Source organism: Mus musculus, chromosome 10 (assembly GCF_000001635.26).
Source record: "Mus musculus strain C57BL/6J chromosome 10, GRCm38.p6 C57BL/6J".
Lineage (NCBI taxonomy): Eukaryota > Metazoa > Chordata > Mammalia > Rodentia > Muridae > Mus > Mus musculus.
Window position 1 is genome coordinate 56,008,482 of NC_000076.6, and position 288,358 is coordinate 56,296,839.

General features: G+C 39.2%; 2 protein-coding genes and 1 pseudogene across 5 annotated transcripts; 1 reads left to right on the plus strand and 2 right to left on the minus strand.

Annotated features, from left to right (window-relative positions):
• Positions 1 to 5,811: 5,811 nt before the first annotated feature.
• Tbc1d32 (TBC1 domain family, member 32) lies at positions 5,812 to 220,487 on the minus strand. Of its 3 annotated transcripts, NM_001033385.3 has the most exons (33): positions 219,997 to 220,208; positions 216,083 to 216,244; positions 206,469 to 206,637; positions 193,407 to 193,475; positions 189,954 to 190,079; positions 188,307 to 188,385; positions 188,077 to 188,180; positions 187,927 to 187,988; positions 186,875 to 187,019; positions 184,359 to 184,418; positions 179,262 to 179,352; positions 171,999 to 172,139; positions 169,011 to 169,103; positions 165,361 to 165,503; positions 162,363 to 162,490; positions 153,530 to 153,731; positions 152,654 to 152,736; positions 147,199 to 147,337; positions 143,285 to 143,372; positions 142,313 to 142,431; positions 120,580 to 120,696; positions 115,030 to 115,118; positions 81,236 to 81,358; positions 79,825 to 79,933; positions 79,050 to 79,143; positions 63,995 to 64,120; positions 55,993 to 56,076; positions 42,908 to 42,977; positions 41,281 to 41,396; positions 40,382 to 40,536; positions 31,658 to 31,798; positions 19,418 to 19,606; positions 5,812 to 9,223 (listed from the first exon to the last, which is right to left on the minus strand). In NM_001033385.3, exons 1-33 carry the CDS (start codon positions 220,149 to 220,151, stop codon positions 9,104 to 9,106), a joined length of 3,891 nt encoding a protein of 1,296 aa, NP_001028557.2. In that variant the 5' UTR covers positions 220,152 to 220,208; the 3' UTR covers positions 5,812 to 9,103. The 3 variants fall into 3 exon arrangements, with proteins under 3 accessions (NP_001028557.2, XP_011241493.1, XP_011241494.1); XM_011243191.3 differs by lacking the exons at positions 5,812 to 9,223; positions 19,418 to 19,606; positions 31,658 to 31,798; ... (1 more) ...; positions 41,281 to 41,396; positions 42,908 to 42,977 and adding an exon at positions 50,006 to 50,198 and having other exon boundaries at positions 219,997 to 220,487; XM_011243192.3 differs by lacking the exons at positions 5,812 to 9,223; positions 19,418 to 19,606; positions 31,658 to 31,798; ... (6 more) ...; positions 79,825 to 79,933; positions 81,236 to 81,358 and adding an exon at positions 102,784 to 102,855 and having other exon boundaries at positions 219,997 to 220,486.
• On the plus strand, positions 75,354 to 108,399 carry Msl3l2 (MSL3 like 2). 2 transcript variants are annotated; one of them, XM_006512876.4, is made up of 3 exons: positions 75,354 to 75,558; positions 97,732 to 97,882; positions 106,373 to 108,399. In XM_006512876.4, the coding sequence occupies exon 3, from the start codon at positions 106,700 to 106,702 to the stop codon at positions 107,813 to 107,815; it is 1,116 nt and encodes a 371-aa protein (XP_006512939.1). In that variant the 5' UTR covers positions 75,354 to 75,558; positions 97,732 to 97,882; positions 106,373 to 106,699; the 3' UTR covers positions 107,816 to 108,399. The 2 variants fall into 2 exon arrangements, with proteins under 2 accessions (XP_006512939.1, NP_001157305.1); NM_001163833.1 differs by lacking the exons at positions 75,354 to 75,558; positions 97,732 to 97,882 and adding an exon at positions 98,436 to 98,548.
• On the minus strand, positions 88,231 to 95,128 carry Gm29794 (annotated as a pseudogene).
• Positions 220,488 to 288,358: the final 67,871 nt, after the last annotated feature.

Genomic DNA, 288,358 nt, shown 5'->3' on the forward strand with positions numbered 1-288,358 from the left:
TCTAAAGGACCAGGTAATGAATATTTTAAGCTTTGCAAGCTTAAAATATTTTGCAAGCTGTCACAAATATTCAAATCAACTCTGCCATTTTAGCAAAAAAGCAGACACAGTGAATTTATAAACACTGGGCATCATGTTCAAATAGCACATTGTGAACTGATATGTAGTCAGTGGTTTTGTGCTTACCTATCATGTGGATTCCATTGCCAACACCACAAATATACCACACAAGACATATTTATTTGAAAATAGTATCAATGAGAAAAGTTGCACTGGGGTTGACCAGTAGTATCTACTGTGCCAGTTGTGTCTTGATTATCACATATAACAAAAGATACTTGAGCTGGGATTAGCAAGAACAGATTGAAGAATCTGTAACAATATTGTGCTAGCAGAAATCTTGAACCATTGGAAGCTCAAGTCTTCCAATGTCATAGCCACTCCATGTAGATCACATGACTGGCTGCTTCCAGACTCTTTCTATGTGGAAAGCGTCTATACAGATTCAATCCCTGTCAGTTTCCATAGGAGAGAAGCATATATTTTTGCACAATGCTCTATTTCAAAAAGTCATATGGTTTCCAAATCATGACTTGGTTTACAGGGTAGGTTTCAGTCATCAGATGCATGAATGCAATTCAGATAAAGCCAACATATATGTATATTCCCACGGGAGGAAAATTTTACACGTGTGTTTTAGTTACACATGGGATTAAATAGAATCAAATGAGCTACTGTTATTTATATTAGCAATGTATCTCCTAATATGTGAGTAAAAATGTGTCAAGGACATAGGTCAGTTCTTAAGAGAGGTTTGGTCTATTTTTTAAAGCTCTATTTTTATTTATGTATGCCACATGTGTACATGAGATCCCCTGGAGCTGGAATTACAGATGCTTGTAATCCACCTGATGTAAGTGTTGGGAAAAGAACTCAGGTAGACTGCAAGAGCAGCAAGTCCCCTTAACTGCTAAGCCATCTGTTTAGGTTCTATCTAAATTCTGTCAGGACACTTAATATTCCAATTGAGTCTGTTTTATAATTCAAAACCACTTGGATATTTCATTCTTCATAGTACTAAGCTAGAAAGTTCTGGAAAGTACGATTGAATAATTGTTCTTATACTTGTAAATAATGTATGCTTAGTTTTTAAGATATAATTTAAGATACGATTTACTAATAGCACTACTGAATACTAATGCTAGCATTAAATGACAATGTATACATTAAGATGAGTTTAAAAACCTGAAGTATAACCAACTTTCAATAAATTTGAAGACGAAAATTATACAAAGCATTATTTTTAAAGATTTATTTTTGTGTGTACATGCATGTACATGTATGTACAGCTGTTGGTAGAATCCAGAAGAGGGTCTTGGTGCCCATATGGTTGGAGTTCCATTAGGTTTTGTGCTGCCTAATGTAGGTACTGGGAACTCAGATTTTCTGAAAGGGAAAGTTTTCTTAAACACTGAGCTATTCCTCCTGCCCCAAGAATGGTCTTTCTAAGATTATACTAGAAAACAATTACAATTACAGTATTTCTAAGAAATAAAAATTACTTTGGACACTAAATAGTATGCTCCTATGTAATCCATGGATCAATAAAAATATAAAGAATTTAACTAGATGAGAATTCAAGACAAGCCTTCAAGTCTGTAGATGTGACTAAGACAGAACACAGGGAATTTCCCAGGCTTCAATGCCTCTGCTAGAAAAGAAAGGCTTTACAAAAATGGCTTAAAGAACAATGAAATGGAAATGTGAAGGAAACAGATTCCAATGCCGATCAATGGAACAGAAAGTAGAAAAATCAGTGATTTGCATTTCCCTTGATGCCTAAAGATGTTGAAAGTCTTTAAGAACTTTTCAGTCATTCAAGATTCCTCTGTTGGGAATTCCCTGTTTAGCTCTGTATCCCATTTTTTAATTGGGTTACTTGATTTTTTTGGAGTCCAACTTACTGAGTTCTTTATATAGTTCGGATATTAGGTCTCTATCAGATATAGGGTTACTGAAGATCTTTTCCCAATCTGTATGCTGCTGTTTTGTCCTACTTGGAGTCCTTTGTCTAACGGAAGCTTTGCAGTTCAACAGGTCCCATTTATGAATTGTTGATCTTACAGCCTGAGCCACTGGTGTTCTGCTCAGGAAATTTTTACCCATGCCAATGTGTTCAAGACTATTTCCCACCTTCTCTTCTATTAGATTCAGTATGTCTAGTTTTAGGTTGAGGTCCTTGATCTACTTGGACTTGAGCTTGAGCCAGGGTGATAAGTAATGGGTCAGTTTGCATTCTTCTACATGCAGACAACTAGTTTGACCATCAGTATTTGTTGAAGATGCTTTCTTTTTCCCAGTATATGGCATTGGCTTTTTTGTCAAAAATCAAGTGTCCACAGGTGTGTGGGTTTATTTCTTGGTCTTTGATGTGCCTAATCCTGAGGAGACTTGATACTACAGGGAGAGGGGGTACCAAGACACCCTCTCAGAGGCAAAAGGGATTAGGGTAAGAACTCTGGAAGGGTAACTGGGAGAAGCAACATTTGGGATGGAAATAAATAAAATAATTAATAAAAAAGAAAAATAAATAAAAGATCACTCACTGAAAACATTAAAATATGGACATCAGCCAAACTGATTAGAACAAAAGCAGTAACATCGTACAAATCCTGCACGAAGTAGAAAAAGAAAGGTCTCCCCTGAGTTAGTTGGTGCCAATAACCTTGACAATTTATGTCTTTATGTTTTTAATTAAAATTTTGAATTACAGTAAAATTGCCACACCCTCCTGCCAAATCCCCCTCAAGTTCCCTCAACTTGCTCTCAAAATGGCCTCTTTTCCTCTATTATTCACATATATGTGCGAAAATATATAAATACAACTTGCTAAGCTTGTTCAGTATAGTTTTGTTTAGGAATGATAACTTTGCATTAGATAATTAAGTATGTGCCTTATCCCTAGACAAAGTTAATTCTTCTCTCAGCAGCCATTACTTGCCAGTGGTTCTCTGTCTAGGAGTGAGACCTGGTGAGAGTCCCCCTTCCACATTAGCACATCTATTGAAAATTAACCAATAAAATGGACAAATGTGGTAAAAGAAAGATTTACCAAAGTTCACTTTTAAAATATAAGTAGAATAGCCCTAAAGAAATTATACAAATTAAACATTTAGTTTAGAACTTATCATAATAAAAATTATAGATTTCTATGAAGAATTCTATTAAACATCTAGGAAGAAATCATATTACTTATATATAAACTCTTACAAAAAAGAGGAGGCTGGAACACTGCCCTAGACATTGCCCAAATATCAAATCCACAAAACTACAGATAACTATCCCTTATGCACATGGAAAATTCTTCTAATTTTAACATATCAAAACTGATGTGTAAAATTGATAAAATAACACGAGTAGCTAAAGTTAATCTCAAGAATGCAAGGTTAGTTGAGCATTAATAAGATCAATAGATGTTAATACACTCAGATGAAGAGCAAGGAGAAAAAGTTCTAGAAACATTTTCTTTTTAAAAAAGATTCACTTATTTTTATGTGTATGTGCCTAAGTGCATGCATGTGCATAATGTGTGTTCAGTGCTTGGGGAGACCAGGAGAAGGTGTCACATCCCTTGGAACTGGGGTTAAAGTTTCCAGATCCCATTATGTGTACTAGAAACCAAATGTGATATATACACATATTAGGTCACTTATAGTATTCCTGTGTGGCTAAAAACTCTACATAATCTGAACAGAAAGGCTTTTACTAGAAATGCTTTGACAATCTGTTTTCTTGTGACTTGTCTTTCATTAGAGGATGTCTTTTGTAATAGCTCATCTTTTCCTAGTCAGAATGGCTAAGAGGACAAACAAACAAACAAACAAAACAAAAACAGGTGTTGGCAGATGCTGGTAAGGATGCAGGGGAAAGGGGCGTACTTAATGCTGGTGGGACGATAAACTGGCACAGCCACTATGGAAAACAGTAGACTTTTCCTTAAAAGCGGAAAATAGGTCTAAAATATAACTCGAGATATACTACTCTTGGAGTTATAAGTAAGACTCTATATCTTGCTACAGGGATATCAGCTCTTCTTACTCACTGCTGCTCTAGTCCCAATAGTCAGGGAATGGAAACAGCATAGATGTCCATCAACTGATGAATGGATAATGAAATTGGATACAGTTACAAAAGGAAATATTATTATGGTGTTAAGAAAAATGTAAAAGTATGAACTTTTCTAGTAAATGAGTGGACCTAGAAATGATTATTCTGAGTGTGGTAACTAAACTCCAAAAAGATAGGAATTACGTGTTTTCTCCTACATGAATATTAACTTTTAAATTTTAACGAGAGCTTAGAGTTACAGCTTAGGTAACGAAGAAAGGGCTGTGGGGCAGGAGGGGATCAGTCAAGGAAGGGAAAAATATAATATAGAGTTTTAAAGGAAGAAAGGGGAACTAGAGAATGGGAAGGGTTAAATTCCTTCCTTTACCCAGTCCTCCCATTCCCCTCTCTATTTAATCCTTGTTACTATCTACACCTTGCATGCCCTTGCACACAAAAGGATGGAGGGAAACATATACAACTTTGGTAACTCATCTTATAGCCATGGGTTTCTAACTATACTGTTTTCCCAGCTCACTGTCTTACTGTCCTGAGATCACATACTCTAGCAATCCAACCATGGAATCTTCCACACTTAAGTGTTTCCTGTATCAGTGCAAAACAACTTCTGAGATGCCTACGTTGTGTATGTGTTCCCTGTCTCATTCTACTTTGAATGAAGCAGCCAGGATCACGGAAGATGCTGATGTGACCATGCTTGCCCTAAGGCTCATTACAGTCTCTTCTACTTAATCGCAGGACTCATTTAGTGCATCCTGTGTCTAACTGATCAGCTTCCTCTGTCCACTTTGGCATCCTCACCGCAACATAAATGTATGTCTACTTTCACTTTTAAAATTACAAAAAGATTACACTAATTATGCATGAGCCCATGCCTGTCTCATTTTACAGTAATACAAACATATATTCTATTAAGCACCATCCAATCAAGCTTTATCTCCTACTACGTCATCAAAACCTCCTCAGCCCAGGAGGGGAAATAAGTGCTTTTGTCATTTTTTTATATTTTCATGGTTTTAAAAAGAAAAATCATGAGGATGGTGATCTCTGAGTAGCAGTGTGATCTCTCACTTGTCTTACAAGCTAGAAGCTTTATCATGTACAGGTGCTTTGCCGACATGCACCGAGTGCATGCCTAGTGCCCAGGTAGGTCAGAAGGATCCCACAGAACTGGAGTTACAGATGGCTGCAAGCTGCCAGGTGGGTACTGGGAACTGAACCTGACTCCTCTGCAAGATCAAGTGCTCCTAACTGCTGAGCCATTTTTTCATCCCTTATCTTAGATTTTTAAAATATATTCGTGTGTAGTGCTTAAACTGATTATTTAAATGAACAATGAAACAGACCTCTTTAACATCTGGGAAACAGAACTCAAACAGGAATACCATATTATTCACTAATCAGATTTAAATAGACCATTTTAATGAAGTTTAAATAGTTTCCTGAGAGTTATAGTATAATATCTTGACAGATACTTTAGATATTTAAGTATCATGAAACTCCAAACTACAAGGGTTGTGTTCTGAAGTCCTGAAGGTGGAGTCTGCATCCTTGTGCATCCTAGAAAGCACTCAACCTATTATCCATTGAATATAATCGCACTCAAGCTATTATCCGTCGAATATAAAAGTTTGAAGACAGATGGTCAAATATTTACATACTAATAATGTTCTCACAAGATAGTTTATATCATAAAATTTTATTTATCATTAAATTCTGTAAAACATATGAACTAGATCTTCACAAATAAGAGACAAAGTCTGTTCTAAGAGTCCAGACTCTTTAATTACACAATAGAGGCAGGAAAGTATTCTTTAAGGCCATTATTCTCAAAATAAATGGAATCACAAATTACAAGGGTAGCTGCACAAACTCTGTTTTATGTTTACTTCCATGAAACCAATGTAAGTCATTCTTCCTAAGACATTTATTATTTATTTTTACGTTTTGATTGTTTTTTGTTTCTTGATTTTTATTTTATTTTTTAAATATTACATTGTCTTTGGTTGAGGACTGTTGTGGAGGGTGAGGGGCAACTAGGTGTTGTTCTGCTACTGTGTAGGTGATAGGCATCAAACTCTAGCTCCTAGGTTTGACACTAGACATCTTTATCTGTTGAGACATCTTGCCCACTCTTATTACTTTAGTTCATTTTTACTTACTAATTTATTATTTGTACTTACTTTCCTTTTTTGAGATAGGGCTTTACTATGAAGTCCTACTTGGCCTGTACATTGCATTGATGGACTGCTTCTGTTTCGGGAGCATTGGGATCACCAATGTGAACCACCATGTCTAGTTTCTAATTTATCAAAGGAAAATCAGAACCAGATGACATCACTTTTTGCAAGATGTAATTGTCATAATATAGATATTTCCTGAATTTCCAACGAAAGCCATCTGTCGCCAATGATGTGTTTCTCTCTTTAGAGCTTTCCGATGAGAAAAAGTTCTGGCTTCTAAGCACTAAGGGCATCACTCTGGAGTACAGGGCGTTGGAACCTTCAGCATGTACTCTGGCTCCACAGAGGTACTCTGCAGACAGCGAACTTGTTAGGGCCATTGCCCACTTCACTCACTCAGCAGGAGCCAATGTGCACTGAATCTAGTTAACTTGTTCGATCTACCTTCCTCCAATTTACAATGCCCTCTAACAACACCATTACTGGAAATGGTGGCATGGACAGTACAAAAACTTATTTGGGAAGAAACATTCTTCAAATGCCTAAATGTCCCTAAATTTAAATCTTTACAGAACCAGTTGCCTCACATGCTGACAAAAATAAAATTGGGCATGGTCCATTTTGGTAGAAGAAAGAAAAAAGTAGTATTAGTTTAAAATGTATGGTTATATAAGCTAAGAATACATAATAACCCATGTGATTTTTTTAAAAACTGAAATTGGTAAATTAATAGCTTGTTGGGTATTGGCTTTTAAACAGTAAATGGACAGTTACTCAAAATAAGAAGAAAAAAGAAAAAACAGGCCCTTCCAGGTTAATCTTATGGGCACACACAGAGAGTTCTGTTTAAATAAAACATAGTGTGAATCATTTCAATTTAAAAATCTATTCTTTTTAATGTTTTCAAGTTCAGTGCAGATCAAATCTATCACCAAGAAATGCCAAAAAATAATAGCAGAATGCTTATCAACACAAGGGAGTCAATCCGTCTTCTAAATGAACCATGCTGAGTTTTATATTTCAAGTGAAAAAAACAAAAAACAGAAAGTGATAGCAATATTAAAAGTGCCTCTTAGAAAGACCATCAGGTGTGAGGACAATGTTCCAGTAGGATCCTTTGTTTCTCCATGGGAGAAATAAGCAACCATGCTGTTGTCTGTGTTCTTCCTTCAGCACAGACACACAAATGAAGGCTTTTGTTCCATCTCTATAGACTCTTTCTAGTACTCTGGTTTTTGTCCCTTCTCCCCCTTTCCCTTCTTTCCTTCCTTCCTTCCTCCCTTCCTTCCTTCCTTGCTCCTTCCAAAAATATTGCTTCTTCCCAAGATCATTAGGAAAAAATATTACCACAATAGAAATGACACAGGTGCTGGGACATTTAATTTAAAACTTGTATTAATTGTATAAAGGGTTTCATAACATTCCCAACACACATGTAATATTCTTTGATTCTGTGTCTCACATTACTTCTATTTTTAGAAACATTTTACTTCACGGTTCCAGGCACGTCTACCATGTGCATCTGGAGGTCAGAGGTCAGCTCTTGAGAGTCAGTTCTCCTTTTTGACCACACGGATTTGAGGGAATGACACCAAGTTGTCAGGCTTGGAGGCAAGTGCCTTTATCCACTGAGCCACGTCTGTGGTCCTCAGACCTCCACTACATTCATATAATCCCTGTATCTTTCCCACTGCTAATTCTTTTATATTACTACCCCTCCCACAGCATCCACAAAGGAGATAAAACATGTGTACATGTCTTTAGGTGTCTGCCTTTTATTACCTAACATGATCTCTGATCCCAATTTCCTGCAAATGCTTAATTTCATTCTTTGTGGCTGGGTAAATCCCTATTGTGTTCACGCACCATGAATACTTTGGCATATTCCATAACCTGGCTATTGTGAGTAGTGTCATGAAAAACAAAGATGTGCAGAAATATCCACTGCCACCTGATATTTATGTATTTATTTATGTCATGTAAGTTGTATGGCTAGGTCAAGTTTTAGCTTTTTGAGGCTCCTCCACACCGATTCCCATAGTAGCTAGATGAATACACATAGCCACTAGTAACTTCTAAGCCTCTTCTCCCACCAGTTCTGACTGGCATTGGTTTGCTTGATGAAGTGAAGTAGTTTGGATGAGCAGTCTCCAGGTGGGTAACGGCAGAGAGCCTCGCTTCATGTGCTTGTTTACAATGGCTACTTCATCGTGTGAAGGGCCTGCTCCTTTCTTTGCCCATTTGACTGGAGTCTTTTTGGTCTTTTACTATTTAGTAATTAAGTTCAACACATGTTCTAAATCTTATTCCTTCATTGGTTGAATAATTGGCGAGGATTTTACATGGTTTATACCCTAGCTTCCCTTTCTTTTATTTCACACGTATGTTGTACAATCTATCTATGCCTGCTTTTATTTCCTCAGCTATTGGGATCTCACTCAGAAGCCATTGGCTATGTTCATATTTTTCAAGAGTGTTTCTTCTAGTAGTTTCAAATATTTAGGTTTTACATTAATGTCTTTGATCCCTTTGTAAGCCAAACATAAAATAAAAAGTATAACCTAGAGCAGATTCTAAACATTTAAAGAACAAGGGACTTCACAAATGACCTCACTTCGTTCCACACACTGAGCAAACAACAAGATGAATATATTCTGTTCCCAACCCCACAGTGCTGATTTACAGTGCGTGGACGCACAAAGGATCTTACAGATGTAGACAGAACACCATCAAGTTGCTTTGTCTCCTTTACAAATGAATAGGACATAAAATGGGAGTGTGCTTCTCCTGATCTATGTGTTCTGCACTCTGATGCTGCGCATGTCTCGCAGCAGCACTGGTCGGTAGTTTTGCTCCAAATTCTCCATGTATTCAAAATAGTTGCTCACTCGAAACCCATGCAGTGCTTCTTCCTGCCAGGAAAACAGCAAGGGAAAGTCATTTACTCAGAGAAAGATACACAATTCCAAGTGAAGAATGTTTAAATAGCGGTAGAATCATTTGTTTTCAGCTATAGATGTTGGGGCGGGCAGTTGACGTAGTTGGTAAATATGTAATTGCCTTTCATTTGGGGAGCTGTGTCTGTTATCTGTCAGGAATGAATCATGGCCTTGTGTAGCAAGGTTATTTTAAAACACAAAAATGCCTTACAGCTAGCAACAGTAGCAATAGCAAAAAAATTATACTCTTAAATGATGAAATCTTCCTGATATTTTACCCATGTTTCAATAGTGAATATGTAAAGGTCCTGAACTATATCTATCAAAGGATGTTGTGATGTTTCAAGGAATATCTGAGCTGTAGCAAGTGCTTATAAAAGCCTCCATAAGCATGTGGTTTACGATGCTGGCACTGGGCATGTGGGCATTCATTTGTGCTTTTAATGGTTAGTGTCCAAAAGGAGACACTCAAGAATAAACAGCAAGAACATTTAGAATTTTAGAGGTATTTGGGGGAGGGGGGTGTTAGGTGTTGACTACGTCTTTTAGCACACTCAAATATCTAGTGTAGTATCTACCTGAAACATTTTTTGAAAACCATCAGAATAGTTATGCTCAATTCAGCATAATGATGTTAGCTTTTGAAGTTATAAAATTTTGTGGCAATTCATGCTTTCCATAAGTTTATAGTTTAAAGACAAAAAATGGATAACACACACAAAAAAAGCAGGCCAAAAGAATAAAAGGCAATGTGTATCATACCAGATACTTTGCTAGAGGTGATAGAAGAGAGATATCAATGCATGATAGCTAGAAATACATACAACTTTTTACATAAAGGACAATTTTAAAAGCCTCAAAAGTACTCATATATATGTATTAAACTTAATATTATATATGAATATATTACGTATTTAAAACCTCATATATATAAACTTACAAGTAATAATTTACAACAAATAGGAAGAATTTATTATTGTGCCATATGTTACTTATAATCCACAAATTTGAAGATAAGATACAGACAATCTAAAAAACTATTACTAATCAACAAAAGTGGACAGAAGCTGAAGAAACTGAACAACTACAGTTGACATCCACTGTTAAAGTTATGGCAAATAGCACCTGAGGAAAACATTTGAACTCTACTTTTAATTTTAAAGTAAAGGACCTTGTTTCATCAGTTCTCAGACTGTTCACTCATGCATCCTATCAGCACACACAAGCCCTTGGTTATGCACCTGAGACAGAAAGGTGAGGAAGATGAGCACCACATCTAGACTGTTATCAGCCATGGTCGAGAGCATGCTCTCAGATTGACAAACATGCAGCTTCTCTGAGGGTCATGATTGCTGCGATGAAACACCATGACCAAAACAACGTGGGAAAGGGTTTATTTGGTTTACAGTTCCAGAGAACTGTTCATTAGCAAAGCAAGTCAGGACAGGGACTGAAACAGGGCAGAAACCCAGAGGCAGGGACTGATGCAGAGGCCATGGAGGGGTACTGCTAACTGGCTTGCTCCTCATGGCTTGCTCAGTCTTCTTTCTTACAGAAGTCAGGACCATAAGCCAAGGGATGGCAGCACCCACAAGGGGCTGAGCCCTCCCCCATCCATCACTAACTAAAAAGATGCCCTAAAGGCTTGCCTATAACCTGATATCATGGAAGCATTTTCTTAATTTTGCTTCCCTCCTCTCATGTGACTTTAGCTTTTATGAAGTTGACAGAAAACTATCCAGCACATACTGAATCAAAGAAAAGACGTTCAACTGGATATGGTGGCACACATTTGTAATCCTTGCCCTTGACAGACTGCAGCAAGAGGACAGTAGATTCAAAGCAACCTGGGCAATGTATTGAGTGCCTGTCTCACAGGAAAACAAAAACAAAAAAGATATTCACTTGATTAATGGCAGAATATTATGTCTTTGTAAATTTGTGTCTATGAAAAGTCCTTGCTCACAAGGTGGAAAAGGATCCAGGTGAGCCCCATCACCTTACATAGCTATTGTTGTAGGTCCAGAACTCTTACGAATTTATCCATATTCTTTAAGTTATATGTGGCTTGGCTTTGACGGTCTCTACATTAACAATATCCCTAAGTTGGAAGGCAACCAACATCTTTTCTAACAGAGAAGATACAACACTATGAGAACTGCTTCCCAGGGCATTCATGATTGTCAAATAAAAGCTATTATTCATTAAATACAAATTACAATGGAGCTCAGCAGTGCTTGAACAATAGCTCTAATAATACTTTCCTGGCCAAAAAGAAAAAAAGAATCAAAATGACTTAACATCTTTTAATTATTGTTCTACTTTCCTTTAAATATAAAACTACCCATGGAAGCCACAGCTAATACTAGGCTTAAATATATTTCTGCTTTAAAATATGTATTTTTCAAAAACTGGCTCCTCTTTTAGATATTAATTTTAAAGTTAAAAGAAATATTCTAGCAACTACACTGAAGATAGATTCATAGTAATGACATACAAGGTTACTGAAGTCTCATTTTATATAAGTGAAAGATTTAAATATACATTTTAAATGCATTTTTAAATGGTATTGTTCTTTTTCAAAAATTTCTAGGCAATTTTATTTCTAAAGAAAAATTTAAAGTCCCGAAGTTCCACTTTATCTTTAAAGCAGAATATCTTCCATGTCATCCTAAACATTCTCTAACGCTTTCCTTGGGGTAACCTTACTTGTGATTATGACCATTAAGACTGCTAAACTATTGTTCAACTAATAATTAACCCTTTCCTTGGAGGATACCTTCATTAGTTTCCTTGGCAGATCTAAACACACTGGAATCACCCCATTCTGTGAACAGGGAAGCAAGTATAGTGACACTAACCATTTTTGTAACAATAGTGAAAGAGTTGCGCAAGCAAATACTTTAATAGGTTATTCTGCAGTAATTTAAATTTGGGTTAGGAGGTTCACTGAGAGCATGCTACATTTCATATTATACCTAATTGCTATTCAATCAATTTGCTTTAAATTATTGCTTTATCATTAATTCTTCAGTTTAGATGTTAAATTACCACAAAGCATTAGGAATAACCAGTTATAACTCCAGCTCTGTGTGTGTTATTACATGATATAATGCAAACATCTTTCCTTAAAATATAAAACTTTAATTCCAAGTTCTTTTTTTACAGTTGAAAACATTTGATCAGGGTCCAATGAAGTTATAATATTATTTAAAAGATAACCATATAGAAACCAGGGACAATTTGATTTAATAGGAAGATAGGATTTAGATTTAGCCAATAAAGCTTTAAAATGTTTCCACACTAATTTTTAGATTATGAACTTATGCAAGTTTACTGACTTTAAATATTAAGTTCACATGTGCCAATTGGAAACATGGTAACAGCTTTGCTCTGTGGATGATATATTATAAAACCAGAAAGTCTTATCAAAGGGCTCAAGTCTTCTATGTTCCCTTACCATCCTTATATGCCCAGCTTGTTCTGTCCACAATGCTTTTCCTGACCCTCTAAGACAGTGGTTCCTAACCTGGGTGGTGACTCACATATCAGATAATCTACAAATAAGATATCTATATTATGAATTCATATCCGTAGCAAAATTAGAGTTACAAAGTAGCAATGAAAATAATTTTGTGGCATGAAGTTACCACACCATGAACTTTATTAAAGGATCGCAGTGTTAGGAAGGTTGAGAACTACTTCTCTAAGGAGGCTGAGCTAATTCTTGCCCCTGAGCTTTGCAGCTCCCTCTCTCTGCTTTTATGAAGACTCCTCCCACCCCCACCCCCGCCCCATCTCACAGATCTTTATAAGATTTTCCTTTTAAGACATAGAGGGCCCTTCTTATCCTTTTGAGTATCCCATACAATGTCTCCCTCACCACGTCTGTGTCCTGCTGTAAGAAGTATAATGTCAGGAATATTTACTTAGACTGTTTTTCCCAGAAGAATTTTTTTTTCTGATTAATATGATGTTTTAATTGATATGACATAGGAAGTAATATTATCAAAGTACATTACATATGTATGTATATTACAGTCAGGGAACAGAACTGATAGAATGAATATTAAACTGGGATTAAAGGGGGGATTTATTAGAAGTTTTACAGGTTGTGGTTGAGGCTAGTCCAAAAAAAATGGCTATTAAACAGTGGGAAGGCCAAAAGTATAGTAAGAATTCTGATGCCCTCTTCTGGTGTGTCTGAAGAGGGCTACAGTGTCCTCATATAAATGAAATGAATAAATCTTTAAAAAGAAAAACTCATCCTGAAAAGGACTCGGGGCTATGCTTGGATCCAGAATACAATAGTCCATCTGAGATACCCAACTCCATAGACTATACTTACTATACTTTTGGCCTTCCCAGAAGAATTTAAGAACCATGTGAAGCAGGGACACTCTATCATGTGATTACTACAGTGCTATGGATATTGTTGCTACACAGTAAGTAGTGGAATAAGTTAAAGAATAAATAGACAATACCTCTAAAGTCCTCTGTCCATGCCTCACATTCGATATGCATTAATGTTGGTCATAACAGTGCCAACTGACAGTCTTGAAATGGCTGCGATACCCTTCCCTGAGCACACCAGACAGCGGAAGAAGTGAGAGTCACACAGCATGGTTACTGACTTCAGTTTTTGCTCCTCAACTTCTTGTCAAGAATGTATGGGAACTACCCATCGCAGGTGCTAAGACTTCATGGTCTTTTCTCACAAAACCTCAGGGATATGCCTATGACGGAAGGCAAATTATACTTATACTTTTAAAAGTGCTTTGTATATATTGTCATTTCCAAAGATAATAGAGACTTAAATATTTTTCAGCAACCAGAAGTCTATTAAACTTAATATCTTGATATCTTGATTTTCTGTGATGTAGACATAAGGTACAGAAAGATCATTGTGCTGACATGGGCTACCTTCCTTGGTTTTTCTGGTTTTATGACTGAGTCTATTCACTCCCAACCATTTGAATGTTTGCGTTTGCAAGGGTATAGTGACTTTTAAGTACTAATTTAAAAAAAATATTAATTTATGGAGGAAAAAGTTTGGGTGGGATTTTGTGGAAGAGAATTGATTTACTAAATCTGTAAAATTTAAGAAGGATTACTTAAATGCTTTGCAGTAATACCAAATCTCATAAAAGCATCTAAGAAGTGTTTTGTTCAGTTGAAATATTTATTATGAAAAATATATGCCCAGGGTGGATATGGAGATGGATCAGTGGGCAAAGGTACTTGCTAACATGATGAGGGAGACATAAAAAATGTGTTTTCAAGTGCCAGAGAGCAATGTAGCCAGCATCTGAAAATACAGCTGATGCTACTCTAGGCCTGTTTTATTTATTCCCCAGGATGGACTTCATTAATCATATGTGCACTTTTGTCTTCTAAGGCTTAGCACTTAATCAGTTTTTCTCTGTCTAATCTCCATTTCCTACTCTGTCATTTCCTTCTGATAATAGCAGCTGCAGTAGCCATCAACAATTCCCTCTCAACAATTTACTGATTGGGTTGAAATCAATCTGATTTTTCTCATAATTATAAATTAATTTTCTATAATATGGAGGATTCACTGGAGGAATATTAATTAAGCATTCTGAACTTTCACATCCTGGTTTCCAGTGGAAGGCAGTCTTTCCCCAGCCTTGGCATTTGGGTGAGGTTTGTCCCCTGCGTGCACAGAGAGATGAATGCTAACAATCTCTGCCAGTCTATAAGCAAGTGAGAGGGGAAGTAAGAGGCCAGGCCAGTCCGTGAAACACTTAGACGTTCCCCACAGGACCCTGCAATAGTAGCTTCCAATGAATCTATGAGTATAGATATAATTTTTAATAGTTCTGTTACATAGAAGTCCACTATTCAAATTTTTCTGAAATAAAGATGATTTAGATTTTCTAGTTAGCTAAAACATTTTAGAACATTAATTTTGTTGAATATTTTTCTCTCTGGAACTGTGGTGGCCACAGACTCTCGGTGGCTGTTGAAAATAAAAAAATCTTTCAGATTCCCTAGTAACTCAAGAAGACAAATTAATACTGAAGGAATAAAATACATGAATAAATAACTAAATATATCACTCAGTCTCAGGATTAAGCTGAGTGCTCTATCACAGCTTCAAAAGGCATCCCACTAAAGGGTGAGGATGATATTCTTGACTATTCTATTCTCCAGCTCACACTCTGTTGTTGTCTATAAGGATACTGTGTGAAACAAACGAGCCAGGCTTGGTGGTGCATGCCTTTAATCTTTTAGCACTGAAGGCAAGCCTGGTCTATACAGCCAGTTCCAGGTCAGCCAAGGCTAAGTATTATGGCACTGTCTTAAAAATAAATAAGTAAAATAAAAAGCTAAAAATCAAAGCAACAGCAAAACATAGATATTGGATTATATCAGGCCATATCCATGACATTTACTTACTCTGATAACTTAATGCTAAAATGAGAACAGGAGAATCAAGTATCCATCCAACCCTATCCAGACATATTCTCCATACAACCACAGTGCTCCCTCAGTGGACTGGGGCTGACAATTAGTGGTGCTCCCCACTGACTGATCTAAGCCACCTCTTCTTGTCTTTCTAGTTTAGTGATTCAGGACACTAAAATACTCTTCAGTGGGCTGTTATGAAGGCAAGGGATCTAGATCCCCTATGGTCTGATTTAAAATCCTGAGCCTAATCTAATGCGAATAGCTATGGGCTGATATTGTCCCTATGGAACATATCTCACACAGACTCTTACTGGCAAGGCAGGCTTGGTCACGACACTTTCTCATTTTCAATCAATAAATGAAACTTATTTTGGAAAAAGAAGCACATATCTAGTTGTTTAGAGGTTCTCGGGATGGCTGGTGATGGTTAGGTGAGTAAACACAATTTACTAATGTCGCAGTAACTGAAACTCGGGATGCTTCTAACAGCAAATGCTCATTCTAGCTATTTTTACACAATGAATCATCATCTTTTTATTTCTTAATGAAATGTCTATGAGTGTCCTTCTGTGTGCTTGTGTAAAACAATGCCTGACTCAAGGTCAGAGGACAATTGCATAAGTCAGCTCTCTCTGCTTCTACCATGAGGGGTCACTGGGAGTTGAACTTGGATTTTTAGTTGCATCACACTGAGCCATCTCTTTATCCTCTCATTAGATTTCATAGATTAAACATGAATCATTTACAAAAGAAAATTTTGTAGTTGTTTAGTTCAACTTCATTCCTCTCAGAAGTAGTATCAGCAGAAAGACAAACCAAGGACAAAAATGATGGAATTGTCAATCTAAGGAATATTATCATAGCTCTGGCTTCTCATTGTATGGGAAATGTTGATAAGGGTTTTCTCCCCTTCAACAAGTCTATGCTGCATGTTTCTGTATGTGACTATATACAGGTAACTATGAAAAGTTTCCCACATATGGTCACATAATTTGCAAACAAGATGCTACTATAGGCCTTAAAGGAGTTCAAATAGTATACACACACACACACACACACACACACACACACACACACACACACATATGCATTCAAGTAAACTACGCCAAAATTTCCTGCAAGGAGAGAAAGGGGGTGGGATTTTGAGAACCACACATGGAAAGTTAAACAATAAGATTAAAATCACAATACCAGCCAGAAAACCTTTTCCCAGTCTCTCAAAAACTGCAAATAAAGAATTTCAAAGAAGGGTCAGCTCTAGGACACATACTAAAGTTAATTCTGCCCCAACAGGTCTTAGCTTGGATTTAACCAACTCAATTCAAACTCTAGTCATTTAAATAGGAATTAAAAGATAAACTTTCCACCCATTTAAACCCTCTAGGTTAAATTGACAGCACTGTACCAAGCTCACAATGGAGTTTGGTACACATTTAAACAGGTCACATTTTTAAACCCTATTACAACTTTTCTTGGCAGCTGTCCAAAGATGGCATTGCAGTAGCCACCAATGTTAAACAGAAAAAGATGACAGTGCTGTGTTGCAGAATATGTGAAGCCCAAGACAATTATTTTCTGGACAAACCTGTTTCTCCTTGTGATGTGGCTCAGATCTAGCACATACCTTTAACCCAAGAGCTATGTGTTTGTTGTAAACAGGATTAAATACAGTCAACCATAGGTCAAGATGCAGAGCAAGCAACCACTTAACAGGGAGTGAACATAGGAAAAAATTATAAAGAGGAAGAGGAAGACAGGAGGAGAGAGAGAGAGACACACAGGAAGTAGAAGGGAGGGACATTCAGTTTGAGGGGTTTTTGAGACAGTGTGGAGAAGGAGAGCTTCCTTTGGGGATGTTGGCTCAGGGGGAAGGTCAGTTGTATGCTTTCTCTCCCTCTCTCAGCCAGCAGGCTTTCACCTCAACATCTGGCTTCTGAGTCTTTGTTGGTTAGATCGAATGTTTGAGATTTCTTCAAACCAGCATTACTGTAGTCATCAACACTGCCCAGAGTAAGATGACACTGCTGTAGTCACCACTATTAACAAGACAGAGGTATGCAAAGGCATTCAGCTAGCAAGGATGACAGCAGAAAATATCTCAAACCTTAACAATGTTTGTGGCTCAGTATAAATAAAACGAATTAGCTCACTTAATTGAATTTTCTACTATTTTTTTTTCATCAAATATTTATTGGGAAAGTCTTGAACTGACCACATCACAGTTCTTTTAAAGCTAAAGGATGTGCTGGAAATGATGAACAGAAACACAATCTCAGACATCAATAAAGTTTATATAATAAACTCATAGAGAACTATGTGCTAGGGGAAAATTAGATATAAGAGCATAGACAAACTTTATACCCTACCATTCTAGTACCTGGTCACCACACACAGTTGACCTAATGGCCCTGATTGAGTATGAGCCTTCAGTGTCTTCATAGCCTCGATGTTTAAATGGCCTTTTCTCTGGATCAGCTCAAACAAATCATTGTGATTCTGTGTTAGTGTTCCTCTTATATGTACAACCACTGTTTTGTTGAACATTTTCATTAAGAAAGATCCTATGATTAAAACTGTATTCATGTTTATAGTTTAATGGGTTTTGAATTTAAAAAGTATTAAGCAAAAACGATTGGCTGGCAGTCTCATGTGACTGATGGTATGATCACAAAAATGTCACTGAATGGAAACTAACACCACAAATACCTAACAGCAATGAATAACACTATACTAAAACAAAATTCCTTCACCTAGTAAGAGATACATTCTCTTTGTGGAGAATGAATATGATTGTGTCACTGTGGGATAGATGGGGTGATGAACAGCACTAAACAAATGCCAAACTCAGTCATGATTTCAACATTAAACAGTTTGATTTCTAACAAGCCCAACAATAACTCCATATAGTAATGCACTTACATATCATGCCTGCTTGTCTCCCAAACTTCAAATATATTACATTGTGATTTAGGAAGTAAGCAAAATTATTTTGCTTAAGAACACTATCAAATATTGCATTTTATGAGTGTTATGAAAGGATAATATTTCATGTAAACATTACATGAAAATGGAAAAGTTAGGAAGATATTCTGAAACATTAATTTTTAACAAGTATAAATGTTTTGAACTAAAAACTGAACATTCATTGATCAAGCATGATTCAGCAGTACTTTTCAGTGTACTCGGTTAACTGAGGTTTCCATCTCTACTCTAACTGTATAGTGTTCAAGAAACTTAACTCCATTCTCATCTTGAAAATAAAGACAACCAGTTCTACCACTCAGAGTAGATTTTGGTAGCAGAGTCTTGATAACATTTGACAGTTGTGGTGGTTGGGTTGAGAGTGGCTTCTGTAGGCTCACACATTTGAATGATTGGTCCCTAGTTGGCAGAAATGTTTGGGAAGAACTAGGAAATATGGCCTCGTTGATGGAGGTATATCACTGTCCATTTCCAGTTAGCTCTCTCAGCTTCTTGCTTGTGGATAAAGATGTAAGCTCTCAGCTATTGCCCCAATGCCATGGCTACCTGCCACCATGCTCCCTACCATGATGGTCATTGACCTTAATCCTCTGGAACTGTGAGCCCCAAGATTAAACACTTTCTTCTATAAATTGTTTTGGTAATGGTCTTTTACCACAGCAATGGAAAAATGTCTATGACAACAATGAAATGTTCCAAATTCGTGATTATTTTATAACAACTTTTTCCTCTAGGCATGATCATACTTACTTTGAGAAAGACTTGCAGATCTTGAGTCTGGGTATGCTGGAGAATATCTCGCTGCAGATGTTTGAGAACGGCTATGCAGACATACACTTGATAATCAGGACCAAGGACAACACAAGTAGCAATATAGTGGCATATTTCTATCCAATCTAAGTAATTCCAAAAACACTGAGTTATCCACTGCAGGCAAATCTTGAGAAAGAAAGAGAAAAGTTTATTTATAAGGATTGAAAGCCACACTTGCTTATTAAAAAGTCTTGAACGGTAATACATGAAATGATTAAAAAGTCCTGCACTTAATCAAAATAGAAAGACATTCTATCTAGTGACCTAATAGTTCTGTTTTTCTTGTTTGCTGCATGGGTAAGAAGACTCATAGCACCCTGATTCAGGAGCTAAGGACCTGATGCTGTTTGCCCTGCGTACGCTCCTGCTGGTATGTGAGTTCATCTGACATATTATCTTCATCTTACCCAAACACCAGTCTACCCTCCACTAACAAATGCTATGAGGCTACCTGAGTTCAGAGATGTTATTTTTTTCCATCCCACCTGAAATCACAGATGTGTAATTATGCAGATGACAGACTGCAAAATTTTACATTAATGCAAATGAACTCTTGCTGAATCAAAGAACAATATAAACCAAACACAATCAAAGTATATATAAACCATGAACTAATATAGAAAGCAATTACAAACCAGGACTTTTACAAAAAGGCTTTCCTTTTTGACTCATTAATTGGTACAGTATTATTATGTATTATATGTATTATTAGGAAGTATAGCCTTGTTGGAGGAAGTGTGACAATGGGGGTGGTCTTTGAACTTTCAGATGCTCAAGCCAGGCCCAGAGTCACTCTCTCTTCCTGTTGCCTGCTGATCCAGATGTAGAACTCTCAACTCCTTCCCCAACACCATGTCCATCTTCCTGTGACCATGTTTCCCACCATGAGCATAATGCACTAGAACTCTAAACTGTAAGCCAGTTCCCAACTGAATGTTTTCCTTTATAAAAATTGCTGTGGTCTTAGTGTATATTCAAAGCAATAGAAGGCCCATCTAAGACACATATTAACCACCTGTTTAGTACCTCAGAATTTGACCTTATTTGTAGATAAGGTCACTGTGAAGGTAGTCAAGTTCAAATAAATAAAGAACATGTTAAACACTGACTCAGTGTGCCTTCTGTTATTCTTACAGATGGAGAAATGTGTACAAAAAGACAGACATGTCTCAAAAGAAGACATATGCAGAGAGAGACATGCTGGATGTAGGCAGGGTCTGAGTAATGCAGGTTCAGGGCCACAGGCTCCTTAGGTTCCCAGGGCTAAGAGTGGAACTTGGAAGGAGAAATCAAGCAAATATTGTGGCTTATCTCCACTTAACGTGTATTAAGGATACAGATATACCTGTTCCTTTTTGTTCTGTTTGTCCTTTAGGAACTTTTTCTTAAATTCTACAAGGTGGTTTTCTACCTCTTACTTCAACTTTTGGCATGCCAAATCTTTTTGCTATGGCTAATAGTTTGCTAGTCCCATCATAACAAAGAAGTAGAAACTAGGCAGAGAAAACAATTAAGTTTCTTATTTTCCAAGGAGACCTATGGTGAAGGTATTAGTGTGGCTGGTATCTTAAGAGCCATCTCTACCATGTAGATAACTGTCTTGTCCTGTCCAAATCTTTTCTGACAAAACACTGAGGTAGGGCCACTCTAACCACATCATTTTAACGTAAGACTTCTGAGACACCTTATGTGTAGTACAGTGTACTCTGAAGTGAAGAAGGTTAGAACTTTCATCTTCTGATTCCTGAGGAGATGTGAGTCATCTATACCAGAATGCCTTACTAAATTTTTGTTTTCTTTTTTTAAATTAGATATTTTCTTCAGTTACATTTCCAATGCTATCCCCAAAGAGCCCCATACCCTCCCCCTGCCCTGCTCCCCAACCCACCCACTCCCACTTCCTGGCCCTGGCATTCCCCTGTACCAGGGCATATGATCTCCATAAGATCAAAAATTGGGATATATAGCTAAACAAAGAATTCTCAACAGAGGAATACCGAATGGTTGAGAAGCACCTGAAAAAAATGTTCAACATCCTTAATCATCAGGGAAATGCAAATCAAAACAACCCTGAGATTCCACTTCACACCAGTCAGAATGGCTAAGATCAAAAACTCAGGTGACAGCAAATGCTGGCAAGGATGTGGAGAAAGAGAAACACTCCTCCATTGTTGGTGGGATTGCAGGCTTGTACAACCACTCTGGAAATCAGTCTGGCGGTTCCTCAGAAAATTGGACATAGTACTACCGGAGGACACCGCAATACCTCTCCTGGGCATATATCCAGAAGATGCCCCAACCAGTAAGAAGGACACATGCTCCACTATGTTCATAGCAGCCTTATTTATAATAGCCAGAAGCTGGAAAGAACCCAGATGTCCCTCAACAGAGGAATGGATACAGAAAATGTGGTACATTTACACAAAGGAGTATTACTCAGCTATTAAAAAGAATGAATTTATAAAATTCTTAGGCAAATGGATGTACTTGGAGGCTATCATCCTGAGTGAAGTAACCCAATCACAAAAGAACTCACATGATATGTACTCACTGATAAGTGGATATTAGCCCAGAAACTTAGAATATCCAAATTTTTGTTTTCTATATATCATTACTGATGCCAACTACTGACCTTTGAATTCCAGACCTTAAGAGCACATTGTCATCCCATCCTGTGATCCTAATGCCTTTTTAATTAATGACAACCATATGGTAAATGAAATCTTAGGTTTGTGCTATGTTATTATGTATTCCACATTTAAATAACATCCAGGATCATAAAGAAGTAAGATCACTCACACAAAACACACTTTGTACTGTAGTTTCCTTATGATCCTGACACATATTAAGTTTATGTCAAATGTCATTAATGTACAATACAACATTATTTAAAATGAAGTAAATTATTTCTACTGGTTTCTAAATTACAAGAAAAATCAAGGGATTGAAAACATTAAAGTCAAAACAATTTATTGCAGATACCCAAGGAAGTCAAAATAAGTGTGATTTCTAAATGATCAACTATTTTATTCAAAGTTACCATTTTTAACATTTAGCTTTACATTATTTGTTTCTATATGAGGAACTATTGAAAAGGAAAAATATAGCTTAAGAATAAAAGTGGGAGCAGCGGTCGCCATCTTGGTCCGAGACCCGCCGAACTTAGGAAATTGGTCTGAACAGGTGAGGGGGTGCGCCAGAGAACCTGACAGCTTCTGGAACAGGCAGAAGCACAGAGGCGCTGGGGCAGCACCCTGTGTGGGCCGGGGACAGCCGGCCGCCTTCCGGACCGGAGGACAGGTGCCCACCCAGCTGGGGAGGCGGCCTAAGCCACAGCAGCAGCGGTCGCCATCTTGGTCCAGGACCCGCAGAACTTAGGAAATTAGTCTGAACAGGTGAGAGGGTGCGCCAGAGAACCTGACAGCTTCTGGAACAGGCGGAAGCACAGAGGCACTGAGGCAGCACCCTTTGTGGGCCGGGGACAGCCAGCCACCGTCTGGACCGGAGGACAGGTGCCCACCCGGCTGGGGAGGCGGCCTAAGCCACAGCAGCAGCGGTCGCCATCTTGGTCCCGGGACTCCAAGGAACTTAGGAATTTAGTCTGCTTAGGTGAGAGTCTGTACCACCTGGGAACTGCCAAAGCAACACACTGTCTGAGAAAGGTCCTGTTTTGGGCCTTCTTCTTCGGCCAGGAGGAGGTCCAAATACAAGATATCTGCGCACCTTCCCTGTAAGAGAGCTTGCCAGCAGAGAGTGCTCTGAGCACTGAAACTCAGAGGAGAGAATCTGTCTCCCAGGTCTGCTGATAGACGGTAACAGAATCACCAGAAGAACAATCTCTAAACAGAGTCAACTATAACTACTAACTCCAGAGATTACCAGATGGCGAAAGGTAAACGGAGGAATCTTACTAACAGGAACCAAGACCACTCACCATCACCAGAACCCAGCACACCCACTTCGCCCAGTCCAGGGAACCCCAACACACCTGAGAACCTAGACCTAGATTTAAAAGCATATCTCATGATGATGGTAGAGGACATCAAGAAGGACTTTAATAAATCACTTAAAGAAATACAGGAGAACACTGCTAAAGAGTTACAAGTCCTTAAAGAAAAACAGGAAAACACAATCAAACAGGTAGAAGTCCTTACAGAAAAAGAGGAAAAAACATACAAACAGGTGATGGAAATGAACAAAACCATACTAGACCTAAAAAGGGAAGTAGACACAATAAAGAAAACTCAAAGCGAGGCAACACTAGAGATAGAAACCCTAGGAAAGAAATCTGGAACCATAGATTTGAGCATCAGCAACAGAATACAAGAGATGGAAGAGAGAATCTCAGGTGCAGAAGATTCCATAGAGAACATCGGCACAACAATCAAAGAAAATGGAAAATGCAAAAAGATCCTAACTCAAAATATCCAGGAAATCCAGGACACAATAAGAAGACCAAACGTACGGATAATAGGAGTGGATGAGAATGAAGATTTTCAACTCAAAGGTCCAGCAAACATCTTCAACAAAATTATTGAAGAAAACTTCCCAAATCTAAAGAATGAGATGCATATGAACATACAAGAAGCCTACAGAACTCCAAATAGACTGGACCAGAAAAGAAATTCCTCCCGACACATAATAATCAGAACATCAAATGCACTAAATAAAGATAGAATACTAAAAGCAGTAAGGGAAAAAGGTCAAGTAACATATAAAGGCAAGCCTATCAGAATTACACCAGATTTTTCACCAGAGACTATGAAAGCCAGAAGAGCCTGGACAGATGTTATACAGACACTAAGAGAACACAAACTGCAGCCCAGGCTACTATACCCAGCCAAACTCTCAATTATCATAGAGGGAGAAACCAAAGTATTCCACGACAAAACCAAATTCACGCATTATCTCTCCACGAATCCAGCCCTTCAAAGGATAATAACAGAAAAAAACCAATACAAGAACGGGAACAACGCCCTAGAAAAAACAAGAAGGTAATCCCTCAACAAACCTAAAAGAAGACAGCCACAAGAACAGAATGCCACCTTTAACAACTAAAATAACAGGAAGCAACAATTACTTTTCCTTAATATCTCTTAACATCAATGGTCTCAACTCGCCAATAAAAAGACATAGACTAACAAACTGGCTACACAAACAAGACCCAACATTTTGCTGCTTACAGGAAACTCATCTCAGAGAAAAAGATAGACACTACCTCAGAATAAAAGGCTGGAAAACAATTTTCCAAGCAAATGGTATGAAGAAACAAGCAGGAGTAGCCATCCTAATATCTGATAAGATTGACTTCCAACCCAAAGTCATCAAAAAAGACAAGGAGGGACACTTCATTCTCATCAAAGGTAAAATCCTCCAAGAGGAACTCTCAATTCTGAATATCTATGCTCCAAATACAAGAGCAGCCACATTCACTAAAGAAACTTTAGTAAAGCTCAAAGCACACATTGCGCCTCACACAATAATAGTGGGAGACTTCAACACACCACTTTCACCAATGGACAGATCATGGAAACAGAAACTAAACAGGGACACACTGAAACTAACAGAAGTGATGAAACAAATGGATCTGACAGATATCTACAGAACATTTTATCCTAAAACAAAAGGATATACCTTCTTCTCAGCACCTCATGGTACCTTCTCCAAAATTGACCACATAATAGGTCACAAATCAGGCCTCAACAGATTCAAAAATATTGAAATTGTCCCATGTATCCTATCAGATCACCATGCACTAAGGCTGATCTTCAATAACAAAATAAATAACAGAAAGCCAACATTCACATGGAAACTGAACAACACTCTTCTCAATGATACCTTGGTCAAGGAAGGAATAAAGAAAGAAATTAAAGACTTTTTAGAGTTTAATGAAAATGAAGCCACAACGTACCCAAACCTTTGGGACACAATGAAAGCATTTCTAAGAGGGAAACTCATAGCTATGAGTGCCTTCAAGAAAAAACGGGAGAGAGCACATACTAGCAGCTTGACAACACATCTAAAAGCTCTAGAAAAAAAGGAAGCAAATTCACCCAAGAGGAGTAGACGGCAGGAAATAATCAAACTCAGGGGTGAAATCAACCAAGTGGAAACAAGAAGAACTATTCAAAGAATTAACCAAACGAGGAGTTGGTTCTTTGAGAAAATCAACAAGATAGATAAACCCTTAGCTAGACTCACTAAAGGGCACAGGGACAAAATCCTAATTAACAAAATCAGAAATGAAAAGGGAGACATAACAACAGAGCCTGAAGAAATCCAAAACACCATCAGATCCTTCTACAAAAGGCTATACTCAACAAAACTGGAAAACCTGGACGAAATGGACAAATTTCTGGACAGATACCAGGTACCAAAGTTGAATCAGGATCAAGTTGACCTTCTAAACAGTCCCATATCCCCTAAAGAAATAGAAGCAGTTATTAATAGTCTCCCAGCCAAAAAAAGCCCAGGACCAGACGGGTTTAGTGCAGAGTTCTATCAGACCTTCAAAGAAGATCTAACTCCAGTTCTGCACAAACTTTTTCACAAGATAGAAGTAGAAGGTATTCTACCCAACTCATTTTATGAAGCCACTATTACTCTGATACCTAAACCACAGAAAGATCCAACAAAGATAGAGAACTTCAGACCAATTTCTCTTATGAACATCGATGCAAAAATTCTTAATAAAATTCTCGCTAACCGAATCCAAGAACACATTAAAGCAATCATCCATCCTGACCAAGTAGGTTTTATTCCAGGGATGCAGGGATGGTTTAATATACGAAAATCCATCAATGTAATCCATTATATAAACAAACTCAAAGACAAAAACCACATGATCATCTCGTTAGATGCAGAAAAAGCATTTGACAAGATCCAACACCCATTCATGATAAAAGTTCTGGAAAGATCAGGAATTCAAGGCCAATACCTAAACATGATAAAAGCAATCTACAGCAAACCAGTAGCCAACATCAAAGTAAATGGAGAGAAGCTGGAAGCAATCCCACTAAAATCAGGGACTAGACAAGGCTGCCCACTTTCTCCCTACCTTTTCAACATAGTACTTGAAGTATTAGCCAGAGCAATTCGACAACAAAAGGAGATCAAGGGGATACAAATTGGAAAAGAGGAAGTCAAAATATCACTTTTTGCAGATGATATGATAGTATATATAAGTGACCCTAAAAACTCCAACAGAGAACTCCTAAACCTGATAAACAGCTTCGGTGAAGTAGCTGGATATAAAATTAACTCAAACAAGTCAATGGCCTTTCTCTACACAAAGAATAAACAGGCTGAGAAAGAAATTAGGGAAACAACACCCTTCTCAATAGCCACAAATAATATAAAATATCTCGGCGTGACTCTAACGAAGGAAGTGAAAGATCTGTATGATAAAAACTTCAAGTCCCTGAAGAAAGAAATTAAAGAAGATCTCAGAAGATGGAAAGATCTCCCATGCTCATGGATTGGCAGGACCAACATTGTAAAAATGGCTATCTTGCCAAAAGCAATCTACAGATTCAATGCAATCCCCATTAAAATTCCAACTCAATTCTTCAACGAATTAGAAGGAGCAATTTGCAAATTCATCTGGAATAACAAAAAACCGAGGATAGCAAAAACTCTTCTCAAGGATAAAAGAACCTCTGGTGGAATCACCATGCCTGACCTAAAGCTTTACTACAGAGCAATTGTGATAAAAACTGCATGGTACTGGTATAGAGACAGACAAGTGGACCAATGGAATAGAATTGAAGACCCAGAAATGAACCCACACACCTATGGTCACTTGATCTTCGACAAGGGAGCCAAAACCATCCAGTGGAAGAAAGACAGCATTTTCAACAATTGGTGCTGGCACAACTGGTTGTTATCATGTAGAAGAATGCGAATCGATCCATACTTATCTCCTTGTACTAAGGTCAAATCTAAGTGGATCAAGGAACTTCACATAAAACCAGAGACACTGAAACTTATAGAGGAGAAAGTGGGGAAAAGCCTTGAAGATATGGGCACAGGGGAAAAATTCCTGAACAGAACAGCAATGGCTTGTGCTGTAAGATCGAGAATTGACAAATGGGACCTAATGAAACTCCAAAGTTTCTGCAAGGCAAAAGACACTGTCTATAAGACAAAAAGACCACCAACAGACTGGGAAAGGATCTTTACCTATCCTAAATCAGATAGGGGACTAATATCCAACATATATAAAGAACTCAAGAAGGTGGACCTCAGAAAATCAAATAACCCCCTTAAAAAATGGGGCTCAGAACTGAACAAAGAATTCTCACCTGAGGAATACCGAATGGCAGAGAAGCACCTGAAAAAATGTTCAACATCCTTAATCATCAGGGAAATGCAAATCAAAACAACCCTGAGATTCCACCTCACACCAGTGAGAATGGCTAAGATCAAAAATTCAGGTGACAGCAGATGCTGGCGAGGATGTGGAGAAAGAGGAACACTCCTCCATTGTTGGTGGGAGTGCAGGCTTGTACAACCACTCTGGAAATCAGTCTGGCGGTTCCTCAGAAAATTGGACATAGTACTACCGGAGGATCCAGCAATACCTCTCCTGGGCATATATCCAGAAGAAGCCCCAACTGGTAAGAAGGACACATGCTCCACTATGTTCATAGCAGCCTTATTTATAATAGCCAGAAACTGGAAAGAACCCAGATGCCCCTCAACAGAGGAATGGATACAGAAAATGTGGTACATCTACACAATGGAGTACTACTCAGCTATTAAAAAGAATGAATTTATGAAATTCCTAGCCAAATGGATGGACCTGGAGAGCATCATCCTGAGTGAGGTAACACAATCACAAAGGAACTCACACAATATGTACTCACTGATAAGCGGATACTAGCCCAAAACCTAGGATACCCACGATATAAGATACAATTTCCTAAACACATGAAACTCAAGAAAAATGAAGACTGAAGTGTGGACACTATGCCCCTCCTTAGAAGTGGGAACAAAACACCCATGGAAGGAGTTACAGAAACAAAGTATGGAGCTGAGATGAAAGGATGGACCATGTAGAGACTGCCATATCCAGGGATCCACCCCATAATCAGCTTCCAAATGCTGACACCATTGCATACACTAGCAAGATTTTACTGAAAGGACCCAGATGTAGCTGTCTCTTGTGAGACTATGCCGGGGCCTAGCAAACACAGAAGTGGATGCTCACAGTCAGCTAATGGATGGATCACAGGGCTCCCAATGGAGGAGCTAGAGAAAGTACCCAAGGAGCTAAAGGGATCTTCAACCCTATAGGTGGAACAACATTATGAACTAACCAGTACCCCTGAGCTCTTGACTCTAGCTGCATATGTATCAAAAGATGGCCTAGTCGGCCATCACTGGAAAGAGAGGCCCATTGGACACGCAGACTTTGTGTGCCCCGGTACAGGGGAACGCCAGGGCCAAAGGGGGGGAGTGGGTGGGTAGGGGAGTGGGGGTGGGTGGGTAAGGGGGACTTTTGGTATAGCATTGGAAATGTAAATGAACTAAATACCTAATTAAAAAAATAAATAAATAAATAAAAAAAAAAAAAAAAAAAAAAAAAAAAAAAAAGAATAAAAGTGGTTTTAAAGCCAGGCATGGTGACATAAACTTGAAATCTCAGCTAAGGTACAAAGATGGTGGAGAGCGACAGAAGTGTTCCTGAGTGATGTCAATGCAGTAAGTGCGCCCACTACGTCATTCTTAAGCTTCTCCATTTGATGATGGAGTTTTTCCCCATGATGAAATTTACACCTGTAAATGAATTACAGTTGGCAAACATTTCCTCTAGCACAAACATTGATTGCAAATATGACATCATTTTTGTTATACATCTGCAAGATCTGGTTTCACTGCATAATTTTACATTTTTAAAAAAGAACTGTGTCATAAAACACAAAAGAGTTTTCTGTTGCTTGTTTTTATAATGGAATAAAAAGGAACAAATGAGGAGGAGGATGGTGATGATGGTGATGATGGTGATGATGGTGACTGGTATGCTGCTGCTGCTGCTGTTTAACCAACTGTGGTTTCATGCATTTTATGCAGCAGGGGCAGTCAAGTTAACATGTTTGCTGGCACAGTTTTGTGTAATAATCAATGCTATGCAGGATGGTGTCCCCAAGGAAGAAGAGATACAATATTAAAGATACAAAGTACTTTAAATACCAGGTAAGTACAGAAAACGCAGTAAGATAAGTTTGTTAGGAAAAGGTAAAACTGATGGAAAGTTAATTGGAATGTGATTTTATATTGCTTACTTTAAAGGAGAATGTAAAATCAGATTTCTGTCTTCTTTCTAGTCTGTTACTCTGAGAAGAAACTCCCATCAACAAATGCGTTTTTCTACCACATTTAGATGGGTGCACAGCAGCTGGGCTTACTGTTTTCACTCTAGAGCTCCGTGTGTTTCACTCAGCAATGTTCCCACAAATCCCCCACTAACTAGCCAACCCCGCATGCTTAAAAATATACAGCTTCAAAAATCACTGCTCCTAATTAGATCAAAACGAGTAAGCTTCAAACCACAAAATCTATACCCGAATAATGACTTAATCATAGGTACCCATTTAGTTACTAATGCCTGTGTTTATATTTTACAATTAGTAATAAGGTGGGACCTAATCAGGAAGGCAGTGATAGGCACTTAAGACAAGTGATTAGCTCACAGTGGGAACTGCTACAAGACTTTTCATATTATTATTAAGAGAATAATGCCACTGTTTAGAAATCATATTATTAGATAAATAGATTACTTATCTACAGGCTTCTATGTTTTTGTTTTGCTTGCTTGTTAGCTTTAGAAAATGTCTCACACTGCAACAGAGACTGGCCTAGGAGTCACTATGTATCCCAGTCTGGTCTCAAACTCATGGCATTCCTGCTGCCTCACATTCTCTAAGGGCAAGGATTGTGAATGTGAGTCACCATGCTAGGGTTTTATGCAGTTATACATGGATAAAGCTAGCTCAGACTTACAAGATACATAAAATTGATAGATGAACATTTTTCTTTTGAATTAAATTGATAATTAAGTTGAACATTACATTGAGAATATAGGGGCCCCTATATTACAGCTCCCCCTAATCTTTGGGAATCCATTTCTAAATTAAAGTATATATATTAAGCACTAAAATGTACTAAATAAACTATATCAACCCTGCTACTCCAAAGGAGGACAATAAGCAGTAACTCTTATCAGCACTGCTCTCAGAATGGACTTTTAGAGGCTATGAAAGAATCAAGTGTTATAAATTATATTAAATATATTGTGCTTTTAAAGCAATTTCATCCAAACAGAGTTAAAATTTCTGTGACTCAAAGTTGAAGCAGATGTTTCATACACTAAAAGCTAAAAATGGTCACAAAAGAATTATTCCTTCCCACTGAATGGAAGCCTGTGCTATATCTGAATTTCCTAATAACTTCCCAGAACTGAGAGCAAGCAGAACACCTCACAGAAGTACATGTGACGAATGATGCGATACTTCATCAAGTGAAGTACAGATGCACTGGTCATGTCAAGAGGAGGTACTGTCTGATGAAGAGGGAGATACCTCTAGCAAGGTAAAGGGAAAAAGAATGAAAGCAGCTTACAGCAAAAGAAACTACCTACATGCCATAGCGTGGATCCAGTCTGGCACTGGTTAAGCTAAAGCTTACCATAAGGAAAACTGGCACAATTCTATTTGGTTAACTTCCAACTTGACTAAAGGAAATGAAATTTAAAATAGGCCAAGAACAGAAAACTTCTTCAGTAGTGATAGTGGACAATTTTTGGCAACGTGGAGTTATTAACTAATGATAAAATGACTGAGTAACTTCTTATCAATTTAATATGATATAATTCATAGAAATATAAAAATATAATAGAATATAAATAATACATAATATTAAACAACTGACTTCTAGACTTATTTTTGAATCACTGATAATTTAATAAAAACAAAGAAATAAAGCATGCTAGTTAAAAGTTGGAGAAGGAAGAAAATTAACATATGCAAATATTTAATCTAATTAATATATATACATTTACATTTACCCAGTTAACCTTTATTAATTTACATATACTTCCTATATTTTAGGGGAAAGCATTTTTCTTTAACGCCAGAGACCTGAGAGGTGAAGAACTGCTACTCTCTATTGGATTACCTGGGATGGAGCAAAACCAGACATGTGGAAAGCCGAAAACACAAGCGGCACCTCAGCCTTCAGCAGCATTTCAATGTAGTGAGCACTGCAAAAGTAGATGGGATGGATGCCGGTCCCTAGGGTGTCGACAGGAAGGTACCTCTGTATGAAACCAGAAACAACACAGATGATTTAATATAACCAAAAGTATACTTAGCCGAGCCTCTCAGCTTAAGCCAAGTTTTGCTGCTTTAAAATGTTCATGGTTGACATAGATTACTTGACAGCATTCTGGCCTCAAATGCACAAAACCCCAACTACAATAAGCCATGTGTACTGGGTGCTAATCTGTAAACCCACAAATATCAGAAGGTCATCCTGGATAAACAGAGATTTGAAGTCAACCAAGGTTACTCGAGACCCTGCCAGGATAAAATGAGTTAAAATTTGAAAACTGTGGTGCCATGTACTATAACAGTTATTATAAACATGTAAACGTCAGGGAGTTAGACGTGTGGAGTAATAAACTTCGATAAAGGTAAGGTGCTAGATCTTTCCAAACACAGGAATAAGGGTGGTTTGTAATCCAGGAAACTTCAAAGCCTGTGGATGAGAAGGAGAAAAGTTATATGAAAAAATAAACAATAAGCATGTAAATGCGAGTGATAAATTGTGCATGATAAACATGACAACATGAAGTGTACTGTTTTCTAGTGCTGGTCTCAGCCAATGAGTTCATGTTCAAAAGCTTTGGTCAGGCCAGGTGGAGTGGTGCATGCCTTTAATCCCTGCACTCAGGAGACAGAGGCAGGCGGATCTTTGTAAGTTCAAGGTCAACCTGGTCTACAAAAACAGCTCTAGGACAACCACGGCTACACAGAGAGACCCTGTCTTGAAACAAAGAAAAATAAGCTTTAGTCAGCTCTTCAGATTGTTTATCTAGTTCTGTTTGATTTGTTGATTTTAACTTAGATCTGGACTTGAACTGAATATAACACAAACTCAGAATTCGATAATTAACTCACTTCTATGCCAGGGGAAAGTGTATAACATTTATTCAAAGGATTCTGGCATTGATGAAATTATATATATGTACATATACATATATATACACATATATACATGCACACACTTAATTGTGTATCAATGAATACATGTACATGTCTTATGTACAAGTACAAACAGGGACTTTAGCACTGTGCTTATAAAGTTTAGAATTCTGAAAATATATTTTTCAGGGTTGAGAATGTAGCACAGTACAGAACTCTGGCCTCATACACATGAGGAGCAAAGTTCAATTCTCAGCTTTGATTAAAAAAATAGTTCTTAAGTATAACTTATGATCATGAATGATCAAGGATATTTTATTTGTTATGACTAAAAATTGAAATATCAATGCAGAATCATTATTTTCAGCAAAGCATTGAAAACTCAAGGATGTAGTTATCTCAAGAAAAACTGCTTTAATAGCAATTAGATTAAGTAAAGTGGACACCCAAACCTGAAAGGGGACATAATTAAGAGATGGACAAAAATTATTTTTTTGTTTTAACTTTACCTTATATTTAATTTCTCCCTCCAATCTTATTTAAAACTAAAAAGTTCATGGTCTTAGATAAAACTAAACTCATGAAATTACATAACAGTTAAAATATGTGGACACCTTTTGGACATGCTGCTATGGTGCTTGGAGGAGTTAGGTCTATTAAATGAATGTTCTGAAAGCACTACAGTGGTTTATCAGTGATTTTTCAGTTTTTGTTCCTTAGCACAAATGATTTATATTCTTTCAAACTACACAAATATATTTGCAGGAATAATCAGTGTAAATACTGCGTGTGTTATGGCAGGTTTTCTAGGAGACCTTGCACATAAAAATGTTGAAATATTGATAAAGACATCATGCTAAGTGGGCAACTTATGGCCACTTTTCTAGAGAGAACAAGGAGAAGACTTTCTGTTGGGTAATTATATATAATACAAAGCAAAAATTAATGTTCATTGATTTACCTCTTGTCCAATATAAAATGTGTTTTGCTGACTATTTATATAATGAGTAAATCTAACAAACATAAAATCAAATATTAACTTTCATGTTTTCAATGTGAACTTACTAATTTTGCATAATATGTAGAAAGGCACTATGAGAACTGAACACACTGGAACTGATTCTTACACAGCATCGTTCCATGCTGTGGCAGAAATACCTTTAGAACAGGACTATGAAGAGATAAAGACAGTAGACATTAATTACACTGTCAAAGAAAACAAGCCATTATCATGTAATGGAGTATCAGGGATAAGTGTTCCTCTATTCTCATAAATCATACTCTGCCAAAAGAACCTGAAGTTACGCTATTGATAACCAGCCTGTTCCCGATTCCAAACCTGGTATAAGTAATATTGACTAAATAGAATGATTCTAATGACTATAGTTATAGTAAACTCCTTTATGATAAAAACCTCTAGCTTGTCCATTATTTGGGTATCATATATAGTGAATTGTATTCATAATGCCAGAAAAACAACAGATGGTCAGTATAAACATAACAAGTGGAATTGTGAACCATCAAATTATAATTTATACTTATATAATTTTGTATATTTTGCTCAACTATAACACCCTGAAATATTATTAACTCTTATTCAGAGAACATAAAAGCTAATGGCATGTAAGCTCAAATAAGTATTGAAACAAGGACAATTTTTAAAAATCAGTAAATCAATGGCTTAGAAGTTACCAGTAGTCTATGATAGACTATGAAACAAAGCCTTATGAACTCACTTTAGAGTATTATTTGCTAATGGTTAAAATAAAAGATAGTCACTTAAAAATAGAGCAGAGCAGTCTTAGTTTTTTACTTTCACCTTCGGTAATTCTGTTTTATCCCTGGAACTATATAAAAAACAAAAAAACAAAAAAACAAAACAAGTTTTGTGTTGTAAATAAAAATTAGGAGGAGAGAGGGGGGCTGTGATCAGGATGTAAAGTGAACTTTTAAAAAGTAAAATAAATAAATAAATAAATAAATAAATAAATAAATAAATAGAAAGATTGAATTAGAAAGATTTGAAAGTTAGCTATCCAACAGAGACTGATCCAGTGCAGTTCACTCTGGTCCTCATCTGAGTCTCTCCAGGCAGAGGACCAGCCAAGCTTTGCAGCAACTGTTTGTTAATTTGCACAAAGTGGAAAGCAATGCAGAGAAAATGTAAAGGTTTCTCACCACATCGATACTGCGATCCTATAAAACATGAACATTTCACAAGCGAACGTGTTTTATGTGGCTCACTTTTGCGGTTGCCCTGCAGATGGATGACAGGCTCATCCTCATGATGTTCTTGTCATTGTACATGTGTTTAAATCCCATTAGCCTCTTTAACACTGTAAGTTTTCCAACACTAAGCACTTAACAGGAGCAAATGAAGCCCATGTACATGTATATTACACAGCTGTCCACTACCTTTCTGCTGAGCTACTATACCACTTCATCTGATTTCTTCTTTAGGTTGGTTTAACATCAGTGGAGTTTTGTTTGTAAATGCTTGTAAATAATGTCTTTTATTTTAACTGAATTGTTGTTCCTTTCATACCTATTACTAACAGAAACTGTAAGCACAATATTTCACTTGATTTTCTATGAAATTCCCTGAAGACTTACTGTATTGTAATTTAGAGTTTTTCTTATAATAACTGAAGATAATTTAAGTTGCTTCTTCTAGTCTAAATAACCTTAAAGGCTAAAGTGTGTTTTTTCCCCTTAATCTCTTCTTTTTTTTAATTAGGTATTTTCTTCATTGATATTTCCAATGCTATCTCAAAAGTCCCCCATACCCTCCCCCCGATCCCCTACCCACCCACTCCCACTTCTTGGCCCTGGCGTTCCCCTGTACTGAGGCATATAAAATTTGCAAGACCAATGGGCCTCTCTTTCCACTGATGGCCGACTAGGCCATCTTCTGATACATATGCAGCTAGAGACATGAGCTCTGGGGAGTACTGGTTAGTTCATATTGTTGTTCCACCTATAGGGTTACAGACCTCTTTAGCTCCTTGTGTACTTTCTCTACTTCCTCTTTTGGGGGCCCTGTGTTCCATCCAATAGCTGACTGTGAGCATCCACTTCTGTGTTTGCTAGTTCCCGGCATAGCCTCACAAGAGACAGCTATATCTGGGTCCTTTCAGCAAAATCTTGCTAGTGTATGCAATGGTGTCAGCGTTTGGAGGCTGATAATGGGATGGATCCCCGGGTGTGGCAGTCTCTAGATTGTCCATTCTTTCGTCTCAGTTCCAAACTTTGTCTCTGTAACTCCTTCTATGGGTGTTTTGCTCCCAATTCTAAGAAGGGGCAAAGTGTCTACACTTAGGTCTTCATTCTTCTTGAGTTTCATGTGTTTTGCAAATTGTATCTTGTATCTTGGGTATTCTAAGTTTCTGGGCTAATATCCACTTATCAGTGAGTAGATATCATGTGAGTTCTTTTGTGATTGGGTTACCTCACTCAGGATGACACCATCCAGGTCCATCCATTTGCCTAGGAATTCCATAAATTCATTCCTTTTAATAGCTGAGTAGTACTCCATTGTGTAAATGTACCACATTTTCTGTATCCATTCCTCTGTTGAGAGACATCTGGGTTCTTTCCAGCTTCTGGCTATTATAAATAAGGCTGCTATGAACATAGTGGAACATGTGTCCTTCTGACCAGTTGAAACATCTTCTGGATATATGCCCAGAAGAGGTATTGAGGGATCCTCTGGTAGTACTATGTCCAATTTTCTGAGGAACCGCCAGACAGATTTCCAGAGTGGTTGTACAAGCTTTCAATCCCACCAACTATGGAGGAGTGTTCCTCTTTCTCCACATTCTCGCCAGCATCTGCTGTCACCTGAATTTTTTATCTTAGCCATTCTAACTGGTGTGAGGTGGAATCTCAGGGTTGCTTTGATTTGCATTTCCCTGATGATTAAGGATTCTGAACATTTAAGGCTAAAGTGTTTTAATTATTTTAAACAAATGAGTAGTATAGCTACACGTTATAAAGCTCTTAGAAATTCTTATTGTTTTCACTAACTATTACATCTCATTATTTCTTGTTTTGCTTAGAAGGCAGAGCAACACATTGTGTTACTAACTGTTTAGAAAGTGCCACAAAACTAAAGACTTTTTCATTTAATGAGCCTACAGAAAATGACGGCACAGTGTTTGAGAAAATGGGGTAAAAAAAAAAAATGTTCTGTTTTGTAAGCAATGACCTTTAAGCATTTTCTAGTTGATCAAAATCTTCCAAGTCATGGTAATAGTAAATCCAGATTGAAATGCCCATTCTCCCAAGGAGCCAAAACCTCATATCAAAACAGACAACAAAAGCCTAACTCCAGAAGCTCAGGATACATAAAACACACACACACACACACACACACACACACACACACACACACACACAAAGCAATATGAAAACAAGACAGTAAATCCTTTTGAAAAGTTACAATCTGGTAGTAATGGTTCAAGATAAGATAAACTTAGTTGAAATTCAAGACACAAAATTCAAAAGACTCAATATAAACATGCTCAAGGAGGTCAAGGAATTGAAAGAAGACACAAACACCACAATTAAAGAAAACAGAAATAAACTGATTGATAACCAAAGAAACACAAAGGGCTGAGTGGAATAAGGAGGACAATGCAGGATATGAAAATAGAATTCCATAAAAGTAGAAATAGCGAGGAACACACAAACTGACATGAAGATTTCAGCCATTCTAATAAAAAGAATCTCAGTGGAAAGACACAGCAAGAGAATGGATGCTGTGAATGACAGAATGCCAAATGCTAGTGCTTTTTAAATGAATGGGTGAAGAAAATATGTGGAATCTACAAAAAGACCAAATCTATGAATTGTGGGCATAGAAGAAGGAGAATCATTCCAGATATAATAATATAGAAATACTTTTCAATAAAATTACAGAGAGAAAATGTCAAATCTAGGGAAAGAAATGCCAATATAGGTACAAGAAATACACAGAACACCAAACAGACAGAATCCAAAGAGAAACTCCCCACGACTTATTTTAGTTAGAATATAACTTTATATAGAACAAAGAAAGGGTACTTACAGCTGAAAGAAACAGTCTAAGGCAGATGTAAAAGCAGAGCCACCAGCTAATTTTAAAATTAAAAATTTAAAATACAGAAGAGCTTGGAGCAATGTAATTCAAGTTCTAAAAGACCACAGGTGCCAATCCAGACTACTAACATGGCAAATCAATTTCTCCTAATTGAAGAAGAAAGAAATACTTTCCATAATAAAAAGAAGCAAAGGAACTTTATACTTAAACCCAGCTCCATAGAGAATGCTGCAAGGAATAAGGTTAAATAAGAATAACAAAGTGTAAGATTATGTGGGAGGCAACAAAGAGAAACAGATATTAGGACAGTTCCCTTTTTATAACTCATTTTTTATTGGTTATTTTATGTATTTACATTTCAAATGCTATCCCCTTTCCAGTTTCCCCTCCACAAATCCCCTATTCTCTCACTCCTCCCCCTGCCTCTATGAGGGTGCTCCCCAACCTGCCCACCCACTTCTGCCTCAGCACTCTAGCATTCCCCTGCACTGGGGCATTGAGCCTTTACAGGACCAAGGGACTTCCCTCTCATTGATGCCAGATAAAGCAATCCTCTGCCACATATTCAGCTGGGGCCATGTATCCCTCCCATGTGTATTCTTTGGTTGGCAGTTTCGTCCCTGGGAGCTTTGTGGGGTCTGGTTCACTGATATTGTTCTTCCTGTGGGATTGCAAACACCTTCAGGTAGACAGATATTAGATACCAAAGTAAAATCAGGATCAGGTAAACTATCTACACAGTCCCATAACACCTACAGAAATAGAAAAAGTCATTAAACGTCCCCAACCAAAAGAAGCCCAGGGCCAGCTGGCTTTAGTACAGAATTCTATCAGGCCTTCAAAGAAGACCTAACACCAATGCTTGTCAAACTATTCCACAAAACAGAAACAGAAGGAACACTACCTAATTCGTTCTATGAAGCCACAGTTACACTCACAACTAAACCACACAAAGACCCAGAAAAGAAAGAGAACTTCAGACCCATTTCCCTCATGAATATCAATGCAAAAATACTCAATAAAATCCTTGCAAACCGAATCCGAGAATACATCAACATGATCATTCACTCTGATCAAATAGGCTTCATCCAGGGATGCAGGAATGGTTCAATATACAGAAATTCATCAATGTAATCAACTATATAAACAAACTCAAAGAAAAAACTCACATGATCATCTCATTAGATGCTGAAAAAGCCTTTGACAAAAAACAGCCCTTTGTGTTAAAAGTATTGGAGAGATTAAGAATTGAAGGTCCATACCTAAATATAATAGAAGCAATATACAACAAGCCAATAGCCAACATCAAACTAAATGGAGCAAAACTTGAAACAATATCACTAAAATCAGGGACAAGACAAGACTGCCCACTCTCTCCCTATCTATTCTATATAGCACTTGAAGTTCTAGCCAGAGGAAAGAGGCAACAAAAGGAGGTATATGATTTGGAAAGGAAGCAGTGAAAATATGACTATTAGGATAGTTCTAATGGAAAGAAGATCAAGACAACAGCACAACATCAAAATGACAGAAATTCAATAATAATTTCCAATATTGGTAGACTCAATTCCCTGATTAAATGACATAGTCTGGACAACCAGTTTAGAAAATGGTATCAACTATTATGTTTTATGTACAAGAAACAACATCTCACCTCCAACTGTGGATATTACTTTTGAGTGAAAGAATAGAAAAAAGTATTCTAAGTGATCAGGACCAGGTAACAAACAGCCACAACTATTCTATTATCTGACTAAATGGACTTCATAGCAAATCTAATCAGATGAATTAAATAAAGATACTTCATTATGAACAAGGGAACAATCCACTAAGAGGACATTACAATTATGAACATAAAATGTATCAAAGACTTATACATACAAATACTACTAGGCATTAAAAAACAGATCAAGCCCAACTCAGTAACAGTAGGTGACTTTAATATTCAACTTTCATAAACAGTCAGGTCATCCTTTAAAAAAAGAGAGGAAAGAACAAAGAAAAAAACAAACAAACAAAGAAATGCCACAGAGCAAATGAACCTAAGAGGTATATACAGAGTATCTTACCCGAGCATTACAGAATATATTCTAACTCCCAAGCCACAAAACTTTCTCTAAAATATGCCACATCCTGAGGGATAAATCAAGTTTCAACAAATTCAGAAAAACTGAAATTCTTCCTTATAGTCTGTCTGACTGCAAACCAATAAAGCTTGAAATTGATAGTTAAAAATAAAACTTTAGAAAATAAGACATCATAGAGATTACAACTCACTACTGAAGGATGGATGGGTCACAGGAGAAATCAAGATTTTTTTTAAATAAAAATGGAAGGACTGCAAGGTAAAATGTCCATGATACAATCAAAGTAAGTCTAGAAGACAAGATTATAGCTCTATATAACTACATTAAAATCATAGAGAAATCAAATTACTTAATTATACTCTTTATGAGTTTAGAAAACAAAGACATATTAAACCCAAAAGTAGGTATGGAGAAATAACTCAAACCAGGGAAGATATTAATATATATATATATGACAATATTCTAGTAAAGTTAAATGTCATGTTTTTCAAGCTCAACTCTCCTTTAAAACCAGATCTTTAAGTCTTACAGAATTATGCAGCCGTGGCACCCAAAGGAAGGCAGAGGTCAGCAGCCTGGAGAAATGCTGGAGAAAGTGGAAGGTCTTCCCTTTGTCTCCCAGCATTATCATGAACAGAGAAGACACAAACCAGTCATGGCCTGCGTAGTTCCCTTGCAGGCACACTGCAGGATGGTTAAGGAACTTTCACATTATCTTAGGGAAGACACAATCTCATGAGTACTCACTTTTAAGATTTCTATCTAGAAAGAAATATTCATCACATGTAGTAATCATTTTGTCTTCAGTTTTATAAGCATTGATAATTGAAGATTCTAAAGCTGTTAAGGTTAAATTAATATAAGAAAAAACAGTGGCATGGTCCTTCTTTTAATGTACTGTTGGATTATGTGTGTAGGGAGAGCCAGTGCTAACTACCGTCAGAGGAAAAGCTGACCTTGGAACATTCATCTATGTCGATCTATAAGAGGACAGTATAGTTTTTATGTGAGGTTACCTGCTAAATGACTCATACACCAAGGCAAAACCTATAAATTTAGAATTCAGCAAAGCAAATAGTTTACTAATTCTTAAAAGTCAAATTCCATTTCTGAATACCAATTCAAATGAAATAAATATATTGCAAAAAGCAGCAGCTTTCTTGTTATTCTATTTATATCTACAGAGCCTACTTTTTTTTTAACATCTTGGATTTGTTTGAAAATGCCTTCAGAATGACTTCACTCAGTTTGACATTTGGTGAATACAACTGAGCCTAAGGACCATAGGTCAATTTAATAAAATGTATATTCAAAACACAGAATGAGATAATGTCATGATTCACTGTAGTGTGCTAACACATCCTATGAAAGAACTATGAAAATAAAGGAAGACTGTTCAATTCCATGTAAACCCACTCGAAAGGATATGGAGAGAAGAAGTGACCGGTGACTGCTGTTGTTTCAGGAATTTCTCACAATGCTTTAAGACCAAAGCAAGCTCATTTTCTGCACCATCTTTTAACAAATTGAGAAACCTCCCATACCTATGTTAAAGATTGCAAAACATAAGGAATCCATTAGGATTCTCACTGGAAATGATCTTTAGAAATCCATCACAGTGTATGGTGTATTTCTCTTGAGATCTCAAGGTCTGGAGTTTTGAAGACTCTCCTTCTAGGGTGGCTATATTAAGCCCGCTACTCAGGAGTCATTCCTGGCCATCATAGCACGTTCGGATCAGCAGCACTGATCGTTAAGTTTCTGGGACGATGAAACAGTTACGAGAAAATAACATGATAATATATGACAGATGAGATAAATGTATTGATTTTTTTCTGAAATTAATCTAAAGCACAAAATATAGAGTTTAGTTTTATGGAATGTTAAATCAAGAAGTAACTTTAGAAGCCATTTACTAATATTAAGGGGGATTTGTGTATTTTTAATTGTGACTAGGACAATCCTGGACCATAACTTGAAATATCTTGGCACTTACATGGATCAAACACTATAATTAACTGAAACTAATTCTGTTTTCTCTAAATTCCTATATTTTTAAACACACTGAATATGTGTATTTTCATCAAGGGGAAACAATTCATTTGTTCTGTTTCCAACCTTACTAAGACCTTACTTGGTCTGCAGTCTAGGAAGTCTTCTTAGAGGCAACATTGCTAGTCATGTTTAATGGTATTTATGTCAGTGATTCTACAGGACAGTAAGTGTACATTAGCACAGTAGATCCAAACTCTACATCTTTCATTAGTTTCTACTTACTTTCTATGAATAAGAAATTACATTGAGTTAAAATATGTGATCAGGCTGCCAATGTAATCTGTAGGTTCTAATTCATTGAAACTGTGGCAACACAAAATACTGTTATTAAAACACATATATGAAGTTGCATAACATAAACAAAACAGTTACTCTGTTATAGGTGGGTGATTTAAAATTCATGCTATGATTTTCATCACAGTGGGCATTTATATAAGACTCAAGCATTTAATATCTTTCACATGTGCCTTCTTAGATCATACTTAAAGGATAACCCTCTAATTATAAGGGGACAGTTAATAACCTCCTATTAAATGAAGTTCATTATGAACAAGAAAATAAGGTTCATGATCTAGTATATGCACTTCTATTGAAAATTAATACATGAGTTTAACACACTCAAACTATCACAATTTTCGTTCACTCATTTGAACTTCTCAATCTATCCTTAAGGTATTTCCCTCACTGTACCCTAACTACCAGAACAAATCATGTTTTAGAAGATGTATGATTATTCCAGAACATGCTGATCTGGTGGGAATAAAAAAAAAACCCTGATAGTCACAGTGAAACACACTAATTAGCTTTTGGAATAATAATAAGCTATAACTAAATTACAGCCAGAGGTAACTTAATCATGTGCCAATATTCTCAAAGATAATTTTGTGAGTGATAAATGCTGCATTTAAAGTCTAAAAAATCATTGGTTGTTAAATATTATTAAGCACACATCAGGTAGGTGAATTCTAGGAATTTGTGAAAAAGACATTTCCCTACATACCTGACAGTCATTTTCATGCCAAGCTGCTGCACAGATGAGAGACTTTCATTCTTCACATTTGCATCAGTAGCTAACAACAATAGGAAAGGGAGTTATGAAAATGTATAAAAGTCTGCATAATAATCACATGTTAATTGAAAATTGATGAAAGCAATATTTTTGCATATTTTAATGAGAATTTTGAAAACGCTGATGAATTTGTTCTTTTAGGAGCTGTCACTTATATTTTCAAAGAAGTTTACAGAAAACTTTCTGAAAACTTTTATCCTATAAAAATCATTTAAAAACTGGGAGAGGTGGGATACATATTTATCAGCACTGGGAAGGCACAGGCAGAAGAATTAGTATTTCAAAGCCATCAGTGGCTATACAGTAAGTTCAAGGCCAGCCTGGGCTACATAAGTCCCTGTCTCCAAAAGAAAATGAAACCAAAAAGCATGTAAAATGAATAAATTATTTGATACAAAACAATGACAAATGAACAAAATATAAAAAGCTATAAACATTAAGAAGTAATCAAAAATATCACATTTTCATCATGCAATGCTTATATAAAATTCTAAATGACAAGTATATGTAATCATGGCTTCCTAACACTTATATCGAAATCGTTCAGTAAGCCCTGTAAGACATGACGTAGTTACTTATATACCATCTTGAAGCAGCAGAGATTACTTGCACAAAACTTCACATGATCAAGACAGTCAAAATTCCAGCACGGATGGAGGACAGGAGATAAAGCCTACCCTGAGAAGGAACTGTTGACAGTGGAGAAAGAAGGAAGGAGAGAAGGAGGGAGGGGAGGAGGGAAGAAGACTCTCTTTTCAGAACATGGTAGGTGTCTTGTCCTAGTTTGTATATGCTTGGCCCAGGAGAGGCACTATTAAGAGGTTTGGCCTTGTTGGAGGCAGTGTGTCACTGTGGGCTTGGCCTTTAAGACCACCCTCCTAGCTGTCTGGAAGTCAAGTCTTCTCCTGGTTCCCTTCAGAACAGGAGAGGGACATGAGAGGAGGTTGGAGGGAGTTGCAAATGGGTAAGATTAAAATACATCCCAGAAATGCGTGAAGTTTCCAAAGTATAAATTTTAAAATTCTTTAATGGCTAAAATAAATATCTCAGTGGTAAAGTACTTGCCTCTGGGTTCAGCCCTCAGTCCCCCACACACAATCTTTCATCAGACCAGATTCAACTTCTACTAGAAAACATTACATTAGGTTTGAGTGATTAGGTTTCTCTTTTCAGGTCAGAATTTCTTTGTGAAGTAGGAATCGTGATCATTTACCAAAACATACAAAAGGGTCAAGAGAGACTGAAAGTTTTGACTGGTTCTTCGACACACTGGATAACCAAGTTAATGTGAATAAAAGCAGAGTAAGGTACCACTCAGAAGTTAGCTGAAAATTTCTACTTCTATCTGAAGAAAGTCTTGTGTCCATACACATAAACAAATACTGTCTGGGCACAGGAATGGCCACTGTGAAGGGAGTCATCCACAAATCAGTGGCAGTGAGGAAGAAAAGAGAGAGTCTCTGATCCTTCTGTCACTGGAGTCTCCCATTCATAGCCCTTTGGGATATCTCCCAATGGAATCCACTTCAAGTGCAGACTCACTCATTCCTAGTAACGAATCACTTCTAATAAAGTGGGGAACAGTATGAAGAAGTCATAGGGATAAATGATAAAATGAAATACAGTACACTGTAAGAACTTTTCATGTAGTGTCAGAGATAAAATGTGTACACAGATGATAGATAAACATGGCTCAAAGGTTCTAGCAGAAGAAGCATGAGGCAGATGAAACACTGGATGAACACCCCAACGAGGAAGAGATTTCTTTTAGCTGCTAGACAAGTGGCATTTGAGTGGGATATTGAAATAAGAGTAGACTTTAGGTCTTTAGAGATGGGCAGGGACAAATTAATTGTCACTGCTATTGAATACTGACATCCTAGACCAGCAGCAACTGATCTTCAGTGCTTGCAAGGAAAGTGACCAGTGCATCCGGGTTTGCCTGCCCATTTCACAGGCTGAGTCCCTGAAAGTCTCATGCAGCACGAACTACTCCAGGCCCTGGAAAAGTAGACCCGATGCTGACCATGCCAAAATTGGAGTGAAAGGCAATTTTCTGATAGAAAAATAAAATAAGGCAAAAATAAGCCTTAATACTTAAAGGGGGAGTACTGGGATGGCAAAGCAAGTTGAGGCTCTTGTGCCACATGCCAGAGCATCTGAGCCTGACCCTGGAATCCAAACAAAGATAGAAAGGAAAACCTACTCTACAAAGTTCTCTTCTGACCTCCACACATGCTCAGTAGAGCATATGTGTCCCCACATTGTAATGCACACCATAGCAATAGAAACAACTTTTAAAACTACCTTTTGTAAGATACTAGTTAGGTTAGTTTCTGGTAAACTATATCTAAGTCTTATCTATACTGGAATCCAGTCAGTAAAATTCATGTCTTTTGTTTCCAATGGCAGCAGTTAAGCTTCAGTTCACAGAGCTTAGCATTCCTTGTTATTTATAATTTTCACCGAGTTAGTAGATATACCTTCACTGGTGGAGAAGACTCGCTCTGCCCTTTCCATAGTAGATGATCAATCTGCAGCAACAGCAACTCATAGCAATGCAATCTCTAAGAATTCCAAGCTCCACACAAGCATGTACACACACAGATACAGATATAAACATACATATATGTATATATACATACCCACACATATTACATACATAAATGTACACATACCCATTTTTCACTCCAATAATTTTCTGGTAAACTTTTAGAACTATCATTTATGTATTAACCATAATTTCCAATTTTCAGTTGCTAATGCATTTTTTTTAATTTTTTTTAATTAGGTATTTTCCTCGTTTACATTTTCAATGCTATCCCAAAGGTCCCCCATATCCACCCCCCCCAATCCCCTACCCACCCACTCCCCCTTTTTGGCCCTGGCGTTCCCCTGTACTGGGGCATCTAAAGTTGGCAAGTCCAATGGGCCTCTCTTTGCAGTGATGGCCGACTAGGCCATCTTTTGATGCATTTGCAGCTAGAGACAAGAGCTCCGGGGTACTGGTTAGTTCATATTGTTGTTCCACCTATAGGGTTGCAGTTCCCTTTAGCTCCTTGGGTAATATCTCTAGCTCCTGCATTGGGGGCCGTGTGATCCATCCAATAGCTGACGGTGATCATCCACTTCTGTGTTTGCTAGGCCCCGACATAGTCTCACAAGAGAGAGCTATATCTGGGGCTAATGCATTTTTAAAATGTAGCCATAAGTTAAGTATACTTTTGTATATGCTTACTACAACATAATCAGGTTAAGTCTGTGTAAAAACTAGGAACGTTCTTATGATTTGGGTTTAGTGTCTAAGGCTGATCCTTTACTTTATGACGCACTATGTTTTAGTTTTCTAATTTAAATAATGTAAAATTTTCATGCTCTGCTGTGGGTGACATCTGATTTTGTAGAATTTTAAGAGTTTTTTTTTATGAAAATAAAACTGAATATGTAACATTTAAAAATGAAAATTAAAACGTGATATGTTCCTAATAGCTATGGAACATCACATGACAATAATATGACTTCCAGAACTACTACAGATAACACTTGAAATTCTAGGACATAGAAAACTGCATTATCTGACATGAGAAATAAAACTTCTCCCTCACTAACACTTGAAATAATGCTAACATTTCCCTTATGGAAAATATAATTTACATTTGTTTGAAATGAGATCCTAGTCTGCAGGCTCGACAGGCATTAAACACCCACACCCCCCCCCACACACACACCCACACACACCCACACCCACACACAAATACTGCAGCTTCATGGCTTTCTGAGTGCTGGGTTACAGATAGGCACCACCACCCCTGCCTCAGACAGCTAGCTTAACAGGACAGGAGGAGTCACAGTGGCTTCTGCTTGGACATAACGCCCCCCCCCCACACACACACACACACATCAATGAGGAGCAGGGAATAGTTAATCTGCAAGGTGAGAGATGTTGCCTGGATGTCTATGCCACCAAATGTTATGTGAAAATCGGTTGTCATCCCTCCTTATGCGATAAAAGGTGCTTTCAGCTTGGGGTGGCTGTTCCCATGCAGAGGAGCCTTAACTCTCGCCAGAGTGAATAACGTATTTCCAAGGCCTCTTTCTGTTCTAGTTTATGACTATATCTGTATGTTAAAACACACAATCAAACAAACAACAGGCACATCTCTGCTCATGTCCAAGGGTAACGGCTCCCAATTAGAGTTGTGCATCAAAACCCACTGAGGTGCTTTTTAACAGAACAGAGAAGCAAATTTCACTGGGGGGGTGGTGAATTCAGCTACAGAGTGTGAGACCCTTGCTCTTTTTCAGTTTATACTTCTACACCTTTATTTCTTTGGCTTAAGATTGAGATTCACATTATATACATGTATAATTTAGATGTTGGGACAAGTGGTCAGTAATATTTACTAGAGAATTTTCACCTTAACGAAGGTTGCACTTAACATCAATAAGGTGTTTTAGAAGCATTGGAGGTACTGAAAGTATTAAAGTGAATATCAACTACTTGATTTTTTTTTAAATCAAATATTGTGAAAATAATTTTTAACCAAACTTTGACGTGATTAAAATCCAATAGAAAAAAAAAATCATTTTTTAAGTCTTCAAAGCAGGAATGAAGAAGTCTACTCCCTGTCCCCTAAATGGTTTCAGAACATAAATTAATGAAGAAACTTCAAATACTGACTTGTATTTGATATATATTATAGTACCTTTGTAAGACCAAGACATTAATATTTGCCTGTAAAGATTTCTGGAAAGAAGTGTTCATGTACAATCTTGGGCCAAACGCAACTTACTAAGGAAGAATCAAAAATCTTTAAAATAAAATGAAAAAGAAATGTTGTGATAAAAACCAATAGGATAAATTTAATGATTAAAAATTAGGTTCAGGGCTCAGAGGTTAAGAGCACTGACTGTTCTTCCAGAGGTCCTGAGTTCAATTCCCAGAAAACATATGGTGGCTCACAACCATCTGTAATGAAATCTTATGCCCTCTTCTGGTGTGTCTGAAGACAGTGACTGTGTACACAAATAAATAAAATAAATCTTTAAAAAAGAAATAGGTTCAACCAGGTAAGGGGTGTTGTATCTCTGTAATCCCAGCAAAGGGGAGTTTGAGCCAGGGAGCCTCCAAGGTCATCCTGTGTTACAAAGCAAGTGACTTTCTCAAAATTAAAACGAAGGAAAATGAATGTTCTGATGAGTGACACTTACTGACATGCACAAGAGAATGCAGAAGACAGAGCAGAAGCTGACTGACCCAACCAAGAAACCCCAAAGACTAACAATAGAAAGCTCAGCTCTAGCTGTCAAGCTGGGCCAAAGAGCTCACGCCCAGAGTGGTCAACTCATGATGGCCTGTATCTTTGGCTCCAGGTAATCTGGTGTCCTCCTCTGGCCTCTGTGAGCATATGCTCATGTGGCTTACATTCCTATGGATGCATACACATACATGTAAATAGAAATAGTAAAAAGCTGGGGGAAAGCTAGAGAAGGAACGGGCACTAGTGTAGAAGTATTTTCTGAACCCAAGAAACAGAAACTAAAACTCTCTTACCTACCTGAATCATTGGGAAAGCCTAAGAAGTCAAAAAGGCACTGGCCAGTGACGTAATGCTTAAGACCTTTCAGTTAACAACGTTTGACTCAAACTAATGTCTTAGCTTCATAGGAAACATATTTAAAAGAATCAACCTTTGTAATTACAAATATACTCTGAAAATAGAATAACTTGACAAAATTTATTTAATATGGACTGCAATCTCTCATTCTGGGAATGCCTTCTCTATTTATGTTTACAAAACAATGACATACTGCCACCAGGGTAGAAAAGAGTAAATCTATTACACTTGGCACCTGGCTAACGGTGTGGGAATAAATAAACTTTCAGAAGAGTAAAGAATGTCAGCTGGAGCAACATTTACTGCATGCCTGCTTACTGAGGCCCTGTTGTGCCTGTCCTAAAGTCCAAAGACACGCCCTTTGCTGCCTCCTTCCCTCCCAGTTAGCCTGCAGGTTCTTTTGCTGATTTTTCAAACTGAAGTTGTACCCACTTCTCAGCACACTATAAATTCAGTACCCCGTGACCAAGCTACCACAAGCATCTTCAGTGCAAGCTCTTTGAAAGACAGGGTGTTCCTGTTTGGGCACCTCGGTTATGCAATTACCCTTTTCTTTCAGCTCCGATGTCCTCACAGACAGCACACTCCTCTACCTTTGTTTTCCCCTTCCATCTTCCACGACAGCAGCCACCACCAACGGCTCACTCACCTGCTCACATGACATTACAACAGAACTTCCCAGTGACAAGAACACATTTCAAATGTCAGCTTTAAAGGTGCTAGCATTTCACCTGAAATAAAGGAGCTATACCTAAAAAATGGGAGTTTCCATGAGTCCCCATATCACCGTGTGCTACAATTTATTTGATCATTTTAGGTCTGTGCTATAGATCTTTCTTTATATGCAACTTTATAGATATACTTCTTGCATACTCTACAAACATTAAGCAAAAACAGCAAACATTCTATAAATATTAAGCAGAAAAGAATCTGTTAGCCTAACATTTGAACAACTATTAAAAGACATGTATGTATGTGAGTGAGAGAGAGTGTGTGTGTGTGTGTGTGTGTGTGTGTGTGTGTGTCTGTGTGTCTGTGTGTCAGCAGCTAAGGGCACTGGCTGCTTTTCTAGAAGTCCTGGATTGAATTCCCAGCACCCAAAAGGTTGCTCACAACCATCTACAACTCCGGTCATAATGGATCCAAGTCTTCTGCTGACCTCTGTGAGCACTGCTTAAACATGATACACACACACACACACACACACACACACACACACACACACACACACACACACACACACACACACACACACACACACACACACACACACACACACACACACACACATACACACACACACACATACACACAAACACACACACACACACACACACAAACACACACACAGACAGATAAAACATCAAAACATCAACATACATAAAAAAGTAATAACTAAAACAAAAAAGTCTTTCAAAAAGTTACATTTTAGGGGCTGGTGAAATGGGTCAGAGGTTAAGGGCACTGGCTGCTCTTCTAGAGAACCCAGGTTGATTCTCGGCACCCACGTAGCTGCTCACAAATGTCTCATGCCTTCTTCTGGCCTCTGTGAGTACCAGGAACATATGTGGTACATAGACATGTGGTACACTCAGGCAACACACCTGTACCCATAAAATAAAAATAAAAATAATTTAAAAGTTACATTTTAATAGTCAAACGTAGAACAATGGTAGCTTTTCAGTCTATAGAGTAACCAGTTCCAAGAGAAGAGGTTTTTACAAATCTACTCCTTCCTAAGGGACATTTAATAGAACATTGCAAAGAATAAATTACAAGGATCTAGTTTGTTTAAAAGACTGGAGGTGACAAAAAAAAAAATGAACATCTGTTAAGGTTTGCAAAGATCCCTGCATAGGTGTACCACTGACTGCAAATGCACAGGGCTTTTATCTGTTTGTCCATTCTTCTTTCTTTGAGGGAATAAACAGCCAAACTAATTTGGTTTATCCAGATTTGCAAATTTTATAGCAGGCTGAGTTCCTGAGGGAAGTAACAGCAGATGGATAGCTGTGTTGTTCTAATTTCAGCCACCGTGGGGCTTAGAAAGCTGTCACTTTGTACAAAGACAACCAATTTCTCACTTTAAGAAACAGAAAAGCAGTGAATATGTCCAGAATTTGTTTTTGTTTCGTAGCATCTTTTATATTAAAGCCCAGGCTTGCCAGCTTGCAGTAATTAGAACGGGATTTTATAATGGCAGCCATTGTTCTCCCATCTAAAGCCACAGGAGGAGGATGCCCCTTAACACATGGGAGAGAAAAATGGGCACTTGCTCACTACATCACAATAACAGATTCCCAACCACCAGTCAGTAGGAAGCCACTTTGGGTGTTTTTTGGCTTTACTACAAAGCGCTGGAACCCAGCTGATCATCTGACCCCTTTCAATAAGTTAAATTCACATTCAGGGTGCATCTGTCTACATCCCAGGAACCCAACATCTGGGAGCTCACGCAGCACAATTCAGAAACAATTGTAGTAAATACAAGTGCATTAAGTGATCTTTAGTATTTTGACAAGACTGAAAACATAATCGTTTTATATTATCTGTGGAAAATATGACCCAGCAGAATGATGCACCATAAAGAGTTGCTGAGACTGCAGATCACTACACTCCACCATAAAGATCTGCCCATCCCAGCTCTAGTCATAGGCAGCCACGAGCTTTGAGTCTTCTACTCACCTCACTCACCTCCCGTTAGAGCTGTCAATTCCAAAGTGATTGTGCTCTCAGGTAAGTTGTAAGGTTTATTCATAAAATGATAGTTTCCTTCCCAGGTTCACCTCCTTAAACATCTTTCTAATGTATGGTTTCTCTCCCCTTGTCTGTTCCCTTGATTTAAGAGTTTTCCCTCTTTGGGGAGGTGGTATAGGGTTATATGGCACATCCTATGAAGATTCTCTGCACACATCTAAGCTATAAGGAAGCCCAGTGACTGTCAGTCCCATTACCTGCCTAGGTTTTGCAGATCTCTTTTATCTGCAATTCAGTCTCTTATAGCTTCTTTTACCTTTCCACAGTTTGACATTAGATGTTGTAAGATATAAATTATTATTAAATCACCTGTGTGTTTTTAAGTACCAGTCTATTTGGACTTGTTTTGGATTAAATTCATGGGAATGGAGACACTGTGCTGGCTAGCTCTATGTCAACTTGACACAAGCTACAGTCCTCTGAACAATGGAACCTCCATCGAGAGAGTGCTTTTGTAAAATTAGGTTATAGGTCAGCCTGCAGGGCATTTTCTTAGTGATATGGGAGGGACCAACCCCTGACTTATGGTCCTGGGTGTTACAAGAAAGCAGATCGAGAAAGCTATGGAAAGCAAGTCAGCAAGCAGGCCCCCTCCATGGACTCTTCATCAGCTCCTGCCTCTGGGCTTCTACCTGATTTGAGTTCCTGCCTTGGATTCCCTCAGTGAACTGTGATTCAGGACATGTAATTCAAATGAACCCTTCCCTCCTCAAGCGGCTTATGGTCATGGTATTTCATCATAACAGTAGAAACCCTAAGATACTTATATAACAGCAAAACTATTTAACCAAGTGCTACCTCAAAGGTAAAAAGTAGTGTGATACTAATAGAGCAGTTCAGCCAGAGGCAGTAAATAACCATCCAAACAGTAGTTGGAAGAACACCAGTAGCAGAGAGGAAGAACTGCTACTTAGGATTAAAGACAAAGTTTATCCTTAGCCCAAACTTAAAAGTTGTGTTGAGGATTATCATGCATGTGCATCCCATATATGGGTAGTAATATATATCACTTAACTATTTTCAAAATGAACATTGTTCTAGGGTCAAAGGACACAATAATGATAAAACACAGGAACGATCTGTAGGAGACTGGGGTATCGTAAAGAATCAGATACAGTGTCAAAGCATGAGAAAGAAATGACAATGAGCTGTGTTACTGGTTTTATACAAAGCCAATGGATTAATAATTAATCATTATAGCATATCTTTCCTCTAAAAGCCAGATTCACAGATATAATGAGCACTGAACATATCTGTTTGAATGCTAACAAGTACCCAAAACACAGCACAAGAGGAAAAACTAGTTTCAAACCTTCCCCTCAACTCACACCTATTCCTATCCTATTCTTCATTTTAAAATAATTTTATTATCTTTGAAAATCTCATTTAATATGTTTTATCACATTCAGCCCCCAGGACTTCTCCATACCTCCTTCAAAATCTGCCTTCACCTCCCTACCCACTTCCAAAGTCCTGTTCATTCCCTATTTAATAACCCATCAACTCCAATTTACATTGTCCATTAACTACTAGGAGTGGGACAATTCACTGGCTTATGGCTGACCTACCAGGAGTCACATCCTCAAAGAAAACTGACTCTACCTTATCTGGAAGCCATCAGCTGTTCATGGCTCCATGAGTACCTCCCCACTCCATGCTTCAGTGCTGACTGGCTTGATCTTGTGCAAGCAACCATAGCTGCTATGAACACAAGAGGGAAATATCTTCATTGGTTAACCACACTAGTTCTATCCTCTTTTCTTTCACAGCCTGTATGCAACCTATTAGTCAGTCTTGCTAGACATGTGTTCACAATTCACAATGAATGTAAATGCTTTTTCCGACCTCCACTAACAGTGCCCTCATCTGAGTCATTCTACTTTTCCATCTGGCTCCCCCTGCTTTATCCGGCTTTCCCCCACTCAGTCTTTCTAATGCAGGAGCCATATTACACTTATAAAATGCAAACCACACAAAAATTCATATCTCATGACTAGAAAAGTGCTTATATACAAATATATGTTTGTTGAAAAAGTGAAAATGTAATTATCTAGGACAGGAGAAAGTTGTCAGTAGTGTTAGCAAGGCGATACAGTAAAAATAAAACTAGGTCACTGAGAGGAAGGGATGATACCAGAGAAAACAAAAGAAGCAGAACAATGAAAAGCTATGGGTACCAAAGAAGTTTGGACTCTACTCGGTGGTCAGAGCAACCTATCAAGTAGTAGAGGAAAAATAGGTCCAGATTTACCTATCAAGGATCACTCTTACTGTGTGTAAAGAATGCCATTTTGGCTAGGTGGGCAGCTCTTATGATTATAATAGGGAAGCTGAGACAAAGCTGGCTTAAGCTATATTATAAAGCTGTATCTTAAACAAAACACCACCCCAGATAGAACAAGAATGAATGTATATATGTGATAAGAAATCAGACTTGTAGTGGCTATTCCTGGTTGTCAACTTGACTATATTTGGAATGAACTACAATCCAGAATTGGAAGGCTCACCAGTGACCCTTATCTGGAGGCTTGGAGATCCTTATCTGGATTTTGGTTTGGAGATCTTGAGCCATAGTGGCTATGGATTCCAGAAGATTGAATCTCCGAGTTTAAGGAACACACCTTTAATCTGGGCTACACCTTTCATCTGGGATTAAACACACCTGGAACACACCTTTAATCTGGGCTACACCTTCTGCTAGAGACAATATAAGGACATTGGAAGAAGGGAGTCTAGCTCTTGCTCTTGCTCCTTCTCCTGCTTGCCGTGTGAGACTGAGTAACTGCTAGATCCTTGGACTTCCATTCACAGCTGTGACTGAACAATTGTTGGGAATTGGGCTGCCGACTGTAAGTCATCAATAAATTCCTTTACTATCTAGAGACTATCCATAAGTTCTGTGACTCTAGAGAACCCTGACTAATACAAGACTGTAAAATGAAAAACACACAAAGGGTCATTGATACCCTGGGCAAAAGGCAACACTAGCCTTAATTAGCATAAAGAAGAAAAAAGAGGCACAGACTGAAGTAAATTTGAGATGTAGTGCACACAGTAGATGTGTGTAGAACACAGAAGTAGCACTAAGAAGCAAATCCAGTGCTGACTCATCAGTTTCCCACGCTGAGGAACCTCCTACGCAGACAGGGCACACAGAGCACAATGTACATCAGTAGACACAAGAGTTCTTGTCACATCTTCAGGTTAAAAAATGTCATGGTGTCCAGGCATCCAGATAAAGCTCCTATTTGACAACTATAATTATGAGAATGAAGCCAAGAAAAAAAAAACAAAAAAACAAAAACAAAATGTTAAAAACATCTGACTAGAAGACTCAAATTTTAAAGTCATTAACTTATATGGTGTAGGTTAATGCTACTGTTTAACAACATCTGAAGCAAAACTTGAAGATAAATTCCAAATGGGAGCTTCAGGAAACAGAAACTCTGAGGAGGCAGAAAGCTTGTAGGTGGACAACCACAAGAAGACAGTGCTTTCCAGAAACAACAGAGAAGTTGCACATATGAACTCAGGGATTGGGGCAGCATACGCAAGACCTACACAAAATCAAGGCAAACAAAATCCCATCATAGTGTGAGGTGTGGAGGCATGAAGCTCTACCTTTAGCTAAAGAGCTATCATGTGAGAGCTGTTGAGAAACAGGGAGTTAGTTTTCTTTAAGGATGTGAACCCCTGTGTCAACCCCTGTAGGTCACGGGTCTAAGGCAGGCCTCCCACCCAAGAGTATTTCGGGACCACAAATTGGACTCAGAATGTTTAAAAGGGAGGGGATTCTCAAATACGTAGAATATATTTTTAAAAGGCGGAAATTAGGAGCTGGAGAGATGGCTCCATGGTTAAGAGCTTGTAGCAAACTCCTGGATTGGTTCCCAGCACCCATGTGGTAGCTTACAAACATCCGTAACTACAATTCTATGGGACCTGGTGCCTTCTTCTGGACTCCATGAGCAACACACACACACATACACACATACACACACACACGTACATAGAGAGAGAGAGAGAAGAAAGAGAGAGAGAGAGAGAACATACATACATATATACATACATGTAGGTAAAACATATACACATAAAATAAAATGATTATTTTTTTTAAAAGAAACAAAAAGGTACTGTGACTATCGCACTTTCAAGGTGGGACCTTGAAAAACTCTGTGAGGACTAGATGTCAGTGCACACACCGACTGATGTTGACCAAATGATGTCCAATAGGGACCTAGAAGCAAGCAGGTATCCCCAGTTACATTTCTTTTGTGTCAGGGCACAACAGTGAGTCAAATACCCAGTCTTGCAACTGTGGAGCAGAAAGCAGATCAGCATAGAAGGCGATGATGAGAAAATAAGACTAGGAAGAGACATAATATAAAATCCATAGAGTAGGCTATGCTACCTAAGGGAAAAAAAAATTCTACAGAGACCAGAAACACACGAAGTCCCAGCATCACAAGGAATCTCAGAAATTAGCAACGGGCATTGATATGTGGAGCACAGAGGTGAGAAGTGAGAGAAGTTTCAGATGGGGGCCTACTCATCTCAGTACCCTGCACACAGCACTATGAAACAGCACCTGCTTACACACTGACCTTTTTTTTTCCAAACATCTCAATATTTAAAAGATACCTGTGTATTCCACTGAAGGGAAGTAACATTCAGATGGGTTTTCGGTGAGAAGCAGCACAAATTTTTCCAGTAGTTCTCCTAAGGCTGTGACAGAGATGAGAGTGATTAGAATTTTAAAAGTCAAGAAAGCGCAATGCGTGACAGCGCATCTTTAAGTCACAGACTAGTATATAAAAGTCACCTGAATGCCACAGCTCTGAGGAGTTCAACTCAAAACACACTTTAATCAGTATTCATAATGTTCCTGATTTCAATTAAATTTTAATAACTTAGCTGTGAACACATTCAGTATATAACTAAAGAAGAAATAGCTATCATCTTTAGATTACCTAACAATTACTTTGGAATCTGTTAATTGTTTTTAACGTATTCATGAATTGATCATTTCTCATCATTTGCATACAGAAGAAAATAGTGAACTCTAAGATAAAGATTAATGCATAGCTCATGTCACTTTCAGATCTGTGGCATATTACATCTTTTATACTTTATAGCTGATGCTATCTGTTCAAGAAACCAGACCAAAGAAAGTATGCAATATTTGACTTAGAAATGACAAAATGATTCCTTTCCAGGTTGCTGTGATAATATCACAGAGTTTGCATATATCCTACAAATGGATGCTCCTGGGGATTAAGGTTAATATGCAGCCCAGAGGAATTTGTTTTCTTTTCTCTAAAGAAATATATCTGTAGAGTAGCTGATTGTTATACGATAAAGCCAGTGATCTTGCTTCACTTTAAAAGTGTGCCCTTCTTACTCTTGGAATATTAACCATGACCTTTATTAACTACAAGGATTCTATTTTACATTCAGGTATATTCTAAGCATGTAATTCTTCAAAGAAAAATTAATGTGCAAAATGTAAAAGCCAAGTAACAAAAAGGGAACGGTGTAGCTTTCAGTAATTGTAGAGAGCAAGCTATATATTACGACAGTTTGATAGCTAGAGACGAAAATGAAATGTTTTTATTCATTGAACTCTATTCATTATAGGATTTCAAAGCAGAGTATTTAAAAACATGAAAATTCAATAGTCATGGCTTAAAAAATACCGCTGCATACAGATTTAAGTTTGAAGTTGTCTAGGCTGGTTCTATATTTATAAACACAGGCATAAGTCTATTGTATTTCTAAAGTTGTTTCAGAAGTTTGTCATTTAAGAATCCACATATCATATATTCCCACGTGGCCACTTTTAACTTCTATGTAAATAAACTTTTGAGTAGATTTTCTATAAAGGATAATGTGATGAAGTTCACATACAATTATTGTTAATTTAATGGTTAAGACTAATAATCTAAAGTGCAAGACACCTAGTAATAAACATTGCTCAAAAACATCATTGTCTAGGGATATGTCCATTTCAACCTTCAACTATATTGTAATTATGTGCTATGTATTTGAGTATAATGTTAGAAAAAATGGGCAAAAGCAAGCATTCCACTAAGCAGTTATTGGTTAGCATTCTCTCAAACACATGGGGTTTGGTTGCTGTCTTTGTACCCAGGCTCATGTGTCAGTCTGCAGGTTGCTTTGAACCTCACACAGAAAGCATGATATTTCATACTTGTGTGGTATGGAAGTTATTAGATTTGCCGCTTACACATGGAAGGCCTGGCCTGAGACAGGATGATTCAAAGGAGAGGCAGAGAAAAGAATGAGCTGGCATCTCTTTATACACTGGAACAAAAGCAAGAAGGAAGATTCTGCCTTCTAATCCTCTAGGTACCAGGGAGCAATTTACAAATTGCATGTTGGGATTTTATTTAGTTTGGTTTGGTTGGATTTGTATTTGTTTGTTCGTCCGTTTTTGTTTTTTGCTTTGTTTTAGAATCAACATACTCAAAATGCCAGCAGAATCTCCTAAAACCAAAGAAGTATGGAAGGTCACAAACATTATAGCTTATTGGTGAAAGATACTAAACTTTAAGGTGCGAGAAGCAATTCTTAATGATAAAAACAAATTCACTCTAGAATGTTGCCCTGAAAGCAAACTATGGAGTACTGTTTCATCTAAAATGTATATTAATCTTAAATGACATGTCTGAGATTTCTATAAAGGATTTTAAATTATAGCCTTTCTACCTTTAATTATGCCTGCTCTCTGGGCTAGGAACATAGTTAAAAGACTCTATGATTGTATTCATGGGCCTAAAAGAACACATGGGTTTTCTGTAGAAGAAAGACTGAAGGCAGGAGCTGAAGAGAAAAGTTGAATTTAATTCTCCTTTGACCTTGCCCCACCCCACCCCCATCCTACAAGAATGTTAGCATTCCCCCCAGACCGGCATATTATAAGACAATTATATTCCACATGCCTGATTCCCCACCAAGTCTGAGGCTGCTCTGGACAACTGATCATAGCTTGAGGAACAACAGTCAGTTTTCTTCAGGGGGAAGCAGAGAGGGAGAGAGCAAGAGAGAGTCAGCATTAGAAATGAGAAAAGATGGAGCCCAGGAAGTAGAGGACAGTGGAATAGGATCAAGACACGTTGAACGAGTATTAGATAAAATACATTTAAAAGGGATGACACATTTGAGAAGTGAGCAAGCCAGGAGAATTCTATCCTTTGGAATGTAACCAGCACTCTTTTAAATAGGTTTACTGAGCCACATTGCCTCTTTCCATCACGTGAGGAGGCAGCGAGGGCTCCATCTCTGATGCAGATAACAAACCTATACTAGATACGGAATCTGCCTGAGCCCTTTCCTCTGTTTTCCCAGGTGTCAAAAATGAGAAATAAATGTATATTTTTAAAGTTATAGAAAATTAAAACACCATCACTACAACAACACAGTGTTTGCGAACACTCAAACTGTCTGATGGTTTCACTGGCCACACACACTTAAAAATGAGTACATGACAGCTATCTCATCATAGCATATGAGCTACATTACAGGTTCAGTTTTCTCCCTATTCATCCTGCAGGAGGTGATCAGATATGTTGTTCCTCAGATCCTTGCATACTTAAGAACATATTTTTTTCTCATGCCTCTACTCCCTAAAATCAGAACTCTAATTCTGTAAGAACTTCATCCATACAACTCTATATAGTTTAAATAAAAACTACTATATGCATGGCCACCCTGTTCTTCATCATGTTTCAAACTGCCCAGCTTCATTCTTTCATTTAAAAATATTTGCTGTTCTTTCATTTAAAAATCTTTGAACAATTACAGGTTTGTAGGGAAGCAAAAAAATGGCAAAAACTTCCTTTAGCTTTGTTGTAGGGCGACCTGACTTCAGATGAGAACCTTTTGACCTCTCTTCATTTGTGAGGACAATTTCATTATGTTGACTAATGCTCCACTTCGATTTGACCTCCATCTGTCCTGAGAGGCCCACTGTCCACAGTATGCTTATCCTTGGTAGAAAATGTACTGATTCTCTTGGCTTTCAAGACTCCTTGTCTTGATTGAATGCTTGATAATGTGTTTGGTGTGGGGTTCTTTGCACAACTCCATTTTGGGGTCTACTCAGATCTTGTAAGTTCAGATCTCTCGGTAAGTTAACAAATTTCCAGCCATCATTTCTTCAGACACCTTTGTTGTCCTGGACTACCTTTCAGGACATGAATACTGAGTCTGCCTGAGAACCATTTCCCATAATGTTTCCAAGACAAGAAGTTTACTTGTGAAAAGTCTTCTGCCTTTGGGAGGTTGCCCTTTCCCTGGTCCTTCAGCTAAAGAAAGCAGGATTTTATTGCTCCATTCCATTTTTCCAGCATCTGTTGCCATTCTCAATCAATCAGGCTAGAATATATAGGTCAAACGAAAACACAGAATAATTTACTTCCATGGATCCCAAGTATCTTCTGTTTTCTGGAGTCATTTTGTTGGCTCTATGTGGGATGCCACGGGTCTTTCCCTGTGTATCCCAACACAGATAAGGATAACAGCATCTGACCTGTCTCCCAAAAGTATAGGTCATTTTGGAACCTTTTTTCATAGTTTTACTATGTCGGTCTTTAAATGTTATTTCTGTCAGATAAATGAGTTTCTCTCCTTTTATTGTTACCTTCTTCAAAAGTATTTTAGGGAGATGCTAAGAATTAAGCGCAGGACATTACGTGCTAACCACGTGCTCTACCACCGAGATACTTTTGCAGCCCTGAAGTCTCATTAGAAGAGGCTTTTGCAGATCTAGCCTAAGGAGGAAAGTTCAATATTCAGGACCCATATAATAGAAAGGTATGTGTTATACAGTGACCGACTTAAACTGGAGTAATCACTCATAGGAACTTTAGTCATGAACTAAGTCATCGGTCAGTACCAATGAAAAAATATATACAAGGCAGATATTAAAGTCCCATAAATTCTCTTAGCTTCCATATGTATGTTATGTCATACATATATCCTACCCACCCACATGGGCACACATGAGATCACAGAGCATGCACACATACACGCATAAGCACACACACAAGAATAAAAAAAAACATTTTTCTAAATATAGAAATAATCACTGAATAATACAATTATAAATGAATTCCATGCCTTCATTTTGCTTATTTAAAATTATTAGAAAGCTAGTATCCCTGGAATCCCAGAATTTTAAAGGCTCAGGCACAAGATTTTCGAGTTTGAAGTTAGTCTGGGTTTCATAGTAATATTTTGTCAAAAGATAATCATTTATTATATAATAATGGTCCAGTTGCTGAGTAAGTACTTTAGTTCAGGTAGCATCTTATTTAGAAAATTTTAAGATCATATCTATATGACTTTGGCCAAGTACAACCAAAAGTTTAAACATTGACTACTAATTACACTGTATGTGCTATATAGTGACCAACTTAAACTGTAGTAATTACTCATGGGAATTTTAGTAAGGAACTAAGTCATTGGTCAGTATCAATGAAAAAGATTATATAAGGCTTACTTCATACTAAACTTCATGACTATTAGAACACTCATAAAGTATTAACAGGAGATACTGATTAGAAAATAATGAGGAAATGGTGCTTTCATAGAGAGCTGCCTCTAGAATATCAGATGCAAGGGGTTAGAAATTATCACATCCAGGGTTGCTTCTGAAATTGATTGCTAACAATGGACAGATACTCAGAAATTAGGGTAGGAAAGGCAAAAGAACAGCACAAGCCAGTTAATTTACTGAGACTTCCCTGACAATAAAACAGGAAAGGAACAAAGGGAATTGTGTAATGATTTGCATCATAATGAATAAAAAGTATAGAATCCAGCACCACATTAGAAATTCAACCAGTGAAGCAGTGTCCTCTGGGTTTTCTTCTGGCACTGAAGTGTTAATACAAATGGAGCAAAGTCCTTGGACTAGTTAACATTCCTGTGGGGTTAGGAGAGATTCCGGCCCATGTAAAGCATCACTTCACCCAGGACTGTAAGTGCAGAAAGGCACAGCTGTCCATCCTCACAGGCTCACTTGATCCTCTCATATGCTTCGTGCCTGGAAGGAAACCCAGAAACACAAGAAGCCCACATACATGCAAAAAAGTGGGAAATTCTGCTCTGGTCATTGTCAAGATGATCAGATTTAATTAAATGTGTGAATACTGCTTATTAATGGATTATTCTCCATCCCTTCCCACTGCCAAAACAGGGCAGCACTTGCCTACTGTAGGACAATACTGCTGACAAGCAGGTCCTCAAACCGTAATTACACTTCTTTCCATCTCTCCATTTTCTCAGTTGGACACTTGTCGTCATATAGAAATTTAAAATGAATTCAATCTGTAATAATTTTGAAATTTTTAACAGGTAGACTATTAAGCATTATGTATCATTACATAGGTATGTTAAAGAAAAACAGAATAGGTTAATTTACAAAGGATAATTTATAAAGGATTAAATCTCATAACTGTAGGTCACTCATATTTATAACCCAAGCTGTCCAAGACTGCAGAGGTAGACTTGTGTGTGTGTGTGTGTGTGTGTGTGTGTGTGTGTGTGTGTGTACATGTGCACACATACATATACATACACAGGCAGTCTGCTGAATGTTTTTGCAATGGGTTTACCCTCAGATTACAGGCAGTATACATAGGGATAGGAAGAAAACCTAAGTGAGGGAAGTCATGAGTGACTATGCATTGTTGACAGAGGCACAGTCATGTCAAGGACAGCAAGGCCTCCAATGTATGAGAAACTGGCAAAGCTGAGATCCATATGGGTATAAGACTTTCTGAAGGGGTCCCAGTGTGAGTATCCATGAACACGGGGCCAGTCTGTGAAAAGACTGGCAACTGCTGCTTTCTCCTCAGGTGTTCACAGCCTAGTGTACTTCTGTAAAGACTTCCTACCAAGATTAGCTAGCCCCTCCCCCTGTGCTGTACTGTAAACACACTGAGGTTCCTGGTTGAGAAGACAACAGAACCCTATCTGTTGTGTCTGTGTGTCTCTCCATTTTGATTCCTTGGGCACCAATAATCAGGGGTTCAAGACCAAAGCTGGGTGGGTCATTGTAAGGCTAGAAACAAGTATGCTATGAGATACTATATACAACAACATAATTTATTATTAAGGCAGTATTTTACTTGTCTGTGTCTATCTGATAAATGCTGTCTCTAGTAGACAAAAGGCTAGGTATGAAAAGGTGACATAGAAAGTAACGCTGTAGCTTTTGACATTAGATCACTTAGATCCACCTCTTGCCTCTTCTACTACAGAGAACTAGGCTGTTATGTAAAATTATGAATTTCAATTTCACCATTAATAAAATATAGGTTACATAATAAAGTTGCTGGGAGTACAGAGCTTTATGTAGTGACTAAGCATTAGGCAGAGAATCCTGGAGCTATGACTGGAAGCAGCTCATGGGATACTGAGGGACACAGCATCAGAAAGCAATGAGTAACTGAAGGACATGTGGACAATGCCCCAGATGCCAAAGGAAACCTTTTGCTCAGCTTAGCTATACCGTTCAGAAGATAACAGATAGACATGTGACACTTCTCTTCCCCTATGAGACAGAAGCACTCTGAACTGTGTTCTGTTATTATTTCGTTTTTCAAGGCAGGGTTTCTTGTTTATTCCTGGCTGTTCTGGAACACTCTCTGTAGACCAGGCTGGCCTTAAACTCAGTGATCCACCTACCTATCTGACTCCGGAGTAATAGGATTGTGTGTGCCACCTAAGGCCAGAGTTGTGGTTTTTTGATGTATTTAAACATTTAACTAAACTCTTCCAAGCCACTCCTCCCCTAAGTTGCTATGTATTTTTGGCCATGTGCAAAGCCACTGAGAAAGCGTATTTTAAATATTCTCTCTTATACAATCAAGAATTGATATAAAGTACAAATCTTAAGGGATACGAAACATGTTTAATTGCTCATTTATACTCATGCTGTGGAGAATAATTGAATAATTTGTAATTTTGTTGCCACATAAATATTTCATTATTCTCTAAAATACCATTTCTAGCAAGCTATAATTTTAGTTCTAAATTCCTGTTTTTAATTTTATAAAAAATATGAAAGCCATTAAGTATGGCTGATGAAATTAAGTCACTTCTAAATGACAATGTTTAGGAAGTCTATCTTATAGCAGCTACAGATTAAAGTTACAGCTCCTGAAAGCTAAAGCACAGGTAAATAACTGAAGTTAACCCTGCCTGATAAGTTTGAAACTAGATATGCTGCTTTATGACAAAGCTTCCTTAGGAATCATGCAATTGGCTTTGCTGGATGCCTGGTGATGTTTTAAGATGCTTACGTCACTAGTGAACTGGTTAAGTCCTCTACAAAGATACGGCAATGTGGTATATGAAGGTGAAGACTGTCAAAATCAAGTAAGCTGTAGCCCAAGGAAAGACAGGGGGACTTCAGAGATGCTCAACACCTCAGACAGTCTCTTATAAGGCTTAAGTCTGATCTTCGGTTGTCTCAGAATTACAAGTCCCTTGAAGGACACTGGGCTTTTCCTATGATGTTTCCTGCACACACAGGTAGAACTCCCCAGGAGTCACAGCTTCTGCTCTAATGATTTTATGCAGGGACACCCCCAGTATAGAACAACTCACTTACCACTTCCATGGACTGCATCAGGCTTGGACTTCATTGTTTTACAAAACTGTCTTCGGCAGTTCTCTATCCACTCTGTTTGTTTATCGGACATTTTGAAGCATGATAACAGGTTTCCAATATCATTGTCTAGTAAGCAAAATAACAGGTTAGAATATTACAGGCTAGAAAGTCAAATATCTGTGATGAAGTTAAAGAAGCTAACAATAATCCCTAATAGCAAAATGGAGCAATGATAATTTTGTATAAGAAAATGACAGCCTTCCACTCTATATTGGAACCATTAAGTAAATTAAGGGTTAAATGAACACTGAAACTAGTATACCACAATTGCCAATCATCAGATTGGCCACTAAATGAGAAATAAGCAAAAAGCATGCATAGCACATGGCTAGACAGGGCATGTTTCACATGTAGAATAGGACAAAGTGAGCTGGCAGCAGAAATCCTATCAGATTAATGCCAACAAAAGGCAATTTACAAATTATTAGTTTCAGAATTTCCTACTTAATATTTTCAGACTTTGGTTGGTAGTGGGTAATTGACCATAGAAGCTGAAACTACAGGTAAGGAAAAACTATCATATTCCTGTACATGCACACACACAAAGAACATACACAGAGACATCTCGGTAAAGATGATCTAAATTACAGTTCTAATTAGTCTTAAAAGGCTGAGACATATCATCCATCATCACACAGTTATCACAGCCAAATCTGTGTTTGTATGCATAACAAACAATGGATAAGGATATTTAAGTTACAAAAAAAAAAAAAAAAAAAAAAAAAAAAAAAGCTTTGAATGACACACAACCCTACCTCCACTGTGCTATGCACACACTTTGTACTCAGGATGTTTCTGCCTAAAATTCCAAAGTACTGGGATTATAGGTGTACATCACCATGCCCAGCACCTACAGAAAATGATAGCCTTGCAAAATCAAACTGATACACAAGTAACTCCCTGCCCAAAAGTATCCACTATTGTTTTGAAAGGACTTAGAGGAACTTAAAAATGAAATGGCTAAACAGACTGTAGTTTATAATTAAATACTGACCTCCCACTCTGTAAAAAGAAAGCAAATAGCATTTGTATAACAGCTTTTGATTCGCTCATTATACTGAGCAAACTGAAAGAGGTAAAGAGGATATATACTCTGCATTATTATTCCTAGGATATGTGGGCACCAGAAAAGCAACCTTATAGTAAGCACTGGTTCCCAAATGGCTGCAGTTTTGACCCCAAAGGGGAATCTGGCAATAGGCATGAGAGGTCACCTGGCATCTGATGGGCAGAGAACCCCAGAAATGCTGCTAAAATCCCTATGTGGCAATACCCTGGCTCCCCCAAAATCAAACTTTCCAAAATACTAATGGTGTTCTGGCTGAGCTGAGGTGGAAGAACTCCAATTCAGAGTAATAAGAAGGATCAGTGTCCACCTGTTTGTGACTAAGGATGGAGAAGAGAGGACTCGGAGTAAGAAAGACTTGATGTGTGGTCATGAGATGTTATGGTGCTTATAACTATAGATATTTGTAAAGTTTTACAGTACTTTCTTTAAATGAGTGCATTTTGTCACATATAAATGTGATAGATACACCATGCATGTGTGAATGTTTATAGATAATTGAAAGCCAATGACAAAGCAAGTTAATATGACACTCAAATATGAGTGGCTCTACATCACAATTTGGTGTGCTGTTTACACTGGAACTGACTACACATTTATTAAAGGTATGTGCTTATATAAAATGCTCATGAGAATCCTAAGAAAGCCAGATGTGGAAGCTTATGCCATTAATCCCAGTGTTACAGGGGATTAATGTAGCTTGGAAGCCACTGAGGATCCATTGTTCCCTCATGGTCAACTTTGGACCCCAATTCCTGTTTCCCTGACAATACCAGAAAGTTAAACATCACTACAACACTTCCTTAAGATTTAAGATGCAAGAGGAAAAACTGGAGATATATAGTCTTTATTCAAGTCTATTACAGAAAAGCATCTTCTTCCTGGTCAAAGAACAGAATCAGAGTTCAACTTTTGGCCCGCAATGGAGACATGACTTGCCAATCTGTTGCACAGATTACAATGGTATATACGATTGCCACTTCCCTTGAAAGTTAATTCACCTGGGCCTGTCAATCAGCTGACTTACCTGAAGTTGTGTTATAGAGATGGAAGCAATAACTTTCCCCTTGATGCAATAATGCACTGTCTCTCTACAGAGGTCCCTCTCCCAAGGCAGTTGTTTGCAGGGTTTCTGTCATGCTATACTGAGAAGTCTGCCTGGTTTTGAGTCTTAATTTGAAAAGTGTAAGTTTGCCTTCTCACATCTCTACCTCTGTTTACAAATACTGTCCCAGAGCCTCACCAAATTTTCTTTGACAGTCTGTGCTTTTTCAGACTTTCTCTGGAGTCCCTGCACTTCCATCATGAAGCTGACTGGTGCTCTCCATTGTTGAACATGTTGCCTGGCTTAGACCCTAACTCAAAAGCAAGACTTCCTTCCTCTTTTCCATCCCTCTCCTCCTAGCTTGTCTGACCTGTATTTTCTCTCTCAAACTTTAATAAAATGGCCCTTAAGCTTTCCTCTGAACTTTAATTCTATAATTAGCAAATGAGACTAATAGCCTGACAGAGAACCACTATTTCCTTAGAAGCACACAAGCTGATGAAGCTGGTAGGATTGGTCCAAGTTCAAGGCCATCCTGGGGTACATAGTGAACACCATACTCACACACACACACACACACACACACACACACACACACAAGGACAGCATCAAGAAAACCCTTAATGATTAAATAATGTTTAATGGTATTTTTAATAGTATATTTTATCTATGAGACAGTGACTCATATAGAATGGGGTGGTCTCAAAGTTGTGAGACCTGAGGCCTATAGCTCTAGGCTCTAGGCACTTAGATTATCAGCCTGTGCCACTGTGGTGGTTCGGATGACAGTGTCTCCCGCGGGCTCTGTCACTGGTTCCAGTTGGTAGCATTGTTTGGAGAGGCTTATGAGGTGTGGTCTCCTTGGGGGAAGTATGGCAATAGGAGTGGACTTTTAGGGTTTAAAACCAACTGCCAGTCCCCATTCATGCAGTTTCCTGCATGTGATTTAATATGTGAAGACCCAGGTCACTGCTCTAGCTGCCATGAGTGACACCTCCTGCCAGATGGACCCTTTATCTCTAGAACCATAGGTGCAAGTAAACCTTTCCTTCTCTAGGTTGCTTTGCTATGGTGTTTTACCACAACAATAGGACAATCATGACATTTCTATAATTCTGACCAATTTCTGGGTGTAATACAGGGGTCTGTAATAAGATGAATATATATGTGTATACACACACACACACACACACACACACATACATACACACACACATACATATTTAGAATGTCACTAAATATAAAAATTTCATTTTTGGCTTCAAGCACCATTTTAAATAGCAGACTATTCTATATAATTCAAATGTCATAATAGTATTTCTAGAAACTGAATATCATAAATCAATACCAGCTATTATAATTCAGCTCTAATGAAGTCACTATAAAAAAATACCATTTTTCTACCCCCAAATTAGCTTGCTATATCTTACAAGACAGAAAATGGCATGCCACTCCTCCATATGCTTCTTTAGATCCACATACATAAAAAGTATCTATGAAAAACTAGGAGAAAATGAAAATATTCAATTTAAACTATTCTAACTCCCATTGAAGAAAATGCAAAAAACAAGTAAGAAAGAAAAGAAATACAAAAAGCTCCCCATTTCTGATATTCACCACTGACAACTGACATTGTTTCCTCTCTGAATGCAAGCACTCCTGTTACACAGAAGAATAGAATTTCTCACTTCATTTGTAATAATTTGAAATATTACATAATTTAAATGCATAATTCAAATATGACATTTATCATATAATATTATACACAATGAAAAAAGTAGACTATGTAACACAAAATAATTAAAAGAAGAAGTAACATCAACTTAAAATAAATACAAAAACGCTCTACTGTTCACTCAGGAAACAAGCCGTCCTTTAATTTCAATACGAGATTGTGAATTTCCACATATAAACATGTAAGAGATGCTATGGGAGGAACAGAAATCTCAAGGTAAGTACCAAGAGATCCCCAAGCTACTTCATACAGCCAGAATTGCATCATGAAGCTTATTTGTGGAATTAGTGATTTCCATTTGAGTTCCTATTCTTTTATTAATATGGCCATCATTTCAGATTATATTATAATAAGCAACAGAATACTTTCCAAGAAGCACATGAAATACAAGCAGGCATTTACCAAACTCTAAATTTGGAAATGTACACAACATTCCATGCTATAATTAGTCAAACAGGTTTCATCACATTTTCATATATGTGTATAATGTGCTGTGATTATCTAAATAAGAATGGCCCCCACAGGCTCACAGACTTGAATGCTTGGTCACCTTGGAGTGGCACTATTAGGTGGTGCATCTCTCTGTGTGTCCCTCTCTTTCTGTGTGTGTGTGTGTGTGTGTGTGTGTGTGTGTGGGTATGGCTTTCTGTCTCTCTCTCTGTCTGTCTCTCTCTCTGTGTCTCTGTGTGTCTCTCTCTGTGTCTGTGTCTCTCTGTCTCTGCCTCTCTCTCCCTCCCTGCCTGCCTCCCTCCCTCTCTCTCTTCCATATGCCTGCAGCTCTAGATGTAGAACCCTCAGCTATCTCTCCAGCATCACCACTACCTGCATGTTACCATTCTTCCTTCCATAGCAACAATGTACTAAACCTCTGAACCTGTATGTTAGCCCAGTTAAATCTTTTCCCTTTATAAGAGTTGCAGTGGTCATAGTGTCTCTTCACAGCAACAGAGGGTTGACTAAAACATGCATTTTGCTCCTATATACCTTCATTACCTTCTCTGGCCCCTATAGTTTCCTTCCTCTTTCACATTAACCTCCTGTTTACTTTTTTTTCTTTTTAGTCTAGATTCCATATATGAGAGGATATGTGACATTTGTCATTTTTAAACTTAACATAACATCTAAAGGCTTCCTAGTATTTGTTAAAGAACTGTATATTTAAATATGTTCAAGATAGAACATATTTAAAGCAGAGTATTCATTTTCCTCAATTCATCACTTCATTTTTTTTATACTTGTTGACTAAATATTTACTGGAGGAGAAATAAGCAAAGTTTGAAAACGTGAGGGTTAGGGTTGTACTCAAGAAAAAGTGTATGGTATACTTCTCATTGTTACAGATTCATTTATTTCCATTTTTAAGGAGATAAGCACATAAAGATACATCCCCATTCTTCAGAAGTTTAGTAGTCTTACTATCTTACCAGACCCCTCACGTAATGAGTTGATCTTCAGGGAATAAATCTGAATTCCAAAAAGAAAAACAATATAGAAATAAGAAAGACTAAGAACATAGCTAGTTTGATTGAGTTCCAGGCCAGTGAGAGATATGTGCAACCCTATCTCAAAAGAAAGTATCCAGGAGAAAAAAAAAATCCCTTTTCTATTGCATAGTACATAACTCACGGTGCTTGTGGACTTATATGCCCCCTCATAATGTGCTGTAATATGTCAGAGCAATGCAGATAGCAGATGTGCAGCACCGCAGGGAGCTCATGGACTCAACTAAGGCATGGTATGACTCCTACAGACAGTCACATATAGAGCTTAAAGGTTTAAGCACTTATACTGAATTTATTCAAACCTCAAAACTTATAAGCCGACAAATTTGTCCTGAATTTGCTTATAGTTTGTATTATGTCCATAATTAAGAGCTATTGCCATTTACAGTTATGGACTCTAAGATGAAATAACCGTTTTGTCATAAGGGAAGATATCAGAAGAATTTATCTGTATTTTAATACTAGCTGGCACATTGCATTAAAGAGAATGATTATCAATAAGGAACTCACTCTTATGTAGTAGTAAGAGAATTTTCTCATGAGGCAGAAAATCAATTTCCCATCAGATACGTAGAAATATGATGAAAGAAGCAATAAAAGTAGAACCCTGACACTACAGAAGGATAGATTTGGAATAACTGTACAATGGGATGTTGTACAGTTTGGTTTTTTAATTGTGAGAAAAATGGGGTAAAAGGATAGCTATACGTACCTTTATGTGCCATTGAAAATGACAATGACATTTTGTAGATAATAAAGTGAGTGTAAAGAGGGTACCCAGCTCAGGAAAGATGTATACTGGAGTGCACTTCAAGGAACGTTCAACTACATGTGCTGTGGATGTTCAGTCAGATCTGAGGATGCCACAGCTGAGAGGCAGAGTCACTCAGATTAGTCTGGAAATAATTCCCAGAGTCTAATGACAATGGTCTGAAAGGCAGCATTTGATGGGAGAAGAAATCTCATCTTGATTCCTCATGACATTAAACGTGTGTGGATATGGTCCGACTTCCTTAGACCCTTGATACCTTGAGAAATCAGCAAAGACAACACCGATTTCTTTGGTTCACAGTTCCAGGGGTTTTAGTACAGGGTGATTTTATCTGATTTTTGCTTGTATCTGGTTAATTTTGCTGATTTTATCACTTTGAGGCTGTGAGTGAATATGTCTATAAATATACTAAAAATAAACAAATTGGCCAGGTGGTGGTGGCACATGCCTTTAGTCCCAGCCAGCACTCAGGAGGTAGAGGCAGGCAGATCTCTGAGAATTCGAGGCTAGGCTTGTCTACAGAGCAAGTTCCAAGATAATCAGGGATACAAAGAGACATTCAGTCTAGAAAAATGAACAAACAAACAAATTAACTGTGTACTTTAAATGGATGAATTATATCATACATTAATTATATCTCAAAAAAGCTATTAACGGCAGTGAAAAATGTCTGTATGGTTGCTCTGGAATCTGAAGGATGACTACCACAGAAGCGACAGAGATGAAGGTCAAGGAGGAGAAAGGACAGAGAAGAAGTGCACATGTTTACACAGGCGGCTCACTAGCTGTCACTTCACTTACACACAAGAAAGCCAACCTTCTGGAAGGAGGAATGGTTGCTAAGGAGTTCCTAGGAACACTAAAACATTCCCTTCTGTGAGAAGGTCCTAGTGTATTTTTAGCTTTCAACAAATGACCCATACACATTTCTAAGACCTGCAAAAACAACCAGTGAGCTAGTGCTTTCCTGAGAGACTTATTAATGGACTTAGCAATACACAAAAGAAAAGACAGACAACATACTCTCCAGTACGCACTGAGAAAACTGTACATCAAAATAACATCACAATAAAATGGAAATCCCACAGTACATAGAAGCCCTGAGTGCAAGAAGTCCTGAGTGAAGGTGTATTGTTGACATGGATGTGGCCATGTCAAGGACCCTGAAGGTTTATACCCCCGGGAAAACCCTTTGCCCCACAGTAAGGCTCAGAAAGATGGCAACATCCTCCTCTGGTCCACATGTGGACATTGCTGGTGTGTGAAGAAAATGCTTACCACAGTTTTCCTTGCCTGGACATGTACAACCTGTCAATGGTCCACTACTGAGACAGTTCCGATGGAGATGAGCTAAACTTGTCTTCTTGACCCAGAAGCCCTGCCTCCGTGTTTATCTGTTACAACATTACCCAGAATGCAATAATCCGCCTCTCCATTGAACTGTATATAATTAACATGCTGAGTCTCCCAGAGAGTGCAGACCACCCATTCTCAGCTGTGTGTGTGTGTGTGTGTGTGTGTGTGTGTGTGTGTGTGTGTTCTTCTTTCATCCCCTTGAAGTCCATGGTCTGCCCCTGGCAACATGCTACATGTAGTACCATAGCATCAAGATATCTGGGGTATAACATAATAGAATTTGCTTATGGCAGTCATATAAAGGCAATGTGTGTTATCTCTCTTTCTCTGTAGCATATTTGTATGTGCCCAAGTATGCTTGTGTGCTTACCTGTGCAGATACAGATGGATGCCAGAGGTTTATGTTGGCACATTTGAACTGTTTCTCAGTTTTGTATTTTAGGACTGGGTCTCTCACAGAACCCAGAACTTGCAGTTTGGGCCAGAGTGGCTGGCAAATGCATCCATAGGATCTGTCTATATTTTCTTCCAACAAATATGTACCATTCTACCCAGTCAGCTTCTATGTGGTGGCTAAGGATCAGAACTCAGATCCTCATACTTTCTCAGCAAGTCCTTTATCCTGAAAGCCCTCTCCTCAGTTGGGAGAAAGTAATTTTTAAAAATAATAAAGGACTGTCAGACAGAGAAAAAAGCATAAATCGTCATATTTTTTTCTGAAATATTTCTCTCTAATGCTCTTAGCATCTGGAGTGTGCTACTCAGTTCCTCAGACTATACTTCAATTTCAGCATGGAAGTCTACATTTCTCTTGCCTCCTACAAAACAAAAGTCTTCACCCTAAGTTCAGGCAAACAGAATAAAGTAGAGCAGACTGGTCAATAGGTCCTGAAAACTCCTGGGGGAACTTGGAGAATAAAAACAAACATGTCTTTATACCATCGTATGAGCATCCTGTTGCAAACAGTAGGGCCCATGAGCTACCTTCCAGCAGTTCCTGAGGGTAGCTTCTAACATGCTAACCTGCACCTGTTTTGTGGTCACAGAGTCAGTTTTTGTCTTCTGCAAAATGAACAATATAAATTACACTAGCACAGTTCCAGTATATTCCAAGTATTAATTACTGGTGCTATAAGCAATATGTTTGCCTTTGATGCTCTGTGCTCACATGCATGTATGTGCACATATATGTGTGTATACATATACATGGAAATCATTAGCTTTTATAGGGCCACATAAATTTTTATAATGCTGCATTGAAATGATAGCCAGAAGAGATGTCAGAACTAGATAATGCCTCCAGACTCGTGTTTATAGAGATGAATCATTTCACAGCTCATACTGACGCTGAGCAGCTAACAGGAGACTATTTAACCAATAAGGAGATGTCAACTGCAGCACACAGGATAAATCTAGAAGCCCCTTCTAAAAGAGGATGTAGAAGAATGAGGATCAGTCCATCGTGTGCACATAACTGAAATGATTTTTTTCAACAATGAAATAACATCCTAAAATTTTGTGCGCAAATGATGACTAACCTGACACCTGTCATAATCAATGAATTATTGCTTCTGAATCAAAAAGCAGAGTACAAAATATATGAACCCTTCTAGTAATTACTAGTTTGAACACAGTACTGCAAAGTCACTGTATAACTGTTTCAACCAATTTAATTCTGACTTAAAAGGCTTTTTAAACAAGAAGGTGGTTACATTTTCCTCATTAAGTTCACAGAGTTCTGATTTCCATATTTATGTTTGAGGGAAAACGAGACATAATTTTACTTCCTGTGGCATTCCTGTTTTCCTCCCTCATCTTCAATCATGGTAAAGATATTAGGACAATCAGAATGACATATAAAGTTTATAAACTTAATATATCTTTGCAAGAGCTCTTCCTGAAGTTATCTTCACATGATTGCCACTGCTTAGATCATTTTCTTTGTAATATAGAACCACAGATGAGTTTGGGGATGGGAGTGGCATGTCTTAGCAGGATACAGCAGGTACTACTGTGAAATTAGGACTACCATCTGATTCACACGTTTGTGGTTGTTCACAAATGGAACTGCAGTATAAATAACTTCCTATCACGTGGAAAATGAGAGAATAAATAATTCTAGAATTGTACAGTTCTTTCTAAAACAAAACCTGTGCTGGGAGGGCTATGGCGAAGGCACAGCCTTCTAAGCCAAAGAAGAGAGATTTTGCCTAGAAGAGTAAACATAAGCACCATGATCCAATAGGTGTTGCAGGAGCATCATTCAGGCTGCTGTGTGAGAAGAGACTGAATACAGGCAGGCTGGATGAGGCAAAAGAGGATTTAGTTTAGATCTGTGGTGTCAATATGACTTGCTGTCAGATTACTTGTGGGGCTTAAAGGAAGGAAAGGCACGGAAATACCCTTTGGCTTATTGCCTCAAGGAATGGAGACACAAAAGTTGCCATGTCTGAATTGGGGAATAATATCAAAGGAACAGATTTTAAGAGAGTGTCAGAAAATGATCACAGTCATGTTGTCTGATGCACTTACCAACTTTCCTAGAGAGATGTCAAGAGAACAGAAACATGTGACCAGAATCTATGGCAGGGATAAGAGCTGGAGACAGCAATCTGACAGCCCCTAGGATACTGGGCAGCATCTCCTCACTGACAAGACAAGCTAAGATCCTCACAACAGCAAAATGGCCAGTAAAAGCAAAAGAACACTCAGAACTGAGACCCAGTGCACTCCAAAATTCAAGAGTTAAGGAGATGTGAAAGACTAGAGGAAGGAAGGAAGGAAGGAAGGAAGGAAGGAAGGAAGGAAGGAAGGAAGGAAGGAAGGAAGGAAGGGATATAATCAGAGATATATTTATCACAAATGCAGGAGAAAAAATTAACAGGTAAATTTTCCAGGAGACAAACAAAACAATATTTGAAACTAAGAAGGGGAAAAAGAGAAGGGGGAAGACACAGAAGAGGAGGAGGAGGAGGAAGGAGATGAAGATGAGGAGGACAAGGGTAGGACTTTCTCTGCTGTTGCTAGGTCTAAGTTAAATGAGCATTAAGATGAGGCTGGCATATCCATGAGCTAGAGTGCTAGGTAGAAAGCCTAATAATTGGCTTGCAGGAGGTTCGAGAAAGAAGAACATAAGGTAAAGGCATAAGTACTCTCTTGAATTTTTCAATATAATGAAGGACAGAAATGGAGTTGCAAATTTAAATATGATAGAATAAGGGTTTGAGAAATAGCTCAGACCATAAAGTGCGTGCCTTGTAAGCACAGAGACCTGCGTTTAATCTGCAGAATCCATGTGGGCATGGTGGACACTTATTTTATTTTTATTTTTTATTAGATAGTTTCTTCATTTACATTTCAAATGCTATCCCGAAAGTCCCCTATACCCTCCCCCTGGTTCTGCTCCCCAACCCACCCACTCCCACTTCCTTGCCCTGGCAGTCCCCTGTACTGTGCATATAATCTTCACAAGGGCAATGGTGGGACATTTGTAATTCCAGCACTGAGGTGGCACAGACATCAGGATGCCTGAGGCTTCCAGGCCAGTCAATGTAGCCTATTGACAAGTTCTAGGCCACTGAGACCCTGCCTCCTTACCCCCTCCCATGTACATATGTGCACAAGCAGATACAAGAATAGGAACACACACACACAAAGTTATAAACAAATAAATAGAAATAAACACTATCCTTTTTGGCTCATGGGAAAGGTCCAGTAGGAAGTTTAGGCTTTAAAAAGGCCCAAGTCCTGTCATTGTGACATCATAGACCAACCTCTGGGATAGTGTGCTTAGTAAATAAGCCACACAAAGACAGATTGCTATTGCATGGCCTCATTTTGAAGCCTTTGAAGCTAACTGAGAAAGAATAGTTATGGAGGGCTAAAGAACATGCTCTGAGGGAGACATTGGTCAAGAAACACAAAAATGTCAGGAACAGCAAAGAAGCTCAAAAGATCTGACTGTGACTTGAAAATCAGTAACAGAGGTGCCTTCCCTGGCAACCAGGGCCACTCTAGCTGGGGAACAGGTAAGCACTTTTCACTCGGCCCACTCTCCTTCCTTGCCACCTCCCCAATTTTATACCCAGCTTGGTAGCAACCTGACTGCTACACCCTCTGCTTCCTCTCTGCCCCCAGTTCAAAGGAACTAAACATATCTACAGTTTTCCCTTTGTCCTTTGAACAAATTTGTCCCTTCTACAAATTTGTCTCATCTTCCAACACCGATGGTAACGTCTCCCAGGAAACCCACTGGCCATCCAGGGAATCAGGTAGCAATCCTCACCCTCTACCTGTCCTCCAATTCTAATGCCCCTTGTCACCCCCAGCCACATAGTAGACCAACTGCAGTGACCTGTATTGCCTCTCTGCCTCCACTCCCTGAATCCATAGATTCTCATGGCAAACTCAACTTTGCTTCATCTATGAACCCTCTCAGCACCCTGCCTTTTGCCAATCCCGGCTCCTTCTTGCCAGGTCCCAAAACTAGAATTGGGGGTGGGTAGGAGGAAATTCTTAAACCCTGTTGATGGAAATGTAAACTGGTACAGTTACTATAGAATCAGTATGGAGATTTCCCAAAACACTAAAAGCAGAATAACCATATGATCCAGGTATACCGTTCCTGACCATATACCTAAAGGAATCTAAGCCAGCATGCAGAGATATTGTATATCCATTTATACCACAGAGTACTCACAAAAACCAAGCTACAGAAGCAACACAGAGACTTGACAATGGAGGATAGAGTGGTATATACACACAGTTGAATATTATTTAACCACAAAGAGAAAACCACTTCCATAGAACAGAAAGTCTTCAATGTTAACTGAAATATACCAAATGAAAAAAAAAAAAAAAACAAGTATCTCATTTTATTTTAAATGCAGACTCTAGTTTTTGGAAAAAGAAATGAAAATAGAAGGCTACCTGGAAGAGGAAGAAGAAGAAAATGGGAAGGGAGATAACAGAAGTCAAAGAGAGGGTAGAAACTACCACAGTACATAATAGATGTGCATTAGCATGCCCTAATACAACTGATTGTGTTGTACAATTAATACACATTAATTTAAAAAAGTAGGTAATTGCAGCAGAAACTGATGAAGGCTTAAGGGTGAACTCCATCCAAGTATGCTATGCATCTTGAAGAGTATTGGAGGGTCCTCCAGAAAAAGAGAATATGTTCATATATATGTGTATGTCAACCTTTGCTTGTCTGGCTTATTTCACTCAACCCAATGCACAATCACACATGCACACGCACACACACACACACACACACACACACACACACACACTATTTCTAAGCCTAGAATCAGGTAATTATGGACACATTGTAGGTTCTCAGGATGAAGATCTAAAAATGAGAGACAAAGAAAGAACTGTCAGAGTCACTATCACTGGGGGGAAGCCAGGAATATGTGTACATTGGCTTTTGCAAATCAGCAAAGGCCATCTATTCCCAGTTCTCACTGAAGGCCAAGCGGGCATGTGGGCGGTCAAAGAGTTGATGTGCATTAGTAATACATGGATGCTCCCTACCCTTTCTCTTCCAGCAAAATGAGAGGTTTGGTTATTGTCTAAAGGAAGGATGGAGAATGGGAAAGAGAGAAAAGAGTTTTGAAAATACTCATTTAAGAGAACAGGAGAGTAAACTGACCTGGAAACACCCTACAACTGTCTGGCACCTACTGGCAGAACATAAATCCATTATTGCTCTTTTATAAATCACATCTGAATGGAGTAAAAATACACTTAAATCTGTACTGATTCCTAGGTAGTGATGGATACGCTTATCCTTGGAGAGATATTATTTATACCTTATTTTCATTTCCTTTGTTCAAATTCCCAAAATAAAGGTGGAAGTCAGCTAATAAAACTGACAGTGAATCTGTTATTCAAAACGTAATAAAGAAATGTCTAACTGCAAATGAAACTTAGCAAAGGAAACAGTGCTGCATCCTGTCAAGGAAAACCCAAGAAAAAGGTTGAGGTACTGAAACAAACAAACAAACAAACAGGTATTGATGTGTGGTTTATAATTCCTGGGAATCCCCCTGAACATAGTATTTATGAAATGCACAGTAGAGAAGAAGCATGTACCATAATAACAGAACGACCAAAGCTACAGCATAAACAGCCTAACAGAAAGACTTAGAGCAAACGAGGATGAGAGCAAACACCTGAAAGTGGCCTGGGTTCCCCGAAGGATGGGGGTGAGCATGAAAACATTCAAAGGCACCACAGCAAGGACTCCTCCTGAAAAATGCACACCGTTACTCCCAAGTGTCTGAAAACGTAATAGATTATGTCATGCAACAGAGAAACCAAAGCCCAAACTTGAAAGCACATAAAGTGAATGTAGAATATATCTTTTACACATGACTTCTTTCCAACGTAAGTTTGACAGCATTACAAAGCACAAGATGTTGATGTTAATAATCGACTAAGAAAATAATGCAAAGTGTGATCGTAGGTCCTCATAATTCTTGTAGGAGTTTCCTGGCCTAGGACCGCTTGGCATGGTACCAGCAGAGTATGATATCCTCGAGCTCAGCTCCTTTGCTTGAACCTTGCCTTTGCCCACTGATGCTTTCCCCTCCAAAGCTCACAAACAGTCTAAACTACACACATCATATAAGACTTTCTTTGGGGCCAGGCATTGGTGGCGCACTCCTTTAATCTCAGCACTCGGGAGGCAGAGGCAGGCAGACTTCTGAGTTCGAGGCCAGCCTGGTCTACAAAGTGAGTCCCAGAGAAACCATGTCTCAAAAAACCAAAAAAAAAAAAAAAAAAAATCTTTGGCAAGGCAGTTTAATTTTATGCTATCCTAGCACACTACTTTGTCTATTTCACTCATGTTATACAGCACACCTGTACAACTACCATTTGTGATGATGCCTCCGAAGATGGATAAAATATTTCTCATTGTAATTCAAATTGAAGTACATACAGTTTATGCAAACACAGCAGCTAATTTTGAAAAAAAACACTTTGGTAAACAAACTTCTGTGTGTGCAGAATTTAACTAATCAGTAGCTACTGATCTAGATTTCTGGAAAAAAATAATGTTTTAAAGATGTATTTATTTTTTTGTGTATGAGTATCTTGTCTTCCTGTACCACATGTGTGCTGAATGTCCTGAGAGCCAGTGGTGGTTGTCAGAGACCACAGAGCTGGAGTTAAAGATGGCTGAGGAAGCTGATCTGGGGTTCTCTGCAAGAACAGCAAATTGCTCTTAACTGATGGGCTGTCTCTGTAGTCACTGCCAACTCAGTCTTTAAACAAAGCATCTTTTGCTAATGAAGACATTTGTTATGCCATCGCTGCAAATATTACTTTTTGACCTCATAGAGTTACTAGCTAAACAAAAAACAGGAGTTAAGTGGTAAAACCTAGAGGGAGCGGGCAGCCATGGGTTTATGTATACATGCTTGATGGAAATCAGCACTTCCCTTTCTTACAGCCGCTTTCTGAAATTATAAAAGCACTGGAATGTCATTTGATAGGAAAGATTTACCTTGTTTTAGATCAGCACTTCGTGGACCTTCTGACTGATAGCAGTGTGGCAATGGATATGAAGAAAACATTGGCCAAGGATATGGGTCATCCCCCTAAAGACACAGCAGATAACAAGCTGCATTAAGATACTGAACTTTGAAGTATCGTTCATTGAAATTAACTTTTCTTCTCATAAACATCTTGTCCAATTCATCAAAAGTTATTTGCTATTATGATCAACTACTCCTTAAAGGCAATACACAAAATGTAATAGAAATTTTAAGCAACTTGGACATATGATAACTTATTCTTCTGACTAGGATTGATAATGGTGGAGTTGCTCTTTTTTTTTTTCCAAGAAAAGAAAAATACAATGTTTAAAAGGCACTGTATTTTCTTTTGCCCCACAAATGTCTTCTACCAATGATTTGTAGCTCATCTTTTCAGGGTAGTTGTTAGAAAGTTCTATGGACAGCCATCCTCCATAATACCATAAGGACTCCATAAGACAAAACAAGAGTAAATGCACAAGAGGGAAAGACCATGACAAAGAGAAACTTCAAAGTTCAAATACTCAAGGACACCCAGAATAAAGACAAGTATGCAATGAAACAATAATCTACTGCTCTTGCACACACAGGCAACTCATGCGCTCTTGGAGACAAGACTACTCTTATTTTGAATGAGCCTATCCATTTTGTAAAGTTTGTCAAACAACAGAAATGGAATACTGGTGTATAGTCAATTGGAAAATGTTGCTTAGTGCTCTAAACGTGTCAAAATATTTCACTCACCTTCTCAAGCATCCTTGGAGGCAATATCCGCTCTGAAGGACCACCAATAAGATTAATCCTTACGAGAACATGATTTCTCTCTACTGATAATCCATCAATTATAAAGTTCCTGAAAGAAAATATAAATCAATTTTCCTATCTTCTTAAATGAATATGGTCTGATTTTTACATTATGTCACTAGATTGTAAAGAAACACACAAACACATAAACACACATGTATACATACATACATACACACACACATATCCACACATGCACAAACATACATACACACATATACATAAATATACACAAATACATACCACATCCATACACAACACACACACAACATATCACATATACAACATAACACACACACACACAGAGAAATAAAAAAGTATCTGCAAAACATACTGGCCATCAGCATATTTATAGTACAAAAGGCTATATTCACTTTTTAATATATATATTACCACTTCTTTGGTAAAGAGGAAGCAATTGATTGACAGTTGACATGAGACTAGTGAGATTAATAAGAGAATGTCCTTGATAAATGATCCTATACTTACAGAAATGAGATTAGGACCCATATTATTTCTGAAGTGACTGAATTGTATCTTTAAGAAAACTCCTATTGGACTGGAGAGATGGCTCAGCCATTGAAAACTAGGCTGACAGCCAAGGAGACAAAAGCTTTGCCTGTGCTCTACAGTGGCCTGAGACTACAACACACAAGGTGCTGATGAGCAGTTTCTGATGCTGCTGATGTTTCCTTTCTATATTAAACCTCAACATCCAATGACATACCCTATCCATGACCTGGTAGGTAGGAGGCATGCTATTATGTTCTGAATTACAGATATGAGAGCAATGATGGCCACAGAATGTGTGTTCCATAAATGACAGCCAGATTGAGGTAATGGCAAGTGTGATTTATAAGTAGGAAAAAAAAACAAAACAGATCTAACCCTCACTTGGCAGATAATGAGAATGCATGGCTATAAGCTGACATAATTTGGAAACTGGAGACAATATGGCTCTAAGAGAGATGTAAAACAAAGCATTGCATTCAAAGGGTCACTGTAGAAAATAATATGAATTTAAAAATAGTAGGACTTTGTGAAAACTAAAGACAAAAAATACTAAGTCAAAGAAACAAACATTACGTGTAGTACTCTCCAAAAACATATACCATTATCTTTCTGGGACATTCATGCTTGAATGGTCTTCTACTCCTTCATTTAAACATAGTAATTCCAACTGAAAGTTAGTTTCAAATAATTTGTAACTATAATAACTTTGTTAGTGTCAAATAATTTGTAAGGTGAGTTGCTGAGTCTATCATTCTCATGTTGCCCTGTCTGTTGTTGATGATGTTGTTGTTGTTGTTGTTGTTGTTGTTGTTGTTGTTGTATGTTTCTTTATTCTAACCTGTGGTTCTCAGAGATCTCAAAGGTATTTTCTTCTTGAGCATGTAATAACATGTTAGATACTTGATACTGAGCCTCCAGTAAGAGAAGCGCATCCAGATCACAGCACACCACACTTAGTAACCTACGGAGAGGAGAAAAGGAGCAGTCAGGTAGAGCACGGTGTGGGCATTCTTCAGATTCCAAAACATTCCTGAGCCTTGGGATACCAATGGTATAAGACTATCTACACGGTTATTTCAAGTTCCTTTTTAGTCTCAGTTTCACTTTATAGCCCTGGTTGGCCTGGAATTCACTCTGAAGCCCAGACTGCTTTCAAACTTGCAGCAATCCTTTTGCCTCAGCTTTTGAAGAGCTGAGACTAGAGCCATGAGCTACTACTATACTGACAACTCAGATTTATTTTTAAATATTTACAATTGTAATCTTTGCTTCAGAAGTTATTATTAATATTTAATCAGGATTTTTCAAACTGTACCTATATCATCACAAATGAAGGACATTCTTTGTAGCCAGGCTAGGTGGTGGGCACCTATAATTCTAGCACGAAGACTGAGACAGGAAGACTGCCATAAATTCAAAGCCAATTGAAATATAGAAGATCCTGTTCCCCAAAACAAAAAAACAATAACGCAGAAGAAACAAAAGACAATAGCAATAACAACAAATATAGTTGACCCATTACCTAAAGACTCATCAGGGAACATTAGCAAATCCATTAAGACTACAAACTACCATAAAGCTTTTCAATAATTAATTACAGAAGGAATAATGAAATTATGATTTTGCCATTAATGTAAGTCATTTTGCTTACTGAATAAGATGATAGTGTGAAAATGGCAGTATCAAAACTGTTTTTCTGGAAATGAGAAGCATTAGGATATCGAAAGGAAACCTCAGAAAACCATGCCTCACCCAAACCATAGCCTTCAGTAAATGAGAATTACTACAGAGACCCACAACTGGACCCTGTGCAGAGCATGAGAGACTTTGGAGCTCTCAATTCTAAATGGGGTATCTTCATCAAAGCCCTCCCTTCAAGGTTCAAGGTCTACAGAGAACAGGAGGCAGAACGAGTGTATGAACTAGAGGTGATGGATTACACCAAGGAAACGGGGCCTTCTAGACACAACAGGACTGATCCACATGTGCACACACAGAGACTGTGGCAGCATACACAAGGCCTAAACAGGTTCAAACAAGACAAGGCCCCAGCACTGAGAGAAGAAGTAGACATGGGCTCCAGCCCTAATCAAGAAGTTATCTGTAGTTGATACCCACTGACAAAGGGAAAAAATCAGCTTTCTCTAGTGAAGTGTCACTGGGTGTGTCAACCACACTTCAGGGCAGGCCTCATGCCCTGGAATGGATGAATAACACAAAATGGACTCCAGGTTTTGTTGTGTGCCTTTTTTTTCTCTCTCTCATGCTGTTGCTTGTTTTTAGTTTATCTTTTTTGGATCTTTGGCTTTAGATCTCAGGAAAGAGATAGAACATGAAGTTGGCTGTGTAGGGATGTGGGAGAAATCTGGAAAGAGGTAGGAGAAATGAAAGGATAGTATATATACCAGATTCCTATTGTTCAGTGAGGGATATCTCTCTAATGAGTTGTTGGCCAGGAAGAAACCCAAAGTTTCCCAACAGAATACAGACTATTGATGAATTATGACTGGCACATGGGTGTCCACTAACCTATCACTACCTTTTCATGTCTTCAGAAATGATATGAACTTCATATCTTGACACAACAGCATATATTACCCATTCAACGTGTACATAAGTGTACCAAAAATAGCTGTTCGATAACATTGTAGCCCAGAACCTGGCTACAATGACTCACAAGATCTAAAACCAAAGAAAAGTCCACCAGGACCGTGAAGAAAAACATTCCACTCAACTTACAGAAGTCAAAAGATGAACTGCTGCTGCTGCTGCTGCTTAGATTCAGTACAGATGGAGTCACTCGAAAGACTAGATATCTAGTTAAACACTGAGCTGCGCAAATCCGAAAACATAGAGAAAGGAAGATGGGGTAAATAAGAGACTGCTTTAAACACAAAGCAAGTTCAAGGTCAGACAGTGACAGTTAGAAATACAGAGCGCATAAAGGAGCTGTGTACCCATAAAGGCTGGGTACAATGGGGAAGCATCTTCTCCTAAGGGTCTGAGGTGAATCCTCAGAGCCCAGATAAAAAACAAAACAAAGGACAGCTCAGTGTGGTGGAGCCTGCAATATGGTGGGGCCTAGAGAAAGAAGGAAAATGGAATCCCTGTAAAATCCTTAAGCAAGGATCATTAGGAGAGAAAGTTGAGACAGAGACGAAGGAGGAGGGAGAGAGCTGCCCCTGCCATGTGCCACATGACAGGAGGCATAGAGACTGAAATTCCCCAAATTTTCTGACTTTTGCAAGTTCTCAGGAGATGGGGGGAAGTCCTCCATTGTGTGATTTATTCCACCACAGCCTTTGTGCCAAGAACCTGCATTCAAGGATAAGATCATAGATTTATCGTACATGTGCAGGGGTTGGGGATGCTGGGCTTTTGTGCCCGTCCCATCTTGTATGCCCAAACCCTCAAAGCAGTGGCCTGTCAGTTGCAGAGGACTGGAGCTGAGAGGCAGGTACATTCTAATAGATACATGTGAACTCCTAGTAAGCTGGATATGTGGTGTCGAAGGAGTAATCAAGGATGATAGATGATGCTTAGTTAAAACAAGGAAGGGAACACACACACACATAAACTCACGCATGCCCGCATGCACACCAGAAGAAAAAGATTTAGCCAACCTTTCTCTTCTTTTAGGCTACTGAATTGAAGATGAGAATGACCATCAATTGCACTCTCGATTAACATATGAAACGGGAGGGGGGCCTTAGTAGCTAGGTGGGCAATGGGATGATTCATGTGAACTGGAGCAACTCTATTTATGAAAAAATTCAGGACTCAACCAAGTCCTCACTTGACGATGAAGACTTAAGACCAATGTATGATGTAAGATTTTTAAAATCATGCAATGACCAGTAGCTCAAAGTTTAACAAATTTAATTACACAATGAATCAAAAGGACATTATCCTTCAACCAAATGTAATTCATTATGGGGAGAAAAAGACAAGTATAACATTAAAGTCTGCCTTGATGTAATTCATGATACAAATGCAGAACCCAGAAAAACCATGTTGTTTGACAAGATTCCCATTAAGATTACAAAAGACCAAACATTCCTCCCTCCTCCACTTTTAGGGAAGAGAAATATCTTATTCTCAAGAGTTTAAAATTTACAAACAAGATCATTTTGCTTTGAAACACAGATGGACTAATCGAGGTGGCTTTAGAAAGGCTCTAGGGCAAGTTGTAGTAAGCCAGGCAAGATCAGTCTACCTTCTGCCAAGTCTAGCTAACAATGGACAGGAAATTCTTGGGAAAGGCAGATGGGTATGAAATATTCTCCACCATTCTCATTTAACACTGAAAGGTAGAAAAATATATTCACAAGAGAGAAAATAAAGTAAAATGCAAATGAACTCAAGTCAGCCCACAGTTGGTCCTGTCGTTCCAACGCCTTGAAAGGAACCTCATAGCTGACCTCCAAAAAGACAAAGGAAAGGCCAGGACTGATGCACCCTAATGGTGCCTAATTTTATCTGTCAATTTGACTAAATACCTAGACAGGGATGCAAGATAGCTATGATGACCCAACACCAAAATCTTAAACTCGATAGAAGACAAGGATCTTTGTATTATTTTTGTAACTTGCTTACTCACTTTTTGATAAGTTCATGTCTAAGAATAATGTAAAATATCCATCTGTACACTCTTGAGATTTGTATATGCATAGTTTCAATTTCATAGTGGTGTGTGGCTTTTAATGTGCTACCATCTAGGACAAATAGTCAAACTGCCATCACCAGATGTTGCATGAGCTTATGGTAACTAGGCAAATGAAACACACAGATTATCAACACAAACAATAGGCACTTAATGTTACTGCATGAACAGGTGTTACTATTTGATTATAAGGGTGCATTCACAGTCTGGATGTTCCTAGTGCATCACTCATCATTTCTAAAATGAGTTGGCTTCACTGACGAGTTACAGAAACTGCAAAGCCTTGAGAAGTTTGGAGGGTAGAGCCATGAATGCTTACATCTAACACTGGAGTACAAAAGGGGCTGCTACCACGGAGTAGTCACTGTGGGATTAAAAACAAAGTGATCTGAAAAGAACCCTACGATGGTAACAAGTCAGCAAAGAACAAAAGGGAGACGAGTCACAGAGACACCAGTGAAGAAGGTCCAACAAAAGAGCACACAGCTTGAACAAGGAGCCTATGTGGGGAGCATTCCTAGCACAGTGGAGCAACAGTGAAGGAACACATTAGGCAAAGTGGCAAGAAACAGTAAAGAGATAAGAGACGGCCAGAGGAATATGAGGGACCCAAACATCTAGATGACATCAGTAATAGTGATGGTTCTAGACCTTTCTAAGTCACCCTTGCATGAAATTCTCAAAAACAAAAAAAAAACGTGAAAATAAAAATATAACCAGTAGATAGGAGTCTGAGTGTTCCTAACACAAATAAATAATACATGATCCAAACAGGATGAGGCAATTAACCTGACCTGATATTATACATTGAATAGTATACTGAAAGGCATATATTGCCCCATAAATAAATGTATGTGTTAAAATATAAAATAGAAACATGAATAAGTACATATATATTAATAACATGAAGGCTCTGAAGTAACAATTAAAAGAATAATGTCAGAAAATACACTCATGAAGTAGGGATAATTCTGGTGGCCATTACAGAATAGTCTGAAATTAGATAGGGGTAGTTTGCAGAAATCAGTTAAGAATATATTATCATAACTTAGATAAGACAGTGGCTTAAGGCGGGACATTGTATGGATTACCATAATGAAAAAAGAGCTTTAAGGAAAACATGTACTAGTCTCATTAATCCCATGAGGCTCATATCCTTGTGAATCACTTCTATTGAGAGCAGACGGCAGCTGTGGTCGCCCTGGAACTAGCTGAGTAGGTTAAAGAGGGGGCTTGGGGTATGTTCTGTGAGGTATTATGAGCTGCAGTGCTACACGGCTTAGGACCTGTCACAGCCTGTGCATGCCACGTGCCCACTGGGCATGCAGTAGTTGGCTTGCTGGTTAGATCAACTGTCAGGTATCACAGTACCTGAGCTGAAGCAACCTTTACAGGGTGACTTCACTGTGGTCATTCACCTCATTTCATCTCAGCACATATGTGTGGTATGAACCATACATTATTACAAGAAGAAGGGCACCATGTGTGCCATTGGAGGGTCACATGCTGTGGCAGAGTGTGGCACAATGGAGCAGTTTCAGAGAATGATATTATTCAAATCAATCTTAGAATATACAATTGTTATTGATCATTGTTAATCTCTTATACTTAATTTATCAATAAGATATATATAATAGCATACAAAAAGCATAATATATATCAGCTTTACTATTATGCAATATTTAAGGGATTCACTTTTGATCCTGGAATGTAACCCCCATGGATACAAGAGAAGGAAAAACAGTAGAAACTCTAAGGCCAATACATAAGAACTGAAAGTATGATCCTGCCGTTCAGTTGATAACAAGAAAGCAACTAGAATTGTGAGGAGAAATTTACACACACACACACACGCACGCACACACGCACGCACGTGTGTGCGCATACATGTATGAGAGTTATGTAGGAAGACCAGCGGGATGATTCTTTAAATATTCAATACACTTACTTATACTAACAATGATCAATTAAACATTGTCATGAAAAAAGAAGGTTTGCTAATCATAGGAAAACATATAATATCTTTTAAAATATCAGAAGTATAAGATCTGTATGAAGACAGCTATGGGTATATGACTTAAGAATATAAGTATTACAATAAGGAAGCACAGATCCTACCCACATGATAAATGTAGCAAAAGCTGTGGATTCAATTTAAACACATTATTATCAAAACTACTTTCACTATAGAAGTAGTGAGCTAAAATAATTTTAAAGAATAAATCAAATAATTTATGTATTTTCATAATCTAAGACAAACTTCCCCCCATCAAGTGCTTCCTACTTTCCAAGCTTGGGAGAGGTGAACCACACTTCATGTCACAGTTACCTCACTATCAACACTTCATCCATCGGGACCCAAGAACAAAGAGGTTAAGGGTCCAGCCTCATATCATGTATGCCATCAGCCACTTGGGGATGCAGCCACAGTGTAATATCAATGCTACACAAAACACAAGTGGGATGAAAACAAGTCCCCTAAGCTGTAAATCTTCTAGGAGGAAAACCATAAATGTTAATGTTAATTAAACAATATTTAATTAAACAGAGATCTATAGTATGTTTATAGATTAGAAAACTCAGTAGTATAAAGATGCCAATTCATGCAGTATTGATTATAGAATGAATATAATGATAGTTATAATACCAGTGAGGTCAGTCTGACAAGCTGATTCTAAATCTTATGTGGCAAGAGATCAGAAAGGAGGCAGGGTTTTATTGTTGTTGATTCTTTTTTAAGAACAAAGGATTTTCCCTGCCACTACTTGTAACCTAGCATAGGGCTATAGAGCAACTAAAATTACTTGATATTTATATAAGGAAAAACAAAGTTATAATGAATAAAATAGAAAATTTTAAAAGGCCTTTGTTAACACAAACCTAAATAGGAAACACCTTTAATATACATTTATAGGCAAAACATGGCATAGTCCTATAATGGAATATTTTATGATAATTAAACTTCAAAAACATGTAACGTTAATTTAAATAACATAAGGCTAAATAGAAATTGCCTGTTACAATAGGACATATAGTCTATGCTATCATTAGCATAAAGTCTAAGAAGCAACAAATTAAAATGTTGTTTAGTGATGCAGGTCTTGATAATAAAATATTAATAAAAATTAAATACGATTAAAAATAAAAATTATTGTAACCATTAGTGGGGAAAGAAATAGTCATGAAAAAACAATGTCAAATAATATTATTAAATTCTTACTTGACTAGGAGTATATAGGTAACTGCTCCATAACAATTTATTAAACTGCATGTTTAAATTTTCTTTAATATTTCATTAAAACAAGTCTTATGCTACAGTGGATAATGGGGAAGAGTACATCATTATAGCCATGAGAAGGATAAATGTGTATGTGACACATGAGCAGATGCAGAATACTAATAGGAGAGAACATTTTAATGATAATTAAAGAATACAGATACTTGCCAGACTTGAGATCAGCTACTACCATTTGCTACTTAATTATGCATTCTTCTAATAAACAAATCTTAATGGCTCAGTAATTAGACCAGCATATTTGCCTAAAACAGCAAATAGACTAAATATAGAAGAAAATACCACTTAAGTAAAATAATATTATTTTTGCTAATGTAGTATTAAACCTAAGTTAACAAAGTAAATTAAAGTATACATATTATTTTAGTATTTTCTTTGCATAAAAAATAAAATAAAATAAACTAGAAAATTTGTTTCAAATCTTACTCGTGAGATTTATAAGCAACAGAATGTCAGGTTTGATTTTTGCTCAACTCTAATCATAGAGAAAACTCATTGTTTTACATTTGATACAACAAGGTTATATTCAGAAATATTCCTTCAAGGCAAACCTGATCTATACAATACAGTCATTTCCAGGCCAGCCAATGCTACAAAATGAGACTCTATAAAAACAGCATCAAAAATATCCCAATAGCACTAGAGAGATGGCTCAGAGGTTAAGAGCACTGGCTGTTCTTCTAGAGGTCCTGAGTTCAATTCCCAGCATCCAAATGGTGGCTTACAACCATCTGAAATGTGATCTGATGTCCTCTTCTGGGATGCAGGTATACACGCAGATAGAGTACTCGTGTACATAAAATAAACACATAAATCATTAAAAAATTATTCTAGGAAAATTTAACAATTATCTGTCTTAAATCCAAAGTCATTATAAATCTTACAAGTTTTCAGAACTTCTTTTTAAATTTTTAAAATTTTATTATTTTTTATTATATATTTTCTTCATTTACACTTCAAATGCTATCCCCTTTCCTAGTTTCCTCTCCAAAAGTCCCCTATACCCTCCCCACACCCTTTTCCACAACCCACCCACTCCTGCTTACTGGCCCTGGCATTCCCCTGTACTGGGACATAAAATCTTCTTAAGACCAAGGACCTCTCCTCCCATTGATGGCGGACTAGGCCATCCTCTGCTACATATGCAGCTAGAGACAAGAGCTCCGGGGTACTGGTTAGTTCATATTGTTCTTCCTAGGGGGTTGCAGACCCCTTCAGCTCCTTGGGTACTTTCTCTAGCTCCTCCATTGGGGGCCCTGTGTTCCATCCAATAGCTGACTGTGAGCATCCACTTCTGTGTTTGCCAGGCACTGACATAGCCTCACAAGAGAGAGCTATATCAGCAAAATCTTGTTGGCATATGCATTAGTGTCTGGCTTTGGTGGTTGTTCAGAACTTCTTAGAATAAAAGACAAATACAAAAAAGAAACATTTAAAAATATATATGATCAACAGCAAATTAAAATGAAGTCTTAGAAGAGCAGGTAGCCTTAATATGATTAAAATAGAGGGGTTGCTGCCCCAGCAAAAACTATCTTCAGCAATGTCTTATTAGGTTACTTTTGTCAAGACAAATTTCTATACACCAGAAGACACAGAGAGGCTAGGCAGAAAACAATAGCTATCAATGTATTCTCTATTTCCGACAACACTAACAAGGTACAACTAATGCCGTAAATTATGACGTTGTGGTTCCCAAGAAGCCACACCCTATAGTACTCTTGGGAATGTGAGTTGCTGAATGAAGGCAATCGACATAAAAGCACTGGTTTGCCTATAGAGGATCTTCTTAACGCATGGCATGAGACCGAACATGGAGGATCCAAAGCCTTTTTCCCTAGGAAAGCGCCTGAAAACACTCAATCAAAATAGCTAACCTCGCCTGAATCAAGCTTATTGACAACATTCAAAAATGGCTTCCTCTCCTCACCTCAGGTGCCAAAGGCTGCATGCGCATCACTATTATAAACATCCAAGGCCCCTTAAGAGGATGACTTTTTACACAGTTCTCATCATCATTAAATTTTTTTCTCCCTGGCTCCCAAAGGTAGTCCTTTGATAGAGAAACACTGAAATCCCTAAAGTATTTTCCAAATTGAAACAACCCAAATTTAAGAGCTGTATTTGTACTTATTGGGAAAAGGGGAGAGGTGGAAGGTATCAAAGCACAGCCATGAGATTTTCCTGAGTCTTCTTGGAATAGCAAAAGTTATTCACATTTTTACTGTTGCTATTAAAACACTTGGAAACACTATAAACAAACATGTGCTTCAGTAAACAAACTTCTCACACACTAGAGGAATTGGAATGTCTATCTAATCTATCCAGTGTCATTTCCCTGTTATAATATATCTGCTCATTATGTGCAATGAAATATACTACCATATAAACTCTCTTTACAAGACTGAGTTAGCACAGGCTACATAACAGCACTGATGGTGTAACAGGGTGAAGGTTTCCTCATTTGTCTCGGCTGACGCCATCTTTGGCTTCTACCCTGAAAAGTCCTGTGAGAAAGCACCCAAGTCTGTGCCAGAGCCCTGCTCAGGGTTGAAATGCCCCAGCTAACTGCATGGTCTCCGCTTTTGCTAAACTTCTTGCTTGCTTCTCCCTGCAATTGCCAGCCAGGAGTTTCTCTGTGTTCTTTCTCTGTTTTTTGTTTGTTTGTTGTTTGTTTGTTTTTAGTTAATTACAAAAGCCATTATTTACAAAAATCTGTACACACATTTGAAAAACTCACCAAACTGTCATCTATGAATCAAGTTTTCGCTAGATCAAAATATTAAAAATGGGATACAATTAGGTTTCTCTTCTCAATTCTTTTCAAAAGGATTACTATTTTAAAGCACATATATGCTACTTCCTATTAGCAAGACCCATGTTAGAAAAAAAAAAAAAACAAGCAGCCTAGTGTTCTTTGAGCCCCTAGGCCTTAAACCAACTAACTAGTCAGGCCAGGTCAGAACAGGCCAGGACAGGCCAGTGCCCAGAACTAGGGCAAGGAGCTGGCCCACAGTGCATAGCACAATGCTGTAATGTAACAACAGGAGGAACAAGTCTTTGGCTAACACTTTGGCATTAAATGAAAAAGGCAAACAAGATGGAGACATGCAGCCCTGTCAGCCACGTTGGATCAAGAGACACAGGTGACCTTAAAGGCTGGCTCCCAGAGCAGCAGTAGGAACCCTGCCTGGTACATACCTGGTAGAAAACTATTTCAATCACTTAGGTATGCCACTTGGGCATGGCAAGGAGCACTCACACAGGAGAAGCAGGGAAGGGCAGTGGGCCACACCAGCCACAGCCAGCTCATCAAGTCACTAAAGTGGATGGAGTGCAAATAGTGCAAATATTTCAGCCAAGTACTATCAACACACTACCTGTTCTGCTCACCTTAAGGGCCACGTGGCAATGTCGGGTCCAAAGCAGGACCCTGTTCTCATCCTGGGAATATTTTCTTAGCTAGAAAAAGAGTCCCGTCTTCCCTATGTGTGCAGGACAGGGCTGACGTGTCCTTCATTACATGTTAGTTAAGAGAGCCCTCATCAAGGCTCAAAGTTTGTGCTTCTCTTTGCAGACTGTGTTCTCTCCTAGCAACAGCAGGCTTGGGACAGAGTATCTGGGTCCTCTGTCCCAAGACAGAGGACTCAGCCCAAATCCTACTTCCAAACCCTTCTGAGTCCCAGGGCCCTTCAACACTGTCAAGGTGCCCAAGCAAACACATAGGGTGGCACAGAGACCCACTGAGTTGGATGTGATGCACAGTTCCATGGTCAGGGAAAACATAGTGATGTACTTAGGGCAGCTCTGCTGTTCGGAGGTGGGTATCAGGCCTAGGGGGGCCATATAGGGTCACTGAGGCAATGTGGTTGTTCTGCATGACCTCAAAGATCATCTGCTGAAGACCAAAACAGAACGTGGAGCCAAACGAATTGGTGTTATTTGGGGATGAAGACCTGTGCGAGACAACAGGCTTTTCCACAGGATGGCCCAGAAGCTCCTGTATGCTGACCACTTGCTGTAGTTTGTGTATATTTCAGTCTGACCACCTGCATTCTCTTTCTTTATGGCTAGTGGGATCTTGAACTAGTGGTGGTAAATGTTAAAATTATAATGCCCAGAGTAATTGGTATTCAAGACAAACTTCTTCACTGTATGTGTATTTGATGTCCACTCCAAGAGTGAAGTAGTTAAAAAAGTAGTTGTTGTACTTGGATTGAACTTGTTTATGAGGGGAAGGAGAGGGAATTTTCATCCTGTCTTCAGATTTATAGAAGACTTGGTGTGGAGAGCCAAGCATGCAAAGAACATCTTGGCAAGATTCACCAAAATATACCTCACGCTCAAATACCCTCATTTTGGCATCTGCTAATACTCCAGGTCCACAACCTGCAGCGAGCAAGTGAAGTTGCAACCCTCAGGGTCCAATTCCATTTCGAAGAACATCTACACTTTGAGCACATACATTCTCCAGGAAACAGCCTAGGGGCATCACAGGAGCCTTGACATCCTGGTGGCTGTTTCCACTATAGATGTACATTCGTTCTACAGTTGCTCCATGGGGTATCTGAAGAGAAGCCAGACCATGGGCAAAACTGACCTCATACTTGGGAGCCTCTGTCCATGAGTCTAACTGAAAAGAGAAAGACAGTCCTCGGAAGTTGAGATGGAAGAACTGCTCAGCAGAGTTGTACACTCTAGATAAGTAAGAAAGAACGACACAGTTGACTGGAAGCTGCTTTCCAGTGTAAACCAGCTCGGCAGGCAGCAGTGACTCCAGCAGGGGAACTGCTTTTGTCTAGTTTCTGAACTGACCTCCAGGATGGGTTGTGCCAAAAGACTGGTCAATTTGCTCAACGGTAGGAGCGATGGCCTGAGAGTTAAAATACACTCCACAATACTTTAATTTTACTTTTTTCAAGTCATAAACGTCAATCACCTGGAGTCTCTGATTGAAAGCATCAAACAGTAGTGTGACCTGTCCGGAGTCAGGTTAGGATGACGTCATGGCTTAGAGGAGACCGCTCACTGTAGAGATCCTGGACATTTTTGAGGATGCGACAGGGATTCTGAAGAATGGCTTCTGCCTGAGCCAGAAGTATTCCCAGCGTGAATTCGCACTGCTCATTCCCCAGAGAGCGTTCAGGCACTACCTTCAGGTCCAGCATTGGTTCGGTTCACTAGGCTGGGCAGCCTCCCTGCAGCAGCGCAGACAGGACCCAGCCTGAGAAGAGCTGTTCTTTTTCTTTAAAAAACTCCCTGTAATAATATTCAGGACTTCTCGGTGAGAAATATATCTCTAAAGACAGAAACCAGCTTTATATAAACTCTCAATTAGAACATTGATTGTGCTCAGTGGTTTCTGCATTTTTACCCTATTAACAATGACTTGGTCAATATGAGTACCAGAAGGTATGTGCTTCCACCTGGTATGGACAGAAATGCAGCTGCCATTCTTTCCAAACTTAGTATAAGACAGGCTCCAAGTGTGGTACCATTACCATCTAGGCAGCCATGATGAAGGCCTATTCTAATGTTAACACAGTAGTACCAGGAGGAGGAGAAAGTAGCTGACCCTAAATGTTTTAATAACTACAAGAGAAGAGTTTCTTAAAATTTTTTATGTGCCAGAGTGGTTGGGACCTGGGGAGGGGCGCCTTTGTTTGCCCTTCTTAGAAGAGAAAGGGGTAGAGGGATGGAGGAATAGATGGAGGGGCTGTGTGAGGGGTGGACTGGAAGGAGGTGGGGCTGCAATCTGGATGTAAAGTGAATAAATTAATTAATTAATGGAAAGAAACTGAGAGGTTAACCATCTCAGGAGAATTTCACTAACTCTAAAATGCTTCACAAGTTGTTAAGTCTTCTAGTGTTGACCACTAAGAAAGCAGTGAGCTCTGTAATGTTGGCCTATTTGAGATCTGGGAGCAGCACGCACTGTTTGTAGATTGCTCTAAACGACTTATATCAACTCTGCCAGTTGTTTACAGCCCGGGTCAGAAATAAAGTGTGGATGTCAGTCCGTCTCCACATCCAGCGAGTCCGTCATTTGGGCTTTGAACCAGGTAAGCTCAACCACAGTCCACACTTCAGTGACAGGCTGAGGACTGCAAGAGCAGCTGGCAAAATAACTGCAGTAACTGCACGCAAACTCCTAAAATTTTGGAGTAAATCCAATTGCTCCTGTTAGAAAAAGAAAAGGCCTATTTTGTTCTTATTTGACAAAAATAACTACAAGCTTTCAGAGGGCCATACTGCCCATCATCCCATTTGGGCAGGCTCATGGGTCGCTGAGGGAAGGTGACCCCCATCATGAATGGATTACTTTGTTTCCTTTACAGAAGGAAGCAGCCCTTACTGAGCATACATGTAAGGCACTGCCATTCTCTCAATTGCCTTGTTCAGGATCTGAAATTTTTCATTATATTATAGGGGTCTCTAGCTTCCTTGGTTAGGCTTATTGCTAGGTTTTCTTATTTTTTCCCCTTTCTAAATTCTTCCTAGAACTTTTATTTCTGGTACATGAGAAAGGTAGGGTTAATTACAAAGTGGAAGGCTACTTCGCCGAATGTAAATTTATCACTTCTTAGTTTTCTGCAGTCTTTCAAATCTCTTAAGTATACGATTATTTTATCTATAAGGGTACCCATATTCATAAGAATTAAAAGTAAAACTGCCTAAAATTGCCAAAAGTAGTCTCCAGATCCATGTACCCCTCGTAAAAATTCCAATGACCTTCTTCACAGGAAAAGGCGAAAAAGAAATCCTAAATTTCTACTGGGGGAAAAAAAAAGAAAGAAAGAAACAAACCTAAATACAAAAAAATTTCAAAAAACAAAACAAAACAAAAAACAAAACAAAACAAAAAAAAAACCTTGACTACTTCAGGAAGCTGGAAATTTCTGGCTGTATCATGCGATGCTTTCCTGAAGCAGACTCTGTGATGTTTTGCTGATGAAGAAACGCGCTGTTTTGCTGAAGCAGACCCGTGAGAAGACAAACGTGTTTGGAGAGAGTATAAGTAGGACCCAACAGACAGCGATGGGGCGCTTGCATTGCTTGCTGTACAGCTCTTTATTGGTCTCCTTTCTTCACTGACACTCACTTTGTAGAGAGAGGCATGGAAGAGAACTTCTCCTGGTATCCCAGCTGGTTGCTCCTGATGACTTGTGCTGATCTAGCAGGAGCCTAGCTGTTTCTGCTGGACCCTGCCGCCACTGTTTTTTCATGTTTGGTGACACTTTCTGAACTGGACTCTTGGTAACCTGACACTACTGAACTAGATTTCCAGTATCCTGAGAATGGATTGGAAGCACCCCCAAAGTACTACTTTTAAATAGGTCTACATCCCTAAAGTCCTATTTACCAACTTTTCTCCCCTACCACTGGATGGTGGGCTAGAAAGAGGGCCAAAACATTTGAGAACCCTTACTAAAGTAGGTTTTAAAAAATCTAAAGCTACAGAAAGCAATATCAAACATTGACAAATGAAACTGCATAAAATTTAACAGATTTTGCATAGAAAAGGAAACAACTAAGTTTCCTTGATAACCCACAGAACTGTACAAAATCTTTGGTGGCTATACATCTGCAAGAGAAATCATATATAAAATATATAAGAACTTGAAAAAATCAACACTAAAAAAAAAAAAAAAAAAAAAAGCAAACAACCCAGTAAATTAATAGGCAAATGAAATGACAAGCTTTTAAAGTAGCCAATAATACAGAAAGGCCAGGGCTGTATCTGTGCTGGTAGGGTGCCTGCCTCAATTTGACCTCCAGCTACACATCAACCAGGCATAATCCAGAACTTGGGAGATGGACGCAGGAGGATCAGTTCAAGGACACCCTCAACTACAGGAGTGACAGTCCTGCCTAGACAACCTGAGACTCCTTAAAAAAAAAAGGTCATAAAGAAATATTCAACATCCTTAGCCATCAGGGGAATGTAAATCAAAAGTGCATTAATATTCTATGAATCTGATTGCTGTTGTTCAGAAATTAAGTAAGAGTAAAGGATGTTGAAGGCACAGAGAACAAAAGGGGGGACTCATTCCTGGCTGGTGGGAATACAAATTATTCCGACAGTACAGCAATCAGTGTGGACGTTCTTCACAAAACTGCAAAGACAGCATCACAAAATCTAGATGCCCTACTCCAGGGAACATACTCAACTTCAGCAAGCCACAGCAATACCTGCCCATCTGCAGTGACAGCAGCATTCACAACATTCAAGTCATGAGGCCAGCATAGGCACATGCAAACAAATGCACAAGGAGACAAACATGTGGCATGAGTACACAATGTGGAGGTTTAATCAGCCATCATAACAAAGAATTTACATCATTTGAAAGAAGATGGAATCAACTAGAGATCATGTTAAGCAAAATGAGCTAGACCCAAAAAAAAACAATGTATAAAATGTTTTCTTACATGTGGTTCCTAGATTCTATTTAGATTCCCCTTCCCCCTCCCCCTTTCCTGTGTGTGCATGTGACAATGAGACAATCTGAATGAAGGAAGGCAACTAGAAGGAGAGGGAAGAGGAAGAAATATGAAGGTATGGAGGTAAAATACAGCAAAGCACATGGTACACTTCAAACAGCTTCATAAAACTCACCAATAAATAAGGTGAGGACATCAAGAAAACTAGGGTTATTCTTAGAGAACTCTTTATTTACTCTTTTCTATTGGTCTTCTCCTTATATTTTTCATTTACTTTGTTATATGACAATATCGTATGGGCATATGATATAAAGCAATTACTAGCTAGCTCTCCAATATTCCTTCTTATCTCCCTCTCTTCTCTATCAACCCTTCTGTATCCCTACCAGTTCCTTTCTGGATTCATGACGGTTTTTGTTCTGTTCTGTGACCCATTTCATTTAATCAGATCCCCCTGTGTGCTCATTGATTATACACTGATTCCTAGTAGAGTGAGAAGTGCTCTGTTCAACCATCTTCTAAAATAAATCTCCTGATGATTGTTTCCTGAGCCCCTGGCCGTTATTTCTACTCATCAGTCAAGGCCCATAAAGCTATAAAAATCAATACCTAAATGCTTATCTTTCCAGACAAAGCAAATAAGTAGACAGTGTACTTTAAAATCCCCTCTTTTAGATATCCATGGTCAAAAGATCAGTAACTGCAGGTGTAGCACATAATACCATCTATAAGCCAGACTTAGTCATTTTTTTCTTCTGTAGCTAGAGAAAATTTCACATAAACTAGAGATTACGCTGCACATATAATTCATATGTTCATAAAATTTACTGTGTTCTTTGGGTCAGTTTAACCTTATTTTACAAAAGTGCCACTTTCTTTGATAGCTGAGTGTAACGTGCCCGAATAATTGAAGATTCACTTCTATTTCTGACAGGTTCTCTCTTGCCCCCGCTGTCTTCAAGAAGCGAGGGAGCAGACAGCAGAGAGGATACATATGAAGTACTCTGTAAACTCGGTATTACCAGCCTTTAAACGGGATGAAGCAACGTAAAAATAGATCACCACGAAGGATTTAAATGAAACAGGTTTGCACTCAGTAGATGCAGGATACTCGTGTTATAGTTCTGGGAAGTGTTTATAGCTCAAATACGTCTTGGGATGTAGACGCATCATCTGAGAGAGCATCGCAGTAAGTCTGCCTGTCAGGAACTGCAGATCGCCTAGAAGCCTGGAGCTGTGGGAAAAAGTGTGTGGGTGGGTGGGTGGGGGTGGGGGGGCTCGGGTCTTAAAGGCTGGAAGCAGGGCCTACGAAGACCACTGTCCTTCCTGCTGCTGTGTTGGCTAGCGTCAACTCAGTATCAACTATAGCCATTTTGGAGGAGGAAACCCCTAATTGTGAAAATGTCTTCAGCGGATTAGCCAAAGGACAAGCCTGTCAAGCATTCTCTTGATTGATGTTTGATGTGGGAGGGCCCTAGTCTCTGGAGGCAGTGCCACCCGTTGGGCTGTAGCCATTTCCTCCAAGTTGAAACATCTTCTCCTGGAGGGAGGGGGCGCTAGAGAGTCGGGAAGTAAACCAGACAAATCCGGTGAAAACTGAAACTAGCAAGATTCTCAAGGTCCCCACCCCCTCTCCTCCTGGGCTTCAAAAGCAGTCGAAAACTGCGGGGTGAGAAAGGATTGCACGGTTGGCTAGGATTCCCACAGCGAGCAGTTCGGTTGCAGTTTTCCTGAATCCCCACCTTGATGAGGTAAGCTTTTCAGAGATGCAGCTGCTTTTGAGCTTCCCTGACCCCACTGACCAGCACTGGATTCTGGATTTCCATCCCATAATTAGTTGTCAATGCCCTCTCTGGGCTAAGCAGACATAGACTGTGGTTCTCTAAATACGTCTCATGGGACAAAGTGTCTGGAGAGGTATTCTAGAGGCATATGTTAGAGGTATTTTGCCACATTTCCACATCTCATAGCACTGAACAATAAGGGAATTGTTGGCTATAGGGAACTATGCCACCAAGAGTAAGCTAGGGTCTAGAGAACCCCCTTAGCAAGTCCTGAGAACACCCATCTAGCACCCAAAACCAACACAAGATTAATGCAGCATAGTGGGGGGCTCAAACCCCACAAAATACAGCCTTAGACACAGAAGCCTATAAGCAGCTGAGACTGAATAGGAAACAAAAGTAGATATAATGTAGGGAAGTTAAAGATACCAGTTCAAACTTCACAGTAGACGGGAGAATTTTCCAGCTGGGCTGGAGAGATGGCTCAGTGGTTAAGAGCACTGGCTGCTCTTCCAGAGGTCCGGAGTTCAGTTCCCAGCAACCACATGGTGGCTCACAACCATCTGTAATATAATTTGATTCTCTCTTCTGGTGTGAATGAAATAAATAAACAAACAAATCTTAACCAATAATAGTAGTAGTAGTAATAATAATGATAGATAATTGTACCAGGCATGCTTGTCTCTGTAAAGTATAAACTCTATAATAATCATTAGATTTTTTTGCCATCTGTACTTCCTTTCTCATCTAAGGTACTTACTGATTTTGTGATTTAGACTACATGTTTACATATAGGAAGAGATTACAAGTGAACTTGGGAAAAACTGGAATTCACCAGCTATGGGACAACAGTTAAAGACTTTTTGATAAACTACTTACTTAAACTGTAGGTGAGACAGTGTTTCATTGGAGGATTTTAGTTCTCTCAGGCTTACAAGACTAAAGCTAAAGTACTTGGTGATGCCTGACAAGAATTACTGTAAATATTAGACATTACTATTAAAGATACTATATCTTTGTGACAATACTCTTGATACAAATTATTTCCAGACCCCATTTGAAAAAACTAAGCAAAGAAGTGATTTTAGGAATTCTAGAAAAAATAAATATGGGAGGGAAAAGAAATCACTCTATAGTTTTGAGAATCCTTACCTCAGTATTTCTCAAAAGTGAGCTTGCCAAACTGTGGAAGTCCACAGCTGCCAGGCTGAGGTAGAGGCTTCAGGGACTCTGAAGACAAACTAACAAGGATTGAACTGATTTCAATGCAGCTTCTTGTTGAGAGGTCTCTAATCTTTAGTATTCCTATACTCTTGTAAATCCAAAAAGTTATGTATGAGTGCTCCCCTACCACCCCACTAAAGTGCTAATGCATTTATCTTTAGGGCCTTTCTTATCTAGAAAATGGCTCCATCAAAGCAACAGAGGGATCCAGGAAATAGGACAGTAGCTATGCTATGGTAGTTAAGTTGACTATGAATGCAACAGGTTCCAAAAACACATAGGAGACAAACTTCTGGACGGGTCTATAAAGGATTTTTGAGACTGGCTTGGGTGGGAAAACCCACCTGAAATGTAGACTGTGCGGTTCCTTAGATTAGATTCCAACACTACCTAAAAAAGTAGACAGGAACTGAATAGAGTCTCCATCACTTTGCTTCCAGAGTGCTGAAGCAATGTAAGCAGCTACCACTGTGCCACAGTCCTGCTGCCATGCCTTCTCCACCACGGCAGGCTGCCTTCAAACTGGGCCAGCCTAAACCCTTTACTTCTATTAGGTGTTTGTTATGTCATTCAATGAGAACAGTCATTAATACAGTGGTGTGTGGGGTGTGTGTGTGTATGTGTGTAACCTGGATAATGGTATGTGGAACCTCGGCAATGAATGCATTAGGCATTGTAGTCTCTGGAATCAAAGAGACCAGATTCAAATTCCAGCTGTACAAATTACTAATATCTGAAGTCAATAGCTTACTTTGTGCCCTATTTACATTAGCTATTTTCTAAAGGATCCTGAAAATAACTACCTTAGGGGATTGTTCCAAAATGACATCATTTAAATTAGAACCAGTGCACAGCTCCTAGAACTTCATGGCACTGAGTAAACGTGATATGGTATGGGGGAAGGAATGGTTTATATTTGGGGATATTCTCAAGAAACCTTAGAAGATACAAACAAAATAAGGCACCTACAAAACCATACAGGTATTGAAGAAAAAAAATCAAGTTATGGGAAGAATAATGTAGCCATACTGTACTGTTACTGAACACATCAATGAATAAGATTTATATAAACATAATGATGTAAGGCTTCAAGGATGATCCCATCAAGAACATGGTAAAAACTGGAGGGAGGAAGGGAGAGAGGGGAAAAGTAAGTTCTAACCATCCAGATACCTAGAGATGAGAGACAAGAAGTCCAACTTGGAAACATCAAGACAGTGTTAAACATACATTCAGTTACTTAAAGACCTAAATATAACCCAATCACAAAAGAACTCACATGATATGTACTCACTGATAAGTGGATATTAGCCCAGAAACATAGAATACCCAAGATACAAGATACAATTTGCAAAACACATGGAACTCAAGAAGAATGAAGACCAAAGTGTAGACACTTTCCCCCTTCTTAGAATTGGGAACAAAACACCCACGGAAGGACTTACATAGACAAAGTTTGGAGCTAAGACAAAAGGATGGACCATCTAGAGACTGCCATACCCGGGGATCCATCCCATAATTAGCCTCCAAACGCTGACACCATTGCATACACTAGCAAGATTTTGCTGATAGGACACTGATATAGCTGTCTCTTGTGAGGCTATGCCAGGGCCGAGCAAACACAGAAGTGGATGTTCACAGTCAGCTATTGGATGGATCACAGGGCCCCCAATGGAGGAGCTAGAGAAAGTACCCAAGGAGCTAAAGGGATCTGCAACCCTATAGGTGGAACAACATTATGAACTATCCAGTACCCCCGAGCTCTTGACTCTAACTGCATATGTATCAAAAGATGGCTTAGTTGGCCATCACTGGAAAGAGAGACCCATTGGTCTTGCAAACTTTATATGTCCCAGTACAGGGCAATGCCAGGGCCAAGAAATGGGAGTGAGTGGGTAGGGGAGTGTGTGTGGGGGGGGGGGTATGGGGGACTTTTGGGATAGCATTGGAAATGTAAATGAAGAAAATACCTAAAAAAAAAAGACTTAAATATAAATTCCAAAGGAAATAATTCAGTTACTGGACAGCAGGAGCCTCTCTGGGGTGGGCTAAGGGAGTAGGAAGGGAAACGTGAAGAATTACTCTTCACCTTAAAAGCTTTCCCAAACTAGTTGACTTTTTAAACTATTTAAATTATTATGTAATGAAAATAAATGAAAAACACCATTTGGAGGTGTCATCTGGCCCAGAGGTTTTCCACCTTCCTAATGCTGAGACCCTTTAATACAGTTTGTGTTGTGGTGACCCCCAGCCACAAAAGTATTTTCTGTTGCAACCTTGAAACTATAATTTGGCTACTGTTATGAATTGTAATGTAAATATTTTTAGACTTCACGGTATGCCAAAGGGGTCACGACCCACAGATTGAGAACTGCTGATACAGACAATGAAATCATATTTTCTCTGTGTTCTGTCAACCAGAACAGGCTCTGCAGGGAGGAAAATGTCAGTCTATCCACAGAAGGCCTTTGCTTTTGCTCAGATTGAACAAATAAACAAATTTATGCTCTAAACTCTAGATTATATCTTAATTTTTTGCTTCTTCCTGATTATTTTCTCTAATGTGATACTGAATATGTTGATTTTTGTTTGAGATGGTCTGCAAGTGGACAGACAGTAATCCACAGTCACAAAGCTGTTAGTCACCCCAAATGAGTTTGTTTTGTTTATATTACAAACCTGAAATAAAATTCTTCCTGGGTGAAAGACTGACAATCTTGGAAACTGGACTGTCTTACTTAGGGTTTTACTACTGTGAACAGACACCATGACCAAGGCGACTCTTATTCGTACAACATTTAATTGGGGCTGGCTTACAGGTTCAGAGGTTCAGTCCATTATCATCAACCAACATGGCAGGATCCAGACAGTCATGGTGCAGGCAGAGCTGAGCCTTCATCTGAAGGCTGCTAGCAGAATACTGGCTTCCAGGCAGCTACGATGAGGGTCTTAAAGTCCACACACACACAGTGATTCACCTACTCCAACAGGGCCACACCTTTTAATACTGCCACTCCCTGGGCCAACATATACAAACCCATCACAGGGACCTATGAAAGTAAAGGTGCTCTCAGAAACAACTCAAAATATACTGTCAGAAATTTAGGGCAAAGAACCAGACCCAGATTAAGTCCAGATTCCTAAAACTTTCTGGATTACCTTGTTAAACATTAAGACTTCCAGTGAGACTGTAATTGAGTCCTGCTAGAAAATAATATTCATAAATATTCTATTATATATATATATTAGTTACATTAAACTGATGACATTTTGTGATTCATGTTACATATGTATATTAAAATCATAGATAAGAGGTTTTATGTAGACAATAAAAACATGTTCTTAACATGTTTCATTTGATAACTCCAGTAATTTAGAAGCATCTTGGCTTTCCAGTATAGCCCTGCATACAGAGAAAGAACAATCCCAGTGCTTATCAGCAGGTATCACTATTTCTCTGTGTGTGCTCTGATAGTTTAGCACAGCCTACCTATGATCAAAGCAAATCCCAGTTAGCATAGTCTACCTATGATCAAAACAATAGCCTAAGAGGAGATTGTCTCAGTGTGGCTGGCATGTGAGGCACATCAGCTCACACTGACTATGCTTTAAGTCCCTATGATGCCAACTCCAGAAGCCTGGTGTGCACTAACTAGGCGAGCTCCAGTGATAATGTCTGCCTCATTTGCAAATGGAACCTACTAGACTGGCATAGGAAACACTGAAATTTAAGACTAGTACACATTATCTAGTTCTCTTTCTAGAGATGTAGTATACTCGCTATTGCACATCCACCCACATTCCCTTCACTTCATCCTACATTATCTTACAATTTGCGAAATTAAACATCCCCCCAAAGGACTCCCGTGTGCTACAAACGTGGTCTCCAGTGCAACGTGTAGAGGTGGACTTTTTGGAACTGACTGGCCATAAGGGTGCTGGCCTACTCAATGGATTTCCTTTCATGGATTCTTCCTTGAGTGAATAACTATGGGACAGTAGGAATTGGAAGGGGAGCCTAATCTGAGGAGGTAGGATGTCACAGATGTGCCTGTGATGGTTCATGTCACCAACACCTCCTCTCCTGTGATCTTCCTAAGTGTCATTAGGTAAGGAGCTTCACCTCACCCTGCCCTTCCTCCCAAGGACTGTGGATGCTCAAAGCTGCTGGCCATGGGCTGAAATCTATGAAATCGGGAGTCAAAGCATGTCCCTCCTGGCGTCCTCCCTCTGCTCTGCCTTCATTCCCTCCTCTCCTACTCTTCTTTCACATCCTTCCCTCCTCTTCTGCCCTTGTTCCATCCTTCCTTCTCATATTCCTTCCCTCTCCTATCCCACTCCCTCTCCCCTTTCCTCATTCACTACTAGAAATAAAAATTACTTCAATGTGAAATATCTGAGGTCTTTGAATAAAGTGTGTGATATTATAGGCCCTTTTACTTGCTTTATAATGCATGCTTTAACATAGTGGATCCCTTACAATGGCTTTCAACCTTCCTAATGCTGCGACCTTTTAATTCATTTCTTCATGTATTTTAACCATATACTTATATTCAAAACTATGATTTTGCTACTGTTATCAATTGTAATGTAAGTGTCTGATATTTCTGGTGGTCTTAGGCTACTTTGTGAAAGGTCACAACCCACAGGTTGACAATTACTGCCTGAAAAACTTGCACAACCCAAACTAAATCTACCTTTATTTAATAGAAATACTGTACGCTTCTTTACAGCATTGCATAGCACTAGTGAGGAGGGTACAGGAATGACTGTGTAAATAGGACTTGGATACCATAGTCTCCACTTGAAGACATTTCACTCTCGATTTAGTTCCTTCCCACAGGCACAAGCCCTTCTCTCTCTCTCTGCCACTTCTCTTCTGCTGCTAAATTAGTGCATTAAATAAAAATGAAGTACATTTCATTTTTAACAATACTTTAAATCAATTTGTGCACCATCTCATAAATTCTAGAGAATAGGCCTTTACAAACTCTAATCATACAGAATGTATGTTTCACATAAATTTGCTTTTGTATATCTCCTGTATTCACATATTTGGCTATATCTTACTTAACTACATTCATTTCTTTGATATAAAAGTTTTCCTCCCACAGGGTTAGAGAAAACTTCCTGCCTGATAGTCAAAACCCAAAAATGGGGACACAATTTATACAAAACCGTAGATATGCACACCAAGTGTGCACATGAATATGAAGCTTCAAGTTTTCAATATTTACAGATTTGTAAAAGAAAGAACAGGGACAGAGCCAGTTTGCCACCAGGTCTCTGAATGAACACTGAAGGAAGAATGAATGGAAATTTTGACTAGGCTTTCCGCCTTGCCCTAATCTGATCTGAGCTGCAGAAAGGATCTGGGACCTCCTGCAGCTTCAGTTTAGTTTGGGCTTTTGTAAATACAAAGCTTTGCAAATATATATAAAGACAAAGTATGGACTAGAAGCACACTGAATATACACATTTTGTTATATATACATACTGGTGAATTTATATATTTTGCAAATCTGAATGCTTAATAGAAGCTGTGTCTGTGCTCAATGCAATGCTTTACACTTGGTTACCAAGACAGGGCTAATACAGACTAATCACTGGCAGGTGAGTTAGAACTCATCTGCAATGCCCAGCATCTGGCATGAAACAAACAGACATAAAAACAAACAAAACCCTAGAACTACTACTCATGGAAGTCACTAGCCACGGTAGAAAGAATTGACAAAGGACTACACTTATGTCTAAAAAACTTTTCTAAGTCTGGTGTGGGGGTGCATAGATGCACCCTGAGGAGGAAAAAAATTAGCAAAGTGGAAAAAAAAATGAATTCCCAAATAAAAAGAATGCAAAAGACACACAAGTAACACACACACAAAGAATAGCTAATAGAGCATAGTGCTTGCTGGGAACTTAAATATTTTCTGACCGAGTGAACAACTGAATAGAAGAAATAGATTCCATCAAATTGGCAGAATGGAGAAAGCCACAACCTATGAGACATGCAAAAAGGGTAGATAGAAATGTATAATTTGAAAATGTGCCAATTCTTTAACATCGCTAACACCACTTATAAGAATTTGTTGTAAAAAAAAAAAAAAAAGTATAGCTGTCCACAGATTTATCTATCGGTTTTAAATTAAAATGTTCATGAATCCTAATTTTATAAACACTGGACAGTCTACATGTACAATAAAACATTAGTTGCTGATTGAACAATTAGCAACAGATGATCATTTAAATTAATACAAAGAATAGAAAGTACTGGATATGTATATGGGTATTTGTGATTGTGTGCACGTACATAAATTTTTAAAATGAGGAATTTGTAATCAAGGTTATATTCTAATTTATGATATTAAATATTTCCATAATGTAATTTTAACTGTCTCATTACTAAAGTTAATCAGATTTAACTAGTAACTGGGTTACTAAGAATAAGTAGGTTATTTGGTATAATGGAATATTAACGAACACTCAACTGTGTTTTATTACGTTAAAATGACCAATTTCCAATCTAAATTTATTTCTAAAATTGGTGTTATTCTTTTTCTCCTAAAGTCCTACAGAGGCTGGTCCTTAAGAAAAAACAACAACTGAATTTCAATTCGACTCAGGAAGTGCTGCGCTTCCAGCTTGACCACTGCCGCGGGCTCGAGTGCTGTGCAGCGCTGAGATCGTCACACGGTTGCTGGGGAAAAAAACTGGCAGAAAGTTCCAGACTCTGATCTATTTGAATGGCTGAGATGGGAGGTGACAGCCCGAGACCTCTGGCTCTGTGAAGACTCATGAAGTCTCAGGTTACAGTGTGAGCCTGCCAGGAAAACAGCAGCCCGCCAGAGGAGCCCAGGCCGGAGGGGCGAGAGCGGCGCGTTGCCAGTGACGACCATGGCCACCCTCGGCTGCGCACCTAAGGATGACGGTGAGGGGAAGGATGAAGGAGGGAGTGATCGAGGTGATGGCGACTCAAAGCCTAAAGGCAAGAAAGAAGTGGAACCCCACACAAGACGGGAAGCGGACGAGCGGGCCATGCGCATCCCCATCCCGGAAGTGCTCCAGCAGCGGCTGGCGGACGACTGTTACTACATCAACCGCAGGCGGCGGTTGGTGAGGCTGCCTTGCCAGACCAATGTGGGCGCCATCCTTGAGTGCTACGTGCGCCACTTCTCGGCGAGCGTGCTGGCCTTGGGGGACCGCCGGCCGCAGCCCCAGCGCGCTGCGCCCGAGAGGAGCGTGGGCCTGTGCCGGGAGATGGCGGACGGGCTGCGCATCACCTTCGACCACGCGCTCCCCTTGGTGCTGCTCTACCCTCAGGAACAGGCTCAGTACGAAATGGTCACCTCCTCCACCTTTTTCTTCCCCACTGAGGAGCGAGCCAGCGATGCTGGCAGGAGCCAGGAGGCGCCCTGGCCGGGCCCGTCGCCCCCGCAGCCCTCGGAGAGCCAGGCCGTGGCGGGGCCAGCTGCCCCCAAGAGGCGCAGGGCAGAGGCCGAGGCAACGCGGGCTCCCAGGCGATCCACCCGCCACAGCACCCACTGCCACTGGCAGGCTGAGGACCGGGCCTCGCCCCAGGCCAAGCGCAGTGTGCCCAAGCTGTTCCCGCACTTGCAAAAGACACCTGTGCACAGCGCAGCACCGTCCCCCATCGCTCTGACTCCTGGCAAGGAAGGGAGTGCCATGTTTGCTGGCTTTGAAGGGACAACTGAGGAAATAAATGAGATCCTCTCCTGGAAGCTTGTGCCAGACAACTACCCTCCAGGACACCAACCGCCTCCTCCCTCCTACATTTATGGCGCGCAGCATTTACTGCGACTGTTTGTAAAACTTCCAGAGATTCTTGGAAAGATGTCCTTCTCTGAGAAGAATCTGAAGGCACTACTTAAGCACTTGGATCTCTTTCTAAGGTTCTTAGCAGAATACCAGGCTGACTTCTTCCTGGAGTCAGCTTATGTCTCTGCCTGTGAGGCGCACTATAGCAGCAAGAACCCCAGGACACTGTGTTAAAGTTTTAATGTCTCTGTAAGCATAGCTGCTCCACCTGGCTTTGTGTTCAGTGTTCTAGGTTGGCCCACCTTGGGGGAGAGGGGACAGGCTTGGATATTTGAGTTCCTCACATACTGCAGTTATTTTTGTTAACAACCAATTACTTCCTTGCTTTGTTTTGTTGCCTTGCCTGTAGGGAGGTAAAGTTGCTTAATTAGTTAATGTATAAAAATACATGCCATTGCACAGGCTGCGTGTGACAGCAGGAAGCAGCCTCTCCTATGTTCAGAGGGAATATTCCAAACTATACATAGGTTCTGCTCTTCTGGTAGACATCACACAGGCTGTTAACAAGAATTACGGTGTTTAGTTTTCTTAGCATCAAGCAAAATATTTTTGAAGACTCTTCTAATGTGATGAGATTGGAGGACTCTGTTCAGAATATATGAGTTCATATTTGGACACATGGCAATCTGAAATAACTTCTGGGGAAAACAAACATTGACAGCAAAAGAGAATTTCCAGCTCTATAATTTGTAAAATTCCCTTTCTGTGAAACATTTTCTTTGGTTATCTAAATAAAGCATTTTTGTCTGACAAAATTATTTATAAAGCTTCTCTATTCTTATACAACGTTTACTATTTATGCCTAAATGTAAAGTAAAAAGAAAACCAACATTTCACAAAGCAGAAAGCTGTTGCACAAAGTAGATTCCCTAATTTTGTTTTGGAGAAAACTGACAATAATTTTATATGAGATACGATACGGCCTCAATGAGAGCAAAGGAAACTGAATTTAGGGGGCTTATATTAAAACACTTTACGTTTGAATGTATACTTAAGAATTATTATATAAGATATGAATCTAAAAGGCACGTTGACAGACTAGAACTTGCTTTCCTGTCTGATACAATGAAAACAATACCGGATGATGCTGTTACTTCATCTTTACCATGAAATACGCAGTTTTTAATGTTGAAATAAAACATCCTAAGAAAAATATTTCTCTAAATACTTTAGATGGCTAGGAACAGCAAGCCGCTAAATCTTGGGAAAGATGAAAGAGTTCAGGCAAATCTTTTAATGGACAAATTTTGCAAATGTTTTTAAAAGGTGCTGAATAGCAGGGTAGGTACGGAAAGTTCAGAATGACTCAATCTGTGGGAGCAACCTTCACTGCAAAGGTCACACTGGGAAGGGGCTAGGGATCTGCTGGCGGGGACAGAGCAAGCTTTGCCCTTGAGGACAGGCTGTTTTTGTGTGTGGAGGGAAAAGTGTGCTAAAGGCCTGGAGGCAGTAAGGAGCACTGTGGTTGGGGAGATGAAGATGGCCTTCCTCTAGTCAGAGCTGAACAAGTGAGAAATAATGGACACTAGAAAGGAGGCCATAGATCAAGAAAGCCCTCCAAGGGTGTTTAGCTCTGATTTTCAAAATGAGAAACAGGAAAGGAAGCTTAATATCACTATTTTATTTCCTGCATTAATTTCCTCTCTATTAATTTATGAACACTCGGGAGACAATAGGGTTGGAGAGAATAATAACCACATTCTACCTCCTGCCCACTGATCACACTCTTCTAGCACAAAACATAGCTCTTAAGTGTTCAGTGACCCCAGGCAGAGTAATCTGAATGAAGGAGGGTGATATTTCTTCATTCTTTTATGTGTATGGGTGCTTTGTGTTCCGTGTGCATGTCTGACCTCCATGGGAACCAGAAGAAGGCATTCACTTTTCAGGAACTGGAGTTCCAGGTGGTTGTGATCTACAGTGTTAGTGGTGGAAATGGAACCCAGGTCCTCTGGAAGAACAGCCAGTTCTCTTAACCCATTAGATAATTTCTCTACCCCCCAAAGTGTAAATTTGGAAGTTACACATATTCTCTCAGGAGACTGAGGTAGGTGGATTGCCATGAGTTTGAGGCCAGTCTGGTGTACATAGAAAGACCCTGTCTTAAAAAAAAAAAAAATAACAAGAATTGTCTTTCTATATAAAAGGCACTATACTGAGAAACCCAGATGACTCTGGTCCACATAATCTCTCTAGTGTAAAGAGGAAAGGATGGCCCCGACTCACGAAGGCAGGCTCAGTATTAAGCAAATCTTCGAACTTCTGACCTGGGTGGGAGCCTCATGGCTCATGGGCGATGATGTAGGTGTAGCGGGAGTGCACTGTTGATAGATTCATTTAGTAGACGCTTGATAAGTGATGCAACAACTAACAGATAAGGCCTAGAATACAGAGATGAGGTCTCGATGGGATGCCATCTTCAAAACTGAGTTCCCCATGGGCCCATTCAGGTTCCCATAAGGCCCTGGTAAGTTTTATTACAAGATCCTAATTGTAACAAGAAGAACAAGGCTGGTTCTGCATCCCCCCAGCTTCTTGTCTTCCCACAGGAGCTCTGCCTCCTGGGCACGGTGAGTGCCCTTCCTGTTTCTTCTTTGTATTACAGCACAGCTACAGGCTGTGGCTTGGATGGCAGCACCATGGTGTTCAGACCTCCCAGCCGTAAGAACCACAGAGCAAATAAAATGCTTCATAATTAGCCTCGGAGGTTCTGTTATAACAACATAAAACAGGCGAAGACAGATAGGGACATGAGAAGTGGGAGCCCAACGGAAGCACTAATGTCCTCATTATTCACAGTAGAGTCGATCAGCTCTGTCCAAAAAGGAAATATCAGATCTCTTGAAGGATTTTACATAATCTTATTTCTTAACCTTACAGAGATTCTGAGGAAAGTACTTACTGAAGTGGAAAAAAAAAAGTTATTTGAAATTCAGCAATTCCTTCCATCTCACTGGGGTGTCTTTTCCTGTCTGTGGAGTTCAGTTGAATTGAAAGTGGCACTCTTGATTCCATCTTCATAACTGAATTAATTTCTATGTATGCATATTACTATACACACACACAGAGCAATGTCTAGAATAATTTCCTTCAATGTTTATAATGACAGTGAGAATTAATAGGAATTTCACTTAATTTATTATACTTAATTTCCCATACTGGTTAATTTATTTATAATAAAGATAAATGACTGTTTGAGAAACAGAGAAAAAAATAAGACGACTTTCAAACAAAAGCAACCAAAGAGATGGATGAGCCGCTGAGTGACACGAAAACAAAAGATTCATTTTGTTTGCTTTCATGGGAGGAATAGGAGATCCCAGAGTTCAGTTTTTGACATATTAAGTTTTTGATGCCTGAGAAATGTGTGAATTGAGATGTCAAAAGGCCAAACGTGGTAAGAACTCAAAGAGTATTGGGGGTGGAAGGCTTACGCAGGAAACACCTTCAGAATTTCATTCAAAGACTGCTCTCAGAAAAAGATTTAGAAGTTACAGCTACAGATGTATATAGTTTTACAGAAGTCAAACTGTATTTTTTTGGTTTTGTTTTTTGAATCAGAGTCTAAGATAGCTCAATCTAGCCTGAAACTCACCATGTAGCCAGGGAGAGCCTTAAATAACTCTTTTTTATCCTGCTTATACTTCCCAAATGCTAGGACTGCAGGCATGGGTCATCATGCCCAGACACAAAAGACAATTGTTTTTTATATACAAAAACCAATGTTCCACTATTTCAAAAGCTATTAAAAGTTAAAATGGGATGAAAATCAGGCAAAAAAAAAAATGGCTGCATCAGAATCAGTAACATGACAGTGACCTTGGTCTTGAACCAGAAGGATGCACACCTCCGAGAGGTTACAAACTCAAAGCCAATGTGAAGTAGGCTGAAAGGGAAACAGAGGTGAAGAAGATGGGAGGCAGAGAAAGAACTGAGCTGCAGGGAGCTGGAGAGTCGAGATTCGTGTACAATGTTTAGGGTTGGCTGAGTGTAGGGTGGATGGATGGATGGAGACATTCTCACCCTGCTAGGAATGACCCACAATGACATAATAGGCACGAAGGAGCACAGGGACTAATCAAAGAAGCAATGTTCTTGAGTGAGAGAGAATTACCACGAAAGCTCTCTAAGGCCATCTCGGCGAATTAGACTTCAGAGTTCTCAGTAATCTGTGATGCTGTTGAAATGTGAAAAGCCATAAACCACATTTCACTGAATCTTATATTAGTCTCAGTGCCATGTTTAGACACAAGTTATTGCAAATGTGCCATTAATGCTATCTCTAGAGTTTTGAAGCAGAGACGGGGCTGGCATAAGCAAGAAAAGCCAGACACACTCATGAGGTGGCATCTTGGAGAGGATGTCACAATGAGGATAGAGTCCAAGCACAGCACGGAGGCTGTAAGGAGGGAAGTTCCAGGTAAAATTCCAAAGCACCGAAGCACAGGTTTCGGGCATAATGGGCCACCACGGTCTCTCATGAACCTCAATAAACACTAAAGAGTGGACTGGAATGAGCTGATTCTCTCAAACTACAACTGTATGAGACAATGGAAATACTTCAGAATTACAAGGGAAATAAGCTTAGTATGATGATGGTTAACACTCATGGCCACCTTGACAGTCTCTAGAATCCCTCACCAGATGTGCCCCGTGCATGCCTGTGTGAGGTTTCCTACATCGGGTTCTCTGACATAAGAAGACTCTCTAAATATGGGCAGCACCTTCCCATAGGCTGGGGGTCCTGGATTCATAAGAAAACCACCTGGGCACCACCAGCATCCATCTTTCTCAGCTCCCTAACTGGAAGTACAATATGGAGAGCTGCCTCAAGCTCTGCCATGATGCCTTTCCCAAGGTAATGTAATGTGCCCAGAAACCATGAGATTGAATAGTTTTCCTGCCATAAATTGCTTTGATCAGGTATTTTGGTACAGTCAAGGACAAAAGTAATGGATATGATTCTTTAAAAGAACATGTTAAACAAGAACTTCTCAAAAAAGAGCTGGAGAGATGGAAAAACTATGCTTGCAGAGGACATACGAGAGAAGGACTTACAATCATTTGAAATTCCAATTACTAGGGATTTGACACCCTCATTAGCCTCCATAAACAACTGCACACATATGATTTATGCTGGTGTGTTTACATAGGCACACACATAAATCACTTTTAATGTTTAAAAAACAAAATATTGATTAAAGAAAAACTGAGAGAAAGCTCAAATTAACATGCAAACTTTTCTACATGTAGTCCTTTTCTCTGAACACTAAGGTGGTAATGTAGCAAATGTGTGAGAGATTGCTGGCCTGGCAATATTTGTTCCCTAGTGAAGCATAAAACAGAATAGAGCTGATTAAGTATGAAAAAACACAAAGGACCATTTTTTAGAACTTTTACTACCAAGGGTTTATATGTGCCTGATACTATTTTAAGCCCTTTGAATTGTTCCTATGTAGTAATAAGAATAAGAATAAAAATAAGAGTAAGAATATATGTAATAATAATATTGTGAGTGCCCTGCATTTTACAGCTGTATGAGTGCAGCTCACACCAGTATACAATCCTGGCCCAGAATATTCATACTGCTAGAAAGTAGTTCTCTCTCTCTCTCTCTCTCTCTCTCTCTCTCTCTCTCTCTCTCTCTCTCTTTCTCTTTCTCTCTCTCTCTCTCTCTCTCTCTCTCTCTCTCTCTGCAGTGGGACGGTAGTACACTTTCTACAAGACAGGTAATTCCATTTGTAGACTGTTAGAAAGGATGTAGAAAATGCTTATTAGGAGCTTTCATTTTTATAAATTCCAGGAAGTGTTTTCCTAGAACAGTTGTTAAAAATATCACAAAAGAATGAAAGTTGACAGAAGAGGGGGTGACAAAGGATGGGTACATGGTTTAAAGGATGAAATCACTAGCCACCAAGCCTGATTATCTGAGTTCCAAGCCCCAGAGTCAACTACACCAGTTGCCCCTGACCCCCACCCACGTTACATGTGCATATGCACACACACTAAATAAATAAATGTAAACTTTAAAAGGAATATACAAGAGGGAAAAGGTATGTACTTAGCATGTAATTAGAAGAAACTAAAATCTATTTTCAATTATCCAAAATACAGAACAAAAGAATTCTGTTGAATCATTTTTAATCTACAATACTGTGCCTTCTTGCTATGTGATGTCCCAGATCAATAGTAAAAATTTAATGTGAAAACATTTTGAGATAAGTAACACATCATTTAAAAGACATTAATAGTTTCAGCCTTTTTATATTTTAACCAAGAAGTCAAAACATGGAGTTCAGCTATAAATGAACAAGTAAAAATATGAAGCTAATGTGCACAACTGTGAGGTGCGCTGCTAGCAAGGACTCCTCCTTTTAGAACAGCATTCACGGTATTTCTTTTGCAGCAAATTATCACGGGCCTCCTTCATGCCTGAGAAAGTTACTTTGCTAATACAATAGAAAATCATGAATGTATGAAAAGAAATTCTTAAATCACTGCTTCTCAAGGATGTCATGTTTAGGTGGAAAAGCAAGTTACACATAGACATTTGACTGAAATATGTGTTCCTAAGTCTCTGTATCCTGGCCAAACACACATCCTTCCCCATTTGAACAAGCTAAATAAAATGTCAAGGAATATAAACTCAACCAGAAAGTTTTAAACATCAAGAATCAATGATCAATACCAAGGAGCAAAGTCTGGGCCTCGAGAACAACCATCCATGTTGAGTCCTATTTCAAGGCTTTAGTATGGCAAGGATCTAACCACAAACCAGCCTCAAGAATCTTCATGTGACTCCTAAGAAATCCCAATGAAAACAGTCCTTGATGGACTCCTATATGCTGAACAACGGTAACAGCCACTAATCATATAGAACCTAAATTCTTACAAAGGCTGCAGTGACAAACCCCAAGTGCTAACATTTGCTTTTACTATAATGTTATAGAATGGCCCACTATCTTTAAATACTATTTTAAAATTAACCCACCTTAGCACTTTCTAGGAATATAGATAATTGGGCTGTGGGGCAGCTCAGTGGGTAAAGTGTCTGCTGTACAAACATGAGGACTTGAGCCTCATCCTACGCACTCATATGGAGGGCAGACTGTCCTGGAACCTCAGTGCAGGTAGGCGGTGACAGACAGGTTCCCCAGAGCTCATGGTCAACCAGTCTATCTCAATCTGTGAGCTCCAGGTTCACTGACAGACCCTGTCTCAGTAAAGGAGAGAGCAACCGAGAAAGACATCTGAGTTCAAAGTCAGCTCCCTGTGCATATACACCGCCTCCCACACGTGGACATATACTAGGTATCACACAAGATATATAAGAAACAAATGCTCAACTTTTGCAATTTGTAAAATATGCCTTAAATTGAGTTGCTTACCTTAGACCAAAGGTGTGCGACTGTTCATAATTCAGTAAAGACCGGATCTTGGCTTCAGAGTTCAAAACAATAAGCCTATCCATTATATCCTAAAGATAACAAAGAAACACTGAGATTCTTTTTAACAGAAGCTGTTTAAAGCAATTAAAGCAATAAATATTCACTTAAATTTCTGACTCCAAAACGTGGATTCACCCTGGAACCAGCTGAGAGCAGTGAGGCGTTGTGATCAGAGATACCCAGACGCGTCCTAGCCTTTGAGAACCTACAGGTCTAAGTGAGGCCTGAGCATTAGGATCGGAAAAGTCTCTAAGTGGTGTCCAAATAAAGGAGCAGAACATACGCCTAACATTCACTGTGGCCAGCAGCCTGTATGCAGAATAAAGTAAAGATAGGAGCGCCTCAAATACACACTAATCATGAAAGCAAATATAAAATCTACAAATATGAAGCAACAACAGTCAATAGGAACATTTTTATCTAGTAGTTATTTGAGACTGTGCTAATAGCCTCTCTAGTGTGTAGAAATCAGCGGTTCATACTACTGGGAGAATACTCTCATCATCTAGGAAACAAAGGAAGATGACTAACAAATAGCAATAGGCAGAAGGACAAACAGATAGAGAAATTGGTTTACCTAGGAGCAATTAAGGCACAAAGCCTACAGGAGTGATTCCAGCATTAGTATTCTTAAAGCTTCTCTAGATTTCCCATTATGAAGCCACCCCTCAAAATCAGAAGCAGAACGCTGCCTCGAGCACTGATGGCATTAGCCCACCATACAAGGTTCTCTGTCGGTACAGCCATCTCTAAAGTGTTTCCTTTAAAGCTCTGCTTTTTGCCTGATGTCTTGACTCATAGGCATAATCTTACCACTTAAGAAGTTAAGGCAGAAGGACTACCTTGAGTTTGAGGGCAGGCTGGGCTACATAGTGAGTTCTGGCCTACCCTGGGCTATAGTGTAAGACCATGTGTCAATAAAAAGAAACAAAGACAAATGAGCACAGTAATTAAAAACCAAACACAAAGCCCTGTTTTGTATACATCTTGGGTACAGACTTTAGAACTTTATATATAAATACATCAATGAATTTAAATACAGCATATTTTTGTGACCAAGCAAAAGAAGGTTTAGTTAAGAAACAAAGTCAAATGAAATGAATTAATGCCTTCATGAAAGATGACAAAAGAATGGTCCCAGCACATGGATAGAAGGTGAGGGAATGAGTTTAGAGAGGAAGAAGTAATAACAAATGACTCAAATATATATTTGATAAATGCTAAGTAAAGCATAGCAAAAATGGACAAGGTAGCCTTAACCTGGTAAGATATAAGGCTCAACCTTTTAAAGAATGCATATATTGGGCTAGGGGTATAGGGCAGTTTGTAGTTTGTCTCATAATACGCACCAGACCCTGGATTTGATTCTCAATATGAGAAAAACTAGGCATGGTGGCTCATACCTGCAATCCCTGCACTCAGTAGGTACAGGCAACAGAGCAGAAGTTCAAGGACATCCTTGGGTTGATTGCAACCTAAAGACTACCCTGGGCTACATGAGAACCTAACCCATTCAAATATGTGTATAGATGTATACTGTCATTCATATATATGTATGTGTGTATATATAGATATAGATATAGATATAGATACACATATACACATACATACACACACATATCCTATTGCATACATACCTATACATACTCAAATTTATTGGTATTTTATAGGAATGTATAATAATAAATAAATTTAAATAAAAATATGAACAAAATACAGAATAAAACAACTCATTTTTTAACAGTCTATCACTATAGAATTCCTCTGGCTGGGCACACTTTGTCCTAATCATCATGTGATGAACTGAACTATACAACTCACAATCATATCCCAGCTGCAAAGTCATCTTCTCCACAGCTGCCCCCCTCACCTCTGTCTTCATCAGTTAAAACAAATCTGCACAGCTCTCTAAATACAGAGCTAAGCATCCTGACAGCTGGTGACACCTGGGAGATCTGAAGTTCTGGCTCTGAATCTAAGTAGTAGATTAGGATGAATAACATGATCAGAAGGGATGGTAATACCAACAACAAGCTGTTGGAAAGGGAGACTGAAGCAATCGATCAGCGATAATGTATTTGAGAGAACAAATGTTACAGTAAATAAGTTCTTCGTCAGAGAGGATTACATTGATGTATCACCACCTAGGGAACAAAGGGGAGCTCTTGGGAAGCCTGCCTTATGGAGAGTTTTGGATTTTAAGCATCACAGCATGTCAGGAAAGGAATCAGCTTCTTAAATCAAACTGATCCAGCAACAAGCCAGTCTAAGGCCCAGAACTGGCAAGCAGTCCACACATACCCTATTTCACAGGATACTCTCCTTGTTGAGAATAAGTTCGGTAAGCTAGCAGTCAGACCACAATCTATGGCTAGATCAGCAAAGAGGAATTCTGTATAGGTAGGCTTACAGCTGAGGGCCTGCTCTATTCAAGCTGTCCAGTGGCCAAACTCATGCCATCTGACTGCTTCAAGGAAATGAGCAGATGTGGGGTAAGGAGCACGTCAAAACTGCACCTTTCAAACACGGATGGCTAGTGCTTAGCCTATGATAAAAATGAATTCAGCCAAGGTCCTCATTTGGGACATTTCATATTGGGGAAGTAGAAGAAAAGGCCACTCCCTATACAGTGGGTTAAGTACCAACCTCCTAAAAATCCATCAGTGCCCTAATCCCCAGAACTTCTCAATGCCCCTCCCTATTTGAAAAGGGGATCTTTGAAGAAAGATTTAAGTTAAAAATCTTGATCATCTTAGATTATCCAGAGGGACTTTAATCTAAGACAAATATCTTGAGAAGAGAAATACAAAGGAAGATTTCAGTCAGGAAGAAGCAAGGATCCTGTAAAGATAATTAAGCATGGAGTCTAGCAGCAGCATGAGATGAAATACCTACAAACATTTATATGACTAATAGATAGATAACAGACTGACAGACAGGCAGATATATAGAAGATAGATAAATGACAGATAAGATGGGTGATAAAAAGATAGATTAGACAAATACATAGATGACAGGTATAGATGATAATAGATAAATAGATAGATGATAGATAAGTATATAATAGATAAATCCATATATATATAGATAGATGGATAGATAGATATAGAGATAGATAGATACATAGATAGGTACATAGATTCATAGATACATAGATAGATACATATACAGATACACAGATACATAGATACATTGATAAATACATAGATGGATGAGAGATAGTTTCAGTGGAATTCTGCTACACAGTGGATAATGCTTCCCCCACAAACCATAGACTGTCACAAACACCCTAGTTACAGGCATTGTAAACCTTTCTTTGGGTTTGCTTGTAGAGTACAAGATACTTGCAAAACAACATAGCCTTTGTTGTATCCTTGTTTGACTCCCAGAAGTTTAATGCTAAGACCCTAAAGACACAATGTACTTTGGACACAAGACTTGGAGGAATTGAGCTACAGCTGACCTGAAAGCCTCCAGCTTGAGGACACAGTATCAGAACATGGTATGCAAGCCTTGGGAGAAAAGAAATGAGGAGTTTTTGTTAGCTGTGAAGCAGATGAGCCACAACAATGACTGGCCAGGCAAAATGCCCCTAGTGGTATAATAGTGACACTTTTATTCTATATCTAAACAACTGTGGAACTGCATTTAAGGCCTGCTTAGCAGGGGAGAATACATGCCTGGTACTTTAAACCTAGCCAACTACATACGGCTGGAGAAATCATATACTCTATATGAGAACTATGAGTGTCCTAAGTTAATACAAGTTCTAGCTGTATCCTAAATTCTTGTACTTAACCCAGAGGTAATTATAGCTCTCACTCCTATCCAAAAGAGCTTCTTTTTGAGTAGATGGAAACTCTTTCAGAGTTTCACAACAGATAAAAATGCAGAGAATGAGTAAACATGGGGTGCACAACCCCAACTGATACATACACAATGCAACCTCTACACCCAAGGCTCAGAGAAAGTGGCAGAGGATGGGATAGGGATATTTAATTGTCAGAGAGCCAGGATGTCGGCAGCAAGACAGAATCTTCTATACTTGATAGAGAAGCTGCACCCATGGACCTTCAGCAGTCTGGTTGTCTGAACAATGAGAGCACCAGTCAACTTTGCAAAGTGGATGAGAGACATGTCACAAAGCCCCACTCCTAGATGAAGTGCTACAAGCAATCAATGGCTGCCGAAAGAAAGAGACTCGGTTTCCTCTAGGGACAAGCTCACTAATAGGTTATTATTCTGTACAGTGTTATATCAATTTGATGCAAGCTACAGTCATCTGCGAGTAGGGAATCCCACTTAAGAAAATACATCCATAAGATTGGGTTATAGGCAAACCTTTATGGCATTTTCTTAATTAGTGATTGATGGAGAGGGGCCCAGCTGACTATGGGTAGTGCCACCCTGGACTGGTGGTCCTGAGATCTGAAAGAAAGCAGGCTGATCAAGTCAGGGGGGAAAAGCCAGTACGCAGTACCCGTCTATGGCCTTTGCCCTGTTTGAGTTCCTGCCTGCATTGGTTTTGATGGTGAACTGTTATATGAAACTGTAAATGAAATAAATAAACCCTTTCCTCCCCATCATTGCTTTTGGTCATGGTGTTTCATCACAGCAATGATCAATGAGATAAAATTGAGCACAAGAAGATGGGATTGAAACAATCTAAGAAAATAAGAGATCCTAGATTCTTAAAGGCTTAATGGAAAACTTATTCAACTTTACATTTTACTTCAAAATAGTTACCAAAACCTTCCCACAGTAGAAAACAAGTTTAAGAATTCAAAAGGTGAAACACAGAAAGGACAAAACCATTTCTAAAACCAATAACATATAAGACAAAAATGACAGAGTGAAAGTAATGTTAGAAACAGAACTTTAGGATTAAGTAATTCTTTACTAATCCTTGTGTATTTGTATTTATGCACATATTATCTATTCATTTGTGTATAATTAATATTCGATCAAAGATAATGATATAGGTCCCCTTTAATAGTTAAACCGAGCTAATCATATGGGCAATTTTGAGTATGAATTAAGTTTCAAATTAAATAAGTATGCATATACTGTCCTCATGGACATAATAAATAATTCATTAAAACAGGTTGAAAAGATATTAGACTCCTTGGCTATAATTTATCCCAATTATCCTAGTCAGGAAGGGAACCATGCAAGAATGGCATTATAACACCCATATAAGCTAATGGATCATCTTAAACTCAATTATAAGAAGTTTGTCCGTATGGTAACATGCTTTCCTGATTGTAGAGGGTTAGCTTTGCATTCTGATAGGTAAAGGAACTGCTACATGTCTTGAACCAAAGTTTTCACTGGTAGATAAGTCAAAGGTGGATGATGTAGTGATGTGTAATCAATTCAGATATTAGTAAGCAGTAGATGTCCTGTGTATTTGCCAACTGAACCATTTTTGCTACAAATCTCAAACAGCAGTCAATTAGAAAAGAGAAGAGTTGAAAGAAAGTGACTTACGATGATGCATGTGGGAACTTCACGAAGAGAATACTCTGCCTTATTAGGAAGCTCCTGATTGGCTGTTAGCTCATACACAGCAGGGTAGGACAGCAGGTTCACCAGTGCAAGGAAGGACTGCGGGGGTGGGGGTGGGGAGACATTGAGATAACTCATTATTTTCAATATTGCACAGAAACAGTCATTTGTGTAAATGTTAGAGCCGAATGTCTATGAAGATAGCTTTTACAATACATCTACTGCAGGTGTGAGATATCTATTCATGATAGATTAAAAAATAACAAAAATAGCAATAGCCTAAGATCTTCCAATGCAAATATGGCACATACAAGGAGCACATATAAGAGTCAGAAAACATTTCAGAACGCTATGTGATTCCTCAAGTTAGATTCTGATGAAAACGAAAAGCTTTTTCCTTCTCATTCTTTAAACTATTATATCTAAGAAAATACAAGAGAGTAATATTCTAAGGTGAGATAATAAAGTCTATATATTCTCAGGCTTAGTCTATAAAATTATCTAATAATATATTCAAAAAATCAAAATAACCTAGACATTGTAGTTAATTTTCCAAAGTAACAGCCTTCGTGTGAAAAACAGCTCCTTTGCCCTGGTCTAATCTGACCAAATCACCTCTGCATGGCATCTGTAAGCCAAAGGCATCTCTCAATGACACTTCAGTTCACCTACTTAACAGCAAGTGAATATAATTCTCACACAAATTTCATTCTCAGCTCCTAGCTTAAAACATTCCATGGGTATCCATCATTATACAGCAGGGAGTCCACATTCCTTAGATGACTCTCAGGGCACTTGACCCTCTTCTCCTGTCTCAAGCCTCATTCTATCATTCCCCAATGGGAAGCCCTGTGATCTCCTTCAGCTGACTGCCAGCCACAGGACCTTCTCTCCTGCTGCTACCTGGCTTAACCTGACCTCAACTGCACTAACCTCATAAGTTTGTCACAACCCGAGCAGTAAGTGGCGCACGCCTTTAATCCAGCACTTGGGAGGCAGAGGCAGACGGATTTCTGAGTTTGAGGCCAGCCTGGTCTACAAAGTGAGCTCCAGGACAGCCAGGGCTATACAGAGAAACCCTGTCTCAAGAAAACAAAAAAAAAACAAAAAAAAAAAAAACAAAAAAAAACAAAAAAAAAAAGAAAAAAAAAAGAAAGAAAAGAAAAAAGAGAAAAGAAAAGTTTGTCACTTTCTTTCCAGCCGACTCCATCTTTTTCCAAAGTTGGATGCACCTATTAGTTTTTTGCAAGCATTGTGTTATGCTCCAAAGTTAGAGATTTTAAAACTAGAGTAGATTGAAAATTTGTGAATCAGATTATTCACTGTAAGAAAAATCAAAATTTGAGAAAAATACAAAAACTACTTAATTTTATTTCTCACTAGTAGGTGGAAATAACTTGTGATAAAAGGCTTGACTAATAACACATTCATACAAGAACTAATATTTTTGCTACTTTCTCTGGATCAGGTCTCTCTGCAAACAAAAGGATAGCCATCAGCTACTATTTAAGAGGATTAGTCACTGTCTAGTTCTTGCTTGTAAGTAGGAAAAATAGAGCCCACATCCTTTTCCTTCCTTTTATACTTAGTTGGGTATCATTTATCATGTTACAGTGGTTGTACAGTAGATATATACAACATATGGTGATGTGTAGCAAATCGTATCTCTGAATAAAGAATGAATGTGCATTAAGTTTAAGGTGTCCACATTTCCCCCATCAGGTACAACTTCTTCAAACAAAGATCAAGTTTCTTAACAACAATAACAACATAATGAAGGATTTAAACCTAATATATATTAGCATAACAGTAAAATTACCAAAGACTAAGTATAATGGGTTAGTTTAAATTTACAGAACTTGCCTAGTTAAGAGAATACTATGCTATGCAGAAAAACTTTCACTCTAGATGAGCATAGTGAGGCAGAGAGGAAAAAGACTGATTATCAGGGAAAGCGTGGTAGAAAAAAATGTGTCTCTACATTACCATGAAAGAACCTAAAAGGGAAGCAGAGGGTTCATGGCCACCAATGAAACAACTGCACAAACAAATTCACCAAGCAGGTGTTAATAGAAGGGTAATTTGTTCATTCCAATATAACTTTAAAAAAACTCACCTTAATATCTAGAGAATATGCCAAAGGTAAAATATGAAAACTACAAATGCTTTAAACATTTCATGATACTAATCCAGCAATATTGACATATAATAAATAAATCTCTCCTTTTCTATAGTAATGGATTACAAATATAATTTACAAATTAGATAAAATATCAATCATATATTAACACTCTGAGGCTTTATTATTTACATAGACAGCTTTATTCATGTTTCTGAATTCTCCTTTCAAAGAAATAAAATAATTCTGTCAGCAGAAAGCTGTGGTAATTTTTGATAAACTACTCTTAGCGAATTAAGTAGGGCTTCAGAGGAAAATAATCAAATAACTGTATTTGAAAACAAATAACCTGCAGATAATTTTAAAGAGACTTGAGAAGATTTCAGTAGATTATCACAAGAACAAACAAATCCATTTCTCACTCATTAGACATTTTTAAAGGCACTTAACATATTATAAACTGTAATGTGTTAAGCATTCATGGGAATGAAAATATTTTTGATGCAATTGTCAGTTGCCACAAAAGTACATTAAATGTGTTTCTGGTACCAGATATAATCCTAAAATTGAAACAGCACCAACCATCTATATACTCACCTGTGTTTGGGAATAACAAGGTTTTCTATATTAATGCTAATTAAGCTAGCTCAAGGCCTCATGGCTAATATTCTTAATATTGGCATTTAAAGCTTAAAATTACTTAAAGTAACAAACTCCTTATGGACTAAAACTTTAAGGTTCACGATGACTATCCAGTCAAAATATTTCAATGCCTACTGCTCATTCTAGTTATGCCAGATGTGATTTAAAATGTAAATGAAGAAACGGTCCCTGCTCTGAGGACAGGTAGGCACACTGTGAGGGTGAGATGAGTCCATTCAGCACTGTGAATGGCCTGGTGGTACTGTGCTCTGCTCAGAGGAGATGAGGAGCATTACAGTGTAGGGGGAAGTGAGGGTGTGGATTGCAGAGAGCTGGCCTGAAACTCATAGAAACGCTCTGCTAATATGATCCATCCTCTGGGGAAAAGGGAGCAGTGTTTTCAGGAAGTAGTACAAATTATCTTATACTTTAGAAAGAATTCTTTAAAGAAAACTAATTTGGGTGAGTAGACAAGAATAGTAGGGGGAAGGAAACTAGGTCTGATTCCAAATTTTCAAGAGAGGCATGGATAGTCCTCTTATATCGGGACTCTAAGGGACAAGTCAGCAAGTGACCTCAGGAGGTGATATGAAATGTAGACATGCTGATTCATGATAGAGAACATGCTTCGTGTGCACAGCATCCTGGGATCACTCGCCAGCAACAAGAAAAAATAGGGATAACCACTTGTTTTCTGAATGGATTTAAGATCTGCTCCCCAGGAGATACTATAAACCTGGTCAAAAATCTGTGGCTGAAAAATAACAGATCTAAAAAAAAAAAAAAAAAAAAAAAAAAAAAACAAAAAAAAACCTACCACTAATATTTTGCTAAGTGGACATACTATCTAACTGCCTTCTCCTGGAATTTTTCTCTCTCTCTCTCTGTTTTAATATATTTTTAAAATTTATCTGTATGTGTCTGTGTCTGTGTTAATATATGTCATGTCGGCAGGAAATAATCAAACTCAGGGGTGAAATCAACCAAGTGGAAACAAGAAGAACTATTCAGAGACTCAACCAATTGAGGAGCTGGTTCTTTGAGAAAATCAACAAGATAGACAAACCCTTAGCCAGACTCACTAGAGGGCACAGGGAAAGCATTCTAATTAACAAAATCAGAAATGAAAAGGGAGACATAACAACAGATCCTTAAGAAATCCAAAACACCATCAGATCCTTCTACAAAAGGCTATACTCAACAAAACTGGAGAACCTGGGTGAAATGGAGAAGTTTCTAGACAGAAACCAGGTACCAAAGTTGAATCAAGATCAGGTTAATGATCTAAACAGCCCAATATCCCCCTAAGAAATACAAGCAGTCATTAATAGTCTCCCAACCAAAAAAGCCCAGGACCAGATGGGTTTAGGGCAGAGTTCTATCAGACCTTCAAAGAAGATCTAATCCCAGTTCTTCACAAACTATTCCACAAAATAGAAACAGAAGGTACTCTACCCAACTCATTCTATGAAGCCACAATTACTCTGATACCTAAACCACAAAAAGACCCCACAAAGATAGAGAACTTCAGACCAATATCCCTTAAGAATATTGATGCAAAAATCCTCCATAAAGTTCTTGCTAACAGAATCCAAGAACACATCAAAACAATCATCCATCCTGACCAAGTAGGTTTCATCCCAGGGATGCAGGGATGGTTCAATATACGGAAATCCATCAATGTAATCCAGTATATAAACAAACTCAAAGACAAAAACCACATGATCATCTCGTTAGATGCTGAGAAAGCATTTGACAAAATCCAACACCCATTCATGATAAAAGTTTTGGAAAGATCAGGAGTTCAAGGCCCATACCTAAACATGATAAAAGCAATCTACAGCAAACCAGTAGCCACGATCAAAGTAAATGGTGAGAAGCTGGAAGCAATCCCACTAAAATCAGGGACTAGACAAGGCTGTCCACTCTCTCCCTACCTATTCAACATTGTACTTGAAATCCTAGCCAGAGCAATTAGACAACAAAAGGAGATCAAGGAAATACAGATTGGAAAGGAAGAAGTCAAAATATCACTTTTTGCACATGATATGATAGTATATATACGTGACCCTAAAAATTCCACCAGAGAACTCCTAAGCCTGATAAACAGCTTCAATGAAGTAGCTGGATATAAAATTAACTCAAACAAGTCAATGGCCTTTCTCTACACAAAGGACAAACAGGCTGAGAAAGAAATTAGGGAAACAACACCCTTCTCAATAGCCACAAATAATATAAAATACCTAGGCGTGACTCTAACTAAGGAAGTGAAAGATCTGAATGACAAGAACTTCATGTCTCTGAAGAAAGAAATTAAAGAAGATCTCAGAAGATGGAAAGATCTCCCATGCTCATGGATCGGCAGGATCAATATAGTAAAAATGGCTATCTTGCCAAAAGCAATCTACAGATTCAATGCAATCCCCATCAAAATTCCAACTCAATTCTTCAACGAATTAGAAAGGGCAATCGGCAGATTCACCTGGAATAACAAAAAACCTAGGATAGCAAAAACTCTTCTCAAGGAGAAAAGAACCTCTGGTGGAATCACCATGCCTGACCTAAAGCTGTACTACAGAGCAATTGTGATAAAAACTGCATGGTACTGGTATAGCAAGAGACAAGTAGACCAATAGAACAGAATTGAAGACCCAGAGATGAACCCACACACCTATGGTCACTTGATCTTTGACAAGGGAGCTAAAATCATCCAGTGGAAAAAAGACAGCATTTTCAACAAATGGTGCTGGCACAACTGGCTGTTATCATGTAGAAGATTGAGAATTGATCCATTACTATCTCCTTGTACTAAGGTCAAATCTAAGTGGATCAAGGAACTCCACATAAAACCAGAGACACTGAAACTTATAGAGGAGAAAGTAGGGAAAAGCCTTGAAGATATGGGTACAGGGGAAAAATTCCTGAATAGAACAGCAATGGCTTGTGCTGTAAGATCGAGAATCGATAAATGGGACCTCATAAAATTGCAAAGTTTCTGCAAAGCAAAAGACACCATCAATAAGACAAAAAGGCCACCAACAGATTGGGAAAGGATCTTCACCTATCCTAAATCAGATAGGGGACTAATATCCAACATATATAAAGAACTCAAGAAGGTGGACTCCAGAAAATCAAATAACCCCCTTAAAAAATGGGGCTCAGAACTGAACAAAGAATTCTCACCTGAGGAATACCGAATGGCAGAGAAAGACCTGAAAAAAATGTTCAACATCCTTAATCATCAGAGAAATGCAAATCAAAACAGCCCTGATATTCCACCTCACACCAGTCAGAAAGGCTAAGATCAAAAATTCAGGTGACAGCAGATGCTGGCGAGAATGTGGAGAAAGAGGAATACTCCTCCATTGTTGGTGGGATTGCAAGCTTGTACAACCACTCTGGAAATCATTCTGGCGGTTCCTTAGAAAACTGGATATAGTACTACCAGAGGATCCAGCAATACCTCTCCTGGGCATATATCCAGAAGATGTCCCAACCGTTAAGAAGGACACATGCTCCACTATGTTCATAGCAGCCTTATTTATAATAGCCAGAAGCTGGAAAGAACCCAGATGCCCCTCAACAGAGGAATGGATACGGAATATGTGGTACATTTACAAAATGGAGTACTACTCAGCTATTAAAAAGAATGAATTTATGAAATTCCTAGGCAAATGGATGGACCTGGAGGGCATCATCCTGAGTGAGGCAACCCAATCACAAAGGAACTCTCACAATATGTACTCACCGATAAGTGGATATTAGCCCAGAAACTTAGGATACCCAAGATATAAGATACAATTTGCTAAACACATTAAACTCAAGAGAACAAAGACCAAAGTGTGAACACTTTGCCTCTTCTTAGAATAGGAAACAAAACACCCATGGAAGGAGTTACAGAGACAAAGTTTGGAAGTGTGACGAAAGGATGGACCATCTAGTGATTGCCATATCCAGAGATCCATCCCATAATCAGCTTCCAAACGCTGACACCATTGCATACACTAGCAAGATTTTGCTGAAAGGACCCAGATATAGCTGTCTCTTGTGAGACTATGCCGGGGCCTAGCAAACACAGAAGTGGATGCTCACAGTCAGCTATTGAATGGACCACAGGGCCCCCAATGGAGGAACTTAGAGAAAGCACCCAAGGAACTAAAGGGAACTGCAACCCTATAGGTGGAACAACAATATGAACTAAGCAGTACCCCTGAGCTCTTGACTCTAGCTGCATATGTATCAAAAGATGGCCTAGTCAGCCATCACTGCAAAGAGAGGCCCATTGGACTTGCAAACTTTATATGCCCCAGTACAGGGGAACGCCAGGGCCAAAAAGGGGGAGTGGGTGGGTAGGGGAATGGGGGGGTGGGTATGGGGGACTTTTGGTATAGCATTGGAAATGTAAATGAGCTAAATACCTAATAAAAAATGAAAAAAATGTATGTCATGTATGCTCATGTACCCACAAAAGGGAGAAGTGGGCACTTGATCTCCTGAAGCCGGAGTAAAAAGTAGTTGTAAGCTATCTGACATAGTTGCTAGGAATCCATTTCTAAAAAAGCCCCCTGAAAGAGCCATGCATTTTCTTTCTCAGTATTTTAATTTTTCTTTAAGATGTATTTACTTTATTTATTGGCCTACTTATATGTGTGCCTAGTGTGCTTGGGGTCAGAGAAGGCATCAGATTACTTGGAACAGAGAATTACAATTGGTTAAGAGCCACTGATGAAAATGCTAGGACCAAATGCAGGACCTCTGGGAGTGCAGGAGGTGCTCTAAACTGCCGAGCCACCTCTGCATCCCCTGCCACTACTTCCCTCAAAGCCCACAGACTAGTGCACGTCTCTGTCCACATCAAAGAAGCCTCTGCTTCCAGTGAACAGCAGTTAATATGGAAACTCACACCAGGTCAACGTACAGAGAATAAAATTCTATGAAGTGCTCAACCACACAGTACAGACCCTCAAGACTCAGGACACAATGTAGAAGAGGGGGCAGAAAACTTGAAAGTTCCAGGGGACTGCTTCCAAACAAGTAGCTTATGGACATGGCAGGATTGTTACACTTATGAACTGTCAGCAGCAGCTGCCTGCATGGGACCTGCACAACACTAAGCCAGTCAACAGGCCAACCCGGACTGTGAGAAGCTGAAGAGAGAAGAGCCAAGTTTTCTTCAGGGTGTGGTACCTGGTAGGTAACCGGTTCTCCATTCATGCCCTGACACCTATGCATACATGGGTGGCATGAACTGGACTCAGTGGGTTATAGAGAAAAACAAATGGATGACATAAAGTTTGGGGAGGATGGGGTGAGAGATGGCCTTGGGGAAGAGAAGAGGTGGGTGTGACCAAAACACACTGTGCACATGTATGAAATTTTCAACCAATAAATAAAATTGTATTTTTTAAAAGGTAACTTCAGGAGCACGCAAGTCTATGGAGGGAAAAGGTCAGCAAAGATGACGTGGAGAGTTTGGGCAGTAAGGTGTGAAGAAGACTCTGCTGAGCGCTTCATGGTTACCAGCATGGGAGCACTTCTGTTCTGCCAAGCATCTCCTCCATTCTCCTCCCAGCATCTGTGCATGTTATCTATGCCAACTGTCAGTATGACTTCATGATGGACATCATTCTGAGGGACAAATGACATCTGAGGACAAGTCTAATGCACTCTAAACAGTTCGCTATGATGGCTAATAAGAGAAAGCTTAAGAAGCAATCGTTTAAGGAGAGGACCTTATGTAGATAATAGAAGGTACTGGCTTGGGATAAGAACCTGCTTTTACTGCTTTTTTGACCTAAATAGCTCCTTTTTTTCCCCCTGGTCTATTATATAAGACCTAATAAACAAAGAGCGAATCCATTTAATTCTAATATATTGAATAGAATATATTATATATTAAATAACTATTGATTATATTAAATAATTATATACTTATAAATTATATACTTAATTATACATAATAAAATAATTATTACAATACCTAATATTTTTGGTTTTTAATACATAATATTTTATGATCTGTATTATATGTTATATAATACTATATATAGTACAATCTACTTTTTTCTTTTTTTTATTGTTCATCAATATTTTTTTAATTAGGTATTTACCTCATTTACATTTCTAATGCTATCCCAAAAGTCCCCCATACCCACCCCCCCACTCCCCGACCCACCCACTCCCCCTTTTTGGCCCTGGCGTTCCCCTGTACTGGGGCATATAAAGTTTGCAAGTCCAAAGGGCCTCTCTTTCCAGTGATGGCTGACTAGGCCATCTTTTTTTTTTTTTCTTTTTTTTTTTTTCCATTTTTTATTAGGTATTTAACTCATTTACATTTCCAATGCTATACCAAAAGTCCCCCATATCCACCCACCCCCACTCGCCTGCCCACCCACTCCCCCTTTTTGGCCCTGGTGTTCCCCTGTACTGGGGCATATAAAGTTTGCAAGTCCAATGGGCCTCTCTTTCCAGTGATGGCCGACTAGGCCATCTTTTGATATATATGCAGCTAGAGTCAAGAGCTCCGGGGTACTGGTTAGTTCATAATGTTGTTCCACCTATAGGGTTGCAGATCCCTTTAGCTCCTTGGCTACTTTCTCTAGCTCCTCCATTGGGAGCCCTATGATCCATCCATTAGCTGACTGTGAGCATCCACTTCTGTGTTTGCTAGGCACCGGCATAGTCTCACAAGAGACAGCTACATCTGGGTCCTTTCAATAAAATCTTGCTAGTGTATGCAATGGTGTCAGCGTTTGGATGCTGATTATGGGGTGGATCCCTGGATATGGCAGTCTCTACATGGTCCATCCTTTCATCTCAGCTCCAAACTTTGGCTCTGTAACTCCTTCCATGGGTGTTTTGTTCCCAAATCTAAGGAGGGGCATAGTGTCCACACTTCAGTCTTCATTCTTCTTGAGTTTCATATGTTTAACAAATTATATCTTATATCTTGGGTATCCTAGGTTTGGGGCTAATATCCACTTATCAGTGAATACATATTGTGTGAGTTTCTTTGTGAATGTGTTACCTCACTCAGGATGATGCCCTCCAGGTCCATCCATTTGGCTAGGAATTTCATAAATTCATTCTTTTTAATAGCTGAGTAGTACTCCATTGTGTAGATGTACCACATTTTCTGTATCCATTCCTCTGTTGAGGGGCATCTAGGTTCTTTCCAGCTTCTGGCTATTATAAATAAGGCTGCTATGAACATAGTGGAGCATGTGTCCTTCTTACCTGTTGGGGCATCTTCTGGATATATGCCCAGGAGAGGTATTGCTGGATCCTCCGGTAGTACTATGTCCAGTTTTCTGAGGAACCGCCAGACTGATTTCCAGAGTGGTTGTACAAGCCTGCACTCCCACCAACAATGGAGGAGTGTTCCTCTTTCTCCACATCCACGCCAGCATCTGCTGTCACCTGAATTTTTGATCTTAGCCATTCTGACTGGTGTGAGGTGGAATCTCAGGGTTGTTTTGATTTGCATTTCCCTGATGATTAAGGATGTTGAACATTTTTTCAAGTGCTTCTCTGCCATTCGGTATTCCTCAGGTGAGAATTCTTTGTTCAGTTCTGAGCCCCATTTTTTAATGGGGTTATTTGATTTTCTGAAGTCCACCTTCTTGAGTTCTTTATATATGTTGGATATTAGTCCCCTATCTGATTTAGGATAGGTAAAGATCCTTTCCCAATCTGTTGGTGGTCTTTTTGTCTTACTGACGGTGTCTTTTGCCTTGCAGAAACTTTGGAGTTTCATTAGGTCCCATTTGTCAATTCTCGATCTTACAGCACAAGCCATTGCTGTTCTGTTCAGGAATTTTTCCCCTGTGCCCATATCTTCAAGGCTTTTCCCCACTTTCTCCTCTATGAGTTTCAGTGTCTCTGGTTTTATGTGAAGTTCCTTGATCCACTTAGATTTGACCTTAGTACAAGGAGATAAGTATGGATCGATTCGCATTCTTCTACACGATAACAACCAGTTGTGCCAGCACCAATTGTTGAAAATGCTGTCTTTCTTCCACTGGATGGTTTTAGCTCCCTTGTCGAAGATGAAGTAACCATAGGTGTGTGGGTTCATTTCTGGGTCTTCAATTCTATTCCATTGGTCTACTTGTCTGTCTCTATACCAGTACCATGCAGTTTTTATCACAATTGCTCTGTAGTAAAGCTTTAGGTCTGGCATGGTGATTCCGCCAGAAGTTCTTTTATCCTTGAGAAGACTTTTTGCTATCCTAGGTTTTTTGTTATTCCAGACAAATTTGCAAATTGCTCCTTCCAATTCGTTGAAGAATTGAGTTGGAATTTTGATGGGGATTGCATTGAATCTGTAGATTGCTTTTGGCAAGATAGCCATTTTTACAATGTTGATCCTGCCAATCCATGAGCATGGGAGATCTTTCCATCTTCTGAGATCTTCCTTAATTTCTTTCTTCAGAGATTTGAAGTTTTTATCATACAGATCTTTCACTTCCTTAGTTAGAGTCACGCCAAGATATTTTATATTATTTGTGACTATTGAGAAGGGTGTTGTTTCCCTAATTTCTTTCTCAGCCTGTTTATTCTTTGTATAGAGAAAGGCCATTGACTTGTTTGAGTTTATTTTATATCCAGCTACTTCACCGAAGCTGTTTATCAGGTTTAGGAGTTCTCTGGTAGAATTTTTAGGGTCACTTATATATACTATCATATCATCTGCAAAAAGTGATATTTTGACTTCCTCTTTTCCAATTTGTATCCCCTTGATCTCCTTTTGTTGTCGAATTGCTCTGGCTAATACTTCAAGTACTATGTTGAAAAGGTAGGGAGAAAGTGGGCAGCCTTGTCTAGTCCCTGATTTTAGTGGGATTGCTTCCAGCTTCTCTCCATTTACTTTGATGTTGGCTACTGGTTTGCTGTAGATTGCTTTTATCATGTTTAGGTATGGGCCTTGAATTCCTGATCTTTCCAAAACTTTTATCATGAATGGGTGTTGGATCTTGTCAAATGCTTTTTCTGCATCTAACGAGATGATCATGTGGTTTTTGTCTTTGAGTTTGTTTATATAATGGATTACATTGATGGATTTTCGTATATTAAACCATCCCTGCATCCCTGGAATAAAACCTACTTGGTCAGGATGGATGATTGCTTTAATGTGTTCTTGGATTCGGTTAGCGAGAATTTTATTGAGGATTTTTGCATCGATATTCATAAGAGAAATTGGTCTGAAGTTCTCTATCTTTGTTGGATCTTTCTGTGGTTTAGGTATCAGAGTAATAGTGGCTTCATAAAATGAGTTGGGTAGAGTACCTTCTACTTCTATTTTGTGAAATAGTTTGTGCAGAATTGGAATTAGATCTTCTTTGAAGGTCTGATAGAACTCTGCACTAAACCCATCTGGTCCTGGGCTTTTTTTGGTTGGGAGACTATTAATAACTGCTTCTATTTCTTTAGGTGATATGGGACTGTTTAGATGGTCAACTTGATCCTGATTCAACTTTGGTACCTGGTATTTGTCCAGAAATTTGTCCATTTCATCCAGGTTTTCCAGTTTTGTTGAGTATAGCCTTTTGTAGAAGGATCTGATGGTGTTTTGGATTTCTTCAGGATCTGTTGTTATGTCTCCCTTTTCATTTCTGATTTTGTTAATTAGGATTTTGTCCCTGTGCCCTTTAGTGAGTCTAGCTAAGGGTTTATCTATCTTGTTGATTTTCTCAAAGAACCAACTCCTCGTTTGGTTAATTCTTTGAATAGTTCTTCTTGTTTCCACTTGGTTGATTTCACCCCTGAGTTTGATTATTTCCTGCCGTCTACTCCTCTTGGGTGAATTTGCTTCCTTTTTTTCTAGGGCTTTTAGATGTGTTCTCAAGCTGCTAGTATGTGCTGTCTCCCGTTTCTTCTTGGAGGCACTCAGAGCTATGAGTTTCCCTCTTAGAAATGCTTTCATTGTGTCCCATAGGTTTGGGTACGTTGTGGCTTCATTTTCATTAAACTCTAAAAAGTCTTTAATTTCTTTCTTTATTCCTTCCTTGACCAAGGTATCATTGAGAAGAGTGTTATTCAGTTTCCACGTGAATGTTGGCTTTCCATTATTTATGTTGTTATTGAAGATCAGTCTTAGGCCATGGTGGTCTGATAGGATACATGGGACAATTTCAATATTTTTGTATCTATTGAGGCCTGTTTTGTGACCAATTATATGGTCAATTTTGGAGAAGGTCCCGTGAGGTGCTGAGAAGAAGGTATATCCTTTTGTTTTAGGATAAAATGTTCTGTAGATATCTGTCAGGTCCATTTGTTTCATAACTTCTGTTAGTTTCACTGTGTCCCTGTTTAGTTTCTGTTTCCACGATCTGTCCTTTGAAGAAAGTGGTGTGTTGAAGTCTCCCACTATTATTGTGTGAGGTGCAATGTATGCTTTGAGCTTTACTAAAGTGTCTCTAATGAATGTGGCTGCCCTTGCATTTGGTGCGTAGATATTCAGACTTGAGAGTTCCTCTTGGAGGATTTTACCTTTGATGAGTATGAAGTGTCCCTCCTTGTCTCTTTTGATAACTTTGGGTTGGAAGTCGATTTTATCCGATATTAAAATGGCTACTCCAGCTTGTTTCTTCAGTCCATTTGCTTGGAAAATTGTTTTCCAGCCTTTCACTCTGAGGTAGTGTCTGTCTTTTTCCCTGAGATGGGTTTCCTGTAAGCAGCAGAATGTTGGGTCCTGTTTGTGTAGCCAGTCTGTTAGTCTATGTCTTTTTATTGGGGAATTGAGTCCATTGATATTAAGAGATATTAAGGAAAAGTAATTGTTGCTTCCTTTTATTTTTGTTGTTAGAGTTGGCATTCTGTTCTTGTGGCTGTCTTCTTTTTGGTTTGTTGAATGATTACTTTCTTAGTTGTTTTAGGGCGTGATTTCCGTCCTTGTATTGCTTCTTTTCTGTTATTATCCTTTGAAGGGCTGGATTCGTGGAAAGATATTGTGTGAATTTGGTTTTGTCGTGGAATACTTTGGTTTCTCCATCTATGGTAATTGAGAGTTTGGCCGGGTATAGTAGCCTGGGCTGGCATTTGTGTTCTCTTAGTGTCTGTATAACATCTGTCCAGGCTCTTCTGGCTTTCATAGTCTCTGGTGAAAAGTCTGGTGTAATTCTGATAGGCCTTCCTTTATATGTTACTTGACCTTTCTCCCTTACTGCTTTTAATATTCTATCTTTATTTAGTGCATTTGTTGTTCTGATTATTATGTGTCGGGAGGAATTTCTTTTCTGGTCCAGTCTATTTGGAGTTCTGTAGGCTTCTTGTATGATCATGGGCATCTCTTTTTTTATGTTTGGGAAGTTTTCTTCTATTATTTTGTTGAAGATATTAGCTGGCCCTTTAAGTTGAAAATCTTCATTCTCATCAATTCCTATTATCCGTAGGTTTGGTCTTCTCATTGTGTCCTGGATTACCTGGATGTTTTGAGTTAGGATCCTTTTGCATTTTGTATTTTCTTTGACTGTTGTGTCGATGTTCTCTATGGAATCTTCTGCACCTGAGATTCTCTCTTCCATTTCTTGTATTCTGTTGCTGATGCTCGCATCTATGGTTCCAGATCTCTTTCCTAGGGTTTCTATCTCCAGCGTTGCCTCGCTTTGGGTTTTCTTTATTGTGTCTACTTCCCCTTTTAGTTCTAGTATGGTTTTGTTCATTTCCATCACCTGTTTGGATGTGTTTTCCTGTTTTTCTTTAATGATTTCTACCTGTTTGGCTGTGTTTTCCTGCTTTTCTTTAAGGGCCTGTAACTCTTTAGCAGTGCTCTCCTGTAATTCTTTAAGTGACTTATGAAAGTCCTTCTTGATGTCCTCCATCATCATCATGAGAAATGTTTTTAAATCTGGGTCTAGATTTTCGGTTGTGTTGGGGTGCCCAGGACTAGGTGGGGTGGGAGTGCTGCGTTCTGATGATGGTGAGTGGTCTTGATTTCTGTTAGTAGGATTCTTACGTTTGCCTTTTGCCATCTGGTAATCTCTGAAGCTAGCTGTTTTAGTTGTCACTGTTAAGAGCTTGTTCTTCAGGTGACTCTGTTAGCCTCTATGAGCAGACCTGGAGGGTAGCACTCTCCTTAGTTTCAGTGGGCAGAGTATTCTCTGCAGGCAAGCTCTCTTCTTGCAAGGCAGGTACCCAGATATCTGGTGTTCGAACCAGACTCCTGGCAGAAGTTGTGTTCCACTCACTAGAGGTCTTAGGATCACGTGTGGAATCCTGTGTGGGCCCTTGCGGGTGTCAGGCGACTCAGCTGGCAAGGTAGCCCGGGGCTCGAGTGGAGTGGAAGGGGTTTGTGCCCCAGATCAAGCCCGGGTAGCCTGCTTCCCTATGTACTGCAGTCTCAAGTTCCGCGCGATTGGATTGGGGCAGGCGCTGTGTTCCACTCACCAGAGGTCTTAGGATCCCGTGGGGAGTCCCGTGTGGGCCCTTGCGGGTGTTGGGCAAGACTCTGCTGGCAAGGAAGCCCGGGGCTCGAGTCGAGCGGAAGGGCTAGGCCATCTTTTGATACATATGCAGCTAGAGACAAGAGCTCCGGCAACTTGAAAATACAAATAGAGGACTACTTGGCTATGAGGGCTTTTTGTTCTTGTTGCTTTGTTTTGTTTTGAAGGAAGGCCCTCTCTGTGTATCCCTGCCTGTCCTGGAACTCACTCCATACACCAGACTGGCCTTGAACTCAGAGATTCACCTTCCACAGCCTCTGAGTGCTGGGATCAAAGGCATGCAGCACTACCACCCAGCTTCGGGTTTTTGTTTTTGTTTTTGTTTTTCCATAACAAATAATTGTGGAATTCTATAAATTGTGGTCACTCGTGTCTACTAAAATTAGGGATTTCCTATTATCCTCTCAATAAGTTGAATTACAATTTTATTGAGAATATTAAATAGCCATGCGTTTCTATGGTAAATCTCAGATGACCATAATGAATGGATTTTATGTAATCTTTGTATTTTATGTATGAATGAGTCTTTTTGTATTTCTAATTCCATGCAAAAGTTCTACTCAGTGTTCTCAGGACACCCTCACCTTAGTCTATGCCTTTCTTCTAAAGAAAGTGGAAGTGGAAGTACCTCGTTCCTTATCAGCATTACATCTTCTAATCTCTATTCATGTGCGGTCTTAAATTCCCTTTCTTCTCTTTGAGTAATAAATAGTCTTTTGTATCCACATCAGTGTTTCCTTGATTTTGTTTTCTGAGAGAATTTCCCTGCAATTCATACCCTATTTCCTACAGAGATTTTAAAATCCACAGGTAGAGACATCTCCTTTTGTCTATGAGGAAGTTCTTAACAACAAATTCCATTTCCCTAACTGTCAGAACATGTTCTAGGAATGGAGTCCTGTGAGGCAGAGTCTTGTGACCTCAGTGTCTTCCTACTGTGGGGTGGTTCTTGGAATGTGTTTTCGTGCTTCTCCCAGGTGCCATGGGCAGGCATGACTTTACTTCAGGGTACTCATTCTTGTTTACTGGTATTACTTTAGTTAATCCTTTATATGTAAAACAAAACATGTTTTTGCCACACGCTGCTTGTCCTTGTCACTATATACAGCTTGGACACATGAGAACTTCATTCAAGGGACCTGTCCTAACCTTCAGAGTATAAACTGTCTGATGCTCTGAATAAAGTTGGCCAGTGTGTGAGACTTCAGTCAGCCTCATTCACCAGCTCTATTCTCCCAGGTCCCACCACCTCTACAGTGGTAACACCTAACTAGCTTTTTTTGACTGGGCCAGTTTTTTTAAGCACAATTTAAGTGCCAATTTTATTTTAATAATTAAAATATCATGAAGTAGATTGTAATATTGATATGTTATCTTTCAATATTCATGCAATCTTTGGTCACACTCTTCAATATTCAGTGTCAGCTACTGGCATTAGTAACGCTAAGGGTTTTCTTCATCAATCTAGTGAGTAGTGTATCAATTTTAATCATCTAAAATACCTTTTCCTTGTGCTACACTTCTCTACTGTACCTGTGTTCTGCTTCTTTAGCTTCTGTTCTAATTTGTTTCTTTCTTCCACTTGCTTTGCTTTAGGTGTGGTACGGCCTTTTTTTGTAGTCAGTGTGTAGAAAATGTAGTCATTATATTTGTATTTTTATATTTCAATAAAAATATTAATGCAAAAATAGCTCTCTTAGCACTACTTTATGAAAATACACCAAAATTTATATATTGTATTTTCATTTTCACCCAGCTTGACATATTTTTATAGTCCCTTGTGTTTTGTCAATGTGACACAAGCTTAGGTCATCTAGAAAGACAACCCTGAGAAAAGGCCTTCATCAAGCTAGGCTTTACACAAGTCTCTAGTGCATGCTATTTAAATTAATAACAGATATGGGAGGATGCAGCATGCCATGTTCCATGCCAGCCTTGGGCAACAGGTTCTGGGCTTTATACGTCAGCCAGCCAGATCAGCCATGGGGAATAAGTAATAAAGTGCTTTCTTCTAAGGTCTCTGCTTCAGTACCTGCTGAGCTTTTCTCAACAACAGACTGTGTGATTAGTATACATGAGTCAGATAAACCCTTCCCTCCCTGAGCTGCTGTTGGCCATGGTGCTTATCACAGCAATGGAACACTCACTAATACACCAACTATGGCCATTCCAGTCTTCTGATGCTCCCAAGGGTCCTTTTCTAATTCTTTACATGATATGTATCTGCATCTTTACTTAAAGGGAATTTCACAAAGACAGCATATACTTGCAACTTCTTTTTCTTACTATTCTTGCAATTGTTCACTGATTTACTCATTTATTTGCGCAGTGTGTGTGTGTGTGTGTGTGTGTGTGTGTGTGTGTGTGTGTGTGTTTGTAGCAGGTCACAGGACTGAACTCACGTTGTCAGCCTTGGTGACCAGCACCTTCACTTACTGAGACTGTTGGGATATCTCACTGGACCCAGATCATCATTTTTGTGTGCTTTGAAGATCTCTAGTTAAAATATCAAATCCTTTTAAGTGGGAAACAGTTTAGTATCCTATTTGTTTTCAGGTTACTCTTGCTATCTGCTTTTCTTTACTGACCCTCAGCTCCTTAGGTTCTTATTTCCCAACTTCTTCTGGGTTTTTTGTTTTGCTAGGTTTTTTTTTTAGAATATTTAACATTATAGGCTAGACTTCTCTGTACTGGTTTTCAATGGTTCCCTAAGGATGTTGGACAGTAGGACTTTCTGAAAATGTCATGTAATCTGCGTTGCTGGATATTGTAGAACACCACTAATTACCTGTGGTTCTAAACAATAAAGAAATAATAAGTACGACTGTGTAGTTAAGATTATTATCAGTATTTTTGTTCTCTGAGAATTTTACACATGCATATAATGTATAATGTTAATATAATCAACTCATAACCCAATCCATCCCAAAACTCCTCGAGGACCCACCCATACGCTGAACTGAATTCCCCTCTTTCTCCCATATTCATGTTTTGGGTTGTTTTTGTTTGGTTGGTTTTGTTTTGTTTTTTCCATTACAGAGTCCATTATATGCTGCCCATATATTCAGGGTATGACACCATCCACAGGAGCATGACCACAGGAGCAGAGGCCACACTTAAGGAAGCTGACACTCCCTCTCCAGAAGTCACCATCTGTCAAAAGCTATACACAAGGTGGGGGTTATAAGCTGCTCCCTCCTCCATGCTTGGATGTTCACTGGTTTAATATTGTGCAGGCAACTGCAGCTACTGCGAGTTCATGGGTTCATTTATACTGTCACACCTACAAGATGCTTTCTCTCCTTCTTGATCTTTGGGGTTCTTTGGATCTTTCTGTCCACTCTTCTGTAATAGTCATTAGGCCTTGGGAGGAATAAGGGCTTTTTATTTTATTTTTTTATTTATTGTATATTTAAATTACAGCATCAGGACCACAGCTTACCATATTTAATGATAAAGCTGAAGAGAAAGACCTGGGAGATACAAGAAAGGGACTGGAATTCAAATACATGTTTTAATATACTTCATTATATGTTGAAGCTGTAATTATATACTAACTGTAACTTAAAATAGAAAAAAATAGAACCAAAAGTGAGAAAAACCCTGTGGAACAACTGAGATCTCAAGGTGGGTGATAGATTTGTTTAATACTATGAATTGTCATTTTTGGGATATTTTAATATGCAAACTAGGAAAATGTATAATTTTTTCATGAGGAAAATCAATCCTATTTATATTGATATTCCCAACGCAAATTCAAATAACTTGAATAAAATTCCAGTAACCTTAAACTTGCATGAAAAATATACCATACATATTTATAACCTATACCATTGTACTGATTTATGTTATTCATGAAGGATTCTGTAACTGTGGAGCCATATAGGAATGTGCCCAACTTTCATGATGATGTGGCCACATACTCTACCTCTATAGTGTTACCTATCTGCAATCCCTTCTTCCTGTGTGGAAAATCCAAACTTCTACCTGGAGACCATCCTTTGCTATATATGAAGGGTGCATATACTGGCAGGAGTTTTCTCTGCCATTAGATAATCTAGGTTCTGAATATTAGAGGATGTGGCATTAGTTCTGAGCCTAGCTGATTTGGTTAACATGCTGATCTCCAATGCCACCCATTTCCCTGCAGGTAACTAATTTTCTTTTTCTTTATGGAGGAAAGAAACTCCATATACATCTGTTGCATTCCTTTACTGACAGACTCTTATGCTGAGGTCTAACCTGGCTAAAAAAGCAACTCTGCTGTCACATAGACATGATACACTTACACTGATGCCTAGCTTGGCTACTGTGAATAACGCCATAATAAACGTGGATGTGCCTGCAGCTGCACAGAATAATGGTACCATAACTCTAGGTTTAGTTTCCTTAGAAACCTCCATAGTAACTAACACACATAATATCTAATGTCATTTACACCTTGCACAATGCACAGAGCTTCCTCTTTCCCTGCATCCTTGACAACACTCGTTTGGGTCATTTGTCCTCATTATGGCTGAGATGAGATGGATTCTCAGAGTGGTTTGGTTTCTATTTTCCTGATGGCTCAAGACATTGAACATGTTTTCATATATTTACTAGCATATTTTTGTCTCTTTTAACAACTATCTGTTTAGTTCATTGGACTGTTTCTGACTGGACGATGAGGCTTTGGGGGTTTTAAGTTTTAGAGTTTTTTCATACATTATGGATATTAACCTCTGTTAGACAAAAAGCTGCCAAAGATTTTCTCCCAGTCTGTAGGCTTTCTCTTTCATCTTTGCTTGTCTCCTTTACTGTTCAGATTTTAAATATCATGTGACTCCATATGCCAGCTTGGCTGGCTCTCCAGTAAGAGCCAGTTAACTGCCTGTTTTCACCTCCCCAGTGCTGGAACTACGATCGTGTGCCACTGTGCCTGGTTTGGAGAATTTGATTTGGGATTCTTTGGGGTTTTTTTGGGGGGGGCATATTATAATTTTCCAAATTTTACTTATTTTTCCATTTATTTATTTATTTGCAGTTAGGGAGGAGAATGCCACAGCATGCAAGTGTCTAAGGTCAGAGAACAACTTGCAAGAATCCGTTCTCTCCATTACCACATATGTCCTTGGGGTTAAACTCAAATGGCCAGGCTTGGCAACAAGCACATTAACTCACTGAGACATCCCAGTAGCCCCATTCACTCTTGTTTCTAATATAGATTCTAGGGATCAAGCTCAGGTCCTTGTGCTTACAGAGCAACCACTTTACCAACTGACATCTCTCCCCAGCCTCAGAAGGTACATTCTCAGCACGCCCAGCACTACTAGATAGAAGATGAATTTTGGGGACAGTTACATAGACTGGTGGTAAGCCACAGAATTACTATAGTTTACCCATATAGCTTATAGTCTGGGAAGTTATCACATCTCCTTGTAAAACCTGCTTTGTGGTGTTGTCCACACCATCTTCAGCTGCCAAATAACCCTAAACTTGGAATTCTGTTCTACTAGCTATCTAGACTGTAAGTTAGCACCCTTAGAAGATCAATGGGTACTTTTCTTAAAGTTAAACTCTGTAGCCAGGATTGATGGCAGAAACACTTGGGAGGCAGAAGCAGGGGGATCTCAGAGAGTTCAAGGCCAGCATGGTCTACATAGAGAACTCAAGGCCAGCCAGGGTTACTTAAAGCGACCCTGTCTCAAACAAACAAGCAAACAAACAAGCACTGCCTATTAAATAGACTATGAAGCAGGAGCATCCTGCAAGGCACTGTCCTGCATTTACTGCCTGGTTTTGGTCCCTCAAACATTTTTAACCACTTCATTTTTAAATTCTTTTTCTAACGTTCATGTATTATACAAAAGTGAATTAGCCTAACATCCCAGGGAAAAAAAGGAACTTCTGAAACAATGGGGAGAATTTTAAATAATTTTATGGCATCTTTCTACCAAAAACTGTTCTGGCTTCCACTGCAAGGAATCATTATTTTAACCAAAAGAAATTAGGTGTTCCATACAGGAAAAGGCATTGAATTTTAACAACAGAATGTGTGAGCATTTAGAACACACTGCCTCCCCCAGCCCCCAACCCCCTTCTCCACTCTCACCAGCAGCATCTTCCCTCTGCTGTTCACCTTTGCTCCATCCCAACAACTTCATCAGATTCAAACCCAGAGGTCAAAAAGCTTCCTAGGCAGCTGCGATTCTGGTTTATGTTTGCTTTAGGGATACATTGCTTTTCATAACATACCTGGCATGTTATTACCCTTTATTAAGAAAGAAAAAATATATAATAAAAATAACATGAAGGGAAAGTATCCTTCCAATATATTTTTACAAAGAATCTTGGTATTTTACAGTTCACTAACTTTACTTTTTAATGAACAATATCTTGAGGTAGTAAATGGGAAAGAGTCCACTTAAGATTAAGTTTGCTGCTTGTTTGTGACACGGGTAAGGTTTATGGAGTCATTTCTGCTCCTCAGTACCCTTCAAGTCTATGAACATGACATCACACAGCTTCTTACCTTCTGACAGCTTCGGTCAATTGGGTCCACTGGGGTAGCTCTGGGATGAGTTAGCCTTACATCATCTCTTCCACATTCAAGGTTGGACCATAACTCAGTTATAAGTGCACTAATAAAGCCTAGGAAGAAATATTGCTTATGTCATGTTGATAGTATCATTTATACTATAGTATGAAATAATATAATTGGGTTAAGGAAAAAGGTAAGATTATGCTTATAAAACAATTTCCTCACAGAGGAAAAATATTTGATTCTTATAGAAATATTAGTGTAATCTTTACCCTTGATAGGAATGGTACTTGCTATTGTTACTGAATGTTTAGAATACCTTATCTCCTGGGTACTATGAAGAATGTGTTCGGGATGTAGAAAAAGAGAAAGGAGGCATCACAAAGTAGGGCAGGCATCCAAGGAATTTGTTCACTTAATGTAATATTCACTTAAAATTCCATGTTTGAAACAATTCTGAACTTTGCTTCAATGCAACCTTTAAATTCTCTTGAGTCAAATACTATCTCACCAAATGAAAATGAATATTAAAGCTGACTATTATTGCCTATAAAAACCTAATATCTAATCATAAAGTCAGTATGCCCTTATTCTTATCTACATTCTAAATTTTTGTCCTTATACCCACAGAAAACTATAGACCTCATCCCTCATCAAGGGAACTTCCCTTTCCAACAAATGGAGACTGTTAAAGAAAGCCCCAACCAATCAAATGCAGAGTGGTGGGGCCCCATCCAAGTGGATACATCTACAACACAAATTCCACATACAGGGCTCAGGGTAGATAGCAAAAGATGTGGTGAAAAGACAGGAAGAACCTGAGCTCAGGGTTCTTCAACATAGTCACAAACTGGGAAGTAGAATTTTAGAGGTAAAAATATTCCACAAGTTTATCATGCTAAATTTTCTGTTATTCGTCTTATTTACAATGATCACATTTTATCTAGTTGGGGAAAGACTTGCCTGAATTCTGTAGAGCCACTGCACCTGCTGCTGTCGATGCCACCTGTACAACCAAGACTTCATAGCCAAACTTCTTCTGCCTGTTGACCTAACATAAAGAACACAAGGAGAAGCAAAGGGCACAGCATACTGGTTATACGCTATGCAGACTTACAGGAACAGCCACTTACTGTTCTTCAACAATTAGAATACTAGAAATTTCTTCTAAGTGATGACAGCACAGAACAATGAAACCCTTACAGTGAATTAGTACCAATGTAGTATTTGTAACCATTTTACTTCTGGTTTGAGTTTAAGCCTAGCTCTTTGATTTTAATGAGTCACTTAGGCTAAGTGATTATGATTTGTCTCATGCACTAGCAGGGGTGTGATTTTTGCCAGCTGCAGAGAATTTAATTCTAGGGTCTCTGGACAGGGTATAAATGGGACAGTCCAAGAAGGCCTGTGGACGCCCCTGCTCCTCCTGCTGCTGTTGATCCCTGCTGATTCCTGCTGGTACATTTCCATTGCTGAATTGCTGCATTGCTGATTTTCTAGACTGGTGGGTAGTCTGACAAAGACTGGACTTGCCCCATGGTACCTAAACAGCAGAAAGTAGCCTATGGAAGTCTATGTCTCCTTTTCCCTCCATCCTTCTTTCTCTTCTACCTAGTGTTGCAGGGTTGGTAGGGCTAGGATGCAATAAGGGTTGAAAGGGAGGTAGAGGTATAAGAACTCAATAAAATAGTGAAACACAAATACACAACAATTTTCCTTGGATTAGAATCCATTGTTCTGCAGTGAGTGATACAGATGACCAAGAAGATAAACACCTATCCTTCCTTCCCTGCATCTTCCTCCCAAAGAGCACCCTACTCATGAGTACCTCCCACAGGCCCTGAAAATTGGATTATTTAGTAGCCACATGCTTTGCCCACTTCCCAGATATTGTAAAAATAGAGAAACTTATCATAAGTCAAAGACACTATACTAAACAAGGTAAGTCTTCAGACACATGGTCATAAACTAGAAAAGAAGGAATCTGAGTTTAATCTGACCATTATAACCAGCCAGCTAACAGAGCCATGAAACACACTGTGTAACTAGCCTGAGCATCCACCTTTTCTTTTACAAAATTAAGAAAGTAGCCTAGGTTCCAGGCTTTCTGGGAAAATATCTGAGGAGGTAAATGATGAAAATATCTGGAATAGCGGAGCACATTAACATGTGATGAATATGCTAATGAAGAGATATGGGTAGTAAATTCCCCATGTCGAAGGAGCAGTCTCTTCTTCGAGCAGTCAGGGCAATGCAAAAAATATTAGGTTTTGAAATTTACAGACAAAAAAATGACATCTAATTCTAGATATATCATGTAAAGACATGCCTGCCTGATGTGATGCACCTGAATGAAGAAAACGTGTGAACTACTGACACGTTGTCATGACGATAGACAGTATCAACACACAGGAAGCCTTCATGATGATAAACAGTATAACCAGAATAGGAAGCCTGAACAAGTAATTAGTATACAAGGGCAGCTGTAAGCTTGGTTATGTGTGGAGGGGCGTGGGAGACTCAAAATAACATAAAGACTGTGCAGGAAGAAGTGTGTGTGTGTGTGTGTGTGTGTACTACATATAATAAACTCTTAAATGCGGAAAGTTGGAGAAGGGAAATGTGTACATGGTGAAATAGAACTAGAAATCTGAAATGATATTAGAATAAAATAAATAAGACAGAGTAGGAACCTCATACAGATGGATATGGTAAGTATGCCACAAGTTGAGAAACAGAGGTAACTATCAGGCAGAGACAACAAAAATGGTTATTTATTTTCTAATAGTTTTAAGCAAAGGAGGAGATTCAAATTTAAAAGAATAGAGGAGGAGGCACTTGCCATCAGCAACATAAAATATCAAAACACGTTAGAAAAGAACGTATTCCAGGCCTGGCTACATCAGCAAAGTGCACGCTATATAGGCATGAATTCAATCTGCCTGAACTCACATTTGAGGATGAAGAAGGGCAGAGGAAGCTGGGCTCAGTAACACAAACCTAGCATTTCAACACTGAGGAAGAGACAAGGTCTCTAGCCTAGCCCCAAAATTAGTGAGTTCCTCTCTCAAAAAGTAAGATGGAGCTCTTTGCCATCGTGCAAGATGGTAGGTGAAAAGGCTGATGGGTCAGACACAAAGGAGAAGGCCAAGGCACTCCTAAAAAAGGACAACCCAAGGATAAGGAGCCAAAAGGGAAGCCCTACATTGCCAAAAGGCTATAATGCTGATTAGAGGACCTGGAAACACTCACAGTCTGCCATGTATTCTAGAACGGTCCTGACAGGAATAAACTACTAAGCTGCAAAATCTTTTTATCTCCCCGAAATTTTCCATTTTTCTTTCTTTTCTTTTTCTTTTTCGCGTTGTTGTTGTCTCTTATTTACTTATTTATTTATTTATTCAATTTACATCCCACTTTCGGCTTCTGGTCAACCCCTCCCACAATTCTTCCCCCAATCCTCTCTCCCCTTCTCCTCTGAGTGGGTGCCCCCCCCATCAGACATCACCCCACCCTGGCACATCAAATTGTTGTAGGAATAGATGCAGTCTCTCCCTCTGAGGCCAGATTAAAAAGAGAAAAAAAAAATTTTAAGGGGTGGGTCTTGCCAACTGTCACAAAAGCAGTTTATAGTGACAAGAACAGAAATAAACACAGGGTTAAGCTTTGTAAGATATGTTCGTGTTATTTGGCCAGGAAGTACTAAGGTAGAAGCTGCACACACACCAAACCCAGCTGTGATCATCCCCAATGGACCACCATGGGGATAAGAGTGGTGTTCCTAAAACAGCTTAAGCAACTGCTTTGACGTCTAGGACTGGACCTATTTCCCTCCAACTCTTCTGCACAGAACACACCAGAAACCTGCCCCACCTCCACAAAAACTGCTATCAGTGATGTGAAAATCCCCAAATACCTTGCTGATGTTTACTTCAAGAAGAGGAAACCTTAGAAGTCCAGGTTCCAAGAAGGGAAAACTTTGACCAGGATGGTGGAAATACAAAATTACTAAGCAGGATAAGGTTGACCAGGAAGCTATAGATTGGATGGTTTGCAAAGGTCAGGCTATTACTCAGCTCTAGGGATGTATGAAGTCCTTTCAGACTTTAACAAATGCAGTTTATCCTCACAAACTATAGGTCTAGATTTCTTGGCAAAAACCTAACTAAAAAGAAGATACAGTTTTAAAAAGTGGAGAGCAATTTAGAAAGCAGCAGTAATCAACTTTGACATCCATGCAAGCATTGCGACACACAGACACATACAGAGAGAAACATACACACACACACACACACACACCAGCCTTGATCCTAGCCAAAAAAAGTTGTAATGCAGATAAAGATCCTCAAAAGCAGAGCTCAGATCCAAAAGACCCAGATAAGTTTTTACTATGACAGAAAAAAAAAAAACAACAACAACAAACTAATAACGAATCAATTACTTCAGACTACTTTATTAAGTAAATTACCTTGTAAGTTTTATTTAACAGTAGAAAATAATCCCTCTAAAGGGAAGTTTGTGTCTTTAAAATTCCTGAGGCCTAAACCCTCATGGGTACATACATTTAGACATAATAGGATTTTTCCCAGAAATTCTACTCAGTACATATGGAGATATTATATCATGTTTATAAAACATCTGGAAAATTAACTGAATTTTTCAATTCCATCTGGCTACTTGCAATTTCAAAACACAGGCACAGACACCAATTTCTACTACCTAAAGCTTTCCTTTAAAAAAAAATCAAGTGTTACAATGCAACCCAGGATATTAACTGAAACATAGTAAACTCTTCACACATGGAGAACAGAGTGATGCTCTCAATGGCTTTTACAACAACAACAATCCTTTCTCTTAAAGCAGATGGCAGTTCATACCTGTGGCTTTTTTGCATACTGGCTGAGCATAAACGTCACACATTCATTGATGGCGCCTGTTCTCTGAAGAAGCAGCAGTCCTTTGGGGGTGGCTGCAAAATTCAGTAAATCATCCAACAAATTGTCTTCCCAAGCCACACTGGGACAGGAAAAGGACGGTAAAGGAACACTTAATACTCTCAAAACAGAAAGGACTTAGGATCGGCATGGACAATTATAAAACTGACAGTATACATTGATGGCAGATTACTCCATAGATATCATGAGATGAAAAGGGTCTGTGTGCTGGCTAGTTTTGTGTCAACTTGACACAGCCGGAGTTATCACAGAGAAAGAAGCTTCAGTTGGGAAAATGCCTCCATGAGATCCAGCTGTAAGGCATTTTCTCAATTAGTGATCAAGGGGGGGGGGTCCCCTTGTGGGTAGTGCCATCTCTGGGCTGGTAGTCTTGGTTCTATAGGAAAGCAAGCTGAGCAAGCCAGGGGAAGCAAGCCAGTAAGTAACATCCCTCCATGGCCTCTGCATCAGCTCCTGCTTCCTGACCTGCGTGAATTCCAGTCCTGACATCCTTTGGTGATTAACAGCAATGTGTAAAATGTAAGCTGAATAAACCCTTTCCTCCCCAACTTGCTTCTTGGTCATGTTTGTACAGGAATAGAAACCCTGACTAAGACAGTCTGTGAGGATTATCTCACTTCTACTCCGACAGCTTCCCATCAGTGAGTATTCACCTCAGGTGCAGCACATTGACTAAGTTCTCAGTTTCTCTTGATGATTCTGCTGCCTTTGAATCCCCTGCACCTCGACTGTCCATTGTTTTTGTGCATTCTTTTTATTAAAGTATTTGATTTCTCGTGTTCTAAAGCCTAATTCACGTGGTTTCTCTTTTATTTTCATAAGTTTTAATTTTATTTGGAAGTGAATAAAACCATGCTTTCTTAGATCACAATTTTAAGACTGAAAACTTTGGCAGAAGTAAAAAGAGAAAGAAAGAAAGAAAGAAAGAAAGAAAGAAAGAAAGAAAGAAAGAAAGAAAGAAAGAAAGGAAGGAAGGAAGAAAGAAAGAGAGAGAGAGAGAGAGAGAGAGAGAGAGAGAGAAAGGGGAGGGAGGGGAGAAGGAAGGAAGGAAGGAAGGAAGGAAGGAAGGAAGGAAGGAAGGAAGGAAAGAAAAGAAAGCAGAAACCGTAGAAAAAATTGAAAACCACTATACTCCATAGATATATTGCCCAATTAAACTTTTTAAATAGTATTTCCTCCAATTGAGAAAAATATACAATTTGTTTATGAATTAAAATATCATTCAGAGTACCAAGAAAGTTAACTTAAATCACAGAGATCAAGCAAACAGTAAACATACAAGCAAGAGCAGCCCAATAAGGACATCACGTGTTAGCCCCAGGCACTCTACTGTAGATAATAAGATCTGTCAGGTGCCACACAGTCCAGAAGGTACAGGAGTGATAACTTCAAGAACCGGTAAGAAATGTTTGCCTGCCCCGACACTGATATACAATTAAACTACTTAAGTATAAGAACATGTGTTTGGGGATAGGAAACACTTTGTGGTAATGGTGTGGTTTGAAAGAACAGCTACTTCTCAACATAGAAAATTAGCTGGGCATGGTGGCACACACCTGCAATCCCAGTATTTGGGAGCCAATGACAGAGGTAGGAAAATCTCTGAGAATCTGAGGTCAGTCTGGCTTACATAGTGGATTCCAGACCAGCTAGGGCTGCACAGTGAGAACCTGGCTCTCTATCTGAGAGGACTTGTATGAGGACCTGAGACTGAACCCCAGCAGCCAGACAAGGAATGGGGAAGAAATTATGAGGCCTGCGGTAATGCTCTTGTCTTTGGGAGCCTGGATTTTAGCAAGACCTTGCATCCAGTGTAGTAGAATGCCCAGAGATCATCTAGATCTATGTACTCAACTCACTATCACACTGTGTACTCAGCCTTGAACCTGCCTTTACAACAACAATGGAAACTACCTTATCATTGATTGCATTTCCCATGGAACCAGATTTTACCACCTAAACTAAATATGTTGCTTTAACCTTAAATTATTATTCCATGGCTCTGATACAGAAGTGTGTGTATGTCTGTGTGTGTGTGTGTGTGTGTGTGTGTGTGTGTGTGTGTGTGTGTGTGTTCTCGTGCATATGGTAATCATTTTCTGAAAGTAGCCAGGAGACTAAAAGCAATCTCAAAATAAGCAAATAGCTACAAATGTTAGAAGTGACATGTGGATGGATATAGGATGGTAACATATGTGCTTCTTTCCAATACCCTTCTGAGTCAGTTGGAATCAGTAAAGTAACTTCTAGTAAAACTGTTCAAGATTTCTATAAAAATGTATTCATCATCCCTTTCATGTACTATGTTTTCTATGTTCAATAAACAAAGAACAAAGCTCTCTGTTAGGGAAAGACACAGGGATAGATCAGACACAACAGAGAATGCGGACAGGAGTCACAAACTAAAGATGAATGAAAGGCAGTGAAGGAAAATGGAGAATTCAAATTAGGACTCACTCTTGGACTAAATTAAGTCTCTTTCTTCATTCCTTGACATGACATTGATGCCAAGGCCCATCCCTGCCTGAGGATTTCTAAGCAGCTAATTGTGGTTGTGAAGGGTGAAACATTGTCTTCAATGGTGTGACATCTCGTCAAGTGTCCATGCGCCAGAAACAAACCCTCATTCTTGCTCCTATAAACAATCCAAATGCAGCCAACTGGCATAAGACCAGAATACAAGGCACGTTGAGGAGCAGAAGGGGATTAGCAGAGATGGAGTAGAAAAGAGAAGAGAGAGGGGTTCTGTTATAGACATACACTTCATACATGTATACAATGGCATAATTGAAGCCATTATTATGTACAATTAGCATATGCTAATGAAACACTAAAATAAGTTTTAGAAAAGTTAAGCCAAGCGACTCACACAGGAACATGCCTATGAAATATATGTCATTAAGTCAATGAATTAGTCATAAAAGCAATAAAAAAGATTCCACATTCACCACATGTAAAACAGGAAACAAATTACATGAGTGGCCCCAGTACATAATGTAGAAGAGTGTATATAATTATGAAAAATAAGTGTTGCCATGCTTTAATAAATCTTCTCTGTGAATATTTAACTGCCTTTCAAATGTTAATAAGGGGGCAGAAGATCTGGCCACTGAGTTTTATTGTTCTTTCCCTTAGGAGGCAGCAGCGGTGAATGGGGTGAAGCAGCAAACTGCATGCTCCACTAGTGTGCTCCTTTGAATGAGAATGCCCCCCACAGACTCAGACTTGAATGCTTGGTCATCAGGAAGAAGCATGACTTGGGAGGAATTAGGAGGTGTGACTTTGTAAGAGGAGGTGTGGCTTTATTATAGTAAGTGTGTCACCGGGGATAAGCTTTGTGGTTCAACCACCCAAGCCAGAACCAGTGTTGCTGCCTGAGCATCTGGACATAGAACTCTCAGTTGTATTGATGTTTTGGCTTTTCTTGAGACATTGTAATGAGTAATTTATGTCAGTCTGACTAAATTTGAAGACTAGCTAGAAAAGTGATAAAGCATTATTTGTGGGTATATCTGTGAGGTTTTCTCCAGGGGATTTTGGTGTACAAATCTCAGTAGACTAAGTGGACATGATCTATCTTCAGTGTAGAGAAGGTGCCATTCAATTGGATGAGGGTCCAGATAGGAAGACAACAGAGAGCTTAGCCCTAGGAACCCAGGAGCACTCTTTTGCCCTTTGAAACCAAAATCACCAGTTTCCTGGCCTTCGCAGCCCAAATCTCACAACAGAAGACTCTCGACCCTTGGACTAAGCAATATAATCAACATCCCAGAATCTACTCTTCAAATATCCTATCCTACATAATAGTGGGAACGAATACCCCTACTTGATTCTCTCCTCACTCATACATTGATCCATGAATCTATCCTACTGGTTCTCCCTAGAAAGCTCTAATCAACACAGATAGTAATAACAGAGGTTAGGAAACATCTTCTTCCCTAGCACTACTTTCCTGTAAGCACATACTCATAGGTAACATTGCCTCTTTCCACCTATTAATCACTCTGTATTCTGTATGAAGGAAGAATGAATTTATGGCTCTTGTATTCAAGAGTGCCTCTTTTCCAGTACACTCCATCCATAATGGCAGTTCTCAAGCTCTGGGTAGAAACCCTTTTGGGGGCCATATATCAAATATCCTACATATCATATATTTACATTCCATTATAGTCACAAAATTATAGTTATGAAGTTGCAATGAAAATAATGTTATGGTTGGAGGTCACCACAACATGAGGAACTGTATTAGGAATTCCAGCATTAGGAAGGCTGAGAATCTCAGCTCCATAGGAAGCAGCTCCCTCTAGCAAACATGAATTCTGCTCTGTTTTATGTGCAATGAAGTTGATGACAGTGAGGTGTGCATCTGAGGAAAGCATACGTCTACAGATGGGGGCTGGACAAAGCCTGTCTAATTTCTCCATACTCTCAACAAAAAGGAGAAAAAGAAGCAGTGGATGCGTTTGTTAACCATTTTATAAATAAACAAACATGAAAATTCCAGAGAATGAACTATATTGAACCTTTAAACTTTTCCTAGCGGTAGCTCACACCTTTAATCCCATCACTTGGGAGGCAGAGGCAGGCGGATTTCTGAGTTCGAGGCCAGCCTGGTCTACAAGGTGAGTTTCAGGACAGCCAGGGCTAAACAGAGAAAGCCTGTCTATAAAAACCAAAAATAAACAAACAAACAAATAAACAAACATTATTAGATTTTATAAGTTAAGCTCTATCCTATAAAAGAGAAAGAAGCAAGGTCAGCATTTAGCAAAGAAGATCCCTTAAAGCCGCCCTACTATGATCTACACTGTGCCAAAGCTCAACCATAAACTAAAGGAAAAACTTAGAAAATGTAGATCACTAAACTTTAGTTTAATAAATTATTTCCTTGTTAACCTAACATCATAGCCACTTAATATTTCTAAAGAAGCACAAATATATACAGTGAACTACTAACCTACATAATTGTCAAATGCTGAAACCATAATTAAACTGCACTCTTGCCATATTTTGAAAACTAAGTAGATCTCTCTACCGTGTAGAAACATTTTACTTCTACCATCCATGCAAGATCCCTTACCAGTTTTATTATTTGATAATTCTCTGATATTTCTGAAAACTTTATAATCCACCAAGCTTCCTAACACAAAATATAAATACAGGATGAGGTAAAAACTATTCACTATTTCTACATTTGTAACAACTATCACATAATCTATAAATAATAGTAATTGTATAAAATGTAATTTACCTTGAACGTGTACATACACAGTTTAACCTCCTGGAAAATGTTTTTCTACCATTTTCCATTGCATTTCAATTATTTCTAAATTATCTCAACAAATACAATAGAGAGATGCCAAACAATAATAATTACCTGTTCGGAGACACCTGGCTCACTGAGGAAACAGAATCAGAGCCCTCTACTGGAGTGGGGATCCTTTCTGATAGCAAGCTTGTCTAAGAGAAATTAATGGGTTAGTTCATTTTTCTGCTTTTCTGACCAATGACGCTATTCACAAGATTTCTAATTCTGTAGTTCTGTTGTTAATCCTTGATCTCTTTTAAGTCAGTTGCTTTCAAAATTAAATTATCTGGCTCAATGAAATTGAAAGACTTAGCAATCCACTGGTTTGTATATGGCTCCTGCTGCATTGTGTTCTTGATATTTTAATCTTCACAAAGAAAGGGACCCTATACAAAGAAAATTCACCTCAAACTTCTGCTAGCAGAGTACAAACTTTTGTGGTAATCAGTTAAAGACTTAGACCCTAGCTCTACTGAGAAGGAGGTTCTGAAGTCACCCTGTGCCAAGTTAAGAAGTATGGATAGCTAATACCAACTACCACAATGCTGGAGAAGTAATATTTAACCTAGCATGGTGGCACACGCCTTTAATACTAGCACTCAGGAGGCAGAGGCAGGCAGCTCTCTGTAAGTTCAACACCAGACTGGTCTATATAGTAAGTTCCAACCAGAGCTCCATAGTGAGACTCTGTTTCAAAAAGAGAGAGGGAGAGGGAGAGGGAGAGGGAGAGGGAGAGGGAGAGGGAGAGGGAGAGGGAGAGGGAGAGGGAGAGGGAGAGGGAGAGGGAAGGGGAGGAGGGAGGGAGGGAAGAAAGGAAGAAAGAGAGAAAGAAAGAAGAGGGAAAGAGAGATACATGTACCATTAAAATACCCTATCTATGATAAGGTATTACAATGATGTGTAACTGAAATCAAGGTCTGCAGGGAGGGAGTCTGAAGCACATACCTTCTTCCATGCCTTTGCTATGGATTCATGTAAACCATAAGGAAGCAACACCTGTAAGCCTTCGCAGGTACCGTAGATCTGACGACACACAGAAATAAAAGCTCCTTTAACTACAGGCAACATTTCCGATCCAGAAAAAATAGAAATATCTTCTTCAAGAAGTTTCTTTGAAAACTTGGCTATTATATGAGCACCTGTAAGACTAAAAAAAGACCACAGATGTGACCCCAAACCCAATTGAGCCTGACATCATGGAGCACTAACAATACAGCTTGTCTCCACAAGCTCACTTACTTTTACATATCTCATAGGCTTTGACTAACAAGTCGGTATCCCTGATTCACCAATGTGCACATGTCCAGTCATGACAAAGGTTTCTGTAGAACACAGGAAAGGGCAACCAGGTGGGAGAAACAGCAAATCTGATGATACTTAAAAGAGACACATGGATGCCATGAACCAGGTCTATGCATGAGTGTTCTTACTTTTACAGTGAGAATACCGTATTATTTGAGCTGTTGCTACCTTCCCCATTACAATAACAGCATCTCAACACCCTATCTCAAAGTTTGAGATCGTTTCTCCAGCAAATAATAGTAGCGGAGATGGGGAAAAAAATGCTTCCAATGTGAAAGCTGCTGTTTTAAGTATTTTAATGTGCTTACATTGTTTCTTTTTCTATAATCCTTTAAAGCGGGAGAATATATGTACAGATTACAGAAGTAGCTTGCATAATAGGACACAGCTAATGGTGAGAGAGAAGCAAGATCACTTAGTCTGTCTAACCCCAGAGAGAAGCAGTACTGACACTTTTTCTAGATTTTTAAGAAAGCAAAAGCAGTAAGCATGAGATGTGAGAGAGCCGTCTAGCCTCCAGTGCCTTCCGCCGCAGCTGTATAAACACATTTCCATCCTTGCCTTGCATATGCAACCCAGTGTACACCTCCAAATAACAAAATCTCTATTTTAAATGTAGTGTATCCACACAAAAATTACAACTTTTAGTTAGACAGCCCATATCAAACTTCTCTTTAGTCTCTCAAGGAAGTCATTTCCCCTAGATGGGTTTGTTTAAATTACACTCCCTATAAGTCCTGCGGGCTATGCCCTGTGATTCATACTCCCTGTGAAGTTTTTCTCCAAGTCAATGACTCAATAGTTTTTTATTTGAATAACTGTTTCCCCACAGTATCTTCCAACCCATTTCCCATTTCCTCAAATGTTCTCGAAGATAATAATTAGGTCTGAGGCTTGAACGTTAGTTCTTTGTTTCTTCCTTGGTAAATAGCTTCATTGGTGATGTGTGCCTACTGCATAAATCACATATTTGGTGGCCCCACTTTAGGTGATATTAAAAGTTAGCCTGGCAGATGACACCACGCTTGCATTTCTAGTAAGAAAGGCTTTTTCACCAAATGATTTTAGTAATTATTGTAGTGATTGCCAAGATTTCATGAAGAAAGACTTCATGAATATTTTCTGATTCAAGAATTTTGTTGGTATTAAGCAACTAGACTTCTGCAAAGAATGTTTCCTGGGTAACTTGTTAAAATACAGTGTGTAAATGAAAGTTAGAAAAATATTCTAATATCAATTTGCAAAATAATAAATATACTTGGTATCATAGCAACATCAAAAAGAAATTATTCAGTTCATGTGTGCTTTATTTTTACTATTTTTATTATTTTAATATCTCTTTAATCAATGTTTTTATAGACCTAATAATATTTTACCCTATTGTACCCATTACTTTTTGACCCTTAAGTTACATGTCTTAAGACAATAGACTCTTTCTTGAGGAACTTTTGGCACTATCCTGCTAGTTTTAAACAGTTACCTTGTTTTCTAGAGTAAAAATTATGTAAGGATGATTCTGTATACTTCTTATTTCTGACCTAGAAACAGTCATTTCTTCAAGGCTTCCTGTACCCCCTTATGGGGAAAAAAGAAAGATAAATATCATTCCTTCTAGGTCTTTGCCAGGGTAGTGACCTGAAAAAAAAATCTTTTTAGAAAAAAAAGGAAGCTCATAATTGCATTTCCATTATGTGCTGAACAGTCAAATTTTTGTTTCTTTAATTTTATGATTTTATATTGTATCTTACACTGAAAAGTCTTAGTGCCAAATGCCATTACCTAGTCATCTATTATCCATAACAATTTTAAAATAACACCAATACTGCTTCTAAAAATACCAAATGCAGCTGGCATTGAAGATCATTTCCCTTACACTACACCCAAATACAGTTCAATCACGTTGAGAATAGCTGCAGTAATTCTCTTTCTACACAACTTTGTCACTAACCAGCCTGTGAAGTTTCCTTACTTGTTTGTCTCACAGGTTTTAAAACTTGTGAGTTCTTTCTTCTTTATTTTGTTTATCATTTGGAGCCTAAAGCAACTATTTAATTGTAACCTAAAATCTAAGTATGATCAATGTGTATCTCATGGAGAACATTTCTCCATGTATGGTTTCTTCTGTTGCCTGGAACTAACGGTTTTCCTTGCCTTTCAATCTGTCTAAGCAATATAAGCAAATGGATGGCTCTTACTGTCCTGCCCACAGAGGGCAGTCTGTAAACATTCATTTGTGCTTTCTCCCTTTGCACTTAATGCCAACACTAACAGCATAAGCTGTCCAGAAAAACACTGCCAATTCTGTGTGGGGGGTGTGTGCTTAACAAAGTCCCGGGACAACCTGGAGATCAGAGGACAATTGCAGCAGTCACATCTCTAGTTCTACCATGTGAGTCCCAGCAATTAAATCCAGGTCATCAAGTTTAGTACGAAGTACATTTCCCTGCTAAGGTATTCCCTAGCCCCCTAATTCCTTTTTACAGCTAGCAAGCTGCTCATGGCTCCAATGTGAAAAACAAAATTTAATGAGCCGGACTCTTTCTAATTGCATTTGCAAACATTCCAACCTTTCTACTAAGGAAACAATCAGGGTACCACACAATGATAATCAGAGGTCACTTTTGGTAGTTTATATCTTGTTTGTCCCACTTCAATGTGACAGAACCTTTCTTTAAAAGCAAAAATACATACACACCCTAGAGGCAGTACCTGGCAAACCCCTGATTTATCCAAATTAATAATATCCATACAAAAACAGAGAACCTATATAAGGATATAAGGCGAGGCATACTAGCACTTTTCTTTTTAGTTTTTCTAATCAGTAACTTTTTTTAATTTTATAAGCTTTGCTACTGAAAACAAAAACAAAAACCTTGCAAATAAATAAATTTGTCACATACCCAAATTACCCAGACTCAAAGTCGATGCTACTTAATGATCTTACATACAGTTAAGGTTGACAGGTTGACGGGGGATCATAGTTCAAGGCTGGATTATATTATTAGTGAGGCAATATTTTAAAAAGGAAATGATTTTGTAGAGGGTTAAGTAATAGATGAAAAGATCTTAGAATTCATGATAGGAGAAAAATGTTCCTTAAAAAAAGAAAAAGATTGTTAAATACTTAACAGCTCCAGTTCCAACAAACTAAAGGCATAATGTCTCTCTTTCCTCCATAAATTCAAAAAATTCATAAGTAAAACTAGTTTTTAAATGCATAAAAACCCTCCAGGAGAAAGCAAATGGGAAAGATAATGGGAAATTTTGGACTTGGAATGCAGAAGAGCTGAGTAAACCTAGAAAGTGCCAGTGGCCAGCCACAGTGCAACAGCTAGATTCATCAGACCTAGAAGTCTGATGAACTAAGTATCTCTGTGAGTGGGAACAACCAAACAACACTGAAAGCATGCGTGCCTAGAAGGAAGTTTATGGAAAACTATAGCCTCCAGGTTCCATTTAAAATTGCAAGCTGCCAGCCCTGGGACTTCTTGGAAGGCACAGAAATCAGGAAACAAGAGGGAAGAGCAAATCAAAATGCACACACTGAGGCCTGAGATCCAGCACCGCGTCAACACTAACTCCACTGAGATGTGTGGGTGTTCAGGCACAGGACTGCAGGAGGCTTCTGTAAGTGTGGGTGTTCAGGCACAGGACTGCAGGAGGCTTCTGTAAGTGTGGGTGTTCAGGCACAGGACTGCAGGAGGCTTCTGGAAGGTTTTTTCCAGTAAAATTCCATGCATTTTCAACAACAACAACAAAAAAAGTAATGACCACAAGCGACAACTGCCTTTGTAATCCTTACCAACAATTGTTTTAGACACCTAAGGGGTAATAAACCAAAACAACAGATTAAAAACAAATGAGGGGAAATGAGAAAGTATGAGGTGAAATGTCATTATCCACAGAGGTGAAAAAATTTACTCTGCTCTAAGAGCAATAAGATGTTCTGCTTTTAACACACCCACTCACCCACTCACTCATATAGGCACACACACACACTCACATATGCACACACATACACTCATATATGCACACACTCACATATCCACATACACACACATATGCACACATGCTAATACATACTCACATATATATAAACACTAACAAACACATATATGTTGTCATATACACTCATATATACATACACTCGCATATGCACACACATACACTCATATATGCACACACTCACATATCCACATACACACACATATGCACACATGCTAATACATACTCACATATGCATAAACACTAACAAACACATATATGTTGTCATATACACTCATATATATATACACTCACATGTACACACACATATGCATGCATACTTACATATGCACACAAAAAACTCACATGTATGCATACGTGCACACACAAACATGATCAGCCCAGGAAGATTGTTCGGTAGGCAAAAGCACTTGCCATGTGAGTGCTATGCCCTTAGTTTGATCCTCATAATTCTATCAATATATAAGAACAAAACGAACTTTATAACGTTCTCATTTGAAACCCACAAATGTACCATGGAACATGCATGTCTGTGAGTACAACCATGTGTGTGCATGCATACACACACACACAATGCACACACACACACATGTACAAGCATATATGTAAACTAAATCAATAATATCAAAATATGATTTTCTGGAAAAAGCCACAAAATTGTTCAGTTTTAAGTTAGTAAAAATAAGAAGAAGAAGAGAAGAAAGAGAAGAAGAAGAAAAAGAAGAAGAGGAAGAGGAGGAAGATTAATAATAAGTAAAAAACACTAGCACCAGAATGAGAGGTTACATTTCTCACTACTGATTCCAGGCACTATCAAGATAGCAAGAGTGCATTATTGATAACATTAAACTATGTATAGATAAATAACTACATCATTTCTCTATAAAATACAACCTGCTAAATTCCACACGAAAACTCTCAACAGGTCTACTGAAGAAATTAAGTAATTAAAAGGATTAGATAATTCAAGGTACACGTTATCTCACACATGAATACTATCAAATACTTAGAGAAGTTATAACAGTTCTCTAGAATTCTGGCACACGAGAGAAGCAGGAGAAATCATTTCTAACTTTTTTATTGGATATTTTATTTATTTACATTTCAAATGTTATCACCATTCCCAGTTTCCCCTCTGGAAACCCCTTATCTCATACTCCCTCTTCCCACTTCTATGAGAATGGTCCCTCACCGACTTACTCCTGCCACTCCACCCTGACATTCCTCTACATTGGGGCATCAGGCTTTCCGTGAACAAAGGGCTTCTCCTCCCATTGTCATGTGACAAGGCCAACCTCTGCTACATATGTGGCTGGAACCATGGGTCCCTCCTTGAATACATTTTGGTTGGTGGTTTAGTCCCTGAAAGATCTGGGGGGAGTGGGGTCTGGTTGGTTGATATTATTGTTCTTCTTATGGGTTGCAAACCCCTTCAGCTCCTTCAGACCTTTCTCTAACTCCTCCATTGCAGACACAGTGCTCAGTCCAATGGTTGGCTGTAAGCATCCACCTCTGTATTTGTCAAGCTCTGGCAGAGCCTCTCAGGAGACAGCTATATCAGGCTCCTGTCAGCAAGTATTTCTTGGCATCCACAATAGTGTCTGGGTTTGGTGTCTGATTATGGGATGGATGTCCTGGTGGGCAGGTGACATCTGCCCAGAATCTTCTGGCTATTATAATCTCTGGTGAGAAGTCTGGTGCAATTCTGATATGTCTGCCTTTATATGCTACAACCTGCTAAATTCCACCTTTTTACCTTACTGCTTTTAATATTTTTTCATTGTTTTGTGCATTTGGTGTTCTAATTATTATGTGATGGGAGGATTTTCTTTTCTTTTCTGGTCCAATCTATTTGGAGTTCTGTAAGATTCTTTTATATTCATGGGCATCTCTTTCTTTAGGTTAGTGAAGTTTTCTTCTATAATTATTTTGAAGATATATACTGGCCCTTTAAGTTTGGACTCTTCATTCTCTTCTATACCTATTATCCTTAGGTTTGGTCTTCTCATTGTATCCTGGATTTCCTGGATGTTTTGGGTTAGGAGCTTTTTGCATTTCCATTTTCTTTGACTGTTGTGTCAATGTTTTCTATGGTATCTTCTGCACCTGAGATTCTCTCCTGTATCTCTTGTACTCTGTTGGTGATGCCTGTGTCTATGATTCCTGATCTCTTTCCTAGGTTTTCTATCTCCAGGATTGTCTCCCTTTGTGATTTCTTTATTGTTACTATTTCCATTTTTAGATCATAGATGGGTTTGTTCAACGTTTTCACCTGTTTGGTTGTGTTTTCCTGCAATTCTTTAAGAAATTGTTTTTTGGTTTTTTTTTTTTTTTTTTTTTTTTTGGTTTGGTTTGATTTGGTTTGGTTTGGTTTAGTTTAGTTTTTCAAGACAGGGTTTCCCTGTATAGCCCTGGCTGTCTTGAAACTCACTCTGTAGACCGGGCTGGCCTCAAACTCAGAAATCCGCCTGACTCTGCCTCCCAAGTGCTGGGATTAAAGGCGTGCGCCACCACTGCCCGATTGGGCTTCTATCTGTTTATCTCTGTTCTCTTGTATTTCTTTATGTCCCTTTTAAAGTCCTCTATCATAATCAAGAAATGTGATTTTAAATCCAAATCTTGTTTTTTCACTGTAGTGAGGTATTTAGGACTTGCTGTAGTGGGAGTACTGGATTCTGATGAGGCCAAGTAGCCTTAGTTTCTGTTGCTTAGCTTCTTGCCCTTGCCTCTTGCCATCTGGTTATCTCTGGTGTTAGTTGATCTTGCTGTCTCTGACTGGAGCTTGTCCCTTCTGTGGGCCTGTAAGCCTGCAATCTTTGGTGTGGCAGCACTCCTGGGAGACCAGCTCTCTCCTGGTGGGATTTGGGTGTGGGGGATTGTGGGACAGTCAAATATGGAGATAGGAAGGATCCTGTCCCCAGCTGCTATGCTGCCCCTGTGCCCTGTGAGCTCCTGGCATGCCCCCCTTTGGACAGTTACTGGTGTTTAACTAGCGGCCTCACCTCTGAGCTTAGGAATAAGAGCACTCCTAGGAGACCAGTTTTCTCCTGGTGGGATTTGGGTGCAGATAGCTGTGGGTCAGCCTTAGCTCCTGGGCCCATTTCTAACTTATGAAACCAACATTGTAGTAATATCAAAGAACAAAGATATTCCAGGTTCCAAGGCTAGTGTCATTTGTCAATGTGACAAAGATCCAGAATAACCACTAGAAACTCAAAGCCACGATGGGAGAGAGGAATGGGTACCACAATCAGGTATGATTTAGCCCCTGAGTATGGCTGCTTGGCATTTTTTTTTTTTAGGTATTTTCCTCATTTACATTTCCAATGCTATCCTAAAAGTCCCCCATACCCTCCCACCCACCCCCACTTTTTAGCCCTGGTGTTCCCCTGTCCTGGGGCATATAAAGTTTGCAAGTCCAATGGGCCTCTCTTTCCAGTGATGGCCGACTAGGCCATCTTTTGATACATATGCAGCTAGAGTCAAGAGCTCCGAGGTACTGGTTAGTTGATAATGTTGTTCCACCTATAGGGTTGCAGATCCCTTTAGCTCCTTGGGTACTTTCTCTAGCTCCTCCATGTGATCCATCCAATAGCTGACTGTGAGCATCCACTTCTGTGTTTGCTTGGCATTTAAAAGCCAATTAATGTAATTAATGTAATTTATCATATCAACTGGCTGTGCATATTATAGTCATTTAGGGAAGCAAGGTCTGAGGCACAGCCTGCTATCTATTAAAGGGGAAGTGGGGTAGAATCTGAATAAATTACAGCAAACTGAAATAAGAGTATAATGCTAAAATAAAAATGATCTATTATTCTGCACTCGGCCAAAAAAATGTCCATGTTGTATTTAAGAACTGAGATCTCAGGGTGGCATATATGATGCCAGTTTTAATAACCAAGAGTAAACACTTTCATAGGTTCACAGGTTTGCTGAAGTATCACACCATCAGAAGCACAGAGTCTAGAAGCACGTGAAGTCTACTACGGGCAAAGGCAGAGCTAGGACAGGGTAACAGAAGAGGAGGAAAGGTGTGCCTTCTCCTTTATGAATCTGTTTGACATGAACTAAATTCTTGTGGCTTCAGACGGCTGTGAGATGGTATTGGATCCCATCTGGAATGATTGCTACTATCCTTATTGTGAGCTAAGATTAGGTAAGAAAGGGTCTGAAGAGGTGGCTCCATTGTTAAGAGCACTTACTACTCTTGCAGAGGATCCAGGTTCCCAGCACTTGCATGGCAGCTCACAACTGTCTGCAGTTCCCCTTCCAGGGCATTCAATTCTACTCTCCAGGGATGTCTGAATGCATGAATGTAGTGCATATAAAGTCATGCAGGCATATATACATACATACATAGAAAAACAATAAACATGTAAAAAAGACTTATCAAAGATAGTTTAATGTGGACCTGTTCAGGAAACCTGAGTACTCCCAAATAGTTAAGAAGATTAAAACATGCACGCACCTTTCTTCTTCAGAAGAGTTCATATTTTCTCCATACAGAAGTAAGATGAGTCCTTCCTCGACAGAAGCGATTCTTGCCAAAATATCAGCTATATGAATTAGAGCTGTCTCAGAGCAATCTGGAGCAGCCTGCACATTAAAAAATAAAAATAATAATGATGACAAGACAAATCATATAATTGTACGATGTAGCAGAGGTGATGTATGCAATCTAATAAAGTTATATCGCAAGTACAACAACAGAAACCTTCACAAATGCCGGTTGTGAAATAACATATCTGAGGTACATACAACATTAGATGATACTCTTTTACTAGCTGTGCTGATGAGGCAAATCAACCCAAGATTTTCACATAAGCCAGTTACTGAGAATCACTGTCTGTGTTACAGATTCAAGTGTAATTCTGGCTACCAAATGTGATCTAGTTCCATACCAATCTGCATTATCTTCTATTTTTCAGGTACCACATTCCTACAAATTCATTGTGTCATATATGCTAATACACTATGGTTTTGTCTAATTGATGCCATCCCCTTATATACCTCGCTAGATAAAGGTTGACAAGGGACAGCCAGTTCACAAGTTGGATAACAGCCAATAATATCATCCACTCAGAAAACAAATTGTACCAATAATATCTGCTTACTTTAAGTGGAAGCATTAACAGATTGGCCAACTTTTAAGAAAATATCAAAAACAAATATTAAAACCTAGAAATTATGTTAATGATGAAGTTGGCTGACAGAAACTCCCATTATCTACTTATTGCTTTATACCTGCATGGATGCTGATATCCATATTCTATATATTTTAAAATGTGATTATATTAACTGATTTAGTGGTGATATGTCCATTGTGGGTGGTGCCATTCCCTAGTTTGGATCCTGGACTGTATAAGTGTAGGAAGATTGCCGAGCAGTAATATGTATTTGTCTCCATTCCTTAACTGTGGGAAACAACATGAATGGGTCCTTCAAGCTACTAGGTCCCAACCATGACAGACTGCCCCTTGAACTGGGAGCTAACATAAGCATGCCTTATTATTTTCTATGCTTATAATACCCAGTACAGAACACTGATATGGTAGTGAATCACTACATGACTCTAGATATCAGAAATTAGGTATTAGATGTCTAACCTTTTCTCCTTTAAGCTATTTTATTGAGTTAATTTGTCACAGCAATAATAAAGAGAAAACTACCTACACATACATATCTAGTAATTCCAGCACTCAGAAACTAAATGAGACGGGAGGATTGAGACTCTCAGGTCTGTCTAAACTGTGTGTAGAGACCATGCCCCTAGAAAAAAATTATACACATGTGTGTTTTATATATGTACTTACGTACCTCATATTCATATGTATAGGTATATGTATGTATGTATGTATGTTCTGTGTGTACACAGAAAATAGAAATGTAGATATACTTGAGTGCACACATGTGCACACACACACACACACACACACACACACATGACTATCCATCCACCCAACTCTATTAGATAATGTTTCCATACAAACTACTTTTTTTGACAGCTGTATCTAAAATGTGTTCCTTCTCACATGTATACTAATTCATACTTATATCTGTGTCCACATTTTTTGCCATACAAAGAGTTTTGCCTTAGAACTTTCTGTTACTCATGCTAAATATCTCCCATTTAGAAAGTGATTAGAGTGGCCTCCTTAAATAAAGGTGTGAGCATGCCTTACTGTCTTCCATATTGGTGCCACCCACACAGAGCACTGACACAGCACTGACTCCATAGGTGATGTTGATTATCTTAAATTAGGGACTAGAGAGCTCTGTGTATCAGTGGACTAGCCTATACCTAAAAAGGTACAATTCAGAAGCAGCAAGACAGCACTTGCCACCAGGCTTGATGAACTGAGATGGAACCCTGATGACAAAAGAGAAAAGGCTGAGAAAGTTCTCACCTGACCTCTACATATACAGCACAGCATGTGAATGCCATCCCAAATAAATAAATAAATACAGTACAATACCAAAAAACGCAAATAATAATTCAAACACAGGGCTGAATGCAGAACCCAGGAGAGGACATTTTCACGAACAGCAGGCATCACTCGTGGGAGGAGGGAATTTAAAAAGCACAGAGTGTATCATAGCACTGTTTAGAAAATGTGAACAGTGCATGTATACAGAAAACTTGGTAAATGCAAAGTGGAAAACAGTGACATTCATGCAGCCAACAACAATCCACGAGGTATTTGTGGCCCAGTGCAGTGTGGCGGGACCCAGGAGGGAGAAGAAACAGGTAAAGATGCTACAAAGCAGATGAAAGATGTTTTAACTTCCGGCCCAGTGTACACTCTAAAGTCACTGCCCCAAAGTTTATGTGAGAGATGTGGTAGGCTACGTTAGTGGGCATTCAACAGTCCTGGTGAGGATGCCAACTTCACCACGTGTTAGCTGTCTGAGGCAAAACAGGCCATGTCCCTCAACCTCAGTTTATTCTCCGGTGAAAGCATGGGACGTGCACTGGGTGCACTGAAGTGAGCATGGCTGTTCAGCTCTGGGGGCTGCACACACTGTCTTCCTCACTCCCCTTCTCCCAAACAGCAGAGCTGACTCTTCAGGAATATAATTAGATTTCCAACAGCTATAAAACTGTCATTAGAATACGTAAGACATACACAAGATTGATTACATTCACAAGACAAATAGCTTCTTAATAGTATAACTTTTTCCTAAGTTTTTCCCACCAAGAGAACTGAGTTTGATTAGAAAAAAAGTAAGATGTGGTCTGTGGGTGTACATTTCTACCACCCGTCACAACTAATAAATCAAATAACTGCATAAACTATGACTTAACAAGTAGAGAGCCTCAGGAGCAAAAAAAAAAACAAAAATTACACATAAGAAGTATCTGTCAGAAAGCATCGCAACCATGTCAGGAGTGCAAAGCCACTGGCTGCTGACCAGTACCAGCCGCGGAAGCAGCTCCTCTCCCTGTCCCTGTCCGTGACACCCACCGCAGTTCCTTTCGTCAGGTTATGAATGGGCAGGAGAAGCGCCTCTGTCACTGTGCTGTTGTATAAGCACTCGACTGCACATTCTTTCTGGTCGCAGAGCATCCGCAGAACGTCAGTCACCATACTTGCAGGAGAATAGTTCTCTGAGAACCAGGAGGAACACAGCAGAAAGTCAAAGCACTGCCTACTTCTGCTTCCCTCTGTGCACTGGCTGCTATTCCAGAAAGGTCAGGGGGCGTGGTTGTTTGAAAAAAAAGTCATACAACTAAAGCCCAGAAGAGAACTGTAAACTGAAACTTATCCCATTTAGCTTACTGTCTCTTCAAGCTAATTTAAAAAAAAAAAATACAAAAGACAATGTAACGACTTTCAGTTAGACACCAAATCATACCTTGATATTGAAGATATGGTTGGAAGAAGACTCAACTAGCCTCTCAGAAAACTAGTTCGTTACATTCACTGTTGTTCCTTTTCTTAATGAGCTCAGTAGGAAATGAAATGAAACTTTCAGATTAAACTACAGGCAAGAGGAAGACACCAAAGAATGGACGCCTCCAGAAGGTGGTACACTGCGTGAACCACAAGAGGCAGGGAAATAGAGGCATTGCCAAGATCATCCTCCAAAACATGACCTAGGAAACCAAAAGGGTCCACAGTGGCACATGGTGGGAACAGCAACTGAAAGAAATGTGACTTTCTGATTAGATATTTAGTTTGATTAATTTGATTACATACTTAATCTAACCTCCTTACACAAATGTGAAATGAGAGCCTTAGAAACGGTAGAATACTAACAAGGTTTTTACTTCATTCCATAAGGGTACGAACTTCAACTTCTTGCCTAACCAGAAGAAAAAGGATTTAGTGACTTCATTCAGTTCCTGATGAGAAACCTTGTGTGCAATGACAAACACTGTGCATGAATACTTACCTGCTGACATAATAGAAGTAACTGCCTACTGAGCATTGCACTAAGCATAGCAGTCTGAGAAGACAGAGACAGCTGACCAGACAGTAAGCCACAACACTGAGTACCTTTAACAACGGAAGAGCATGTTCAGTCTACACAATGCTGGAGAAGCATGTAGCAGGGATCTTATACTCTGTTGTGTTAATGCTATAAAGACAGAAGAGGTCTAGGAATCACATTAAGACTGACACACTATTATAACCACACAGGAAAATCCTTCCGGCTGACACACATATTCTATGACTAACATGTAGCCCAACGCATTTTTCTCTTACTCCATTTTCTCTCAGAATTTGTCTGAACATTCCATGTTATTTCCCAATTTTAAAAGACTATGGTCTACATTATTATTTCTGATATTATATTTTACTTTGAGATTTATGTACAGATACAAATGAAAAGGAGAAGTTATTTGAAGTGGTAATAATTTAAAACATTATTACAAGCTGGTCAACACACATAAGAGCAAGTGGCAATTTACAATAAAGCATAAAGAGATCCTCTTTTACTTTATGCTTAACAAAGAAGATCCTGAAAACAACTGAATTGTTGGATTTGAAATGTGAGACTGTGCCCTGGATCTTCCCTCTTAAAGAAAGAAAGCATTTATTTTTAATTTGACAGGAGGCACAGTTGAAAGATGCTGAATTTTAAAAAAATTTGGATCTTAAAAAAGACTGAATTTTGTATGCAATGGTGTCAGCGTTTGGATGCTGATTATGGGGTGGATCCCTGGATATGGCAGTCTCTACATGGTCCATCCTTTCATCTCAGCTCCAAACTCCGTCTCTGTAACTCCTTCCATGGGTGTTTTGTTCCCAAATCTAAGGAGGGGCATAGTGTCCACACTTCAGTCTTCATTCTCCTTGAGTTTCATGTGTTTAGCAAATTATATCTTATATCTTGGCATACACTAGCAAGATTTTATTGAAAGGACCCAGATGTAGCTGTCTCTTGTGAGACTATGCCGGGGCCCAGCAAACACAGAAGTGGATGCTCACAGTCAGCTAATGGATGGATCATAGGGCTCCCAATGGAGGAGCTAGAGAAAGTAGCCAAGGAGCTAAAGGGATCTGCAACCCTATAGGTGGAACAACATTATGAGCTAACCAGTACCCCGGAGCTCTTGACTCTAGCTGCATATATATCAAAAGATGGCCTAGTCGGCCATCACTGGAAAGAGAGGCCCATTGGACTTGCAAACTTTATATGCCCCAGTACAGGGGAATACCAGGGCCAAAAAGGGGGAGTGGGTGGGCAGGGGAGTGGGGGTGGGTGGATATGGGGGACTTTTGGTATAGCATTGGAAATGTAAATGAGTTAAATACCTAATAAAAAATGGAAAAAAAAAAAAAAGACTGAATTTCTTTTATTTTAGTGTATTTTTTATTGGTTATTTTATCTACTTACTTTTCAAATGCTATCCTCCTTCTCTGGATTTCTTAAACAAGCTACATTTTTAGGTATTTGAATTTTTTTAAAGATTTATTTATTTTATATATATGAGTACACTATGCTGTCACTGTCTTCTAACACACCAGAAGAGGGTATCAGGTTCCATTATAGATAGTTGTAAGCCACCATGTGGTTGCTGGGAATTGAACTCAGGACCGCTGGAAGAACAGTTAGTGCTTTTAACTGCTGAACCATCTGTCCAGTCCACGATGTTTGAATTCTTAAAGACTATGGGACCTTTAAATTTTGGAATATTTTAATACTGTGATGATCTTATTAATGTGAGATCTTGGGGATGAATGAGAAAGTAGAGAGTGTTGCTTACTAGTGCTCTGTTTCTGTATCAAGTTGGCAAGGGTTCAGTTGTGCTGGCTAGCTTTATGTCAATTTCACACAATCTACAGTCATTCTTATGTCAATTTGACACAATCCACAGTCATTCTTAAGAGGAGACACCTCATTTGGGGAAATGCCTCAATAAGATCAAGCTATAGGCAGCTCATTTGAGCATTTTCTTAATGAATGATTGATGGAGAAGGGCCCAGCCAATGAGGGTAGAGCTACCACTGAGCAGGTGGTCCTGGGTTCTATAAGAAAACAGATTAGCAAGGAAGTACGCAGCAGCCATCCATGGCCTCTGCATCAGCTCCTGCCTCTGGATTCCTGCCCTGTTTGAGTTCCTGTCCTGACTTCCTTCAACAGTGTATGAAAGTGTAAGCCAAATGAACCTGTTTCTCCCCAAGTTGCTGCGGTAATGGTATTTCATCAATACAATAGTAAAACCCTAACTAGGACAAATTAAAATCAGCAAGCTGATCAAAATACCTTGGAAAACACAAAGGGAAAAAAAAACACCAAAAAGAGAGCATAGCAATTAATCAAATTTCCCTTGATATCCCTTGAGAACATCTTTATATTAAGAAAAACATTAAGATTCTCAGCCAAACTGACTTGAAATTAGAACATTAATAGATGAGAAATGTCTTAAAACATCTATGAACAAAATGAAATTTCATGGCTTACTTCAGAACCAATGTAATGTCTTACAAGTAACGCAGAGTCTTAAACCCGTTTACCAAAATAGATAAATAACTCAAACATCTAGACAAGAGAATACTCAAATGTTTTGATTATTGCTTTTCCTCCATTTAAAATACATGGATTAAAGGTTGAATATACACCAGAGTTAATCAATCAATAATCAACTTAGGGATGAGACATTTACCTGAACACATGATGGAGGTCATCTTTGGACAACTTGGTGAATAATAGATAAGTTGAGTAAACAAAACCAGCAGATTTGTCAGGGATACTGAATCTTTACAAAAGAAAACAAAGAAGTAATTTGTAACATGCTTACAATCTAAAAAACATCTAACTGCATTGCACTCGCCTCTAAAATTGAATCATAATTTCTATATAAACCCAAGCAGACATGAGTTGTGAACCAACACATATCACTCCAGGATGGAGCACAGTTGATGGGCAGCTAACATCCCAGCGTCTTGATATGTTCAGGCACAGTTCTGCCATCTGTTTGGAGCTGATCATAGAAATCCACAACAGATGTATGGGACTCAGTAGGGCTATTTAAGTCAATTCACATGATAAGTAAAATTCATCTTAGTATGTTGGTTCTGCTGAGTTCTTTAGTACAGTAGAACATGGCCAGAATTTCTTTCCATCACAGGCTCAGTATTAAGTAATTGAAGCTTTGTGCCCAGACCATCTCTATCACAAAGACAAAAGGTGGTAATTGTAGTACAGTTCTCCATTCATAATCACCAAATAAATAATGAGTATAATGGCTTGCCAAATAAACCATTGTAGCATATTTACCTTTCATGTTTTCTACATGGCACAAAATAGTCTGTTTAATAGTTAAAATACATGCTAGGCTCAGGACACCAACCAGATGGAATACCAAGTTAGCCCCATAGGTACATTTTACCAAGGCTTGCTATAGACTCTTTCATTAAAACATTCTGGAAAAACTATAGTTTAAAGATGATTGCTGGATTCTTTTATTCTCAAACTCAGTTTTGAAATGAGCTCTGATTGTTTATAGAGCAAATACAGTTGTTAAAAAAGAACATAAAATGCTAAATTTATTATAGATGAGACGCACGTAAAGTTAAGTTGAATACCTGCAAAAATATCAAATGTATTCACTAGTCTTTGTAGTTTTGTAAAAGCCAGCAATACCATATGAAATAGGACCTCTTTAACTGAAGAGCTCATGATGTCCCCACTCTGTCTTAAACTATATGACACAGCCTTGAACATTGTAAGAGAAGTACATTATGCCCTGTCAGTTCCCAAGGAGCTAAAATAAATTAGAGCAAATAAAACAACTAGACAAGAGCATCACAATGACAGACTCTGAAGCAGTACCAATAAACTACAGTTCTTATGATGAGGCTGACAAGCTAAGAAAGATCAGATTTTCCACTTTTAAAACGTATCAGAGGCCCTGAAACCATATTCAGATTTGACTGAGTTGGAAGACCCATAGGACTCATATAATCAAGTTCATATGACACATTATAATAAAACTATGGAAGGCAAAATCAAAAAGAAAGGTTACAGAAGACGAAATACAGAGCAAACCAGGCACAAGCTTGTGAGAACCTCTCCCAAGGGAGTTATGAAGAATATATTCAATTACTCCAAAAAATCTCACTAGAGATGTAGTGCCCAGGGTTCTTATAGGAAAGGCAAACACATACATGTCCTCTGCCTAGTACCTATCAAAATGTTAAAGTCCCAAAAGCAAACCTGGTGTTCAGCATAAATGGTAATATTGGCTTCTACAAATAGGTTAGGCACAGGGAACAGTCTACAAACAATTTAAGTGACCTTATTAGTGCTGGGACTAATATGACCCCAACTCCCCACACGGCAGCCAGGAGCCAAGCTTGCAAATAGGCCATTCTAAGGAAAGCAGCCTTGGGCATACCATGTTGACTTTCCTGTATGACCATAACATATTATCCACCATATTATCCACCAAAGCCATAATATTTACTGTAAATTTGCAGAAGGTTTGCTGAACTCTGCCCCATACTGTGTTTTTTGTAGAGATATACTATCTTGGGAGAATTAAAGATGATCACTGATCTCTATTTGCAAAAATAAATGAAACAGGATAGAAACATGATCTGATACTCTCCCCAGCATCATCCTATGTGCTGGTTCTTTTGCATATACTTGACACAAGCTACAGTCATTTGAGAGGAAGGATCAGCAACTAAGCAAAATGCTTCCATAAAATCAGGCTGTAGGCAGACCTGTAGAGCATTTTCTTAATTAGTGATGTATGGTTGGCTGGACCAACTCATTCTGAACGGTGCCAGCCCTGAAGTGGTGGCCCTGAGTTCTATAAGAAAGCAGACTGTGCAAGTTATAAGGAGTAAGTCAAGAATTAACAATCCTTCATGGCCTCTGCATCAGTTCCTGTCTCCAGGTCCCTGCCTTGAGTTCCTGCCATGGCTTTCCTCAGTGATGAACTTCGAAGCTTTAAGTGAAATAGAGTCTTTCCTCCACAACTAATTCTTTGGTCATGGGATGCAAAATAGCACTCCTGCATGGCCTCTGCTTCAGGTTTCTGTATTGAATTCTCCAGGTTGCTATTCTGAATTCCGTTCCTGAGTTCCCTTCATGGTAGACTGTGCGCTATGAAATAAAATGAAGCCTCTCGCCATCAAGGTGCTTTGGGTCACAGTGTTTTGTTACAATGAAGAGCAAAGTAATATGGCACCAGAGCAGATACTGTGGAAGTCTGAATAAGCGTGACCTCAGGAGGCTCATTGATTCAATGCTTAGCCATCAGTCAGTGGCACTACTTGAAAAGGATTAGGAGGTCTGGTCTTGTTGACGGAAGTATGGCCCAATCCAGACCCAGTATCCCTCTCTTCCTTCTGCCTGTGTATCAGGATGTAAAACCCTCAGCTACTTCTACAGCACCATGTCTGCCTGTGTATCACCATACTCCCAGCCATGAGAATAATGAACTTAACACTCTGAAACCGCAAGGCAGCCCCAACGAAATGCTTTGTTGTATAAGAGTTGCCTTGGTCATGGTGTCTCTTCACACTGATCCACTGATTGGACAGTGACCAAGATAGATACCAAGTCAAGTTTATAAATGTGAACCTGTGTACTGTAAATCTTATCATACCTTTCCCTACTCATTAGTTCTAGTTACACTTACCTTTTCTATTCTTCAGCTTTATGGGGAATAATTTCCTGCCCTGTGTATAGATCAACAATCTTCCTAAAAGGCACAGTGAGTGAATGAAATAAATATATTGCAATTCTTGTCCTGAATAGTAGAAACTCTTTTGCTTGGTTCCTTAAAAGAGAAATGAACAAGAACATTTATTTTAATGATATTATATTGCACAACACTTGTCTTCAAGCCTACCTGAAAATCAAACCTAATATCTTTATTGGAGAAGCAACTGGTATAAATTTTAAACATTTTTCTTATTATTTATTATTACCTTTGATAATAGCTTGGAGGGAAAGTAATCATTATAAAATTAGTAACTACTGTTTCCAGTCCTCGAACTAAAAATAGTATCAGATTGCGGAAGTTATCCATCACTAGAGACTTCAAAAAAAAAAAAAGATGAGAAGAAGTCAACAGAAAAAGTATTTCATTTTTACCACTGCGCAGGTTTTAACTGTAAACTTAACCTAGAAACCAATAGGAAGAGAATCTTGATGAGAAACGTGTATATGTTCTTGGGAAATAGTTTTGACTTTTAACTTATACAAAGACTCCAGCCATTATAGGTGTCTGATGCCCTAGACAGGGGGGTTCAGAATAATACAAAAGAAAAGAGTTAAGTGGGAACAAGCAAGCAAGGTTGTATGTTTTTGTTCTATATACATAATTAATTGTGAATGTGGTATTTGAAGTTTCTTTTTAAGGTTCCCCCGTCATAATGGACTATAACCTAGAATCATCAAACAAATAAATCCTCTCCTCGAATCTGCTGCCATTTATCACAGCAACAGAAATAAAACTGGAGCAACCATATAAAAAGCCAACACAGATTAAGTCTATGAAAATATTTCAATTCTGCACAAAGTCTGAAATACATTTGACATAGTTCTTGTCCCAAGCATTTTGAATAAGGGATGTACTGCATACAACAGATCATACTGATTACAACTGGTTTTGCAACAAAATTGTAATTTCTAAAATAAGTATAATCCCATATATTCTCCATTTATTTATCCCTCATTCATATGTTCAAGGAGTATTGAGTATCACTTTTACAAGATGTTCATGGATTCAGTGAACTTTAGAACTATTCGGAGGAATAGGGGTATAACTCAGTCAATAAACTGCTTACTTTAAAAGTACAAGAAAATGAATTTCATCCCCAGAACACATTAAACACAGAATAAAACAAACAAATAACAATAACAAGAAGACATAGTTGCACACACTTTTACTAATTCCAGCACAGGAAAAGTGAATACACTATGTTCCTGAGGGTCCTTGGCCTCCCAGTTCAGCCAATTCAGCAAGTGTAGGATAGTGAAAGAGACCCTGTCTCAAGAAAGGGACACAGTTTAAAAGGAACAGTATCTGAAGTTGGACTCTGGACTCCATATGCCTATGATGTAACATGAATGAACTTTAGCCAAGATACTGATATCACTGTTGCCTTCTGTGAAATCCCATAAGCATAGCCTGTCTGGTCCCCATGTCTCTTGGAATACTCATCCTGGAGCCCCAACAAGCAAAATCTGCTAAGCGTTGCTTGATGTTGTATAGTGCTTCTCCAGTCCAGACCTCCAAAATCTTGCAGAATCCTCCCACAAAGCATGTTTAAAGAAATTAAAAACTATAAGGTCAGTTTATCACATTACTGAACCCCATTCCAAAACATTTTCTTGACCACCTCACAAAAGCAACTTAATTGCAAAGTTTATTTGTGCTCCTAGTTCAGGGGATATAGCCCATCATGTTAGAGAGGGCACTAATAGGACAAGTCCTGTGGATCTGTGAGCACCAGACTGCCTGTTCACATCTTGGAAGATCAGGAAAAAAAAAAAAAAAAAAAAAAACAGCTCAGTCCAGAATAAGAACAAGCTAGAGCCGGGTGGTGGTGGCGCACGCCTTTACTCCCAGCACTTGGGAGGCAGAGGCAGGTGGATTTCTGAGTTCAAGGCTAGCCTGGTCTGCAAAGTGAGATCCAGGACAGCCAGGGCTATACAGAGAAACCCTGTCTCAAAAAAAAACAAAAACAAAAACAAAAACAAAAAACAAAAACAAAAAAACAAAAAAAAAAAAACAAAAAACAAAAAACAAAAAAACAAAAAAAAGAACAAGCTAGAACCTTCAACTGACACTTCGTAGTCAACCCCTGCTACCAGCAAAAGCCCAACTTGTAAAGTGGTCACATCCTCCAAAAACAATACCTCCAGATAAGAACAAGTAGCTAAAACACATTAGCCTATGGCAGAAGACATTTATAACATCTTAATAACATCTAGCCAGATTCCACACTAATACATAACTAACTAAGGTAGAAAATCTATGCCTGTACCCTCCTATCTTTATGGCATATTCTCTCTGTTCAATTCCTTGAGTGCCAGGAGTAGAAGGCTATACCAATCCAAAGGTGGCAAAAACAGGAGAAATGACCAAGCATTTGGAAGGAAGTGGCAGAAGACTGCAGTGAAACACCCTCCGTTAGGTAAAAAGCTAAGCAAAGCTAAGATGATGGACATGAGGGTAAGCAAGTGTGAGGTGCAACTTCAAATATCAAAAGATTAGAAAAGTGAACTAATGTGTGAAGTAACACAAATTTATTGTGAGACGTAAAATAGGTCTTCGTGCTTTCTCATCTACTACATGCACTGGCTTTTAAAAAAAATCAATTATTTATCTTAGAAAATTTTTCATTACTTTCAGTTTAACAATTTACCCAAGTATAAATCATAAAATATGTTCATATTTTTGAAATAACTTATTTGCGTAGAAAATAACAATAACAGGTTCACAAAATGTATCTGCTCAACAGCTTGATCTATAAAATATAAGAAAGATGGCATGAAAAACAGGTGATGCAGAGCTGGAGAGATGGCTCAGCAGTTAAGGGCAGGGGATGTTCTTCCAAAGTACCCTGGTTCAATTCCCAGCACCCACATGGCAGCCCACAACTGTCTGTAACTCCAGTTCCATGATTTGACACCCACACACACCCACACACATCAATGAACATAAAAAATAATAAATAAATTTTTTAAAATGATTAATGAAAAGGAAAACAGGTAATGCAGAGTAAAATGTTGAACATCTAAGATGAAGTTTACTGTTTTATAATAAATAATATAACTTCTGCAGTCACTGTGGGTGAGGCAATAGAAGCAGAAATAATTAATAAAAGCACTGATAACTCAAAGAAGCTTAAGAAGAACAGATCAGACATGGAATGGAGAGCCAAGTTATGAGACTTGCACTGTAAATTGGCAGAGAAAAACAGAGGGTGGGAGTGGGTGTCCAATCACACACACACACACACAGAGAGAGAGAGAGAGAGAGAGAGAGAGAGAGAGAGAGAGAGAGAGAGAGAGAGAAAGAGAGTAAATAATCTGCATTTTGTGTCACTAAAGCTCATAAGTACCTGATTAAACGAGTGGTACAATATCAGAGGGGAAAGGATAATGTGTTCTTACACGCAGAACAAGTCACATGAGAATCAAGGACATACTGAGGAGGATCATACAACAAGCACAGCTACAAATTCATTTGGAAGACAGATATGTTTCTGAAAGTCATTGTATATACACCATTATATGTGTGTGTGTGTGTGTGTGTGTGTGTGTGTGTGTGTGTGTGTGTGTGTGTGTGTGTACGTGCGCGCGCGCGAACGCATATGCGTGTGTTTGTGTCTTAGTTGGGATTTACATTGCTGTGAAAAAACACCATGACCAAGGCAACTCTTATAAAGGACAACATTTAATTAAGGATGGTTTATGGGTTCAAGATTCAGCCTGTTACCATTAAAGCAAGAAGCACGGCAGAATCCAGGCAGGCACAGAGCTAGAGGAGATAAGAGTTCTATGTCTCTTTTAGAAGACAAACAGGAGAAGACTGGATTCTAGGCAGCTAGGAGAAAGGTCTCTCAAGGCCCACCCTCTTCCTCCAACACATCTCCTAATAGTGCCACTCCCGAGGTCAAGCATATTCAAACCACTACCATACACACACACACACACACACACACACACACATATATGTATATGTTATGTATATGTATGTGTATATGTATATGTATGTGTATATGTGTGTATATATATTTATCTATGTGTGTATATATGTGTATATATTGTTATAATATATATATTATTACATGAAATATGTATTACATTAAGGTGATCTTACCTTGCTATCAACATCAACTAACAAGTCGTCACTGAAAGTAACAAAGGAATAGCTATAATGCACAACAGGAGTAGTCATAAGAAAAGAACTTATAGCTACAGATGCCACTGTTAGCAAACCACACAGATATCAGATAAATAATGACACAGCTAAGGACTTTGGAAAAACCATAACAAGCAAAATTGAAAATTGGTAAGTAGAAAGGAAAAAATACGATCAGAGAACAAATTAATGACATGAAAATGAGAAAACAATATTATCAATGAGACAAATATTGGTAGGTTGGTCACCAGGAGCCTGTGGGACCCCAAGAGCATCCTATTTCACAATGAAGCATTTGAAACCCTAGGATTAACCAGCTTGGAACACTACTCCAGCAATCCTTGGTCCACTTGGGACACAGCCTACACAAGTGCGTTGCACATACTTCCCTGAACTTCATTGTCTAGCACTGAACTCGGTCCCAAAGAACCATGTAGGATCCCAAAAGTGTCCTGCTTCTAGTGGATGCCTGCAGGGACCCCAGAACTACCATCTTAGAATATTTTCCCACCAATCCCTTGCCAGTGGAGTCCACCTGAAGTATAAGCAGCAAAGTATCCTGAACTCCATTCCCCCAATCTTCGAATCATCCAGCCAACACCAAGGAAAACCAGATGCCTATGGGACAGTGTAAGAACAAATTCAACAAAACTCAGAGCAATATGGCATCATGAGAGACCAGCTATCTTGCAAAAACAAACCCTGGCTATCCTAATGAAACTGAAGCATAAGAAGAAGACCTTAAATCCAAACTTTTAAGGATGATAGAGGACATGAATAAGTCCTTTAAGGAAATACAGGAAAATGTATTCAAACAAGTACAGGCGTTAAAGGAAGAAGAAAATACATATAAAAAATACAGAAAAATACAATCAAACAGGTGCAAGACCTGAAAGGGGAAATAAAAGCAATAAAGAAAAAAAAATTTGAGACAATCCTGGAGATGATAAAATCTAGGAAAGAGAACAGGAACTACAGACACAAGCATCAGCAACAGAATACAGGAGATGCAAGAGAGAATCTCACGCATAGTAGATATAATAGAAGAAATCAATATATCAGTAAAAGAAAATGCAAAATCTAACACATTTCAAACATGAAATATTCAGGAAATTAGGAACATTATGAAATGGCCAAACCTAAGAATAATACGAATAGAAGGAGGAGAAGATTCCCAGATCAAAGGTCCAGAAAACACCTTCAACAAAACCAAAGAAAAAAAATTCCCTAAAGAAAGAGATGCTTATAAATGTAATACAAGCTTACAGACCACCAGACTGACCAGAAAAGAAAATATTAACACATAATAGTAAAAATACTAAATATATATTTAAAAAGAAGAGAGAGAGGAATTAAAAGTCGCAAGGGAAAAGGGTCAAGGCAGAGCTATCAGAATGATACCCAATTTCTTAATGAAGACTCTAAAAGCCAGAAAAGCCTGGACAGACTTTTTGCAGATCCTAAGAGACCACAGATTTCAGCCCAGAAAACTATACCCAGCAAAACTTTCAATCACCATAGATGAAGAAATCTATGGCAAAACCAAATTTAAACAATATGTTTCCACAAACCCAACCCTACAGAAGATAGATAATACAAGGAAAACACCAACACAATGAGGTGAAAATAATTTAAAACCAGTAAAACCAATAGAAGAGTGTACACACACACACAAACACACTCAATCAACACCAACATCAAAATAACAGAAGGAACAATCATTGGTCATTAATATCTATCAATATCAATGAACTCCCAGTCATTTGTACCGCAGACATGTTTACATATCAGTCTTATTAAGACACCATCCACAATGGCTGTGTGTGTGTGTGTGTGTGTGTGTGTGTGTGTGTGTGTGTGTGTGTGTGTAATTAATAGTGTTTTCAGACACTAAGCAAAATATTTTATGCCATTCTCAGGAAAATAGATTCAACTAGAGAGAATCATATTAAGAAATTAAGCAAGTGTCTGACAAATATGTCTTCTCTAGATTTTAATTCCTGTATTTCATACATATAAAATCATGTCTACAGATACATATAAATCATGTATACACAAATACACATATATACCTGTAATATTATATGATATATTATATATTATAATATATAATTATTATTATATATTTAATATCATATCATATATACATATGATATTAAATTAGAGGCCAAATCGTCTAGGAGAATAAAGGAGAATGGGATGGGAAGTAAGTTCCAGTAGATAGACATGGTCCCCAGTTGAAGGATGGGGCCACCAACCCATCTGGAAATTTTTAACCTGTCTAAAGGAGAAACAGGGACAAAAAATGGAGCATAGATGAGAGAAAGGCCATCCAGAGACTACTGTACATTGGGATCCATCCCATCTGCAGACACCAAACCCAGCACTATTGCTGATGCCAAGAAGTGCTCGCAGTGTACTTCTACTATGGCTGTCCTCTGAAAGGCTCTGCTAGAATCTCACTAAGACAGATGGAGATACAGCCAACTATTGGACTGAGCCCAGGGACCCCTATAATAGAATGATTAGGAGAAGGACTGAAGGAGCTGAAGAGGATTGAAACCCCATAGGAAGAACAAAAATATCAACTAACTCCCCAGAGTTCCCAGGTACTAAACCACCAACCAAAGAGTATATATGTATGGGTCTATGGCTCCAGCTACATATGTAGCAGAGTACTGCCTTATCTGGCATCAATGGGAGGGGAGGCCCTTGGTCCTGTGGAAGCTTGATGCTCCAGTGTAGGGAGATGCTACAGGGGTGAAGTGGAAGTGGGTGGGCTAGGGATCACCCTCTTAGAGACAAAGCCTAGGGGGGGATAGGATGGGGGATTCAGGGAAGACTAGGAATGAGGACGATATTTGCAATGTAAATAAATAAAATAACCAAAAAAAAATAGTAATATATGCAATGAATACAATGAAAAATTTAAATTATATTTTTTTAAAAATTTAAGCCATTACTAGGCTGTTTTAAATAAGTTAGCCATTTTAATATATATATAATAGAGAAAACAATGCTTACCACAATGTTTTGGATGTCTCAGAATTTCATCAGCTTTCATAGCTTCACATAACTCCAAGTACTGAACACATTGCTGAACTGCTGTAGTTATCTGAGAAAGAAATAATTATAACAACTGATTAGTTCCAGAAATACCTAGTATCCAAAACGTCAAACATCAATCAAAGATATTAAAAAGACTAATGAGAAGAATGGGGATATCACAAGGGAAAGATATAGTTGCTAGAATTTCCCGGTATCATGGCGGATCTATCAAGATTCACCACTGGAGGAATCAGATTTAATAGGGCTTACAAGATAAGGTTTTAGTTGTTGTGCCCAGAGACTAAATTACCATTGTTTCTGAAAAAAAAGTCTAATGATGTATGTGTGCAAAATATCATATGAGATCCTATCACTGATCATGCTATTTTTTAGAATTAATTTAACGAAATGGAAATTGGGAAAATCACTCCTTTACTTACTTGTTAATAATTGTTACAATTTAAACAACAGCTGCTGGATAGATGGATACGAGGTTAACAGCAGTTGTTCTTATGGAAGACCAGGTTTGATTCCCAGAAACCTCATGGTGGCTCACAATCACGTGTAATTCTAGTTGCAGAGAATCCAAAACCTTCTGGACTCTGCAATTAGCAAGTACACACATGGTGCACAGACACACATGCAGGCACACATATTTAAACATTTTTAAATAATAAACTATATTTATAGAAATAAAATCTCATGCTTTTTCTAAATGTTCTGTGTACCCAACAGAATCGGTCAGTGCCTGTTATTGTAAAAGTCTCTTCTCAGCTCCCTCACCTCGTTAACTTTTCTTCTCACCACCCAGAAACATGACAAGTGGATCAAGCATCCGTTTCCACCTCAAATATCACAATCACATACAACTAATAAAAAATTTTCAAACTCAACAGAACACGGTTACAGTAAAAAAATGATGTGCAATCTTACTGTCCCCAAAGATTTCATTTATCATGTCTCCATTCGTCACAACAGAGATTTCCAACCCCCTTCATCACAGACATACTTCTCTTTAAGTTTTATTTATTTATATTATTTATGTGTATGTGCCTGTGTGAGTTTCTGGGCACTGTATGCACTCAGGTGTCCTGAGAGGCTAGAACAGAGCACTGGATGTCTTAAAATGGAGTTGCAGGTGGTTGTGAGCTACCATGTGGGTGCTGCAAGTGATTCTGGGTTCTCTATAAGAGCAACAAATCCCTTTAACCACTGAGCCATCTCTCCTGGCCTACCGACATACTTCTTATAGAGGCTTTTTAATTCTATAATTCTGCCTTATAATTTCTGAACAAAATAGATGCCCTCAGTAAGATAAAGACTTGTGAGAATTGACTTTGGTGACATTTTTGCTGGCCAGTCTCAAGTGGTGGGAACAACTAGAGTATAATAAAGGACTAAGAACTGAAAATGCAAAGTCACCTGACATAAAGAAATAACAGACAGCCACACTGGTATATGGTGCTAGACCAGGGCCATGCTACTTTTTCAATGGGTAAGCAATGGTCACAGGGAGGTTCTTTTTCAGGTATTGCTGTTTTGTTTGGTTAGTATCTCTAAGAATGGTAAGAAGGCTTTCCATATACTAAACTGTTTCTACAAATACAGATGTTCACATTGCACATCTGCTTTCAATCTACTAATCTGAGACCCTGGATCAAACCCAGTCACATCACCTGGGCACAGAGGCTCTAAAGGACCTCTCCATAGACAATGTCACTCAACTTGACATGGCAGCCCTGGAAGATGTAAACTGGCCTGCAGTGACCCAAATGGAAAGACAGCTAGGACAGTACCCTTTCATAGTCATTAGGCATCTGAATATATCTTTTTCTTTTTTTTCATTCTCTTCTTTCATTGTAAAGCATGACAGCCTGAAGCATAACTTCAAAGTCTTGCGCATCATCCCAGAAAATCATCAAATCCACAGACTGTTTTCAGACTCTTTCTTTACTTCGACCTTGACTAAATCAAACTTCAGAGGTCAGAACCTACATCTGGTATGGTGTGCATCTCAAACTCAATACACTTAAACTGACCACATCTAAGCATTATCATCTTTCCCAGAAAATGTTCTTCTCCTACTGTGAAAGTTACCTCTCCTAAGGGCATTAATCACTCTGTTATCCAAGACTCCAGAGATTTCACATTCAAAAGAAACGGTCTCTAAATCCTGCTCCTAAATATGGCATTACTGAATCATCTTTGTATCCTGTTTCACTGTCACTATCTTAACTTACACTTCCATCATCTTTTTCTTCATTTACTGTCCAGCCTCTCAACTGTCACTTTTTGCTTTAACACTTCTCTATAGTATAACTCTCAACACATTTTCCAACAAAATGAGACTGTCACCCAAAGTGATCTGAAACAGCAGTTGCTTGAAATCGTGAAATTCACAGTAAAATGGATAAAGCAAGAAAAATCATCCTGAGTAGAGTAACCCAGACCCCAAAATACAAATATGATAGTCACTTAAATGCAGATGTTAGCTGTTAAGTCTTCAATAAGCAGGCTAAAATCTGTATAACCACACAGTACATACAGAGGAAGGCACTAGGGAGAAGGGGAGAATCTCCCTAGGAAAGGAAAAGAGAGTGAATAGTTATTGATGAGTGGGGGTAAGGGGGACTGGAAAGGGAAGGTAAAATGAAAAGGGGGAGATAGAAGTACTTAAGGAAGGGGATGCAGGGAGGATAGCTAAAACTAGGGGCCATTTGAAGGGTCATATGGAAACTCACTAGAGTAGAAGCTTCTAAACATATCTCACAGACAAATGATATTCCCAGTGCCAGGAATAAATCTAACTGAATTATTGGCCAAAGGATCCCCTGGAACCCCTGAAACCACACATGCTATTGCCAAACTATTGGTTGTTCTCCATACACTGATGGGTAAACACCAACCGAGCCTTAAACCCTTTGATCTACAATGGTGACTGCCTGTAAGTCATGTTGGGGCAATAGAGGCAAAGATGTTGTAGAACTAACTATGCTGGCTAGTTTTATGTCAACTTGACACAATCTGGAGTTATCAGAGAGGAGGGAGCCTCAATTGAAAAAAATGCCTTCATGAGATTGGCTCTAGTCAAGCCTGTAGGGCATTTTCTTGATTAGTAAATAATGGGGGAGTATCTAGCCCATTGTGGGTGGTGTCACCACTGGGCTGGTAGTCTTGTATTCTGTAAGTCCAGGTTCCTGCCCTGTAGGAATTCTTGTCCTGACTTCCTTTACTATGAACAGTGATGTGGAAGACTAAGTCAAATAAACCCTTTCCTCCCTCCACTAGCTAGTTTTATGTCAATCTGACCTCATCACAGAAGGAACCTCAACTGAGAAAATGCCCCCATAAGACCTGGATGTAAGGCATTTTCTTAATTAGTGATCAATGGTGAAGGGCCCAGCCCATTGTGATTGGTGCCATCTCTGGGCTGGTATTCCTGGGTTTTATATGAAAACAGGCTGAGCAAGTCATGAGGAGCAAGCCAGTAAGCAGCCCCCTCCATAGCTTCTACATCAGCTACAGCCTCTGAGTTCCTACCCTGTAGAGGTCTTGCCCTCACTGCTTTTGGTAATTAATAATTATATAGAAATGAGAATGAAATAAACCTTTTCCTGCCCAAGTTACTTTTGCTCATAGTGTTTAATCTCAGCCATAGAAACCTTAACTAGGATAGAAATCAACCAATATTTGACTGGATTTAAGGCCCAGTTCATAAGATGGAACCCATACCTAACACCGATTAAGTGGCCAATATCCTGAGACCAGATAAGCCAGGCACCTAGCAATGAGAAACCTTTGAACACTTAGCCCTAAAGGGGAGATCAAATCCCCTCAGGGCTCTGGGAAGCCTGCAGAAGAGACATGAAGATTGTAAAGCCAGTGGAAATGGAAGGAACCAAGGCCTTCTAGACACAACAGGACTGCTGCACATATAACCTCACGGAGACTATGGCAGTGCACAGGGTCTGCACTAAGCCAGATGGAGCCCCAACACTGAGAGGGAAAGTGGACACAAGCCTCTATCCCTAACCCAGAAGCTATCTCCAATTGATAACTATTCCCAAAGGAAAAATTAGTTTCTGTAACAGAGTCTCACTGGGTATATAAGTAACACTTAAAGGCAGGCTCCATGCTGAGAAGTAGTTGACAAATACAGAACAAACTCTTGACGTTTTGGTTGTGAGCTTAGTCATTCAAGACTGACCCATCTCTCCAGCCCTAAAACAAACTCAATGGTACTTTTGGAGGTTTTTTTGGTTTGGTTTGGTTTATGTTTGTTTTGTTTTGTGTTATATTGTGTTGTGTTTTTTTTCCTTAGAGTTACTTTTATGACATGTCTGTGTGTGCAAGTGTATGAGTCTCTGCATCTATGTGTTTGTTGTGCTTTTTAGTGGAACTTTTCTTTCTGGTCATTTGTTTGGTCCTGCCTCCTAATAGCTGCTAGACTCGAGGGTCTGCCTCAGCACATAAACCATAATCATTACCTTCTTAAACGCTTTTTAAAATTACATGTTTTCATACTTGTCCAGTATTATGCTTTACTAATTTCTTTTCAATTTCTTTCAGTATCCTCATACATTGTTCCATAATGGCAATGAACATAGGGTTTTGTTTTTGGTTTTTCTTTGGGGGGGGAGGGGTAAGACATTTATAATATCCACTTGTATTTGGTATCATTTAAACCAATTTTTACAAACACAAAATCATTTCTCACTGAGTCTTTTTCATGAACTGTCACTCGAGTGTATCAGTATATTTTACAGAAGGAATTCCCTTATTAACAACTGACCCAAGTCAAATCACATGTCAGTTCTTAAAACTATAGCTTCTCTCAAACCATCATGTCATTTATGGCAGCCCAGTTTTCCTCGTACTCACACATTTGCTGTGTCCCTTACTGCTCCTTCAGACTCAACTTTCATCTCCTTACCGTTCACAGAATGGTGTTTAGGTCACATTAAAAGGGACTGCTTCATTACCCATCAGTTGCTGCCACTCAGCTCAGCATGTGTAGGGCACTACATCAATGTGTAATATTACTTTCATCATAAAAACAGACCTGCAGCTTACCAGACATTTATATTTCTTTTCAAGAAGTCTCAGTACTGCAGTTCTGCTGTAATATGCATGCTAAAATTAAAGAGAGAAGCCATTAATGTTAAAGGTATGTCATTTAACACCTATTTCCTCCATCATTTACAATATCATAAACCACACCATAACTTGGGTGGAAAATATTATAAACAATGTCAAGTCGGTTTTCCAAAGCGCAATGAATTACAAGCATCATAATCACAGGAAAGCTAATTACATAAAAAATAGTGTATGTCACATAGGGGCAGATTAGAGCTGAGGAGACCAATCCATAACAGTGTATGATTCAAGGGAAAAATATGTAAACAAGAAAGAGACAAGACCACCACTTGTATACTGAACACATGCACAGCATTCTGCAAAGGTGAGACACTCTAACAAGACAGCATCTTTGTCACCTTGGGTCAGTATTATCTTTAAATAAATGGCTATGCCTGAAATGGCTTTATTTCCTTAGGACCAAAAGTAGGTAGAATTAAAACATATGCATACATAACATTATATAAAACAAAGGAAAATTGTAAATATTTTAGCTAAATGTTTTAATTAGTTCTTTTATTTTATCTAAAAACAATAAAATAATTAGAACATGATTTTAAACTTTATTAGAATTATGATAATAGAATTTTTAATTCACTAGACAGTGCTTTTATTCAAACTTCATCAAAGCCCTGTAATTGTTTAACCCTTTGGCTTAAATGTTTCAAAACAAACCATTAATTCCTTTCTTAGTATTACTAAAGAAAATATACTGGTGTTTAAGTAATACTAATTTCACACTCATAATCCCTAATACTTTGGTGATAAAGATGAGAGAATCGAGTTCAAGTCCACTATCAACTACACAGTGAGTCTAAGACCAACCTGCTTTACACACAGGAAGTTATGAGAAACAAACCTTATTTAATCCTTATCAGCAGGATCAGCAGACTAGAGCCCTCAAACCAAATCCACTGACTGTGCACTTGTGAAAATGTCCTGTTGAAATACCCTCCAATTGTTACCATTTACTGAAAAGCTGCAAAACAGTCCAGTCTCCAAAGCTACAATTACTTACTGCCTGGTCCTTTACACAGTATGTCAGTTAACCCTGACTTTAGACACAAAGGAGACAGGAGAATAAAGAAAATTTCTATTGCTTTGATAATAATTCTGTGGTATTTACTTTTGTAATCTACCTCATTCACTTATACATTGCAAATCAAAGGTTAAGTGAAAAAGCTTTGCAACTATTAGAATTTCATTTTTTGTTTAAAAAACATATTAATATATAGTATGCAAATATAAATCTGTATAAGCCTAGGACTTAACGGTTATCCCTGTGTTGTTTAGAGTTTTCTTTAATGTGCTGTTACATTTTTTGCATATTCTCTCTAATAAAGCTAGTTTCATCCTTGTGAAAATTAAGAAAAATTATCCTTTCTGGGCTACAAAAGATTCAGGCTAGTCAATTACATTGATTTAAGTAAAAATAATGAATTTAAAAGATTCATCAGACATTCCTACATAGGTAACGTAAGGGCTTAGCACTAGAGACAGAGTTGTGCTCTAATTAATGGGGCATATACCATATCCACATCAAAAGGCAAAGGCAGTTCGGCCATCCAGCTGCCCTGCTGAGGACTACAAGAGGGGGGTCAGCGCTCACATGGTAGGTCCCTGACCCTCTCTCTGCTCCACTGAGACAAGAACCTACAGCCTGGCAGACGGAGTGAGAAAGACAAGGACATCAGCACAGAAGTCTGTATTTTGCTGCTGCTATTGCTCCGAGAGGGACTGTTACTCCACATCAGCTGACAGGGGCGACAGTAGAAAGACTGCTTAAACACGGCTTTCAGTGTTGGGCTGTCATAAGCTTCAGTGGAAACTGCCACTTCAGGCATTAAACATATCCCCCAGTCCAGGTTCAGGAAGCAGTAAACAGAAACTGATTCTAGGCATTATCCTCTACACCCAAGGGAGATGAGCCCTGAATGTTCATGTCTTAAAACATCTATTTAAAATTTTTGAAGCTTTTTGATTCGTGACTTTTAGAACCCTTAATAGATCATTCCTTTTAAGAAGATTCAAATAGACCACCACTTAAAAGACTATCCTGGTGCCGGGCGTGGTGGCTCACGCCTTTAATCCCAGCACTCGGGAGGCAGAGGCAGGCGGATTTCTGAGTTCAAGGCCAGCCTGGTCTACAGAGTGAGTTCCAGGACGGCCAGGGCTACACAGAGAAACCCTGTCTCGAAACACCCCACCCCCTGCAAAAATAAAAAAAAAAAAACAAAAACAAAAACAAAAAACTATCCTGACCCTGACTTGACAAAAAATCCTGGGCAAAATAGCTTCTAAATGGGAGATTGATGTCTATCTACCATCACACCTGTCCGTGTACAGGTTAAAGGCATTAACACATGCAGAAAAGCAATTAGAACTCAGCACACACCAAGCACAGAAACACAGGCCAGTCCCTCAAATGATAGAGAGAAAACATTTTTCCTTACCATCCACTTTTTGAACCACACAGCCTTAGTATCAACTAATGCGAAAAAATAGATGGGATCCAAAATCTTCTGTGGCACCAGGTGGCTTTGCTCGTGTTTGACTGAGAGCAAGGACAGAGTACTCTCCACAATTTCCTCCATATACCTGAGTTTGGGAAAGAAGTGATTTAAAAAAAAAAACTGACAAGGTTTAGTGTGTGTGAGATCAGTGATATTCTTATCCTTATGAAATTACAATGTGACATGTAACCTTGAGATTTTTTTTTTTTCTGTAAATGGTAGAGGCTAAGAGCCACACTCACTCTTTCTGCGCTAAAAATCTTGTTCTTTCTCCTCCAGTACTCTAGCCTCCAAATGTTAACTTTCAGTTTTAGACTCACAGGTGCTCTTACAACCTTGTCAGAACTTTTTTTTTAACTGAATGGAAAAATAAGATAACATTTAAGAAACTTGTTTAGAGTAGCAAACATCAGGTGAGCCCAAGGCCTCAACATCCCATTTCTACAATGTTTTAAGTGACATAAAAACATACTTGGGGAGAACCATTTACACAAATATACAAATACACTGACAAAAACTGCACTAAAACCTTCTATCCTAGTGTGCTACGATTAACACCATGTAAAACAGCAACTTGAAGAGAAACAAGTCCATTTTAGTTTACAAATTATACTCCATCATTAAGGGAAGCCAGACCAGGAGCTCAAGACAGGAATTTGGGGCAAAAACCATTGAGGCGTTGCTTGCTGTCTTGCCTCCTCAAGCTTGCTACTTTTCTTATACAGCCCAGGGCCATGTGCCTACAGAAGGTATTGCCCCTGGGAGGCCCCCTATATCAATTTACAGTTACAAAAACACACACATAGGCAAGTGATGAGGGCAGTTCCTCAGATGAGGGTCTATTTCCTAGGTGGTCCTATTTGGTGTCAAGCTGACAAAAACTAAGTGGCATATAGAACCATGTCCATCGCTCAAGACTACTGTTCCTTCTGTCCTTGAAATAATTGAAGGACATAGCCTATACCTTACATCACAGGAGTTGGGGAACTTACTTCTCTGGGTGACGAATCCAAAAAGATGGAGCCTCTTTCTGGTACTCATTCAGAAGGCGAACCTATAAGCAGTATACAAAAGCTCTCAAAAGAGTTTAATTCTTAAATATAGCCCTACTTTCCATACAGTACATCATAGTAAGTGGATACCTTTTTCAGTAAGCGGGTCACATTGGGACTGGTTATGTCTACTCCAGTTGAAAGAGTAGGAAGGTGATTTTCTCTAGAAAGAAAATATACCTCCAGATATTTAGCTGAAAAGGAAAGGGAAAATATACAGTCGTTATATATATTACGCAATGCTTCTGGAAGAAGTCATTTCTTACGGGATTTTAAGTGCATATAGGAGAACAACAATTGAAGTCATTTGGTGAACATACCTAAGCTTGTATAAATCTCCTTGGTCATATGTAACGGTGAGAGGGTAAAAGTCTGTGCGTAGAACTTTAAAATCCGGTCCTAGGGAAGCAAAACAGCCCATCCTCATTTGCGATCTTACAGCAGCACAGACCAAACACTTCTCGCATGGAACAGAAAATAAACACAAGATACACTACGCAGAAACCAGGGGAAGGCCGTGTCTATTCTAAAGGGCATGTCTTCATTTAGCCAAAAGTAAAATTATCCACAACTAAGGGTAAAACCAACAACAAAATGCACTGCTGTGAAATCTGGTCACAGCAGGAAGTAGGAGTGAATGGTGGCGGGAGGAAGGGTCACGTGGTGCTGTGAAATGAAGCTGCAGGCTTGCACAGAGGTGCTGGAGGCTTTAATGGTGCCATCCAACAGTGGCACAGTAGGCAACACTACATTTTGAGACCTCACATTTCCAAGGCCAGGATTGTTTCTTTAGAGTATTTAGGAGTCTTTCTAGCAATTATGCCTAGTCCCTAGACAAAAAAAAATACTACATAATATTTTGAAATTTGATCACAAAATAAACTGAACAAGAATTAAATGTAGTTTCAAACATGGTTGACACTAGTAGGCATTAAAATGGTACCTGTCACTTCACTTTCTTTATAATCACTTAAATATCATGAGAAGCGTAATTCTACTGGTGAAATACAAGTTTCCATTCAATAAAAACAATCTTGCCTCCTATTGTTTTAATCTACAGAAATAAAATTAAATGATCTAGTTTCTAACTCCCAGGCTAACATTTTCGTAGGAAGTTGGACTCTACATGTCTAATGATATCTTCCAATAATGCTAAGACATTCCCACGGAACACAGACCACCCAGTATTTGAAGCCCATGCTTGGAGTTGCAGTAACACATAAGCATCTGTAATTTTCCAACCACTTATAACAGTTTCACAGAACAACAATGATGTAGCTAGCAATGTAGGCGTACTACAAATTTAAAATAAAAGGAGGGATATTTGTAGTCTACTCCAAAATGACTTGATCCTACCTCTAATTTTCGGTATAACAATTGTTTGTAATCTGTTAATGTAAGTAAGGAACTGCACCTTATTACACAGTAATATACAATAGCTGAATAAAGCAATATGCAATGACCAACTAGAAACTTTTAATGTGTTTACAGAGATACACTTTCTAAAATAAAGAAAATATAGTCAGGAATGGTTCTCTTCTATCAAATACGGGGAAAAAAGAAAATACCAGCAAACTGAGAATTGTATTTCTTCTTAGCTTTGAAACGCTAGAGGTGACCCTAAAATTACCCCCACCAAGTCTGCATATCAAAGTTTATATAGAAGGGTAAATTATCCTCTGCTGCTCCTAACTTTGAACTGTGTCCAAATCACTAGGCAAGCATCTTTTTCTTTGCTATAAATAACAAAAGTGGTACCCAAACCTTTTCTGTTTCCCAGTATAGTAATTCCCCCACTGATGAAAGAATGATTTAAAACAGACAAATGTTATCTGGATACCCTGTTTTCCCAAAACTATCTGCCTCCTGTCTATTGTGGTTTAAAACCCTAAAGTCCCATAGCTGAGCTACTAATGAAAACAATCAAATCCCCCTTGCAGGCAGAAGTGCGGAGGCCATCTCCTTACAGTGAACATAGGATCTGGATCAGACAGAGATGTGGTCAGCTTTTCACAGAGAGTGGTCCAGTTCTCACAGCTCAGGACGTCGGATGGGGGAGCTGAGCACAATGTTTGTAAAGCTTCATATCTCACCTACAGATTTTAAAATAACAGTGATATTAATGCTAGAAGAATGTCATTTCTCCAACACATTAGCAAACTACTAAAGGGTAGAGCAGCCAGAGAAAATCTTTTTTAATGAGGCCCTTTTAAGGAGCAGATACCCATTTATAAATTGGCTCCTAGGAATATTTTTTCATAAACTAAATACTAAATAAAGAAAACAAAAAAATAGGTTATAGGGAAGTCTGAAACAGTAAGCCTACCAGAGACTGTGTTACAGCTGGAGAAGTGGATGGTGGCTGCATGGCAATCACTGAGCTGCATTTTCCAGTGGCCTCATCCCAGATGTTCCCCACGCTCATAAGCTCCCACTGGAGTGGCTACAGATTACGGCTTTAATTCTAGCACAATGCACACACAGCCCCTGGAAAAGCATTCCCATGACAGCCTCCCTGAGCAGCTCCTCTGAAACAATCTGAGCAAACATTTTCATTTTTCTGCTGGAACGTATTTTCTGACCTTCTAGCCAGTGAAGTAGAAAACCTAATTCAGCAGTGAAATGCAAAATTGAATTTCTGTATTCCCCCAGAAAGGCTATTTCCTAATCAGACAACTTAGAATCCAATCAGAATTCACCCAAGACACTATGACCCAAGGGACATGAGTGGAGACGTCTCCACTTCAGTAGAGCACAGCTTTCTCTGCACTCTCACGATTGCTAAAAGGCAATACTGCAAGGCTTCTACTCAAAGTGTGGTCATTTGAAACAATTGAAGCCCTGTGAGTGACAAGAAGAGAGACATCAGAGACAGGAGCAGACTCCTCCATTACAGACTCAGCTGTTTCTGATGGGGAGGAATGCAGGATGCTTGAAAATATCTATAAAGTCCCATAGAGGAAAAACTTCTAATCACACCTGGGGCACAGGGATTAGGAGGACTTGAAAGGGCATCTGAAAATTCAGGAGGTTCCAATAGTAAATAATTTCTCATTTCAAGTTAACAACTAGAACAAAATCCTGTTAAAATTTTACTACTTGAAAGCAGATAGGTTTCTGAACAAGAATATATTTACAAGTAATCAATTTAAACTGAATACAAAATTTTAATACATAAAACTCACTACCCAGGATATACGTATTTCAAGACATCATACATGATAATATACCACATTATCTATTAAAATATTCATTAAGTAGATGCTCAGATTTTCTAAAAACAAACAAGCACTGAGTTTTCTTAACAATAAACTACTGAATGGCGATAGCTATGTAAACAACTACACATAGAGTTATCCCTTTAAAACTGAAGCTAGGAGGAAACAGAGAGAATATGTGTATTCCTTGAACCAAATAATTCTCTAAAGAAATTCTTCCTTGGGGTGTGAGGACCTAAGTTCACATCCCTTGGATGCAGATAAATAGCTAGGCAGGGTGCTATACATCTGCAATACTAGCAATGGGGGATGGTATGGCAGAGGTGGAGGAATCCCAATGTTCATAGGCCAGCTAGAGCAGGCAACCAGAGAGCATGAGGCTGTTGAGGTTTGGCCCTCTGCTATCTATTGTGCAGGGGGCCCCCCAAGACCTGGTTGTCCCAGAGACAGGAGACAGTCATCACATAGACCTTGCCCTCAAGTTATTTCTGATTGGTAAATAAAGATAACAACAGCCAATAGCTGAGCAGAAGAGACATAGGTGGGGTTTAGATTTCTTGATCTTTGGGGGTTGGAGGAGAGCTATGAGGAGCTTTACAGTTGGAGGAGAACTACAAGGGGGAAGAAGGTGAATGGTGGAGAAACCGCCATAGGTTAGGTGAGTGAGTTCAAGAAACATGGTCCTCAGGGCTGACCAATTAGAGTTAGGAGCAGCCCAGATGAAACACAATAAGTGATAACTCAAGGATTATTGATAGAAAAGAAGATTTTAATAGTAATGGAGAGGAACTTGCTGTGCACGGGTCTTATTTAGGGTTTCTTTTGCTGTGGTAAAACACTGACCAAAAGCAACCTGCAGAGGCAAAGGGTTTATTTCAATTTATGCTTCTGCATCACAGGCCATCAGAGGAGGAGGCAGGAACTGAAGCAGAGTTCCTTCCTGCACTGTTAATGGCTCACTCCCCACTGCTTGTTTAGCCTGCTTCTATGCCCTAGGGCCACTTGCCTAGGGGTGGTGCCATCCACAAAGGGTGGGGCTTTCCCACATCAATCACTAATTAAGAAAATCCCCACCCCCAGGTTTGCCTACAGGCCAATCTGGTGGGGTATTTCTCAGTTGAGGTTCTCTCTTCCCAAACGACCATAGCATGCATCAAACTGACATTAAGAAACCAGCCATCACAGCAAGCACACAGACCGGAGTTCAAATCCCTGGTACCCACATAAAGAGCTGAGCATGCCCTTTAACTTCAGCATGACAGGAATTGGATACAAGAGGATCACTGGTCCTTCCTGGCTGCTGGCCTACATTCGGGTTCAGTGAGAGAGACCCTGTCTCAAGGGAATAAAGTGGGGAGAGAGAGACCCGAACACCCAATATCTTTCTCTGGCATGAGCATGTACACTTATGCATGGGGCACACACACAGACTTGCACACACATACCTGTGTCCACACACACATACATAGCTAAATAGCTTAGAGGGTAGAGATCTGCCCAGCTTTAGTGCTGATTAAGGCTTATTATAAGTATTAAGGGTGTGTGTGTGTGTGTGTGTGTGTGTGTGTTTTATAGAGGAACTAAATGTTCCTAGGTGGGGTAAAAGCCCTGAGCCCAGGATTAAATAATTACAACACCACCAGGCTCTGGAAAAGACCCTGTTTCTAAATAAATAAATAGACAGACAGACAGACAGACAGTCAGACAGAGAGATAAACCAACCAATCAATGTATGAATAATGAATAAACCAATGGATGAATAAGGTGGTAAGCAATAGAGGATGGCAACTGATGCTGACCCCTAGATTTCATACACACACACACACACACATACACATGAACACATCTGCACATGTGGATATACAGGAAGCAAAGGAAGAAAGAAGTGAGTGGGCGAGCAAGCACACAAGCAAGATACAAGTATCCACTTCAGATGGAAAAAGTAATCATAGTTACCAACGCAGAACTGCTTATAGTAAATGCCTAGCATCTAACCCCCCAAAAAGAAACAACAGTAAATAGATAGATAGATAGATAGATAGATAGATAGATAGATAGATAGACAGACAGACAGACAGACAGACAGACAGACAGATAGATAAAACCCAATCAACCATATAAACAAAAACCCCAGGCCAGCTACTACTGATTGCAATCTAGTCTCTAGGTTCATCCTATTTGACAGTCGTCTTTTAATCTTACCTCTTTAGGTTGGCCAGGATCCAACTGGTCTAAAATCAACCGTAGTTTCCCTTGACAGAATTTGTAACTCTGTAATGGAATAAGTAGGACATACAGTTATTTAGTAGACTTCCAGCAGGACCACCATAAATGATTGCTAACGCAACTACAGATACATAGTCACTCTGAACAAGGGAAACATGATCTATTTTGACTTGGAAAAACTCCTAACTTTTGTTTACCACAGTTTTTTAGTCAGAACTAAAATTTTGTAACAGAATACTGCACCTTCCTGTATATGTTTGCTGAACAACCATAATGTAGACAACATTGTAAGACTCAAAGACATTAAACACACACACACACACACACACACACACACACACTGCATACCCAGAAACGTGATATGTATGAAACAAATTTAGCAAACAGCAAACACAGAAAGGCAGGAACATCTCAGCACACTACTGAAACCCTTCTGTGTGACCCTGAACTTCCCTTAACCTTTGTACTTGGCGAAATTGTCCAAAAATAATAGCCTCCATCTAGAGAAAGGCTGTCATTCACGCACAGGCTCCTCCTTAGACCTGCACACTTGCCCACTTTCCACTAAGACTTTACCTCAGAACCAACCCTTCTGAAGAAACATCCCCTAGTGACAGGACAGTCTGTGCCCTGCACCACCCGCCACACCTCACTGCTACTCTGTTAATAGGATAACATGATCACTTGTAGTTCCTACTGGGCCAGAGTGTTTCCCTTACTAGACACAGGTCTGGGCCTTGTTCTTTTTCACATTAGCAAACCCATACCTAAAGGAGTGCCCAACTACAGGGCTAAGTACCCTACTTGGTGGTTAAGTGCCCAATCATTTGTTCAGGAGAAAAATTACCTCAAAGCTAGGTGTAGCCTATTGATTGTCTTTCTCTATGGGAACAATGAGAGAGAACAGGCCTAGCTGCCCCATGAAGAGAAAGTCCACATGAATTTAAGATTTCATAACACACAACATAAGTTCTCTTTCAAATCTGGGGTCACAAATATGAGTCAAGAGTTACTTGTTTCTTTTCTAAAGGATCTGAGTTGGGTTCGTGCAGGTCACAACTGTCAACAACTCCAGTTCTAAATTCAAAGTCTCTGAGCACACTCAGACACACATACCACGCACACACACCACAGTATATACTCATACAGACACACAGACACACACACACAAACACACACACACACACACACACACACACACACACACACACACACACACACACACACACATATATATATATATGTATATATACATAAAAATAAATCTTTAAAAATTATTTTAAAAGACTTCAAAATGTCCTATCTTGCTCATTTTAAAACTGTATAATTTAGCTGTAGAAAGGGCTATACATGTATGTTATTTAATTTTTATTTTAGAATTCTTTGTTTTATTTCATGTGTATAAGTGTTTTGCCTATGTCTGCGCAACACAGTGCCTGAATAGGTCAGGAGACGAATTAGATTCCCTTGAGTTGGAGATACAGAGTTACCATTTAGGTGCTGCTATTTTTAAAAACATGAAAACAGAGCCTAAGCTTAAATTTTCAATTTTATTACAATTAAGTAACTAAGATTATAAAAGATAATGATAGAATAGACACACATATAGAGGAAAGCAGCTATCTTGTTTAGTGGAAAAATACATAAATATTGGTAACTTATAGAATAGAAATCATACAGATAACACACACAAACATCTATATATATGCACATCTGAATGCATACCGCATACACATGCATATATATATGTATATGAATGATAGTATATGCACTAAAGCATGTGCCTATATTATTTAATAACAGATAATATGTTTCTTCTGCCAGGCTCTTCTATCTCTCTTGTAATTGATTTATTCTGTCATTTCTACCATATGACTTTTACAGATTGTTATCAGTATCTAAATGTCTTACCCACAATCTCAATAGAAAGATTTCAAAAAACAAAAAAGAGTACTTGTTAGTTTCTGTCAACATGACACAAGCAGAGGAAAGCTAGTTTCCTATCCTGGGAGGAGGAGAGTTCAATTACAAAACTGCCTCCATCAAATTGGCCAATGGGCACATCTATGGTGCATTTTCTTGATCAATACTTGATGTGGGCAGGGTCAGCTAAGCAAGCATGAAGAACAAGGCAGGAGGAAGCTTTTCTCCATGGTTCCTGCTTCTGCTCAGGTTGGGTTTCTACCCTGACCTTCCAGAATGATGGACTATGATTGCAACATGTAAACCAAATAGACCTCTTTCTCCCCAATTTGTTTTTGGTCAAGAAAGTAAACAAGGACAAACCATGTCACAGATGCAGGACAGAAGTTGCATTTGGAGTTCTAAGCCCTAGTTCCTTCTTCTAACCACCTTATCCTCAACTCCCATCTCTCTTCCTCAGTCCAGACATCGCCTCACAACATCACAGTATCCATGAGCTAATCGAGTGCTTTCCTTTATCCCTATTAAAATTTGAAAATTTGTCAGATAAATCTTACATTTCTTGGCTATCTCTATAAGAGAATATGAAGTAACTGCTTTTCACCTATAACAGCCTATGTAAGAAGAAAGCTGAAAACATAATTCACTGACACCCACATTAATCCATTCTCATCTGCCATACAGTTACAAGTTCCATAACAGCTGTGACAAATGGTGAGCGAGCAATTACTTGAACATTCTGTTACACTTGATGAGACAAGCAGTATTATGCTAAGTAGCAGTCAATTAAAAAGATAATCCTTAGTTCTTTACAGAATTCATCTCTTTTAAGTGGCCGCTGTAACAAGACTTCATGTTCTAGTTTCTTTATGTCTAATATCTCTCTCTGACACTGAAATCTCTAACCTTATAGTTTATAAAACTGTCTTGGCTCACCAACACTGTAGCTCCTCAACTTTCTCCTCCTTTGTCACTACTACTCTCTCATCAACATACTGGTTTTAATGGGAAAATGGCCTCTATAGGCTCATATATGAACACTTGATCCCCAGTTGGTGGAACTATTTGGGAAGGATTAGTGGGTGTGGCCTTGTTGGAGGAGGTGTGTCACTGGACATGGGCTTTGAAGTCTGATAAGCCTGGGCACACCCAGTTAGCTCTCTTTGCCTTCTGCTTATGGACCAAAACATGATCTCTTAACTTCTCCTCCAGAGACATGACTGCCTGCCAGCGACCATTATCCCTGCCATGATGGCCATGGGTTCTAATCCGTTGGAACATTGATCCCCAAATTAAACAATTTCATTTATAAATTACCTTCATCATGGTGTCTTATTACAATACACAAACAAAATAGCACATTTAAAAATGGACCATCTAGTGATTGCCATATGCAGGGAATCCATCCCATAATCAGCTTCCAAACGCTGACACCATTGCATACACTAGCAAGATTTTGCTGAAAGGACCCAGATATAGCTGTCTCTTGTGAGACTATGCCGGGGCTTAGCAAACACAGAAGTGGATGCTCACAGTCAGCTATTGGATGGATCACAGGGTCCCCAATGGAGGAGCTAGAGAAATTACCCAAGGAGCTAAAGGGAACTGCAACCCTATAGGTGGAACAACAATATGAACTAACCAGTACCCCGGAGCTCTTGTCTCTAGCTGCATATGTATCAGAAGATGGCCTAGTCGGCCATCACTGGAAAGAGAGGCCCATTGGACATGCAAACTTTATATGCCCCAGTACAGGGGAACGCCAGGGCCAAAAAGGGGGAGTGGGTGGGTAGGGGATTGGGGGGGTGGGTATGGGGGACTTTTGGGATAGCATTGAAAATGTAAACAAGGAAAATACCTAATAAAAAAATAAATTAAAAAAAATCTTTCATTTCTGCTTCTTTAGAAGACCTTCCATAGTCAGGCAGCATTTGATGAACTCCCTGTCTAGCCAAAGCTGGCCTTTTGAACGCCTTATCCTCCTGAATATACTTACAAAGTACAGGGACCACAGGCTTGTGCCACCACCTAGTGTTCAGCCTCACTGTCTCTAGCATCCTGTGATCATTCATTGTAGCTAATTAACTTTCCTTCCGGCTTTGAGATTTACCCAATCCAAAGAAAGAACCTAATAGGCAAGGTGCCATACATATATAAACTTAACAATGCTGGACCTATACAGCAGGTTTGGAAGTTCAAGGTCAGGTGCACTGCAAAATCCTTACTGGAAACTAAGTTAGTTAATTAACTTAATAAATTCATTAATTAAAAGGTAGCAAATACAGAAGTGGATGCTCACAGTCATCTATTGGATGGAACACAGGGACCCTAATGAAGGAGCTAGAGAAAAGTGCCCAAGGAGCTAAAGGGGTCTGCAACCTTATAGGAGGAACAACAATATGAACTAACCAGTACCCCACCCCCACCCCAGAGCTGTGTCTCTGGTTGAATATGTAGCAGAGGATGGCCTAGTCAGCCATCAATGGGAGGAGAGGCCCTTGGTACTGCAAAGATCATATGCCCCAGTACAGGGGAATGCCAGGGCCAGGAAACGGGAGTGAGTGGGTTGGAGAGCAGGGCAGTGGGAGGGTATAGGAGGCTTTATGGATAACATTTGAAATGTAAATGAAGAAAATGTCTAATAAAAAAATAAAATATCAAAGCTCCTAAATCTCTTCTGACAATTCTGCCTCTACTCATACTAAAAGCATGAGCCACCTCAAGTGTCACCTACTTGTCTACAGTTAAACTTCACAGACGATTCATACTATGTTAGCTGTAACACCTTTCTATCAGGAGAATGTGACATTTTTTTGCTACTTGTCCCTCTAGTAGCATCTGATACGGAAAAAAAACTAACTTGACCATGTCTCCACATCTGAGTCTCCACAACTGAGTCTCCACATCTGAGTCTCTACTCTAATCACAGCACCAAATTCAAGGTGCTGCCATGAGAGCTAATAAACCACAGCTACAACTTTGGCTCTGATACTACTTGCACCAACTATAAGACTTCACCAATAAAATTTATGGATCCTTCTCTATTTACTACTACCAAGCCTCCACGGTTCAAATTCTCGTTGTTTCTTTTAATGACAGAGACAGCCTTCCAACTTGTCTCCTGACAACTATGGCCCACCATGCTCTTACACTTACAACACAGTAGAAGTCCTCCTAAAAGCGCTTCTCTATAAAACCTTGAAATGATTTCCCTTTGCTGCGCAACTCAGCCAGGGGATGCAATTTGTCTCGAATATTTACTCAGCACTCGAGTTTTACAGCTAGGATCTATAAATAATGATTAAAGCATAACCTTTGCCTTCACTTCACGATCTGGACCTCATCAAGCATTCCACACTACTCCCCCAAAACCTTCTGTAACCTTCCATATAAAATACCAAGAGAGGCTCATATATACCACTAGTCTAGTCTGACTTAAAGCTGGCTTGCATTATATTAAGAACTGTTTTGTGTTATTGCTTATTATTGGATAAATATAAATAGAGCAATAAACTAGAACATATTTAACTAGAGCATGTAAAGTGTTGACTTCGGTACATATTTCCTGGATTTTCAGTGGTTCTAAATACTGCCTGGATGGAAAGCCCCTGATGGCGTTAAGCAGTATTTGTGGCTTAATCTGGGAAACACCACATGGATCTGTTGTAGGTAACAGATGTGACCGTGACAATATAAGAAGCTTCCAGAAAGAATTAAGCCATAATTGCATGTGTTAACGCAGAAACTAAAGAGATCATTTCTAAGCCTAACATAAAGGAGAAAAGCAGGAACAAAAGATGGTCAAAACTGTTTTTGAATTCATGTATTTACAGTACGTTATAGTAACTGTCACCCGTTGTTCTTACATGCCCTTACACCACTACCTGAAATAATGTTTCCTCTTTGTCCTAATTAGTTTTTACTGTCACATTAACACAACCTAGATTCCTCTGAGAAGAGAGAACCTCACTTGAAGAATTGCCTCCCTCAGATTGTTCTGTGGGCATGTCTGTGAAATATTTTCTTGATTGATCATTGATATGAGAGGACCCAGTCTACCTCAGGTACCACCATCTCCTTGTAAGTGCCTGTGTGCAAATCTGTAGGGCATTTTCTTAATTGATGGTTGATATAAAAATGCCCAACCCATTATGGGCATTGACAGCTCAGGGCAGGTATCCTGGGTTAAGTATGAAACAGGTTGAGCAAGCCAGCAAACTGCATGATTCCATGGCTTTGGTTTCAGGGCCTACCTTCAGGTTCCTGCCTTCACTTCCCTCACTGATTAAATATAACTTGAGAGTTGTAAGCTGAAATAAACAATCAGCTGCCCAAGTTGGTTTTGGTCATGGAGTTTTATCATAGCAAGAGAAACCATAACTAGGACACTGGTAAAACACACAACCACACAAAATAAATATATCTTTTTAAATAAAAATTCAAAAAGAAATCTGAGGCTTCAGAAACAAGAGATTGAGAACCAAGGTCAAAGTTCACCAGTAGCACAGCCGTATATTATTGCAGACTGACTTTGCTCAAGATGAATTCAGAATTATCAAGGCTCACCTGGAATAGCCTGTTTTTAATATTTTTATTAGGTATTTTCCTCATTTGCATTTCCAATGCTATCCCAAAAGTCCCCTATACCCTCCCCCCTACTCCCCTACCCACCCACTCCCACTTTTTGGCCCTGGCATTCCCCTGTACTGGGGCATAAAAAGCTGGCAAGTAAAATGGGCCTCTCTTTCCAGTGATGGGCAACTAGGCCATCTTTTGATACATATGCAGCTAGAGTCAAGAGCTCCGGGGTACTGGTTAGTTCATAATGTTGTTCCACCTATAGGGTTACACATCTCTTTAGCTCCTTGGGTACTTTCTCTAGCTCCTCCATTGGGGCCCTGTAATCCATCCAATAGCTGACTGTGAGCATCCACTTCTGTGTTTGTTAGGCCCCGGCAGTCTCACAAGAGAAAGCCATATCTGGGTCCTTTCAGCAAAATCTTGCTAGTGTATGCAATGGTGTCAGCATTTGGAAGCTGATTATGGGATGGATCCCTGGATATGGCAGGCTCTAGGTGGTCCATCCTTTCGTCACAGCTTCAAACTTTGTCTCTGTACCTCCTTCCATGGGTGTTTTGTTCCCAATTCTAAGAAGGGGCAAAGTGTCCACACTTTGGTCTTCGTTCTTCTTGAGTTTCATGCGTTTAGCAAATTGTATCTTATATCTTGGGTATCCTAAGTTTCTGGGCTAATATCCACTTATCAGTGAGTACATATTGTGTGAGTTCCTTTGTGATTGGGTTACCTCACTCAGGATGATGCCCTCCAGGTCCATCCATTTGGCTAGGAATTTCACAAATTCATTCTTTGTAATAGCTGAGTAGTAGTCCATTGTGTAAATGTACCACATTTTCTGTATCCATTCCTCTGTTGAGGGGGATCTGGGTTCTTTCCAGCTTCTGGCTATTATAAGTAAGGCTGCTATGAACATAGTGGAGCATGTGTCCTTCTTACTGGTTGGAACATCTTCTGGATATATGCCCAGGAGAGGTATTGCGGGATCATCCGGTAGTACTATGTCCAGTTTTCAGAGGAACTGCCAGACTGATTTCCAGAGTGGTTGTACAAGCTTGCAATCCCACCAACAATGGAGTAATGTTCCTCTTTCTCCATATCCTCACCAGCATCTGCTGTCACCTGAATTTTTGATCGTAGCTATTCTGACTGGTGTGAGGTGGTACTGCAGGCCATTGGGTGGAGCTTTCTAATCCACTAGCCAAGCCTGAGCCATAGAGATCATAAACCCTAACTAGGTTTCTACCCTGTGAGTTTCTGAGATTTGTAGCTCAAGATCCTCAGTGTTAGGAACGGAGAGGATGCTAAAACAGCAGGACCAGGCCTGACTCAAAAGGCTGAACCTCTCCCACTCTGGAGTGGGTAGTCCTACCTACATCAGTTGAACCACCTATTGACCTTAACCTACTGGAATAGAGGTGTCCCTAAACATTCACTGAGCTCAGTGTGGCCAAGACTGAGAACCTGAGGTGCTAGGTCAGGGGATTCCTGAGATGGATAGACTCTGCCAACTATCTGATACCTGTAAAGGCCTTGGGGGCTACACTGACCCCACTGACTTTGAGAAGACACAGCTCTACAGACCCCAGTTAAGGGTACAGCCATGCCAGGACAAGAAGACCAGTGTGAGGGACAGAGGCATCTTGACCTCCCATTCTATAAGAAGTGGTCATCAGTGCGCTCATGTGCTCTGTGTGGTATGAGGTAGTAGATATTGGAACACTGGCTGGCACTGTGGGACCATGAGCCTGCTCCTACACTGGCTGCTCATCCAGAGCTGAGTCCTTCTAGCCTTGACTCCAAGGGTTTAGTGGATGGGAGTAGTCTCCAAATATAAGAAGTAAGTGACATGGAGTTCTCCTAGTTGTGAGCAGAGCACTGGTGAAGCGGGCTGGGGAACAGCCTTCTGCAAGTAGATAGAGTGACTAAGGTGGCATGGGGATAAGCAGAATAGGTCAGAGTGCCACAGTCAAGGGTCCTGCTGGAGAGTCAAATGATGGAAGTAGATGGGAACTTGGCTAAGTTCTCTGGGGCCACAGAAAAGTGAGCGGCCAGCTCAGCCTCTTGGTTTTCTTTCCCTCACTGATGCTGGAGATTGACCCCAAGGGCCATGCAGGGACATCCCCACTGAGCAGTAACCTTCAGGTTCTGGGTTTGAGTCAGCAAAGTTGAGGTATGCAGAGATGCTGTCCAAGAGCTGACAGACTGGTAGATAGAAATTCAGTCAGTGAGTGGCAAGGCAGTCAGTGGCTATGGTGAGCTGGTGACCATGAGCCATACATGACAGCTGCTTAGCTTGGGGAGGAGAAGGGAGAAAGGGCATCCTGGGACTTGAGGAGCATCAGCACCCTACTGTACTTTGAGTACAACTTCTCAGTTTGGCCATCTCTAAGTAACAGGGCTTTTTGCTAATTAGCAGCTTGCCTGGAGCAGCTGACTCCACAGTTAACTCAGGGTCCTATGGCTTCTAACTAGAGGGACGACAGTGGGCCACAAGGACTCAGCCCAGAGCCAGAGATATCTGGCTCTACAGATATCTGGGTCACACTCAGGTGTGTGAGTCACAAGGATGACTCCAATGAGGACTGTGCCCAGAGTAGGCTCCTCACACAGCAGGGTGTGGAGACAGAGAGTCAGGTGGCTCACAGCTCCTGAGGGTCCTGGGAGCTCATCTTAGCCTTAACCCCCAGAGTACCATCCCTATAGTCAAAAGCCCTCAGGTATAGCTCTTCTTTATCCCCTAGTTAAGAAGACACTGCCTTTGATGTCTTGATGGTGGCTTGATGTTCTATATGACTCTAACTCTGGCCAGTGGCAAAGGCTCTGTGTCTCCTAGTGTTGCAATTTGCAGTCTCTCCATACTAATCCAGGGGCAGAGGTACTAGGACAGAGATACAAGAGTAACTGAGGTAGCCTAGGAGAAACAGGAGTGAACAGAGGCCACCCCTTCCCCCAACTAAGAGGTTAGCAGTGCTCCCCTGAGCTCTGAGCTCTGCTGACCCTTGGAAAATGAAATAACTTCCCCAGTTGAAGGCTGTGGCTGTACAACCTTTGTGTGTCACAGTCTGCTCACACACTTTATTAAGATGCATCTGGAACCAAAAAAAAAAAAATTTACTATTGATTATGTACATTTTATTTCAGAAGATCAGTGAATTTCAGAAAAAATACCTCCCTGTGGTTAAGAAGAGCAGCATAACTCGTAATTTCCTTTTAAATAGCTAAATGGATGCCCAGAGAAAATTGAACCTGGCCCTTAGATAATCTCTTTGTAAATAGGAACCCAAAAAGTATAAATTTCATTCCTGGGGTATTTTTACTTTTTAATGCCAGGAATACAAGTATTGATTTATTTTCATTTAAACCTAAAACAGAATATAAGAGATGGAAGAGAGAATCTTAGGCATTGACGATATGATAGGAAAAAATGGATAATTCAATCAAGGAAAATGTCAAATCTAAAACTTCCTAATGTAAAACATTCAGGAAATCTGGAAACCTATAAAAAGACCAAATCTAAGAATAAAAGGAATAGAGTAAGGAGAAAAAAATGCAGCTTAAAAACCTATACATAAATTATAGGAAAAAATATCTTAAACGAAGGAGGGAGGTACCTATGAAGTTAAAAGAAGCATAAAGAACACCAAGTAGATTTGACAGGAAAAGATGGCCTCCTCACCAAATAATAATCACAACATTAAGCATACAGAACAAGGAAAGAATATTAAAAGCTGCAAGGGAAAGTGCAAGTAATATACAAAGGCTGACCCATTAGAACTACACCTAATTCTCAACGGAGACTCAACAAAACTGAAGGGCCAGACAGATGTCCTGCAGACTCTGAACCACAGATGTCAACCAGACTATTATACCCAGAAAAACTTTCAATCACCATAGATGAGGAAAATGAGACAATCATGATAAATACAAATTTAAACAAGATGTATCTACATATCCAGTCCTTTTAAAAGATGCAAGAAGGAAAACTCCAACCTAAGGAGGCTAACTCCACCCATGAAAACACAAAAAATATATATACATAACAGCAAAACCAAAAAAGGAAAGTGTGTGCACATGCATACACACATATACACACACACACACACACACACACACACACACATACACACACTACCAAGAGCAACAACAACAACAATAGAATAAGCACAACTGACCAGTCTGGACCTGTGCCCAGAGCAGACCTTGGGCACTCACTTGGCCGGTCCCACAAAACCCAGATGAAGCTCCACTCCCAGGCACTCTAACACATCCAATATCATAGAATCAGAGGTGAGGAGCACACAACATCTGCCACAACACCAGAACTAACTGGGACCAGCAGACCCCAGGCACCCAGGAATTCCCCCCAATCAGTGGCAAGAGTTCCTTCTAGTCTGGGCCAAAGCCCTGAGGAGACCTTGGGTACGAACTATGGAGATAGGCCCACAACACTCAGAGGAAGCTCCATTCCCAGGCGCTCTAAGGCCCCCAGGATTACAGGATCACAGTATCCCAGGAGCTTAGTCACACCAGGATCTCAGGGACCCAGAGGCAGCTTGACTCCCAGAAGCTCTGACACACCCAGGATCTTAGGGATCATAGGATCACAGAATCACAGGATCCCTTAGACAGATGAACTCTAAGGAGTTCTGACACAATCAGGATCACAGGAAGGACCAGCTCCAGTCAGATATAGCAAGGGCAGGTAGCACTAGAGATAACCAGATGGTGGGAGACAAGTGAAAGAATATAAGCAACATAAACCAAGGCTAATTGGCATCATCAGAACCCAGTTCTCCCACCACAGCAAGCCCTGGGTACCCCAACACACCAGAAAAGCAAGACTCTGATTTAAAATCACATCTCATAATGATGATAGAGGACTTTAAGAAGGACATAAATAAATCCCTTAAAGAAATACAGGCACACACCTCTAATTCCAGCACTTGGGAGGCAGAGGCAGGCAGAATTTCTGAGTTTAAGGCCAGCCTGGTCTACCAAGTAAGTTCCAGGACAGCCAAGGCTACACAGAGAAACCCTGCCTCAAAAAACCAAAAAAAAAAAAAAAAAACCAAACAAACAAACAAAAAAAAAATACAGGAGAACACAGGTAAACAGGTAGAAGCCCTTAAAGAGAAAACACAAAAATCCCTTAAAGAATTGCAGGAAAACACAAACAAACAGATGAAAAATTGAACAAAACCATCCAGGATCTAAAAAATGGAAATAGAAATAATAAAGAAATCACAACGGGAGACAACATTGGAGATAGAAAAGAGATCAGGAGTCATAGATGCAAGCATCACCAACAGAATACAAGAGATAGAAGAGAAAATCTCAGGTGCAGAAGATACCATAGAAAACATTGACACAACAGTCATAGAAAATGCAAAATGCAAAAAGATCCTAATCCAAAACATCCAGGAAATCTAGGGCACAATGAAAAGACAAACCTAAGGATAATAAGTATAGAAGAGAGTGAAGATTCCCATCTTAAAGGGCCAGTAAATATCTTCAACAAAATTATAGAAGAAAATTTCCTGAACCTAAAGAAAGAGATGCCCATTAACATACAAGAAGCCTACAGAATTCCAAATAGATTGGACCAGAAAAGAAATTCCTCCAGTCACATAAGAATAAAAACACCAGATGCACTAAACAAAGAAAGAATATTAAAAGCATTAAGATACAATTCACAGACCACATGAAGTTCAAGAAGAAGGAAGACCAAAGTATGGATACTTCGGTTCTTCTTAGAAGGAGGAAAAAAATACCCATGGGAAGAGTTACAAAGTCTGGAGCAGAGACTGAAGGAAAGGCCATTCAGAGATTTCCCCACCTGGGGATCCATCCGGTATAGAGTCACCAAACCCAGACACTATTGCGGATGCCAACAAGTGCTTGCTGACAGGAGCCTGATATAGCTGTCTCCTGAGGCGTTCTACCTGTGACTCATACAGACATGGATACTCTCAGCCAACCATTGGACTGAGCACAGGGTTCCCAATGGAGGAAGTAGAGAAAAAGGACCCAAGGAGCTGAAGGGGTTTGCAGCCCCATAGGAGGAACAATATGAATCAACCAGTACCCCCAGAGCTCTCAAGGATGAAACCACCAACCAAAGAGTACACATGGAGGGACCCATGGCTCCAGCTGCATATGTAGCAGAGGATGGCCTTGTTGGACATCAATGGGAGGAGAGGCTCTTGGTCCTGAGAAGGCTCGATGCCCCAGGGGAATGCCAGGACAGGAAAGCAGGCATGGGTGGGTTGTGAGCAGGGAGAAGGGGGGGTTAGAATAGGAGGTTTGGGGGGGGGAGAATCAAGAAAGGGATAACTCAGAGAAGTACTTGAACTTACAATTGCAGGAGACAGTCCATCATGGATTCCATCAAGCAGGGACAGAGGGGATTCCATCAGGCAGAGACTTGAACACACAGTCATGTCACACACATAGTCAAGAGCAGAGAGCAGTAAGCACGCATGCAGATCACTCTCTCCATACCCACGCAGCCCAGGATGCTCTGCTTACACAGCCCACCTGATTGAAGGAGGAGTCACTGTCGGAGCAGTTGTCTGTGCAGCAGCTGCCACTCTGCATTTTCCTCTGCCTGTCCTCACTCCGTGTCTCGTCTTCCTCAAACTTGTTGATCATCGCCTCGACCACCACCATCATAATGTTCTTCAGGGAATGCATCATTTCCTTATACCTTTAAATTCAGGACAGACTTAGTGAATGAACTCAAGATATTCAGGTACATTTTTTTCTGTGTAAAAGAAAAAAAATTTAAGAACATAGTGCTATCAAGGAAAATCTAAGTTTCTGTTTCATAAAAATGGCACAACAGGCTAGCGAAGTGCCAGGGCTACACCGAAAAACCCTCTTTCGAAAGACCAGAAAATTAAAAAAAAAAAAAAAAAAAAAAAAAAAAAGGAATTCCAAAGGCATATGATTTCTTATAGCTTTTTTGTCTAGAAATATGAAGTAATGTGGAAAAATCAATATAGCTCTAAGGCAAGTTCCTTGTGACATGCATTCCTGTTACCAGCAACACAAGCAAATGTTCACATCACACCTCCAGAAGTCAGGCTATGATGCAGTTGTTCACTCCTGCCCCTCGCCTCATTCTCTCTCACTTCTCCACCTCTCTTCCTTCCTTTCTTCATGTCTGTGGGCACCCACAGCCCCGACTGAGACATTCAGTGTTTTCTCCAGATCTAAGTAGGAGCTCAGTAGTGGCTTTCACAGAAACAATTACAAGTGGTAGCATAAAACAGATTCTTGAAGTAAGACTTAAAACTAAAAAAGTTCTGCATCCCCTCAGCTCTACAAGTCTAAAAAATGCCTCCAAAGGAGAAAACTTAGGATTTTAAGATTTATTTTTACTTTCGAACTTTATGTGTATGGGTGTTTCGCCTGTATGTGTTTCTGTGTAACATGTGCATGCAGTGTCTCTGAGGATGGAAGGGAGATGGGTTCCCTGGAACCACTCTGTGAACCATGGGGAGTTCAAGGGCAGCCTATCCCATGGAGGAATGCACGGTGAGAAAGAGGGAGGGAGAAAACAAAGTGGTCTGGTAAACATTAACATCAGCCCATCCAAAGATGTTCTGGTCAGGCATGGTGGCACAGCCCTTTAATCCCAGCCCCCAAGAAACAGAGAGAAGTATGTTTTTGAAAACTCCATGCTTGCCTGACCTACAAAGCAAGTTCCCAGACAGCCAGTGCTACAGAGTGAGACCATGTCTCAAAGAAACAAAAGGGTGTTCTTCCCTTCCTCAGTAATTGCATAGTAGCTACACTATGCTCTCAGCACTCTTTGTCCTTAGGTATGCTCACATGTGCATCTTGATGTCTCCATTCCTTTAAAATTTACAACCTGGGGATTCAGCTGCATGTGCTGTGGTGTTCCTTTAACCCCAGCTTTCCAAGTGGAGACAGGCAGATTTAGTTCAAGCCTACTTCAAAAGGAAAAAAGGAAGAAAAATAAAAAGGAAGGGAGGGAGGGAGGGAGGGAGGGAGGGAGGGAGAGAGAGAGAGAGAGAGAGAGGAAGGAAGGAAGGAAGGAAGGAAGGAAGGAAGGAAGGAAGAAAGAAAGAAAGAAAGAAAGAAAGAAAGAAAGAAAGAAAGAAAGAAAGAAAGAAAGAAAGAAGGAGGGAGGAAAGGGCAGAGAAGGGAGGGAAGGGAAGGGGGGGAAGAGAGGGAGAGATGGCAGAAGAAAGGAGAAAAGAGAAAGAGGCAGAAAGACACACAATTTAGTACTTGAATGAAGAAGTTTAGAAAGTAAAACATGAGGATTATTAAATCCATAGAATATAAAGTTTGCAATACCAAGGGGCCTCTCTTCTCAGTGATGGCCAACTAGGCCATCTGGAACTTTCGGGATAGCATTTGAAATGTATATAAAGAAAATATCTAATAAAAAATAAATAAATAAATAAATCCATAGAATATCTGAAATTTCCATTTGCACATAAAATGCTTTTAACAGGATTTTTTAAAAACAGAACTATGAATTCTTCTGCAAAAACATACATAAAATGGTCAGAAGAGGAAATAAGAGCAGTGATCGTTAAAAACTTACATAGCTGATCATTAGTATTGAGAGTTAAATGAACTGAAACGCAGCAGCAGCTACTGGAGCTTTTAGGACACAAATGGAAGCAGATACAGGATACAGACACCACCCAGACCTCCCTATAACACTTCAGGAAACATTCACATAAAGGCTGGGGAAATAAAAAGCTTCAAGAAAAGAAAACTTATCAACAATGGAAATCTGCCTCTGTTCTTGCAAACTCATTAAGTAACACGAAATACCTAGAAGGATGCTCTCGTATGTGCCAATACTGGAGAAATAAACATCAAAATGTTTAATTAGGGAGATGGCTGAAATTACTACAATAAAAACGTACTGCTGCCACATGACCTTTGAGTAATTTCTCAAGGACCACAAAAATTTACTTTTAAGAAAATAATACTCTGTACACCTTAAAATCTATCATCCACAGTTCATAAAGCATAAGACAAACACTCATTTAGTCCTTTTAAAGCTTGGAGAAGTAGTAACTGTTTTAAATTTTATACATTTAAAGTAGAACAAATAAAATAGCTTACCCAGAGATTTTTAAATAATAATTTCCTAAGAGTATCATATAAAACTTGCACTTATCATGAAAGGGCTTCCACTGTCTGACTAATTTTAGTAAGTATTCTTTTTGGAATAAGCTGCTAGATACAGACTACCAGGTACTAAAATACTGCCCAAAGATCAGCAGAACTCCTTTATTTTTCTTTAAAATAAGAAATAAGAAACTCCAACTTTATAGGTTTTGCTCTATATGTTAATGATTTAAACTCGCTCTTAATATCTATATACTGCCACTTCATCCCAGTGGGTAACGACAGTGAATGGTAGTTGTCACAAAAGAAAAAGAACTCCTGTCCAGCCTAGCTTTTGAAAGGTTAGTTTAAAAGTAAATTAGACTTCATGCTTTACAATACAGTAGATGATAAATACTCAAGTACAAATTCCAGTATCTCTGATACTGGGGTTGGCAGATTATTATCTTCGGTGGTTTAAATCAGAATAGCCCCTGGGGGCTCATATATTTCAGTCCTTGAACTCTAGTTGGTGGAATTTGTCACTGCAATAGAAAAGCACCTAAGACATTACTTTATTGAGCTAAACTGCCTTTCCATTAAATAAATTTTACTGAAGTACATGCAGATTCCTTCTATTATATATTACTTAAGGCTATTTTCATACTGTTGATAAAATGTACAGTTAGAACATCTAAAATGCTTATTAGTGAAATACCACAATGAAAGGAACCTGACAGCTGGGATGAGGACACAGAACAGATCTGCCCACTAATCCGTCATTCATGTACTCCTGTGGAAACATTAATTTCTTTGGGGCTTGTGTTTTGATGCTTCTCAGTTACAGTTATTCATTACATAGTTTACCTAATACATTTTATTCCTTGATATTTCCATTCAGCATTTTGCATGGATCATAGCACTTATCATACTGAATTGAAATTATTGTATGCTCAATTTCTCTTTATACTGCGGATTAGTAAAAGGTAGAAAACATCTTATTCATCTTTACAGCATACCACATTGTGGTTGCCCATTCAATATATGGAGAGTACTTGACACATAAGGTGGGGGGTGGTCCTACTGCTAAAGACAGTTTACATTCAGCATCGATGTGTTTTCCTTTGCTAAAACTAAACTGAAGCCCAGATACATTAATAAAGGAAAGGGGTATATCTCATAGATTAAGGGATCACAAGCTTATATATCAGTTTCTGCCCAGCTCTAGTCAAGACTTGACGACAAACATCACGAAAATATCAAGACTGTTTGAGAAAGAGATAGATAATATGACAAGACCAGAAGCCAGCAGATAGGAGGAGGGCATCCCTCTTTATCTTTCTCTGTGGCAAGCACGCATGTTTGTTCACACTCTTACTAAAACTAAGTAGGATACAAAAACTGCCTTAATCCCCTCTGAGATGGCTGTCTTCAATGACCTCTCTTCAGGGTTTTATCACCTCCTAATTCTGCCACAATGATGACCAAGCTTCTAACACTGCTAGAGAATAAACATTGAAAGTATTATAATTTGTAACATAAAACTATTTATAGTGGCAAATAAAATACTTTAATTTAATTAATAAGTATCTAAAATATACAAGACACTTTCTCTAGGCATTAAGATACAGGAATAGAAAACAAAAAAAAATCAGATAAAAGTTTGGCTTTGTAGAACACCCATCCTAGTAAGGAGCCACTGAAATATGCAGATGACAGACATAAATTTTATCCTTCAGTAGTGGCAAAAGAGCTCAAACTGGAGGAAGCAAAATAAGGAAAGAACTAGAACAAGGAAAGGTTATTGGTTTAAGCAGAACTGAGAACAGGTCTTGCAAAGACAACAGTGAACTAAGGTACCCCAAACTGAATATTAAGTCATGTGGTCTAGACAAAGGACACTTTACCCAGCAAGACGAACTGAAGACATTCCTGAGAGATGCACCTACTGAACCATTTAATAAGGATCAAGACCAGCATAGACCAGCATAGTGGGAGAAGTATAGAAAACAAGGTGGCAAACAGCTTAGGAGCATGTACAGGGAGCTCATGGCCAACCCTGTGGGCTACACAGAGTCTGTGTTTGCTCTCTAGCAGTGGTTCTTAACCTTCCTAATGCTGCAACACTTTAATATAACGCCATGTATTGTGGTGATCACCCCCAACATAAAATTATTTCTGTTGCTACTTCATTACTGCAATTTTGCTGCTGTTATGAATTGTAATGTGAATATCTGATATGTAGGATATCTGATGTATGTCCCCTGTAAAAAGGCTTGTTCAACAACCAAAGGGGTAGTGACACACAGGTTAAGAACCACTGCATGTGAGGGGCATGGCTTAGGGGCACTGTCAAGAAATCCTATTGAAGTATTATTGTGGAGCAGATCTGGAGGGTAGAGTGCTCCTAACATACCTGGCCTGCACAAGTGTTATTTGGGATCCAAGGGAACTACCAGAAAGGACTTAGAACCTTCCCTACGTGCCTGAAACCCCAGAACACTGAGGCTGTAGAAACCAAGGGCTCCAACTCCCCATCCCCCAACATAACACCATGTGAAAACAGAGGGATCTGAGAACCTCACCCTTCAACTCATTGCAGGTGCATCATTTCCGATGGTGTGTTAGTTAACTGACTTTTCTATATGCCTCATGAGGGTTTTGCTTTTGCTTATATGTTGTACAGCTATGTTTGGGGAATCCTGTTTTATGCTTCTCCGCCCATTTTACCCTCCAGATATATCTCCAGCATTCCCACACATATTCCTCCCTCCTTTCTTCCATTGTACTCCCTACTCTGTACTTCATCTTAACCTCCCACAACATTAACAGTCTGAAGTCTATGGACCCCACTGGTATCCCAACTTCCCCTTCCTAGCTACTTCAACCACCTTACTGTTTTTCTTTTCAAAGTCAACCCAATACTTAATCCTTATGCTGATCTACCCTACTTCCCTGCCAACCCTAATCTTATTAACTAAAATCTTTCTGCACTGTCCTTGGGTGTTTATCCCAAAGTGGTAGTGAAGAAAAGGGGGAGCCTAGTTTAATTGTCCAGCACATTAAAGCGGCCATCGTTGCTACTGAAGTTATTGTTGTATTCAAAAATAGGAAAAAAAGAAACATAGAGATTTGATCAAACATAAGGAGCTCTTGGGCTGAGGACTCTTTTCTGAATAAAACACTCAATTCCTGCACGTAAAAGTCAACTTCAAATAAAAAAAAAGTTTTAAATTTTTTACGTGTGTGTGTGTGTGTGTGTGTGTGTGTGTGTATCTGATGCAAAAAACAAACCACACACAGAAATATAAAAAACACGAAACATAACAACCTGACCATCCCAAAACCCACTTAGACTACAGCTATGGCATATAATGAGAGTTAAAGGAAATCACTCAAAGAAACTCAAGGGAACTAGTGTGTGTGTGTGTGTGTGTGTGTGTGTGTGTGTGTGTGTGTGTGTGTGTAGTGTGTGTGTGTGTGTGTGTGTGTGTGTGTGTGTGTGTGTGTGTTCAAAGAAGATTAGTTAGTGATTGAGAATACAAACAACTGAATGAAATTAAGAGGGTAGTGCAAGCTATGGAAGATGAATACAGCAAAGAGACAGAAATGCTGAAGAAAGATAAAATCGGAAATGCTAGAAATGGAAAGTCTGGTAAATCAATTAAAGATCTCTGTGCAAAGGTCCTGAATAGGAAAGAGCAAGGACAGGACAGAATGTTGAGCTGGAATGCAGAGTTGAGGAATGACAGCCATCAAACAAGGCAAAAGATGAAACAACGAGTCCAGGGAGAAGCACAAGAGTGGCACGACAATCTGAAAAGACCACACTTAAAGACGAATGATATAAAATGAGAAGACTCTAGTTCTACTTGCATAGGAAATGTTTCTTAGAGAATTACAACAGAAAATTCCACAGAATTACTGAAGGAGATGCCAATCCAGAAAGATGTAGGAGGCACTCAGGATACCAAACAGACAAGACCAGAAGACAACAACATCATCATCATATTATAGCTCAAACACTAAATACACAGAACAAAGAAAATGAAAGGAGAGTAAACCCCATTTGTCTCCATTTAAGGAGCTCATTTGTCTCCATTTAAAGACAAGGCCTGAATTTAAAAAGAAAGCCATAAGGCACCAGCTCCAGGAACAGACCATAAAATCCAGAACGAGATCACAAGACCCCCCTCCCAAAGAACAGCCTGGGAATAACCATAAAAATGGGAAATATCTTATCTCAGGATGGGCCATCTGTGATGGGAAATCCTATCTCATCTAAACACTCATGACATGAGAATGCAGAACACTGATCACCCAGCACAAGCCAATCAGAAGCAGAACCCTGTGACCTCCCCAGCACCCACATGAAATTTTAGATTACCTAACCCCCTCTCTAAATATAGAACTAACATAGTAGCCAATCAAAGTTATACTAATGTCACCACGTTGGCCCCTACCAAGCACAGTAGAGATTACTTAATCCTTCTGGAAATTTCCCCTGGTTCGATATATGAAGGCCTGCAGGCCTTGGTTGGGCGGGGCTGGGGTGCAGTGTCATTTTGGAGAATGGTTGACCACAACATGCAGGTTATTTCTGCATAATAAAAGCTCTTTTTCTTTGCATACTATCTAAGGCTTGGATCTTCCTTCAGCAATTTTTGGACCCTTACAAAAGTATATAGAAAGTGACAAGAGAAAAACACCAAATCACAAAGACAATCCCATCAGAACAGCAGCAGATTGCTCAATTAAAATGTTAATTCCAGACGGGCCTGGATAGATGTACTTTGAGTTCTCAAAGATAACTGCCAACACAAAATACTATATCCAACAAAGCTACTTGTCATAACTGACAGAAAAAAATTTTTCCATCATAAAAATAGGCTAAGGAAATTATGACCACTAAGATATTTCTCCAGAAAATATATAAAAGAACCTGTCTAATTAAAGAAAAGAAAAAAAAAATTCACTAAGTAATAGTATAAACATTAGACTAATAGTTGATAAAAGTTATTTAACTATAGTTATTCAACTAGAGGAAGAGGTGATAAAAACCAACACTACAAAAGGCAGAAATCAATACACACTTTCAATAATAACTCTAAGTATTATTCATCTAAATTTCCCAGTCAAAAATCCAAATCAGTAGAATGAATCAAAACTCACAAGCATGCACTTGCTGCCTCCGAGAAACACATCTCACCACATAGACAGACAATCAGCTTGGGTGAAAGAAGGGAGAAAAGTGCACCAAGCAAATGGACCAAGGACACAAGCAGATGTCACAGCTCTAAATGTAAGCAGGTATCAGACCAAAACTAATGGAAAGATACCTAACATCACTTCAGACTCATAAGGGAACAATCTACTAGAGGCCACTATAATTTTAAACATCCATTCCCAGAACCAAGATGCACTCAGTTAGTTTCATGACATAAAACCTCTTAAATGTCACAGACTAAGCCTGCACAACAGTAACAGGTGACTTCAACATCTCACTCTCAGCATGGACAGGACTTCTCAATAGCAACAGCAAGTGTCTTCAAAGGGGGCTGGGGACACTACATTTCTACATTTAGAAGATCTCTGAGTTCAAGGGCAGCCTAGTCTACAAAATGAGTTCCAAAACAGGCAGGGACACACAGATTGTTGGCTCAAAACAACAACAACAACAACAAGTCAACTCCAAATGGATCAAGGCCCTCAACATAAAACCTGATTCTCTGAAACTTCCAGAGGACATAAAGGGAGCGTCCTTCACAGAGTGAAGGAGATTCTGAAGAGGCCTCCAAATCACTCAGAAAATAAGACCAATATATATGTGAGATTTCATTAAATGTATAGTATAAGAAACAGTCAAAGCTATATATCTTACAGAGGATTAGTATTAGAATAAAGAATCCAAAAAAAAAAAAAAAACTAAACATCAAAACAAACAACTGAGCCCAATAAATAAATAAATAAATAAGAGCCATGAACCCAGAGAGTTCTCTTTTTTTGCCAGAGAGTTCTTTTTTTTTTTTTTTTTTTTTTTTTTTTTTTAAAGATTTATTTATTTATTTATTATATGTAAGTACATTGTAGCTGTCTTCAGACACTCCAGAAGAGGGGGTCAGATCTTGTTACGGATGGTTGTGAGCCACCATGTGGTTGCTGGGATTTGAACTCTGCACCTTCGGAAGAGCAGTCGGGTGCTCTAACCCACTGAGCCATCTCACCAGCCCCAGAGAGAGAGTTCTTAAAAGAAAAAAAATACAGATATCTAACAAACACTTTCCAGTGTTCCGCACTGTTAGCATCCAGTGAAATGTGACGAAATGCTACATTGAAATTTGAGAATTCCCTCTCACCTATCAGAATGGCTATCACCAAAAGATGAAATGATAACAAAGGCTGGAGAGGCTTTGGGGGAAGAGGAGCCTTTACCCTCCATAGTCAGGAGTGTAAATGATGTAGCCACTATGCAAATCAGTGTAGAAAATTCTTAGAAAGCTAAAAATAAAACCACCCTATGCTCCAGCCATATACCCAAGAGATTATATTCTGTTACAGAGGTATTTGCACATCCATAGTTACTGCTGCTCTGTTCACAATAGCTAAGAAACGGTACTAGCCTTGATGTCTACCAACTGATGGATAATGAGATTCTGTCATTTACATACAATGGAATTTTATCCATCTATAGAGAAAAATAAAATTTGCTGGAAAATGGAACAGAAAAATATTATATTAAGCGATGCAACTTAGACCCACCAAGAAAGATATCACGTGTCCCCACTAATATGTGAATTCTAGATTTTAATTTTTTTTCCCAGACAGGATTTCACTGTGTAGCCCTGGCTGTCCTGCAACCAGCTCTGGAGACCAGGCTGGCCTTGAACTCAGAGATTTGTCTCGTCTGTCTCTACCTGCCAAGTGCCACCACTGCCTGGCCTAGATCTTAATTTTTAGATCTATGATTTTGATTTGGAGTATCTGCACAGGTAGGAAGCTAGAGGAGCTCATGGAAGGGGGAAGACGTACAGAACTGTTATGATCATACTCACTCTTTAGATTCCTGCGTTCTTTTGGTAACATGCTGAACAACCGTGTCATAGCCAGAATCCTCCCCCTGATTCTGATCAGATGTGCATTTTTCCATTTCTTCTTCAATCATAGACCCCAACATGTTACATATGTGCTGTCTGAGGTATTTCACAAATTCATAGCTGAAACAAACATAGAAATAAAATGTAGTAAATATCGCACTCTCAGTTATTAATCAGATCCAGGAAATCTAGCACACAAAGGCCTGTAACATATTATGGTGGCTTTGCCTTGTCATTAAGAAAATAAATAACAAATATTGGCAAGAACACCTCCAGCCCATAACTCTTTGCTGTTATTTACTTAGAGAGTTAAGGCATAGGAGCAGGGTTTCTCTATGTAGCTCATGCTGGACTCAAACTCAAAATCCTCCTGCATCAGCATCCTAAGTCCTAGATTACAGATGCATACCATAGACTGACCAATCTTCCTACTTAAGTAAAAGACCTAAGCCACTAACCATGATACAGTGCAGTCATAAGAGTGGATTAAAGTGAGACTTCTAATATAGGAACAATTTACTGCATAGGTATTATAGATATTTTTCTTGCAAAATATCACACACACAAACACATGCACATCTTGTACACACATATTGTTACTTTAAAAAATAAATTGAAAAAGTTTAAACTTCCTTTCAGTGACACCAGAAAACAACCTTATAATATATTCTCCTGCAGCTCCTCAGAGCCAGTGCTAAAAACAAAAAGGATAGAAGGAATTTTAAAATGTCCTCAAAGATTCACATCTGGATCTTGCAAGTTTTTTGCTTATAAGGAAAGACACCTGGAAGCCACCACATCTCTGAAGCAGCTCAAAATCCACAGCCATAAGCCTCCTTGCTTCCTCCACTAATGAAACCCTTTCCTTGGCATAGGAAAACAGTGCTAACCTGGGTAAAGGTGAGTACATTTCCACTGTCCCGTCTCCAGGGTTATTACCTACATCTCCCAAGAGAACTTAGTGATTGTATTTCAAGGATGAACTTGTGACTTTCTTGGAAAACTGATACAAAACTACAGAAAACCAGAAACTATATTTCATAATGCTGTGTGTGTGTGTGTGTGTGTGTGTGTGAGAGAGAGAGAGAGAGACAGACAGACAGACAGACAGACAGAGAGACAGACACAGACACAGAGAAAACATGTACTCTCTCCCTCTCCCCTTCGAGGTCTCAAGTACTTCCTGCCGTCTTAAAGGAAGGGACAGAATGTGGATCTGCAGCTTAGAGAGAAAAACAACAGAGACTGTTGGAGGATGGGACAGGCTAGTATCTCCACACGACAAATCTTCTCTGCAATGGAACTGTCTAACTTATTTCTCCCCAATGATCACACTTTCTCCCACTTTGGCTCATTATACCTGAAACTCACTGACTCAATTGTCTCCAATAGCGTCTACTTATAAAATTGCTAATATCCCATAAACTCAGTATCCATATAAGCTTTTGATAAAGGGAATGATAAAAGGCAGATGTAATTGCAGATTTTATAAATATTAAGGTAAGAGAATACTAAGGGAAATCTTTATGTACATTAGTTTCATAATCTAAATAAAATTGAAAAAATCCCAAAATATAATACTAAAGCTCCTGAGTTACTATTTTTAAAGCACGATGTGCCAGGTGGAGTGTTATGCACCTGTCCCAGCACATAATTTATTGTTTTAGTGAAAGCAAGAAAAACAATACAGAGTGGTGGGCTTCTAAAAGCGACCACTGTGTGTCTTGGAATTTATGGATGGACATTGCTATCAGATGGACTAGGATACAAAATAACGATGCACAAGTCAGTAGTAGTATATATTATATACTATATGAACCTATAATCAAGATCAAGTACCATTAAGCAATAGTAGCTAGAAACAGATAGTGATTATTTCTGGGGAGGAAGGGACAGCTAACGAAGGAGTTGGAGCTGACCTCTGAGACAGGTGGGAATGTTGCAAGTGTTGGAGCTGAGTAGAGACCACCCATCTGCACCAACCCATGCTAAGGCGCTGTTCAGCCAAACTCCCAATAGTTGTGTGTTTTGTGAACTCCTCAGTAATGTGTCTTTTTTTTTCATTCTCTTGCTTCTGAGATTTAAATCAGTGGATTAAAGAAGACTGTCATATTGCTGAATGAAATACAAAGGAAAAATGACAGAACATACTATTTTTACAACTAATATGGCACACTTCCTATGTTGGAAGTAAATGATAAGGATGCACAGAAAAGGAGTCCATCTGCATAAACCGTGAGATATGACCTGGTGATAAACATCTAGCAGCCTAACAATGGGGTTACTTACATATGGGGATGCCATGGACATTGGTGACAGTCTTGCCAAAGAGACACTAATGTTTTTAATATTTTCATTTGTTTCAAGAAGAATCTACTGATTTGTACCAGGGTCTTAGTAAAGAATGGACATAATCTTTAACTTCAAAATGCTTCTGGGAGTTTGAGGCCAGCCTTGTCTACATAGTAAGTTTCAGGCCAATCAAAGCTACATAGTGAGATTCTGTCATTAAAAACAAACAAATGGATATGTAATAAATCCACTTTTGTTTGAGAAGGTGCCAAATTGTCTATATTGTGCTTTTAAAATAATGAACCTATAACCAAAAGAAAACAAAACAACAACAAAACTGACACAAATATGTCTAAATAAAAGAGTATCATCCGATCATTCTTATCAGCATCAATTTTATATGGGAATAAGCAAAAACAACGGAAACCATAAGCATAATCATAAATTTAAAAAATCAAGCTGGGCCATGGTGATACATGCTCCCACCACTTGGGATACTTAAGTTCAATAGTCATTTCCAGGTTATCCTGGGCTTGCCGGGCAACATAGCATGCAGGTCTCAAAAATCCTGACTTATTAAATTAGAAACCCTACAGTGACTCTTTGCACATCTTTTTAAATTCCCTTGAGAATCTGAGCAAATTATAAAGAACACCACCATAAAACGGCAAGTAAAACATAACCTTTTACAGAGAACATTAAAGGACTGAAGGGTCCCTTAATGCCCATTTCTAGAAACTGAACTTCGAGATATCCAAAAGTCAATAAAAAGCAACAGAAACTGCCTCCTATCAGGCATGAGGCTTGGGTTCCATTCCCAGCACCTGAATGACCAAGTCAAAAGCAACATCACAGGAAAAGTATCTGTGAGAGACAAACACTGGATTGTAAAAGGCTACAACTAATCGTGCGTGCGCCTGGAGGAAGACCTTGAAGCTGAGAGGCCTAATTCACTACATGAACAAACTCCAAAGAAACGCGTTGAGCCCTAAGGATCTTTAAGTTTAAGGAGCAGTTTGATTATAAAAAGGTCCTTCAGTTTGCACCGAACACTTCCTCTCTCCATGCTCCTCAAAGCTGGACAACCTGCTCCCTTTCAGTAGGTCTAGGACATTTGTATAGGCGCCCTACCCCTACACAGGCACCCAGACCTGCCTCAGTGTGGGAGGCCCTTCCAGTGTTGAGTGGCTTCTTACAACAGGCAGTGAAAGTAACAGACCAACAAAACCACAAATAAGGACCTGGGGGCGGGGAGGGGTAGGAGGTGGGGGTCACTACTTTTAGATAATGTGAAAGGAATTCCCTTAAATGTTAAGATTGTTCTTTAAAGAACAGAATAATTTACAATTGATGTTCTTAAGCTGCTGTGACAGAAGAGAACACAGAGGCAGATGAGGCTCTACAAAAATCACTTTGGAAAAAGAGGATAAATTCAGCACAGGGACAATTGAGAGAAAAAAAACTGAAGCAACAATCAGCTATTTTAGCAAAAAAATACCAAATAAATCTCTATCCAAATCATTTTCAGCTTTCCTGGACCAATGGTTTGTTTGCTTAAAAACTTATAAACTCGATTTTACTTGTGAAAATTTTCGTCAGTCTCCTCCAGCCGCAAGAGGATCTCCTCTGCGCACTCCAAGGAGGGAGCTCCGGTGATTTTCTCCTTCACGCTCTGGAACAGCTGCCGGAGCATCGCCTGCAGCATCACCTCATCCTCGCTGGAGAAATGGGCCATGCCTTGCAGCAGTCAAATCTCCGCAACCACCGCGGGGTCGCCACCAACAAAGCGCACTGCGCACGCGCGACCCAGCCCAATCGCCGCCGACGCTCAGCGTCGTTCCCTAGGAAACCACAGCGCGAGTCCAAGGGCGGGGCCGCGGTTGAGTGGCGATGTGCTGGAAGACTGGGCTGTAGGTTTAGAGACCACCGAGAACTTGCTGAGGCTAACGTTGGATGATTGACGTTCCTTGGTACCGGCAGAGCTCAAGCCTCCCCCGACCGGAACAACAAACACCTCAGGATCTGCTGGGAGGGCCTAACGGGAAACGCCTCGGCTGCGCCTGACGTCAGCTCGCTGACGCGCCCAGGGGAGGGGTTAATCCCGGAGGAGAGTGGAACTGATCCTGACCTTGATCTGCAGGAAGTAGGAAGGGGACGAAAGAGAAGAGGCCTTTAGTAAAAGCAGGGCAAAGGAAGCCAAACTGAAATATCAACTGGGGATTGGGTGGTATTGAAATGTGGAAAAACCAGGTTCATACAGCAACCGTAACAACTGTTGCCTGCCAATGAGGATAGCACGCTGTAACAGAAAAGAAACTTAACAATTCATTACAGGGTAGTTATGTATTTTACTAAGGAAATGCCACATGACAGACTGGAAGTAGCCCTTGAACACTCATCCCTAGCAAAAAGAGCTATGGATAACTGCCTTCTGGGATCTAAAGAGTCATTGGTCTCTAAGGATGTGGCCATGCTCCAGAGGATGGCCCAACATCCAAAAGGATATAGGCAGCAAAAGTCAGTTCTGTGTTTTGTTTAGGGAGTTTGGATTGGTAGTTAAGAGCACTGGCTGCTTTTTCTGAGGACCCAGGTTCAATTTCCAGCACCAACATGGTGACTCACAACCTTCTGTAAGTCCAGTTCCATGAGATCTGATGCCCTCTTCTGACCTCTGTGGCACTACTCATCTGTGGTTCACAGACATACGGGCATGCAAACACTATACACATAAAATAATTTTTAAGATCAACGTTTTAAAAAGAAGGGAGTGTGGAAGTGGAAGAGTACATGTGAGTATGATCTAATACATTGTACAAATATGAAATTCAAAAACAAATCCAAAAATGCATTTCTTTAAAAGAAAAAAAAGGTGGTGTTACTTGTGGAAACATAAGATTTTTTTTTATAAATCAGTAAGAAGTTTAAAAAGAAACAACATATATAGTATGGGAGCTTACAAATGCACAATATTCAGATGCCAATAGTTACTGATGCCAAACAACTGATGAATGGTTTGACGTCAATAAACTTCCCAAATCCAGCTGTATATTCTATCCTCATCAGATATACTTCTCAGTTTAGCCAGATTCAGTAATTTTCTAGGAAAACAAATATTTCTCTCCAGAAATTGCACCATATATTTATTCAGAATATAAGGTCATTGTTTGCTTTTCAGTATAAAATTAAAATTTGTATTTTTAATTAATATTTGACAATTTCATACATGTGTATACTGAGTTGCATCTCCCTTTTCTTATCTATACCCTTTGTCATACTTTGGTAAGGAGAAACCCTTCTGCCAGCAAACTTCCTCCTGTTTTGGTGTCTTTTAATTTCCTATTGATCCACACAGTTGCTTGCATTAGGATCTTTGGAGAGGAATTGTTTGCTGAAATATAGGTAATGTATTAATGGCTTCACCATTGAAGCCATTACACCACCCCCTTCAGCATCCATTTACAACTCATAAACCCTCAGTAAAGGATAGGTCCTAATGAACTGCCCCATGCAGGACAAAATCAGACAAGTCAAATATTGAGCAGATTGTATGCAAATAACAGCTTCAGTGAGCTCCTGAGAACAGTGAGTATCCTGTGTCCAGAAGACACTGCCTTGAAGAAATCTCCAACTTCCAGCTGTTATGCCACCATTTTCTAAGTTATTCCCTGAGCCATTGAGCAGGAAACCATAGAGAAGTCCTATTTAAGACCAAGGACTCTACATTAACCAGTTGTGAATATATCAACTTAAAGGGCCAGTATATATCTTCAACAAAATTATAAAAAAGAAACTTCCTTAACCGAAAGAGTTTCCCATGAACATACAAGAAACCTACAGAACTCTAAATAGACTAGACCAGAAAAGAAATTCCTCCTGACACATAATAATCAGAACAACAAATGAACTAAATAAAGATAGAATATTAAAAAACAGTAAGGGAAAAGGGTCAAGTAACATATAAAGGCAGAAATATTAGAATTACAGCAGACTTCTCACCAGAGACTATGAAAGCCAAAAGATCCTGGACAGATGTGATACAGACCCTAAAAGAACAAAAATGAGAGCCCAGGCTACTATACCCAACAAAACTTTCAATTACCATAGATGGAGAAACCAAAGTATTCCATGACAAAACCAAATTCACACAATATCTTTCCACAAACCCAGCCCTTCAAAGGATAATAAAGGGAAAATACCAGCGCAAGGAGAGAAACTACTCCCTAGAAAGAGAACGTAATCCTTCAACAAACCTAAAAGAAGACATACACAAGAACAGAATCCCAACTCTAACAACAAAAATAACAGAAAGCAACAGTTACTTTTCCTTAATATCTCTTAATATCAATGGACTCAATTCCCAAATAAAAGACATAGACTAAACAGACTGGCTACATAAACAGAACCAAACATTTTGCTGCTTACAGGAAACCCTCCTCAAGGAAAAAGACAGACACTACCTCAGGATAAAAGACTGGAAAACAATTTTCCAAGCAAACAGTCCGAAGAAACAAGCTGGAATAGCCATTCTAATATCAAATAAAATTGACTTCCAACCCAAAGCTATCAAAAAAGACAAAGAGGGGCACTTCATACTAATCAAAGGTAAAATCTACCAAGATGAACTCTCAATTCTGAATATCTATGCTCCAAATACAAGGGCAGCCACATTTATTAAAGAAACTTTAGTAAATCTCAAAGAACACATTGCACCTCACAGAATATTACTGGGAGACTTCAACAACCCACTCTCATCAATGGACAGGTCCTACAAACAGAAACTTAACAGAGACAAATTGAAACTAACAGAAGTTATAAAACAAATGGATTTAACAGATATCTATAGAACATTTTATCCTAAAACAAAAGGATATACCTTCTTCTCTGCACCTCATGCCACCTTAATTGGTCACAAAACAGATCTCAACAGATACAAAAATATTGAAATTATCCCATCCATCAAATCAGATCACCACGGACTAAGTTTGATCTTCAATAACAACATAAATAATACAAAACCAACATTCACATGGAAGCTGAACAACACTCTACTCAAAGATACCTTGGGAAGGAAGGAAGGAAGGAAGGAAGGAAGGAAGGAAGGAAGGAAGGAAGGAAGGGAGGGAGGGAGGGAGGGAGGGAGGGAGGGAGGGAGGGAGGGAGGGAGGGAGGGAGGGAAGGGAAGGGAAGGAAGGAAGGAAGGAAGGAAGGAAGGAAGGAAGGAAGGAAGGAAGGAAGGAAGGAAGGAAGGAAGGGAAGGAAAGAAAGAAAGAAAGAAAGAGAGAAAAGAAAGAAAAGAGAGAAAGAAATTAAAGACTTTTAAGAGTTTAAAGAAAATGGAGCCACAACATATGGGATACAATGAAAGCAGTGCTAAGAGTAAAACTCATAGCTCTAAGTGCCTCCAAAAAGAAACTAGAGAGAGCATATACTAGCAGCCTGACAGCACACCTAGAAGCCATAGAACTAAAGGAAGCAAATTCACCCAAGAGGAGTAGAGGGCAGGAAATAATCAAACTCAGGGCTGAAATCAAGGAAGTGGGGGGGGGGGGGAAAAAAGACTATTCAAAGAATCAACCAAGCCAGGAGCTGGTTCTTTGAAAAAAATCAACAAGATAGATAAACTTACCAGATTAACCTGAGGGCACTGGGACAGTATCCTAATTAACAAAATCAGAAATGAAAAGGGAGACATAACAACAGAACCTGAGGAAATCCAAAACATCATCAGATCCTACTACAAAAGGCTATACTCAACAAAACTGGAAAACCTGGATTAAATGGACAAATTTCTATACAGATACTAGGTACCAAAGTTAAATCAGAATCATATTAATGACCTAAACAGTCCCATATCCCCTAAAGAAATAGAAGCAGTCATCAATAGTCGACCAACCAAAGAAAGCCCAGGACCAGATGAGTTTAGTGCAGAGTTCTATTAGACCTTCAAAGAAGACCTAATTCCAATTCTCCTCAAACTATTCAAAAAATATAAACAGAAAGTACTCTACCCATTCATTCTATGAAGACATGTACTCTGACACCTACACCACATTAAGACTCAACAAAGATAGAAACTTCAAACCAGTTTCCCTTATGAATATCTATGCAAAAATACTCAACAAAATTCTCGCTAACTGAATTCAAGAACACATCAAAACAGTCATTCATCGTGATCAAGTAGGCTTCATCCCAGGAATGTAGGGATGGTTTAATATATGGAAATCCGTCAACGTAATCCACTATATAAGCAAACTCAAAGACAAAAACAAAAACAAAACAAAAAAAAAACCACATGATCATCTCCTTAGATGCTGAGAAAACATTTCACAAAATCCAACACCCATTCATGATAAAAGCCTTGGAAAGATCAAGAAATCAAGGCCCATACCTAAACATAATGAAAGAAATATACAGCAAACCAGTAGCCAACATCAAACTAAATGGAGAGAAGCTGGAAGCAATCCCACTAATATCAGGGACTAGACAAGGCTGCCCACTTTCTCCGTCCCTATTCAATATAGGACTTGAAGTCCTAGCCAGAGCAATTAAACAACAAAAAGAGGTCAAGGGGATACAAATTCGAAAGGTAGAAGTCAAAATACTACTACTTGCAGATGATATGATAATATATATACATACATATGTGTGTGTGTGTGTGGTCTTAAAATTTTCACCAGAGAACTCCTAAACCTGATAAACAGCTTCAGTGAAGTAGGTGGATATAAAATTAATTCAAAGAAATCAGTGGCCTTTCTCTACACAAAGGATAAACAGGCTGAGAAAGAAATTAGGGAGACAACACCCTTCACAATAGTCACAAATAAACTTCTGGGTTCATTCTTAAACCTCACTTTTCCCCCAAAGTTAGGGGACTGTCCTGCTCAGAACTGGGCTTGGATCTCTGACATGGAGGTTGGTGCAGGGAGCAGCCGTCCTGCAGATCCAGAGGGACTGTGCAGGGTGGCAGGTCGGGCACGGAGGGAGCTGACTCAGGCTGGTTGGGAGACGGGGGAAGTTGCTGACCTGGAGATGCTGTGCTGACCTAGGATTGGCCACTGCCCCCCAGGAGCAGGATTGAAGAGGAGAAGGTTGGAAAACAACAGGATGGCCAGGGCAATCTGGTTCTGCTGACTGCCTGTGCCTGAGATGCTGAAGGGAGCGCACTCAACTTTGCTGGAGAACATGCTCTGCCTAGCTGACCCGTGATCACATGGCTGTAGTCAAATTCTCAGGATTTACAGAACTTCCTAAATTTCCTAGTGTGCTGGAACAAAGAGTCTTGTGAGGGCAACTGTTGTGTGGAATGTTAGTTCCTATCCCTTTGGAATGAATTGTTAGATTTATGGACGCATCCGTTTGAATACGAATTTCTAATAGACACCGCTGTGACCTGAATCATCACAATACATGGCTGTATAGCCACAGAATAATCTTGGAATTGGTATGAACCTGTGTTTGCACAGTCCAAATAATTAACCTTTCTTTCCCCTTACCTCTGGTACGTGGGCTAGAGGGAAAGTTGAAGCGTTCAAGAACTCTAAGTAAGTCTTGAAATTTCTAAGCCTACAGTATGATGTTTTCTAATTCCATCCATTTGCCTGAAAAATTCTTGATATCCTTATTTTCAATAGCTGAGCAGTATTTCACTGTGTAAGTGAACCATATTTTCTTTATCCACTTGTTCATCGAGGGATATCTGTATTGTTTCCAGATTCTGGATATCATGAATGAAGTTGCTCCGAATGTAGTTGAGCAAGGTGCCTTGTAGTTTGGTGGAACATCTTTTGGGTATATGCCTGTGGTATAGCTGGGTCTTGAGGTAGAACTATACCCAATTATCTGAGAAGCTGCCAAATTGATTTCTATAGTGGTTGTTCAATTTGACACTCCCACCAGCAATGGAGGTGTGTTCTCCCTGATTCACATCCTTGCCAGCATGTGCTGTGGCTTGAGTTTTTTATTTTGACCGTTCTGCTGGGTTTAAAGTAGAATCTCAGTCGCTTTGATTTGCATTTTCCTGAAGGCTAAGAATGTTGGACCTTTTAAAGGTCTTTCTTGGCCATTAGAGATTCCTCTGTTGAGAAATTCTCTGCTTAGCTCTTTAACCCATTTTTAAATTGGCTTATTTGGGTTGTCGGTGTCTACCTTTTTGAGTTCATTATATATTTTGGATATCACTCCCCCCATGAGATATAGGGTTGATGAAGATCTTTTCCCCTTCTGTAGGCTACCAATTTTTTCCTATTGACAATGACCTTTGCCTTGCAGAAGCTTTTCAGTTTCATGAGGCCCCATTTATTAGTTACTGATCTTAGTGCCTGAGCTATTTGGTGTTCTGTTCAGGAAGTTGTCTCCTGTACCAGTGTGTTCAAGGCTACTTTATACTTCCTTTTGTATTACATTTAGTGTATCTGGTTTTATGTTGAGGTCTTTGATCCATGTGGACTTGAGTTTTTTGCAGGATAATAAATCGGATCTATTTACATTCTTCTAGATGCAGACATCCAGTTAGACAACTACCATTTCTTAAAGATGCTTTCTTTTTTCCATTGTATGTTTTTTGTCTTCTTAGTAAAAAAATCAATGTTCATAGGTATATGGGTTTATTTCAGGATCTTGTATTTGATTCAATTCATCAACCTCTCTGTTTCTATACCAATATCATGCATTTGTGATTATTGTTTTGTTTGTTTGTTTGTTTTACTATTCTGTGGTACAGCTTGAAATCAGGGATGGTCATTTTATTGTACAGGATTGTTTTAGGTATACAGTTTTGTTTTGTTTTGTTTTTTTCCATGTGAAGTTGAAAATTGTTGTTCCAAGGTCTGTTAAGAATTATGTTGTAGTTTTAATGGAAGTGCATTGAATCTTATGATAAGATGGCCATTTTTATTATGTTAATCTTACTTATCCATGACCATGAGAAATCATTCCATCTTTTGATATCTTAGTTACATTCCTTTTTCAGAGAGTTGAAGTTCTTGTTTTACAGGTCTTTCAATTGCTTGGTTAGAGTTACACCAAGATATTTTATAATATTTGTGGATAGTGAGAAGGTAGTTGTTTCCCTAATTTCTTTGTCAGTCTGTTTATTGTTCATATAACTGAGGGCCACTGATTTTTTTTTTGAGCAGATTTTGTATCCAACCATTTTGCTGATGATGTTTATCTGATGTAGGAGGTCTCTGGTAGAGTTTTGGGGGTCACTTGTGCATGCTATCATATCATCTGTGAATATCCATACTTTGACTTTTTCTTTTCCAAATTGTATCCCCTTCTTGTTGTTTTATGGCTTTTGCTAGAACTTCAAGTACTATATTGAAGAGATATGGGGAGATGGACAGCCTTGTCTTGTCCATGATTTTAGTGGAGCTGCTTTAAGTTTCTCTCCATCTAATTTGATGTGGCTATTGGCCTGCTGTATGTTGCTTTTCTTGTGTTTAGTTATGCACTTTGTATTCCTGATCTCTCCAAGGCTTTTAACATGAAGGGGAGTTGGATTTTTTTAAAGTTTTTTTTCAGTATCCAAGGAGACTATTATGAAATATTTGCTTGTCTCAGTTTGTTTATATGGTGGATTTAGTTGATGGGACTTCATATATTGAACCACTCCTGTGTTCCTGGGAAAAAGTCTCGTTCATCAAGTTGGATGGTATTTTTGATGTGTTCTTGGGTTTGGTTTGTATTTAATTGAGTATTTTTGCATCAATGTTCATAAATAAAATTGGTCTGAAATAGTAAAAAAAAAAGTCACAAATAATATAAAATACCTTGGTGTGACTGTAAATAAGAAAGTGAAAGATCTGTATGATAAGAACTTTAAGTCTCTCAAGAAAGAAATCAAGGAAGATCTCAGAAGATGGAAAGATCTCTCATGCTCATGGATTGGCAGGATCAATATAGTAAAAATAGCTATCTTGCCTAAAGCAATCTACAGATTCAATGCAATCCCCATCAAAATTCCAACTCAATTCTTCACTGAATTAGAAAGGGCAATTTGCAATATACCTGGAATAACAAAAATACTGTGATAGAAAAGCTGTTATCAATTATAAAAGAACCTCTGGTGGAATCTTGATGCCTGACCTCAAGCTGTGCTACAAAACAACTGTGATTAAACAAAACAAAACAAAACAAAACAAAACAAAACAAAAAACTGCATGGTACTGGTACATCGACAGACAGGTAGACCAATGGAATAGAATTGAACACCCAGAAATGAACCCAAACACCTATGGCCTCTTGATCTTTGAAAAGGATGCTAAAACCATCCAGTGGAAAAAAAGACATTTTCCAAAAAATGGTGCTGGCACAACTGGTGGTTGTCATGTCGAAGAATGCAAATTGATCCATTCTTATCTCCTTGTACTAAGCATAACTCTAAGTGGATCAAGGAACTCCAGATAAACCCAGAGACACTGATACTTATAAAGGAGAAAGTGAGGAAAAGCTTGAAAGATATGAGCACAGGGGGGAAATTCCTGAACAGAACAGCAATGGCTTGTGCTGTAAGATCTATAATTGACAAATGGGACCTCATAAAATTGCAAAGCTTCTGTAAGGCAAAAGAAACTGTCAATAAGACAAAAAGTCCACCAACAGATTGGGAAAGGATCTTTACCAATCCTAAATCAGATAGGGGAATAATATCTAATATATACAAAGAACTCAAGAAGCTGGACGCCAGAAAATCAAATAACTAAATAATTACAAAATGGGTACAGAGCTAAACAAAGAATCTACAACTGAGATTACTGAATGGCTGAGAAGCACCTGAAAAAATGTTCAACATCCTTAATTATCAGGGAAATGCAAATGAAAACAACCCTGAGATTCTACCTCACACCAGTCAGAATGGCTAAGATCAAAATTCATGGGGCAGCAGATGCTTGTGAGGATGTGGATAAAGAGGAACACTCCTCCATTGCTGTTGGGATTGCAAGCTGGTACAACCACTCTGGAAGTCAGTCTGGTGGTTCCTCAGAAAATTGGACATAGTACTACTGGATGATCCAGCAATGCCCCTCTTGGGTATATACCCAGAAGATGGTCCAACTGGTAATAAGGACACATGTTCTACTATGTTCATAGCAGCCTTATTTATAATAGCCAGAAGCTAGAAAGAACCCAGATGTCCCTCAACAGAGGGATGTATGCAGAAAATGTAGTACATTTACACAATGGAGTACTACTCAGGTATTAAAATCAACGAATTTATGAAATGCTTGCGCAAATGGATGTATCTGGAGGATATCACCCTGACTGAGGTAACCCAATCACAAAAGAAGTCACTTGGTATGCATTCACTGATAAGTAGATATTAGCCCAGAAAATTAGAATACCCAAGATACAATTTGCAAAACACAAGAAAATCAAGAAGAAGGAAGACCAACATGGGGATACTTCATTCCTCTTTAGAATAGGGAGCAAAATACCCATGGAGTGAGTTACAGAGGCAAAGGTTGGAGCTAAGATGAAAGGATGGACCATCCAGAGACTACACCACCCAGGGATCCATCCCATAATCAATCACCAAACTCAGACACTATTGCGTATGCCAGCAAGATTTTGGTGAAAGTACCCTGATATAGCTGTCTCCTGTGAGCCTATGCCAGTGCCTAGCAAATACATTAGAGGATGCTCACAGACATCTATTAGATGGAACACAGGGCCCCCAATGGAGGAGCTAGAGAAAGTACCCAAGGAGCTAAAGGGTGCTGCAACCCTATAGGTGGAACAACAATATGAACTAACCAGTAGCCCCAGAGCTAGTGTCTCTAGTTGCATATGTAGCAGAAGATGGCCTAGTCTGCCATCACTGAGAAGAGAGGTCCCTTGGTCTTGCACACTTTATGTGTCCCAATACAGAGCCAAGAATTGGGAGTGGGTGGGTAGGGGAACAGGGTCGGGGGAGGATATAGATGAGTTTCGGGATAGCATTTGAAATGTAAATAAAAAATATCTAATAAAAAATTGAAAAAAATTCAGGTGACAACAGATGCTGGCAAGTATGTGGAGAAAGAGGGACACTCCTCCATTGTTGGTGGGATTGCAAGCTGGTACAACCACTCTGGAAATCAGTCTGGCAGTTCGTCAGAAAATTGAACATAGTACTACCAGAAGATCCAGCAATTCCTCTCTTGGGCATATACCCAGAAGATGTTCCAACTGGTAGTAAGGACACATGCTCCACTATGTTCATAGCAGCCTTATTTATAATAGCCAGAAGATGGAAAGAACTCAGATGTCCCTCAACAGAGGAATGGATATAGAAAATGTGGTACATTTACACAGTGGAGTATTACTCAGCAATTAAAAATAATGAATTTATGAAATTTTTAGGCAAATAGATGCACCTGGAGGATATCATCCTGAGTGAGATAATCCAATCACAGAAGAACATACATGATATGTACTCACTGATAAAGGATATTAGCCCCAAAACTTAGAATATCTAAGATACAATTTACAAACACATGAAACTCAAGAAGAAGGAAGACAAAAGTGGGGATACTTTGCTCCTTCTTAGAATGGGGAACAAAATGCCTATGGATGGAGTTACAGAGACAAAGTCCAGTGCTGAGACAGAAGGAAGGACCATTCAGAGACTGCTCCACCCCGAGATCAATCCCATATACAACCACCAAATCCAGACACTCTTACATATGCCAGAAGGTTTTTGCTGTCAGGGCCCTGATAGAGCTCTCTTTTGTGAGGCTATGCCAGTGCCTGGCAAATACAGAAGTTGATGCTAACAGTCAATTGGATGGAACACAGGGCCCCTAATGAAGGAGCTAGACAAAGTACCCAAGGAGCTAAAGGGGTCTGCAACCCTATAGGAGGAACAACATTATGAACTAACCAGTACCCCCAGAGCTCATGTCTCTAGTTGTATATGTAACAGAGGATGGCCTAGTCAGCCATCAGTGGGAGGAGAGGCCCTTGGTCTTGGGAAGATCATATGCCCCTGTACAAGGGAATGCCAGCACCAGGAAGTGAGAGTGTGTGGGTTGGGGAGCAGGGTGGGAGTGGGAGGGTTTAGGGGGCTTTGGGGATAGCATTTGAAATGTAAATGAAGAAAATATCTAATAAAAAAATGAAGAAAAAAGAAAACCAATGAAATCTAAATTTAAAAAGGAGCCTATAGTGATAAGATTTCTCTGGCATACTAAAGATATTTGATAAAATTCAGAACATAGGAAACTATGCACTTCCCGTAATTTATATATTTTTTCATCCCTGAAATTTTTAGTATAGTTGTGACAACTGTATTTTCATGAGATGTATTAGCACTTGGATTCAGTTATGACCATTCAGTTATTAAAACGGATCATTTCAATCTACATGAACGACCAGCAGAACTATTAAATGGAATGCGAAAGGATCTGTGGCTTTACCTCAGTGTGAGAATACATCCTAATATTGATGGGATTGGGCTGGCTGGAGAGATGGCTCAGTGGTTAAGAGCACTGACTGCTCTTCCAGAAGTCCTGAGTTCAATTCCCAGCAACCACATGGTGGCTCACAACCATATGTAATGAGATCCGATGCCCTCTTCTGGTGTGTCTGAAGACAGTGACAGTGTACTCATATACATAAAATAAATAAATACATCTTTTTAAAAAAGTATTGATGGGGTCCTGAGTCTGTCTGGAGTGTCACAGAAATGTCATTTAGGATGCAGAACACTCCTTTGAGTGGGCAAGATTGCCTTGTGTGTATTTCAAAATGCTTAGTTTTTTTAATTATTTATTTATTTTTATGTGCACTGGTATTTTGCATACTTGTATGTCTGTGTGAGGGTATCAGATATTGGAGTTACAAACAGTTGTGAGCTGCCATGTGGCTGCTGATAATTGAGCCCAGGTTCTCTGGAAATGAAGTCAGTGCTCTTAACCACTGAGCCATCTCTCTAGCCCCTGAAGAGGCCTACTATCCCTATCCTACTCTGAAGATGCTAGCAATTGCCTCCTGGCCAGCTTGATGACAAAATAACCTCTCATATGTCAAATGCCTTCTAAGGAAAAATAGAATGGCACAAAGTGAGAACTATACCAAGGAGGGGGGACAATAGATGAAAAGGATGCCTCAGACACAAGGGTGGGAAGTGTACATTTAGGTAAATCTCACTAAACATTGTCTCAACTAAATAACAATTCTTCTAGTTTATAAAGGCTAGAAATGAATACTACTGGAGGAGATCAAGTCACAGAGGCATCATTCTCTGCCTCCCGAATCCTGGGATTAAAGGCATATGCTTGGCATTATGCCTGGCTTTAAAATGTTGGTATGCTTTTTATCGTTGTATTTATTTATGTATGTGCACAGAAGCATACCACTTGAGAGAAGGATTTCAAAAGCCAACTCCCTCTTTCTACAAATCACACTGAGGTCATCAAGGTTTGGCAACAGACAGCCTTCCCTACCAACCCCATTTAAATATTTTATGATTTACTCGTTTATTTATGTTTGTAATTTGTATGTGGGCATATATGCGCTTGGGCACAAAGGCCATAAAGGGTATCAGGTCCCTCCTCCTATCAGTCCCATCCTATACCTTTGAGGCAGGGTTGCACGCAGAACTTGGAGGCCATATGATTACTATCCCCCATAGTCAGCATTTGTAGACCTGAGTTCTCTGCTTCCCTTTGTTTACACATTGATAACTCCAAGGTAGGTAAAAGGAACATTTCTACTGCATAGCCAGTGTTTTCTTTGCTAGATTAGAAGCCAGCAAGCCACAGTGAACTCCTATCTCAGACAGCACTCAATTTTGAAGCTACAGGCATGTGGGCCCCCCCCAGACTGTTAAGTAAGGGCTAGGATCCCCAACTTCAGTCCTCGGGATTGTACAGAAAACTCTCTTAATCACTGAACCATTTTGCCACCTCTTAGCATGTACTTTTAGACTTGTTTTTACTCATATCTTTTATTATTTTATGTTTTTGATCTAGGCTGATTATTAAAATAAGGAAAGGGGGCAAAATATAGTCATTTAAGGGGTGCAGAAGTTTATTTATATTTTGTGTGTGGGTTCAGATACAGTCAATCCCAGACTACTGGGGCAGCCTGCCCATCACCAATAGGGATATTTTGCTGTTGGGTCCAGGGTTGGTCTTCCAGGTTACATGACTCTGCATCTGCTACTCAGCCAAAGCAAACCAGAAAAGGCATCATCAGAAAGAGACATGTGCTACTTCTGTTTAAATCTTGTTGGCTAATACGAAGTTACACGAACACATGTACCCATAGCTGAAATAGAGTAGGGTACATAAATACCTGTAGGCCTGGATAAGTGAAAGTGGGAATCTTTATAAGAAAGAGAAGAAAGTAAGAATGAATATTGGTGGATACCTAGGAATCTCTGCCACATAGTTCTAATGTGATATCCTAACTTTTCCAGTACAAATATTGTGAACTGGCTAGTTTACTCATGGGAAGACCATAGTTTTGGTTTTGGTTTTGTTTCTTCGTTTTTCAATCACATAAGACCATAGGTACCCCAATAGTCAAAATGAGATTAGATAAAGAGGAGAATGAAGTCATTTAAAACAATGATCATTAATCACCAAATGTATGAGGAGAATAAACACTGACATGACCTTTTAATTTATCAAAATTATGTCAAACAGCTTTACAAATTTTTAGGAAATTATGTACCTATAATTTTTCCTATGCTACTCTTGTAACACTATTCCTAGGGAGAGTTACTGTTGATATATAAAATGTTTTATTAAAATTCTATTACCCACAGTATATACTTAAAGGCAAAATAAATGCTGCAGTCATGCAGGTAATTTTCACTTCACAGTGAATTTTAATAGCATTGCTAATCTTTGTAATTTCTTTCCTTGGAGATATTTTTAATGAAAGAATCACCAAAAATGAGTAAATGGAAAAGAAAAACAAAGTATTTGTTTGAATGGTTAAAACTTTATGAGTAAGGGCTGAGAGATGGCACAGTGCTTAAAAGCACTTACTGCTCTTGCAGAAGACAAGGTTCAGTTCCCAGAACCCACATAGTAGTTCACTATGGTCTGTAACTACAGTTCCAAGGGACCTAACACCTTCTCTGGCCTCCAAGAACATTTTGTGCACGTGCCACACATACATCCAGATAAAACACCCACATAAAATAAAGATACATCTTTTTTTTTTTTTAACTTTCAGAAGAATGGCCAGGCAATGATGGGGCATGCCCCAGCACTCAGGAGACAGAGGTAGGCAAATCTCTGTGAGTTTGAGGCCAGCCTGGTCTACATGGTAAGTTCCAGTACAGCAAAGACTACAGAGAAACCCTGATTTGAAAAGCCAGGGGGTGGGAGGAATTTCCCAAGAATGATATAATCATATAGTAGAAAGAAAAACTTAACATTGCAGGAAGGTCTTTTTGGATGGGTCTGCTGCTGTTTGCATTTTGATGCTAATTCCCCTCCTGGGAGGGGCCGTGGTCAAGAAGCATACTCAGGTGACTTCTTGTGAACCAATCCCCTAATAAATAAAGGAGCCAATCACTGGGAGAGTAGGAGGGACTTCTGGGTTAGACAGTTGAAGAGAGGAAGCAGAAAGGTGTTAAGTCCAATATGGGCCGGGGATAGCATGAGGACAAGATGTAGCTGAGTGTCTCCTGGTTTCAACGGCAGATCTGTCAGGGTTCACCGCTGGAGGATTTAGATTTAATAAGACTTACAAGATTAGGATTTGAGATGCTGTGTCCAGCGATTGAGTTACCGTCATTTCTGGACTTCGTGTTGTGTTTTCATTCACACGGTGGTTCGTCCAGGTTCAAGACAAAAAGGTATAGCGGCAAAACATGGTTTGCCTGATGTGCACCACAAAGGCCTTGAGGGATTTGAAGCACGGGGTAAGAACCCGCCAGTGGGAACTTAGCGAGCTGGGTGGAGACATTTCAGGAGCTCCAGACCAGAAACTCCCCAAGATAAGAACAGACAGGCCAGAACGCTGGGGCTGAGAGTATCAGGGTGAAGTGAAACAACTTGCGGTTCGATTTTAGTATTTCCCCGCAACAAATATCTGAGAAAATTCTTAAGCCATATTTAAAGTCATTTGTAAAGTCAACAAAACTCAAGCTGAGCAGGCATATAATGCTGGCACCTGGGAAACTGAGGCAGGAAACTCAAAATTGAAGTCACCCAGCCTCCAATTGCTTTCTTTTCTATTGGTGAGATAAAATACAATCACAGAAAGCTACTTATGGAAGAAAAGATTTACTTATCTTATCTGCCCCTGAAAGGGAAGAATCCACTGGGGTAGAAAAGACATGGCAGCAGGCAGAGAAGGCATGGTAGTGAGAGCAGGAATCAGATGATCATATTTCATCCATACAGAAAGAAAGAGGAACAAGATGTGGGGCCAGATTATAAAACCCAAAGTCCACACCCAGTGGCATGCTTCCTCCAACAAGGCTTCAACAAGAACCTCACAAACAAGGGTCTGTAACCTTCTCAAACAGTGAGAATATGTGAGCATATGGGGGCCATTTTATATTAGAACCACAGGCCTGGCCTACATGGCAAGGCCTTGTCTTAAAATGTGGGGTGTGGTACAGGACATGATGGCACACACTTTTAAACCTGTCACTCAAGAAGCGAAAGCAGGCAGATCTCTTAGTTTAAAATCAGCCTGGTCTACATGTGAGCTCCAAGACATCCAGAGCTACATAATTTTGTAACGTGTGTGTGCATGTGCATTTATGTACATGTGCTTGATGACACAGATAAGCACTTTAAGACTATAAAATTGGCAACATTTTGGAACATATACATATTTAGGCATTATGAGCAATTAAATGACTAGTCTTGCCATATAATGCTTTTTAATTTTTTAAGTTGTATGTTTGAAATTATAATGTAATTACATCATTTCTCCCTTCTCTTCCTTCCTTCTAGCCCCTTCCAGGTAGAACCTCTCCACATTTTGCTCTTTCTGAAATTTCTGGTCCCTTTTTCTTTAGTTGTTCTCATTCATATATATGAATGTGAATGACACACACACACACACACACACACACACACACACAATGATTCCTAAATATATAAATATAACCTGCTTAATCCATGTAATGTTGCTTTTATGTATATGATTTCAGAGACGTCCTCTTGCTATTGGTTGAGGAACTGGGGAAGAACGACTATTTCTCTACTTCCTTAGTTCTTTGTACTTCTTTGTCCAGTACTGAGATGTCATGAAATTCCCCAGTTTTAGCAGTTGTAGGTTCTCTTCCAAGATTCATGACTTCACTGGCTCTAGGTATTAGGCTGTTTCTATTACCAGGCATGGTTTCCCTCTTGTTGAGCTTACCTTACTCCTAATTAGAGGTCTGTTTGTTACTGTCAAGGTATATGTGACATGACTACACACCCTTCTAGTTATTATGCCATGCTGTTTGTTATGGTTCACAGGTGTCATAACTGGGAAAGACTGGTTGCTTTTCTCCCTTGGAAACTTGCATGGAGCCTTCTGGTACCATGAAAACTAGTCCTCAGGGAGAAAGATTTCAGGTCAGATCTAGATCAAGTCCTCTGGGTTCTGTGTCCAAAGTGTGTGATGTATTTTACAGCCGAGACTTAAACTTTCACTACTGAGAGATAGGATAGAGAAGCAAGAGCAAGAGCAACAGCCTATAATGTTCACCAAGTGTGATGGTTTGTATATGCTTGGCCCAGTGAGTGGCACGATTAGGAGATGTGGCCTTGCTAGAGTAGGTGTGTCACTGTGGGCGTGGGCTTAAGACCTTCAACATAGCTGCCTGGAAGTTAGTCTTCCATTAGCAGCCTTCAGATGAAGATGGAGAACTTCAACTCTGCCTGCATCATGCCTGCCGAGATGCTGCCCTGCTTCCACCTTGATGGTGATGGACTGAACCTCTTAACCTATAAGCCAGCCCCAATTAAGCATTGTCCTTTATAAGACTTGCCTTGGCCATGGTGTCCACAGCAATAAAACCCTAACTAAGACAGGGAGTTTCTTAGATAACACTAACCAACAATGCAAAAGAGGTCTAATCATAACTAATGAGAAGGTTTGTGTTAGATAGTCAATGTTTCTTGGAGGGAATTTTGTCAACCAGATGGGGAAATTTCTTTTAATTTATACGTGTGTGTATATATACAAACACAGATGTATTTTCATGCATAGATGATAATATGTTTTCTTATGACTTTTTAAATGATTCTTCTTTTATAATAATAATAGGATTATTTTTTAAAAGTATCTTCCAGGAAATGAAATTGAGACTGTGTATCAAGAGCTTTTGGTTCAATGACTATACATCTCTTGGGCTTCACAAGGAGCAGGGACAAGGTTGATAATTTGCTGTTTTTATGTTCACAGACTGATTATTCATAGAATTAGAAACTTGGAAAATTACTGAAATTTTTGCAATAAGTTTCAAGTTAATGTTATGAATGGTGTATTCATAAGCTGTTAATGTCATCCAATCAAATTATTTGATAACAGAGAATACTCATAACATTTACAATGAAAATTTTGAGCTCAAATTTGTATACATTTTTCTAGTATAAAGAATGTTCGGAGCAGACAGAGGCATCACCATCCAGAAACTGCCCCACCTGGGGATCCATCCCATAAACAACCACCAAACCCAGACACTATTGAAGATGCCAACAAGAGCTTGCTGACAGGACCCTGATATAGCTGTCTCCTGAGAGGCTCTGCCAGTGCCTGAGTAATACAGAAGTGGATGCTCACAGTCATCCTTTAGACGGAGCACAGGGTCCCCAATAATGGAGCTAGAGAAAGTACCCAAGGAACTGAAGGTGTTTGCAGCCCCCTAGGAGGAACAACAATATGAACTAACAAGTAACCCCAGAGCTCCCTGGGACTAAACCACCAATCAAAGAAAACACACGGAGAGACTCATGGCTCTAGCTGAATATGTAGCTGAGGATGGCCTAGTCGGTCATCAATGGGAGGAGAGGCCCTTGGTCCTGTGAAGGTTCTTTGCCCCAATATAGGGGAATGCCTGGGCCAGAAAGCAGGAGTGGGTGGGTTGGGGAGCAGAGGGAGGGGGAAGAGAATAGGGGATTTTCAGAGGAGAAACTAGGAAAGGGAATAACATTAGAAATGTAAATAAAGCCAGGCGTGGTGGTGCACACCTTTAATCCCAGCACTCCAGAGGCAAAGGCAGGCAGATTTCTGCGTTCAAGGCCAATCTGGTCTACAAAGTGAGTTCCAGGACAGCCAGAGCTATACGGAGAAACCCTGTCTCAAAAAAACAAAAACAAAAACAAAAAACAAAAAAAAACAAACAAAAACGAAATGAAAATAAAGAAAATATCAAATAAAAATGAAATAAGAAAGAAAGAAAGAAAGAAAGAAAGAAAGAAAAGAAAAGAAAGAGAGAGAGAAAAGGAAGGAAGGAAGGAAGGAAGGAAGGAAGGAAGAAAGAAAGAAAGAAAGAAAGAAAGAAAGAAAGAAAGAAAGAAAGAAAGAAAGAAGTTACTTTAAAAAAAAAAGAATGTCTTTAAGGCACAATACATAATTATACACCAAGCAACACATACACATATCTGTGTATCTTACAGTTGGGGTAAAATCTCCTTTGCCTGCAATTGTGATGTGTGTGTGAGTGAGTGTGTGTGTCTGTCTCTCTCTCTCTCTCTCTCTCTCTCTCTGTGTGTGTGTGTGTGTGTGTGTGTGTGTGTGTGTGTGTAACAAAATTATAGTGCAGGGATAGCATAAAAGCAATAAATTCCCACACACACATAGTAAAAGTTCAACAAATTCAACAAAAATTCAACAAATGGCTCATAAGTTAACAATGGCAGAGTTGTACTGTATTTATAAGAAAACTGCTAAATAGAACTTTTGAATTTGGTTGTCTCTGAAATCTGAAAACTGTGTCCAGGAAAGCTTAATGAGGCAAAGGGCTTACTTTTCTGAGATTTGGCATACTGCTTAATTTTTATAGATGTCTATTAGTTCTCTCATTTTTTAAAGATGCCTTTTACAAGTGGGTAACTAGGAATTAATATTCCTTTTTCCCATTCATGATAAAAATTTTCAGAGAGTTAGACAATAGGAACTAGATACTGAAAAATAAAATTTTGTGGTTCTAGAAGGTTTGATTGAAGGTTTGAGAGTGTCATAGATGGAGGTGGCACATTGTTGTTGCTATTTCACCAATGAATTGTGGTCTACAGATGCAGTCCTTTGCAGAGCTGCTAAACAAGTTATCCCCACAGAGCCAGGAAGAGCTTGGAACAGCATCATACATCTTATACAATGGCTACAATTAGAAATCAAGAGGAAAAGAGGTGAAATAACCATAGTTTGTTTTCCTCCGAAGTCAGTGGACACCGCCATCAGCTTACTCACTGCTCATCTACTAATGAAATTGCATATGTTTTCCCTTTTGAGCAAGATTCTTTACTATGGACATTCAATGAACAATGAGATAGGTAACACAAGCCTACTATTTTCAGTAGCTTACTGTTGTTAAAGGAGGCACATACCATGAAAGGAGAATGTGTATTCCAATAATTAGGTAAGTAATTTAATTAATTTCCAAATAATTAGGTTTCAGATGATTCTTCCAGTAAGAATATTTAATTCCTATACATCTGTATATATAGAACACAACTCTTGCACCTAAAAGTCAAAGATCATTGTGAGAGCTGGGGAAAGTTGCTTGGCATTGTGTCTCCAGAGAAGCTACACCCATTCAGTTCCATCAATATGGCTTTATAAACTAAGACCTAAACAAAAACAATAAACATGCTAACATAAAAGTCCTTTCAGCTCATCAATATTTGCCTGGATTAAAATAGTACTACCGGTCTGGAAGGGAGGCCAAGGGGATTTGCTGCACAAGCATGAGGACCTGAGTTCAAATCCCTACAGCCCAAGTTAAAAGAAATATATGACAGTACATGAGTGATGGCTCAGTGATTGTGAGCATTTGCTCCTGCAGAGGATCTAGATTTAGTTCTGAGCATCTACAGTGGGTGGATTACAACCAATGCCCTCTCCCAACGTCCTCAGGCACCAGGCATGCACATGGTAGATGTAGACAAAACACACACATAAAAGTAAATAAATATTTAAAAGAGGGCATTGTGTTCTATCCAATAGATGACTGTGAGCATCCACTTCTGTTTTGGAACACAGGGCCCCCAATGAAGAAGCTAGAGAAAGTACCCAAGGAGCTAAAGGGATCTGCAACCCTATAAGAGGAACAACGATATGAACTAACCAGTAACCCTCAGAGCTGTGTCTCTAGTTGCATATGTAGCAGAGGTTGGCCTAGTCGGCCATCAATGGGAGGAGAGGCCCTTGGTATTGCGAAGATCATATTCCCCAATACAGGGGAATACCAGGGCCAGGAAGCAGGAGTGGGTGGGTTGGGGAGCATGGTGGGTGGAGAATATAGGGGGCTTTGGGGATAGCATTTGAAATGTAAATGAAGGAAATAATAAAAAAATAATAAAGGGGGGGCATTGTCACTGACATGGTACTACAACAATGAGAATGTAAACAGAGATAGGAGTATTGCTGAGCTTGCTGTCACAGGTCTAGGTCCAGGCTTAGGCTCAGAGTTCCTTTCTAAAGGGTTTGATTGAGCAGGATCTATTCAATGTCTTCCTCTGGCCTCTGTGTATGCTCAAACCTGTGCACTGTACACATGTGCTTACATACCATTCACATACATACAACATGCACACATGCATCCAAACATGCACACTCATACACATGCATACAGATAAATAAATAAGAAAGGGGGGGAGAAAGAACACTGTAGTCTTGATTTTCATTCACCTTGGCATAATCTAAGTAAAGCTGTTTAACTGAGGCATATTTACTTTCTGGCTGTTACATTCTATTTCCATGCATTGTCTTCATGTAGACATTCAAAACAGTCTTTGAGTTTTCGAATATTTAGTCATTTTAGTGGTAATTTTCAAAATAGTTTCCATAGTAATACTAAAAATTTTCTTTTTTAATTTCTTAAATACTTTTCTGAACAACCATAAACCTGAAGACAGTAAGGCACTAAAAATCCCTTTCTTCTGAAGAAGTACCTTAGGGAAGAGAATTTGGTGACTGGAATTTTTCTATAGGTAAAAGCTAAGTTATCTTTCTTCCAAGACATGAATAAAGTGCAACATGTGAACCAACAATACAACAATACTCATTCAGCTATATTACAAAATTATATTAAAACATCAGGAGTATTGTTACTAAAAGTAAAAACTGAGTAATTTTTTAAATCCCTCTTTTTTGAACGGGTTTTTTAATACGATTTATTTATGCATGTGAGTACACTGTCACTGTCTTCATGCATACCAGAAGAGGGTGTTAGATCCCATTACAGATGGTTGTGAGCCACCATGTGATTGCTGGGAATTGAACTCAGGACCTTTGGAAGACTAGTGAGTGCTCTTAACCATTGAGCCATCTCTCCAGCCCTTTAAATCCTTTTTTTTTTTTTTTTTTTTTTTTTTTTTTTTTTTTTTTTTTTTTTATTTTTTTTATTTTTTTTTTATGGAGATACACCAATACCTTTTAGCAAGTAATTATCTTTTTTTTTTTTTTTTTTCCATTTTTTATTAGGTATTTAGCTCATTTACATTTCCAATGCTATACCAAAAGTCCCCCTTACCCACCCACCCCCACTCCCCTACCCACCCACTCCCCCCCTTTGGCCCTGGCGTTCCCCTGTACCGGGGCACACAAAGTCTGCGTGTCCAATGGGCCTCTCTTTCCAGTGATGGCCGACTAGGCCATCTTTTGATACATATGCAGCTAGAGTCAAGAGCTCAGGGGTACTGGTTAGTTCATAATGTTGTTCCACCTATAGGGTTGAAGATCCCTTTAGCTCCTTGGGTACTTTCTCTAGCTCCTCCATTGGGAGCCCTGTGATCCATCCAATAGCTGACTGTGAGCATCCACTTCTGTGTTTGCTAGGCCCCGGCATAGTCTCACAAGAGACAGCTACATCTGGGTCCTTTCGATAAAATCTTGCTAGTATGTGCAATGGTGTCAGCGTTTGGATGCTGATTATGGGGTGGATCCCTGGATATGGCAGTCTCTACATGGTCCATCCTTTCATGTCAGCTCCAAACTTTGTTTCTGTAACTCCTTCCATGGGTGTTTTGTTCCCACTTCTAAGGAGGGGCATAGTGTCCACACTTCAGTCTTCATTTTTCTTGAGTTTCATGTGTTTAGGAAAGTGTATCTTATATCGTGGGTATCCTAGGTTTTGGGCTAGTATCCACTTATCAGTGAGTACATATTGTGTGAGTTCCTTTGTGATTGTGTTACCTCACTCAGGATGATGCTCTCCAGGTCCATCCATTTGGCTAGGAATTTCATAAATTCATTCTTTTTAATAGCTGAGTAGTACTCCATTGTGTAGATGTACCACATTTTCTGTATCCATTCCTCTGTTGAGGGGCATCTGGGTTCTTTCCAGTTTCTGGCTATTATAAATAAGGCTGCTATGAACATAGTGGAGCATGTGTCCTTCTTACCAGTTGGGGCTTCTTCTGGATATATGCCCAGGAGAGGTATTGCTGGATCCTCCGGTAGTACTATGTCCAATTTTCTGAGGAACCGCCAGACTGATTTCCAGAGTGGTTGTACAAGCCTGCAATTCCACCAACAATGGAGGAGTGTTCCTCTTTCTCCACATCCTCGCCAGCATCTGCTGTCACCTGAATTTTTGATCTTAGCCATTCTGACTGGTGTGAGGTGGAATCTCAGGGTTGTTTTGATTTGCATTTCCCTGATGATTAAGGATGTTGAACATTTTTTCAGGTGCTTCTCTGCCATTCGGTATTCCTCAGGTGAGAATTCTTTGTTCAGTTCTGAGCCCCATTTTTTAAGGGGGTTATTTGATTTTCTGAGGTCCACCTTCTTGAGTTCTTTATATATGTTGGATATTAGTCCCCTATCTGATTTAGGATAGGTAAAGATCCTTTCCCAGTCTGTTGGTGGTCTTTTTGTCTTATAGACAGTGTCTTTTGCCTTGCAGAAACTTTGGAGTTTCATTAGGTCCCATTTGTCAATTCTCGATCTTACAGCACAAGCCATTGCTGTTCTGTTCAGGAATTTTTCCCCTGTGCCCATATCTTCAAGGCTTTTCCCCACTTTCTCCTCTATAAGTTTCAGTGTCTCTGGTTTTATGTGAAGTTCCTTGATCCACTTAGATTTGACCTTAGTACAAGGAGATAAGTATGGATCGATTCGCATTCTTCTACATGATAACAACCAGTTGTGCCAGCACCAATTGTTGAAAATGCTGTCTTTCTTCCACTGGATGGTTTTGGCTCCCTTGTCGAAGATCAAGTGACCATAGGTGTGTGGGTTCATTTCTGGGTCTTCAATTCTATTCCATTGGTCCACTTGTCTGTCTCTATACCAGTACCATGCAGTTTTTATCACAATTGCTCTGTAGTAAAGCTTTAGGTCAGGCATGGTGATTCCACCAGAGGTTCTTTTATCCTTGAGAAGAGTTTTTGCTATCCTCGGTTTTTTGTTATTCCAGATGAATTTGCAAATTGCTCCTTCTAATTCGTTGAAGAATTGAGTTGGAATTTTAATGGGGATTGCATTGAATCTGTAGATTGCTTTTGGCAAGATAGCCATTTTTACAATGTTGGTCCTGCCAATCCATGAGCATGGGAGATCTTTCCATCTTCTGAGATCTTCTTTAATTTCTTTCTTCAGGGACTTGAAGTTTTTATCATACAGATCTTTCACTTCCTTCGTTAGAGTCACGCCGAGATATTTTATATTATTTGTGGCTATTGAGAAGGGTGTTGTTTCCCTAATTTCTTTCTCAGCCTGTTTATTCTTTGTGTAGAGAAAGGCCATTGACTTGTTTGAGTTAATTTTATATCCAGCTACTTCACCGAAGCTGTTTATCAGGTTTAGGAGTTCTCTGGTGGAATTTTTAGGGTCACTTATATATACTATCATATCATCTGCAAAAAGTGATATTTTGACTTCCTCTTTTCCAATTTGTATCCCCTTGATCTCCTTTTGTTGTCGAATTGCTCTGGCTAATACTTCAAGTACTATGTTGAAAAGGTAGGGAGAAAGTGGGCAGCCTTGTCTAGTCCCTGATTTTAGTGGGATTGCTTCCAGCTTCTCTCCATTTACTTTGATGTTGGCTACTGGTTTGCTGTAGATTGCTTTTATCATGTTTAGGTATTGGCCTTGAATTCCTGATCTTTCCAGAACTTTTATCATGAATGGGTGTTGGATCTTGTCAAATGCTTTTTCTGCATCTAACGAGATGATCATGTGGTTTTTGTCTTTGAGTTTGTTTATATAATGGATTACATTGATGGATTTTCGTATATTAAACCATCCCTGCATCCCTGGAATAAAACCTACTTGGTCAGGATGGATGATTGCTTTAATGTGTTCTTGGATTCGGTTAGCTAGAATTTTATTAAGAATTTTTGCATCGATGTTCATAAGAGAAATTGGTCTGAAGTTCTCTATCTTTGTTGGATCTTTCTGTGGTTTAGGTATCAGAGTAATAGTGGCTTCATAAAATGAGTTGGGTAGAATACCTTCTACTTCTATCTTGTGAAAAAGTTTGTGCAGAACTGGAGTTAGATCTTCTTTGAAGGTCTGATAGAACTCTGCACTAAACCCGTCTGGTCCTGGGCTTTTTTTGGCTGGGAGACTATTAATAACTGCTTCTATTTCTTTAGGGGATATGGGACTGTTTAGAAGGTCAACTTGATCCTGATTCAACTTTGGTACCTGGTATCTGTCCAGAAATTTGTCCATTTCGTCCAGGTTTTCCAGTTTTGTTGAGTATAGCCTTTTGTAGAAGGATCTGATGGTGTTTTGGATTTCTTCAGGATCTGTTGTTATGTCTCCCTTTTCATTTCTGATTTTGTTAATTAGGATTTTGTCCCTGTGCCCTTTAGTGAGTCTAGCTAAGGGTTTATCTATCTTGTTGATTTTCTCAAAGAACCAACTCCTCGTTTGGTTAATTCTTTGAATAGTTCTTCTTGTTTCCACTTGGTTGATTTCACCCCTGAGTTTGATTATTTCCTGCCGTCTACTCCTCTTGGGTGAATTTGCTTCCTTTTTTTCTAGAGCTTTTAGATGTGTTGTCAAGCTGCTAGTATGTGCTCTCTCCCGTTTTTTCTTGAAGGCACTCATAGCTATGAGTTTCCCTCTTAGAAATGCTTTCATTGTGTCCCAAAGGTTTGGGTACGTTGTGGCTTCATTTTCATTAAACTCTAAAAAGTCTTTAATTTCTTTCTTTATTCCTTCCTTGACCAAGGTATCATTGAGAAGAGTGTTGTTCAGTTTCCATGTGAATGTTGGCTTTCTGTTATTTATTTTGTTATTGAAGATCAGCCTTAGTGCATGGTGATCTGATAGGATACATGGGACAATTTCAATATTTTTGAATCTGTTGAGGCCTGATTTGTGACCTATTATGTGGTCAATTTTGGAGAAGGTACCATGAGGTGCTGAGAAGAAGGTATATCCTTTTGTTTTAGGGAAAAATGTTCTGTAGATATCTGTCAGATCCATTTGTTTCATCACTTCTGTTAGTTTCAGTGTGTCCCTGTTTAGTTTCTGTTTCCATGATCTGTCCATTGGTGAAAGTGGTGTGTTGAAGTCTCCCACTATTATTGTGTGAGGCGCAATGTGTGCTTTGAGCTTTACTAAAGTTTCTTTAGTGAATGTGGCTGCTCTTGTATTTGGAGCATAGATATTCAGAATTGAGAGTTCCTCTTGGAGGATTTTACCTTTGATGAGAATGAAGTGTCCCTCCTTGTCTTTTTTGATGACTTTGGGTTGGAAGTCAATCTTATCAGATATTAGGATGGCTACTCCTGCTTGTTTCTTCATACCATTTGCTTGGAAAATTGTTTTCCAGCCTTTCATTCTGAGGTAGTGTCTATCTTTTTCTCTGAGATGAGTTTCCTGTAAGCAGCAAAATGTTGGGTCTTGTTTGTGTAGCCAGTTTGTTAGTCTATGTCTTTTTATTGGCGAGTTGAGACCATTGATGTTAAGAGATATTAAGGAAAAGTAATTGTTGCTTCCTGTTATTTTAGTTGTTAAAGGTGGCATTCTGTTCTTGTGGCTGTCTTCTTTTAGGTTTGTTGAGGGATTACCTTCTTGTTTTTTTCTAGGGCGTTGTTCCCGTTCTTGTATTGGTTTTTTTCTGTTATTATCCTTTGAAGGGCTGGATTCGTGGAGAGATAATGCGTGAATTTGGTTTTGTCGTGGAATACTTTGGTTTCTCCCTCTATGATAATTGAGAGTTTGGCTGGGTATAGTAGCCTGGGCTGCAGTTTGTGTTCTCTTAGTGTCTGTATAACATCTGTCCAGGCTCTTCTGGCTTTCATAGTCTCTGGTGAAAAATCTGGTGTAATTCTGATAGGCTTGCCTTTATATGTTACTTGACCTTTTTCCCTTACTGCTTTTAGTATTCTATCTTTATTTAGTGCATTTGATGTTCTGATTATTATGTGTCGGGAGGAATTTCTTTTCTGGTCCAGTCTATTTGGAGTTCTGTAGGCTTCTTGTATGTTCATATGCATCTCATTCTTTAGATTTGGGAAGTTTTCTTCAATAATTTTGTTGAAGATGTTTGCTGGACCTTTGAGTTGAAAATCTTCATTCTCATCCACTCCTATTATCCGTACGTTTGGTCTTCTTATTGTGTCCTGGATTTCCTGGATATTTTGAGTTAGGATCTTTTTGCATTTTCCATTTTCTTTGATTGTTGTGCCGATGTTCTCTATGGAATCTTCTGCACCTGAGATTCTCTCTTCCATCTCTTGTATTCTGTTGCTGATGCTCAAATCTATGGTTCCAGATTTCTTTCCTAGGGTTTCTATCTCTAGAGTTGCCTCGCTTTGAGTTTTCTTTATTGTGTCTACTTCCCTTTTTAGGTCTAGTATGGTTTTGTTCATTTCCATCACCTGTTTGTATGTTTTTTCCTCTTTTTCTGTAAGGACTTCTACCTGTTTGATTGTGTTTTCCTGTTTTTCTTTAAGGACTTGTAACTCTTTAGCAGTGTTCTCCTGTATTTCTTTAAGTGATTTATTAAAGTCCTTCTTGATGTCCTCTACCATCATCATGAGATATGCTTTTAAATCTAGGTCTAGGTTCTCAGGTGTGTTGGGGTTCCCTGGACTGGGCGAAGTGGGTGTGCTGGGTTCTGGTGATGGTGAGTGGTCTTGGTTCCTGTTAGTAAGATTCCTCCGTTTACCTTTCGCCATCTGGTAATCTCTGGAGTTAGTAGTTATAGTTGACTCTGTTTAGAGATTGTTCTTCTGGTGATTCTGTTACCGTCTATCAGCAGACCTGGGAGACAGATTCTCTCCTCTGAGTTTCAGTGCTCAGAGCACTCTCTGCTGGCAAGCTCTCTTACAGGGAAGGTGCGCAGATATCTTGTATTTGGACCTCCTCCTGGCCGAAGAAGAAGGCCCAAAACAGGACCTTTCTCAGACACTGTGTTGCTTTGGCAGTTCCCAGGTGGTACAGACTCTCACCTAAGCAGACTAATTTCCTAAGTTCCTTGGAGTCCCGGGACCAAGATGGCGACCGCTGCTGCTGTGGCTTAGGTCGCCTCCCCAGCCGGGCGGGCACCTGTCCTCCGGTCCGGAAGGTGGCCGGCTGTCCCCGGCCCACACAGGGTGCTGCCTCAGCCCCTCTGTGCTTCTGCCTGTTCCAGAGGCTGTCAGGTTCTCTGGCGCTCCCTCTCACCTGTTCAGACTAATTTCCTAAGTTCGGCGGGTCCTGGACCAAGATGGCGACCGCTGCTGCTGTGGCTTAGGCCGCCTCCCCAGCCGGGTGGGCACCTGTCCTCTGGTCCGGAAGGTGGCCGGCTGTCCCCGGCCCACGCAGGGTGCTGCCTCAGCGCCTCTTCGCCTCTGTGCTTCCGCCTGTTCCAGAAGCTGTCAGGTTCTCTGGCGCACCCTCTCACCTGTTCAGACTAATTTCCTAAGTTCGGCGGGTCCCGGACCAAGATGGCGACCGCTGCTGCTGTGGCTTAGGTCGCCTCCCCAGCCGGGCGGGCACCTGTCCTCCGGTCCGGAAGGTGGCCGGCTGTCCCCGGCCCACACAGGGTGCTGCCTCAGCCCCTCTGTGCTTCTGCCTGTTCCAGAGGCTGTCAGGTTCTCTGGCGCACCCTCTCACCTGTTCAGACTAATTTCCTAAGTTCGGCGGGTCCCGGACCAAGATTTAAATCCTTTTTTAAAATCACTTCCAGAAATGTAGTTTGCTGCTAACTAAGGTCACCCACACTGTACACATTTATTATAGCCAGAAAAGCCATCTATAGAACATTTGCCTAGGATTCATGACATGAAAAATATCTAGTCTTCTAAATATAACAGTTTTAACACATGCATTTATTTTTGTTCTATGCAAATATAGCAATGAAATTATAAATAACTATGAAACCCACAAGGGAATGGAGAGTGTAAGAGAAGATAGCCAAGAATCTGGTTGTTAAATGTAGAGACTTTAAGTTGGGGCTTTGATATACATAAATATAGAAACAGGCTGACCCTCTGAGAAGACTACTAAGGAACTGTGGTTGAAGACTTGCTTCATCCTGTACAAGGAAGCATATTTTAGGAAGAAGATATGGTTCTGTATACAAGAAATTGTAAAACTTGAACCATGTCATACAATAAGACAGAGCCCCACGACAGATGTCTGTGTGCTGATTTTGGGCCAGCTTCATTACCAGTCAGGGCAGCATTGTGTCGGCCTTTGTCAAAGACAGCTCCCCCAAAACAGACCTCATCAGACATAGGCAGATATACTGTATAAAAGTCTTCAACTTTCCTTTGAAAATTAATTAGTGACATTAAAGTGAAGAGTCCACATAGAAAGGTGTCTTGAAACTCCAGGTCCCCAGCTGTACAGCTACTTGGGGGACCTAAAATAAGTCGGTCCTAGAGACTTCAGGGTCTACAGGGGGACCGCAGTACCTGTCTGCTCTCTGATTCCCATGCTGCTGAGATATCGGCTTCCACAGCAATGATTTATTTTGTCTATTATTCATTATTGTGTAATTTCAACTTTTTTCTATGTACTGTGTATTTATAGCACTAATCTGAAAGTCCTAATGATTCAAGGGTAGATTTTATATTTCACTTTCCTATTTACTCATTCATGATTTTTTTAAAAAAATAATCTCAAGGGAAGGAAATGTTAAGGATTAGCAATTATACAAAAATTCACAGTGAAGTAAAAATTTACTGCATGGCTACTTACATTCATTTTGCCTTTAAACATATACTGTGGGTAATAGGATTTCAATAAAAATGTTTTATATATCAGCAATAATTTCCCCTAGGAATAGTGCTACAAAAGTACTCTGGGAAAATAAAATAATAATAATAAAAAAACCTTCAGTTACAAAAGGTATTGAAATGTTCTAATGTTGAGTTAAGATCAATTCTGTAAATTAAAAGGTCAATGGCAATGTTTATTATGATTATTTAATGGTTGGTGATAATTGTTTTAACCCACTTCTTTCTCAGGCTTCATTAAATTAGCCTCTGTTTCCCTATCTTGCATCTTGTCTGGTGTTTTGTATAGTGAAAAGACACTAATCTTGCCCCCATTTTAACTTATAACATTTGGAAAGATTTTTTGTTGTTGCTGATAATAGTTGTTATAATTTTGAGACTTGATATCACTATATATCCCTGGTTGAACAAAACCATCTTATGCATCCTCCTGACTCTGTGTTTTAAATTCTAGAATTGTTGTAATCAGGCCTCCATGCCTATGGGTTCCTCAATGCACTAAACCAACAATGAAATAATCAATGAATATCCAGAAAAAAAATGTGTCTAAATAAGTAGATGCCTTTTCTTATGACCATTTCTTAAAATACAACAAAACAAGCATGTATGTAGACTTCATATTGAGTCATCTTGTCTAATATATAATACAGAAATTATTTAAAGGTCTGCAAATGATGTGTGTGTGTTGTATACAAACACTATGTCTTTTTATGTAAAGAGCTTGAGAATCTACACATTTTGGTGTCTGCAAGGGGTCCTGGAATCAATTTCACACATAAACTGAGGAATGAGAGAACATTAACTTCTAAACCAAATATTTTATTTCAAAATAAATTTTCTGAATTATAAAAGGACCACACATAAACATGTAAAATATTACAGGTAGAATACCCAGCTTTATAGGATAAGAATCCATGTCTATATGGATATAACTGTCAACATCCTTTGAGTAAAACTCAAGTAGAAATTCAGCACTTCTACTAAACCATATTAATATCTAAGCTTTTATGATATTCATTCTCCTTTTAAACTTTTGTACTAGCAATTATCCTCCTTCTCCTCCTCTTCCTCCTCCTCTTTTGCAAAATAATATTTTTATTGATTCTTTGGGAATTTTATCTCATATACCCCACCACATTTCCCAGTCATTCAAAATCCAGCCACCACCTCTTCCTTTGTGACCTCCACCCAACAATTTTTTTAGAAATTAAACAAAATAGAAAAGTAAGTACAATTTGTTTTGTTCACACACTCACCAGAGCATGGTCAAACCCTCCGTGGCTTCCCTCCTAAATAAAATTGAGTCCTTTCTTTAAGTGCATCTTTACCAGAAGCTATCAATTGTGAAGGGCTACACCTTAGCATCTCTATTGCCAGTGGCCTGTCAGGCATAAAAGGTTCCCAAGGAAAGGCAGAAAGAGGGTATGAAGTCAGTGACAAAGCCAAAGCTTATCTATTTATCTTGGCCAATTCTTCTTTTGTCTAAAATTCTTTGCCATTCTAAGGCCAAAAGACATTGGCTGCTAGTAATAAACTTTTTCTGTTAGCTGCAGGGAGATTAAAAAGAAAAAATTAGTTAGTTGGTAGGGCGCCCTTCTTTCTGACTCAAGAGCATCTCTGCTGACCAGTTGAGATGTTTGCACTCGTTAACTCTTAGTGAACCAGAGATAAAAGAAAAGGAAAGAAAGAAATTCATTTAGACAGACAATGCACACAGACACATATACCTTCATACACACATATATTCTGGCTGGGCCTGACCTCCTGTCTCAATCAACTCCACAAGTATTTAAGCATAGTTATATAATATACATATACCTACACACATACATATAGACAAACAGACATATACATATATACATTTAGTGGGTGGGGCTGAGACACAAATACCCCAAATATACATTTGGAAGGAAGGAAGGAAATATGGATGGATGGATGGATGGATGGATGGATGGATGGATGGATGGATGGACTTTTCTCTGACATTTTTATAGGCAAAAGTTCTAGAAAATTACCTTAAGGGGAGTTACAGAAGGATTTTGGTATTAAGTTCAAAGCAGTGTTTCATTCTGTAAGCTCATTATAAATTCAAAGCAACAATTTCACATGGCCTTGCTTTATCATAGTGCACACCTGTGGCTTCATCCTTGGATCTGACCTAGAATGAATCTTTTTCCTTGATCACAAGTTTGTCCCAAGTCTGTTTCTCTTTTTAGTGTAAGTGGGAAAGCTCATTGCATTCCTTATTATACTATTTTATGAGGAACGGACACATTTTATTCTTGATTCTAACTTTATTATGTCTTTCTGGCAAAACAACTAAAACCATCTCATAAAACTTTTGTCCTAAGATTATTTGAATCAAATCAGAATTTTATAAAATAGTTATCAGGAATTATGAAATCATCAATTTGTCTACACAGCATTGCCATATAATACCTTCATTGATCTGTAGAAAATCTGCCCAATAAGTGGACTAGACTCTGACAGGAGAGACACAACAATAACAAGAAGCAATCCTGAGACGAGATCTCTGAAAGCCCTACAATTCAGAGTTTACCCATCACAGCAATGCAAACAGTGTGAGCCATCTGCAGAAGGTCTCTTCTTTTCCTTAGTCTTTTCTAAATGGCTCCTGACATCCTATCACAACCTTTAAGAGTACTCTTTGATGGCTTCCCTTTTTATCTATCTGCAATCATCAATACCACTGCCAAATTAGCTTCCTTGTCCTTTAAAGTCAGCTGGAGATCAGACCATGGTCTTCTTCGTGGTTTCTGGTGACAATACAGATCACCAACACAGTCTGCAGCGGCAATAAGTGGACCCAGACAAGACCTTCAGAGGCAACTTTGACCATAGAAACCGGCATGGCCTCCAGTGGCAGCACAGCCCACAGACATCACCACGGCTTCAGCCCGCAGCACAGACTACAGACAACCACATGGCCTTTGGTTGTAACATGGGCCATGGACATCAACACTGACCCCAGCTACAGTAGAACCCTGGACCCAGATATAGCCCTCAGCAGTGTCATGAACCACAGTGGTCCTTCAAGGAGGTCGAATCCAGAAAGTGAACCATTCCTCATCTTGCCTTTATCATTGCCCAGAGTCAGGGCAATCTCACAGCTGCACGGTGTGTTTAGAGGTCTAAGTCTACATCTGTGTAAGCTCCAGGCTGTAGCACACCACCCTGTGGACCACACTGGGCAATGACCTGTTCCACCCCGGGCCTCAGCACTCTCTCACACATGTCACCACCACTAGGTCTCTGGTTCCACCTGATACAGGTAGTAGCTGCTTCTCAGGGAAGAAGAGTAGATATGATGTGTTTCAGAAAATAGAACTGACAAGCAGGTTTATGGAAACAGAAATCAGCAGCTTGGTTTTAGCACCTGTGTTCCAAAGCAGAGACACGGTTCCTTAGGCTGCTTTTCAATTCCTATGTGTTAGTAAATTCATTCTATTCCATTTATTTATTTATTTATTTATTTATTTGTTTGTTTGTTTGTTTAAACGCTTATTAGTATTATCTACCAATTCTCAGATAGAGTCTCTCAGTTGTGTGTTGTCCTCTTAGCTCTCCTTGTTAAAAGGAGAGAAGAGAAGAGAAGAGAAGAGAAGAGAAGAGAAGAGAAGAGAAGAGAAGAGAAGAGAAGAGAAGAGAAAAAAGAAAAGAAAAGAAAAGAAAAGAAAAGAAAAGAAAAGAAAAGAAAAGAAAAGAAAAGAAGGAAAGAAAAAGGTGAAAGCAAGGGGTTAGCTCTGGCTTACTCTTACACACTGAAGCACTTGATATCTTAATCCCTTTGGGTGAGGAGCATTTCCCTGCAAGACTCCTCATTGCAAAGAGGCCTTGTTTCTTGTTCTGATACCTGTTGAGGCCCTAAAGAAATGTGGTTGGAAAGAAGCCATTTTTATTTCCCCACCTGCCTTTCTAGTGTGCATAGTTCACCCAGATAACTAACCCAAGGTTTTATTGTTGGCATAATAAACAAAATAACTATTTGATTAGCACATATATAAATAACTATATTTATAAATGACTGTTTTATTTATTGTAAGGTTATTGATGTATTTGACATTTTATTAAATGTCTTTAAATGCTCTCTTTCATCTTAGCTTCTATCTAGGCTCTTAGTAAAACAATTGAGTTTTATAACAAAAAAAAAAAAAACAATAGAATGCATCACTCAGTCTTCTATATACTTTCTTGAAGTTAAGCTAGTTTTCTAGAAGTATTTTGTTCTGTTTTGGTTTTGTTTTGAGACAGGGTCTCACTATGGACCAGGGATGGACTAAAACTCACAAAGATCCTCCTGCCTCTGCCTCCCAAGTGCTGGAATTGAAGGCATGCACCTCTATATTCAGTTTTCTGAAATGTTTTGTTTTAAGATCTCATTATTTATAAGGCCCAACCTTGCCTTAAATCCATAACCCTACATGGTCTACAATAGATTAAGAAAAGAAAGAAAGAAAGAAAGAAAGAAAGAAAGAAAGAAAGAAAGAAAGAAAGAAAGGAAGGAAGGAAGGAAGGAAGGAAGGAAGGAAGGAAGAAAGGAAGGAAAAAAGGAAGAAAGAAAGAAAAAGAAAGAGAGGAAGGGAGAGAGGGGGAAGGAGAGGAGGAGAGGGAGAGGGAGAGGATATTTCTTACATACTAAAATCATGTCTTGCTGAAAATACATTTTTTGTCTAGGAAAAAAAATTGTTTCCAGGCTGACACACTTACATCAGTAAGTTACACACAGGCTTTTTGTCTTCTTTTATTGTTGATTTTAGCTTTATTTTATTTTTGGTTTGGTTTCTTTTTTTTTAATATTTTTATTACATATTTTCCTCAATTACATTTCCAATGCTATCCCAAAAGTCACCCATACCCTCCCCGCCACTTCCCTACCCACCCATTCCCATCTTTTTGGCCCTGGCGTTCCCCTGTACTGGGGCATATACAGTTTGCGTGTCCAATGGGCCTCTCTTTCCAGTGATGGCCGACTAGGCCATCTTTTGATACATATGCAGCTAGAGTTAAGAGCTCCGGGGTACTGCTTAGTTCATATTGTTGTTCCACCTATAGGGTTGCAGATCCCTTTAGCTCCTTGGGTACTTTCTCTAGCTCCTCCATTGGGAGCCCTGTGATCCATCCAATAGCTGACTGTGAGCATCCACTTCTGTGCTTGCTAGGTCCTGGCATAGTCTCACAAGAGACAGCTACATCTGGGTCCTTTCAGCAAAATCTTGCTAGTGTATGCAATGGTGTCAGCGTTTGGAAGCTGATTATGGGGTGGATCCCTGGATATGGCAGTCTCTACATGGTCCATCCTTTCGTCTCAGCTCCAAACTTTGTCTCTGTAACTCCTTCCATGGGTGTTTTGTTCCCAATTCTAAGGAGGGGCATAGTGTCCACACTTCAGTCTTCATTCTTCTTGAGTTTCATGTGTTTAGCAAATTGTATCTTATATCTTGGGTATCCTAGGTTTTGGGCTTCTTTAAGACATTCTTGCTAGAATAACATTGAATTCATGATGCTTCTCCTATCTCCATCTTCTAAGTGCTGAAATTATAGACTTGAACTACCATACCTCGTTCACATATTGAAGTTTGAACACAACATACCTCTATAAAGTTCATCATGTTTGGTTGCTACTTCCTAAAATTACACAATAATGTTCCATATTTCCTCAGAGATTATATTTATTCTTTTAGAGCCTATTTTAGATTTGAGTTTCTAAAATGCAAAATAAGAAACCCATAGTTCTTTTCTGAAAAGGTTCTTTTGTGCTAAAGAGAATTGAGATTGTTCACTTATACAAAGCTATTTGGAAATATGGTTATTTATTTTAAGAACAATGAAAGGTGTTTATAAAATTTCACTTCTAATTCACTGTAGTTACTATACGTGAGACCATTCATTGTTTATTTGCTTTTCTACTTAGTTAAATATTTGCTGAAGAAAATGAGATTTTTGAATCCTATTTATTTATGAATTAACTAAAGTCATCAGGCTTGGTTTATAAATTTAGGAAAGAAGCGTGATTCCTAAATTAAATTATATCATTAATAATCTTAACTTTTGAATAAATTATATTGTTTTCAAACAAACAGAATATGTCAGTGTTCGGAGACAAGAAAACGTTTGTTATATCCATGATGTCCATATGCTCCACTCTAAATATTTATAAAAATTAGTAACAATTTAGAGATATCAAATAAATTTTTCTCAATTATGTCAGAAAAATGCTTTAGAGTTTAATATATTCTCATTTATATTTCAGCAACATACCTCCTTCTGTAAATAACAAATGAGCGTAAGTTTCATAATCTGAAAGCTAGACTGGTACCATTATTCCTCTGTGTCTGTGGGGGACTTATACTAAGACCCCATAAACATTAGAATCTGAGGATGGACAAACCCTTATATATGATATTGTGGCATTTCTATATAACCTATACTCACCCTTCATGTATCTTAAAACATTCTGTAGTACTGTCAAAACCCAGTTCTAAGAAATACTCCAGAAAGTAGGTATATTACTGAATTATTTAAGGAATCACAAGAAAAAGAGTCTGTACAAATATATGTGGTCCCTTGGTTCTCTTAAGATATATTTTCATTACATAATAATTTGAATGCTAATTATCTCTCAGAATTTCTGGCATTTGATGCATGGTGCCTATTTGGGGAGGCTTAGGAAGTATATCCTTGTTGGAAGGAATGTATCACTCTGTCTGTTTTCCATTTGAGTTTGAAGGTGTGAGCTCTCAATTGCTCCTGCATCCATGACCTGGTACTTTCTGTAATGCTTCTCTGTGTGATTGTGATGGTTTCTCATTTTTCTGGAACTGTAAACCCCAGATTAACTCGTTCTTCTATAAGTTGCCTTAGTCACGATGTTCTACCACAGCAATAGTAAAACCACTGAACAGGCACATTTTCACTCATTATTTTGGGCCTTTTCTTTGTAGATATTTATGATTTTTCATTTTGATGTTATTTTTCATTTAAATCATGTCTTGAATTATTATATTCTTGATCATAAAAAAGTCTCATAGGAAGACATTAGAGGCCTGCCTGCCACCATGCCATGCAGCAGGGGACAAACGAAAGACACCCAGAAGCCCACCAGTCATGTGGCCCACCAGCAGCAAAAGCCACTACAAGTTACAAGTGTGTAGTGAAGAGACGGAAGAAAAGAAAAATTGAATGGTTTAAGCATTATGAAGAGAGGCAGAACTGGAGACATGAGGGTGGGAAGGAATAGTGTACACTGCCCTGCCACCTGAAGCCATGGAGAATTCCCAGCCTATGCTACTGCTGAGGGCCATGTCTGCTTCTATGGCCATTATGGCCATAGAACAACAGGGGACTATGTCAATGTATGTGGCCTATATTACCACCATGCCTAGTTTGGGCTGCAGCTTGGGACCACGCTGATTTCCCCAGAAGCTTGCCTCATTGGCTGCTGCACTCAGGAGAGCAAGCTCTGAACCTTGCCTGGGTAACACAGTAGAGCTGGCCCTGGTGGCAGGACTACAGGTGAGCTGGCCCCTAGGGCATGAGTTCTGGAGAACTGTCTTTGCCCCTTGCCTGCGGTGCACTGAGTAGGCCTGGGAAGTGCTGGAGAGCTGGCTCTGGTGGTATGGGTATGGGAGGGCTGGCCAACTCACCAAGTCAGCTTCTACCTATGCCCAGATCCAGGGCTTGAGTTGGCCTCATCCTAACATCTACTCCATCAATGAAATGCTGGAATGCATGAAGGGACCAGTCCTAAGACATGTCCAAAGCTGCGGGATTTCCATGACAAAAGGCAACAACAGGCTATCTGAGAAAAGTCCCTGTGAGGATCCAGTATTGATAGTGTAGCAGAAGCCAGGGACCTTACCAATGACTCATTGCAATGAAATGTTATTGATACTAAACCAGATTAATATAAAATTTTCATATGTTTAAATCATAAAACGGAAGGAAAGAAACATGAGGTAATAGATGTTAACTGGCTTAGATGAATTTTTCTGCAATGTATGTATAATGCATCCAATTGTACCGAATAAACAAATTCTGTTTTCTGGATTACAATTGTCTTTACCTCCCGATGGGCTAATTTTGCAGAGCACATCTTCCATTGCTTTCTTTTTTTTCTGTATATAATTATTTATTTTTTAAAATTAAGTCAAATAAATTCTTGTTTAAGGGATTTGATTCTTTTTTTTCCATTTTTTATTAGGTATTTAGCTCATTTACATTTCCAATGCTATACCAAAAGTCCCCCATACCCACCCACCCCCACTCCCCTACACACCCACTCCCCCTTTTTGGCCCTGGCGTTCCCCTGTACTGGGGCATACAAAGTTTACGTGTCCAATGGGCCTCTCTTTCCAGTGATGGCCGATTAGGCCATCTTTTGATACATATGCAGCTAGAGTCAAGAGCTCCGGGGTACTGGTTAGTTCATAATGTTGTTCCACCTATAGGGTTGCAGTTCCCTTTAGCTCCTTGGGTTCCTTCTCTAGCTCCTCCATTGGGAGCCCTGTGATCCATCCATTAGCTGACTGTGAGCATCCACTTCTGTGTTTGCTAGGCCCCGGCATAGTCTCACAAGAGACAGCTACATCTGGGTCCTTTCAATAAAATCTTGCTAGGGCATGCAATGGTGTCAGCGTTTGGATGCTGATTATGGGGTGGATCCCTGGATATGGCAGTCTCTACATGGTCCATTATTTCATCTCAGCTCCAAACTTTGTCTCTGTAACTCCTTCCATGGGTGTTTTGTTCCCAATTCTAAGGAGGGGCATAGTGTCCACACTTCAGTCTTCATTATTCTTGAGTTTCATGTTTTTAGCAAATTGTACCTTATATCTTGGGAATCCTAGGTTTGGGGCTAATATCCACTTATCAGTGAGTACATATTGTGTGAGTTCCTCTGTGAATGTGTTACCTCACTCAGGATGATGCCCTCCAGGTCCATCCATTTGGCTAGGAATTTCATAAATTCATTCTTTTTAATAGCTGAGTAGTACTCCATTGTGTAGATGTACCACATTTTCTGTATCCATTCCTCTGTTGAGGGGCATCTGGGTTCTTTCCAGCTTCTGGCTATTATGAATAAGGCTGCTATGAACATAGTGGAGCATGTGTCCTTCTTACCAGTTGGGGCATCTTCTGGATATATGCCCAGGAGAGGTATTGCTGGATCCTCCAGTAGTACTATGTCCAATATTCTGAGGAACTGCCAGACTGATTTCCAGAGTGGTTGTACAAGCCTGCAATCCCACCAACAATGGAGGAGTGTTCCTCTTTCTCCACATCCACGCCAGCATCTGCTGTCACCTGAATTTTTGATCTTAGCCATTCTGACTGGTGTGAGGTGGAATCTCAGGGTTGTTTTGATTTGCATTTCCCTGATGATTAAGGATGTTGAACATTTTTTCAGGTGCTTCTCTGCCATTCGGTATTCCTCAGGTGAGAATTCTTTGTTCAGTTCTGAGCCCCATTTTTTAATGGGGTTGTTCGATTTTCTGAAGTCCACCTTCTTGAGTTCTTTATATATGTTGGATATTAGCCCCCTATCTGATTTAGGATAGGTAAAGATCCTTTCCCAATCTGTTGGTGGTCTTTTTGTCTTATTGACAGGAATTGTTCCCCTGTGCCCATATCTTCAAGGCTTGGTCAAGGAAGGAATAAAGAAAGAAATTAAAGACTTTTTAGAGTTTAATGAAAATGAAGCCACAACGTACCCAAACCTTTGGGACACAATGAAAGCATTTCTAAGAGGGAAACTCATAGCTATGAGTGCCTTCAAGAAAAAACGGGAGAGAGCACATACTAGCAGCTTGACAACACATCTAAAAGCTCTAGAAAAAAAGGAAGCAAATTCACCCAAGAGGAGTAGACGGCAGGAAATAATCAAACTCAGGGGTGAAATCAACCAAGTGGAAACAAGAAGAACTATTCAAAGAATTAACCAAACGAGGAGTTGGTTCTTTGAGAAAATCAACAAGATAGATAAACCCTTAGCTAGACTCACTAAAGGGCACAGGGACAAAATCCTAATTAACAAAATCAGAAATGAAAAGGGAGACATAACAACAGATCCTGAAGAAATCCAAAACACCATCAGATCCTTCTACAAAACGCTATACTCAACAAAACTGGAAAACCTGGACGAAATGGACAAATTTCTGGACAGATACCAGGTACCAAAGTTGAATCAGGATCAAGTTGACCTTCTAAACAGTCCCATATCCCCTAAAGAAATAGAAGCAGTTATTAATAGTCTCCCAGCCAAAAAAAAGCCCAGGACCAGACGGGTTTAGTGCAGAGTTCTATCAGACCTTCAAAGAAGATCTAACTCCAGTTCTGCACAAACTTTTTCACAAGATAGAAGTAGAAGGTATTCTACCCAACTCATTTTATGAAGCCACTATTACTCTGATACCTAAACCACAGAAAGATCCAACAAAGATAGAGAACTTCAGACCAATTTCTCTTATGAACATCGATGCAAAAATCCTTAATAAAATTCTCGCTAACCGAATCCAAGAACACATTAAAGCAATCATCCATCCTGACCAAGTAGGTTTTATTCCAGGGATGCAGGGATGGTTTAATATACGAAAATCCATCAATGTAATCCATTATATAAACAAACTCAAAGACAAAAACCACATGATCATCTCGTTAGATGCAGAAAAAGCATTTGACAAGATCCAACACCCATTCATGATAAAAGTTCTGGAAAGATCAGGAATTCAAGGCCAATACCTAAACATGATAAAAGCAATCTACAGCAAACCAGTAGCCAACATCAAAGTAAATGGAGAGAAGCTGGAAGCAATCCCACTAAAATCAGGGACTAGACAAGGCTGCCCACTTTCTCCCTACCTTTTCAACATAGTACTTGAAGTATTAGCCAGAGCAATTCGACAACAAAAGGAGATCAAGGGGATACAAATTGGAAAAGAGAAAGTCAAAATATCACTTTTTGCAGATGATATGATAGTATATATAAGTGACCCTAAAAATTCCAACAGAGAACTCCTAAACCTGATAAACAGCTTCGGTGAAGTAGCTGGATATAAAATTAACTCAAACAAGTCAATGGCCTTTCTCTACACAAAGAATAAACAGGCTGAGAAAGAAATTAGGGAAACAACACCCTTCTCAATAGCCACAAATAATATAAAATATCTCGGCGTGACTCTAACGAAGGAAGTGAAAGATCTGTATGATAAAAACTTCAAGTCCCTGAAGAAAGAAATTAAAGAAGATCTCAGAAGATGGAAAGATCTCCCATGCTCATGGATTGGCAGGACCAACATTGTAAAAATGGCTATCTTGCCAAAAGCAATCTACAGATTCAATGCAATCCCCATTAAAATTCCAACTCAATTCTTCAACGAATTAGAAGGAGCAATTTGCAAATTCATCTGGAATAACAAAAAACCGAGGATAGCAAAAACTCTTCTCAAGGATAAAAGAACCTCTGGTGGAATCACCATGCCTGACCTAAAGCTTTACTACAGAGCAATTGTGATAAAAACTGCATGGTACTGGTATAGAGACAGACAAGTGGACCAATGGAATAGAATTGAAGACCCAGAAATGAACCCACACACCTATGGTCACTTGATCTTCGACAAGGGAGCCAAAACCATCCAGTGGAAGAAAGACAGCATTTTCAACAATTGGTGCTGGCACAACTGGTTGTTATCATGTAGAAGAATGGGAATCGATCCATACTTATCTCCTTGTACTAAGGTCAAATCTAAGTGGATCAAGGAACTTCACATAAAACCAGAGACACTGAAACTTATAGAGGAGAAAGTGGGGAAAAGCCTTGAAGATATGGGCACAGGGGAAAAATTCCTGAACAGAACAGCAATGGCTTGTGCTGTAAGATCGAGAATTGACAAATGGGACCTAATGAAACTCCAAAGTTTCTGCAAGGCAAAAGACACTGTCTATAAGACAAAAAGACCACCAACAGACTGGGAAAGGATCTTTACCTATCCTAAATCAGATAGGGGACTAATATCCAACATATATAAAGAACTCAAGAAGGTGGACCTCAGAAAATCAAATAACCCCCTTAAAAAATGGGGCTCAGAACTGAACAAAGAATTCTCATCTGAGGAATACCGAATGGCAGAGAAGCACCTGAAAAAATGTTCAACATCCTTAATCATCAGGGAAATGCAAATCAAAACAACCCTGAGATTCCACCTCACACCAGTGAGAATGGCTAAGATCAAAAATTCAGGTGACAGCAGATGCTGGCGAGGATGTGGAGAAAGAGGAACACTCCTCCATTGTTGGTGGGATTGCAGGCTTGTACAACCACTCTGGAAATCAGTCTGGCGGTTCCTCAGAAAATTGGACATAGTACTACCGGAGGATCCAGCAATACCTCTCCTGGGCATATATCCAGAAGAAGCCCCAACTGGTAAGAAGGACACATGCTCCACTATGTTCATAGCAGCCTTATTTATAATAGCCAGAAACTGGAAAGAACCCAGATGCCCCTCAACAGAGGAATGGATACAGAAAATGTGGTACATCTACACAATGGAGTACTACTCAGCTATTAAAAAGAATGAATTTATGAAATTCCTAGCCAAATGGATGGACCTGGAGAGCATCATCCTGAGTGAGGTAACACAATCACAAAGGAACTCACACAATATGTACTCACTGATAAGTGGATACTAGCCCAAAACCTAGGATACCCACGATATAAGATACAATTTCCTAAACACATGAAACTCAAGAAAAATGAAGACTGAAGTGTGGACACTATGCCCCTCCTTAGAAGTGGGAACAAAACACCCATGGAAGGAGTTACAGAAACAAAGTATGGAGCTGAGATGAAAGGATGGACCATGTAGAGACTGCCATATCCAGGGATCCACCCCATAATCAGCTTCCAAATGCTGACACCATTGCATACACTAGCAAGATTTTACCGAAAGGACCCAGATGTAGCTGTCTCTTGTGAGACTATGCCGGGGCCTAGCAAACACAGAAGTGGATGCTCACAGTCAGCTAATGGATGGATCACAGGGCTCCCAATGGAGGAGCTAGAGAAAGTACCCAAGGAGCTAAAGGGATCTTCAACCCTATAGGTGGAACAACATTATGAACTAACCAGTACCCCTGAGCTCTTGACTCTAGCTGCATATGTATCAAAAGATGGCCTAGTCGGCCATCACTGGAAAGAGAGGCCCATTGGACACGCAGACTTTGTGTGCCCCGGTACAGGGGAACGCCAGGGCCAAAGGGGGGGAGTGGGTGGGTAGGGGAGTGTGGGTGGGTGGGTAAGGGGGACTTTTGGTATAGCATTGGAAATGTAAATGAGCTAAATACCTAATAAAAAATGGAAAAAAAAATGTAAGTTTGTAGTTTTCTTTAGCTGATAGGAAAACTTTTCACATCACATTTAATTTTTGTCAATTTTATACATGTATACAATATGGTATAAATATTTTCTTCCCTTCTTGCACACTCTTTTCACTCTCCCAAATGACCTTATTATTGGGGACAAAGTTGCATTGTAAACTTGACTTAACTAATACTCTAAAGTGTTAGGACCCCTTGTCAAAGGATTAAAAAAAAAAAAAAAAAATGCTGTCTTTCTTCCACTGGATGGTTTTAGCTCCCTTGTCGAAGATCAAGTGACCATAGGTGTGTGGGTTCATTTCTGGGTCTTCAATTCTATTCCATTGGTCTACTTGTCTGTTTCTATACCAGTACCATGCAGTTTTTATCACAATTGCTCTGTAGTAAAGCTTTAGGTCAGGCATGGTGATTCAACCAGAGGTTCTTTTATCCTTGAGAAGAGTTTTTGCTATCCTAGGTTTTTTGTTATTCCAGATGAATTTGCAAATTGCTCCTTCTAATTCGTTGAAGAATTGAGTTGGAATTTTGATGGGGATTGCATTAAATCTGTAGATTGCTTTTGGAAAGATAGCCATTTTCACAATGTTGATCCTGCCAATCCATGAGCATGGGAGATCTTTCCATCTTCTAAGATCTTCTTTAATTTCTTTCTTCAGAGATTTGAAGTTTTTATCATACAGATCTTTCACCTCCTTAGTTAGAGTTATGCCAAGATATTTTGTACTATTTGTGACTATTGAGAAGGGTGTTGTTTCCCTAATTTCTTTCTCAGCCTGTTTATTCTTTGTATAGAGAAAGGCCATTGAGTTGTTTGAGTTTATTTTATATCCAGCTACTTCACCGAAGCTGCTTATCAGGTTTAGGAGTTCTCTGGTAGAATTTTTAGGGTCACTTATATATACTATTATATCATCTGCAAAAAGTGATATTTTGACTTCCTCTTTTCCAATTTGTATCCCCTTGATCTCCTTTTGTTGTCGAATTGCTCTGGCTAATACTTCAAGTACTATGTTGAAAAGGTAGGGAGAAAGTGGGCAGCCTTGTCTAGTCCCTGATTTTAGTGGGATTGCTTCCAGCTTCTCTCCATTTACTTTGATGTTGGCTACTGGTTTGCTGTAGATTGCTTTTATCATGTTTAGGTATGGGCCTTGAATTCCTGATCTTTCCAAAACTTTTATCATGAATGGGTGTTGAATCTTGTCAAATGATTTTTCTGCATCTAAGGAGATGATCATGTGGTTTTTGTCTTTGAGTTTGTTTATATAATGGATTACATTGATGGATTTTCGTATATTAAACTATCCCTGAATTCCTGGAATAAAACCTACTTGGTCAGGATGGATGATTGCTTTAATATGTTCTTGGATTCGGTTAGCAAGAATTTTATTGAAGATTTTTGCATCGATATTCATAAGAGAAATTGGTCTGAAGTTCTCTATCTTTGTTGGGTCTTTCTGTGGTTTAGGTATCAGAGTAATAGTGGCTTCATAAAATGAGTTGGGTAGAGTACCTTCTACTTCTATTTTGTGAAATAGTTTGTGCAGAACTGGAATTAGATCTTCTTTGAAGATCTGATAGAACTCTGCACTAAACCCATCTGGTCCTGGGCTTTTTTTGGTTGGGAGACTATTAATAACTGCTTCTATTTCTTTAGGTGATATGGGACTGTTTAGATGGTCAACTTGATCCTGACTCAACTTTGGTACCTGGTATCTGTCCAGAAATTTGTCCATTTCGTCCAGGTTTTCCAGTTGTGTTGAGTATAACCTTTTGTAGAAGGATCTGATGGTGTTTTGGATTTCTTCAGGATCTGTTGTTATGTCTCCCTTTTCATTTCTGATTTTGTTAATTAGGATTTTGTCCCTGTGCCCTTTAGTAAGTCTAGCTAAGGGTTTATCTATCTTGTTGATTTTCTCAAAGAATCAACTCCTCGTTTGGTTAATTCTTTGAATAGTTCTTCTTGTTTCCACTTGGTTGATTTCACCCCTGAGTTTGATTATTTCCTGCCGTCTACTCCTCTTGGGTGAATTTGCTTCCTTTTTTTCTAGAGCTTTTAGATGTGTTGTCAAGCTGCTAGTATGTGCTCTCTCCCGTTTCTTCTTGGAGGCACTCAGAGCTATGAGTTTCCCTCTTAGAAATACTTTCATTGTGTCCCAAAGGTTTGGGTACGTTGTGGCTTCATTTTCATTAAACTCTAAAATGTCTTTAATTTCTTTCTTTATTCCTTCCTTGACCAAGGTATCATTGAGAAGAGTGTTGTTCAGTTTCCACGTGAATGTTGGCTTTCCATTATTTATGTTGTTATTGAAGATCAGTCTTAGGCCATGGTGGTCTGATAGGATACATGGGACAATTTCAATATTTTTGTATCTGTTGAGGCCTGTTTTGTGACCAATTATATGGTCAATTTTGGAGAAGTTCCCGTGAGGTGCTGAGAAGAAGGTATATCCTTTTGTTTTAGGATAAAATGTTCTGTAGATATCTGTTAAGTCCATGTGTTTCATCACTTCTGTTAGTTTCAGTGTGTCCCTGTTTAGTTTCTGTTTCCACGATCTGTCCCTTGATGAAAGTGGTGTGTTGAAGTCTCCCACTATTATTGTGTGAGGTGCAATGTGTGCTTTGAGCTTTACTAAAGTGTCTTTAATGAATGTGGCTGCCCTTGCATTTGGAGCGTAGATATTCAGAATTGAGAGTTCCTCTTGGAGGATTTTACCTTTGATGAGTATGAAGTGTCCCTCCTTGTCCTTTTTGATAACTTTGGGTTGGAAGTCGATTTTATCCGATATTAGAATGGCTACTCCAGCTTGTTTCTTCAGACCATTTGCTTGGAAAATTGTTTTCCAGTCTTTCACTCTGAGGTAGTGTCTGTCTTTTTCCCTGAGATGGGTTTCCTGTAAGCAGCAGAATGTTGTGTCCTGTTTGTGTAGCCAGTCTGTTAGTCTATGTCTTTTTATTGGGGAATTGAGTCCATTAATATTAAGAGATATTAAGGAAAAGTAATTGTTGCTTCCTTTTATTTTTGTTGTTAGAGTTGGCATTCTGTTCTTGTGGCTGTCTTCTTTTTGGTTTGTTGAGGGATTACTTTCTTGTTTGTTCTAGGGCATGATTTCCGTCCTTGTATTGCTTCTTTTCTGTTATTATCCTTTGAAGGGCTGGATTCGTGGAAAGATATTGTGTGAATTTGGTTTTGTCGTGGAATACTTTGGTTTCTCCAACTATGGTAATTGAGAGTTTGGCCGGGTATGGTAGCCTGGGCTGGCATTTGTGTTCTCTTAGTGTCTGTATAACATCTGTCCAGGCTCTTCTGGCTTTCATAGTCTCTGGTGAAAAGTCTGGTGTAATTCTGATAGGCCTTCCTTTATATGTTACTTGACCTTTCTCCCTTACTGCTTTTAATATTCTATCTTTATTTAGTGCATTTGTTGTTCTGATTATTATGTGTCGGGAGGAATTTCTTTTCTTGTCCAGTCTATTTGGAGTTCTGTAGGCTTCTTGTATGATCATGGGCATCTCTTTCTTTATGTTTGGGAAGTTTTCTTCAATTATTTTGTTGAAGATATTAGCTGGCCCTTTAAGTTGAAAATCTTCATTCTCATCAATTCCTATTATCCGTAGGTTTGGTCTTCTCATTGTGTCCTGGATTTCCTGGATGTTTTGAGTTAGGATCCTTTTGCATTTTGTATTTTCTTTGACTGTTGTGTCGATGTTCTCTATGGAATCTTCTGCACCTAAGATTCTCTCTTCCATTTCTTGTATTCTGTTGCTGATGCTCGCATCTATGGTTCCAGATCTCTTTCCTAGGGTTTCTATCTCCAGCGTTGCCTTGCTTTGGGTTTTCTTTACTGTGTCTACTTCCCTTTTTAGTTCTAGTATGGTTTTGTTCAATTCCATTACCTGTTTGGATGTGTTTTCCTGTTTTTCTTTAAGGACTTCTACCTGTTTGGCTGTGTTTTCCTGCTTTTCTTTAAGGGCCTGTAACTCTTTAGCAGTGCTCTCCTGTAATTCTTTAAGTGACTTATGAAAGTCCTTCTTGATGTCCTCTATCATCATCATGAAAAATGTTTTTAAATCTGGGTCTAGATTTTCGGTTGTGTTGGGGTGCCCAGGACTAGGTGGGGTGGGAGTGCTGCGTTCTGATGATGGTGAGTGGTCTTGATTTCTGTTAGTAGGATTCTTACGTTTGCCTTTCGCCATCTGGTAATCTCTGAAGCTAGCTGTTATAGTTGTCTCTGTTAAGAGCTTGTTCTTCAGGTGACTCTGTTAGCCTCTATAAGCAGACCTGGGAGGGTAGCACTCTCCTTGGTTTCAGTGGGTAGAGTATTCTCTGTAGGAAAGCTCTCTTCTTGCAGGGAAGGTACCCAGATATCTGGTGTTCGAACCGGACTCCTGGCAGAAGTTGTGTTCCACTCACTAGAGGTCTTAGGATCCCGTGGGGAATCCTGTGTGGGCCCTTGCGGGTGTCAGGCGACTCTGCTGGCAAGGAAGCCCGGGGCTCGAGTGGAGAGGAAGGGGCTTTTGTCCCGGGACAGGCCCGGGTAGTCTGCTTCCCTATGTACCGCAGTCTCCGGTTTCCCGCGATTGGATTGGGGCCGGCGCTGTGTTCCACTCACCAGAGGTCTTAGGATCCCGTGGAGAATCCTGTGTGGGCCCTTGCGGGTGTCAGGCAACTCCGCTGGCCAGGAAGCCGGGGTTTTGATTCTTTTGCTGTCCTTTTTTTCATGATTTTCATTTTCTCATTTTTTTTCATGATTTTTATTAGATATTTTATTTAATTATGTTTGAAATGTTATCCCTTTTCTTGGTTTCCCCTCCAGGAACCTCCTATCCTAACCTCCCTTTCCCTGCTTCTATCAGGGTGATCACCCAACCACCCACTCACTCCCACCTCCCTGCCCTGGCATTTCCCTACACTGGGGTATTGAGCCTTTACAGGACAAAAGGCCTCTTTCCCCACTGATGTCTGACAAGGTCATTGTATTAGTTAGGGTTTGACTGCTGTGAACAGACACTATGACCAAGGCAAGTCTTATAAAAAACATTTAATTGGGGCTTGCTTACAGAATCAGAGGTTCAGTCCATTACCATCAAGGTGGAAGCATGACAGCATCCAGGCAAGCGTGGTGCAGGAGGAGCTGAGAGTTCTATGTCTTCATCCAAAGGCTGCTAGTGGAAGACTGACTTCCAGGCAACTAGGGTGAGAATATTAAGCCCACACCCACAGTGACACACCTATTCCAACAAGGCCACATGTCTTAGTCAGGGTTTCTATTCCTGCACAAACATCATGACCAAGAAGCAAGTTGGGGAGGAAAGGGTTTATTCGGCTTACACTTCATGCTGCTGTTCATCACCAAAGGAAGTCAGGACTGGAACTCAAGCAGGTCAGGGAGCTGGAGCTGATGCAGAGGCCATGGAGGGATGTTCTTTACTGGCTTGCCTCCCCTGGCTTGCTCAGCCTGCTTTCTTATAGAACCAAGACTTCCAGCCCTGAGATGGTCCCACCCACAAGGGACCTTTCCCCCTTGATCACTAATTGAGAAAATGCCTTACAGTTGGATCTCATGGAGGCATTTCCTCAACTGAAGCTCCTTTCTCTGTGATAACTCCAGCTGTGTCAAGTTGACACAAAACTAGCCAGTACACCACACCTCCAAATGGTGCCACTCCCTGGTCCAAGAATATACAAACCATCACAGACATCCTCTGCTACATATGCAGCTGGAGCCATGGGTCGCTCCATGTGTACTCTTTGGTTGGTGGTTTAGTTCCTTGGAGCTCTATGGAGTCTCGTTGGTACCTAAGGGCTGCAAATACCTTCAGCTCCTTCAGTCCTTTCTCTAACTCCTCCATTGAAGACCCAATACTCAGTTGGCTGTGAGCATCTACCTCTGTATTTGCCAGGCTCTGAAAGAGCCTCCCAGGAGACAGCTATATCAAGCTCCTGACAGCAAGCACTTCTTGTCGACTGCAATAGTGTCTGAGTTTGGTGTCTGTATATGGAATGGAGCCCCAGGTGAGGCAGTCTCTGGATGGCAAAAGTAAATATTTTTATCTTGTAATTATATGGCCAAATAATCAAACAAATACAGAAGAAGAGAAAAAGAGAGAGAAAGAGAGAGAGAAAAAAACAAAACAAAACAAAACAAAATGAAAAAATGTGCTGTAGTGTGTCCCCAGTGAGTCCCATAGTTTACCCTTTTGTCCATTCATCTATTTGAGTATAAATTAACATTTCAATGACATACCAGACCTCATTATTTGTAATATAATTTTCTGTAACAATATTTTTTCTAATAATGTTTCCTAAGCAGACTTGTAATCTGGGCTGAAAGACACCCTGCCCAAAGGGAGTGGCTTTGTTATTGGATCTCCCCTTTTCCTCTTTACGGATGAATCTGTACTTGTAACAGCATGGATCTCCCAAGGACTATCCAGTATGCATACTTTTCAAACTGACTTTCTCTCTGTGTGTCTTTTGGATCATATTTCAAATACTGTGACTATGAATGATGACACTTATACATGGATTATCTACATCTTGTCCCATGAAGCAGTGTGATTTTTCAGCTTCATCACATCATCAGAGGTCACTTGCAAGATGTAGGTTCTGTATAAATGACAAAATGGCAATAGCTGTGCTCAATTTATATTTTGAGAGAAAGTTTCTTTTTTATTTAATTAAACTGAAAGGGTGATATGTTGCAGGATTTTCCCTGTCCAATTACGTTAAGGTATGGGAAGCTTGTGACTGGACATGGAGGCAGAGTTAAGAGTTGCAGAGACAGGGAGCATGTTGGGGGAGCAGGGAGAAAGGAAGATGGCGGTGGACGTGATTCAGTGTGGCTATGAACAGCCACAGGTTGTTATGATACCATAAAGGTTAGAATATTGGGGTAATTTGTCTAATCTAGGTGAGCAGCTTTTATCATATCAATTGGTTCTCAAATTATTGTATTGGCATCTTGTGTACTGAGAATTTATTGATATATAAATCTGATTGGTTAACTATTTTTTAAAAAGATGTAGGTTCTACTGGAAATCTTTTAGACATAACTGTTTCCTTATTCTCTCAGACTAACCTTTTCCTACACTTTCCAAATTATGTTACCCTTGTACTATAGGGCTGATAGGATGGCTCAGTGGGTAAAGGTGCTTTCAACTTAAATTGACAACCTGAGTTTGATCCCCAGAAACCAAATGGCAGAAGAAAACAATCAACTTCTTCCATTTGTCCTCTGACGTACATATGTATGCCAGAGTTCATACACACACACACACACACACACACACACAGAGAGAGAGAGAGAGAGAGAGAGAGAGAGAGAGAGAGAGAGAGAGAGAAATAACATAATGTAATTTTGTAAAAAGCTAGTACTTAAATGGGCTTGACACATCGTCAATTCCAGCACTTGGGAGGCAGATAGAACTCTATGAGTTCAACACCCATCTGGTTTACATAGTGAATTTCAGGCCAACCAAAGAAATAATGAGACCCTGTTTCAAAAAGCAAAGCAAAACAATAACAATTTAAAAATCTAGCTTTTTATATTTTTCATAGTTAATGATAGCATATCATCTATTTAATATGTGACAGATGTCTTACTGGCTTCTTGTGGGGTTCTGATTAACTTGTATATCAAATCATGTACTACAATGATATTCACTGATTACTTACTACAACTTTGCTTGCTATAGAAACAAGGAGAAATGCTATTGCAAATGTTTCACTAAAGGAGTACACACACATTCACACAAACAAACACAAAGAAAGAAAAAACACATAAAATTGGAACACAGCAGGTAAACAAGGGAAAGATTTTTAAGACACAAAAATATGTTATTAGTCCTTGTGACTTAAGAATCATAGTATCTAGGAACTGTATTTTTTAAAAAGTCCTTAATGACTATAGGAGCCACTATGATATACACATGTACCAAATAATCATATTACATTAATATATATTATTCTCACTTTTCAATTAAGGTTTTTAAATTAATTAAGGTATCTTAAGTTCACTGAGTTCAAATGCTAAAAATAAATTTAGTATAGGCATACAAAAACATGTTCCCTCAAATTTAACTACAGAAAATGCAAACATAAACTGTTTTACCTAATGCCAAATAGCTTATTCTGGACATACTGTATAATTCCTTTTTATCTTAATAAGTGGAAGAATACATTTGTAATTCATGGTCTATTTAATAATGTCATTAAGCCTCTGTACTTTCTCTAACAGTCAGTGATTGGAAATTTTGCAAATTAGTAATCCAATAAAATAAGAATGCTGTATTTGAGACTGGAGTGATGGTTCAGTGGTTGGAGTACTTGCTTTGCAATCATTATCAGAGTATGGATGCTTGCAGTGACAGAAGCATCATCTGGGGTTGCTGGCTTTCAGTCAGAGAGACCCTACCTCAAGAGTAGGGGCTTGAGTGTGGTAGGATATAAAATGCCATTTTCTGGCTTCTATATACTCGTGTGTGTGAACAAATTCACATGGATACAAGCCTACAGATAGATAGATGATAGATGACAGATAATAGTTAAATGACAGAATAGATAGATGAGAGAGAGAGAGGGGTAGATAGATAGATGATAGATAGATGAGGGGGGGGTGTGTGATAGATCTTCAAGAATGCTTTTAAGTGTGCTTCTTTTACTGGTAACCGTGAATCTATTGAACATATCTGAAGAATGCAGTAGAGAGGCAAGGATACAGCTCAGTTGGGAGGGTACCTCCTTAGCATACATGAGGCCTTGAGTTTGATTCCCAGCATTATATAAAACTAGACACAGTGAGTGACTCATGTCTGCAATATCAGCACTTGGGATACTGAGACAGGAGGATCAGAAGTTTAATGTCATCTCTGGTTTTATAGTGATTTGTGACTAGCCTGAGCTACATGTTATCCTGTCTCAAAAAGAAGAAAGAAAGAAAGAAAGAGAGAGAGAGAGAGAGAGAGAGAGAGAGAGAGAGAGAGAGAGAGAGAGAGAGAAAGTGGAATAGAATACTTATCAAGAAAAGACTTCACCCACGGAAGGAGTTATAGAGACAAAGTTTGGAGCTGAGACAAAAGGATGGACCAGCTAGAGATTGCCATACCTGGGAATCCATCCCACAATCAGCCTCCAAACACTGACACCATTGCATACACTAGCAAGATTTTGCTGAAAGGACCCAGATATAGCTGTCTCTTGTGAGGTTATGCTGGAGCCTAGCAAACACAGAAGTGGATGCTCAGAGTCAGCTATTGGATGGAACACAGGGCCCCCAATGGAGGAGCTAGAGAAAGTACCCAAGGAGCTAAAGGGATCTGCAGCCCTATAGGTGGAACAACAATATGAACTAACCAGTAACCCCCCCCCCCCCGAGCTCGTGTCTCTAGCTGCATATGTATCAGAATATGGCCTAGTTTGACCATCATTGGAAAGAGAGGCCCATTGGTCTTGCAAACTTTATATGCCTCAGTACAGGGGAACGCCAGGGCCAAGAAGTGGGAGTGGGTGGGTAGGGGAGTGGGGTTGGAGGATATGGGGGACTTTTGGGATAGCATTGGAAATGTAAATAAAGGAAATACCTAATTAAAAAACTTATTTTGAAAAAAAAAAAAAGAAAGAAGTGAAGTACCATGAGGCAGGGAAAAAAAAAAAAAAAGACTTTGCCACCAGTTATTTTTTTAACACATTTCAAAGTAGAGTAGACAATCTCAAGGGCTTGTGACTTAAATAGCAAATAACAACCAGGATTGGTCCTTCTTAATTCAGTATCTTGCACTTTGGTTACCTGCGGAAACAAAGTACATAATTAATCTTAGTAATGGGACCTTACAATTGCCTCTCTTTCCTTTATGTTGAGCTCTTTTCTCTGAATAATGCAAATGAGTAATTTTATATGGATAAAAAGGCAGCCAATAGACCTGAACCATAAATAAGAGTCTATGAAGAGTCTTGTGTCCTGTGTATAGTCATTCATCACATAATAGCCATGATTTATAATATGACTGTATACTTTGCATATGTCTTCAGGAATTAGGAAACCACAGTGATGTGATAGAAATTAAAAATGAGTCTACAGGTCTTAATACTGCCCAACTACTATTCTGAGGACTCACGGAAGTTTTTTAAATGACTGATAATCTCTAGTGACATTCACATGAGAATTTATTCCCCTGAATAACCTGCTAGGACATCATTACTGCTTTAATTGATGCAATCATTAATTTCTGAACAAATTTCTCTTATAATTAAACACAGTTACTATGCATACCTATCAGAAGTTGTTATCATACAGTTGCAATGAAAGAAGGAGAGTTCATAAGTCAGAACAGAAGAGTAATTCTTTTTTTAAAAAAAGATTTTGAGCCGGGCGTGGTGGCGCACGCCTTTACTCCTAGCACTCGGGAGGCAGAGGCAGGGGGATTTCTGAGTTTGAGGCCAGCCTGGTCTACAAAGTGAGCTCCAGGATAGCCAGGGCTCTACAGAGAAACCCTGTCTTGAAAAAAACCAAAAAAAAAAAAAGATTTTATTTTTTATTCAAATGAATGTCCTATAGCTGGCTTCAGGCACACCAGATGAGGGCATTCCATTACAGATGGTTGTGATCTACCATGTGGTTGCTGGGAATTGAACTCAGGACCTCTTGAAGAGCAGCCAGTGTTCTTAACTGTTGAGCCATCTCTCTAGCCAAAGATTTAATTCTTAGATCTATTTAAAACTAATTTTCATGAAAAAATTCAAAAATAATCATTTAAACCAAATAACCCTATTTAAAAAATGGGGACCAGAGCTAAACATCAAATTCTCAACTGAGGAATATTGAATGGCCAAGAAGCACGTAAAGAAGTGTTCAACATCCTTAGTCATCAGGGAAATGCAAATCAAAACAATCCTGAGATTCCTCCTCACACCAGCCAGAACAGTAACATCAAAAACTCAGGTGACAGCAGATGCTGGCAAGGATATGGGGAAAGAGGAACACTCCTCCATTGCTGGTGGGATTTCACGCTGGTACAACTGCTCTGCAAATCATTCTAGTGGCACATCAGAAAATTGGACATAGTACTACCTGAGGACCTAGCTATACCACTCCTGAGCATATATACCCAGAAGGGACTCCAACATGTAATAAGGACACATGCTCCACTGTGTTCATAGAAGCCATATTTATAATAGCCAGAAGCTGGAAACAACCCAGATGTTCCTCAACAGAGGAATAGATACATAAAATATGGCACATTTACACAATAGGATACTACTCAGCTATTAAAAACAAGAACTTCATGAAATTCTCAGGCAAATGGATAGGACTTGAAAATAACAACATGAGTGAGGTAACTCAGTCACAAAAGAAACTTACAAGCTATTAACTGACTGATAAGTGGATATCAACCATCCCACCCAGGACACTACTGTGGATACTTGGAAGTGCTTGCTGACTGGTGCCTTAAATGGCTGTCTCCTGAGGGGTTCTGCCAGTGCCTGACAAATAAAGAGGTGCATGCTTGCAGCCAACTAATGGACTGAGCACAGCATCCCTCATGGGGAACTTGCAGAAGGGACTGAAGGAGCTGAGGGGGTTTGCAGCCCCATGGAATGAGCAACAGTGTCAACTGGCCAGACCCCCTGGAGCTCCCAGGGTACCATCAACCAAAGAGTACACATGGAGGGACTCAAGGCTCTGGTCACATGTGGCACAGAGAATGGCCTTGTTGGACATTAATGGGAGGATATTTGAGCCTGAGGATATTTGATACTCCAGTATAGGGGAATGCCAGGATGGAAAGACCAGAGTGGGGGGGGGGGGGGAAACACCCCCATAGAGGGAGGTAGGGTGAAGATGGGATAGGGGGTTTCTGAAGGGAAGACCTGGAATGGGGAAAACATTTGAAATGTAAATAAAGAAAATATCCAGTTAAAAAAAAGAAAGAAATTAGAGAGATGTCATACTAGCAACTCAGCATCACACATTAAACCTATACGGTAAAAAGAAGTAAGCACACCCAAGAGAAGGGAAGTAGACATCAAGAAATAATCGAATTGTGGTATAAAGCCCATAAAATAGAAATAATACTAAGAATCAATGAAACGAAAAGTTTGTTCATTAAGAAAATCAACAAGATAGACAAATTCTTAATCAAAAGAACTAAAAAGACAGAGAAAGACTATCCAAATTCACAAAAAAAGGGGACATAACAATAGACACAGAGGAAATCTAGGGAATCTTAAGACCATACTTTAAAAATCTGTACTCCACCAAATGGGACAATCTAAGAGCAATGGATGATTTTCTTCATAGGTCCTACTTACCAAAGTTAAATCAAAATCAAACAAATACCTATAACCACCATTGAAACAGAAGCAGTCATCAAAAGTCTCACAACCGCCGGGCGTGGTGGCACACGCCTTTACTCCTAGCACTCGGGAGGCAGAGGCAGGTGGATCTCTGAGTTGGAGGCCAGCCTGGTCTACAAAGTGAGTTCCAGGACAGCCAGGGCTATACAGAGAAACCCTGCCTCGAAAAACCAAAAAAAAAAAAAAAAAAAAAAAAAAAGTCTCACAACCATTAAAAGAAAAAAGTTCAGGGACAGATGGTTTTCAGTGCAGAATACTACCAGACTTTCAAAGAAGATATAATATCAATATTTCTCAAATTATTTCACAAATTAGAAACAGAAGGAACATGACCTGACCTGATCATTTTATAAAGCCACAGTCACACTAATATCCAAACCAAAGATTCAACAAAGAAATAGAAATATAGAACACTTTCCCTTATGAACATAGGGGAAAATACACAATAAAATACTCATAAGCTGAATTCAAGGATACATCAAAAAGATCATCCACTGTAATCAAGTAGGCTTCATCCCAGGGATAACGGGGTGATTGAGATATGAAAGTCAATCAATGTAATCTATCATATAAATAAACTGAAAGGAAAAAGCCTACAAGATCATCACATTAGAAGCTGAAAAATACTTGACAAAATCCAATGCCCCTTCAAGGTTAATGTCTTAGAAAGAATAAGGACACAAGGAACATAGCACAGCATAATAAAGGCAAGTTACAATAAGCCTATAACTAACATTAAATTAAATAGAGAGCAACACAAACAATTTAACTAAAATCAGAAACAATACAAGGCTTCTCTCCATATCTATTCAATATAGTACCTGAAGTTCTAGCTAGGCCAATAAGACAACTAAAGGAGATCAGGTGGATACAAATTGGATTGGAAGAAGTTGAAGTATTGCTATTTACAGATAATATGGTAGTGAAGAGGTCAGCTCAGAGCCGTTAGAAAATTCCACCAGACCTCTCTCCTCCTGGAAGAGACAAGTCTGAGACCATGTAGGCCAGAAGGGAGAGGCTGAGTAAGCCCCTACTACCTCATTCCCTAAAGACCAATCAGTTTAAAGGGTGCACTGTTCCACCAATCATATTGTGCCTAGTTCAAAATCATATAAAAACTCACTGAATGGGCTGGCCTGGGGTCATCGCCTCTCCTTCATATCTGGGACAATCCCAGTGCACTGGAACAATAAATTCCTCTTGCTTTTTGCATCAATTCCCAGCTCTACATGGTTCACTCAGGGGGTCCCCTGTAAGCTAAGGCTTGCCAGAGTCTTACAGTAGTATACATAACATCAAATATTCTAGCAGGCAGCTCCTGCAGCTGATAAACATCTTCAGTGAATTGGTTGGATACAAGATTAACTCAACAAACAAATGAACAACAGAGGAGGAAAAAAACAGTAGCTTGGATCAGCACCGTTTGTTGAGGATGATTTTTCCCCCATTACGCATGTTTGGCTTCTTTATAAAAAAATAACCAGGTATCTATAGGTATGTGGGTTTATGTCTGGGTCTTCAATTTTATTCCATTGTTCAACGTTTCTGTTCTTATGTTTATACCATGTGGTTCTTTGTTTTTGTTTTTCCTATAGCTCTGTAGTACAACTTGAAATCAGGGATGATGATACCTCCAGCTGTTCTTTTATTGTTCAGTATTGTTTTAGTTATCCCATTTTGTTTGTTTGTTTGTTTGGTTGGTTTGTTTTTTCCATGTAAAGTTGAGTAATGTCCTTTCAAGCTGACTAAAAAATTGTGTTGGCTAGTACAACGGAAACTCCATGAAATCTATGAGAGTAACCCTAGCAAAGACTCCTAGTAATAGGGGACACAGGGCCTGAACAAGCTATCTTCTATAACCAAGTAAAATCTCAAGTGGATTGATTGGGGTACCAATCCAGACACAAAACCTTTGACATATAGTTTGCTCTGCCTACAGAGTGTTGAGACAAGAGCCTAGCAAAACCTTTATTAAAAAGACCAGAGAGACTTCATGGGATGCAGAGTCCCACAGACAAACATTAGGCAGAGCTCAAGGAGTTCTGCAGAGGATGTGGAGGAAGGATAAGAGGAACCAGAGGAGTCAGGGATACCACAAAAACTAAGCCCAAAGAGTCAACAAACTAGGACTCATGGGGGATCACAGAGATCAGAGGGCCTGTAGAGGTCTGACCTAGGTCCTTGGCATATATACTATGTTGGTGGGAGTGCAAATATATGCTCCCACTTTGAAAATGAATATAGCAGTTTCTCAGAAAAATGGGAATCCATCTAATTAATGACCAATATAGTATATACTCACTTATAAGTGGACATTAGCTGTTAAGTAAATGATAATAATGTTACAATCCACAGATCCAGAGACCCAGAGAGGGCAGCTGTGGTGGTTTGAATATGCTTGGCCCAGGAAGTAGCCCTATTAGGAGGTATGGCCTTGTTGATCTAGGTGTGGTCTTGTTGGAAGAAGAGTATCACTGTGGAGGCGGACTTTGAGACCCTCCTCCTAGCCATGTGGGAGCCAGTCTTCTCCTAGAAACCTTCAGATGAAGATGTAGAACTCTCAGCTCCTCCTGTGCCATGCCTGACTGGATGCTACCATGCTCCTGGTATGATGATAATGGACTAAATCTCTGAACGTATAAGTCAGCTGTAATTAAATCTTATTCTTTATAAGAGTTGCCTTGGTTATAGTGTTACTGTTCATGGCAGTAAAAGCCTAACTAAAACAATATGTAACAAGGAGGGCTCTACAGAAGATGCATGGATTTCCCTGGGAAAAGAAAATAGAATAGATTCTGGAAGTGGACTTGTGGTAAGTAGGGATGGGAATAAGGGGGATCAGATTGAGGGAGGAGTGGAAGAAGATACTGGGAGGAACCACTGGAAGTAAGGGTGTAGAGGAAGGTAGAATCCTAGTGAAATGAAAACTCCCTGGAATATATGAAGGTGACCCTAGTAAAGATGAGGACTCCTAGGAATGGGGTACAAGGTCTGAACTGGGCATCTTCCATAACCAGTAAAGTCCTTCAGTTGAGGAACTGTAACATCAATACAGCCAGAAAAGCTTCAACCTAAAATTTGCCTTGCTTGCTAGATATGTTGGGGCAAAAGTGGCATAGAGGCAGGAGTCATCTAGGAGAAGCTAAAACCTAACAGGTGATCTTCCTGAGATGGTTTCTCCATGGACTCTAAATCTGTGACAGATTTGCTTCATTAAGCAAGGCCAAGGAGATTACATCTGAGGAAAGATTCCTGATATTAATATGCTTTTATTATCATTATTAAGTATATATAAGAATCAGTAGGCATTGGACCTAAGCCACAGCAGCAGCGGTCGCCATCTTGGTCCGGGACCCGCCGAACTTAGGAAATTAGTCTGAACAGGTGAGAGGGTGCGCCAGAGAACCTGACAGCTTCTGGAACAGACAGAAGCACAGAGGCGCTGAGGCAGCACCCTGTGTGGGCCGGGGACAGCCGGCCACCTTCCGGACCGGAGGACAGGTGCCCGCCCGGCTGGGGAGGCGACCTAAGCCACAGCAGCAGCGGTCGCCATCTTGGTCCGGGACCCGCCGAACTTAGGAAATTAGTCTGAACAGGTGAGAGGGTGCGCCAGAGAACCTGACAGCTTCTGGAACAGGCGGAAGCACAGAGGCGCTGAGGCAGCACCCTGTGTGGGCCGGGGACAGCCGGCCACCTTCCGGACCGGAGGACAGGTGCCCGCCCGGCTGGGGAGGCGACCTAAGCCACAGCAGCAGCGGTCGCCATCTTGGTCCGGGACCCGCCGAACTTAGGAAATTAGTCTGAACAGGTGAGAGGGTGCGCCAGAGAACCTGACAGCTTCTGGAACAGGCGGAAGCACAGAGGCGCTGAGGCAGCACCCTGTGTGGGCCGGGGACAGCCGGCCACCTTCCGGACCGGAGGACAGGTGCCCACCCGGCTGGGGAGGCGGCCTAAGCCACAGCAGCAGCGGTCGCCATCTTGGTCCCGGGACTCCAAGGAACTTAGGAATTTAGTCTGCTTAGGTGAGAGTCTGTACCACCTGGGAACTGCCAAAGCAACACACTGTCTGAGAAAGGTCCTGTTTTGGGCCTTCTTCTTCGGCCAGGAGGAGGTCCAAATACAAGATATCTGCGCACCTTCCCTGTAAGAGAGCTTGCCAGCAGAGAGTGCTCTGAGCACTGAAACTCAGAGGAGAGAATCTGTCTCCCAGGTCTGCTGATAGACGGTAACAGAATCACCAGAAGAACAATCTCTAAACAGAGTCAACTATAACTACTAACTCCAGAGATTACCAGATGGCGAAAGGTAAACGGAGGAATCTTACTAACAGGAACCAAGACCACTCACCATCACCAGAACCCAGCACACCCACTTCGCCCAGTCCAGGGAACCCCAACACACCTGAGAACCTAGACCTAGATTTAAAAGCATATCTCATGATGATGGTAGAGGACATCAAGAAGGACTTTAATAAATCACTTAAAGAAATACAGGAGAACACTGCTAAAGAGTTACAAGTCCTTAAAGAAAAACAGGAAAACACAATCAAACAGGTAGAAGTCCTTACAGAAAAAGAGGAAAAAACATACAAACAGGTGATGGAAATGAACAAAACCATACTAGACCTAAAAAGGGAAGTAGACACAATAAAGAAAACTCAAAGCGAGGCAACACTAGAGATAGAAACCCTAGGAAAGAAAGCTGGAACCATAGATTTGAGCATCAGCAACAGAATACAAGAGATGGAAGAGAGAATCTCAGGTGCAGAAGATTCCATAGAGAACATCGGCACAACAATCAAAGAAAATGGAAAATGCAAAAAGATCCTAACTCAAAATATCCAGGAAATCCAGGACACAATAAGAAGACCAAACGTACGGATAATAGGAGTGGATGAGAATGAAGATTTTCAACTCAAAGGTCCAGCAAACATCTTCAACAAAATTATTGAAGAAAACTTCCCAAATCTAAAGAATGAGATGCATATGAACATACAAGAAGCCTACAGAACTCCAAATAGACTGGACCAGAAAAGAAATTCCTCCCGACACATAATAATCAGAACATCAAATGCACTAAATAAAGATAGAATACTAAAAGCAGTAAGGGAAAAAGGTCAAGTAACATATAAAGGCAAGCCTATCAGAATTACACCAGATTTTTCACCAGAGACTATGAAAGCCAGAAGAGCCTGGACAGATGTTATACAGACACTAAGAGAACACAAACTGCAGCCCAGGCTACTATACCCAGCCAAACTCTCAATTATCATAGAGGGAGAAACCAAAGTATTCCACGACAAAACCAAATTCACGCATTATCTCTCCACGAATCCAGCCCTTCAAAGGATAATAACAGAAAAAAACCAATACAAGAACGGGAACAACGCCCTAGAAAAAACAAGAAGGTAATCCCTCAACAAACCTAAAAGAAGACAGCCACAAGAACAGAATGCCACCTTTAACAACTAAAATAACAGGAAGCAACAATTACTTTTCCTTAATATCTCTTAACATCAATGGTCTCAACTCGCCAATAAAAAGACATAGACTAACAAACTGGCTACACAAACAAGACCCAACATTTTGCTGCTTACAGGAAACTCATCTCAGAGAAAAAGATAGACACTACCTCAGAATGAAAGGCTGGAAAACAATTTTCCAAGCAAATGGTATGAAGAAACAAGCAGGAGTAGCCATCCTAATATCTGATAAGATTGACTTCCAACCCAAAGTCATCAAAAAAGACAAGGAGGGACACTTCATTCTCATCAAAGGTAAAATCCTCCAAGAGGAACTCTCAATCCTGAATATCTATGCTCCAAATACAAGAGCAGCCACATTCACTAAAGAAACTTTAGTAAAGCTCAAAGCACACATTGCGCCTCACACAATAATAGTGGGAGACTTCAACACACCACTTTCACCAATGGACAGATCATGGAAACAGAAACTAAACAGGGACACACTGAAACTAACAGAAGTGATGAAACAAATGGATCTGACAGATATCTACAGAACATTTTATCCTAAAACAAAAGGATATACCTTCTTCTCAGCACCTCATGGTACCTTCTCCAAAATTGACCACATAATAGGTCACAAATCAGGCCTCAACAGATTCAAAAATATTGAAATTGTCCCATGTATCCTATCAGATCACCATGCACTAAGGCTGATCTTCAATAACAAAATAAATAACAGAAAGCCAACATTCACATGGAAACTGAACAACACTCTTCTCAATGATACCTTGGTCAAGGAAGGAATAAAGAAAGAAATTAAAGACTTTTTAGAGTTTAATGAAAATGAAGCCACAACGTACCCAAACCTTTGGGACACAATGAAAGCATTTCTAAGAGGGAAACTCATAGCTATGAGTGCCTTCAAGAAAAAACGGGAGAGAGCACATAATAGCAGCTTGACAACACATCTAAAAGCTCTAGAAAAAAAGGAAGCAAATTCACCCAAGAGGAGTAGACGGCAGGAAATAATCAAACTCAGGGGTGAAATCAACCAAGTGGAAACAAGAAGAACTATTCAAAGAATTAACCAAACGAGGAGTTGGTTCTTTGAGAAAATCAACAAGATAGATAAACCCTTAGCTAGACTCACTAAAGGGCACAGGGACAAAATCCTAATTAACAAAATCAGAAATGAAAAGGGAGACATAACAACAGATCCTGAAGAAATCCAAAACACCATCAGATCCTTCTACAAAAGGCTATACTCAACAAAACTGGAAAACCTGGACGAAATGGACAAATTTCTGGACAGATACCAGGTACCAAAGTTGAATCAGGATCAAGTTGACCTTCTAAACAGTCCCATATCCCCTAAAGAAATAGAAGCAGTTATTAATAGTCTCCCAGCCAAAAAAAGCCCAGGACCAGACGGGTTTAGTGCAGAGTTCTATCAGACCTTCAAAGAAGATCTAACTCCAGTTCTGCACAAACTTTTTCACAAGATAGAAGTAGAAGGTATTCTACCCAACTCATTCTATGAAGCCACTATTACTCTGATACCTAAACCACAGAAAGATCCAACAAAGATAGAGAACTTCAGACCAATTTCTCTTATGAACATCGATGCAAAAATTCTTAATAAAATTCTCGCTAACCGAATCCAAGAACACATTAAAGCAATCATCCATCCTGACCAAGTAGGTTTTATTCCAGGGATGCAGGGATGGTTTAATATACGAAAATCCATCAATGTAATCCATTATATAAACAAACTCAAAGACAAAAACCACATGATCATCTCGTTAGATGCAGAAAAAGCATTTGACAAGATCCAACACCCATTCATGATAAAAGTTCTGGAAAGATCAGGAATTCAAGGCCAATACCTAAACATGATAAAAGCAATCTACAGCAAACCAGTAGCCAACATCAAAGTAAATGGAGAGAAGCTGGAAGCAATCCCACTAAAATCAGGGACTAGACAAGGCTGCCCACTTTCTCCCTACCTTTTCAACATAGTACTTGAAGTATTAGCCAGAGCAATTCGACAACAAAAGGAGATCAAGGGGATACAAATTGGAAAAGAGGAAGTCAAAATATCACTTTTTGCAGATGATATGATAGTATATATAAGTGACCCTAAAAATTCCAACAGAGAACTCCTAAACCTGATAAACAGCTTCGGTGAAGTAGCTGGATATAAAATTAACTCAAACAAGTCAATGGCCTTTCTCTACACAAAGAATAAACAGGCTGAGAAAGAAATTAGGGAAACAACACCCTTCTCAATAGCCACAAATAATATAAAATATCTCGGCGTGACTCTAACGAAGGAAGTGAAAGATCTGTATGATAAAAACTTCAAGTCCCTGAAGAAAGAAATTAAAGAAGATCTCAGAAGATGGAAAGATCTCCCATGCTCATGGATTGGCAGGACCAACATTGTAAAAATGGCTATCTTGCCAAAAGCAATCTACAGATTCAATGCAATCCCCATTAAAATTCCAACTCAATTCTTCAACGAATTAGAAGGAGCAATTTGCAAATTCATCTGGAATAACAAAAAACCGAGGATAGCAAAAACTCTTCTCAAGGATAAAAGAACCTCTGGTGGAATCACCATGCCTGACCTAAAGCTTTACTACAGAGCAATTGTGATAAAAACTGCATGGTACTGGTATAGAGACAGACAAGTGGACCAATGGAATAGAATTGAAGACCCAGAAATGAACCCACACACCTATGGTCACTTGATCTTCGACAAGGGAGCCAAAACCATCCAGTGGAAGAAAGACAGCATTTTCAACAATTGGTGCTGGCACAACTGGTTGTTATCATGTAGAAGAATGCGAATCGATCCATACTTATCTCCTTGTACTAAGGTCAAATCTAAGTGGATCAAGGAACTTCACATAAAACCAGAGACACTGAAACTTATAGAGGAGAAAGTGGGGAAAAGCCTTGAAGATATGGGCACAGGGGAAAAATTCCTGAACAGAACAGCAATGGCTTGTGCTGTAAGATCGAGAATTGACAAATGGGACCTAATGAAACTCCAAAGTTTCTGCAAGGCAAAAGACACTGTCTATAAGACAAAAAGACCACCAACAGACTGGGAAAGGATCTTTACCTATCCTAAATCAGATAGGGGACTAATATCCAACATATATAAAGAACTCAAGAAGGTGGACCTCAGAAAATCAAATAACCCCCTTAAAAAATGGGGCTCAGAACTGAACAAAGAATTCTCACCTGAGGAATACCGAATGGCAGAGAAGCACCTGAAAAAATGTTCAACATCCTTAATCATCAGGGAAATGCAAATCAAAACAACCCTGAGATTCCACCTCACACCAGTGAGAATGGCTAAGATCAAAAATTCAGGTGACAGCAGATGCTGGCGAGGATGTGGAGAAAGAGGAACACTCCTCCATTGTTGGTGGGATTGCAGGCTTGTACAACCACTCTGGAAATCAGTCTGGCGGTTCCTCAGAAAATTGGACATAGTACTACCGGAGGATCCAGCAATACCTCTCCTGGGCATATATCCAGAAGAAGCCCCAACTGGTAAGAAGGACACATGCTCCACTATGTTCATAGCAGCCTTATTTATAATAGCCAGAAACTGGAAAGAACCCAGATGCCCCTCAACAGAGGAATGGATACAGAAAATGTGGTACATCTACACAATGGAGTACTACTCAGCTATTAAAAAGAATGAATTTATGAAATTCCTAGCCAAATGGATGGACCTGGAGAGCATCATCCTGAGTGAGGTAACACAATCACAAAGGAACTCACACAATATGTACTCACTGATAAGTGGATACTAGCCCAAAACCTAGGATACCCACGATATAAGATACAATTTCCTAAACACATGAAACTCAAGAAAAATGAAGACTGAAGTGTGGACACTATGCCCCTCCTTAGAAGTGGGAACAAAACACCCATGGAAGGAGTTACAGAAACAAAGTATGGAGCTGAGATGAAAGGATGGACCATGTAGAGACTGCCATATCCAGGGATCCACCCCATAATCAGCTTCCAAATGCTGACACCATTGCATACACTAGCAAGATTTTACTGAAAGGACCCAGATGTAGCTGTCTCTTGTGAGACTATGCCGGGGCCTAGCAAACACAGAAGTGGATGCTCACAGTCAGCTAATGGATGGATCACAGGGCTCCCAATGGAGGAGCTAGAGAAAGTACCCAAGGAGCTAAAGGGATCTTCAACCCTATAGGTGGAACAACATTATGAACTAACCAGTACCCCTGAGCTCTTGACTCTAGCTGCATATGTATCAAAAGATGGCCTAGTCGGCCATCACTGGAAAGAGAGGCCCATTGGACACGCAGACTTTGTGTGCCCCGGTACAGGGGAACGCCAGGGCCAAAGGGGGGGAGTGGGTGGGTAGGGGAGTGGGGGTGGGTGGGTAAGGGGGACTTTTGGTATAGCATTGGAAATGTAAATGAGCTAAATACCTAATTAAAAAAAAATGAAAAAAAAAAAAAAAAAAAAAAAAAAAAAAAAAAAGAATCAGTAGGCATTAGACCAAATTTTTGAGCAGTTTTCTGCAGAGAAATGAAAATGCACTGTCTTGTAGTGATCCTACATAGACAGATTATTTCTTAATTATTAATGATGATGCTATAAGATTCCTAAAATTATATTAGTAATAATTAAGGTCTTTTATAATAGGACTGCTGTTAAGTCCTTTCTGATGTCAAAACTGCAATGAGAGCTCTTCCAGTCTTCAAGTGAGATAGCAAGCAGGCATCTACAACATAAAGCACATTACAAGAGGTTGTAAAACAATTAACAAAAGATCATAACGAGGCAACTGATGATTTACTATAGGTGCAATGACAATAGATAAAATATTAATGGGATTTATCTACACAAAATTTCACTAATAACTTAGTCATAAACATTATGGTTTTCAACTTTCAATGAATCTGTTGAGCTAGTGACAGATGATGAATGTTTAGCCAGATAATTACTCTTAATGGATGTGCATGGGAACATTATCTGTTGTAAACTTTTTTATTCAGCTTATGATTTGAATTTATGTGTAAACTTGTGGTGAACTTTTTATCATGTGGTCATGTATCCTGAAAGATGTATAAGTGCTGAAGACAAAGAGAAGAAAAATCTTTTAGAAATAAGAATCTTTTAGAGAAGATCTTTCTTTTATAGAAAACTTTTTAGAGAGAACTTTTTAGAAAGAATGTAGAAATAAAGCTAACATCACTTTTCAAAGTGTCCCTTTTTCTTCCTGGTACTTCAACTGCCAGACTGGGAGTTAGAGAGCATAGTTCCTGCAGAGACTGAACAAAGGCTATCCTACTTAATCCCCCACTGTTTTACTATGAGGTGTTAAAGGCCAGAGACTGCAGTCTTCTGGCCTCAGAGGAACTCAGACAGGCAGGTCAGCTACTGCAGGAGCAAATTGAGTTAGACTTAATACAGGTAAAGATTTTATTATTAAACAGCAACCCCAAATATCTCACAAGACCAAGTCTTGTCCATGGCAACACTCATCCCCCTCACCTACCTTCAAGAGAGAACAAGAAAAAAGTGCTGGAGCTGGTCCCCAGTAGTATAGAATTTGTGGACAAACCAATGACAGGAACCAGAGGCTGAATAGTACAGAGACCTAGGAAAGAGCCAAAGTCAAAAGGGGGAAGTCAATGACATAATTCCTAATGATAATCTACTATAGTACCAGACTAGAGCCTAACATAATCACCATCAGAGATGCTTCAACCAGCATCTGATAAAAGCAGATGCAGAGACCCATAGTCAAACATTAGGTGGAGCTTGAAGAATCCCAAGGAAGATGGAGAGGAAAAATTGTAAGAGACAGAGGGGTTAAGGACACCCAGAGAAGCAAATAACTAGGGTGCCCATAGGGGCTCACAGGGAATTTAGTGATAATCAGGGAGTCAGTATGGGTCTGACCTAGGACCTCTGCATAAACATTATGGTTGTGTAGCTTGGTGTTCTTGTGGGACACCTAACAGTGGGAGCAGAGGTTGTCTCTGATGCTTTTGCCTGCTTTGGGGATCTTTTTCTCCTATTAGGTAACCTCATGCAGCCTGGGTATGAGGGGACATTCCTAGTCACTTGTTATGCAATGTTTGCTTACTATTTCTAGAAGGTCTGCTCTTTTTATAATGGAAACCAGGGAGAAATGTATGGGAATGGGAGTGGGAGTGACTGGGAAAAGAGGAAAAGGAAACTGTAGTCAGGATGTAACATATAAGAGAATGTATTGATTAATTAAGTTGTTTTCACAGATATCTGATAGAGGTCTAATATATAAAATATATAACGAACTTAAAATTGGATGATAAAAAGTATTCTAATTAAAAATGTGGTACAGATATAAACAGAATTCTCAACAGAGGAATCTCAAATATTTGAGAAACACTTAAAGTACTGTTCAGCATCCTTAGCTATCAGAGAAATGCAAGTCAAAACCACTTTGAGATTCCATCTTACAATTGCCAGAATAGTTAAGATCATTAACACAAGTGACAGCACATCCTGTTGAGGATGTGGAGCAAGGGGATAGTCCTTCATTGCTGGTGGGAGTGCAAACTTATACAACCACTATGGAAATCAATCTATCTCAAGATAGAGTGATACCACTCCTGAGCATATGCCCAAAGGATATTCAATCCTGTCACAAGGATACTTGCTCATCTATGTCTACTGTGGTTATATTAATAATAGCCAGAAACTGGAAACAACCTAGATATCCCTCAACTAAAGAATAAATAAAGAAAATTCATTCAATGGATTATACTCGACAGTTAAAAAAAAATGACATCATGTGATTTCCAGGCAAATGGATGCAAAACTCATCCTGAATATCACCCTGAGTGAGGTAAGTCAGACCCAAAAAGACAGATATGTTATGTACTTACTTATAAGTGGATATTAGCTGTTAAGTAAATGATAATTAAGCCATAACTCACAGATTCAGAGAGGTTAGATAAAGACGAGAGCTATAGAGGATAATCATTGATCCCCTGAGAAGGGGAAATAAAATAGATTTTGAGGGGAGACTGGGGCAGGTGGGGACTGGAGTGGAAGGGATCAGGTGGGTATGACAAGTGTTCTACAATGTGTAACTAACATCTATTGAATGCTTACTCTGTGCCAAGACTTTTCCTAAGCAACTAGCTGCATTAACTATTTTGATAGGCTCACCAAAACGTCATGATGTAGAAGTTATTTCTGCATTTTTTCCAAAAGGGAAACAATAGATAATGTGCTCAGGCTATATGCTACCAGTTGATAGCCTAGAGAATTGGATTCAAAGGCAGGTATTGGGATCCTTAAGCCTAAATATCTCAGCCTCGGAATATAATTAATTTCTATTAAAATTTAGACAACTGAAGATTGTATTGCTAACACCATAT

Bases quoted from the DNA above. Each gene is read 5' to 3' on its own strand.
- Tbc1d32 (NM_001033385.3), bottom strand. From the start codon at position 220,151: ATGGCCCATTTCTCCAGCGAGGATGAGGTGATGCTGCAGGCGATGCTC. The intron at 56,077-63,994 runs GTAAGTGAGTTG...TCTCTGTCACAG, and splicing joins TGATGCAGTCCATGGAAGTG to CCTTAGGAGAACTACTGGAA. The intron at 41,397-42,907 runs GTATGTAGGGAA...TCTTTAACATAG, and splicing joins GGCATGAAAATGACTGTCAG to GTATGGGAGGTTTCTCAATT.
- Msl3l2 (XM_006512876.4), top strand. From the start codon at position 106,700: ATGGCCACCCTCGGCTGCGCACCTAAGGATGACGGTGAGGGGAAGGAT.